This window comes from Stigmatopora argus, chromosome 14 (genome assembly GCF_051989625.1).
Source record: "Stigmatopora argus isolate UIUO_Sarg chromosome 14, RoL_Sarg_1.0, whole genome shotgun sequence".
Classification (NCBI taxonomy): Eukaryota; Metazoa; Chordata; class Actinopteri; order Syngnathiformes; family Syngnathidae; genus Stigmatopora; species Stigmatopora argus.
The window spans coordinates 6,004,526-6,245,892 of record NC_135400.1 but is presented as its reverse complement, the minus strand read 5'-3'; the positions used below and the strand labels follow the sequence as shown (position 1 = coordinate 6,245,892).

The 241,367-nt window shown below is 39.7% G+C and overlaps 10 protein-coding genes and 2 long non-coding RNA genes across 22 annotated transcripts in view; 4 read left to right on the top strand and 8 right to left on the bottom strand.

Annotated features, from left to right (window-relative positions):
- Positions 1–45,890, bottom strand: part of tnrc18 (trinucleotide repeat containing 18) — a 52,725-nt gene extending 6,835 nt beyond the window's left edge. For 2 of the 4 annotated variants that reach the window (XM_077618468.1, XM_077618470.1), the window contains exons 1-24: positions 45,745–45,890; positions 44,030–44,372; positions 29,267–29,407; positions 26,600–26,701; positions 24,746–26,464; positions 20,689–20,773; positions 20,323–20,537; positions 18,072–18,218; positions 17,407–17,591; positions 15,913–16,318; positions 13,911–14,831; positions 12,942–13,087; positions 12,725–12,858; positions 11,654–11,764; positions 11,363–11,546; positions 10,818–11,124; positions 9,860–10,090; positions 5,615–5,794; positions 4,084–4,520; positions 3,633–3,770; positions 2,471–2,612; positions 2,274–2,391; positions 424–499; positions 1–101 (exon numbers count right to left, since the gene is read on the bottom strand). The exon at positions 1–101 is cut by the window's left edge and continues 8 nt beyond it. In XM_077618468.1, the coding sequence (XP_077474594.1) occupies positions 1–101; positions 424–499; positions 2,274–2,391; positions 2,471–2,612; positions 3,633–3,770; positions 4,084–4,520; positions 5,615–5,794; positions 9,860–10,090; positions 10,818–11,124; positions 11,363–11,546; positions 11,654–11,764; positions 12,725–12,858; positions 12,942–13,087; positions 13,911–14,831; positions 15,913–16,318; positions 17,407–17,591; positions 18,072–18,218; positions 20,323–20,537; positions 20,689–20,773; positions 24,746–26,464; positions 26,600–26,701; positions 29,267–29,407; positions 44,030–44,228 (6,425 nt within the window). In that variant the 5' untranslated portion in view covers positions 44,229–44,372; positions 45,745–45,890. Of the gene's footprint in view, positions 102–423; positions 500–2,273; positions 2,392–2,470; positions 2,613–3,632; positions 3,771–4,083; positions 4,521–5,614; positions 5,795–9,859; positions 10,091–10,817; positions 11,125–11,362; positions 11,547–11,653; positions 11,765–12,724; positions 12,859–12,941; positions 13,088–13,910; positions 14,832–15,912; positions 16,319–17,406; positions 17,592–18,071; positions 18,219–20,322; positions 20,538–20,688; positions 20,774–24,745; positions 26,465–26,599; positions 26,702–29,266; positions 29,408–44,029; positions 44,373–45,332; positions 45,633–45,744 lie in introns of those variants that run through there. The other 2 variants (XM_077618471.1, XM_077618469.1) reach the window with 2 other exon arrangements.
- A 6,588-nt stretch (positions 45,891–52,478) lies between these two features.
- actb2 (actin, beta 2) lies at positions 52,479–56,056 on the bottom strand. Its single transcript, XM_077618016.1, has 6 exons — positions 55,892–56,056; positions 54,658–54,790; positions 54,332–54,571; positions 53,577–54,015; positions 53,317–53,498; positions 52,479–53,235 (listed from the first exon to the last, which is right to left on the bottom strand). Exons 2-6 carry the CDS (start codon positions 54,781–54,783, stop codon positions 53,092–53,094), a joined length of 1,131 nt encoding a protein of 376 aa, XP_077474142.1. The 5' UTR covers positions 54,784–54,790; positions 55,892–56,056; the 3' UTR covers positions 52,479–53,091.
- Positions 56,057–77,720: 21,664 nt separating this feature from the next.
- On the top strand, positions 77,721–97,292 carry fscn1a (fascin actin-bundling protein 1a). Its single transcript, XM_077618708.1, has 5 exons — positions 77,721–78,755; positions 90,114–90,270; positions 92,386–92,507; positions 93,659–93,826; positions 95,561–97,292. The coding sequence occupies exons 1-5, from the start codon at positions 77,915–77,917 to the stop codon at positions 95,767–95,769; spliced, it is 1,497 nt and encodes a 498-aa protein (XP_077474834.1). The 5' UTR covers positions 77,721–77,914; the 3' UTR covers positions 95,770–97,292.
- Positions 97,293–108,308: 11,016 nt separating this feature from the next.
- rnf216 (ring finger protein 216) lies at positions 108,309–128,795 on the bottom strand. Its single transcript, XM_077619416.1, has 17 exons — positions 128,669–128,795; positions 126,460–126,588; positions 126,237–126,391; positions 124,058–125,059; positions 123,904–123,980; positions 123,482–123,590; positions 121,730–121,891; positions 121,547–121,658; positions 121,302–121,435; positions 121,176–121,226; positions 119,305–119,442; positions 118,692–118,840; positions 117,391–117,469; positions 111,352–111,449; positions 109,897–110,119; positions 108,984–109,053; positions 108,309–108,897 (listed from the first exon to the last, which is right to left on the bottom strand). Exons 2-17 carry the CDS (start codon positions 126,524–126,526, stop codon positions 108,566–108,568), a joined length of 2,958 nt encoding a protein of 985 aa, XP_077475542.1. The 5' UTR covers positions 126,527–126,588; positions 128,669–128,795; the 3' UTR covers positions 108,309–108,565.
- A 276-nt stretch (positions 128,796–129,071) lies between these two features.
- On the bottom strand, positions 129,072–152,113 carry smurf1 (SMAD specific E3 ubiquitin protein ligase 1). Of its 2 annotated transcripts, none has more exons than XM_077619103.1 (18): positions 151,810–152,113; positions 142,860–142,898; positions 141,463–141,571; positions 140,490–140,623; positions 140,334–140,399; positions 140,148–140,223; positions 138,643–138,854; positions 138,484–138,568; positions 137,540–137,686; positions 136,994–137,222; positions 135,945–136,048; positions 134,829–134,943; positions 134,579–134,757; positions 133,377–133,514; positions 132,819–132,939; positions 132,213–132,414; positions 130,600–130,684; positions 129,072–130,521 (listed from the first exon to the last, which is right to left on the bottom strand). In XM_077619103.1, the coding sequence occupies exons 1-18, from the start codon at positions 151,862–151,864 to the stop codon at positions 130,422–130,424; spliced, it is 2,196 nt and encodes a 731-aa protein (XP_077475229.1). In that variant the 5' UTR covers positions 151,865–152,113; the 3' UTR covers positions 129,072–130,421. The 2 variants fall into 2 exon arrangements, with proteins under 2 accessions (XP_077475229.1, XP_077475230.1); XM_077619104.1 differs by having other exon boundaries at positions 130,600–130,675.
- A 646-nt stretch (positions 152,114–152,759) lies between these two features.
- Positions 152,760–163,838, bottom strand: wipi2 (WD repeat domain, phosphoinositide interacting 2). Of its 2 annotated transcripts, none has more exons than XM_077619296.1 (12): positions 163,581–163,838; positions 160,926–161,008; positions 160,494–160,663; positions 160,308–160,404; positions 159,325–159,422; positions 158,968–159,060; positions 158,765–158,835; positions 158,589–158,702; positions 157,348–157,512; positions 156,910–157,017; positions 156,319–156,407; positions 152,760–154,930 (listed from the first exon to the last, which is right to left on the bottom strand). In XM_077619296.1, the coding sequence occupies exons 1-12, from the start codon at positions 163,652–163,654 to the stop codon at positions 154,818–154,820; spliced, it is 1,275 nt and encodes a 424-aa protein (XP_077475422.1). In that variant the 5' UTR covers positions 163,655–163,838; the 3' UTR covers positions 152,760–154,817. The 2 variants fall into 2 exon arrangements, with proteins under 2 accessions (XP_077475422.1, XP_077475423.1); XM_077619297.1 differs by having other exon boundaries at positions 158,595–158,702.
- A 3,962-nt stretch (positions 163,839–167,800) lies between these two features.
- Positions 167,801–182,572, top strand: mmd2a (monocyte to macrophage differentiation-associated 2a). Its single transcript, XM_077618597.1, has 7 exons — positions 167,801–168,119; positions 174,961–175,042; positions 177,130–177,290; positions 179,372–179,446; positions 179,547–179,648; positions 179,775–179,844; positions 180,996–182,572. The coding sequence occupies exons 1-7, from the start codon at positions 168,007–168,009 to the stop codon at positions 181,194–181,196; spliced, it is 804 nt and encodes a 267-aa protein (XP_077474723.1). The 5' UTR covers positions 167,801–168,006; the 3' UTR covers positions 181,197–182,572.
- Positions 181,954–198,911, bottom strand: ap5z1 (adaptor related protein complex 5 subunit zeta 1). Of its 4 annotated transcripts, none has more exons than XM_077618593.1 (18): positions 198,787–198,911; positions 198,447–198,584; positions 197,225–197,405; positions 196,504–196,654; positions 196,265–196,377; positions 193,438–193,609; positions 191,400–191,447; positions 189,945–190,085; positions 188,667–188,704; positions 188,345–188,507; positions 186,770–186,948; positions 186,548–186,690; positions 186,334–186,464; positions 185,359–185,486; positions 185,150–185,247; positions 184,931–185,063; positions 184,594–184,808; positions 181,954–183,611 (listed from the first exon to the last, which is right to left on the bottom strand). In XM_077618593.1, exons 1-18 carry the CDS (start codon positions 198,825–198,827, stop codon positions 183,308–183,310), a joined length of 2,517 nt encoding a protein of 838 aa, XP_077474719.1. In that variant the 5' UTR covers positions 198,828–198,911; the 3' UTR covers positions 181,954–183,307. The 4 variants fall into 4 exon arrangements, with proteins under 4 accessions (XP_077474719.1, XP_077474720.1, XP_077474721.1 ...); XM_077618594.1 differs by having other exon boundaries at positions 186,334–186,452; XM_077618595.1 differs by lacking the exon at positions 191,400–191,447.
- A 435-nt stretch (positions 198,912–199,346) lies between these two features.
- On the top strand, positions 199,347–231,072 carry card11 (caspase recruitment domain family, member 11). Of its 2 annotated transcripts, none has more exons than XM_077618452.1 (25): positions 199,347–199,525; positions 205,418–205,626; positions 205,701–205,838; positions 205,977–206,153; positions 207,064–207,212; positions 209,361–209,540; positions 209,798–209,944; positions 211,576–211,701; positions 211,784–211,978; positions 212,066–212,218; positions 214,322–214,403; positions 214,476–214,789; positions 214,891–214,997; positions 216,248–216,288; positions 216,359–216,485; positions 216,561–216,762; positions 220,495–220,621; positions 220,691–220,934; positions 222,372–222,456; positions 222,587–222,682; positions 223,095–223,212; positions 225,109–225,291; positions 228,305–228,426; positions 228,532–228,647; positions 229,417–231,072. In XM_077618452.1, the coding sequence occupies exons 2-25, from the start codon at positions 205,428–205,430 to the stop codon at positions 229,619–229,621; spliced, it is 3,633 nt and encodes a 1,210-aa protein (XP_077474578.1). In that variant the 5' UTR covers positions 199,347–199,525; positions 205,418–205,427; the 3' UTR covers positions 229,622–231,072. The 2 variants fall into 2 exon arrangements, with proteins under 2 accessions (XP_077474578.1, XP_077474577.1); XM_077618451.1 differs by having other exon boundaries at positions 199,348–199,525; positions 225,106–225,291.
- On the bottom strand, positions 202,443–214,111 carry LOC144088178 (uncharacterized). 2 transcript variants are annotated; one of them, XR_013304824.1, is made up of 4 exons: positions 213,997–214,111; positions 211,763–211,828; positions 205,966–206,092; positions 202,443–202,775 (listed from the first exon to the last, which is right to left on the bottom strand). It is a non-coding gene; the product is annotated as an uncharacterized LOC144088178 (long non-coding RNA). The 2 variants fall into 2 exon arrangements; XR_013304825.1 differs by lacking the exons at positions 202,443–202,775; positions 205,966–206,092 and adding an exon at positions 209,804–209,932.
- LOC144088177 (uncharacterized) lies at positions 216,557–232,741 on the bottom strand. Its single transcript, XR_013304823.1, has 3 exons — positions 232,372–232,741; positions 229,377–229,647; positions 216,557–216,769 (listed from the first exon to the last, which is right to left on the bottom strand). It is a non-coding gene; the product is annotated as an uncharacterized LOC144088177 (long non-coding RNA).
- A 2,436-nt stretch (positions 232,742–235,177) lies between these two features.
- LOC144088176 (carbohydrate sulfotransferase 12-like) lies at positions 235,178–240,667 on the top strand. The gene is made up of 4 exons (XM_077618461.1): positions 235,178–236,765; positions 237,614–237,766; positions 238,401–238,580; positions 239,739–240,667. The coding sequence occupies exons 1-4, from the start codon at positions 236,388–236,390 to the stop codon at positions 240,285–240,287; spliced, it is 1,260 nt and encodes a 419-aa protein (XP_077474587.1). The 5' UTR covers positions 235,178–236,387; the 3' UTR covers positions 240,288–240,667.
- Positions 240,668–241,367: the final 700 nt, after the last annotated feature.

Genomic DNA, 241,367 nt, shown 5'->3' with positions numbered 1-241,367 from the left:
ACCGTGCCAGGATAAAGGCAGCGGTACTGCTGACTCCAGTAGGCAGCGATGCGGGTGCCCTCGGGGAGATAGCGCACCGACGGAGGCTTCACATCAATGATCTAAACAGCAAAAAGAATAAAAGACTTGAAATGTCAGCACCACACGGGTGTTTCTTACCAACATTGGCTAGGCTACGTTGATATTTTTTTTCCATCAAGACTACTGAGACAAACTTGAATAATCAATGCGGGGAGAGAAAGAACACTCTGGGAGATTTAGTGCATGTGGCCGTCACAGGACGTATGACCTACTTTGTTTCATGCATGTTTCATGTTTCACTTTCAGTTCCGAGCGACGCACTTCTCGTGTGTCACGAGGAATATGAGCAATGTCTACATTTAACCGTGGCATTCTCATGCCAGCGACATCCAGTTTACTCACAGCCTCCTGCAGCAGTTGCTCCAAGCAGTAAATGTGTGGCCGGTTTCCTCTCTCGCCTTCTACAACCACACTGTATCTGCAGAGAAGAATGACATGTGGGTCAATGGGCAGCAGATGGGAGAGACGTATTTCCTTTCCTTTTGGGACAATGCATCGTTTCTGACTGATTTTCTTGCTTTCTCTGCTATTGACGATGATAGACATTCAATCATGAGTTCATTACTCGTACACATTTGAACTAAGAGGTTGGTATGTCAATCTTTTGGTTGCTCCAATATGTATGCCAATAATTTGTGTCAGAAATTTTTTTACAAAAAGCATATCAACCCAGCAAAGAAAGTCCATCTATTTTAAATCCTTGAGGTTTTGGGAACATTCTCAGCTGCACACAACTTTATATGATGAAAAAGCATTTTAAGTTAAGAAAAGTATCATATGTGGGCTTTAAATATACGGCACATGTGTCAAAGTGGCGGCCCGGGGGCCAAATCTGGCCCGCCGCATCATTTTGTGTGGCCCGGGAAAGTAAATCATGAGTGCCGACTTTCTGTTTTAGGATCAAATTAAAATGAAGAGTATAGATGTATATTAAATTTCCTGATTTCTCCCTTTTAAATCAATAATTGTAATTTTTAATCATTTTTTTCTGTGTTTTAATTCAAAAATCATTTTGTAAAATCTAAAAATATAGAAAAAAAAGCTCAAATAAACATTGTTTTAGATCTATAAAAAAACTGAATATTCAGGGCTTTTAATCCAGTTATTTTAATCCATTTCTATTAAAAAAATCTAAATATTATATCTAAAATGGTCCGGCCCACGTGAAATCAAGTTGACGTTAAAGCGGCCCGCAAACCAACCCGAGTTTGACACCCTTTCTATACAGGGAGAGTACTTATCCCTCTGTTGTAAACAGCTCATTTTTACATAAATATCCCTAGAATATTAATCCTGCCTTAAAGGGTATTAATCCTTCTTTTAATTCAACCACAGTGCATTTAAGCAGACATAAGTTTCCCCCTTTTAGAGTTTGTCAAATGCTCTTATTGATTCGCTTCCAGTGATTAAAACATTAAATATGCGATCCTAAAGCACTTTGGCATGTCCAGCTCAAAAAGGAAACAGCAAGGCATTCTATTATAGTTTGACGTCCAATCTCTAACAGTTGTGCTGTATAACTGTAACCATAACTGATAAGCCAAAGAGGAAACCGCATCAAGTCATATCATTGAAAACAGGCCAACTTCCGAATTGACTCAACTGACGTGTCCACACGTAACATTCTGCTAAGATCAATCGATTATTTGGTATAAACAGGTATAAAAATTATAACAGCATTTCCTCACTCTATTTTTTTAATTGATTAAACGGATCTGCCATAAATGTTAACTGCATCAAGTAGTGCTGCAACCTAAAAATAAACAGTATGTTTACTTTCCCTCAAATTTAAAGACATCGAATTATCTAGTAATACTTGCGAGTGGTTTTTAATTTAATACTACTGCATTTGATTTTAAAATAATATCTTTAATAATAAATGTATTTTGATTTTGGAAGGATTTGCATGGTGAATTATATGCCTTGCAATTTTCTATTGTCTTTCATGCATTACTCTCATAGGTTTGACGGGTTACCTTAACTATTTATGAGCGATAACGACATTTTCAGGCTGATTATTGGTACCATTAGGAGGCAAATTGGTTGCCATATGCTGGCAAAAATGCGCATTGTAGGAACAGGCTATTTATGGCAATAACAATGATGGACAGCTTAAATGTCGATAGACATTATGTCGTCATTTCATCCAGCACTATCTGAGCCGAATATGGATAAGTTGGGTATATACTCACATATCGGGTGAGTGCACGGTGTTGACGTGCCCTGCATAGAGAAGTTGATCATCCATCGGGATCAAAACACGAAGTCCATCCGCCAAAGAGTCTTTGTCCAACACACACTGCACAGGAGCTGGATGCATACAATATACAACACATGGAGTCATTTTGTTGTTTGTGAATCGTGACAGTCTCAATGTGTAAATGCTCACCTGGTGTGGAGGACCTCTCAGGTACGCTGTTGCCCCGCGGTAGGAGGAGCTCGTCTTCGCTGAAGCTGCTGTCCTGATTGGGCTCAAAGTCTTCGTCAGCCGCCATGCTCTCCATCAGCCTGCTCACTGCTCCCCTGGACTGCTGCAAATGACACGCAATCCTTATTGCTCGACTAACACCTTCTCTTTCCTGATTCAGCTTCAAAATAATCCACTTTTTTGTTGAAATGCTAGTTATTTACACCATCTGGCTACATTAGCACTTGTGCAGTATATTGGAGATCGGAGCGGCGGGGCATTTTGATTGGCACTCTTTATTTATTTCACCTTAGGTGTAGTTTGCTGTGATTCAGAACTACACTGCATCTTACTGAGAGATGGTTATCCAATTATGATTATCAACTTACATTTGTTGGTTGAAATAACGCTTTTGATATTTGTGATGAATACCACACAACTGCAAAAACGAACCTGATATTCTATTTTCACCTTCATAGAGGTGAATTCTAGATTTCATTTAATTGTGCTCATAATTGTGTCAAGTCCATGTACTATAAAATTCTTTTTTCTATTATTTTGTCCCGTAGCTCAAGTGATTTATGAAATCAATGCTTATATAACCGTTGCATCAATACCAATACAAGTATCGGTAGCAATGCGGCACTAAAAATAGGTCATCTCCATTTGGGGGAACTATGAAATACCATAATTTCACGACTATAAGGCGCACCGCATTATAAGGCGCACCCTCAATGAATGACACATTTTAATTTTTTTTCATATATACAGCACACTGGATTATAAGGCGCCCTGTCTATTTTGGGGGAAATTTAAGATTTTTAAATGTGCCTTATAGTCGTGAAAATACGATAATATGCCGTTTAGCGGTAAATTAAGGGAAATTCCCCTTCAAACTACTAACAGTCTTACTCAAAGATTCTAACATACAGATGAATGGCACGAACAACATTATACATGTGGTTCATTTAAAATAAATAAATAAAAACCAAGCAAGATGGGATTTCATGACTCAGACTTTGAGAAACTATTATGTTCGCACACATTTGTGTCAAAATAGGACACTAGTTTAGTCCTTGCTGGGCTAATAAGCAATTAGTTTATACTCCTAATGACTTCGCAGCTCATCAGTCATCCCACTGACCTCCCGGGCCTTGGTCTTGGCTTTTGATTGGCTCTTCCGCGTTGGGCTCAGGCTTCGAGTCATGGAGCCGTCCCTAATTGGGCTAGCCAGGGAGGATGGGCTGACGGGCAGAGAAGAGGACTCCTTCGTCTTCTTTTTCTGTTTAACACATGTCAGAACACACATTGTTAGGATGACGACAATACCTACTGAGCTGTTGAACTCTCACACACGGTCATAAACACACAAATGCACGTGTGCAGAGGGAGGAGAAGCCTGCAGTTGTCCTTTCTTGTCAGCAACATTTATTACAGCAATTGAGTGCTGCATTGACTTAGTGCTGGGAAAACCTGCTGGAACTGTCACACTTAGACTAGACAAAAAAGTGCCAGGAAGCAGATTTTGAAGGGGTAATGGAAAAGAAAGAGTTTCTCTAGTTGCTGAATAACCAGTAGATGAATAATTGACATACTTTCACTGCATCTTTGCCCTCTCGGTTGGGAGGAGACTGTTTGGGTCTGGAGACGGGCTTCGTGGTCGAGCTAAAGGAGGAGCTCTGGCTGTTGGTGGACAAGGATGAGTGATTGACTGGCTGGTTGGCGTCGTGGAGGAAGATCCTCTCGCTGCGTCGACGGGTCCAGGCTTCGTCCTCACTGAAGCCACCCAAGCCGGAAGCGGTCGCCAGATCGAAGCTGAAGCGTCGTTGCGGGGCCCGCTGTTTAATAGGTAGAGGCTTGCGTTTGACAGGCTGCATTTCGTCACGCTTGCTCGGACTGCCCTGCTCGATACGGCGGCTCGCCGGAGGCAGCAGGGGGAGTTCCGGAGCGGAGCGTTTGCCATGGAGCAAAGAGGGGAACTTCCTCAAACGCAAGTCGGAACCTGAGTCCGACCACTCGCACTCTGATGAACCTGATGATGGGAAAAAAGAGAGTCTCATTATCTTGAAGATTCAAATAAGGCCAATATGCACACACACACGCTTTACTGCGAGTTACGTTTAGTTTTCTTTTCTACGCTATATAGGCAAGTTGGAATTCTGTGGAGGACTAATATGTGCCACAATGTGGTGATCTAAAAATGCTTATCTGACAAATTCACGTCTGTACTCTTTTAAGAGAATGAGGCAATAAAGGTAGATACCATAACTAAAGGGTGGACTTTTTAATAAAGCACATAGCTTAAAATCATGGAAAATGTGGATAAAATATAGTGTAATAAAGACATTTCTTTCGATTTGGGATTTAGATATTTTATCATTTAAATGGGATTTTTTTTATCATTTAAATGGGAATTTTTTTATCATTTAAATGGGATTTTTTTATCATTTAAATGGCAAAATTTTAATCTCATGAACGTAAACAAAATTTGTGAACTGAGTTTTAACTAATTGACATTCTATTATTATTGTGCAGTGGTGCATATACTATTGGTACTACAGTAATAAGAATCTTAACTAAAAGTTGTTAAATTTGATCAATTTACCAAAGACGACTAACTTGTTTTGAGCCAGAAATACATAAATAAATATGTCAAATTTGGCTTTTAAGTTTATTTTAATACAACAAATTTTTCAAGATTTTTTTTAGTAGTACTATATAACTTTCCCACAAAACAGGGGCAGCTGTTAAAGACAGGGTGCAACAATTATCTTTGAATTTATAAGGTAGTCAGATGTGGAAAAGCCACACATCTGTGTTGGATTGTCTGCAATCAATAATTATACAAGTAGCTCTGTTGAACATTTCAACAAATGCATTATTAAATATTGAAACATTGCATTCACCACAATGTGACAATTACAAAAGGATGTAGTATATTTAACAATACTGCCAAACCACAGTGCTGGAAAAAAAAAGGGCAGGCAAACCTGCTCAACCACAAAAAAGCCGAATAAAAACTAAGCATCACATCTGTTGGCCTCATGTTGACACAGTTAATAACTGGACTTTTTTTACCAGTTTTTGGAGAAGGTAAAGTCAGGAAAAAACAGGTTGTGTTTTTACCTAAAGTGCTTGGCCGGCTGTGATGTTTCCCATCCGGAAGAAGGCTCAAAGGGACGGAGCTGACGGGGAGAGCGCTCGCTGCAAACCTGGCCAACAGACCCAAGCCGCTCTCCTCGCAGCAGCCGTCTTCCGAATCGGAATCTTCGTTGTAGTCGTCTTCGCGGACATCTTCCGAAGATTCTGTTCCAGAAAAAGATATTTGGGCTCAGAGGTGGTGCAATTGTTGTTTTTCTATCAGTGCTCACAAAACGAAAACATTAGATCTTTCACTGCCATTGACAACCATAGTACATTATGTGGGTCTCTTGTTCTTTTGCTGTGGATTGAAATAGGTTTAACACTAATAAATGTCCATTACATTTGAAGTGGCACCCTTCCCACTTCAAATTGTCTTCAATGGCACTAATTGTGCTGTTTGATATGACAAAAATCACCTATCATGACATGGAGCAGGAGATTGTGCCTCAACCTAAAACCCTGAACTGGTGGCCAGCCAATAACATTAATATCAATTAATATAAATACCAAGTAATTCAGTCATTCATTTTCTTAACATCTTATCCTCACAAGGGGCACTGGGGTTGCTGGAGCCTATCACAGCTAACTACGGGAACCAGGCAGTGGACACCCTGAATTGTTGGCCAGCCAATCGCAGGGCACAAGGAGACAGACAACCATTCACGCTCAGACTCATACCTCGGGGAAATTTAGAGTCTTCAACCAGCCTACTCTGCATGGTTTCTGGATGTGGGAGGAAACAGAGGTACCCAGAGAAAAGCCATGCAAGCTTGGGGAGAACATGCAAACGGCACACAGTGCGGTCCAACCTGGGATCGAACCAATGACCCCAAACTGTGAGGAAATTGTAATGAATTGTGTTGTCTGTGTCAATTATGTGTTATTTCCTATTGTATTGCATGCATTACTCTCATATGGTTGTCAGGATGATCCAATTGGCTAGACTAGTCTTGACTAGAGATAGGGACATTTTGAGGCTGATCCCTGTAAGGTAACATGTCAGTAAAAATTGGGCTGGAAATTCATTGTGACAACAGGTGATGACAATAGACATGTAAAATGTCGTTAAGTTTTAAATCTACTAAAAAGCTCTCTTGAAAAGCTGATTTTTGTGCTCTGCTTGGAAACAGCAAAGCAACCCAGACAGAATTAACACAAACCCATTCACTCAATGTCGACGGATGAAAACCATACCGAAAGAGAGCAACACAATCCACAAGCCTGTATGCTGTATTATCAAAATTCTGCAGCGAAACCTCTACCTAACAGCATGCATGCACATTTTGAGGCATACGATTACTATACATCCACACCCTCAAAGCCCATGTGATCTCTGACTTATCCATTATGATCTCTGACTTATCCATTATTAAGGGGGAGGGGCTTAAGGGAATATAAAAAAACAGCAGAAATCCACTTTCTCCTCCAACAGTGGCTGACAAGACTTTGCAGCAAACAGACAATACCCATGCAAGTACATCCCCACACATTCACTGAGGCACTGCTGGTTAGCGGCATGTGGCTGGTAGTAAGCAGTTAGGTTTAACAAGATGAGCAGGATGATCGTCTCCTTGCGGGGTTAGAGTGTTAACACTGAGGTGGATGCAGAGTACAGTACTAGTGCCATCATATATTAACAATTAAATCAAAACTAGTACAAGAACCGCATCAAATTGGTTGCCTTTACAAAGATGATTGTGCTCAGTTGTATATTGTATTGCTGTATAATACTGTTGTCACGATACTGAAACTTTTAACTCTCTACCAGTGTACCGATATACATTAATTAATATAAAATGAAAAATATATTATATAATAATAATATAGATAACAAAAAATACTTAAGGTCATTTCTAGTACTATATAGATTTTTATTATAAAAAAAGTTAAAGCATTCTATTTTTATTAACTCCTTGCCATTGTCGATGATAGATGTCCAATACGGTGGGTCTTAAAAATCAAATTTAAAATTATTTAAATGAGTTTGTCACAAGTAGACGTCTAATCCATTTTAACTGGCAGCAACTGAACAGTCGTTCATTCATTGCTACCTTCCACTTCGAATGGATCGGCTCTCCAGCGTTGTCATTGGTCAAATCAAATTCACCCAATGACAACAAATTTCTGGTGAGCAGTGGTAATACAAAAACAAATAAATAATTTCAAAATCAAATATTGTATTCTAATAAAACATTTCAGTGTCAATACTTTTCATAACCCTACTGCATATAACTGCACAATACGAGCTACTTAAGATTTTTTAACTAATTTTTAATATTCCTCTGTTACAGCGCAATGCTACACTGCTGCAAATACAAAATCTTAATCAATAGCACAAAAGGAAAGTGAAATTATCATGCTTGCAAAGGCATTACAGTTTGAAACGGTCCTTGCGAAAGATACCATTATATTTTGCAAGAGGTCATCATTTCATGGCTGGTTGTAAATTTACATTGTATTTGTCATTTCAAATGGCCAGTTTCAAAAAGTGCATGTATGACCACTTGAGGTCAACAAAATTGGCCGTGTAATGCTGTGAAACCATGAACGCCAATTTTCAAATGAATTTTCCAGCTTCAGTAAATCTGGAAAGCAGATGTGGAGCATTAGTGGTACTGTGAATTCACTGTGTGTTAACAACCGCAGGCAGACAACAGAGAGGACAAGGCAGGCACTGAGAGGACAGCCCTGTGAGGCCCCTTACGTTCCGTTTCGTACGAAGTTTGAGTAGCCACGGTAACAACCTTCGTCATGCCAGCCAGAGACAAAAACAGGTAAAAAAGTTGTAACAATGGCTCTCAAAAACAGTTGAATTTGTCAGTGAAACGATTAAAAACCAAGTGAAAGTTGATATTCTGTGAATTGATTTGAATTTTAGCTTTATGGTAAGCCGCTTGAGATTTCATTCAATACGCTGGATGTGCAGTTTAATGTCCATGTACCAGCTATTTGCCCTCACTAATAAGACTTTTCAGTACACTACCAGAATGAGTCTTACTAGTACGTCTATGACTATGTCTCACTTGTAGGCACATGTAGATTTGCTCCTATCGTAATACCTAGTGAGGACAGAGCCCACTAGTACAGACCTTAAACTGCGTGTTAGCGATACGGAATAAAGGCTCAAGCGGCTTTCCAGACAGAATTGTCCTTGTTAGCGGTGGAGAAAATAGAGGGGCACATCCTACTTACAGAGCAGGTGACAGGGGTGTGGCCTCAGGCAGGGCGGGGCGGGGCGGGGCAGCACGCTGGCGAGAGTGCAGCCAAGCCTTAAGCGCAGCCACACCTTAGCAGAGTCTAGTCTACGCTTTAGTTAGAGCGTAGACTAGCCGCGGCGAGGAAGCGTTCAGGCTTAAGGCTGAGCAAGTCCTTGCCAAACTTCTGTAATGTCGTGGTAGCGGAGGCGGCAGCAGCAGCAGCACAAGCATGTCGAACAGGCAGAGAGACACTCAAAGCATAACGGAAAAGACAATTTGAGGAGGGGGAGGGGCAGGTGGCTGACAGAGCAAAGACGTTGACAGCAAAAAGTAAATGCGGAAAAGTGTTATTGGAAGTTTTAGTAGACAGACGAGGAGCTCTTTTGTCCAAATATCCCAAAAGTCTATTTGTTGGCAACATCTGGATCAACATAATTCATTCAAAAAGGCCTTCAAGCTCCCACAATGGACTAAGCTAAAGAATGAACATCTCTTTGCAACATTGAACGTAGTAGTCGTTCCAACCTGGGCCAAGCTGCGGGATATTGGACAAACAAAAGGCTCTTGGGAGGACATGTGGAGGTGCAGTTGGACAGAATGACTAAAGACAGACAAGACAGATGAAGCCGACACAAGGACCACAGCGTTTGGCTTTCCATACTAATCAGGTCCAAACCTTTAATAAAGCTTTCATAGGTACCAAACTGCGATACAACTTTATGAAAACAAATCTCACAAATTCAAACAATTTTTCAATTCAATGTACAAACTCTACAAAAATGCTTTGCAATCCAGGCAATAAAAACACCATCGAAATATGTAAACTTTTTTTGTAGTTGTTAAAAAAAAAGGCAACTTTGCAGAGAAACCAGCAGCGAGAGCGAGGTAGCGATGGTTAAGCTAAAGCACAATCTGTGTGGGTGGGGGGAAGCTGCCTTCACACAGGGCAAACAGACAAGCTGTGACAAGACTCAAAAGACAAGGTATTGTCTGACTTAACAGTGCGGATTTCTAAGACGGGGTCAGTAACCTTGATCGAAGGAGTCGTCAGAGGAGCTCAGGCCTGCTTCCTCCAACAGCAGGGATAAGTGCTTGTGTTTCTTATGTTTTTTCTTCTTCTTCTTCTGGGACTTAGAACTGGACAGCACGCCGGGCGGCGACAAGGCAGCGTGTCTCTTGCGAGTCAGGTTGCCAAGGGGCCGGGTCCCTGTGAGAGAGGGCCAGCCCCCTCTTGCAGAATTGTGACCCTCGGAATCAGAGTCTGTTATAAGGACAAAGTGGTTAATAGTGTGGAAACCCAACACTTTCCCCAAAAATGTCCTGCTATACATAAGAAAAAAATGAACTGGCTCCCCTTGTCGGCCATTCAAATGTGAGATTTTAATAAAACTAACACTTTTTTTTAAACTGCCACATTACATATGCCTGGGATGGCAGTCAACATTTATTGTTTTGGCGCCATTGGCAGTTTTAGACATTCAATCCGTTGAACTGGGAGGGTTGTCAGTGACTTAACTAATTGGCAAGGGTGACTCATGGAGTCAAATAATAAAGAGAAAAATATTTATAATTATTATTAAAAATATTAAAAACTAACAATTACAGCAATCGTGTTTATTTATTACTCTAACATTCATGCTTTTACTAATATTTAATTTTTTGGGCAATTTTTTATACTCAAATATTTCTAAACCTAATATGTAGCTCTTATAGGTAAAAAAAAGTTTGCCCATATTCTGCATTCTTTCTGTTTTTGCATAAATCAGATTTTAGTAATGCTACCGTCAATGGATTTCTTAGAAAACACATGTTTTTGCTAAGATTGTTGCATTTTTCCTATGTTTTTTGTGCTTTGTGCCTATCACGGTCATTGTCAGTGCATGAATTAAGTCTATTACAAACCAAGGCTACACTTTACATATCTATTTTTTTAAATGATAATGAAGTGCTGCATTCAGGTTAAGATAGTTTCCCAAGTTGGTACTCACTGTTAGAGCAGCTGCTGAGCTCTGACCTCATTGGGGAGCAAAAAGCACTCTTCTTCTGACCTTTCACCTTCCGCATGGCCTCTGAAGCCTTCGCAGAGACCTTGTATTTGCCCTTCGACGACAAGTGGAGAGTTCGCTCTTTCGTTTGGCCGTCCGTGGACTTGCCCCTCGGTCGCTCTCCTTTCGATCCGGAAGCAAGTTTACGAGACGCACCCATGGAGTCGAGCCGCGAGAGCGAAAGCGCTCTATCAAGGTCAGAGGCGAGCTGCTCCTGCTCACACACGTGGCCACGTTTCAACTTCAGCCCCTGAGAACAGCAAAGGAACATCATTAATTTGAGCGGAACACGCACAGAAAAGTTGGAAATATTGAGAAAGAAAGAAATAAATGTGTGTGTGTATATATATTTGTACATATATACACACATACACGCACAAACACACATACACACACACACGCACACACACACACACGCACACACACACATGCACACACACATGCACACACACACACACACACACACACATATATATCATGTATTTTACCTCTGGAACATGACTGCTAGATGAGTCCTGGTCTTTCCAGCCTTTGTATAGATTCTTTTTTTTAATTATCTTCATGCCGTAACTTCCGAACTCTGTCTCCTCGCCTTCTCTGGACAGCCAAAACTTTTTTCTGTGTCCTTCGCCTGTTTCAGAGTCCCCAGAGTATTGCATTGTCCTTCCCACCCTGAGACAAGGGAATATTTGTACATTGAGACACAGTTAAAACTGCGAAATGGGTCAAATCTGTCAGTTTGTGATTTATAGATTTAAAAGAAAGTGGGACACACTCACTTTGCAGGCCTGCCATCCACTTTGGGAGGTGTTGCCAAGTGTTTTCTCTTCCTGGGTCGACCTCGGCCCCGCCTACTCAGACTCCGCCTGTCGTCCTCCTGAAGCCGCTCACTGACATAATAATAAAGAGTTAAAAGATTGTGTATTGGGGCGGCCTGGCGGCTGAGTGGTTAGCGCAGTGGGGGACGTGGGTTTAAATCCAGGTCAGTCCACCATGCGTGGGTTTTCTCCGGGTACTCCGGTTTCTTCCCACATCCCAAAGACATGCATGGCAGGCTGATTGGACACTAAATTGCCCCTAGGTATGAGTGTGAGCATGGATGTTTTTTGTCTCCTTGTGTCCTGCAATTGGCTGGCCACAAATTCAGGATGTCCCCCGCATCTGGTCCGAAGTCAGCTGGGATAGGGTCCAGCACCCCCCACAACCATAGTGAGGATAAAGCGGTTCAGAAAATGAGATGAGATGAGTTTGAGTTTGTGTTTGAAACTGCGTACGTCAGTGCATGTCCTTTAGTGTTATCAAAAGTATTTAAGTATCACCAATGAAATCCAGATAAAATACTCGATTGCAAAAGTACTGATACTGACTAATTTGTTTTTGCATGACCACAGGTCACGAAAAAAATATTGTCATGGGGTAAATTGGATTTTGCAGTATTATTGAACCCAATGGAGGATATTTTTGCATTAAGATTGGTTACTCATTGGCTGTCATTGACGGAGCTAGACTTCAATAGTGACTAATTCAATTTAAGAGTTTTAAATTTTTTGTTGGTAATAGCACCAAAAGAGTTCATTTTTTAAAAAAATCCTATTTTGTATCGAGTATCTTTCCTTAGTATTGGTAGTTTTTCTTCTTTTTTTCTAGGGATGTCTCCAATTTAATCATTCATTTTCAGAGAATCGGAAAAGGGTATAAAAAAAAAGAGGTTTGAATATATACAATACATTTTCTTGGAATCGGATTGGACTCAGTATCAGCAGATTCTCAGGTGACTCTGACTCATATTTAAAAATATGTGATCGTGACATCCCAAGAGACAACAGTAGTGTAGTGTAGTGTACACTCACTGCTTGTCTCTGCGTCTCTGCAGCTTGCTCATCTCTCGCTGCTTTTCCTTGTATGTTTTCTGTAGCTCAGCCAAGCGGATGCGGTATTCCACCTCCACCGCATCCAACATCTCCATGGATATTTTGCTAAAGAGCTGTAAGGGAAGAGGCAAAAGGAAAGTTGAGGTCTTTTTTGCCACCTTTTTCCTTGTGGACAGCCATATTTATATTTTCATACCGGCTCCTCTTTCCTCTGTCTCCAGCTGTATTTCCTGTTGGGATCGAGAGTTCGGGGAAGATCAATGTGGGACTGGTCCTCTATGGCCTCCAGAAGAATCTGTCTGCTTGCTTCAAGGAGATAGTCCAAACCTTCTTTTGCCAAATCTAAATGGGATGAAGACAAAAATAAAACAGGGTAATTGTAGATGAACTCATTGGACGTTGTTGACAGCGATATACATACAATCTATTTAATAGAAATATTAATAAACTTTTTCTAGACTGGTCGCCAGTCAGCTGTAGGGCACACAGAGAGACAGACAACCATTCGCATTCACAATCATACCGCAAGCGGCGAGAATCGAGCCGCCGCCTGTCCGCAACGAAGTCAGTCTAGTGAACCCCTACACCACATGTGTCAAAGTGGCAGCCCCGGGGGCAAAATCTGGCCCGACGCATCATTTTGTGTGGCCCGGGAAAGTAAATCATGAGTGCCAACTTTCTGTTTTAGGATCAAATTAAAATGAAGAGTTTAGATGTATATTAAATTTCCCGATTTCCCCCCTTTAAATCAATAATTGTAATTTTTTAATCATTTTTTTCTGTGTTTTTAGTTCAAAAATCATTTTGTAAAATCTAAAAATATATTAAAAAAGGCTAAAATAAACATTATTTTAGATCTATAAAAAACTGAATATTCAGGGCTTTTAATCCAGTTCTTTTAATCCATTTATAAAAAGTCTATCTAAGTTTATATAAAATGGTCCACGTGAAATCAAGGTGACGTTAAAGCGGCCCGCGAACCAACCCGAGTCTGACACCCCTGCCCTACACGATCAGGCGGCATTATTAATAACAAGATATTAAAAAATACAACAAAAATTGAAAAATTCAAAACTAAAAAATATCAAACCCCATAAAAGATTATAAAGCATTAAAGATTAATTTGGAAATTTCAGAAACCAAATATTAATTTTGCTCCCCTTACCTTGCTCTGTGCTGATGTTCTCCATCTCCTGCTTGACCATTTGGCTAAGCAAGGCCATGCCCTCCAGTGCCACAATCTCCAGCGGACAAGCATTACTGCAGTCTGCAGCAATTTCAGTCGGGTGGATGAGCATTGATGTGGTCTGACTGAGAGGATACGGCTGAGACATTTCGCTGGCTTTGAGCAGAGCAAGCATGCCCGACATGGGGTCTTCGGGACCAACAATCAGAGGGAGCGGCGACTCGGGCGTGTGGGCGATATTGGACATGTCTTCCATCTGACTTGGAGTGTGGTGCTTTGATGTACCTGGTTGTTGGGATTCAATTTCAGCGCTGGCGCTTTGCTTAGTGAATTCCGGACTCTCCAGATCTTCTGTGTGGTTCGATGGGTATCGCATTCGCTCAAATTCCTTGTAAACAACTGTTGCAGGCTCAGCTCCATTGTGCGGAGAAGAATAAGCTTCTTGACACTGATATGATTGCAACTCTGTTTTGATTTGTCCATCCTTGTCTTCGAGCCTGACATCCTCAACACTCAAATTCTGCTGTGGTGAAGGAATAGCAACCTGCGGAGCAATCGACTCACGATTCAACGACACCCCTTCATCTTGTCTATTCTGCCTAGCCCCGACGGGACTGCAGCTACGCACTAGAGGAATAAGTGGTTCTGGCATCAAATCCGATTGATGTTTTTCAACGACAGGTTCCTGTATCGGGAAGGACTTATTCTCTGTTGTCAGTTTTTGTGGTTTGATGTCAGCATCCAGCAGCCTTGAATGGAGATGGGCTGAGGGCAAGGACTTTGGACTCAAGTCCAAAGTGTGGGAGTGCCGTCGTGGAAGCGCTTCTGTGTTGTGATAAGATGGAACGGTCTGACCAAAAGGAGTAGTAATCGACTGGTAAGGGTAACTGGGTGACAGCTCTGTGATCACAAAGAAAAAATACATACATGTTTTTATTTAAGTTAAAAGGCGCACATACTTGACTTTCTTTACTCATTCACTGCCAACCCAGGTACATACGTAATAATGCTGGTCACAATATCGATATGCCACAGTTATAATACAATACAACCGACTTTTCGATGTCATTTAAAAAAAAGGACCTGCAACAAATGTTTGAAGCAGTACAGACAGCAGTGCATGTATATTTTTGCTCAAATCTAAAGATATTTAATTATCCACCAATAGCAGTGACTATTAGGTTTGAGTTTTAAGTTTGCTGTATGTTAAGTCAGGATATCATTAATAATGAATTAAATAATAAAGTTGTTGGAACGGTTTGCTCTGTGTGTGTTATATAGGTTGGTATTTTCAATTCTTTTGCATGCATTATTCACGTATGGTTGGCAACAAGCACCAATTAGGTAACTTTATGGACATCTTGAGGCCAATTAGTGGTACAAGTTTGGTATATGTAATCAATGAGGTAAGTCAGAGCTTCTATATTTGGATGTGCTTTAGTTTCCCTCCTTCATACATTGCCTAGTATTCGATATTGGCAGTCTCAAAATTAGTTGACCCGGAGTCCAACTCGTGTGAAAGAATATCTAATTGAGACAACCATCATAAATAAATTTGGTTTCAGAGTTTGGCGGGTTGTTATTGGTTGCATTTCTTAAACACATCTTTTTAACTTAATGGCTGCTGCCCCAGATTGCGCACCGGATACAAAAATATTTGGCAACCCTAGTTAATAGTGACAAGCCTTGCAGTTCATACGATTGACATCTATAGCCGCCAAAGGCACCAAAAAGGTGAATGTTTACAGCAAGCCCAAAAATATATCTAGTGTTAGACAGTGTGTTATATAGTTAAAAAAAGAAGAAAATGTGTTAGTTTTATTAAAATCGGCACTGTCTGCGATTAAAATCTCATCGATTTTGACTGGGAGGGACGAATGGAAATTCTGCCCCTTGAAGTCAAATGGATTGGACGTCTATCGCCGTTAATGGCCAATGAGATATAGACAAGGCATAACCGAACTGCGATTGAATGACTCACCGGTGTAGATGGCTTGGAAATCAGCTTTTCGTCCATCTCTCCGACCTCTCCTATCTGGCTGTGCATCGTCGCCAGACTCATGTTTCGGCAGCCGTGGTGAGGATGGAGGTGGCGAGGCTGAACATGGGGAGGGAGTGCGTGGCAAGGGAGTGGGAGGGTGAGACAACACTCTCTGCTTCCTTTCCTCTGACTTCAGGTGTATAACCGGTGAGGATAGCAATGGTAGCGGCGTAAGCGAAGACGTTGAGGGTGTCGGTGAGCGAGACATTAGGGGAGGCTTGCGGGATTGGAGGATGTGTGAGGGAGATTGGGAAGATGCTGAAGATTGTCGCGCTTTGGGTTCAGCATTGGACTTTTCTGTTTTGTCATCATGGTTTGGCTGATGCTCACTGGCCTTTAAATGCTCCTGAAAAAAAACATGAAACATTCAGTTTCAAAATATTAAATTGTTTTTTTGTTTATTTTTACTAAAACTACTTTGTTTAACCCTGAGATAGATTTACTAAGACTTTTAAACCAACTGCCACATGGTAAATGTTCAATCAAAGTGACAAACTGAAGTGGAAAATTGTGTAAAAATGTTCATATTATTTTCATTAAAATGTTTGAGACTTTGAAGTGTGTTGTTTTCAGCGCACACATTTTGCAAAATGACATTATTAGTGAAATAATTTGAAGTGTGAGGAGACAAAACTACTATTGCAGTGATGCCATTTTTATCTACCAAAACCACATTTCCGTTAAAAAAAATCTACAAATGTACATGTATGTTTTTTCTTATTAATACTGATGTATTGCATAATCTAATGTAAATTAATATCTTTAAAGGCCTAACTGTGACGGCAGAAGACATCCAATTCATTTCAAGTTGGAGGGTTGGCAGCGAATGAACAAACGTTTTCTGCATGCCCTCTCACTTTAAATGGATTGGACATCTACAAGTGAAACTCATTTTAAAGGTGTTGTAAAGTCGTTTTGATGTTTTTCATTGAATTTAATGAAATCTGTTTGAAAATACGTTCTGAAAAGATGGGAACAAGCTGTGAACAAGCAAGTCCTGGATCTCTGAGTTTTAGACAGAAACTCTTTGGGTCTGATTTTGGCCAGAATTTGTTTTAAGTGTTTAAAACATACATTGTTGTTGTCACGAGCCCAAACCCAGTGTGCTTGCTGCTTTCTGGTTCACCCCTACTAAGATATGTCAGTCGGTTTCCATTTTAGCAGGGACCAAAACCACAATGCTTTAAATATGTGCATTTCCTGGATCCCACAATGCACTAAACAACATGGTGACATTAGTTAAACTATCAAAAAATGGGATTAAAAAAAGACTTCATTAAGAGCATACAATTGACAGACCCCCATATTAGCTATTGCAATTGACTTTTGGTATAATAAAACACATTGCAAATACTGAATACATCTATTTGCATATACATGGTAACCTTCAATCAATCGGGCCCTCTGTGTTTTAGAAGAACAAGTAGCACTTACAACTAACTGTGCATTTCTCTGCAGCTCCAAAACCTGGGCCGTGTGCTGCTGGATCATGAGCAGCTCCTGTTGTCGGAGCATCTGCTGCTGGGAGAGGAGTTGGAGCTGAGCTGCATGCTGAAGGGAAGTGCCTGCACCGTATACCCCGGGCCACACAGGGGTCCCACGCTCCAATACATCTCCACCTGGACACAATGAAAGGGAAATAAGAGGAACATTTGAGCGTAGGTTTAACAAAACAGTTGTTTTAGTTGGAATGAAATGTAAAATCTCAGTGTTTTGTATGATGTAACGGAACCAGTCCGCTAAGTGTTCAGAAAAACAAGATCAAGCCGGGTATGGGAGCATCCAGTTGTGATTAAACCATTAGATCTTTTAAAATAAAAAATAAAAACGGAGCGTATTTGTATTTGCCTGTGTAGTTCAACTTTCAAGTTATGTAACTTGTGCTTCCTATTGATTGTTTTTCGTTTGGTGTTTCAATTGTTTTCTACTAGCTTGATGATTTAATGTGACTTTTATTGTTTTTGGATTTTCATGTTTATGTAAAGCTCTTTGAATTACATTGTGTTGAATTGTGATACACATAAAATTGTCTTGTCTAATAACGAGATCTAGCAACGATGCTTCCGTTGAATTGAGGGAACGGAAGAAGATTATTATACCATAGTGTGACAGGTGTTCTGTCGGGATCACAATAAGTTTTCCAGTCTGTGAGTCTCTGACAAACTGGTAGGGGGGTGGTATGGAGCCTGGTAGTGATGGTGGATAGCCTGGGGGAAGCGTCTGGTGAAGCGAGGAAGAGCTCAAACCTGTGAGAAAGAAGAGGTTATGAGAGGGAATTTTGATAACTAATTTGAAAACTAACATTTGTACAACTATTTTTTTTCCATTTTGCTTTAAGACTCAGTTTGAGGACATAAAGAGTTACAGTGGTACCTCGTTCCTGACCACAATCTGTTCTGAATGGATTTTTTCCCCATTACAATGAATGGAAAAAGAAATAAGGTGCTCAAAGCCTAAAAAATAGGCTTTTTAAACACTTTTAAAGGTTTTTCCCGATAATAAATAGTAGAAATACATGTATAGTCTCTCTCATCTCATTTTCTGAACCGCTTCATCCTCATTAGGGTCGCGGGGGTGCTGGGGCCTATCCCAGCTAACTCTAGGCCAGAGGCGGAGGACACCCTGAATCAGTGGCCAGCCAGCCGATCACGGGACACAAGGAGACAGACAACCATGCACACTCACACCATTACCTAGGGGGAATTTAGAGTGTCCAATCAGCCTGCCATGCATGTTTTTGGATGTGGGAGGAAACCAGAGTACCCGGAGGAAACCCACGCAGGCTCGGGGAGAACATGCAAATTCCACACAGGTGGACGTGACCAGGACCTCAGAGCTGTGAGGCCAACCCGCTAACCACTCGCTCCACCAGGCTGCCCAACATGTATAGTTCAAATACGGTATCTGTAGCGATGCGGCCTCCAGCCTTGTATAAAAAAAAAAGAAATAAATAAAATGGACAATAGTGCAGAATAACTTTAAATAAGCAGTAATGAGGGGAAAATATTTCCACTTGTGTTTTTTGGAGCCATTATTTGGGGTTAATAGAGTGCTCTATATGAAGACAAAACAGTCAGTAAATGTAGCTGACTGTTATGAGTCTTGGGGTGAGTGAAGCGGAGTTGGACCCGAACGCAGGTAATCAGGCGCACACGGGCGAGTGTGGGTGCACTAACGTAAAAGTTAATAACAAAGCCTTAAATACAAAAAAAATGGAAAAAGTAACAACACAACGAAGCTAATTTACTGGGGTGAAACACAAAGAGAGGAAACACACCAACATAACACACGCCAAACGCAAACAATACTCCGAGCCGGGTTGATGGAGACACGGGGTTTAAATACACCGACAGGGGTTGACAAGACAATTTGAATCAGCTGGGTCACACGAGGGAAGGCAATCAGGAAAGACACAGCAGGTGAAACTAACTGGTAATCACATGGACAGGACATACAAGGGAAAACGCCCAAACCACATAACATGACACTAACAGGAGACATCTGCGGACCGAGGCTACGTTATGCACAACAAAAAAAGGGAGTCGTACGTCAGCTGGTCGGCCCGCTGGTGTGTTTTCCGGCTTTTGTTGTGGATGCTAGAGTTCTGAATTTTCATTCGAAATCAGAAGCAAAAATCTCAAAATTGTGTTCCAACTCTGGTTTGTTCGAAGTTTGGGATGTTCGAAAACAAGGATAACACTGTAAATCAGGGGCTTGCACCAAAATTAGCTCCTTTTATCAAGATTTTGTTTTTCTTCCTCAAGTGTCTAGACTGGAATGGCCCTTGGAGAGCTCTGTATGCCTGCATGTCTTTGTGTTTACAGTCAAAATGTAAGCCTGAAGCACTGTGTGAGTGTTGGAATGGTTATTTTTGGACTGGGAATGAGACATAGATCTGGAACGTCCTGCAAAGTTCAGGAATGTCTGCGCCACTTGACCCTGGGAGGCTGCTGCTGCCATTTGACAGAATGCCAACACTTCCCTCTGTTACTACACCAATCAAAGACCACTACGCAGCCACGTGTAACATTTCGCAAGCACGCCGTATGCTCGTGTTAAACGGAATCAAACTGTCTTTAGCACTAGGTTGAATAACTCAAATGTCAAAGAGGGTGACAGCTGAAAAGGAAAATGGTGGCCTATACAACACACAAACTATTTTTGAAAGGTTCACTGTTGCAGTGGGACTTAATGTACACACAAAATATGTGATAAATTAAAATAAACTTTACAATTCAACGGTGAATTAACCATTTTATAAAAGCTGGCTTATGTCTGGCTTAATGGGGAAATCATGGTGTGTAAGAACTTAGACACATTAAGATGCTAGAAGAAGTGCTGTTCACATACTATATGGTGAACTGGAGAGCCAGACTGGGGGGGCTCCAGGACGAGGCAGCCAGGGGTTAGAGGTCAGTGTTGAAGGGTCAGGATGCCAACGCCCTGCCCCTCCCGTCACCATAAGGTTGGGGGTCATGAGACTGGTTGTCATCAAATTGGGTGTCAAACTGCTGGAGAGCAGCGGCGGGTGCAACTGGGTGAAATCGGGTAATTCTTTGTGGTCTCTGTGAGGAATCAAAAGGCAAAGTACATAAAAAACGAATCAGGATTTTACTGTAACACAGACAATCTAGGTTAACTAATGTTTAGACATCTCTTGAATAATTCTTAGAACAGGCTAGACGAGATGTAAAACAGGTTAGATGTCCTCCTCACCTGAGCATTTTGTCATTACGTTCCAAGCGGCCTGCGAGGAGTCGATCTTCATGATGACGTGCACGCTCTTCACCTCGTTCTTCATCTATGTTGACAACAGAGAAATCAAGTGCTACAGACCACTGAATACCAAGCTTCATTACAGAACACGACAACAAGGCAGTGGGGGCGAGAGGTTAATTCACTGCAGGTCAGTTGGCTGACCTCACTCTGGCCAACCATCAAACAGAATCGTCGCAATGTTGACCTGACAGGATGCAGTGTTTGATGTCTTGCAGCTTCCTGCTGCTCTGCTCAAATGAACCATTTGTCATAGATTCTGCAGAGCAGTCGGGGCTCCATTCAAATTGAATGCCGTTAGAAGTCTTACTATGGAATTTACAAAATATACTTTACAAGGTACTCATCATGGTGTTTGGGACACCCAATTAATCCTTTAATGAATCAATCCCCGGTCAATTTAAAACATTTTTTCTGTCCATTAAACACTTTTGGGATGAACCAGGACATTTAATGCAAGCCAAGGCCTCTTGACATTTCCCAAATGTTCTTTAGGATGGATGGACAATAATTGCAAGAGCAAAATCGTTTGCGAGAGTCTTGCCAGAAAAGTTATCTGGGTAATTTTTTTTCTCTATTTAATCTATTTTTTATGTTGATTAGAGGTTATCAAAAGGTATTAGGTATCCGGGGTGAATAGTTTAATCTAATCTAATCTATACTGAAATGCTGCATCCAGAAAATAGATCTGATTGCAAAAGTGTCGGTATTACTTTCTGTTTTCACTATCTCAGGTCACCAGGAATTCGTTTTGGTTCAGGTTTGTTATATTTTGCATTGCTCTCGATAGAAATGGAAGGTGTTTTTCCATTTTCCTGGCAAATTCCTTGGCTGCCATTGACAACGCTAGACGAGTTAACATTTTTTTAGTCAAAACGAATTTGTAGTCAATAGCTCTAATAAATGCATTCACAGCTAGTCCTCCCAGTTGAAATGAATTGGATTGGACTATCATTCCCATTGGCTAGCATCCAATTGATTATGTGTCACTTCCGCTATATTTTGCGGCATTTTGGGATCACCCCCTGTACATTATGGATTGTGTCGTGGATAACTCTCTGCGCATTTGGGGTCATTTCTGGTACATTTTGGGTCATTTAATATTTGAGGCAATTGGAGGAAGGTTTTTTTTTCCTATCAGATATAATGACCGCAAATTGGGAAATACTAAAAGTTAACATTTAGTTTGCATTACTTATTAATGTAGTAAGAAAAAATGTATTAAGCATTTTATTGTTTGAGTATCGATAAAATTGAAAATGTTAGAATCGTGACAGGAGTATTTCAGATCTGCAATTATTTTTAATGTATACAGCAATCCAAATAAATCCCTTCTGCTTTGGTGTCTTTAGGTGGTCAAACAAAGACTGAAACATCCAACGATATAATCTAGTTCAAATATTTAGCAGCAACTTTAGTAAACACCTCAAAATATGTCTTCCATAAAGCAACAACATAGGCATCTAATATGAGGACGACTTCAGTTTCTTTCTGGTATATTAACCTTCATGGCTAATTACCCAAACGTCACAGTACATTAGTGGCTGTCTGTATGCACAGTGAACTTTAAACCTATGTTGCTAAAAATACAATAATTCAGTGAGCTTTGCTCTCACTCTATCAAGGAAAGAATAAACATGAAGATCCTTTTGCACTCTAGCTCTCCACCCAACTAAGATGACTCAAAGTCCCCATGGTACAAAATGGAGAAAAAGGTTTTATACAACTGTGTTGAACCATTCAGAGAGTGTGTGAGTGTGTGAGTGCGTGTGTGTACGTGTGGATGTGTGTAGGGACAAGAGACTTTAACCAACCCTGACATTCTCCGCAGGAAAGATTTCAAGACTGTTACCAAGGTTACAGGGAGACTGCCCCACATGCTATCCTCCTCTGTGCATCACAAAGCCAGTGATTAGCCACCACCTTTTCTCCCTTGCTCACCTCCCTAATACTCAATTCTTTTCACCCCTGAGAATTCTCTCATCTCATCCATCAGCCGGTATCATCTCAACAGTGCTGCCTATCTCCATCTGTTTGTATTTTTCCACAGCAAATCCTCAGCTGTTTGTACAGAGTTTCTTTTAAAAGGAGGGACTATTTGAAAAATCTGTGTAACCTAAAAAGTCATAGACTAAAGCCTCTGCCGGGGATGGACGTGCATGCACAAGCACATGCTAATAAACACTCCATGAGTCATCTATTGTACCTTACAAAAACTCACAATAGTCTTTCACACATTAACATAGTCCATCACTCTTGAGAAGCATCATTGCTTAGCAACAACCCAATAGTCGTCTTGTCATTCAAGGCTTGTTTGTAGCTTTTAGCTGCACTCTGAAATACTATGTTAAATGCAGAGTGGGTGGAGGCGAGGCTGGGAACTGTAAGCAGCCCACAACCTGCAGAAAAGAGTGGGGAGAGAGAGAGAAAAGGCCCTGAGGTGGGACAAGGAGGGAGTTCTCTGCCAAATAACTCAGAAGTGGAGACATTGAAGGAAATGAAAAGAGAGTAGAGGATGAAAAAGCACTTGGAGCAGTGACAGACTGAAAAGAGACATTTAGATAGAGACAAAAAGAAGACTATAGACAGAAGGAGAGGGCCAACTGACTCGTTAAAAAGAGGCTCAGAAAAAAAATGCATCACATGACGCAATTAGTCATTTGGGGAAAAAAATTCCAATCATATCATGGCCACAAATGCCTTCAAGTCAAACAGAGCTGAGAAAATATGACTTTCAGCCAAAGAAAAATGAATCATTATTAATTCATAGTAAGTAAAATGAGGGATTATTTGCTCTTGGTTCATTTAACGAAGCAGATCTAAGTTCCATGCAGTATCACTGGGGCTGGTGTAGAGAAGCATGTGATTTGAAATGAGGAGAAAATAAGTTTATTATGGAATATCACAATCTACCCGCTTGCACCTGACCAGAAAGTGTAAAATACACATAGGGTGTGATTTAAAGTGGCTAATTTCCAAAATACACGTGTGAAAAACAAATGTACTGCAAAATACTTTGTCATAGTAATGTGGGCGAGCAGGCGAGAAACAACGCGTGGACCCAAACAGGGAGAAGCAGGAAGGATGTCAGTAACTCAAGATATTTTACTATTGAAAACATCCCTAACAACTCGGGAGTCGAGAAAAAAAAGACACTATCAAAAGGCAACTTACTAGAGATGGTTAGTACTATGCCGATCCATGCACCGAGTTAACTGGACAAAGTCCAGTGCGGGACATCGCAAAACAGGTAGAATATTTTCAGGTATATGTACATAGTATTAGAGGGCATGGAATTAGCCTGTCAGTTAACAATGTTGCACTGGTTCAAAGCTTATTGTGATCCCATCTAGCACTAATACCTTGGTGATTGACTGGTAAATCGTGATTGATGAATTGGGTAGCCCAGCCCTATTGATACCTGATGGCCATCTGCATGTGTTGGTTTCCTTAGCTATTCTATTATGTATGCATGTACATTATGTGCATTATGTATGTGTCTGTTAGCACCCGGAGGCAACATTGTCAGAAATTGATTAGATACAAATAACGTTCATTGTATTGACTAAAATATAGCCATCTGCCTATCATTCGTCCTGTCACTTGATTGATACACAGGGCAGTCAGTCAAATGACATGTGATTTTTTTTTTATACTTATACTTAGGTCATAGTCATCCTCAAACAACAGCTCTGCAAAGCTGCCAGCAAAGTGAACAAGCTATCAGTTAGTTACCACCAATTTTTCACTTGTTTATTAAAGTTACATTAAGTGTATGAACATAAATAGGGGAGTTTTACCAAGTAACCAGAAAAAAACATCACCTTTACATGATTTGGAAAGAGGGTTAGTTTTTCACAATGGCATTTTCAAACTACGTTTAGGTATGCATACTTTCCTGGCCATGAATACGCCCTAAGGCAAAAACATGAACTGAACCAAAACTCAAACCCCAACAGATTTCAAACCCATTGCATGGAAAAAAAGCAATCATTACCTTTAATAGTTGTTGTCAGAAGAGATCTCTGGGGTTCTGAAGATCCAGGAGCTTGTTTATTGCTTGTGCTTTCTCTTTGTCGGGCCACGGCCACAGCAATGCCGACTGGCGGGTGACGCACTTCCCCCTCAATCTCTCGACCAAAGGAGCGGGCGCTGTCGGGCCGATCCTGCTCTCTTTTCAACTGCGGCGGCACCCGTAACGACCCAGAAGCACTTGAGCCAATAACTGACCTCTCCCTATCTCTTTCCCGCTCTCGGTCTCGATCGGCTACCATCCCAATACTAGCCAAACCCCCAAAGGGACCTCGACTCTCTGCTGCGAGCCCGGAGGAGGACGGTCCCTCAGAAGCAAAATTTCCACTGTATTTAATGAGACTCTGCATGGCTGAGACCTCCGGGGGGCCGGCACCTCGCTCCCCCCCAACGGACACTCCTGGTCGGTAGAGGGCTGAAGGGTCCAAGTATATTCTCTGACTCCCTTCCTCGCCCGTACGGCTCTGTCCACGTTCCGTTTGTGGGGAATGTCTGTGTGAGTTTGAGTTAGTGGTTGGCCGGTTGGTTGTGTGAGGGGAATGTGACATTTGTGTGTGTGATTGCTGACTGTGTGGAGAAGAGAGGGCTCGTCCATGTTGGGCAGCAAGGGCTGCCATGTGATTGGTAGCATAGTTTGTCAAAGGACTGATGGAATTCCAATTTTTGTCCGTGCCAGTCCGCTCTAAGCCAAGGCGACTTGAGTATTTGGACATGTCCCGAGCCTCTGGGCTAAACCTTGATTGACTAAAAGAGTGAGAAGAGTCCTGGCCTCGTTTTCCATTGGAACAAATTACGGAACCTTCCTCTCGATGATTGCCCAAGTCAGCAGGGTGGGAAAGTTGAGGATGCTCTATCAAATTCCTGTCTGGAAACCTGTAACTTTCCCGTTCCAGCTCTTTTTCATGATCGCGTTCCTTGTCTCGGTCTCTGTATTTGTCACCGTGCTTGTCTCTTGCCTGCGACGCAATCTGGATGGGACCGATCCGCTCGTCATAAACCTCCACAGAAGGTACATATGTTGGCGCGGTAACTCTTTGCTCCCTTGAAGACTCTCTAGGTATATGAGGGAGGGACACTGCAGCGATGGAAGATTGCAGGAAAGGTGGAAGGGCGTAGGAGAACTGGAGCGTCGAGTCATTCCTCCTTTGCCGTTCTGAGGGAGAGGCTGTCAACGAGTTCGAGTTATTCGAGTGACGGTTAGAGTGATTATGGGCTCTTGAGCCGCCCTCCCCCTCACGGCTTCCCCGGTCCATTTCGTGTCCATGAAGCCGGGGGATTCCTCCACCGCCGCTCGGGGACATTGAGGGGAGCGCAGGTGATGGCTTTGACCTGGACTCTGCGTTGGAGGGTTGAGAGTTTGATTTCTGTTGATGGTGGTGATGATGTAAAGACCAACCATCTCTCTCTGTGTCCCTTTCCCTCTCTTTGTCTCGCTCCTTATCCCCAAGGCGCCCCCGGCGGTCTTCCTCGCTCCTTCCATCCAGCGTGAGGTCCACCACATTGTGTGTTCGCAGCTCCTCTCGTGAACGCTCTCGGTCTCTTTCACGTTCACCCCGACAGGACCGTTCTCTGCTTCCGTCTCGTGGTGCCTTTTGGGGCGGTGTCAAGCTAGGCAGTGTGCTTTGAGAAGCAGATGGGGGGTGGAGGGATGACTGGCTGATAGGTGCTGGCAGGAAAAAGCTCTCTATGAAAAAAAGACAGACGCTTCAATTCCAAATCAAGACATTTGGATGTTAGGGCAAATTTGATGCTAAAATGAATAAGTCCAAGGCACTAAAAATGAGTCGGGGTGAAAAGGAAATAACTATGAGTGACTGACCTTTATGTGATTCATATAGATGATTGTGGGAAATTGATGGTGGGTCCAAGTGCCCCAAAGACAGGTAGGGGCTTGAGTATAGGCTGCCGGGAAGATGGTAGCCTACAGACAAACAGAACACAATTTGATTAGTATGTTTAAATGTATTGCAACTGAACTAAACCAGTTAATTCACTCACTCAATATATACATTGATCTACGTAAATAGCTTCACCTCAACACATTGACATTCAACTCTGTGACAACCATTGGTGGCGCTAGACGTTGACTCAATTTTGACTAGCAAGCATGAATGAACGAATATTGAAGTTCTGGTAGTCCAATGTCATCCAAATTAAAGGATTATGAAACTTTGGATTCTTGCGTAAGTGATTAGACTTGTACACTTCATATTTTACCAACTGTGCAGTTAATATTTCAGTGCCTGAAGGACAAAATACTGATTAAAAGAAATACTTGTGGCTTGGATCCGTTTTCAAAAATGCTCCTGTGCTTCAAACCACTCAAGAAACCTGGACTGATTACTGAGCATTGTATCTGGGCAAAGCAACAAATTTCAAAGTTATATCGCCGCTTTCATAAATATGCCCTACAGAAATTACAGCATAAAACTTAATGATTGCGTTCTCCCCATGCAGCTCCTTAATTCTGATATCATCTCAGTGTGTTTATTACTATAAATATATTAATATTCAATGTTTTTATGCTCAACTGAAATTTAAGCCTAGAAAAACACTCCAGGCATCTACTGAAGCGGTGCACAAAAAACATTAAATGAATTTGGTTGTAGTCTGACAACCACCTGTTTGAGCATAACAAGAAATGGCAAAATGAATGTCAAACTTTAGTCATTTCTATTTTTTTGTCCCTTGTTTTCTTCACCTGGGAACTCAGTTGTTCCATATATGAGCTCAGCAATGGGATCAAGTTAGCCTCAAAGCCAGCTGTTGTTCTCAGAGACTTGCTCTTAATATAGAAAAAAGCCTCTGCCGTTTATTTCCATGCTAGTGATGTGCTTGTTTGTAACTCTTAGTTTGACTGCTGTTGCCACACATTCGCACATGCTCGGTCAGAGTCGCCTTGCCTGGTCTTGCCAAGGCATTTCCAAAGATGCCGCAGCCATTCCAGCATGATAGACTGAAGCAGAACCAGCATGTAAATCTTTTTACATTGTGAGGGGCAGAAACTGAGAAACAAGCAGTGCTGGTGCATAGATAAGTGGAAATACAAAATACATTATTGTTGAATGGACATTAAAATATTCGAATCTTTAGTGCAGTGACTGGTATAGGTACCCTAAAATTAACATGGAAGTGACCCAAAATTAGGCTTGTATTTAATTTAAACAGGTAAGACTTTACACAGAGAGGGAAAATGAATGCAGGGTAGCTTCATCACTAAGCTTCATTTAAACACGCTAAACTGTAAGCAATGAGGTCTCTTGTCTCTCTCAGCTTTTATTTCTGTGAGGCGTGGGTGAGTCCCAACCACATTCAAACTTTGACTCTAAGCTGCTGGGCTGAAATGCTTTTAGTTTTACCTCCAGTTGCTACTACAGCTAGGGACTAGGTTTTAAGAACCTATAAGCCCTGAAGGATTGTATTTATATCCATGTCTGTGAACTCTTGAGTCAGCGCGGGGGTTTAGCAAGATAATTCAGGCTGGGTTTTTAAGTCAAATTTCCATCCATTCCATCATCTCCTGAATATAGGTCAGATAGGATTTCTCGCTATTTCTGGGACGAACAAATGCTTATTGTACGCAAGTCCTGATCTGTCTTAGAGGGACTCACATGATTGTGATGACCTGCCTTAACTGAAAAAAGGACGATGAAGTGGGTAAAAACACATTACTTATCACAATAAAGTAGTGCTGTGCGAAATGGAGAAAAATCTATCCCGATATTGATATGCCACAATAGACCTTTAGGAATGCTGAATGTAAAAGTTGGTAACATTGAAAATAAATTCTGCGTGGATTATATTGTTGCTATTTTTAATTGTCTTGCATGCATTAGTCACTTATGGCCGTCATAGCCAACAGCACTACGTGAGGCAGATCGCACTCAGGTAAACTGCCTAATCACTCAGATTTCAAAGCCAAATTGTGATCTATTTGTCCTTCTGTAGGTTTTACCTTGTGCATTACAAGATTTTCCTCATTCAATAAATTCACTCACGCCAGCAGGAAAACAGCAGACACGTAAAGAGGGCACACATTCAATCACTTAGTTGAAAAAAATAGAGGACAGAGGACAAAGACATGCATGGGTGTGTTGAAAAGCTGGGTCAGTGAAAGAGAGAGAAAAGGAAAGAGTTCTAAAGTGGGACAGAAAGATAGAATTAGAGAGCATGTTGGGCACGTGGATTTAAAAGAAAAAGAACAAAAAAAGATAACACATTACAAAAAGATGTGGCAGGTGAAAGTGAGTGTTGCTGACTGGAGGAAAGAAGTGAGACACATTTAGGACAAGGCCAGGAGCAGCACTACAAGCGGACAAAGACCAATAAAAAAGGAATCCCACTGGTGGAAATGATGAGACAGGGGAAAGAAGAAAAGACCTTAGGGGTCAAATTGCAGGTGCCAACTAACAGCAGCTTCTCGACAACGCGCTGCCATTTGTGTCTTTTATTGAGGCAATTGATGGACTCGATGGCATGCATTTACCTTCGTGAGCGTGTGATGCCCAAAGCTGAGCCATCGGCAAACCACTGGGATTGGCTGATCTGTATGCAGGGTCAGAGGTCAAGGGGGAGGGGCATGGATAACCAGCAAGGAAGGGATTGGTTCCTGTTGGAAAGGCATCACCTGGGAATAAGAATGATGAGTGTCAGTTTCTATAGTATCCATGACTACAAAAGCAATTCAATGTACAGTACAGTACTCCATCTGAATAATTCTTATTGAGAAGGTAGCTATAGCTTATGTATATCATTAACTAATTGACACCATTGACAGCAATAGACGTCCAATACATTAAAGTGGGAGGGACTGGCAGCGAAAAAAACGATCGTTATTTAGTTGCCACCCTCTCACTTCAAATGGATCGGACATTGCTTTGTACTTTGTGCTTTTGCTTTGTTGTTCTATCTAATCACCCTCTTGCTACTGCCACAATGAAATTTCCCGAATACGGGATGAATAAAGTTATCCAATCCAATCCAATCTACGAGACATGAACTCATTTCAATTCAGCACAAAAGGCTGATTGGATGCCATACAATTGGATGTCCTTAGCAGCCAAGGAGTGAATAACACAAGTTAAGAATGAAAGCTTTAAGAGGAGAAAATATGGGAGAATCTGGCATGACTCAACCTGACAAAGTTTCTTTATTTTTCTTTTTAACAGAAGGGCACCTTGTGTTGAGCTGAGCCGAGCCAAACTATGCCGCATGGATTTGCATTTCAACGACAAGTTTTTATGCTTCACAGACATTTTTAGGTGTAACAATCATTTTAGCTTATCCCCCCTCTACTGATGTTGCCAAAGTCATGCCATTCAAAAGAGTAGTATTAGGAAGTGCTGTACACTATAACAATATATACCAACACAATATATAAAAATGTATTTACAGTTTACACACTATCATCACAAAAAGCCCTGTTCGTGCAACTAACTTGCGCTGACCTGCTAGAATTATAAGATTCCATACATGATGCTATCAATTGGCCTCAAGAGCTCTCTACTTAGCAAATGGGGTCCTTATCCCAGCTGTACTTGAGTCATGCATGCAAAAAAAACTGAAAATAGCAACACAATCCGCACAGAAGACGGAGCGCACAATTTCTTCCAATATCATTATTGATTCTGTCATTATTAATGATATTATACTAATTCAATATAAAGCAGTCTTAAAACTTAAAACTAGTCCTGTTTATTAATAAAAAATTAGATAACATTACAATTGAGCAAAAATATGTATACTACTGTGTTGCTTCTTGTTATATGCGAGTTTTAGGTTGTAGCATTACTTAATAACTTTAACTGCTGTGGCTGCTCAGTTTAATGTCAATTCAAAATTCAAGTGAGTGGGGGAAGTCATAATTGTATAATTTTTCAGAAAATAATTAAAATGTATTATAGCATGACATATTGACATGTAAAATTGCCTGTCATGATAGAATTTTTTTTACACCATGTTTAAAGGGAAAAAATAAGAGCAAAACAAAGCCCAAAGATCCACCAGCTGTAATTATCAACATATCTGTAAAATTAGAATGGACAATATTATTATATTCATTCATTCAGTCATTTTCTGAACCGCTTATCCTCACAAGGGTCACGGGGGATGTTGGAGCCTAACCCAGCCAACTATGGGCACTAGGCGGGGACATCCTGAATTTATGGACAGTCAATCGCAGGGCACAAGGAGACGGACAATGAATCACGCTCACACACACCTAAGGGCAGTTTTGAGTGTTCAACCAGGTGGAGGAAAAACCCACCAAGCCAGAGCAGAATATGCAAACTTCACAGTGGGTTTGAACCCTTGACCACAGAACTGTGAGCCCAACATGCTAACCACTCTCTCAACAGGCCGCCTCAATATTATTACTATTATTATATTAAACTGGATTTAAAATGGATAGCAGATTGGCAGCTGTGACAGCACATTTTTAATGTACTGGATATGTGACAAAAAATGTAAACAAAGTTCTATGATGGAAGCATTTTGGCTTGGAATAGTTAGTTGGTGATTCATTTCTAATTACAGACAAATTGATGGTCAACATGTATACAATAACAGAGAGGGTTTAAAAGGGGTGTTTCATTGCATCTATCTAATGCATACTATTCCCTTTAGAGCTCAACATAATTGGGTTTTATTAGGTTTATTTCAGTTTCAGCAGACATCATTCCTAACTCGATTATAACAACAAACAGACATCAGTCGGATCATGATGTTGTACACTGCGTCTTTTTAACTCACACTAACCTTATTATAGACACTTGCAGCATGCTCTGTACAATTTGTTTAAAAATTAAACCACCTTTAAATCATAATCCTCGTAATAAAAACTAGCCTGAAAAAGGTGTGTGCTCAGTGAAGATTTTGTCGATGACAGAGGTCCAATCATGTGGCTCTTTTTATTCTTATGCTGTGAAATTAAATGAGTTTATCACTAGTAGACGCCCAACCCACTTGCTGTGGGTGGGTAGCAGCGGAGGAATGTTCGTTCATTTGCTGCCAACCTCCCAATTCAAATTGATAGGACGTCCACTGTTAACAATGGTAGCCAAGGAGTTAAGTACATTCCACAAACCACCATCAGACCATTAGCAACTTTGAACCTTTGAACTATGCTTCCCTCAGTCACAAATCTCAAGAGCTGAAAAAGGTTTTCGTGTTCAACTGAGGTGCCCCACCGCCATCCCACCCTACCCCCGCCCAGACCATTAACCAAACGCAGCACACAGCCATTACACTGATAAAACTATCCATGTGTGTAGGGGAAAGGGTGCTTTCTACATGGAGGCGGGAGGGAGAATTGTGCGCACGCGCGTTTATATCAGTCCTATGGAATTCTGCATCTAAACATTATAAAAAAATTCATTTCCAAATTTGTTGATTCGCCCCTACTAGTGAAAATGGATTGGGCGTCAGTTGCCGTCGGTTGTAGCCAATGAGTTAACAAAGAAAATGCAAAAATATCCTGCATTATCAATTCTATCAAGAGTAGCAGCGCAAAATCAAATTTAACTCATGGCAACAAAACCTCTTGTGGCTGTAGTAGTGTACACAAAAGATAAATAGCAGAGTATCGATATTTGCGTAATCAAATATTGTCACCGGACTCAACAATTCACTATAAATATTTTTGAGAACCCTTAATGCAAGTATGCCAAGACATATTTCAATAACAATTTCAACAGTGGCATTACTCTTACACATGCACATTACAGTTTTATAGTCAAGCCTCTTCATCTTTGCACGTGTGTCTGTTAAAATATACATGCAGAGTGCAAGTGTGAGAAGTTAAGAAGGAAACTGTATGATCATCAACATGTGCAAACCGTTCTGTGTGGTTTTTGCAGTGAATGCTCTTCAAGAGAGAAGTGTGATTAACCTTCAGTTTGTCTCAGTCGGTTAACTTTACTGGAAACCAACCCCACTATACCACCGACTGCCCCGACCTCAGCGGGGGATGGCATCAAAAGCAAGAGAAATTTAGACAACAGCAGAAGCTTCAAAGTTGAACACCATTAATAGATTGATTCATAGTTGATTTCCAATTTTACCAATTTCACAATCATTCTCCGGTAGAAAATCATGAAAGGCCAGTAAATGTGTGCCAAAGTCAAACAACCATTGCCAACATAAAATATTTCTTTCAAAGTACAGGGCGGAGAGTGGTGTAATAAACTTTCGCACATCTCTCATTGTGCCCTCCAATTGGCTGGAAACACAATTTAGGGTGTCCCCCGCCTATTGCCCAATCCCAGTTAGCTGGGATAGGCTCCGGCACCCCCTGACCTTTGAGAGCATAAGTGGAATGGAAAATGAATAAAGAATAGTCATGAGTATAATTTAATCAGCAGTTATTATTATTACTACTACTATTACTACTACTATTACTATTACTACTACTATTACAATTACTACTACTATTACTACTACTATTACTACTATTACTATTACTAATATTACTATTATGATTATTATTATATTGCCATTATGTTGTAGCACTTATTATTATTATTACTATTACTACTACTACTACTATTACTACTACCATTACTACTACTATTACTTCTACTATTACTATTATTACTATTACTACTATTACTACTATTATTACTATTACTACTATTACTACTACTATTATGATTATGATTATTATGATTATTATTATGATTATTATTATATTGCCATTATGTTGTAGCACTTTTGAGATTTATTTGCCATATGAAATACTTTACAAATAAAAAAAATTATATTATTTTTTAATCATGTCCACAGCTACTTTCACCATGACCATCTTAATGTCATTTACGTCTTAAAAACCAGGCTCCTTCATAAACCTATTGTTCATGGGAAATATGGGTGTTGATGTCACACCAAGGCAAGTTGGGTTTTTCCAACATGATGATGTATGTGTTTCAGGAACTTGTTTTTGGTCAAGACAAAGTGAGCTGGCACGTTCATGATGATGTGGACATAATTTGTCCTGGCACGACACACCTCCTCTGATCGAGCGATAAATAAAGCAGGATCTTTTGGTTAATGTGCTGCTAGATATTTTTGCTCACACTGAAACGTGAAAAATACCATCTCATACTGCATTTCTTCCTGCACAGTTTTGGGTGGGTAGAGAAGGGGGTATTAGTTCTCCTCGTTCCAGAAACAACATCTAAAGTAGCTTGAGGGGAAATTTGTCTCTAAATGTTTGGCAATTTATAAGCCTCATTACATCCCTTAGTTTCTCACAAGCAACTTTCCTTCGTCTTTACGTTCATTAATGACCCCTCCCCACCAAAAAAAAATGCAAAACACTCTTCACGCGTTGGTTACTCTGCCCTAATGGAATGAGGGATCTAGCAGGAAAAATGCCTTGACTCCCAGCATCGTCTGAGACTATACATTCAGATCTTAAATAAAAGGGACTGTAAGGTTTACTAGAAATAAATTCACGGGGGGAAATATTGCCATGGCCAAGTGCACAATCAGCTAATTAGACTTGAGCTTGAGAAAATTATGAGCACAAATAAAGGAAAGCTTTAAAACAAACACTAATCAATTTTTTTTTTATTTTTTTTAACAGGGGTGGGGAAACGTCGACCTCTCTATACAGACACGCTAAAGTCATACACACATTCTGCTGTTATTCATTAGTAGTCGAAGGCATGGGGTGGCATCGTTGATTTCTGTTTGTTATTTAAAAATATACAATCTATAAAATTCTGCTCTGCTTTCAGTGTTTGCCAAAGTGGTGCACCAGATTGCCACTGTTAACTGCCACAAGAAACGTTTCTTTCCATTGAACAAGAGAAGGCGGACGTAGATTTACGACACAGAAAGTAAGCATCGAGCAGCATTACTGAAAATATCACGCAGCTATTGTGTTTTGATTTATGAAAGGCTGCCATTTTCTGCTCTTTGATACAAAGATTTAAAACCACACCACAGACAATTGTCCAATTTATTGTTTGAAAATTTTGAAAAGTTGGCATGTCAGCGACAAGACAGTCTTGGTATCTCAAATATCTACACCACATTCTTTGCAAACAAAGCTAGTTAGTAGTGTGCAAGTCTGTGCCACGGCCAATCAATCATCTCAGTCTCATGCCTGTCTGAACACTTGCTGTGAAAAACCACCAGATGAGAGGCGATAATAGTCTTACACTCCCATCCTGCAGGTGGTGGTAATACAGATCGCTGTGGTCACAAGACTAACATTTTTAACCTCATACCGATGCTCAAAAAAATGTGGAAAAAAAATTACACTAAATGAATAAATAGTTTATCTCATTTTTGGGTGTTTCCCACATCTTTCATACAAAATTGGAACATTCTTAAAGTTTGGTTGGTAATTTTTTTGAAGACCGTGGAACGAAATACAGAATTTATATATAAAGTACTGCTTTAACTTACGAAAGTTACGAAACTAGTTCTGGAACCAATTATTTTTTAAGTAGAGGTACCACTGTAATATAAATAAGACATCTTGGCATATTTATATGTATTAATCACCCCGTATATTTCATTATTCTTAATTGCCAGGCAAAATCTAGTTAATTACTGATCATAAAGTGAGCTATTTACTTTTTTCATTTTGTTCGTCTATCCATACCAGCAATCTATATTGGCATGCATTGCATTGAAATGTTTTTCATTCAAGAGCAGAACATGAAAAAAATAGTATACATTTCAGTACGTTTTGTGATTTTATTTTTTAATTTAGTCATGTCGTCAGATCTACCCTCCAAAGATGAACTTTAATCTGACCATTTAGCATTGAAACCAGTGTAATCTACCAAAATGATCGTTATCATCATCATCATCATCATCATCACCTAAACCACGTGTCAAAGTGGCGGCCTGCGGGCCATATCTGGCCCACCACATCATTTTGTGTGGCCCGGGAAAGTAAATCATGAGTGCCGACTTTCTGTTTTAGGATCAAATTTAAATGAAGAGTATAGATGTATATTAAATTTCCTGATTTTCCCCCTTTTAAATCAATAATTGTATTTTTTAAATCAATTTTTCTGTGTTTTTAGTTCAAAAATCATTTTGTAAAATCTAAAAATATATAAAAAAAAAAAAGCTAAAATAAACATTGTTTTAGATCTATTAAAAACTGAATATTCAGGGATTTTAATCCATTTATTAAAAAAATTCTAAATATTATATCTAAAATGGTCCGGCCCACATGAGATCTGGTCACCATGAATGTCGCCCGCCAACCAAACTGGGTTTGACACCCCTGACCATAACTTATCTGGGTTACCCTTAGAGGAGGAGATACTGAATTTTCCAGTTCTGTACTGTTGACATATAATTAACTCTAACATCTCAGAACATGAGGATGACAGTCAATTGTTGATTAAACAAAGGAGGCATCAGCGTGCCAGATAAAAAAAAATCCTTTTCTGATGCATTCACAACACCAGATCACTCTAATTCTAGAGTCTTACTACAAATATGTAAGCTTTTGTAAGAAGACCTTCAAAGCCCCAGCAAGAAAGCAAAAAGACAAGACATTCCGCTTCATGTGACCTTTGTTTGTCTGAATTCAAGGCAAGGTTCTGGGGGCAACTTAGCTAATACACTGAGTATTACAACATGCTACAGCATGTTCACTTGTGTATGGAGCAAGCGTTGCGTGCATGCTCACACACGCGCACATTTGTGCAAACATGGGTTCATCACTCTCATGTTTGACAGCTGTGTGTGCTAGGTATGCTTGTGTGCCGTTTGTCTACCTCTGACAGGTTTATTGTAGCAAGCCAGCGGTGGGTGCCTTGCGCTTTCTCTTAAAGAGCCTGTTTTCTTTCCTGAAAGATTCAATTTATCTGAGAGGGGACGTGTCCTCCTTCATCTTGCATGCGCACACACACACACAAGCACAGGCAAACACATGCAGGACTGTGCCTTGCTCACATAAAAACACACTCACTAGTCACTACATTAATATTAACGTGAACAGACGCTATCCAAGCACCGTGGAAGACAAATTGGTATTGGCTGAAACAACACGGACCTGCCCTACGAGCCGCATAAATTATACTTGCACTTGGGTAGCTCGGTGTGCATGTGTAAGTGCGTGTGACTCACAAAGAGCATTTGAAGGGCTACTATATTCATCTGACTGTATACGACTATCTTGAGGTCAGAATAAATCTCTGTGCATCTTGTCCCAGGGGAAACCCCTGGCCCAAGCAGCAATAAGCACAATCACATGCTCCTATTCCCATACAAACAAATCCTTAAGTGTAATCCAGTGGGGGAAAGAAACGGTGCTTCACACTTTGGGAATGTACTGCCAATTGAGTCTTCTTATTTACTTTGTTCAAAAGCTCTCGTTTGTGCCTCTTTCTCACCAGTCTCATTTGGTCACTGTGGAAAGCTGCAGAACAGCCTCATAGTGGTCAAAGTATAGAAGTATCAAGATTGAAATGGTGTATCCAGATATGATAATGTATCAAAACTCAGTTGTTCTTGATAGTAATGGAGGATTTTTAGCATTTTTCTTGTTAACTCATTGGCTCTCAATAATGGCGGAATTTGTCTAATTCATTTTGAGTCCAAAAGACGTTTTCAAAATTTTTGGCAGTCAAAATAAACAACTAGCGGGCATCAAAGGTACTGGAAAATAAGAAATCGCTGTCAGTCCTGCCATTTTAAATGTATAATCTGTGAATTTTGGATTACATGCTGCTGATTTTTAATCACTTCTGGTACATTGTGGGGCATTCAAGGGTCACGTCCTATCCATTTTGGATCGTTTTTCTATTGTTTATGGGTATTTCCCAGTCAATTCATTTTGGAGCATTCGAGGGACATTTTCTATTGATTTGAGGTCACGTCTTGCACAAATTAGGGATTTTCAGGTTTACTTCCAGTACATTTTGTATCATTTCCCGTTAACATGAGGGCACTTTTGGGCCACTTCCTGTTGATTTGGGGTCACATTTGTTTGGTTTTGTGACACTTACATGTCACCTTATTGATTTTGAATCACTTTCCGATTATTTTGAAGCATTTCCAGGAGTTTAGAAATTCTGTAGTTTCGAAAATGGTGTCAATTATTTTTGAGTATTGATCTCGATTGAAATTTTTAATAGCATGACACTCATTCCTGTTAAGTATGTGTTTGTTCTAAAAGCTACTCCTAAAAATTGTGTGTAGCTATAGTTAAAATTAATCGTCAGCCATAACTAACTATTGGTTTAACACAACAAAGAGTTAGCGGACATAATCATCCGTCATAATAGACAATGTTTTAACACCACAGAAAGTTAACTGACACCCAGTTAGTGTCTCCATCTGGAATTTATACCGACAACAGTTATTTCTCACTAGCGATGTTGTGCACCGTCTCTACAGCAGCTGTTTAGAGGGAAAAGCACGTCACTTTCTGGGAAATGCAGCGCGAGTGAGCATCAAGTCTTTCGCCGGTGATTGACATATAATCACGTGGCTCTATAAAATACATTAAAAATGACTTAAATAGGTTTAGCACTAGATGCCTAAACCATTTGAAGGAGGAGGGTGGCAGCAAATGACCAGCCCACCCACTGCAAATGGATGAGAAAGGGGCATTTTTAGTGACTTGGTAATTGTTAGCACACCAGTAGCCTTCAGATTTCTCCAGCTTTAATTGTAAGGTTGAAAAGAGATATTTCTAGCCTTGTCTCAATCATCAGTGTAGTTACATTTGTGTAGGTCCTACATCTGCTGCTCTCCATGCACAGGGGAGGTAGCAGGCCAGATGGCTTCAATCTGGTGACGAGAGGCTTCATCAGACCTCTAGTAGAAAAAATGTGTAGCCACAAAATACGACTCCGACTCAAAAAGGGTAGATGTAAAGTTGCTTATTGTTACAAAGCAATTCAAATGGAAAACTAAAAATTATAAATGTGCAAAGGAAACCTAATCGTGTCAGGTAGAAATTGAAAGCAAAAAAATAATACATTTTTAAAAAGTACCCCCATTACATGAAGCTATTAAACTACCAGTGTGAGCTAGATCAGTGATTGGTTCAGTGTATATTCACTGGTATCCTTGTAAATACACCTGGACATGGTCCACACGATGCATCATTTTCAAAACAAAAGAAGTAAAACTGAAAAAATAGTAATGTCACAACTCCTAGTACATCATACTGGGGATGTGCTCCTATCATATGATCAGAAATCAGACTGATCGCATATGTTTCAGCGGAATCTGGTAAAGACCATAATTTATCTTGTCTATGTGTTCTAAAGATAACTCAGTAAAGCGAGATCTTACCACAACTGGACGTGCTTTTATGCAGCCACAGATCAACTAGCAAAACAGATAATTAAACGCGGGTGACATCAACACCAGAATCTGGTGTGTATAAATACTTGTGGTACAGTAACAATTACTTTCAAGGGGAAGGGAGAAATGAGTGTCAGGCGTTAAACATTACATATCGCTCTTGGCACTGCACAGGGGTAGCGGCCCAGCTCCGTTATGACTCTGATAGTAACTACGAACAACTTGGTTTCCCTTTCCGAATAGCGGCATGGACAAAAGATGGATGCTTGCCAATTTTTCCAGGTAGTGTGATACTAAAAACTCTTCAACTCTATATCAATACTCAAAATAATACTCTTTACTATTTCCACTACAACATGAATGCAAAGCCCAAAGATAGCTATCCAATCCATTTCAGATGGAAGAGTTGACAGAAAATGTACATTTGTTTGATCTCCCATTTCATTAGACATGGATTGGACTTCTAGCACCAATGGCAATCAATGTATTAACGCTAACAAACCTAGCACTGTATCTTGAGGCATAGCTAGTTCTACACGAAATAACTCACTTACCCCTGGCTATACTGGAAAAAAAATACTCTATAGCATTTTTGATGAGACATACACACAAAAAAAAAACTTAAACATTAACTTTTTCAGGGTTTTCTCACCGATGTCCGTTATTTTTTTGACCAAATAAACAGTCTCTCTTTTTGCCTCAAAATTATTAAGAATTGGCAATAAAAATGCCCTCAAATCCACAGGAAATTATCTAAAATATACACGTAATGACCAGAGGAGAAATTAAAAAGGAAGGTACCCAAAATGTACTCATTGCCTACCCATCCAATTCATTTAAAGTGGGAGGACTGGTACAGTTACTATCAAAGTAGTACAAAATAAAATTTACCCCTTGACAACAAATTTCTGGTGGTGGGAAGAAAAAGAAATAGAAAACGAGTATCGAGACTTTAGTAATTAAACACACTATGCAGATACAACATTTCAGTGTCAATACTTGGACACGTCTTGGTACTTTTGACAGCCCTCGTTAAGGCAGACAATTATGTGAGATATGGGTGTGCCAATCCAATTTGATATTTCATGGGAGCCCAAAAAACATTTAATTTCATAAAATCAAAGCACTATCTAGGATTGTTTAATTGCTCAATATGTCTGAGTTCTGGATTTAAACAGTCGGGTTTAATTAAAAGTGTAACAGTGCAATCATTTGCAAATACCAAATAACTGTCATGTCACAGAGCCAGGGTTTTTGTTCTTGCAAGCAAAATTGGTATCTCAATCCTGTTTAGTTGATGTAATCTGTGGGGATTATATATTGAAGAGAAGCCGTAAAGCCAAACGACCTGTTTCATACGGTGGTATGTAGGCAGGCGGTTGTGCAGAGGGGAAGAGTCAGCATGTGAGTAGGTCCGTGTGTGAGCAGGGATTAAAAAAAAGGAAGAAGTATCCCTGTTACTGCCAGCCTGAGCTAGGTAAGGGATTGTTCAGTGTCAATTTAAAACCATCCATGTGAATACACCTGGACATGGACCACACGATGCAAGACGACGTATGGCAAGTAAAATGGAAAAAATTGTTATGCAACAACTCACAATACCTCAATACGTTCCAGAGAAATGAGGTGAAAAAGATTGACTTTTTGAAGATTTTTTTTAAGAACTGCAAAGCCACAGACTAATCGATTTGTACCCAAACATTGGCAAAATTAACACAACAAATCTTTCGTAATACACGACATAAACTGAAACAGCAGAAGGAGAAATAAATGTCTGCAGTAGACAAAAAAAGAATATCACTTTCCCCCCATTTGCATGTTCTCCTCAAATTCAAACAACGAAGAAATCAACTAATTTAAAAAATATATATTATTCACCTCCTAGGTTTCGTCATACACTCCATGTGACACAAACTACACACAAACCACATTTGACAATAAGATCGAAGAATGGTGCTCATCTGAAACATTAGTAGCTCTTGGGGTTTACCCTTGAACAGAAACCAGAGAAACTGTAATCGTATATCTGTCTGCAGCTACATGACTTCAGGGTGGCTGCAACACAATGACAGTATTTGTCAGACTATCCATTTTCAAAAAAAATAAATAAATAAATAACCGCAGCTGTAACCTTTACTCCATACAAGGTATGTTTAGAACCTAGAGGCTTCTGACGTTCCCTTGGTTGACCACAAGACTATGCACACACATAAAAAAAAAACTTCCATTACTAATAGCATGAACAGACATGACAGAGCTGTGGAACTAGAAGGTAAATCACTAGCTCAGGGGGAATAACAAACACTCCATTTGATCTACTGACTGGTGAAATAATGCAAAAACACTCACTAATCCGTTAGAACAACGCATGCAGGTTGCTTAAACGGGTTACAGCAAAGTCCCTTTATGCAACATAGGTGCTAAAACATTTAGTTGGACTTCTCAATACAGTCATACCTCTACTTACGAATGCCTTTGGGTACAATTTTTCAGGTTACGATTTTTTTTATATGCAAATGAGTGACTCGAGATACGAAAAAGATCCAAGTTACGAAATCCGCCCAAAAGTAAATGCATTTCTGTACCCGTTATTTTATTTTTAAAATATTGTTGCGGATGCATTGGTTCTCACTATAGAACATCGCTACCCTCTACTGGGCTCTCATTTCATCGCTCTCATTCTATCTCATATAATGACAATAAAAGCATTCAATTCAATTGGCTGTCTCACAACAACCACTATCCATGTTTCAAGATTCTCTTACATATCTGTCCACCTCAGCTAGATGCTCCCAATATTAATGATTGCAATTACCCTTATTAAGTGATTAAAAACCGTACAAATGCAACGCAGCACATATTTTCACACACGCACATAGGGCACACGTAAAAGTCTAAAATGTACTACCAAGTGGACGGCTTTCGGCCCTGGTAGAACAGGCTCTTGCCGCCATCTGGCGGACAAACATGGACATTACGTCTCCCAGTATAACGGCTGCGGAGGGTACTATTTCAGTGGCGCAGGGCACATTTTCATATGCTTTATTTATTTTAAGACATGAATAAATCATTTCCTTATAATTTTCTGTCATTTTTGTGTGTTTCATCACAGCTTTTATACAAAATTGGGACACTATGACCAGTTTTAAAGGGTTTAGTTGGTAGTTGTGTGAGGACAGTGGAACAAATTCGAGAATTTACATATAAAGTACACTTCTACTTACGAAATTTTCAAGTTACGAAAAAAGTTCTGGAACCAATTAATTTTGTAAGTAGAAGTATGACTGTATAGGATTCTCAGCACAAAGAACAAGATAAATTGGGATATATCAAGAAGGCGAGTCCCACCGATCTGTAAGGATGCATTGCCACTATACTAAATATTGCAATCTTGTCCAGTTGGCAGTCTAAGTATCACACTGCTGCAACATCACACGTCGAGCAGTCAAGTTCTGACAAAGACACTCTAGCGAGATTTGGATCATGAACGGCGGTTTAATGGTTCACATGCAATCCAACAGCACTGCGCTCTGACCTGCCTACTGGTGCGCTTCTGTTTGGGCCAAGTACTTGTACTTTTCCACTCATGTGTTGCCCACCGAAACCGTGGGAATACTCCACCATAAGCCTTACATTCATATCTCAAACTTGTCCCAGCTTCTTTTATTATTGTTATCACTTTTATAGTCACTGCTGTTCATAAAACAAGTGGACATCTGGTCCCATTTCCCACATTATACAATAATCTTTTAGGGTTGTCAAAAGTAACAAAAAGTACTGAGCCTGAAATGCTATATACAGATAAGAATTTTTGATTTCAAAGATACTTTTTTATGTTTATTTGTTTTTGCACTATCACAGGACACCAGAAATGTGTTTTCCTGGGGTAAATTAGATTTGATTTTCCAAGTATACAGCAAACCTGACTACAAGCCGCAACCACCATGTTTTTACAAGACAACTACTTGGTCATGTATTAACTGTTCTGGATAATAAAGTACATATATTGCATGATGGCAAATTTGCAACAAAACTGCTGAATTGCCTATAAAACTCCACAAATACATACACCGCAGAGATAGCAGTAGTGGGAACACCTGGGTACCTCCTGAATTAATTTGCACTACAAGTCACAAAAACAATTTTTCTACAGTATGGTGATACAACAATTATCAATCTAGAATATTTCAGTGCAACATTTCTGGGACTAAATAACATGATATCACTGCAACATTCTTGGAAACAAATCTGTCTAAACTCATTCATCCCCTACCATTGATAATGAACTGGACGTGCAGTGGCAGCAAATGAGTTAACAGACACGACTCTAGTAGAAAATGTTGACCTAGTGGAAATGTTTGGTAGCAACCTGTTAGTTCCTTAGTTAAACAGTGACATATTTTGAGGGGAAAAAATGACCGATTGACTTTTAGGAGGATTCTACAGAAAGCCTATTGGGAATATTATAGTAAATCATAATATCGAACAATATATTGTGACATCTCTTAGTTTAAAATGGGGCAGTTTCTAGTCTAAAAATTACAGTACTCTTGATATAAAGGGAAGATATTTTTGCTTTTTCCTTTCATTATTAGCTGCATTTGGCTGCGATAGACGTCTAATCCATTTGAAGTAGGAGTGATCGTTCTTCACTGCCACCCACCCAGTTCAAACAGATTTAAGAGTGTTAATTTTGTCTCTAAAACACACACAATTGTGCATCTATCAACGTCAAAGGCAATGAAAGTGTTCATTTAGAGTTGTTGTTTTATGTAATATCAAAAATAGTATATGTAGAGTATTTTTCTTATCCATAACGAGTGGAAAATATTTGTTTAATCGATTAATGAACAAGCATGCCAAGTGACACACACACAAAGTTAATAGTTAATTCTTTGAGGTATATTTAACGGCAGTAGTGATTGCATAAAAACAGTGAATCATTGTATATGTTACTCACTGTGCAGGTTAATGGCCGATGGTAAAAATTTTCCGGAGTGGAGGGGTGGCGGGTGACTCGCTGCCAAGTGGCCGGGGGAAGGAGCGATCCTCCCGGCGGCTCCTCCAGCCCCGAGTCGGTGAGGCTCCACGACAAGCCCCGACAACAACGGAGGAGGAACGTGGACGGATCGGGGAGCTCCAAAATCTCTGCCATCCATTATCCACAACTCCGAAAGTTAGGATAAGAAATTGTCCTTTCGGAAAAGCGAATTATTCCCCGAAAGCCAGTTTTTGGCTATAACAATAATAATATCTTTAGTTGTCCGGAAGATTCGTGCTCATTTTCAGCCATTTCTGCTGACCTAAGAAACAAAGCAAAAATAATTATTTCATATACAGTAACGCAAAATTTCATTTTTTTTTTAAAGAGAACGAGTCGTACATGTATTTTTTAATATTATTTTAGCGATCGAGCGGCGCATACGTGCCATGACGCAGTTCGGAAAAACACATTTAAAACGAATTGCTGTTTCGCGATCATACGATCGGAGCCCGAAGTTGATCATTTAATTACTTTTACAGTTCCAACAACAACGTTGTGGTTCAATTTTTAATCATAAAAGAGGTGTTCCAACCCCCCGATGCGCAGCCAGCAGTCAGCCGATACCGGGCTTCTTTTCCCGGGAAACACGATCACCACGTACCGGTCACTTGCTCCGCACCACCATGAACATAAATAAACGCCGATCATTATACGGCAATTCATATTCTAATGCATTTTCACATAAATCGGCTTCACTATTTAAACCAAAAGTAACACTTTAACTCAGTCTGATACTGTATAACGCAAATGCGCATTCCAAGCGTGTTAAAAAATAAAAGTTGTTAACAGGCTACCATCGTTAATAAGAACCGATGTAGCGTTTGATTCCCCACAATTTTAGGAGCAATCGTGTATGTGCTACTTTACAGTCAATAAAATGTCATTTAACATCAAAAGACGTCTTTTGGTGTATATTATTGGAGTCGATATCTTCATAGGAGTTTGACCTACATTGTAAATCAGCTTTCTGTGTGCGAGCACGGCGTTTTTAAATCAATTTCCCATCAATTATCGGAGGAAAAAGTGAAAGGCTTCTATCTCTAATATATAGTACTATTTAAAAAAATAGACACGGTGGGTAATCGGTACTTTATGAGCTATTTAAAATGGTGTAGAATGGATCCAAACAAACCCCAATAAGGAAAAGTCACCTCTAAACATAATATGACTGAATACGGCGTGTTTACAAGGGAAAAACTGGGCGAAAGTGGACTTAAACCTTCGAATGTTGCAAGCAAACATTGCAGCAATGACTCGTGATATCCAGGAGGGCAGAACCGCTTCCACGCAGCTTCTCAAAAATGCAGACTTGGGTTCTGCTTTCTTCAACGCATTTCCTACCGTTGATGAACCCCATTTCCAAGGCTGTTTTTGGGGGGGCTGTGATCCGCGTGCTCGGGGGTAAAGAACCACGACATAAGAGCCACGTTTCAAAGTTTGCAATCATTCACGGTTAAACTTGCTCGTAAACTGGCTGTTTTAAAAAAAAGTCATGTTTTAACCCCTCGGAGAAGCAGCAACAACCTCCGCGCCCGAATAAAAGGCAAACTAGCGCGTGAAATAAGCGAAGAACGGCAAGAGTTGTTGTAGGCGAGAGAATCGAAGTAGAAAAACAAAGTCAAAGCGCTTACTTGGAAAGGGAAGGGTGCTATCAGGGAGGCGAGGACGCGGTTTAAAAATGCCAACTAGGCTCGCAAAGTGAGTCCAAGTTGCTCGGAAAACTGCTGTAGTCCATTGCTGTCTCGCTTGAAGGTGATCTGGGGGGGCTAAATGTGGGGGGGAGGAAAAAGAGAGAGAGAGAGCACTCGTCTCGTCCGTTTACTCTTCGGCAATGAAACATAGCATTGTTTACAAGCCCCGCCCTCTCGCTAATCCCCGCCCCCCTAGGTGATTGGCTAAGACGTACGCCGATCAAATTCCAAATGCTGGCATATTACCAGCACTATAAAAGCTATTATGGAACGAGAAAGGCAGGGCCGTTTCAAGGTCTCTTTTCTCTCTCTCTGTCCGCTGATCTGACTGCTTAAAATTGCGGGGGTGCTGGAGCCCGGGCTTGTTGTTGGTATAATGGGAAGGTCGCAAAAAGACCCCCGCACTCGCCATTAGAATGGAAGAGAGAGCAAAATTTTTCATTGCTTTTAATATGATTTACTTGTAAGTGGTGTACGTCACATACTGTGACGTCATTAATCAATGTTGAAGTGATTTTATTCCATGTATGAATTAAATAGTATGTGAGTGGGTTTATAAATAGTAATGGTGGAAAATAGACCATAATTTTTTTCCTTTCATTTCTTGTCAGTTTTAATGTGTGATAACTAAAGGTTAATCAAATATTGCATTGTTTTGGGGAGTTTTGCAGGACTAATGTAGGACGTAAATGATTTCTCAAATGTTTTTGTCAGAGAATCATGAAAAATATCTGGTGAGTTTGCACTGTAAAATTGGTCGTATTCTGCATTGAAAATAAACAAGAAACAGGGGATGGTTTAACATTTTCTTCCATGGCTATAAATATACATAATAATATTATGTAAATACATTATGATAATACACTGCGCACAGTCCGTCTGCACATTTGTCGAGTCATCTAAATTCAACTTAAGCCATGCAAGGGTCTTTATCATAGTAAAGAGGAATATGCTAAACCTCATTGACTGCTTTTCAGGTTTTATCCAACGATGCCTTCGTGATGCAAATGTCCCATATCGGGCCGAAAGAAGGTGGTGCGACGCTGTATTGCCTCCTTTGCGCATTCAAATTTGCATCTGAAGAGAAGGAAACTGTCCTTATTGCCTTATTTTCCTTATGTAAGAATCTAAGCTGCGAGGGGACCCCAAAACTTCACCCCCCATCCTTTCCTCCTTCTCACAGCCTCCGAAGCTGCGCGAGTGCGCTTTACGCAGTTCCAACAAATGTTGATTAAAAAATCCGACACGGTTTCAAGCTGCCCATATAACTCCCCTACGGATGACTCCTCCAGCCCCTCCTCTCTTGGTAGTGTCGGTTTCAAGGCGATCCTCCGGTAGAGTAAACCAGGAGGTTGCTTCTCCACGAAAGGAGAACCGCATCCTGGTTCGTCCATAAACGGATGGATAGACAAGCCCAAACACATAAACGCGCTTCTATAAGATCACCACTAGTCAGGAAAAGGGACATTATATCACGGATGCGGTAGAAGTAGAGGCTGATCATCTGGAGCCCCGACGGCGACGCTCACCCTCGACGGGAACCGGGGAGGGAGTGCCCAGACTGGAATCAGATGTGCGCGATGTCCCGCGCTGAGCCCTCCGAGGGGACCGAGCTGTCCTTTGTTCTGCTCCCTCCAACCGAGAATCCAGACAATGGGTGCAGATTAGGGTCCCATTGTTGCTCTCTTCACCCCACAAGCATGTGGCAGGTTTCATCTTCTCCTTGTTTTTCTTGTCAAATATTGCGGCAGTGGTGGGGGTCTATCTCCACTTTGGAGATGGCTGGTTTGCAGATCTGATTTCACCGAGAACAATCAAGAATATAGGACGTTTTCTCACATGATGCATATCATTTGCTGTTAAGTGTTATTTGTGACTAAAAAGACCCTTTTAAAACCCAATGATCTCATTGTGAATTCCGCAGTGAAGGATGGCAATCATGTAACCTTCTCAGCACACGATGCATTCATGCAATGTGATCCAAAACATTACTTATTACATGATGTAATGTCAAAAACATCTCAATGATTACACCCAATGTGGATACGGCGGAACATGGCATATCTTCTATTCTTTATTTGACAAACTTGTTTCTCTACCCTACAGAATAAAATCCCATATTAATCACGATAGCCACAAATGCTGCAGAACCAGAATCCCCCACCTGTATTTTTAATCCCAGGAACTAAAAACCACAACATAAGCAACACGGAATCCACGTTCATTACCAATTCCACCTTAATCGAATCACATCTCGAAATAATATTGTGGAGGCTTTTGGTCAATACATTGTGAATGATTAGAGTGAGTGACAAGAATATCTGATTGGGCATGTGGCTGCATAAACCCACAGGGGACAGAGCACAGAGACAGCATTGATTAATTCAGTTGGGGGTTCACTGCTCTCTGGAAAGAAGGTATAAATAAATAAATACATGAAGATGTGTCCCCTGCATAAGCTCCCATCCCTCAGTTCATAATAAAGCCAAAAGAGACACATTCACACTTATTTTCCTCAACCACTGGAGAGGCAATAAATAGCATATCTTTGAGGTGACCCCACCCATTCCGCTCCCTTATAGACTTACAGAAAAAGTGCTTGCATGCCCATGGGGCTAAATCCTTCACCATCACATGCTCCAGTCCATACTGTTATGTTAGAGGCAAGTACCACTGCATTGCAGCACGACTAATCTGAAGAAGGCTTAATTGTAGGTTTCCGATGGGCTGAGAGATACACAAAGAATAAACAATCATACGAGAACGATAAAAGCGACCCTCGGTCATGAGTGACACCAACCCCCTCATATGAAGCAATTCAACAAACAGAACTGGTCTCATGGGAGACCTGTCAATCACAGGATGGTGCCTTGCAGGGTTTTACTGGAAGTGGGTGTGGTGGTGCTAATGTGTGTGTGTGTGTGTATTTGGGGCACTGAGATCTCACATATACACACCGACTCAGTCATGTTAGAAAACTATATAGAGATATTCAATTGGCTTTATAATTTTTACAGTTGGATGCGAGGGGTATTAGTCAGGTTGCAGTGAATAGTTATTATTTTGAGTCGTGTGTTCCTGTTCAGGATGTGTGCGGTCATAACTCTGAAAAAAGGGTACTCGGCCGTTTGGTAGCCGGACGTTTGGTCGCCCGGAAGGTTATTGATAATTACCATTTAAAATTGTTGCTGAAATTCCCTAAATACAAACTGTGAATTATTATTTAGTCATACTTAATGCCCTATTAATTATTAGGCTAAAGAAAAGCTCCAAATTTCCCGTACTTTTATTGTGTTTTGTTGGAGAACTTGTTAAGATGCTGACTGACGTCCCTTCCTAAGGGGACAACTCATGTACGTACAAACTCTTATACACTCACACGTCCGCTCAGTGAAACTGCTGAGGGCCATTGTTGGCTTTTATTGATGCATAGACCGTGTTGTTTTACCTTGTTTTGTCGCCGGACTTTTGGTCACCCGTTGTTTGGGTCCGGGCGACCAAACGTCCGCGACCAAACGTCCGGCAACCAAAAGTTTGGCGACCAAACGTCCGGTCACGGAAAAAAGATGGGTTTCCTCAACAACAGAAAATTGTCAAAGCACAATGACACACAAAAGCAATAATATGATAGGATTTGCAATACAAGGCTGACCATAACAACTATGTGACAATATGGCGATACAACAATAATCGAGACACAGGTCAAGAAATCAAGTGACCATATTCTACCATACAACTACTACTTGAAGAGAAAAAAATAATTTCTACATGGAAAAACAAGTCAATAATTATTTTTTGAATTTTCATGGGAGATCTGTCAAAAACGTTTATCTTTCTGACACATGATGAGAAAATTTCAGTAAAACATTTCTAGAAATCAATAAATAAACAATATATTTTTGGAGCATTGTTGTAAACAAAACAGTGTCTTTATTACCATAAAAAACTTTTCAAGGGGTAAGTTTTGGATCTAGTGGAAAATGTTGGTAGTAACCTGCTGGTCCTTGAACTAAACAGTGACATTTAGTATTTAAAATTACATATTGATTGTTGATGATAACATTTTGGGACACTGAGTATTGCCATACCATATCAATATATTGTTACATCTCCACACTGTTGTACATTTATGTATTAAAAAGTATCTGCAAGGTTTCCAACATGGTACTATTTTCATATTAGTTTTCTTTCAGTGTTTTGGAGTTTCCCATTAGGTTCGCTGTTATATTTGTGCTTCCTCTATTTGCACAATCCTTTTTCTTTCTCTAATTATGTTCAACATGCTGACTCGATTACTGTCTTATTGTTGTTGCTAGGCAACAGATAGATATTACAGTTTCCAGCTCACTGCTCTTAGCCATGAAAAGCCGCAATAATCAAGACACTCAACTGCGAATGATCAGGACTAAATAACTAAGAGCCATAAGCAATCTATTAAATTGAACCAAACATTCTCTAGTGTTGTTGACATCCATTCAGTAGTGAGGTTGCTGCAGTAAAGAATTGTTTTTATTTTTTGTCACTCCATCAGCAAAACAATGACTACTCTAATTCCAATCTGCATTAAAGACATTTTTTCCCAGTTGAGCGACATTAGTGCTTGAACATAACCCCAACTAACTTTTGGGGGAGCGCTAAGGTAAGCACAATGGACTGTGCGCCAACCTAACCTGAAGATTTTTAGAATGTAGCTGAATTATCTCAAGAAAACTCATTCAAGCACATGGAGTACTGCCAAATAGCTTATCAGATTCAAACCCTGAACCTCAGGATTGTGAGACATAACTGCATCACATTTTTACCCTAATTCCAACCAATTTTTAATGATTATAAGGAATGAAATATCTGAACATTATCCCAAACGGTCTAAAAGATTGTGATGGATAATGTCAGACGTGTAGCACATACCACAAAACATCATCATATAATGTTTACCTTGAAACCTTAAGACTAAAAAAACATTGCATTTTGAATACTACTGGGTGTACTTTTTTTTAACTCATTGGTTGCCAGTTATGGGACTAGACATCCAGTCTATTTAGACACCCATTCAAAAGGGATTGGACGTCTATGGCACTGAAACGTGAGCATAAACAGCGATTCCTCCCAGTGAGTAAAAAACGCTGATCGTGGAGATATTTTACATCTTTATTCTATTGACCTCTGCGTGGAAAAGATGTGACAATATTTGGTCAAACACTTTTTACCCCTGCTGGCCCAGTGGAATTCTGAAGTTGTAGTAACTCTTTTGATGCAATATCTGTCCCCATTTTGACGATATAAATAAAAGGGTATATGGAAAGAGGGAGAGAAAGTACACAGGTTTGGTCTGTTATTCAAAATTCAGACGGTTTTCCTCAGTTTAACCTTTGCGAGGGGAAAACTCACATCTGCTGCTGTCAATCAGTTGATTTTTTTTCAAGGGGGAGTATGTTCACATTCAGTGTGCTTCTGAACACTATTGAAGATAGAGGAAGAGGAACAGCAGTAGAATGATGTATTATTTTCAGAAGGGCCTCTGTCAGCTATTTGCTTGCTCCTAGTTTACATTTCAAACACGTTTGTGCGGAGTATTGGCTACATCTGCTGGGTAAAACGAGTACTGCAACCGTCGCGGGTCAACGGCCGAGTTTGCCTGGCAAGCTGATAAACACCCCCAAAAATCTTTGAAATATGTATAAGTATGTATTATCACGTAAAAAAAGACACTACAGTTGATTAAACACCCAGCAAGCAAATTGCACTGCTCGTGTTTTTGCTGGCAAGGCAGTAAAAGGATATCAGAGGGAAGCAATCTCAGCAGAAATACAAGGCGGTGGGGGCTGCAGTGGAATAAAATACATTTCCAATGCTGAAGTCACTTCACAGAGCATGTAAGTAAAGGTAGCTCGATGCTTGCATGCATCTTACCATAAATAGATGCACGGAAGTCATAAAAGCACTACTACATACAAACCTTTTAAGTATGAACGCTCACATTCAATTGCTTCTGGAAACAGCAAACCGGGTTGGTCATTCATCATCAGGTTCCACTTTGCAGGAGTTGGACCATATTTTATAAAAGCTGCACGGAGGACAATTTGATTAATGATCTCAGTGTAGCTGAAGCGACTGCTCGAATTCCTTGTTGCTTGTTATACATAGACAATGATATGCGGGAAGTAGACTACATTTCGTCTCCTTCTCGAAGTTTTTTTTAATTTCTAGCATATACTGCAAGGCTTCAATGACCCTAAATCTACTACTTTAATTTTATTAAAGCATAAAGAAATTCAAGACGTCGGTGGACAATTTTGTACTATATATATAAATTGAGTGGATTGAAGGCACGCTTTAGCACCGCTTGGTGGGTAAATTATGCAACTGCATGATTCGAATTTGTTTAGTTCCCAAGTTCAGTTGGGATAAATTTTTAACCAAAATATTGATGTACTTAAATTTTGATTTCGAAACAACCTAGCAGGGCATACTTTGCAAAGTACTCATACGAGTTGGTTGTTGGAGAGAGAAAAAAAAAAATCAGGTTAAAATATTAGTAAATGATAGTTAAGGTTAAAAACTCAGGTTGAAGCACATGAATCAGTGCATTACAATAACACTGAGTATATAACAGAATCAAAAAGTTTTGCCATGTCAAGTCACATTTAATTAAAAAAAAAAGTAGCAAAACACACTTTCTGGTCTGAACACATGTGCACTTTATTGGGATAGTCAGTGTACTTGTCTGGCACCCCACCACCTCTGGACCCCTTGCCCCACCACCCCAGGATGTAATTGCCAACAGGGGGGGAAGAACAGGTCACAACTGGGTTTTGCATAAAACAAAAAAAAATAAAAAGGACCAAGATATTTTTAAGGCTGAAAGTACAAAAAACCCAGACATAATTTACATACAAGCGATACTACCACCATGTTAAGTATGCACCAACCACTGGGCAGCCTTCACAGAGGCAAATACGTGTCTGAACAATGCAGTTACCGTTTGGAATTGTGTGTAATATGCAGTTAGACATTTGGAATGACTCAAAGGAAAAAAGCATGTACATTTAAGTCCCCAGATGTAACTGCAGAAACCCGGGGGGTGCTTTATTAAACCTTGCCAAACATTACTGTCACAATCGTTCCAGTTTTTTTTAATCCTGAGTCAAGCACCAAAAACTAACAAGCCATGCCAATTAATTGGTCAACAGGCTCTGCGCTTGAATATGTATGAGAATGTTGTGGTAGTTTTGCACAGAGCTGAAAATGTTGGGCATTTGTCTGGGACGGGGAGGAGGAACAGTCTGTTTAGAAGCATTTGCGGTGGACGATGGAGGGGCCAGACTCATCGTACTCTTGCTTGCTGATCCACATCTGCTGGAAGGTGGACAGAGAGGCCAGGATGGAGCCTCCGATCCAGACAGAGTATTTACGCTCAGGTGGGGCAATGATCTGCAGAGAGGTGAGAAAATGGCCATTAGTACATGTGCCTTCATTACCATTTGCTTTGACCTTAGGGGGTCATTTTCTCACCTTGATCTTCATGGTGGATGGGGCCAGGGATGTGATCTCCTTCTGCATCCTGTCAGCAATGCCAGGGTACATGGTGGTACCACCAGACAACACAGTGTTGGCATACAGGTCTTTACGGATGTCAACGTCGCACTTCATGATGCTGTTGTAGGTGGTCTCGTGAATGCCACAGGACTCCATACCTAAGAGCACAAGCATTTGTTAAAAAGGTGCACAAGGCAACACCATTTTGGAAGGATTTTTAGAGACTTTGATCATACCAAGGAAGGAAGGCTGGAAGAGAGCCTCGGGGCAACGGAACCTCTCATTGCCAATGGTGATGACCTGCCCGTCGGGCAACTCGTAGCTCTTCTCCAGAGAAGAGGAAGAGGCGGCGGTGCTCATCTCCTGCTCGAAGTCCAGGGCGACATAGCACAGCTTCTCCTTGATGTCACGCACGATTTCCCTCTCGGCTGTGGTGGTGAATGAGTAGCCACGCTCCGTCAGGATCTTCATGAGGTAGTCTGTGAGGTCACGGCCAGCCAAGTCCAGACGCAGGATGGCATGGGGCAGGGCGTAACCCTCATAGATGGGCACTGTGTGGGTCACACCATCACCGGAGTCCATGACGATACCGGTGGTACGACCAGAGGCGTACAGGGACAGCACAGCCTGGATGGCAACGTACATGGCGGGTGTGTTGAAGGTCTCAAACATGATCTGTGGGGCAGAAGACAACACTTTAACAACTCTGCACAAGATCTTTTCATAACCTTCAGTGACCACTGCATTTTGACATGCATTGATGGTAAGAATCAGCTTGAAGTTAGTAGAAAAAAGGTGCAGAAAGTCAACATTCCTTCACACTGGTGCATGTCAATCTATTTTAAAGCAAAGGGAAGAAAAGACAGTCAAGAGACCTGTTGATGACAGATCATCTCATTGAGAGATCCTGGAGAGAGGGAGGAAGGCAAATGAGACCAAAATAGAGAGAGAAGAAATGAAGACTATGCCTACATTACTCCAGTGTACATACCTGGGTCATCTTCTCCCTGTTGGCTTTGGGGTTCAGGGGGGCCTCTGTGAGCAGGACAGGGTGCTCCTCAGGTGCAACTCTCAGCTCGTTGTAGAAGGTGTGATGCCAGATCTTCTCCATGTCATCCCAGTTGGTCACAATACCGTGCTCAATGGGGTACTTCAGGGTCAGAATACCCCTCTTGCTCTGGGCTTCATCCCCAACGTAGCTGTCCTTCTGTCCCATGCCGACCATCACGCCCTGCAAGAACCCAAAATAATTACTACCAATGTAAAATAAAAAGTATTTTAAAACAAATATATATTAGGTAAAAAGCCATTTCTCACCTGATGTCTGGGGCGACCCACGATGGAGGGGAAGACGGCACGGGGAGCATCATCTCCGGCGAATCCGGCTTTGCACATTCCGGATCCGTTGTCAACAACAAGTGCGGCAATTTCATCTTCAGCCATGGCTAAACTAAAAAGAAAAGGAACAAGATCAACTTAAAGGGCTTCCTGAATTGTCACAACTGACTTCCTGGTTGCGTAAAACAAATGACGCGAGGCGCCACTAGGGGGAGTGCGCGAGTCACATTCCTTATGGCCAGACAAAAGGAAGTGGCGCTGTGTGCTCTTGTTACCATATAAGGGCATAGTTCGGGTTTTGAGCAGCTTTACCGCTACCGGCGCCATGGCGCATAGCCAGGGCGGTAGAATACTGAGAGCAGTCAACTCGTACTGCGGCGACCACTCCCTCTCGTCCATTGTTCCGACCTCACGCTCTTTGCCTTATCTTTTTGGGAGGGAGGGAGTCACTTGCAAGCAATCTTTACTTATTGGCATTCGGAAGTACATATTTTAACCGCTGACGCCATCTTAGGTAGCCTACGGCACCGGCTGCCCTGAGTCATGCTCATTATGTGATTAGTCAAGTCTTACTGTAGCTTCTAAAAGCTTTTATTATTATTTTTAATTAATTTCATGTCGCCTTTTATTGTAGAAAATGCTTATTTTATTATTGGTTAAGACAGAGGAACCAGGAAGCGGAACTGGAAGAATCGAAGCAAGTTGAATGAAGGGCGGTGGCAGACAGCACGATGGCGGCGCTAAGCTAACATGCTAAAGTAGGTCACACCCCACTGCAGCGCGCACAAAGGGATCCAGACATTCAAGCTCAATTAACAAGCACCTTGCTCGACAAGAATCATTAAGCCGTAGTTACCCCAGACTGGTTGCCTGCAAGTGTACGACGGTAAATACACACTAAGCCACAGTTAAGCGCAACTCACAAGGTTGCACTCAGCATAAGCCGGTTACATGGCTGATTGAGAAGAGCGACGCCAAGGCCTGCTAAAGCAGGCCGATAAGCTCACAGTAGACAAAATATTAAATCGCAAGGAAAAATACAACTATTTTTCAAAGGTTCATATCAAGGAAGTTGACATCTTACTCAGACAATAGATCCTCGTGGTAGCATTTAGTTGTCAAACTTACTACATGTCATCAGTTTAAAATATTTAGCACAAAGGCAAAAAGGCTGTATAAATATTTAAAATGAACACTAGTTGACTTTGCTTACCTTTGGGTGTTTTTTTTGTTTTTTCTTTCAGGGAAGTGGTTTCAGGCAAATGATATCCCGCACGAGCTGCGCGTGATGATGCTCAAAGTGAATCAGTAAGAGGAGGGCGCGGGCTTTTATACCGCCTTCGTGCCCCGGCTCATGCCATATAAGGTAAACTTTGGGAATCGCGCTTTCTGATTGGTCCAGCGTCATGGACTGGGCACGTCGCGTGCACGCCGCGCTGCACTGAACGCTCGCGATTTGAGGGCGAGAACAGGGAGGCCATCATCGTTCAAGGATTGAAGAAAATAAAGTGGGAAATGGATTGATTCGAGAACATAGCAAACGTAATCCCTCGATTAAGAGGAGTTTACACTTTAAAGCAAGTCACGCATAACGTGTCACAAGAATGAAAAAAGGTCTTTCATATTTAGATGGAAAAGACTGAACATAGTGATCAATTACATAAATGCTGTCTGAATCACCAGATTTACATGACGTGATGCTGATGTTACTTGTGCACTTTTGCAAAGCTGCTGTGAGACCAGTCTGAGGCACAGCAACACTAATTTACTAGCATGATACACATATACTAAATTTTTCCAACTCAAGATTGATACTCCCAAAAAAAGAGTTGTTCCATTGCAAATGGATTGGACGTCTAGCAGCCAATGAATTAATTATTTTTCAGTACCATAGACTGCACTAGAAGTCGTATTCATTTTTACTGTAAGGAGCAAATGAACAAATAAGGAAATTGCAAAATCATCCTCCCAAAACAACTAAGAATAGAGCAAAATCAAATTTACCCCATAACAACACATTTTTGGTGACCTGTGCAAAAACAAACAGTTCCCTTTTGCAATCCAATATCTTCTACATTTCAGCATCAATACTTTTTGACAACCCAACTATGTACATATATAGGCCACTCCTTGCTTGCTTACTTGGGTATGTATATTCACATTAAAGACAAATATTATATTCATCCAACCAATTTTAAGTCTGAGACCCTCCTGCTCTATCTGGTATGTCAGCTTCACCCCTCCACTTATGACACACCAACCAATACATTTAAAGAATGCAACCCTTTAAAGTTGAGGCGAGAAGCATCTCCACCTCTTCCTCCTCTTAACACTTCCACTTCCTCTTACTAAATTGCAACAACTCCCACATTTACCAATACTAGTAAAGAAATTAAGCCATTCAGTCAAAATGAACTGGACATCTGGCGCTGTCAATGGCAGGCAATGAGTTAACAAGGAAAATGCTAAAATAGCCTCCATTACTATCAAATTTACCCCTTGCCAACAAATATCTGGCGACCTGTGTTAGTACAAAAATAAAGAACTGAATACTGATACTTTTGCAATCAAACATTGTATCTGGATACAAAATTTCACTAAAGAAATGTCGATACTTTTTGGTACTTTTGAAAACCCTGCTAGAAAAGTGAAAGTTTACGGATATCCAAAGGTCTATCAGGACGACTTATTGATTTAGAGGCCATAAAAGCAAGAGTTCACCCACTACTCTAATACTCCTACCTCACATTTTACTAGGATTCTATTAAATTAACTTGTGATAAATCTCAATGACACTCAGAAAATAATTTCTCCTCCATGTTGCTGCTGTAAAAGAATAAAGAGGATTGGCTGGGAAATGTTTAACTAGTCAAGAGGGAGTGCCCCGAGGTTTTCCTTGGAAATGAGTGGTGACTGACTCATGCATGGTCCCTGTGACAGAATTTAATAATGTTACTTAATCAACGTGTTAAATGACCTGTAGGTGAGTGTAAGGGAGAAGGACTTTTGATATGCATGCTATTTGTATGTGGCTAGCTCCTCAGCCCAAGTGGTGTGCTGTCAACACCTCTTAAAGGTAATTTTATCCAACCAAGTGTTGGGCACAGTGTCCTGAGCGGATGCATCTCACATGTCATAATAATGTGTGTATTTACAACCTGACTGCCAACATAACTTGGGACACACTCTAAAACAACAAGGGGTAGATACGCTATATCAGAATATCACATTTACACAATAATTTCGACTACTGTTGTTGGATACTAAAAATTTCAACTCGATATCTATACTTGAAAAAAACATGGAATACTCAACAATATTTTTGATGAGAAAAAAACACTTGACTTAACTACATTTTAACTACTATTTAGTGCATCTCCATGGTGATCATTAGTTTTGCCAAAAAAGAAAAAAATCATTAAAGAGTGACCCGAAATGAACAAAGAGTGACCTGTTAAGGCCCAAAATCAATAGAAAATGACCTACAATAAAAAGAAAGTGACTCTGAAAATGCCTCCAAATTAAAGAAGTGAGCAGAGAATGCCCTTAAATGATAAAAGGAACAGAAAGTGACTGATACCTAGGTTAAAATTAACAACGGAGTGCCCTAACATGAATATTTCAGTCCCAGCTATTGACAACAAAAGACATTGAAATCATTTTAAATGGGAGGACTGGGTGCGAATGATCATCCTGATAGCAGTAGATACCCAAATCTTTTTGACAGTAGGCCCCACCCTGGCAAAGTGAAATGATCATTTTGCCCAATCACTGTCAACCAATAACTTAAACAGGGAAAATGCAAAAATATCATCAATGACTGTTACTAGTGCAAAATCAAATTTATCCCATAACAACAAAATTTCAAGGCAACCTTTAGGAGTGCAAAAAAACAATTGAGTTTCTTAACTTTTGCAATCAAAAATCATATCTAAAACAACATTTAAGTATCAATACTTTGATACTTTTGACAACTCTACTTTACACACGTCCTTGAAATGTGATCAATGACCAATGCGACGATGACCATTCAATTTTCAACTCCGAAACCAATGAAAAACCATTTACAAACCAATACACCTGATCAACTACAACCTAAAAGAAAACTCAATATATTAGTATATGCAAACTAATGGTACGTAAATTTTATAACTTGATAATTCTATTCAATTGGCAGGTGATCGCTCAGCTGTTGTGTAAATAACAAGTCAATGAGTAACTATGCACCGAACCACGTGTGTTTATATGAGTGTGCAACTCAAAGGGCAGCAGCCAATAATAAGCACAAGCCTGTTCTGATGACAGTGCATGTGCTTGCATTCTGACAGCAAAATAAGCCTGGGTTTGTGCTGACCCACGTCAGCCAAACAATATATATATATAATAATATATCTATAATGACAACACCCACATGAAGGCAGACAGACACAAAGAAATGTATCAAGCTAAATACAATGCAGTTCCCACAAAAAAATGGTTTGCTAGTGAGTTGAAAAAATGTGTTGCAACACCTTTGTATGACATCATCAGTGTAAGTCCAATGAGCAAAACCGACCATCTTGTCAGCCAAGTTGGTCCACACAATCATTGCCACTCCCTGCTATAGGTTTCTGTCTTAAGAAACTAAAGCGCCTAAAGGCACACTGATCAATTCTTACAACTTATGTATTAAGTGGAGTTTTCTGCTATGTAGAAGATCACTCCATAATACACTTTATATTTTATGACTCCATTCACTCCATGGCGACAGACAAACCAGACGTGCTATAACGCAAAGCTGTTTTACATTGACCACACAATAACTTTGTACAATGAACACTTACAACCCTGAATCCTTAGAAAACACATTAACAAGCTTTCTATGCCAAAACATCTTTAATTTTGTTTCATAAATTAACATTGGTTTACAATGATAGATGAACATACATCTCTTAAAAACTACATTAAACCTATTTAAACAACTATCACTTGTAGACATTGAATGCATTTGAAGTGGGAGGGTGGCAGTGAATGATCAAACACTGGCCCATTAGCAATACTTTTTCATATTTTTGAGAACCCTACCCTATGTAGGCCATACTTGACAATACAAATGACTAGGGGGTCTTGCACCGATAATTGTAGCCAAAATGCACGATCAAGAATAGGATAAAAGACATGACATTGGTGACCCATGCTTTATACAACAACAAAATTGAGTATCCATACTTTAGCAAACCAAATATGGTGTCCGGATACAAAGATTCATCAAAGACTGTTACTTAAAAATCTCACAAGGCAACAAATATCTGGTGACTTGTGCTTTATATAACAAATAATTGAATACATCCATACTTTAGCAAACCAAATATGGTGTCCGGATACAACGATGCCTCAAAGACTGTTACTCAAAAATGTCACAAGGTACAATGCAAATTGCCACCCTATATTTGTAATAACGACAAAAAAAGCACAACACTAATCAGATTTAAGGCTAGTGATTCATCAAAACACTGACTCGCAGGTTTTATATCAGAATTTTTTTCTTCAATCTTGCAAAATAAGCAGACTCAAAGCCAGATGCAAAGCAACCGAGTCACCTATTGTTTGCCATCTGTGCCTAGTAGTTGCAGGGAAACGTCATTCACTATGCAGCATCTGCAGACCCCTTCCTGTCACCTCCCCCTTCATTTCTGCCCAGCCTTTCATGAAACAGCCAATAGCTTGGTTATCTGCAGCGTCATTGATCCGTGGGTCACCACGGCGATAGTCTTACTCCAAGGCACAGGGCAGTTACCAGCTGTGTGTGTGTGTGTGTGTGTGTGTGTGTGTGTGCGTCTGCCAGCTGGCTTGTAGTTCCCTTCCTACTATTGGATTATCTTCCCATTTACAGCCCAATTTGATCTACAACCCCAAACTATACCCCCACTGCAACACCAATAGCTCAGATCAAGGATTCCAACAAATCTCTTATGTCGTACATCAAAGAAACCACTTAAGTCTGAATACTCAAGATTAAAACTGGACAAGAGCATCTTAACAGATAATTATACCAAAGCTACTCAGCCCTTTTTGAAATTTTACAATTATACAATATGACTATTATGACCTAATGATCACATGCTTTAGGAACCGGACCTACATTTTTGTAGCAAGCAAACATAATAAGCACACGCAGAGTTTTAAAAGCCTTGGTTCCGAAAACAATTGCAAGCAATCAAAATACAGGATCGTATTGCCAACTTCAAGTGTCTAACAACTTTGTGGTCATCTGCGGACCAACGGCAAAAAGAAATGGGAGTACCAGACATGACCCGTAATCAACTATCATCTTAAAAACTCAAATTATGGCAGCCAATGAGTTTACCTCCACAATTATCAAACTCCATCATACTCCATAGCATACAATATTTCAAAAATACATTTCACATGCTAGTATTTTCATTACATACTTGCATATGAGATCAGCAAAAATGTATTGTAACTTTCTGATCTTTCACATCAGCAACACAAACCAACACATGACACAATCCACCAATCAAAACAGGCCCAAGAGCAGATGCTTTCATTTACATCACATTACATTATACTTGTATAATAACCAAAAAAAGCTTTCAATTCAATTCAAAACATTACATTACAGGACTTCTCTTTCATTAGTGTAACTTTTATTTAATTCTAAAATTGTGTAAAAACACGTATAGATACTATATTACATAATTTCAGAATACTAAAAAGGAGTCCAGTTTTACACACACAAAAAAACCAGCAACAGCATTAAAAAATTCCAGCCATCTTACCTCAATTGAGGGCTTGAAGGGATGATAGCAGGAAAAAGTTGACGACCTGAGTGTCACTGGAATTGAGAATGAGAACGAACGCACGAGAAGTGAATAGCTTAAATAATATTTGGTGTACAAAGAAACCTGTTTCATTCTTTCATGTCTGTGTGACGCATCACTCTGATGTTTTTGATCAAACTCTTTGGTGTTTGATGTTCTTGATGAATTCATGTATGACACTTTCAACTTTTTTATACTGTAAAGTCCCCCACAAACCATCTTTAGGGTTTGAGTTTTGTTTCAGTAAGTAATAATAAATAAGTAAATATTCACATAATAATAAATAAGTAAATATTCACAGAATATATGTTTTTATTACACAGAATGGGCAATGTGAAGAAAAAAATATACTATAGCTGCAACTATGGGCAAGAAAGAAATTTCCTGGAATCCCAAGGACTGTGAACGTATCAGTAAAAGCAACGCCAGTTTTTTTCGTTTGCGGTTCTGTGCAGTTTGAATGAACAGAATGTTCCGCTCTGATTGGTTGTCGTTGGCCCAGGCTGCTTTTCTTTCATTGGCTGTCGTTGCTTGCCATATAAGGAAATGACAGCGGTGGCAGAAGAGGCAGGAAGTTGACTAAGGGGAAGTTGAGAACCCGCGCCCTGACACACAGCGTGTCATTCCAACATTTTCTTTTCTTTTTCAACTCATGTTGCACTCTTTTCATGACTTATCATCCTTCACATGATCCAAAGTCTCTTTCTCACTCATTAACCTATTGGCTACCACTGATGGTGATCAATGAACCCTACTTGCAGTTTTTACTTTGTAACTTTGTCCAATTACAATTTACAACACACAAACTAAATGAACACACCAACATCCTTAACACCTTTTATTTGGCTTTAATGTTTTATATGAATCAACTGTCATTTACAATGATAGACGTCCAATCCATTTGGACTGGGAGGGGTGGAAGCATTTACAGCCCTCCCAGTCCAAAAGTATTGGACGCCCATTGGTATCAATGTCACAACAACATGAACTTTCAAGGACAGAAAACCCAGTTTAAATATTGCTATTTATGACAGTGTTTTTACAACAATACTTTTTCCCCAAAAAATCTTTTACAGTTAAGCCGTGTTTGAAGTCAATGTTGCAATATTTCAGTAGAACATTGTGTTGTTGTGGTTTGGAATGTGCTGTGTTATCTATTGAAAATAAGGCTTTGATGACATTTTTAAGTGGTTCAAGTTAAAGCTAATACTATTAGATTCTGTTAGCTTGTTCAAAGGGTGAAAGAAGTTGCTTTTTAGCTTTTAACTAGACGTCCAATCCATTTGAAGTGGAAAATGTTCAATTGGATTAGTACAACTAGTGATAAACTTGTTGAAATTTTCTGCAAAAAGTCAGAAATTAACTACATGATTGAAGGGCTGTTATTGTGAATGGTGCTGAAAGGGTTAACGTCATCCTCCCAATGAAATGTAACAGGTCAAAATTCACACTGGTCTCTGACTAGCCTGCACAATGTGATGATGTCATTGCTCCCTTTGCTTTGTCTTTCTTTACTTGTGTTGGAATTAGTAAAGATGTGCAAAACCTCTGCGCATACTTGTCTACATGTATTTGTTGACTTGGATGCGTTTGAGTGAAGGCAACACCCTTTTGTTAAATCTGACGTCCATAAAAGGAGATCTTTAAGTTTGTCACATGAGAGTAATTTGAGGAATGCAAGGCCGGTCACATGGGATGCAATCTCAAATCCCCTCAGGACTATGAAACGATGTGCACGTCATTGCGTTGGGCGCCGTGACTGTGCTTGTACTGAGTTTGTGGTCATGCTGTATGTGCAATTGAGTTGTTCCAGAAGAAGAAGGTTCTTACTTTAAAAATGGATGTAAATGCACCAATTGCTGCACATTGCTTGAAAAGTTAGACGATATCGCTTGGTATTTTGAGTGAGCTACTGTAACTTTCTTAATCTTTACTTGATTAAAAAAATGCCATTATTGTAAAGATTTTCAAAATATGTAATTAAATTTAGCACACACACTTGAAAAGAAAAAAAAGTTGAGATCTTTGTGTATAAAATAGACACGATGCAACAAATAAACTATAATTACCGTATTTTCACAACTATAAGGCGCACCGCATTATAAGGCGCACCCTAATTGAATGACAAATGTTATTTTTTTCCCATATATAACGCACACTGGATTATAAGTCGCCCTGTCTATTTTGGAGAAAATATAAGACTTTTGAGTGTGCCCTATAGTCGTGAAAATACGGTATCAGGAATTTTCACTTCAAGAAAATGAGAGAAAAAAACACCCGGTGGCGAAATGGTACTTCCGCTTGAGTTCAATGTGGGCAGTCTTGGTTTGATTCTCACTCGGTGGCAGTGTGATTGTGAGCGCGAGTTGCTGTCTTTGTCTGTGTGCCCTACGGCTGACGGGTGTAGTTTGCCTTCTGAAGGTGAATAAAAAAAATTAACTTGTGAAAGTGCCAAAAAATATTGGCCTTTATGATGGTTTAAATCAAAAGATTTGCCAAGGTGGGTGTGCGGGTGCATATTGGTGCTATAAGATATAATACGCAATATGTAGTATATTGTAAAGTTAGACACTCAAAGAGTAGAGGGCAAGGGTCCATTTAAAAAAAATAAAAATAAAATAACAATCATAGTAAAATATTGTGCCTCTGAACTCTCCTTTATGAGTAATCATGACACTTCGACATACATTCAGGTGAAGTGGCCACACCTTCCCTTTGCTATGGGGTGCTTCTACTTCTTTCACGATAAGGCACCATATAAGGTGAAAAGTCTGCAGGTATATACTTTATGGTATTGAAATAGGTGTATCTTGGCGGACTCAGTTTTTGTATTCACTTTCATCTACTGCTGTATCAGCATACATTCTATTCAAGAGGAAGGAAGTTTTAGGCAACTTTTTGGCAAGAACTCTGACTCAGATACTGCACCTATCAGATTGAGCCTTTTTAATTTTTTTTATTTCATTTGTTCTTGGACAATTTTGTCTCTGGGAACCTTTAGGTTTCTCCCGATATAAAATGATTTGCAACACAAAGATCACAATTACAAATATCACACAATTATTACACGGGTCAGAAAATTAATCTATGATATTATACAATACAATTAAAGAGAAAAGACAAGTTACTTCTAAACGGAAAGGCAACGTTTATTTTTTGCATTGCTGCGGAAAATCTGTCAAAAAAACTATGTCTTCCTCATAGACCAGGGGTCGGGAACCTTTTTGACAGAAAGAGCCATAAACAATTCATATTTTCAGTTGTTATTCAGTGAGAGCCATTCTCAGAATTTACTAAAAGTAAAAATACATGAAAACGCGTGCATTTTTAGTCATTTCATCGCTTTCAAAGTAGAAAAAGTCTCGGAATTCTTTTGAAAAAATTGTTACCCTGTTGCTAATCAATGGGATGCATGCATGCAGAAAGGTTTGATTAAAAAATTGAAGATTAAAGCGACTCTAGACGTAGTGTCCAGATTTTAGCCATATGCACCCATCAAAAGAGCATCATGTGGCTCTCGAGCCATAGGTTCCCTACCCCTGTCATAGACTATCAGTGCGACATTTCTGTAAATAAATTCAGTGACACTATGTTATTACAACATTCTTGAAAATAAATGGGTGTCTAGACATCTAATTTATTTTGAGCAAATTCAACTGAATGTTACCCAAAATGTACAGGAAGTGACCTGAGTATGCCCCAAAACCAGCAAAAGTGAACCAAAATCTACAGTAAGGGACGTGGGTATGCCCCAAAACCAGCAACAAGTGATCTAAAATCAACCTGGAAATGTCCTAAAAACAACAGGAGATGACTCAAAATTAACTCATAGTCTTTCATTCCAAGTTATTTAAAGTGGTAGGACTGGGCTTGAATTCAAAATTAATTGAACATCTATCATTTTCTTGGCAGGGACAATTTATTAACCTATTTCCATACAAAGTATGGTGATATATAATATATACTGAGACACCTCTAGTTGTGACATGGTTGAATTTGTGTCAATACTGGCTCACAAAGCGTGTTAAGTTAAACAAAGCACCACTCCCTCCTTCCCTCTTTCGATCTCAAGGCAATTGCTTCTCTCTAGTTCCCGAGAAGGTGCTTTGCACAAGCTGTGGTATTCACTTCCTCTTGCAGGGGAGCAGGGGGGGTTAAAGTGGATTCTCTTGTTTTGCAAAAGAGGCACAACTTGTTCTTTATTTTCATATATGGTAAGCGAGCGCATACTTGGCAGTGACTTAGCATAATGAAGCTAATTTTGTGGGATTCCCCCAGTTTTGTGCCTGAGCAGACATAGTTTGAGGCACACTCCTTCCCCTGGTCATGCTGTTACATAATCACACATGACCACGTATGCAGTGGAACATCATTATGTCTAAAAGTGCAAGGCACAGGCAGAAGGAAAGAGGCAATTTAACATTTCTGGTATGCTCAGTATGTCTTTTGAACGTGTCTTATCAGGAGTGGTAAACGCAGATTGTGGTGTTAGCAACCCTTTGCAGTGATTGGTTGTAAACTGCAGGTAATAATTACCTGAAGTGGATTACCTTTTAAGGAAAGGTTGAGATGTCAAATCCCTCCTTCTACAAAGCACCTCCTCGTACCTACCCACTTTGCATTACTATATATATCTTTCTCTTTCTAAACCAATCCCTTCCTGAGTTTACTTAGCACTGTTGTCTTTTTTTTACACAACTTCCCTGCTGCTCTACACACTCTCCTCTCATAAAAAATACCGTAAAAAAGGTGAGCCTTCATTGTCAGAATGCTTTGAAAAGCTCTGACCGATTCTCACCAGTTAAACCAGGGGTTTCAGACTCGAGTTGGTTCACGGGACGCGTTAACTTCAACTCGATTTCATGTGGGCCGGACCATTTTAGATAAACTTACATAGACTTTTTTTAATAAATGGATTAAAAGAACTGGATTAAAATCCCTGAATATTCAGTTTTTATAGATCTAAAGCAATGTTTATTTTAGCTTTTTTTAAATATATTTTTAGACTTTACAAAATGATTTTTGAACTAAAAACACAGAAAAAATGGATTAAAAAATTACAATTATATATTAAAAAGGGGGAAAATCTGGAAATTTAATATACATCTATACTCTTTATTTTAATGTGATCCTAAAACTGAAAGTCGGCACTCATGATTTACTTTCCCGGGCCGCACAAAATGATGCGGCGGGCCATATTTGGCCCCCAGGCCGCCACTTTGACACATGTGAGTTAAACCTTGAAAAGTTCCAAAATTTAACATGAGAGAGGTTTTATTTCGATTTTCCCCCCATGACATTTGGGGTTTTCCATAAAAAGGGCCATAAATTTCCAATGGGAAAAAACTTACATTTCCAATAGTAAAGGAAATACCCGCTATTAACAGGGGGTGACCTGTAGAAACCTTGAAATCGATCATTCATTCATTTTCTAAACCACTTATCTTTTCAAGGGTCGTTGTACTTCAGGTGGGAGACACCTTGAATCGGTGCCCAGCAATTGGCTGGGCACCAGGACACGGACAACCATTCATGGTTACACTCATACCTAGGGGCCATGTGCGGTCGTTTGGTCGCCGGTCTTTTGGTCGCCGGTCTTTTGGTGGCCGTCTTTTGGTCGCTGGTCTTTTGATCGCAGTCTTTTGGGCGCCCGGACCCAAACAACGGGCGACCAAAAGACCGGCGACCAAAACAAGCTAAAACAACACGGTCTATGCATCAATAAAAGCCAACAATGGCCCTGAGCAGTTTCACTGAGCGGACGTGTGAGTGTATAAGAGTTTGTATGTACATGAGTTGTCCCCTTAGGAAGGAACGTCATTCAGGGTCTTAACAAGTTCTCCAACAAAACACAATAAAAGTACGGGAAATTTGGAGCTTTTCTTCAGCCTAATAATTAATAGGGAATTAAGTATGACTAAATAATAATTCGCAGTTTGTATTTAGGGAATTTGAGCAACAATTTTAATGGTAATTATCAATAACCTTCCGGGCGACCAAAAGACCGGCTACCAAATGACCGAGTACCCCTAGGGGCAATTTAGAGTGTTCAACCAGCCTACCCTGCATGTTTTTGGAATGTGGGAGGAAACTGGAGTACCCAGAGAAAACCCACGCAATCCCATGGAGAACATGCAAACTCTACACAGTGAGCACCAAGCTGGGATCGAACCCTCGACCCCAGAGCTATGAAGCCAACTCGCTAACCACTCTGCCTCCGGTCTCCCGCCTTTAAATCCACAATACATTTGACAATGGCTGACATCCAATTCATTAAAACTAGCAAGACTGGATGTGAATGCTCATCTTCGGTGCCATTAATAATTCCGCATGTCCAAATTGTTTTCTAGTTCTATCCATAAAAACTAACGAGTTAACCCAAAAGTGACCTGAAAAATCTCCGCAAATTATTTGGGAGTGACCCATGGCATAGCAATTTTTCTCCAGAAAATGCATTTTCTAGTTAAATAAGACTTTGGAGACCCACTAAGAAACTAAATGTTTCCGTGTGTGCGAGAAGCAAAAAAGCATGTGTCGCCTTACAATACATCTCACTTTTGTTTTGTTTTTCCTCTCGTTTCTCTGGTTACAAAAGTAAAACTAGGTCACTGGATGTTTTTATGTCAAAGTTTAGCAGGATTTTCAATCGTGTATGGTTTAATAATATCATATGGCTTCCACCTTTATAATCTGGTTGACATGTTTACATTTGAGTCCAAATAAAACATAAACCTGGATCGTGTACTTAATGGTTCTTGCACGTCTGCAAGGTCCTTATGAATTATTCGGTCACATTTCATCCCGCTGTAACAAAAGCCCATACAACCAATTAAGAGAAAGATTATATAATTGATAGGAGGGTGGGTTACTAGGGAAGAAACAGAGAGAGAGAATGGTTGGATGAGTGTGTGAGTTATACCAAAGTGTGTGTGTGTGTGTGTGGGGGGGGGGGGGGGCATTGTGGGGGTAATGGCAAACAACACCTGCTTGTATTTGTCTATTCACAGATGTGGTGTGAAATCTAATTCTATACAGAAGCTGTGTTAAGCAGTGCATGGTTGTGGCCAGTGGGTGGCACACGGGAGCGCCATTAAACTCAATGTTAGAGACTGGTATATACTATATTCATTGTAAAATGAGAATAAGGTGAAGACTGAAATGATTGAATCCCGATATTTGAGCCAGTGGGGATTTATACAATTTATTACACCTCTCCAAATCATGATGATGTTCCAAAATGTATACACAACATCTATTCCCGTCTCAAATGGAGGCTAATACATGGTGATAAGGAATATAAAATACATAATTTGGAGCAGGTCTGAGTTAATATTTATCCAATAGAATAATGGAAATTAGAAAAACAAAGAATATGAAAAAAAATCACCAGCAATGTTGAGTCGACGTCCAATCATGCAGCTCTCTTCATCTTTCTTTTGTGATTTTAAATTGTTTTTTTTACTGATAGACATCCAATCCGATATATAATACTATATTTGAGTGCAACAGTATTCATACTCAGTTATTTATATGTTTTTACACAACCACAGGTCACTAAAAATGTGTGGTCAATGTAGTTTTGCACTACTCTTCATAGTTATTGTAATAAAGGATATTTGATGGTTGCCATGGACGGCGGGGCAAATGAACGAATGCAGTATCCGACACTAAAATGACGTATGAGTTAAGCAATGTCTGGCCAACCCATGAAAGGATTATACTTTACATTCAGGTGAGTATGCAGAACTTTTGTATTATAAAAAAAGCATTTTAAAATATATTGTTTTATTTTAAAAAGCAGTAAAGCCCATATCATGCACTTGGATATTGAAATTGGTATCGGGAGCCAAAATAATTGTATCAGAGCAACGCTACACGGACGGATGTGAAAATATTTGCGTCAAAGACGACACTGCATTCATGTGGACAGGATGTGTCAAGAGAAGGAAAAAGATATTTTTAGTGGCATCCTGATTAAGTTTCCCCTGTAGTCATAAGTATCCTTTTGTTTGTTGTTGTACCCTAGGGCAAGGGTGTCAGACTGGGGTTGGTTCGCGGGCTGCTTTAACATCAACTTGATTTCAGGTGGGCCGGACCATTTTAGATATAATATTTAGATTTTTTTTGTTATAAATGGATAAAAAGAACTGAATTAAAAGCGCTGAATATTCAGTTTTAATAGATCTAAAACAATGTTTATTTTAGGTTTTTTTAATATATTTTTAGATTTTACAAAATAATTTTTGAACTAAAAACAGAAAAAAAGTATTAAAAAATTATAATTATTGATTTAAAAGGGGGAAAATCAGAAAATGTAATATATATCTATACTCTTCATTTTAATTTGATCCTAAAACAGAAAGTCGGCACTCATGATTTACTTTCCCGGGCTACACAAAATGATGCGGCGGGCCAGATTTGGCCCCCGGGCCGCCACTTTGACACATGTGCACTAGGGTAAAAGCCATCTCTCATCTCACTTATATCATGCTCAGTTATTCACACATAATTTGTCTACATAAAAACGTTTATGTCCACGTGTTCAACGTATGATCCACGAGAACACATACACATACACATTGATGATCGCAGCTCACATCCCCGTTGACTGACCTACATATTGCCGACGGCTGCAGGCCAGACACACGCACACTTCCTAGTGTGTTAAACAGGGGGGAATGCTCTGTCGTTGCCGCCTTACTGTTGTCATGACAACAAGCCAAGCTGGGGGTGGAGCGGCCAGGCTGAAGCACACACACTGCTCCATTATGACCTTTGACCTGAGGGCTCCTGGGGAGAATGGCAAATGTGAGGAGTAACCCAGTTGCTCTGGCTTCCAGCTCTTTGTTGGCGGAGAGAAGGCACTTGGTTGGGCTGCAGCTGTGTGTCCAAATACTCCTAAGTTAAACGCACATTCCTTTGTGATTGCGCTATGACAGACACACACAGGCATATGGCCACCTCAACTTTAAAAAGTCCTCTAACATCTTTGTACAAAGAAGTTTTCACATCTTAATTCCATAAATACGTGGATCAGTGCCCAATATAATCATCAAAGCAACCATTTGCGATACTTTTAAAAAAAAAGTATTATCTTCAGTTGACCAAAATAGAGAAAAATGCATCTAGTAATGTTCTGAATAATAATCAAACACATTCCATTTGTACTTGTAAAACTAATGAATCACATGAAAACCGGGAGGAGAAATGACTTTTATCACCACCATTTATACCAACTTTGCTGCCAGATGTTTAGATATGAATAAGTGTGTATACATTTACACACGTATACAAGCTGTACACTGACTACTACTACATACAACAAAATGTCATGTAATCAGTGTTATACACTGAAAAAATATGACCAAATATTTTTTAAAATGTGAAGGATATACTTCTTCTGTAAGAGACTATAGATGGATTATTTTTTAATTAAGTTTTAGACAGTAGGCAAGTAAATATGTGTTATAGGAGTTTGAATTTAAATGTCTAAGGCTTTTTGGGGGGCATTGAAATTCTAACATTGCATTGTATTCTATGTCAAAATTTACCCGTTAAAATTTATTTTACGAAACTAGAGCTAGAAAAAAAAAATTGGCAAAAAGATTCAGTTATAAAATCTCTGCTGCAAATATTCAGTCGCCAAAAAATCAGTAGCAAAAATTGTGTTGCACAAATGTTCTGTGGCAAAAATTCATTAACAAAATATTCAATTGCAAAAAAAAAGTCAAATCCAGGCAATTAAGTTACGTTAAACTTGATCCACTGGTCATGTGACAAACACAAGGTTATTGGAGTCATCCCACGGAGAAGCACAAAAAAACAATTGCTACAAAGGTCATTTGCTAAACTAATTCTACCGTGGGTATGCTAACTAAAAGTACATTAAAAGTTAGACAAGTTGAAAAATTAAAAGGTCACAGTGTGTTGTAATAAAATGGGTATCGATTGGTTCTCTCCGGTTACACGTACAGCTGATGGACCTTTGGCTTATCCCATCAAGGGTTGCCAGGGCAAAACCGTAGAACCATCTGTTGTATTTGACACCCAGGTTTTACGCCCTTTCTGACAAAATCCCATGCAGGAATCAAACCCAAGGCACCACAATGAGGGCAGGCCATACAGACCACTGCACTATTGGAGTCCTCTCTGGTGACCAGGATGTTGCAATGGAATTCTTTACAAATGATTTCATTTTGGAAATGATTTTCTTCGCAACTGACTTTTTTGTCACATATTTTTCCCCGTTTTTTTTACACAAGATTGCTTGGCAACTGACTTTCAAGCAACTAAATGTTCACAACTGATTTTTTTGCCTCTGAATATTATTAATTCAATCATCTTCCGTACCACTTATCCACACAAGGGTTTGTGGGGGGTGCTGGAGCCAGGGGACACCCCAAATTGGTTGCACGTCAATCGCATGGCACAATGAAACGGACAACCATTCATGCTCACAAGCATCTGAATGTTTGTGACTGAAGTTTTGGAGACAAAAAAATTCCGTGACCGGACGTTTCGTCGAAAGACGTTTGGTCCCCGGACGATTGGTCCCCGGACGTTTGGTCGACCGGACATTTGGTCGACCGGACGTTTGGTCGACCGGATTTTTGGTAGAACAGACGTTTAACGGACGTTTGGTCGCCGGGTTCGCTTGCTGTCAAATTATGACAGAGTTTACTGTTGATATTTTGATATTAGATATTTAGATATTAAACTCACTCTCTCTCATGATTATAATTTTGAGAGCTGGTTTCAACAGTAACAACCCGGCGACCAAACGTCCGTTCTACCAAACGTCCGTTCTACCAAACGTCCGTTCTACCAAACGTCCGTTCTCCCAAACGTCCGTTCTACCAAACGTCCGTTCTACCAAACGTCCGTTCTACCAAACGTCCGTTCTACCAAACGTCCGTTCTACCAAACGTCCGTTCTACCAAACGTCCGTTCTACCAAACGTCCGTTCTACCAAACGTCCGTTCTACCAAACGTCCGTTCTACCAAACGTCCGTTCTACCAAACGTCCGTTCTACCAAACGTCCGTTCTACCAAACGTCCGTTCTACCAAACGTCCGTTCTACCAAACGTCCGGGGACCAAACGTCTTTCGACGAAACGTTCGAGTACCAAAAATTCAGTTCTAATTTTAAATGCTGAAAAAACTTCACCAAATTCAAACTCTGGTGGCAAAGATGTACTGCACTTTCCAAAAGTCTGCATTGATTTTTATCTTTAAGAATGCATTGCTTTCGCTATGAGATGGTCTGTTTTCTCCCTTGTGTGGAAACATGACCCAAGTCCATATGACGCAAAGAAGAGAAGTGTGGAGACGGCCAAGTGCCGCTATGAAAAGAGTCAATGCAATCAATAGAAACACCAGCTGTGATAATGGCATTTCTTTGGGGAAATGGCTCACTTCAACAGCTCTCCATCTTAATCCGCATTCCTTCCTCTGTCCTTTATCAGCAGCATATTCAGTATGCACCTCATGATTTTCATCTCATTATTCTATACTCCCAAAATGCGGCATGATTATTAGGAATATGTGAGACTAAAACAACCAATCACTTTACAACACAGACAAGAACAGTGAAGAAAACCTGCTTTGGGTTGGGTCTTTTAGATTTGTCCCCTGATTGGCACACATGCTTAAAAAACCTAGATGTGATAGGGTCACACTCAGACATGTCTGAGGAAAAAGGTTGCAAATTGGTCAGCTTTGTCTTTTACTGCAGCAGTGCAGCGCTGCGCCGTCTGCGGGTATAGCAAGCGCAGCAAGTGTGTCAGTGTGTCAAAAGTGTGTGTGCTTGTGTGCCTTTAACACTACATCGGGCAGCTAGCCCAGTTTGTGAGTCTGCATCTTGCAAAGTAGACATCACCCACTTCTTCTTCCTCTGTCATTTGTGGGCTGTAGCATCTCCTAATGCATTTACAATAATTAGTTACTAACGTTTTAATTTTGGGCAGCAGCACTGCTTGAGTTTGATTTATTTAATAAAGGGACAGCACATATTAATGAACTTATTCATTTTAAAGAACATATATATGTAAATGCCGTATTTTCACGACTATAAGGCGCAAATAAAAGTCTTAAATTTTCTCCAAAATAGACAGGGCGCCTTATAATCCAGTGCGCTTTATATATGGACCAATACTAAAATTGTTATCACGATAAAATAAAATAAATCAGTCGATAGGGTACACCATCTTCTACAACTCTCACAATTACGACAAGCAGCCCCCGACTCTACTATTTTCCCGTGGAAAAAGTACTGCACAGTGACTGCTGGGATATATAGTTCTTTTGTCAATACACCCAATGGATTGTGGCCTGGCGATCAACGTCAACACAGCTTTATGAAGCATGGAAGACAGCGTTGGAATAGTTACGCTAGCTACTAGCTAGCTACTATTTGCGAATGGATTGTGGCCGCCTGGACGAACGTATAAAACTCAGCGTTTTCGATGACTCATTTGGACAATTGTTCAATTCGGACACAGAAAATTAGGACTTTGATGGATTTGTGGGTGATGATGACGAGAGTACATTGTAAAATGGCTAAATAAAATACAACCGAACTCAGTTTTGCTTCCGTTGCCTTTTTTTAGCGTGTGGGTGTAGCGTGTATGTTTAAGCTGGTGTATGTTTTGCCATGCCTGGCTGCGTCTATAAAAACGGTGCGTCCTTTGTGTGTGTAAAATACAGAAATAGCACTCCTTACTGACACTGCGGCTAAAAATATGATGCGCCGTATAGTCGTGAAAATACGGTATGTAAGATTGTAGCTGAAGGATAATTTTCATCTTTAGTCCCTTGTGCAGGTTGACGGTAAACGATGACACATACACACACTCACGCACAAGTAGCACAGTTTTAGACAGCGTTGTGATCGCAATTTTGTTCGTCTAACAGCCAGGCTTTAAGATGATTGATGAAGAGGTTTAGTGACGGGAGTTCACGTATGGTAATTGGTATTGAGTTCCAGGTATGTGAGGCACGGACAAATAAGGTGCTTTTGCTGAATGCACTCTTTCCAAAGGGAACTACACCGCCACCTCTAGAGTCAGCCCTTGTTGATTTATTTTGATTTTTTTTTACAAAATCTTTCAATGGAAGAGGAGCTTTCTGATGGAAGATTTTCCAGTACGTGCGGGTCTATGTTAGATCTATTTCCTCCAATCTTACGTGCGGGTCTATGTTAGATCTATTTCCTCCAATCTTACGTGCGGCCATTTCAGTCCTTCAAAATTTGCAGTGCTCGCCAATGTGACATAGGCTTCATTAGCTACGGGACTGTTTCTTTTGCCAATCAGGTTTCAAAGTTGTTTTCACAAGGAGATGTTAGCATAATTCCTCTTCTGATTGATTGTTCAGAATAAAATTGCTAACATTTGCTACCAAAACGCAACTGAAGTGTACACATAAATACATTTAGTTTCTCTTATGTATAAAGGCAGGCGGCCCGGTGGAACGAGTGGTTAGCGCGTCGGCCTCACAGCTCTGGGGTCCTGGGTTCAAATCCAGGTCATGTCCATCTGTGTGGAGTTTGCATGTTAGGTTAGAACTTTATTTAATCCCATATTCGGAAAAAAAATACAAAAAAACTTCTCCCCGGGCCTGCGTGGGTTTCCTTCCACATTCCAAAAACATGCATAGTAGGCTGATTGTACACTCTAATTTGTCCTTAGGTATGGGTGTGAGTGTGCATGGTTGTCTGTCTCCTTGTGCCCGGCGATCGGCTGGCCACCGATTCAGGGTACAGCTGGGATTGGCTCCAGCACCCCCCGCGACCCTAATGAAGATCAAGCGGTTCAGAAAATGAGATGAGATGAGGGATGATGTATGAAGTATTTGTGATAAAATCATGTTTTATTCATTTACATGTTTGTAGATGAAAATTAATTCAGAATGGCACTTGATAACAGTTGCGTTTTGAAAAATATTGTGGTTTGTGTACTTTTTGTAGTTGAAGTGATAGTGGTGGTATTCAGATGTCGAGCTAATCCCCAATAAAGGTCTACGTACCAAATACACGGCCTGACACTGATTGACCCTAATATCTTCCTCCTGAATCAATTTGGCCCTTTTCGTTTCGGCAAGAGTCAGAAGTCAGCTGCAGAACAGTCTGTGACCTCTGACCCAACGTTCTGGTGAATCACTAAAAACTTGCACACTCAAATTCCAAAATACATAATAATGTAATTTATCTCTTCCCTGAGTGGAAACAGTTGTTTCTGCAAAGTAGATGCCGACACCGTATTTTCTATCAATATAAGTTTCTTTTGTAAACAAAAACATCTCTACCAATACTTTTGTCCATATAATGCATGATTTATAAGGGCCACTTGGGAACGAGACAGAAGTCATCATTGGAATTTCCTCTTGGTTTGTGTCTAATCCTCCAGATAGATAGGAAGAATTTTTTCGTGCTTTTTTTCTAAGCCCAAACTTCACTCCACAACCGACTTTGCAGTCAAATTCCAGATTGTGTAAATGGCAATTTTGACACCATTACACCCCGTTCAAAAAGAAAGGCATAATTTTAGTAAAGAATTCATTTTAATGTGTTTACAGTGATTTATTTAAAGAAACTCTGATTGTTGATTCCCACAACTTAGAGACTTCTTCTGCATAGCAATAATGAGATCAAATGAAGTAAAGACTGCCAATAAGGACCGAATCTGTATTTTCACTTGAAGTGACATATTGCTTTGAAAGACTCCTTGCATGTGTGTTTGATTGAACTCTCATTTCAAATGCATCAGGAAGATGCACGCTTGGATCTGTTTGGCCCCTTTGTTTACAGAGCCAGATCCCTGCTTCCCTCTGATCTGCGTGCCGAAGTCATGAATGGAGCTTTGTGCGAGGAAACATGCCCTCATGACCAGGAGGCAAAGGTGGTGTGATATGACACATTATAAAAAAAAACTTAAAAAACTTGGCCTAGGTTTAAATGCCCTTCTCCCTGGAATTTGCATGTGGCCTCCATGCTTGTTTGAGTTTCCACACTGAAAACATACATTTTGGCCTCATTAAGTTTGCCTTGTTGCTGAGGGTTTCACTTGACTTTGGTGCAGGCAGCGGGGGATCAATTTTGACTCAGTGGAGACTGCCTTTCCCCTGAAGTCAGTTAGGATAGCTCACGGGAAGAACATGAAGTGTTGAAAATGGATGGATGACGTTTTCCTATGTTAACATAGATGGACTATGCCTTATACAAGCTGTGATACTTATGAAGACTAGCCTGACACAAAAATAGGTTGATAAAATCAGCCTAATGTGATATTTTCAAGTACATTTAGGGATGTACATTATATATTTACTATTTCTGTTTTACAGAGAGATACGTTTTTTCATTGATAATACTTAGGGTCAACGCAGGCTAACTTGAATTGTTATTGTAGCGTTATTTAACATCTTAGCTCATTTTTTAAATTTTAAAGACACGACACATGACAAAATGAAAATGCTGGGACAGTTGTGCTTATGGGTTTTAAGATGACTTTGCAAACAACGCATACAATCAGAGGCGGAGCTTAAGGGGTGCTGCCACACCTGGGAGTGAAGGGGGTTGAGGTGGCAAGGGAAGAATCTAGAACAAACTTATGATAATGCGGAGAGCTACAGCATATTGTTTAAGTGTTAAAATATGTCTTCCAGCACTGCATGGTTGTCCGGCGTCACTTGCGAGTGCTAATTAATTCGAATCACACTCAAACTTATACTTAGGGGCAATTTAGAGTTATACTCGCCTACCATTCATGTTTATGGAACGTGGGAGGAAATCAGAGTACCTGGAGAAAACCCACGCAGGCCCAGAGAGAACATGAAAACTCCACACAGGAGGATTCGAACCCAGGACCCCGGAACTGTGGAGCCGAAGCGCCAATCACTCCCTCTCCGGGCCCTTCATTTCATATTTCCACTTTGTAATTTATCAGTGCTGCATACCTAAAGAAAGAAACGCAGTCAGTAGTATTAAGGTTGGCTAAGCAATGCACCATATCTATGGGTTGTCCAAAGTAAAAAGACATTATGAAACCAGCATTGTTTCACTTCTAGGAGCTTTATTAAATATCACATCAGATGGGGGCAAAATGAGCTACTTCTAAAAATGCAGTATGAATGCAAACTGCAAATTTCTGGCAAGTTGCGGTTATCCAAGTACCACAGGGGGCGTGGTCTTGTGGTGACGTCAGTGATGCTTATATAGACTGCAGCTGTGGCGGCGTGCTTGCGCTGATGAGGCAGGCAGAGGACCGGGTACGCGCGTTCACGGACACACTCCTCAAACAAAGAGAAGCACGCGAGGCACACTAGCAGAGCAAGTAGAGCATCCCACCCTTTAGTAGAAAGGCAGACAGGAACCCCCCATCAAATTCCCTCTGAGTCAGAAGCGGTCTGAAGCCACCACCATGACAACTAACGGCGCTACCAATGGAAGCAGCGACATGCTGCAGATCCAATTCGGTCTCATCAACTGCGGCAACAAATATCTCACCGCCGAGACTTTCGGCTTCAAAATCAACGCCTCGGCCTCGAGCATGAAGAAGAAGCAGATTTGGACCCTGGAGCAGAGCGGCGACGACTCCAGCGGTAACGTGTTCCTCCTCAAATCACATCTGGGCCGATACATTGGCACCGACAAGGACGGCAACGTGACCGGAGACAGCGAGACTCCAGGCCCCGAGTGCCGCTTCGTCATCACGGCGCACGACGACGGCCGCTGGTCGCTGCAGTCCGAACCTTTCGGCCGCTACCTGGGCGGAACCGAGGACCGGATCATTTGCTTCGCCCAGACCGCCTCCGTGGCGGAAAAATGGAGCGTGCACATCGCTATGCACCCGCAGGTGAACATCTTCAGCCTGACGCGTAAACGCTATGCGCACCTGAGCTCCAAGGTGGACGAGATCGCCATCGACAGGGACATCCCGTGGGGTGTGGACTCCACCATCACGCTGGTGTTCCGAGACCAGCGCTACCACCTGCAGACCTCCGACAACCGCTTCCTGGGGAACGACGGCTCGCTGGTGGCCACCACGGACAAGACCACCGGCTACACGCTGGAGTTTCGCTCCGGCAAGGTGGCCTTCAGGGACTGCGGAGGCAAGTACCTGGCGCCATCCGGGCCCTCCGGCACCATGAAGTCCGGCAAGAGTGCCCGTGTGGGCAAGGACGAGCTCTTCCAGCTGGAGCAGAGCCATCCGCAGGTGGTCCTCACCGCAGCCAACGAGAGGAACGTCTCCACCCGCCAAGGTGTGTTCTGCTTCTGTTTGCGCTTCTGTCGGAGATGCGTACTGCGATGGCATGTTTGACTTTCCCATCCCCCAATATACACTCTCACACAATGGTTTGACCATCTTTGCCATTCGCATGCCATCACACGAGTGCACATATTTGGCACACACTTCCCAATACACTTGGGTGGAAAAAGCCATTAATTCAACCACTGAGCTAAATTAAATTGTCATGTGCTCATACATAGTGAAACAATCAATGGCAACAAAGAGCAGGAAGCCAAAGAAAACTCGGGTCAGATTTTCAATTTGAAAGTTTTATCATCCCTCACCTCATCTCATTTTCTGAACCGCTCCATCCTCGGGGGGTGCTGGAGCCAATCCCAGCTGTCTCCGGGCCAGAGTCGGTGGCCAGCCGATCGCAGGGCACCATGCACACTCACATCCATACCTAGGGGCAATTTAGAGTGTCCAGTCAGCCTACCATGCATGTTTTTTGGAATGTGGGAGGAAACCGGAGTACCCGCAGGAAACCCACGCAGGTGGACATGCAAACTCCACACAGGTGGATGTGACCTGGATTTGAACCAGGACCCTAAAAATAAAAATATATATAATTAACACTGTCTGCCATTGGCATGGTTAGATGTCCCTGGAAGGACTGCCTGAATGTTCATATTTCAGTGCCTTTGACGACATCAGACGTCCAATCCACTTTGACTGGGAATAAACATTCATTCATTTGGCCTTCCCAGTCCAAATGAAGTGGGTGTCTGCCGCCGTCAATGGCAGCCAATCTGTTAAACACTGAAATATTAGTGGCGCAGTATATAATCATATTTTATCACACTTCAAATGGATATGTATAATTGAGGATACGCAGCAGTATCAAACAATCTTGCTTGTCAAAAATGGAAAAGAAATCTTGAGACTGCAAAACTGATGGCAAGGGTCCATTTCTGGAGGCGGGGGTTGATTAAGCATGTGGTTATCCAATTCTTAGGGACCATTACAGTGGAAAGACCCCAACAAAGGCAACCTCTAAGCTTGCTTGTCTACGTTCAGATGTGCCACCATTCACATGTAAACAAGGTCCCAGTGGCAATACCTGTGTTTGATTTGAACATTAAAGGCCCAGTAACTAATCCTTGACAATTTTAACAGACTTTGGACGATGTTACATGTTAAACTCAGCTCAGTTTTTGTTTCTGTGCTTACCTTTAGATCAAGCAACCTTTTTATATTAACATTGTGTAAATTGTTGCATTGAACAAATATTTCAACCATATGGCCTTTGGTGAATGAAACTCACCAGTATAATCCTCTTTTAAAACCTGTTATTGATCCTTCAGGCGCCAAACTGACACAATATTAGCCACCTCAGGGTAGATTAGCGTGTAATGTTTGTGCTTTCCCAATACACTAGCCGGAAGACAAAAGCTTACCTCCTCCTTTCTTTTCTTCTCCATTAAATCGCTTGCATAATTTTGTTTGGTATTCACCTCCCCCACCCTCTTCAAGCCATTATCCCTCTCTGCTGTGCATCAAAGGGCAATATCAGTAACAAGTACTGTTGTCATGATATCAAAATTTTCAATTATTGGTGTTATTGATGATTTTTTTTAAATGTTAACACTTTTCTCCATTTGTAGTCATTATTTTTTATCTCCCTAAAAAAGTAAATTTAACAGGTAGTGTCCCAAAATGAACTGGAAGTAACTGGGAATCCTGCAAATTGTTACAAGGCGAATTTAAAAACCAACAAACTGTCCCTGAATTAACTGCAAGTGACCTGGAAATGGTCCAAAATCACCTGGAAATAATCAATGAACAGAAATGGCCCAGAAATGCCCTAAACGCAATAGGAAATAATCCAAGATGTACAGAAAGTAACCCGGAATCTCCCAAAATGTACCAGAAGTGCATCGCATGTACACTAAAATGCATTGCCAGCCATTGACAACAATAGAAATTGAAATCATTTAAACTGGGATAACATGGAGGGGCGAATTCATTCATTCGAAATTCAAAGCAATTCAAAATGAATTGACGTGTAGCGCCATCCAAGGCAGCCACAATGAGTTAACAAAGAAAATACAAAATACCCTTATCAAGATCGATGCAAAATCGAATGGACCCAATGGCAACCAATTTCTAGTGACCTGTCGTGGTGAGAAAACGAATAACTGTGCATCAGTACTATTGTAATGAAATACATTTTATCAATACTTTTCACAACTCTAGTACCAAGACCTGCTCTAATGAACACACCAATCGCAGTGTTTACAATATGGAGAAAACTTTAAACTCTGTGGACAAGGGGTTAGCACCCCCACCTTGCAGTTCTAAGGAGAGTTCAATCCCCAATGGTAGTTGACCTTGTGTATTGTGCATTTTTCTACCTGCGCCTGTGTGGGTTTTCCCTGGCTTCTCTCACATCCCCCAAAAATGCATGCTAATCTGGTTGAATCGAATTAGCCATTAGGTGTGTGAGAAATTATTTCTCTCATTGTTCCCTACAATTAGCAATTCAGGGTGTTCAGCCAGTTCAGGTTTCCCCCATTGCCCATAATTGGCAGAACCAAGCATTTGGCCATTAAATCAACTAGAAAATAATTAGCGCTGACTTAATAGCTCTGTAAAATGTCTTAAATCTATTTTGAGTGCGTGGTCAGATGAATGCACTGCTGAGGATTCGGTGCTCCCTTGTGGTTTGTCTTCCTCTTTTCCGAAGAGATCCTTTTCTTTTTGGCCCCTATCTCTCCGTGACAGTCTGAGCCCATGTGTTCCATCTCGCTGCTGTGTTTACTTATCAATGGATCATTTATCCCCTTTTCTCTCCGTCACCACTTTGTCTGAATTACACAAAATGGAGGCCGAAAACTGCTTTGTGCGCAAAGTAAATGGCGGCGGTCTTTGTCACTCGAGTGCTGATGGTAGAAACCTGAAAATTCCTTCTAATGTTCCACTTTGGTACGTCTTAGGATCTTGTCTTTTAATGATGATACCAAAAGGAAGACAGTGTTCACAACGCCACTTGGAGAGATCATTTTGAAGCATATTTTAACTGCAGAAATAAATGGGTTCCAGATGTTTCTGGACTTACAGCTGCTCCTGCAATTCTCTGTAGCGGACCCGAGCCAACATGGCGGTTCAAGAGGCCTGTCTAGCATTAAGCGGAAGCTAGCGGTATGATGTCAGTCCTAAATGCTGCTTACCGTTATCTACTATTGTCACAACACTAAAATTTTCAACTTACGATACTTAAAAAAATAAAATAAAATTTCTTTAATGAACTCTTAATCATAGTCCTCTAGTCATGTGGTTGTTAAACTATATTGAAACTATTTAAATTATCCCTGGTAGACGTCCAATGACTGGCATTTAAACTCTCTCTTTAATTGGATGGGATTGTGAATGCCATCAATTGGAGCCGAGTTAAGTAGGACAATCCAAAATATCCTCCCAAGCGTCCTGCAAAATCAAATGTACCTGATGACAGCAAATTTCTTGTGAGTTTTGCTACTTTTGCACTCAAATATAGGATATAACATTTCAATATCAATACATTTGACAAGCTTACTGGTATCAAGATGGATCTTTTATTTGAATGCTTTATTTGGTATATATATCCCAGGAAAAAAAAAATCTGTACAAATAAACAAAATGGCAATGTAAAAATCTGACAAAACTTAAAATAACAATAGTCAAGACAATAATAATTACATATTTCACTCTGTAGGCCCAAAAATGAGTTGGAAAAAGCAGAAGCATAATTGAAAAGGTTTTTTTTGACCACCTTAATAAACTTGAGAGCAAAAATACATTTGAACCAGGATTTTTTTGGATAGTTATTTGTCGGAGGTGCCAAAGTCCAATTGGTATCTTGATGCCAGTTTCCATTAGGAATGAGTTTTTTTGAAAGTTTCTTTTAGTTTGATAACATGATGTATGACAGATGATATATTGCCGAAAACATTGCAATACAGTATTCAAACACTGAAATGTTCAACCAACCAACCCACCCGTACAAGGTTTTTCCAAAACAGTGAACCGATTTCATGACTCGTTGCTTCAATTCTTTAGCTTAGTGTTGGAACGAGACAGTGGCCATTTGAAAGGACTTTTCTTGGACTCGTGACACTGTTTGGGTGTGCTTTTCCAGGACAACTGCATATGAATGAGAAGCACCATTCTATCAGAACAAACGCTAACTTAGTTTGGGAAGCACTGCTTTAGAATAATCTCCTAACCGAGCAAACCGCGCAACATATTACTTTACATAATCCAATGCTATGATGAAATTTACCAAGCTTTTGTGGGAATAAGTCAACCCAACTCTCTACTGGTTCAAGCTTGTTCTGAGTGTATGAATGTATAACAGCAGCCCATTGGTTTCCCCTAATTAGTGCATGTAGCGTTCCTAATTGCTATGAAACTACCTTCTAGTTATTTAGTTCACTCAGTGTCTTTCATTCTTGCTGAAGCGATGGTCCCTAATTCCCAAAGACAATTTACCGACTAGAACACTACATTGTGACTATGCTAGCTTTCAACTCAATGGCCTATTTAAGTGGTATGACTGAAGGCATAGGGCAATTAAGACCATTTCCTGTCTGATGCCATGTCTTTTATCTGCTTTTACATTGACGTTTTTACCTTTTATATGAGGGATGTCATGCATTTTATTGTGCTCCGCTTTTCTCCCTATACTTAGTATATTTTCAACTCGAGTGCGATATTCCGTGCCATTTTTGAGAACATTAAATATGAGCTCCTCAGGGTTTCTCTATTGGTGGTTGGGAATTTATGATGGGAGGGGGGGTGCCGTAAAATCAACCGTAAATGATCCAAAATGAGCAGAAAGTGATACTATAATGCCAGAAAATGCTAGTGCAAAAGCAAATAACTGTGTATCCAGAAAATAATCAAGTCTTACATCTGGACACATTTCAGTATTTATACATTGGTACTCTTGAGAATCCCTATTGTGACAGAAGTGACTTGAGTCACTTGAGTTTCTAAGAAAACTGTCTGGACAATACATTAATATTTGTTTGGTGGTATATCCTTATTACTATTTGGGTTTAAAGAGGGGTCAAAAGTGGCCTGTTACTTTGTGAGTAACACTTGATGTCCTCAATTGATGTTGTCCAGAAGGACAGTCCTTCCGGTTTTGCATGCAACAAGATCCTAACACTGCCATAATTCATCATTTAACATGGTTTTATTGCAGCAGCCAGCTCGCATTGTGCTTCATTTTTTTCTTCATCTCGTGACATGTCTACTTTTGTTGCTCACAAATCCAAGTCTCGGATCACATCAGGTTGTCTTTACTGTCAATCTTTCTGTTTTTGCCAAATGTGTCTGACACCAGTTCTGTGTCCTTCACCTCCCCCGGCTGGCAGGAAATGAAACATGACACACATGATGTCCTGCGCACACACCAAGAGGAAAAAAGGGCATGTGATTGCTGTTATCATTTGGTTGTGTTCACTCGCTGCTGCAGAACTTGTAAACTGATATATTTAACTTTCACTGAAATTGACCTCAGACTAATTATTTGGTTCTTTTAATCGTTCTGCTGTGAAGTTAGGCCTAGCATGAACATTAGTTCATTCGGTGTAAGACCTCGCACTTCAGATGGATTGGACATGTATCGCTCCCAATGGCAGCCAATAAGAAAAAGACAATTTATGACAATTAATGGGGCTAGTGGTGCACGATATGAATATAAATCACCAAAACAAAACTATCAACATTTTTACATGGCCATTGTCAATATCGCTATAAACAGACCTGTCCTTGCAATGAAAATTTAGGCCAGCAGCTGAATTGGAATTTTTTTATTAACATTTAAAATTTTGAAATAGATCTGTTCCAGAATTTGTCCTGTCTTGCTACATTTTGGGATTCTGTATCCCATAGTAGGGCCTTAATTGGGTCACACCGTGTTCCTATCTCTTAGCTGTACAATATGACTATATATTTCCAAAAATGATATGAAATGTTCTCAACATTTTAACCCCATCAACAAACTGGTTTCTCCAATGCATATTTTGGGCATGGATGACACCCAGTTTGCTACATCTTTGCTACAGTTTCACTACATTTTTGTACCCCATTGTTGTATTGCCAATCAACCTATGTGTCCCTATATCCACTCGCTAATTAATTAATTGTCTCCCCACGCCAACTGTAGGTTCGTATTAAATTCAAAATAATTGAAATTAGCAACACATAACCGATGGAGACAACACAATTTGTGCCAATATATTATGTTTAAATAGTCAAAACCATTGGTACAAATATGAAGTAATTATATTTTTGAGCTAAAATATTTAAGCTACTATACTGTTCATGATAGTTTTGGGTTCCAGCACTACTACTACCAATACATTTGTTTGTGGCAGGTCATTTTAGTGTCAATCCCAAAATAGTGAAATGAAGCCGTAATAATTGTTTTTTTTTAGCAAATAATTGCACATGTAAAGCTTTGGCATATGGTATGAAATGGTCCATATTGTGATAGATTTGAGAGAATCCGCATTATTGAGGCTATCGGCGTGTGTAGGCAGAAAGAGAGAACCTCCGTGAAATGTATTTCATTATAGGTTTGCCTTCCTGTGTGCATCTGCCCTTCACACTCAGCATGAGTGAAAAATCAATTTCATTGTGACCTTACCATTTAATACAGGAAAGGTGTGAGTATCTATGTAGTGCGGGTGTGTTTCCCGCAGCTAAGGCAGGGCTGGTTGGATTGACCGTCCATCTGAATCTGAACAAAGGCTGACAATCTGGTGTTTCCCCGTTTGTGCCCCAGCTGCCCGCCTCTTCAGTCGGTTCTGCTGAACAATAGCAGACACACACGCCTACATACGCACACACACCAGCAATTGAACTGGGTACAACTGCATCACAAGAGACTGCTGGTGCTGGCCCACTTTAATTCGTTCAATGCCATTGACTGTGATAGACATCAAGATCATGATCGCTGCCAGGCCTTCCGGTAAAAATAGATTTGATGTCAACAATGAGTTGTGGTTGGGTGGAATTTTGTATGTGTGCTTACCTTTTAGTGGTGTGCAAATCTGCTCCAGTTTCCCTGCGAAAATGCATTAAAAAATTGCATCCACTTATCTGGATTACACACACACGCACACTTTAATGGTATTTCTAGTTCATGGCTTTGTTGCTATCGACGTCATAATGTTTTGTCTATTTCATGTGTTGTGTATTTGTCTTGTGATGTAAGCACTTTTCAAGGCTTTTAGAAATGTGTGTTTGAAGAGACAATGTCCTCTGATCCAAACAGGGTCTCACTTCAGTGTAGGGTCACAATAGTAAAAATTTTGTTGTAGAAAAATTGTGTTGTTTTGGTTAACTTTATTTGATGGACAATTGAGATATAGTTGAATGCATCTGTAAGAGTTTAGTTTCAAGTCAAATATTTTTGCTTGCAACAAACTTGCAGGTCTGTTAAGTGGAAAATGTTCCAATCTGTTTCTTTGAGTGGACTTCGAATGAGCTCAGTCTTCAATGTGACTCTTGCATCGACTATAGGTAGCTGCAAAGTAGTGCTGTACGATATGACATCTTAACATTATAATTAGACCTCCTCCGGCAAGTCACTTTTTGGCCAGCACATGGCACCTAGTCTGCTATGACTTTGCTATAGTGATAATATTCCATGTAACATACTTGTACTGCCAATTGACCTCAATATATCTCCACTCAAATACTTAGCCAGTTGCCCCTTCTCTTCCCAACGACCATATGTGAGTAATCCATGGATAACATTCATTCATTCATTTTCTGAACTGCTTATCCTCACAAGGGTCGTGGGGGGTGCTGGAGCCTATCCCAGGAGAGGCGGGGGACACCCTGAATCGGTGACCAGCTGATTGCAGGGCACAGGAGACGGACAACCATGCACACTCACACCCATACCTAGGGGCAATTTAGAGTGTCCACTCAGCCTACCATTTATGTTTTTGGAATGTGGGAGGAAACTGGACTACCTGGAGAAAACCCACACAGGCACAGAGAGAACATGCGAACTCCACTTAAGTAGACCCACCTGGTTTTGAACCCAGGACCCCAGGGCTGTTAGGCCGACTGACACTTTTGTGTTCACACAAGTCTTAACATCATTAAAAGTTGAAGCTCGCGAAATCAAACAACTTCTGGTTCATGTAATGTAAAAAAATAAGGAACAAAATGACAAATTTCATATTACAAATTTTCTCTTGTAAATTAGAATTTTAATCTTGTTAAATTAGAATGCAAGACTTAATTCACATAATATAATGACTTTTCTCTCAGAATATTACAGTGTATGACTTCTTGGCAGATCATTTCCTGCAGCACACTAGTTGGGAAACACGAAAATAAACTATCTAAAAAAGAATCGTGATAGTGTGATTTTATCTTGGAAAAATAAAAAAATAATTGTGATATGATCTTTTTGTCATATCGCCCACCCTACTTCCTTGTTACATCTGGGTACTTGCAGGTCACCTACTGTTGAATTGGGGTCACTTCTAGTACAATTGGAGTAATTCCAGGGTCATTTCTTGTACAATTTGGATAATTTCCTGTTGATTTTAGGGTATTTATGGGTGACCTCCTGTACTTTTTTTTTGCTCCCTGTTAATTTTGGGGCAATTCAATGATTTTTTTATTTATTGACAAAAATAATGAACACAAATGGGCAACCTTATCGAGTATGGATAGAGTTAAAACTTTTAATAATATGAAAATACTAAAGGCCAGTACAGTAAAAGATACAATGTATAATTTGAAGCATATCTCTTTTGGACTTGAAGCTTCAAATCCTTCATCATTGTACCAAACACAACTTGCATATCAAATTCCAGAAGAGCTAAGTTTATGTTATCAAACATTCACATGGCGCCGGGTTGCCCTACAAATTTATGGCATACAATCACTTGTTTCCCACCTTTGTTCCTAAAGGCAGCAAAAATTGCCAAAAATGTCAGAAAAACCTTTACACAAAAGAACGTGATTATCTGTTGATTCTGGTGAATAAAACTTCAAATCTAACTACAATAACCCAAATGCTAGATTTGCCTCTGCCTCCTAAAATATGGAACCCATTTTAAAAGTAAACAATCACTGCTTGAATTTTGTTTTGTAGAAGGCGAGGAATAAAAGAGTGCATGTCAATCAAATTTCTTGTTCGTTGCACCCTCCAAAAAGTAAATAAAATTCCAAAACTCGAGCCCTCTGCAGGCATATTAAGTTTCCGTAGAAATACAGGCGTACATACTACATGCACACAAGCGCGTGCACACACAGGCAATTGAGAGGAAAAACACAAGACCTTAATAGAAACCACATGCTCGGAATACTGCAACTAGCATGGCTTGAAAGAAGAAAAGAGGGATAAGGAATTGGAGTCGAATTCCACGTTTTAGTCAAGACATCTTATCCTTGCAGTTTTTGTTCAGCCCATCACTTTATTAGCACAGTAGCAAAAGACAATTCTTTATAGGAACAGGTCAGGAGAGTGTGTTTAAACCATCTTTTGACACTACAAAGCACAAGGTTTGTGATTTGTTGAGTACAAATTGCGACGCTTTGATTAAAAAGCTACGCTACTGCACACTTTCTACTTTGATGGAGATTAGTTTGAAGAGTAGGGGAGGCAAGGCGAGAAGATAAAGGCAAATCTTTGACCGTGATTTAAAGCAACCGCATTGCAGCGGCTTCATCACAAGATAAAAACAAAAAGGCAACAAACAATAAAAAATAAAGAGCAGCCAAGGCTTTTCTAGCTTGATATAATTGGTATTGATAGATATACTATTTATATAATATATATATTTACATTTTTATTCATACTATTTATATTATATCTACTATATCAACTATATACTGTGCAACATTTTAGAATTTACCTTGCCAGGACGTGACTTTTTGTATTTTTATATTACTTGTTTTTTTACTGTAATGTACTTTGTGGAGTAGCACCACCAATTTCATTATACACAGCTGTGTATGATGACAATAAAGGCTTTTGATTTTGATTGATTTGATACTACTTTCAGCAAAATTGCCATTTAATTTTAAGCTCATCTGACTGCCAGTTGGTAATGTGACTGAATTCCCAATAATTGTTTAAAGCTATTTACCACCTATATCCTCCCCAAACTGCATCAATGATTCCTAGTTAAATGTTCTTTATCTACTATAAACTAAGCCGTAGAGCGAATTGCATATGCCAAAAGTGAATGAAACATGAATTTGGGTTGCAGCTATTATACTACTTTGCAATAGTGGTCTTGCGATAAGGAAGGGGGGTTGGGGTCTATCACAATATGGACCATTTTTACATTAATAACTACAGGCCGAGTGGTTAGCGTGTCATCTTCACAGGTAGGTCCTCACTGGGTGGAGTTTGCATGACCTCCACAGGCTTGCGTGGGTTTTCTCTGGGTAGGCTGGTTTCCTCCCACATCCCAAAAGCATGCAGGGCAGGCTGGTTGAACACTCTAAATTGCCCCTAGGTTTAGGTGTGAGCACGATTGAACCCAATCGTAGGGCTTTTATTTTAATTATTGTCAAACTTAATGCCTTAAGCTTTTCTCTTTTTAAGGAGACACCTCAATATGACAAATAAGTCACTGACTTTCAGCCTGTATAATCGTATCCAAATACAACATTTCAGTGTCCATACTTTTAACATTCTGAGTGTCATAAAAGGGCAAAAAAAATCCCAAGTACTATGTTTGGTTTTCAAGGAAAAACGGAGTAGGAGGTTTCTGGTCATAAACAGTGAAAGGTCACCTGTACAATGCAGTCATTGTTTTTCAGCTATATTTTGCACTAGCTAGTGGAATGTTCCGTTTCAATGTAGCAAATGGCGGGTTTCTAAAAACACAAGAAACATGAAAAAATGAGCCCAAAGCATCTAAGAGTGTGAAAAAGATCACATGATTACATTTACTTACTTAAATACCCATGTTTCTCTGTATACATTTCCACAACAGGCCAATACATTCTATGTTTCCATTTCAATCCGGACCCCTGGCTAATGCTCAACTATGACCTCATAATACACAATAGCATGTATTGTGCTCTATGAACTGCGTGTCTATGTATGTGTGTACAGTTGTGTATAGTATCTGCTAGACTGACATTGTTTACTTCTCTGTAGCTCATTGTGAGACTGATGTGATGTTAATGAGGTCAGAAACTGTGTGTGTGTGTGCGAGCGCTTTCTTCTATCCTTTGCTAATCCAAATGGTCTGTTGCTCATTTAGGATGTCTGATCTACTTGACAGACTAGATGATTTGCATTTATGCATCTGGATTCTCTCCCCTTAACCGTATATACCATATTCGTCCCCAGGTATGGACCTGTCAGCCAATCAGGATGAGGAAGGCGACCAAGAGGTCTTCCAAGTGGAGATCTGCCGCGAGAACAGGAAGTGTGCATTCCGCACCGCCGCTGGGAAATACTGGACGCTCACTGCCAACGGAGGCCTGCAGTGCACCGCCTCCACAAAGTAAGTGTCCCGCCTTAGTTAAGTTGCCATCACACCTATCAGTATAAATTCATTATTTGTTTTTTGCATGATCATAAGTCACCAGAAATTTAGTTGACATGAGAATTTCATGACAATGTACTACTCTTGAGTGTAATGGAGGATATTTTGGAATTTCGCTTGTTAACTATTGGCTGCCATTGATGGTGCCAGACATCCAATCCTTTTGAAGTGGGAGGGTCAAATGGACGAATGTTCCAGTAAACATTTTAGGTCTTGTCCTTGTTCATTTTGGGTAATTGAAGCCCTGGAATAATGATTTCAATTGTTACTTCGCCCCTCAGTCAAAATGAATTGGACTTTTAGCACCCAAAATGAGCATTCACAGCCAGTCAATCTGGTTTAAAAGAATTATAAGTCTATTGTCGTCAATGGCAGGCGATGTGTTAATTCTGGGTCATTTCCTTGTTAATTTTAAGGATTGTGGGCCATTTCCAGTACATTTTGTATAATTTCCTGTTTCTCTTGAGTTTTAAGTCACTTCCTCATGGTTTTAGGTTTGGAGCATTCCTGGCTAATTTCCCGCACATTTTGGGTTAAAAGGGTTAGTTTATGTATTTAAAAAAAAAAGAAATAATGATGGTATCCAAAAATTCAATATCGTATCGCGTTGAATGGTTTTGAATCCTGGCGAGTGTATTTTGTAGTTTTAAGTTTTCCTGGTTGTATGAAATACTTGGGATGTGGGTGCAGGGCTCAACCCATTGGCATGGTGACCGGAACTTACTGAATGCATTAATGTGCAGCCTCAATTTCTGCAAAGTGATTTTCTCTCATGCTTAGTCAAGTGTTTGCTCTCAGCCTGTGACCCTAATCCCCTGTGTCTTTTGGGGTTCTAGATTGTCACCATTGATTGGATTGCATTAAAAACAATCCGTGAATCAAAATCACCCTGAATCAGGGGGCATAGTGCTAAGACTGCTGTCAAATATAAAGAACTGTAGTCTAAGTAGTACACTAAAATGCCTGTATGTGATAACCGGATCTTTCAAAAGTTGCCACTGTGCCTTATACTTATAATACCATGTGCCTTTATGTATGGATCAATATTGGTTAATCAATATATGAAATTCCCTTTAGCACAGCTGCATCAAGTTGATGTATAACAGAACTCCTCCTACTACTACTACCATTGCATCTTATAATCCGGTTTGTTTATATATGGAACACATTTTAAGAGTCAATTTATTGAAGGTGCACACTTGTGCGGAAAATACTTTTATAATATTTTGTGAGATCAGGTTATCGTGAGCCTTTCATCGCAAATCGTATCAGGCGTTCTCACCCTAAGTTCTCTTTATGTGTATGGTTGTCAACTCGGCTTACGTTCTGTGTAGATTGTGAAAGGGGGGAATAAAATCAATAGTAGGGCACAAAAGGATAATTTTCTTTCAAATTATGTTTGAGAAATATGGATATTTGTGTTTTCTGCCAGTGTTTTCATTCAAATTTCAGCATATTTGTTCATATGTACGTACTTGGAATGCCTCGATAATTATTGATGGACAAGAAAAGTCAGATTGTTTCAGTAAAGAGTAGTAGCATTTTTCTAAAACACTGCCTGTACTGTTAGTTAAAGTTTTATGATGGCAATTAAATGTTCCAGTTTGACTGAAAGGAGTCCTTCTACAAATTATTTCTTAGGTTTGCAGTTACAAAAATAAAGCCTTCCAGAACAGTTTGACTCCAGAGGTCAACTGACCTTAATCACTTATCTCAAATGCGTCAGCTCGTGATAAGAACCTCATTTTCCCGCATTCCATCACTGCTCACTGGGTGTTCGGTTCTTTCAACACCTTAAAATCACATTTAATTTCCTTACTTGCTTTGAAAGTTCAGAAGCAAACGCAACTCGAGATTGCAATAAAGTACAGGTATGCTATGTATATGTGAAATCTACACCAAAATGGATGATGTTGGGTTAAGATTTGTAAAAAATGGTTAAGACTTTTAAATCCAGCAGTTTCTCATTTCAAGCAGTTCTGTAACAGCTGAGTTTATTTACACTTGCCACTTCAATGTGTGCGCATCCTACCTTCCTCATTTCACCCGGCTTTTGAATTTGTCTGTCTGCAGGTCAGCTAATTGCTACTTTGACATCGAGTGGCGTGGGAAGAGGCTGACTCTGCGCGCCGCCAACGGAAAATATGTCGCCGCCAAGAAAAACGGCCAGCTAGCAGCCACCATCGAATCTGCTGGTAAATACTGTTGTAAAAAGTATTGATACTAAAATATTGTGTCCGGATATGATATTACATTGCAAAAGTATATTCTGTTGTTTATTTTTTGGCACAGGTCACCAAAAAATTGTTGCCATGGGGTAAATTTGATTTAGCGCACCTTTTGACGGCAATGAAGGGTATTTATACATTTTCGGTGTTAACTCATTGGCTGCCATTGAGGGTGCTAGACGTCCAATTCTTTTTGACTGCCAGTGGCCATGATTCATTAATTTGAACTCGAGAAGAAAATAGTTGTCAGATAAATAAAGCGTTTCAACATGCACATGTTGTCGCAGTCCCGAAATAAACGCTGCCTGGAATATTGAATGCCAGATGTGTCAAAGTGTTTGATATTGCAGCAACGTTGGCTATTATTAGAAGCGGTTTCTTCACATTGGAGATTTTATGCTTGAATGGCTAAGATCAGAACTGTGCCATAAATATATTCCTGGGACGTAATTTAGGGTTGTCAAAAGTATTGATACAGGGGGGAGAAAAAATATATACATATAGATATCATCTCTCTATGTATATTTATATATAGATGTAGATATATCTATATATAATATTTATTAAAAGGTATTGATGGATTTATTTGGATGTTTCTAATTAACTCTGGGTGCCATTGACAACGTCATTCATTTTGACTGGGAGAGTTAGTCCCTCCCTCCCAGTCAATGAATTGGACGTCTAGCACCGTCAATGGCACTGATAGCTGAGCATTTCCAGTTAATCCTCCCGCCTTAAATCAGTTAAATGTCTTTTGTGTTAAAAGTCTGGCAATAATTTTAATTGTTACTGTTGGTTTTAAGATGCATATTAGTCACTTCCGGTAAGTTTTTTTCCCCCATGTATTTTCTGTTCATTTTAATCAGTTTTTGGGTCATTTCTTGCTAATTTGATGGAATTGTTATTAATTTTTAATTTGGGGTGGGGGGGTGGATAGGGGGCCAACAATGGAAAAAGACAAGAGTACATGAAAATAAGGCATATTTATTTTTAAAAATGGTTTTGATTTTAAAGTTTTTTTTTTCTTTGTGCTATAGTAGAATATTTTAATATTGTGAAAACGGTACCAACTTGTTCTCCTGCATAAAAAAAAGATAAACAAGCATTTAACCTTTTAGGAGAGTCCGAGGAGTTCCTCATGAAGCTGATCAACCGCCCCATCATTGTGCTGCGTGGCGAGCACGGCTTCATCGGCTGCAGGAAGGTGACCGGAACCCTGGACTCCAATCGTTCCTCCTACGATTACTTCACCCTGGAATTCAGAGATGGTGCCTACAGCCTCCAAGGTCAGTGAGGGTTACGTTGACACCCATACATGCATACTGAACAAAACTGTAACATACCCATGCTGGCAGAGACGCATTGTCGTCAGACCACTTGCAGGCATGAGACGGATTAAGTCTTTTGTTCCTCAAGCTTGTTGTGGATTGACAAGACAGAGGGATTTGATTTGCTAAATTATCTCCACCAGAGGTGGAGGATTTTTGCTTTGTTGGTAGGATTATGCAAAAATGCTGTCATTTATTGGGGGAGAGAGGCTGAGAATATAGAATAATTTAATCTACTTTATGGTGTGTTCAGACCGGCTGCGTTTCCCTACAAAGTCAATGAAATCATGCTTGGAAGTGAGAAAGGCATCGGGCGTAATGCAACATCGCTGATTTTAAGCAAATTTTCGCACCATTTCACGTCACACGTTTCAGTGATGTTGAGGAAGCAGCCAATCAAATATTTTTTCCTTTTCTCTTTTTTTCTCGCCTTCCTTAACATCCAATCAAGTCTAAACAAGGAGACAGGAAAAAAATGAGAGAATAGTCAAATATTAAAGGATTCAAGGCGCAATCTTCTTAGAATGAAGTCTTTTTGTAATATTATGAGAGAAGAGTAATGAAATTAATATATCAGGATGAAAATTGAAATATGATTAGTCATTTTGTTGCTTATTTTTACTCTTTAACAGAGTCACGAGAGTGGGCAAACATTCAAAATCAATCAATCAAAAGCCTTTATTGTCATCATACACAGCTGCATATAACGAAATGTGGTGCTACTCCACAGTGCGTTTTTCCCAGTAAAAACAAGAGTAATATAAAAAGTCAAGTCCAGGCAAGGTAAATTCTAAAATATTGCACAATCTAAGATGTTAGACCTTAAATCCTTTCAACAACAAAAAAATTAAAGCAAGTAACTAGTTTTGGTAATTGGAGTTATCCCATATTTATCATGTACAGTAATCCCTCGAATACCGCGGTTAATATAGACCAGACATGACCGCGATAATCTAAAAATCGCAAAGTAGGGTCACCCCTATTGTAGCTTTTTTTTTTCCAGTCCTGAGTCCTAGTAGCAAGAGTGGCTTCCGCTTACGAGTTTCAGCATGGATGTTCACATTTTTATGAACTTAAAATAAATAAATTTAAATGATCGCGGAAAAAAATCGCGACGTAATGAAGACGTGATAATCGAGGGATTACAATACTACCACCTTTTAAATCGGACTGTTTAAGCTACTATCACTTTTTTTGTTTTAGTTGAGTGGAAGCTGCCATTTTGATTCATCTTCTCGTTATGAATTAGGACAAGGGTGTCAGACTCTGGTTGGTTCACGGGCCGCTTTAACGTCAACTGGATTTTTAGATGTAATATTTAGTTTTTTTAAATAAATGGATTAAAGCCCTGAATATTCAGTTTTTTATAGATCTTAAACAATGGTTATTTGAGCTTTTTTATATATATATATTTTTTTAGATTTTACAAATTGATTAAAAACACAGAAAAAAAGATTAAAAAATTACAATTATTGATTTAAAAGGGGGAAAATCAGGAAATGTAATATACATCTATACTCTTCATTTTAATTTGATCCTAAAACAGAAAGTCGGCACTCATAATTTACTTTCCCGGGCCACACAAAATAATGCGGAGGGCCAGATTTGGCCCCCGGGCCGCCACTTTGACACGTGTGAATTAGAAGCTTGTGTGCATATTTTGATGATCTTGCCCGATCCTCATTGTTGCAGACTCCACCGGCAAGTATTGGATGATCGGGAACGAGCAGGCGGTGATTAGCAGCAGCGACGCGCCCGTCGACTTCCTCTTCGAGTTTTGCGACTACAACAAGCTTGCGATCCGCCACGCCGGCGACGGCAAATATCTCCGCGGCGACCACGCTGGCGTGCTGAAGGCCAACGCGGATGACCTGGAGACCGCCACGCAGTGGGAGTATTAAGGGGGTGGGGCAGTCAGTCGCCGCGAAACGGCACCCACCCGGCCAAATGTCTACTCATCCCCCCACCCGTCCGTCCTCATATACGACGTCTTGTATGACTTTATATCGTGAACTGCACAGAAAAAAAGAGGAAGAATGAAATTGGAAAAGGAAGGTAATTCCGCCTCCATGTCCTTCCTTTCTTATCCCTTCCTTTCCTAGCTGCCCACCTCTGTTGCCATAGTTACCACGGGGCTGTGCACACTTTCTCTTGCTCCTACTCTGGTTTGCTGCTCCCCAATCATTGCTCATTCCTTCCTTGCCTTGGAACCGACCGATCTTTCTACTTGTCTGTTGTATATTGATGTTCTTCTACCCAACCCCCTCTGGAAAATAGATCTGCGTTCAAAAACCAAAGGTCTGCTATACAGTCTCAAGTAGAAACAGATTTGTTAGTCTGGAAACTTCCATCAAAGCCAGACCGGATATATTACGTGTTTTTCCGGGCCTGTCGATTGATGTACGGCCTACACCTTAATATGAAATGTTCCCTTGTGAACTATCATCCTGTGTTGTCCTCAAGCTGTGTTCCCATTGGCCAGTGGGGAGTCTGATTGTTCGGGTCCAAACAGGATGTAGGAAATAAATGTCCCTCTTTATTGTCCCCCGGATCAGTTGAAAAAGAATAGCAAAACACTGAATGCATCTCACCGATAATAACGCAACTGGAACGCAACATTTTGGGCTTGGAGGGATGTATATGTTAAAGTCAAAGGCACAGACATTATCATGGCTATAGAAGGGAAGCCCCGAAATGAATGTGAAAGCTGCTTTATAGATCAGATGAGCACAACACGAGTGTAAACATATTAACTGGATTCAACCATTGCGTTGTCTCGCACAAAAAACGATAGAACTGGACGGTGGTGCTACTAATGTGTGTGCTGATATTATAGATTTAGATCTTTTTCCCCTTCTAGCCAAACCCAGTGAAGCATCTCATCCTTCACAAAGCACTCGAGAGTCTCGTCATCAACCAGATCTGCTGCTCGCGTTCTTTTTTTGATTCAACTTTGACCCGTGTCACACCTGCCTTTTTTAATAACTCACTAGGTGCCGCTGAGTGACAAACGTCCAATCCAATTTGAAGTGGAAGGGTGGCAGCGAAAGTACGTTTGTTCATTCCTTCCGAATTTAAATGGATTGGATGTCTACTAGTGAATAACTAACTTTCCCCCCCTACTTTCTTTTAAGTAAAGATTTACACAAAACAAATGGTGCACTTATCTTCAAAGATGTCTCCATGGTAACCAAGGCTAAGACAAACGGATGTGAAATGGCAAATATGTGGTAATGACTGTGCCTTACGCTTATGTTTTGGGCAGTAGGAAATTAGATGGGTTAAAAAAAAGTCCACATTTTTGCTTTGTATAACTGGAACTTCCTTTTGTATAATTTTTTGTATAATTTGTTTGATATTGTGGATTCATCTCGTGCCATTGGTTCACCTGAAATACAACAGCCAATAAAACTGGGATTTGGAACTGTGTTTGTGCTTTGTTAATATCAGAGTAAAACAGTATACATGCACGCACACATTTTAAAATGAAGTTTAATCCCAAACAGTCCCAAAATCTATTTTGGATTGATGGAAGAATGAAACCTATGCATGTTTTTTTTTACTTTGCTAGACGTCCAATTCACTTGTAAGGGCGGATGAATATAGCCTTTCCAAGTCAAAATGAATTGGATGTCTAGCACAGTCAATGGCACTGAAAATGACCATTGTTGTGACACCATTAAAAATTAATTTAAAAAAAATACATATTGATCAGTGGTGGACCGTCAGGATCTGAAAGGCCTTCTCTGCTGGCGTAAAAATATATCGGAATCACAGGCTGATGTAAATTAAATTTTGTCCATGACTACATATCATTTTTAAGCATTTAATCAATAACATTTCAGCCATTAGTTTTGCAAAGGTCAGAAATCACATCAATAAAACTGTTGCTTTAACCAATCAGATTTCGAATTGGCGACATCAACACCCTCTTGCAGGCGTAGGGATACGTAATCGCTTTCCCAAACTACAATTGGCTAGTGATAGAGTGGACTAGTCAGTGCTACCAAACTATCTGTAGCGAGCTGCACAAGTAAATACAGACGCTCCCCTACTTACGAACGCAATTGGTTCCGAGCGATTGTTCATAAGTTGAATTTGTTTGTAAGTTGATTCAGTGCTATATTTTGTATTATAATTTATGTTTAAGGCCGATATAAGTATATTGAAGGTTTATATAAGTGCATTTGTATGTTTAAGGCTTGTATAAGTAACACGCATTGGTTTGTACTGAAAAAAAAAACATTTAATAAAATGGAGAGAATATGTACAGTACTGTAGAGAGAGAGAGAGATTTATGTATTAGAAACTGGCCAAAAGAAGCGACCTAATGACGATTGCACAGTTTTCTTCTTTTTTTCATCATAAATGATGCGGTAGCACTGTATGGCATCATTCAATTGATTTGCAAACTTTGTGCAACGTTCAATATTTGGGTCCTGCTGCTCGATCTTTCTGTTTATAAATGGTACTGACGGTCGAACGATTCAATGCCCGTGAAACGCTCACCACTCTCACGCGCATCAAGCTTCGTTATTATTGCCACTCGTTTCAAATGAAATGGCTTGCCTCTTCCTTGCAACTCCCTCAATAGAAGCCTTTAGCTTTTTACCAAACATATTCAATATTGGATCCATGAGATATTTAATGATACAAATGAAAAAGGTTCTTTGCACACTGGAGATACATTCACGCACTTCCACATTGCAACGAAGAAGAAGAAGGTAGATGCTGGGTGAGCTGAGCTCTCACAGCGCCAGGCGTCGGTATTAGCGGCGGAAAGAAGTACTACTCCGAAAAAGGCGCGAAATACAAAATTGGACTTGCGAACATTTTTGGACTTAAATGCAATTTGCAGACATGTTCGTATGTACCGTTGTTCGTAAGTTGAATGTTCGTAAGTAGGGGAGCATCTGTATATAGTAAGGCTTTTTTCTTTAAAAAATCGACATAGTATAGTAAGGCTAAGAAAGTCGGAGAATAAATCTGACTTCTGATTCTTCTCCTAGTTATTGCTGTGGTCCATTGGCAAAAATAATGGTTCAGAACTTGAGGTGGGAATCAGGAGTGAGTTCAATTCCACTCTTTGCAATTCACAAATTGTTTATTGAGGTAATGAAAAGGATAAATATAACTTCCAATCACTTCATTTCAGAAGTCACTGTGGTCCAGTTGCAAAGACAAACGGTCAGAACTTCTGGTGGACTCAAGTTCAAATCAGGAGTGAGTTCAATTCCACTCTTTGCAATTCTCAAATTGTTTATTGAGGTAATGAAAAGGATAGATATAACTTCCAATCACATCATTTCAGAAGTCACTGTGGTCCAGTGGCAAAGACAATGGGTCAGAACTTCTGGTGGACACAAGTTCAAATCAGGAGTGAGTTCAATTCCACTCTTTGCAATTCTCAAATTGTTTATTGAGGTAATGAAAAGGATAGATATAACTTCCAATCACATCATTTCAGAAGTCACTGTGGTCCAGTGGCAAAGACAATGGGTCAGAACTTCTGGTGGACACAAGTTCAAATCAGGAGTGAGTTCAATTCCACTCTTTGCAATTCTCAAATTGTTTATTGAGGTAATGAAAAGGATAAATATAACTTCCAATCACTTCATTTCAGAAGTCACTGTGGTCCAGTTGCAAAGACAAACGGTCAGAACTTCTGGTGGACTCAAGTTCAAATCAGGAGTGAGTTCAATTCCACTCTTTGCAATTCTCAAATTGTTTATTGAGGTAATGAAAAGGATAGATATAACTTCCAATCACATCATTTCAGAAGTCACTGTGGTCCAGTGGCAAAGACAATGGGTCAGAACTTCTGGTGGACACAAGTTCAAATCAGGAGTGAGTTCAATTCCACTCTTTGCAATTCTCAAATTGTTTATTGAGGTAATGAAAAGGATAGATATAACTTCCAATCACATCATTTCAGAAGTCACTGTGGTCCAGTGGCAAAGACAATGGGTCAGAACTTCTGATGGACTCAAGTTCAAATCAGGAGTGAGTTCAATTCCACTCTTTGCAATTCTCAAATTGTTTATTTAGGTAATGAAAAGGATAAATATAACTTCCAATCATGTATAGGCGGGCCGCCTCGTGGTGTAGTGGGTAAGTCACCTGCCTGCGACGTGGGTGTCGAGGGTTCACGTCCCGGTGTCGCCAGTCAACGACTGTATGGTGTCGGCAGTCGGCCGTAGGCCGACTGTCGAACACCACCAGGAACCCCCCCCTCCCAACTGTCTTCCGGTCAGCCAAAGGCTGACCGGAAATATTGTTTTGCTGAAAAAAATGACTAAGTCTTTATTTGAATGAAAAAAGAATTACCCATTTACTGAACTACTAGTGTAGTGATTAGTCAAACGAGAGCGGGATTCGAACCCCAATTCCCACATGGCAGTCAAATCCACTAACTTGAGGTCGGTCTGACCCATTGTCTTTGCCACTGGACCACAGTGACTTCTGAAAGGAGGTGATTGGAAGTTATATTTATCATTTTCATCACCTCAATAAACAATTTGAGAATTGCAAAGAGTGGAATCAAACTCACTTCTGATTTGAACTTGAGTCCACCTGAAGTTCTGACCCATTGTCTTTGCCACTGCACCACTGTAAAGTTGGAAGTTGTATTTATCCTTTTCATTACCTCAATAAACAATTTGAGAATTGCAACGAGTGGAATTGAACTCACTCCTGATTCCCGCCTCATGTTCTGACCCAATGATTTTGCCAGTGGACCACAGCAACAACTAGAAGGTGAAGAATCAGAAGTCAGATTTATTCTCCGACTCTCTTAGCCTTACTTGCTATGTCATTTTTTAAAGAAAAAAAAGCCTTACTATACTATGTCGTTTTTAAGAAAAGAAGCCTTACTATACAATATCGTTTTTTAAGAAAAAAAAGGCTTCCTCTACTATGTCGTTTTCAAGAAAAAAAGCCATGCTATACTATGTCGTTTTTTAGGAAAAAAAAGCCTTACTATACTATGTCGTTTTTTAAAGGAAAAAAGCCATACTATACTATGTCGTTTTTTAGGGGGGAAAGCCATACTATACTATGTCGTTTTTTAGGGAAAAAGCCTTCCTCTACTATGTCGTTTTTCAAGAAAAAAAGCCATGCTATACTATGTCGTTTTTAGGGGGGGAAAGCCATACTATACTATGTCGTTTTTTAAGAAAAAAAGCCTTACTATACTATGTCGTTTTTTAAGAAAAAAAGCCATACTATACTATGTCGTTATTTAAAGGAAAAAAGCCATACTATACTATGTCGTTTTTTAGGGGGAAAAGCCATACTATACTATGTCGTTTTTTAGGGAAAAAGCCTTCCTCTACTATGTCGTTTTTCAAGAAAAAAAGCCATGCTATACTATGTCGTTTTTAGGGGGGGAAAGCCATACTATACTATGTCGTTTTTTAAGAAAAAAAGCCTTACTATACTATGTCGTTTTTTAAGAAAAAAAGCCATACTATACTATGTCGTTATTTAAAGGAAAAAAGCCATACTATACTATGTCGTTTTTTAGGGGGAAAAGTCATACTATACTATGTCGTTTTTTAGGGAAAAAGCCTTCCTCTACTATGTCGTTTTTCAAGAAAAAAAGCCACGCTATACTATGTCGTTTTTTTAAGAAAAAAAGCCTTACTATACATGGTCTTTTTTAAACAAAAAAGCCTTACTATACATGGTCATTTTTTAAGAAAAAAGCCTTACTATACATGGTCTTTTTTGTAAATAAAAAGCCTTACTATACTATGTCGTTTTTAAAGAAAAAAAAGCCTTACTATACTGTGTCGTTTTTAAAGAAAATAAGCCTTACTATACTATGTCGTCTTTAAAGAAAAAAGCCTATACTATGTTGTTTTTTAAGAAAAAAGCCTATACTATGTTGTTTTTTAAGAAAAAAGCCTTACTATACTATGTCGTCTTTTAAGAAAAACGCTTTACTGTACATGGTCGTTTTTTTTAAATAAAAAAGCCTTACTATACATGGTCATTTTTTAATAAAAACCCTTAACATACATGGTCATTTTTAAAGAAAAAAGCCTGACTATATATACATAGTATTTATTTTTTAAACAAATAAAAGCTTTACTTTACATAGACCACTTTTTTTTAAAGAAAAAGCCTTACGATGTCCAGCCATTCAAGTCATTTTGCATGCCAGCTTTACGTTTGTACCAAATCTCGGGGTATTCTTTGCTCAGTTATGAAGCACGTCTAATAAGATGAATAAATATTTGACATTATCGTCGACAAGGAAAAAGAGTGTCGCCAAACTTTCGTCAAAACATATACAGACGCTCCCCTACTTACGAACGCAATTGTTTCCGAGCGATTGTTCATAAGTTGAATTTGTTTGTAAGTTGATTCAGTGCTATATTTTGTATTATAATTTATGTTTAAGGCCGATATAAGTATATTGAAGGTTTATATAAGTGCATTTGTATGTTTAAGGCTTGTATAAGTAACACGCATCGGTTTGTACTGAAAAAAAAACATTTAATAAAATGGAGAGAATATGTACAGTACTGTAGAGAGAGAGAGATTTATGTATTAGAAACTGGCCAAAAGAAGCGACCTAATGACGATTGCACAGTTTTCTTCTTTTTTTCATCATAAATGATGCGGTAGCACTGTATGGCATCATTCAATTGATTTGCAAACTTTGTGCAACGTTCAATATTTGGGTCCTGCTGCTCGATCTTTCTGTTTATAAATGGTACTGACGGTCGAACGATTCAATGCCCGTGAAACGCTCACCACTCTCACGCGCATCAAGCTTCGTTATTATTGCCACTCGTTTCAAATGAAATGGCTTGCCTCTTCCTTGCAACTTCCTCAATAGAAGCCTTTAGCTTTTTACCAACCATATTCAATATTGGATGCATGAGATATTTAATGATACAAATGAAAAAGGTTCTTTGCACACTGGAGATACATTCACGCACTTCCGCATTGCAACGAAGAAGAAGGTAGATGCTGGGTGAGCTGAGCTCTCCGCCAGGCGTCGGTATTAGCGGCGGAAAGAAGTACTACTCCGAAAAAGGCGCGAAATACAAAATTGGACTTGCGAACATTTTTGGACTTAAACGCAATTTGCAGACATGTTCGTATGTACCGTTGTTCGTAAGTAGGGGAGCGTCTGTATACGTATCCTAAATAATATTTCAATTGTATGAGGTTATTATTGATGCTTTTTAAGTGTCGCAGCTGTAGCTGCAGTAAAGGTTTTATAGTCATAAAATAATTTTTGAGGGTTGGATTGATTCAGACGTAGTACTACTGAGGACCTAGGTGTGCAATGCATGGCCCGCCACTGATATTGATAATTGATCATTCAGTTTGAATCTGACATTTCTGAAACAAAGCAATCTGAACACACGGAACAGTAGCATGTTTCCTGCTCCTAACATGCACATGTGGGAATGTGCTCCATTGCTACTTAATTAAAGGCTGAAAGTGTAAAGTCACAAGTCAGATTGTTGTTGTTCTTCTTCTTATAGACACTTACTTTAAAGTCCTACTCTTCTGTCATTCACATACAGATTTTTTAATTCTTTGTATCGTGGTTGATAAATTAATCGTGGAGTTATTGTGCTTGGTTCCAAGTTAACCAGTCAAGGAAATGTGCACGTAGCCTTCAGCCTGTTAGTGTGCTTGGGCAAACTCCCGCTTATTCTGAATAGAAGCCTTGTGATGAAACATGAATCCAGCGCTCAAAAGTCATGATGATAATGTAATGTTGGAGCCTCCAGAGCCAGAACTCAAACCCATTACTCTCACTTCAGCTTGTGAGACCCCTAAGGGACACCTCAACAAGGCAAAACAAACATACACCCTCCCCTGCCCCTTGCTTCCTGCTTTTTCAACCACCCTTGACCAACAATCCCCTCTATCAGTCGACACTAGCCCCACCATGCCACACTCTATGCCCGTGCCCCTCCCTCTTTGGTGCAACTCTGCCTGAAAAGATGAGTCACTCAAAATATGACCCAGATCCCAGAAATTGGAGCAGTGGTTTGCGGGCAAAGCGTCACAAGTGAAGCATGGTCGGCTCTCCGCATTTCATTATTTTTCTTCCCTTCAGCAAAAGCTGGGGGGAGGGGACGGCAGGGTGGCTGTGTGTGCGAAATGGCTGCCGTCTCTAACCCCCCTTTGGCAAAACTCATCTCCTGTCACTATGGCAACCTCTGCGTGCACGAAGCGACGGTTTGAAGTGAAAACCGAGCAAGCTGGGTGTCCGAATAGTCATCAACCACAATACAGATGGACACAGGATTAGATGACTGTGTGTGTGTGTTTAGTCTTTAGATGTTTGTATAGCTCAACCCCCTACCATCTTAGCTGTGTGGACAATTTTGGATAGGGGGAGCTCAGCCCTTCACCCCATTACACAGTATTTTTTGTGCTTACACTACAATAGGCTTGGCAAAATTATTCATTTTTGAATTGCTGTATGGGCGGCCCGGTGGATGAGCGGTTACCACGTCGGCCTCACAGTGGGGGAAATGGGTTCAATTCCAGGTTGGTCCACCTGTGTGGAGTTTGCATGTTAATTTGTCACCCACGGTACTCGGACGTTTCATCGAAAGACGTTTGGTCGAACGGACGTTTGGTCGCCGGGTTGTTACTGTTGAAACCAGCTCTCAAAATTATAATCATGAGAGAGAGAGGGAGAGTTTAATATCTAAATATCTAATATCAAAATATCAACAGTAAACTCTCGAACCTGGCAACCAAACGCCCGGTCGACCAAACGCCCGGTCGACCAAACGCCCGGTCGACCAAACGCCCGGTCGACCAAACGCCCGGTCGACCAAACGCCCGGTCGACCAAACGCCCGGTCGACCAAACGCCCGGTCGACCAAACGCCCGGTCGACCAAACGCCCGGTCGACCAAACGTCCGGTCGACCAAACGTCCGGTCGACCAAACGTCCGGTCGACCAAACGTCTTTCGACGAAACGTCTGGTCACGGTCACCCACAATACAAAGAATTTAAAAAATCCTTACGTGAATGACAGAAGAGTAGGACTCTAAAGTTAGTGTCCATAAGAAGAACAACAACAATCTAAGTTGTGACTTTACACTTTCAGCCTTTAATTAAGTAGCAATGGAGCACATTCCCACATGTGCATGCTAGCAGCAGAAAACATGCTACTGTTTTATGTGTTCAAATTTCTTAATTACAGAAATTTCAGATTCAAACTGAATGATCAATTATCAATATCAGTGGCGGGCCGTGCATTTCACACCTAGGTCCTCAGTAGTGCTACGTCTGAATCAATCCAACCCTCAATAACTATTTTATGGCTATTAAACCTTCACTGCAGCTACAGCTGCGATACATTTAAAAAAGCATCAATAATAACCTGGGCGGCCGGGGCCTGCGTGGTTAGCGCGCCGGCCTCACAGTGGGAGACCTGGGTTCAAATCCAGCTCGGTCCAAATGTGTGGCATGTTCTCCCGAGGCCTGCGTGGGTTTTCTCCGGGTGCTCCGGTTTCCTCCCACATTCCAAAAAACATCCATGGTAGGCTGATTGGACACTCTGAATTGCCCCTAGGCATGAGTGTGAATGGTTGTTTGTCTCCTTGTGCCCTGCGATTGGCTGGCCACCAATTCAGGGTGTCCCCCGCCTCTGGCCCGAAGTCAGCTGGGATAGGCTCCAGCACCCCCCACGATCCTAGTGAGGATAAAGCGGTTCAGAAAATGAGATGAGAATTTTCCCAGTGAAAATTTAAGGCTACTCCCTTGTTAATTGTGGATACTTACAGGTCACCAGAGTGCTTCCCCCACATTTGGAGTAATTCCATGGTCACTTCCTCTATAATTTGGATCCTTTCCTTTACAGTTGATTTTAGGGCATTTATGGGTCACTTCCTGTCCATTGGTCACTTTGTGTTGGTTTTGGATTGGTCTTGTTAATTGTGGGTTCTGACAGGTCACTTCTGTACATTTGTGGCATTCTGGGGTCACTTATAGTACATTTTGTATTTTATATCCCTGTTGATTTGAGGCATTTCTGGGTCACATACAGTGTATTGGTCACTTCCATTTCCTTTCAGTTCACTTTCTATTGATTTGGGGTCTCTTTCTGATGATTTTGGGACATTTGGGGGTCCTGTTGTTGTGAGTCTACTTGTCATTGATCACTTTCTGTTGATTTGGGGAATTTCCGGGTTATTTCCTGAAAATTTCAGCTCACTTCCAGTTCAATTTGGGCAAATCGAGGACATAATTTTGATAACAACATCATAATGACTGCTAATGGAAAAAAAGTTAATGATAAAAACATTTAATTCGTTTTTTTCTCAATACAGTATCAAAAGTATTTTCACTGTATTGACATTGAGGTGAAAACTTAAGTACTGAGCCACATTAATTCCTGAAGTATGAATTCAAAAGGTTGTTCCAAACTAGGCTTTAGTGCTTCTCTTTCCAAAATTTAGTTAAAAATGGGCTCAAGCTCATGAAAATATGCCTGAACGAAAATTGATAAATGGCATTGATATAGTTTTAGACAAGTACGGGACATACTGTATCAGGACAGGGAGCAATTAAAGGACAACTTGGCAAATCAGTAGAAGAAAATATCCTCGGCACTGGCTTTCTGCAGTCATAAACGAAACCCAGCCAGAGCACCAATAACAAGAGAATTGCTTTCACCCAAAAGTGGTGACAAGAGCAACAGCCCAGGCATGGATGTCTCTGTTGGGCCAAGTGTGCTACGAGGGTGACGAATGGCTTCGGCGTGGTGTGTTTGCATGTGGACAATAAAAGCAGCATGCTAATGTTTCGTGATGGATTTCGTCATGGCTGCGAAACCTTTGAAATTTCTAGTTCTTCATTCAGCTTGGTCACCCAAGTACAGTAATCCCTCGAATATCGCGGTTAATGTCGACCAGACATGGCCGCGATAATCGAAAAAAGTAGGACCACCCCTATTATAATTACTATAACTATAACATTTTTTCCCTTCAGTGCAGAGTCCTAGTAGAAACTCACAAGCGAAAGCCACTCCACTGTCTTCCGCTTTCAAGTTTCAGCGTGGATTTTCACATTTTTATCAACTTAAATTTATTTTTTAACAGCAGTAAAAATCACAAAGAAGTGAATTCGCGATAATCGAGGGAGGGAGCAGAGTACACCGGACAATTTCAAAATAAACGGATACAGGAAATGTATTAACGTTTTGGGGGGTTTCGTAACATGCGTCTTATGTTGGGACACTCATTTGCATATCAATGGGGTTCGTAAATAAAAAAAAAAATTTCCAATCCAATATCCTGTTTTTGGTGTTTTTTCAGAGGGTTGGAACAAATTAATTTGTTTTTAGTTCATTTCAATGGGAAACGTCCGCTCGAGTTACCAAAAGCTCGACATACGATCTCAGTCCCGGAACGGATTAAGATCGTATGTCGAGGTACCACTGTAGTTAGCAATGTCAGCGATTGAATCAAATCTTAATTTAAGTTAGTTTAGAAGCGTGAAATGTAACCTTCGGGGAATCTGAAGGTCAAGAGTGGCGCCGGAGTTGGAAATTCAAAACTAAACACACAAACACACGAAACACTAAACACAAAATGGATCATTCCCTGTTAGGACGTGATGACAGAGATTTGACCCATTTACAAAAACACATTCTATGAACCAGACATGCCACATACAACAAAGTTACACTTCCTGTCGCATTGGTTCAACTTCCTCTGACTTTTAACAGTATAATGTCGCATTTGAGATGACCTTCTCACCATTTGTGTGTCTACACCACCACAGGGACGTCTGGTGTCTGGTAGCATGTGTTCCCAGACAATTGCTGTGGATGATATTGTGCGTGTTTAAGTGTGGGGTGTGTGTTATTGTTTCTATCACCTTGTAAAACCAGCTGTTTTTAACAAGTGCTTGTTGTTGCAGCTATACAGTATTCACTACAAAATCAGGGTCTACTCTGCCCACTGCCCGTTGTCAGCTGGGATAGGATTCAGGACCCCCCTTGTGAGGATACGTGGCTCATATAATGAATGAATACAAGTGTGGCCTACAGAACCCCCAATAACACTCTTAAATTCATAAATAACAAAATAAGTATTAACTTTTGAAAATTCCTATTTTTGGTTGTTATTTATTTTAAATAAACCTTATATAATAAAATAATGCTTGCATATTCCACATGGACCTGACTTGTTTGTGTCCCATTAAAAGGGAATTTAATTTGCGTTTTGGAATTCTGGGATTGATTTTTCCCCCTAAAGAGATTATCCACTGACCCACTAACCCACTTTCTCGCCATTTGAGAGGGGGAACCAAGTTCAGAGTATTCATTTAGATAAAATGTTAAAAGAATCGCAAAGGCACACGATACTCAAGTTTTCAACTAGACACTCAAAAATATACTCGATACTATTGTCAATATTAAACGTTACCAATTGTTCCAGTGTTTGAAAGTCAAGCTTCTTTATTAGAAAACGGTGTGGCTTTGAAAACAATTAGCCGAACGTACAGACGGGAGTTCTGAATTTAGTTTGGTCAGAAAATAACAAGTATACATTGGAAATTTAACGAACAAAACTTTCAACGTCAGCCTGCGTAAACTGAAAGACGTTTTATCGCCAGTCCTACCAGTTTAAATGAGTTGGATGTTTTATCATTGTCAATGGCAGGTACAGAGTAATTTTGGCCCACTTCCTATCGATTTCAGGGAATATTGAATTTTATCTCGAAGTTTAAAGGGTTGCCATGGCGATTGTTGTTGTGGTGGTGGTGGTGGTTGTTGTTGAAAGGGATCAGGTTTGGCAGGGGGGGAACGTAGGGCGCCGGGGGCAAAGGGGGCATCATGAACATGCGGCCACGGAGCACAGGGATTAATGGAGCAGGTACTACCCGGGGGCGAGGGGGAACCGGGGGAGGGGGGTTCCGGGGGTGAGGGGGAACCGGGGGAGGGAAGTTTTCAGGGGGCGGTCCCACGCGGCGACACTTGGGTTCTTGGACCGCCTCTGGGGGTGGGCCGACTCGCTTTCCCAAATGATCTGCGTAAGGGGGAATTGGGATGCGGGAGTGGTGAAGGCTCTTGGCCAGCGCAAGGAAATAAAAGTCTTAAAAGTGTCAAACTCACCTACAAACTTTTTATTCAGCTGCACTTCTCCCTCCTTTTGGATTTCCTGAATGTTTCGCTCGTCATCTTGCTGGAGGAACACAGCCACACATGCAACGTGAGCCAAAATGAGTTTCCGTGAAATGGTGGGCGTGTGAAAACATGAAAATACCTGCACTAATGTAATTTTACATGCAGAAAATGAATTTGGCACTCAAATCATAGGCCATCTTGTAGTTTTGCTATCAAAAGCAATGCATCAAGGAAGGCCCACTTTTTTCAGCAATTCTGGTTGTGATGTCACAACCAGAATTCTGGTTGTGACATCGCAACCAGAATTGATGCTCATATCTAACTTTTTAGACTTGCGCTGACAGAATGCCAGAATGCTCAAACAGAAACAAGAGAATAGCACGTCTATGGATACCATGCCAGCAGACTGCAAAAAATATGATTAAATATTTTTGTGGTTGAGACAAAGGCAGCTGACAACGGAAGACTAATTAGTACATAATTAAATTATTTAAAAAAAATCTGTTGCTATTTAATGATGGATTTGTATAAAACCTAAAGTCACTTTTTGTAGCATTTCATAGTATGCTTTTAATGCCAATTAGTTTGCAAAGCATGAAAAAGCGAAGTAATTGGCTGCAATTGACAGTGCTAGACCTGAATTCATTGCAAGTGGGAATGCCAATTGACATCCAGCGCCATCAATGGCAGCGAACGTATCATTACAAGCTGGAACTGGATGTACACTAACAGGAAGCGAACTGTCATTGAAACAAATTTTGATTAAAAAAAAAACTAATCTGGACTGATGGAAGTGATGCAACCAATTTCAAAATAGAACTTCCTCACACGGACAATCAATAAAGTGTTTTGTCCAATTTGCGGCGACCGCAATGAATAAAGCTGTGTGTGTGTGTTGTACCGTGGGATCGGTCCAGAGGGAACACTTGTGGCAATGTCGGCAGGGAGCACCCGGCGAGCGAGGGTGCTGGCAGAAGTGGTCGTACCCGGTGATGGCATCTCGGCAGAGGTAACACATGAAGGTGCCGCATCGACACGACATGCGGTTGCAGCCCTCGGACTTGACCAGGCCCGTATTGCACTTGACGCATTTTCTCACTCGGGCCGCCGTCATGCGCTCCTCACTGGAGGGACGCAAAGAAACATCAGAATGCCAAGCGTGAAAAACAAGCTACCGTATTTTCACGACTATAAGGCGCACATAAGTCTTAAATTTTCTCCAAAATAGACAGGGCGCCTTATAATCCAGCGCGTTTTATATATGGACCAATACTAAAATTGTTATCACGATAAAATAAATTAATCAGTCGATAGGGTACACCAACTTCCCTAAAGTCCGGAAATTCCAAAAAATTGTCACTCTAATTTTTTGGGATTTCCGGACTTTAGGGAAGTTGCCCGGAGTCCCGGAATTTGCGTTGCATTTCCGGGTAAACTCTGGAAATTCCGGAGTAGTTGGCAGCGTTGCATGCAGTAGACCACATGCGTCAAAGTGGCGGCCTGAGGGCCAAATCTGGCCCGCCGCATCATTTTGTGCGGGCCGAGAAAGTAAATTGTGAGCGCCGACTTTCTGTTTTAGGATCAAATTAAAATGAAGAGTATAGATGTATTTTACATTTCCTTATTTTCCCTCTTTTAAATCAATAATTGTAATTTTTTAATCAATTCTTTTCTTTGTTTTTAGTTCAAAAATAATTTTGCAAAATCTAAAAATATATTTAAAAAAGCTCAAATAAACATTGTTTTAGATCTATAAAAAACAGAATATTCAGGGCTTTTAATCCGGTTCTTTTAATCCTTTTATAAAAAAAAAAATCTAAATATTATATTTAAAATGGTCCGGCCCACATGAAATCGAGTTGACGTTAACGCGGCCCGCGAACCAACCCGAGTCTGACACCCCTGAAGACGGATGCCATTGCTTGATGTGTTTAGAAGATTGTCTTTTGCCATTAGCCTCAACGTAGCAATGCGAACAGTCGGGTCGCAGCCGGGACAATTACCAACCTCCTTTTCATTTGGTGTTCATTGATTTATCACTTATTTAAGCAAATACCAGTGATAGACCATTCATTTCTGACTGGGACTAATCGTCCACTGCTAGCCCCACGAGTTAAAGTGTGTCTGACTTCTACACATCGTCAACGTTGATCTTTCCACCAGGCCGCTTCCTGTCTATGTTGCCACCAGGAAGTGGGAAGATCTTTTCAATAGCTCAAAACAAAATAATATTTCCCCGCCGGCCCACAGGAAGCAGCCGGCCTCTTAACTTCCTGTCGGGTTGTCCGGAAAACGCAGCGGTTTCCTGCATTTGGTAGGTAAAGGATACCACCGTTGTGTGTGGATTTCCACTTACATGAGCACCCTCATGCGGATCTCATCTTTCTCCAGGATTTGCTCACACGTCTTCCCCACATGCTGATTCCATTGCACGTGGCATTTCCGACAGCTTTCCTGCACATCGAACAAAAACAATTGTTCATTTTCATTTTGTACTATCTTGCATCAAACCAAAGAGAACCATCAGCCTGCACTGCAGACAGAGCAAGGTGTGGCCCTGCTCTGTGATTTGCCTTTTTTTACCAACTGCCTGGTTGCCTAGAAACTGCAAATTCATCCTCTGAACTTCAGATACAACACGTACAGCTTTGTTCCACGCGCATAGTGAAGATACAGCAAAACCATGGCTAAATGAAGTAACTTGTCATCAATAGTTGAGTAGTCACTCATCAAACATTGAAGATTAGATGCGATGAGGGAATAGTGTGAATATGTTCTCTCTACCGAGGTCGGATGAAGGACAAAAACGAAGGCTGGGGAATTAATAGTATGCGACTATGCAGGGATGAGTTGCACTAGAATGAATCGACTTGCCCTTTAGGAGACCGTTTGTGGTAGCTGCTTAACCCTTTATAAGGCGTAGTGAGGCAGGTGATTAGTAATTTTCATGAGAAAAGAAATATATAAAGAACCTCAAAAAGATCTGATGTCCACATTTTGAGTCATGTATGTCACATGTGCACTATACCAATGACCAAGGTCGGCGATGGTCGTGTTAATTTTATGTTTAATTTGATAGATAAAGACATAAATAAAATCAAATAAAATAAACTCTGGTTGCGGCAGCCAATATGGAATTAAAACTATAGCTATATATATATATATATATATATATATATATATATATATATATATATATATATATATATATATATGAATTCTTTACTTGTTTAATGAATTGACAGTCCATTTTTTCCTTTTTTTAAAAATAAAAAACTACATTGAAAGTATAAAAATTAACAAATGAAAATATAAGAAAATATTTACAATTAACTCAGTGCATGCCATTGATAGCGGTAGATGTCCAATTCATTTGAACTGGGATGACAGGCTACGAATTCTCATGTTTCAGGGTCGCTGCCAACCTCTCCCAGTTTGAAGCGGATTGGACGTCTAGTACCGTAAATAAAGTGCCCTACAAAGGGTTAGTGGCTGTGTTCTTATTTTCTATTGTAATAAAAGGTCGCATTGAGAATTCAAAGTGTTTCCACATTAGCATAAAAAAGTGCCTGGTTGCTGCAGAAATGTGCTTGGACAAAAAGGGTGGTTACCAAAAGGGGGACAAGAGTGCAGTGAACCATCGCCCCCTACTGCTCATCAATGTTTTCGATCAGGCCACGCTTGTCCTTTGCAATGCGGCCCACGTCCGCTCTTTCAAGTCTCGGCTTGTGCCCCTCCCGAATATCCGCCTCTCCTGCACTAACTTGTCATTACACGCCATCCCCCAGGGTTCTTCCATCACCACTCCTTCATTCATAGCATGCCTTTCCTCTCTTTCTCCATTTTTAAACTGTCTTTGTCTGCACATTACCTTATAAGGTGGTGCCAGCACAACAGTAGAGGTTCTAATAGGGGTGGGGTCTGCATTGCGCTACATGGAGGGTGACAGATGACGTGACACAATGAGGAACAAAAGACATATTGCTACTTATGAACACTACAGTGGAACTCCACTTTTACACCACCTTATTTTGATGTCTAAAACACTCCCTCTCCAACCTAGGTTATTATGAACGTTGATACTTTAGATCAGGGGTGGCCAAGTCCGGTCCTCGAGAGCCCCTATCCAGTCTGTTTTCCATGTCTCCCTCCACCAACACACATGAATCAAATCATCGGGATTTGATCTGATTCAGGCGTGCTAGAGGAGGGAGATATGGAAAACAGACTGGATAGGGGCTCTCGAGGACCTGACTTGGACAACCCTGCTTTAGATACACATCCGACACATTTGTAGGTAGTTCTCAAAAATATTGTCATGCTGTTGCCTTCTGACGTGACACAGGTAAACAGATTGGTACGACAAAAGGATTCTCATCTCATTTTCTGAACCTGCTTTATCCTCACTAGGATCGCAGGGGGTGCTGGAGCCTATCCCAGCGGTACACGGTCGATTGGTCGCTGTACTTTTGGTCGCCGATCTTTTGGTCGCCCGGAGGGGAAGGTAAGTGATAATTACCATTTAAATCGTTGCTCAAATTCCCTAAATACAAACTGCGAATTACTATTTAGTCATACTTAATGCCCTAGTAATTATTAGGCTAAAGAAAAGCTCCAAATTTCCCGGACTTTTGTTTTTTGTTGGAGAACTTGTTAAGACCCTGACTGACGTAGCTTCTTAAAAGGGACAACACATGGACATAGAAACTCTTATACACTTACACGTCGGCTCAGTGAAACTGCTCTTGGCCATTGTTGGCTTTTATTGATGCGTAGACCGTGTTGTTTTACCTTGTTTTGTCGCCGGTCTTTTGGTCGCCCATTGTCGCGGTCAGGGCGACCAAAAGACCGGCGACCAATCGACCGCACACGATCCCAGCTGACTTCGAGGCAGAAGTGGGTGACACCCTGAATTGGTGGCCAGCCAATCTCAGGGCACAAGGAGACAAACAACCATTAACGCTTACACTCACACCTAGGGGCAATTTAGAATGTCCAATCAGCCTACCATGCAAACCACACAGGTGGAGCGACCTGGATTTGAACCCAGGTCCCCCACTGTGAGGCCGACGCGCTAACCACTCAGCTGACGGGCCATGTCTGCTTTACATTAACCGCGATAATCGAGGGATTACTGTATGCGCAGATTCAGTGATCCTCGTTGACAACAGTATTTTATTTTGCAAGGACACCAAAAGTTTTGTATAGTATCGGTGCTAAATTTACTTTCCAGCACGGGGAATAGTGTCAAGTCTGGAAAAATTTGACTAGTGCGTCATGACTACGATTAGGGCCGTCACGTCGTAGTGGTGAAATTTGTCAGATTGATTGTATGCTTGAGAATACCTACAACATCGTGAATGCAAACCAGCTGCAATCATCATAAATGAGCCTTAATCATAGTTCAGATATATGCGAGAGCATTTGGCTCAGACGAATGTATGTTATGCGAGCTATCCTCCGTATAAAAATCCCCAAATGAGTGAAGTTGCAAATTCTGAATTGTGAATAGGCGAGGTCCACTATTCACTATAACAGTCTTCCCTCGATTATTGCAACTTTACTTATTGCAAATTCACTTCACGATTTTTTCTGCTTTTTATTCCTTTTTTTTAAGTTAATAAAAATGTGAAAATCCACGCTGAAACGCTTAAGCAGAAGCCACTCTTGCTACTAGGACTCAGCACTACAAAAAAATAAAAAGGTAGTTTTAATAGGGGTGACCCTACGTCGCAATTTTTGATTATCGCGGCCATGTCTGGTCGACATTAACTGCGATATTCGAGGGATTACTGTACTAATTTACTACTAGAGTTCGCCAACAATCACCTGCAATTCCCTAATTTCAAATAAATTTGCCAAAATTGCCATCAATGAAGACAGAGTTGAAAAAACCCTGATGCATAACAGTTGTCAGACAAAGGTAATTTTCCACTGGTCAGCATTTGGAATGTAGAAATCCTATGGGTTTATGAACAAGCTTGTTCAGATGTGCTCATAAGCACATGTGGAATACATTTTGGTAGGGCGGGTGAAGGCGGGATGGTGGGGCGGAATGTGGGTCAAACTTGATGCGGACCATATTTGAAACAGAAGTAAATGCTGCCAGCCAATAGGAAAGCGGTGTAAGGGGTGTGGAGAGAGGAGTCCACCAATGAAAAGGAATTGAGGAGGGCAAGGCTTGTGGAACTGTGTCAATTACATAATAAGGCCCCGCCCCTGGTCACAATGGGGCCGCTTTGCAATGACCGTCTGTAAAATAAAGCACCCTTCCTACTTGAAATCAATATTATAAATTAATAAATACTCAAACCTAAGACATCAATTTGGTAAACAACAGCTGGCTTAATTCACATAAGTAATTTCAGCAATGAGTACAGGGACAAATTCCATTGTTTTTTCAAGCCTAAATGGATGTATGATATCTGGCTAACATTAACAGCTGTTGCATGTTGTGATATAACACCACGAAAAATGATCTGGGGTGTGTTGCCTAAGCTTAGATAAGATGCAGCTGTGCAGTGAGCACATTTTCTATCTTTCTCTTGAACGGTCAAGTGTTCCACCTATGGGCTCAAAGGTAGAAATGCACAAAAATGAATGATATCTTAAGTACCATTATACATATGGTTGGCCAGATACAATATTCAGTATCAGCTCCCAAAACAGCAATTTTTGGAGTATAGGACTGAATCATATATAGATAGCATTGAAATTTTTGGACTAATTTGTTTATATATAAGCCACACTGGACTATAAACATGCAGCTCCTGTCCATATTGTATAATGGCATACTTACAGCAAAAGACATTTAGATTACTGTTTTGCAGCACCATAAAAATGTTCTGGTTAATGTGACATTCTCAGATTAACGTCAAGTCAATTCCTTTTTTAAAATATATACGCTGTAAATCATTAAGTCATTCTGTGAATCAACACTGGCCAGATTTGATTGTGCTAGTGTAGAATCTTCTAGAAACTTCCAAAAACTCTAAATCAAATTCTTGATTTGGAGAGAATTTTCCACTTTTAAATATTCAAGATCTGAAATAGTGATTTTACAGTTCACCTATGTTTCAGTCCAAGTAGACATGGATTTTCTATATGCTTGCATTAAAAACTTGGAAAAACGAGGCTTTCAAGCATCAAAATCTGAGTTCACCAACAAACTTGCTAAACTGAAGCTTCACATCATAATTTTGTGAGGTTTGATCCTCAAATATCTGAAAAAAAAGACTGTAGGCTGAGTACATAGGAATGTAGAAGTCGTCTAAACCCAGTTGCGAAAGCTAAGGCTTAATAGAAAGCCTAAAAATACAGCTCAACACAAGACTCCAGAAAAAGGGAACTAACAACAATTTTATCTGCAGTCACACAACCTCTTAGGGAACGGTTGAAAAACAAAAAAACAAAAAAGGTCACGAGGAATGGAGTGCTATGTGTTGAGCAAAAGATTGCAATTCACACATGAAGGCTTTGTTTGTTGGCCCGTATTTAATCCTGATAAAGGTGATTAACAGGTTGCATTGCAATGCACCGCCACCCTACCCCAGCATTCCTGTGGTTATACAGTGGGAGGAGGCAGTGATAAGAGCCGCCATTCTCTCCAGATGGAACCATTTGGTCCCATCAATCCTTGCTCTCACACATTGCATGACCTCTGCACTATCATGAGTGTTGTTGGATCACTCATGGTCACTACCATATTTGGTCATAATGGATCAGAAAATGTATGATTTGAGACCGTATTAAAAGGCGGTACCAAAAAAAGATATGTATTTGAAATGGAATGGGAGGCACCTTTCTCATGTGATAGCTTGGGTTTTCTCCGGGTATCATATTTTTCGGACTATAAGTCGCAACAGCCAATGAATAGGAGCGTGAGAGAGCGAATAAATAAATAAATAAATAAATAAATAAATAAATATATATATATATATAAATATATATATATATATATATATATATATATATATATATATATATATATATATATATATATAAATAAGTGTAACATTGTAAGACTGTTGGAGGTAAGAGAGAAAAAAATTCATAAGTCAAAAAAATCATAAGTCGCAAGGCCAGCTAAATGGTAAAAAAAGGTGTGACTTATTAGTCTGGAAAATACGGTACACTGGTTTCCTTCCATCTCCCAAAAACATGCATGGTAGGCTGCTTAGACACTAAATTGTGCATATGTGTGCAAGAATGAATGTTTATCTTGTGCCCTGCACAACTGACTGGCAACTAATTCAGAGTGTGCTCCGCCTACTACTCATAGTTAGCTGGGTTAGGCGCAACCCTCATGAAGATAAGCCGCATGGAAAATGGATAAACAGTTTTAAAGTCATTTGAATTCAGCATGATGTGTATGGTAAGCAAATACAAGACTAACCTTGCGGCAGCGAGGGTTGGGGCAGCTAAAAAGCGACATCTCTTTGTCTAGTAAGGCGGGGAAATTACAAAAGGGACACCTAGGCAAGGGAAGAAAGTGAGAAGGCATTAATGTTACTATACATAACACATTCAAATGAGACTTAACCCTTTCATGCAGCAACTTCCGACTCGAAAGCCGCGGGGAATACATTAAAATCTTTGCCTTGGTTATCGCCCAAGAAGGTTTATATTTAGTGTAACGTAAGTTTAAAATGTATTTTTAAGTGTGTGTGTGTGTGTATAGTAAATCATTGAAGTTAATTTAAGTTAAATTTAAAGTTTGTTATGTTACGAGCACGTTGCCGTCCGTCAAGTCTCTCTTCTCCCCTTTCTCCCCCGTCTCTCTTGTAATAATGTCACCTTTTAGTATTGAAGATCATAACCACTAGATAGGTATTTGCTACTTTGTGAGTAGGTGGTGAATTAGAACAAATAGAAGATGTTTCCATTGTAATATCCTATTTTTTTGTGTTTTTTTTCCAGAGGGTGGGAACGGATTAATTTGTATTTAGCTATTTTCCATGGGAAAAATTGATACGCAAAAATTGAAAAATGATCAGCTCGGTCCAGGAACGCATTAAGATCCGAAGGTATTACTGTACTACGAATTTTCTGTAGGTTACCAGCCAAGTCTTTAACAAACTACCAAATAAGCACTTTGCATCAAAACTACATTTTTTTTAACTTTCCCCCCAACAATTTACATGGAAAAAAATTACTATGTTGAAAGTTTTCGTTTTTTGGCTCGTCATTTAAAATTACCATGATGATTAATTTCAAAGCGCAGCATGTTGTTCTAAATAAATTTAGCATTTTACATGTTGTCAAAACGTTAAATTATTTCAACGACACGTGTGCCTTGTTATCAATTGTTTCAGAGTAGACGTGTTAGCTATGCCCACAAAACAAACCGTGAGTAAGTTTTTTATTTCTTTGCAAGAATGAACTATTGAAAAAAAAAAGAGTTAAAAAGCATTAGAAAATGAGATGATATTGAGATTTATTTTTATCCGCGTCACTGGTAAATGCCGAGGTGACAAAATCTACCAAATTCGCTTTACCCAGTACGAAATATAATTTTCGTTGGCAGCTCTGCAAGAGTGACCACAGTGAGGTACTTTGCAAAACATTAAAAAGTTTAAACTCTCATGAAGTGTACATTAATGCCTACTGGTGCATGAACATGTTCAAGAATGGGAAAATGCAACCCTGTAAAGTGCTTTGGGCAATCTAATGGTGTATTATTTATTTCACTCTTACCTCACTAGTTCGTCCGCACAGGTAGCAGCGATAGCCTCCTCTGCCTGCCTTTCATAATATTTGCAAAGGATGTTTTCTGGTAGGACCTTTTCTAGTTCACAGACTGGGTAAGAGCAAAGGCAGCCTGACTCCATGCAACTCAGCTCTGACTGCAAAAGGAATACAGAAAACAAAAAAAAAATCTCATGTTTCCTCAACAAACACACTACAAAAATAAGTACATCTAACAACAAAGGTTGAGGCACCCCCCGCTCCCTAACCTTGGTGAGGATAAGCGGTCCAGAAAAGAAATGAATGAAATTGCAACAGTATTTATTCATTCATTCATTTTCCAAACCACTTATTGTCATGGGTGGGGTGCTGAAGCCTATCCCAGCTAACTATAGGCACGAGGCGGGGGACACCATCAATCGGTGGCCAGCCAACAGTATTCAATAAACTGGAAATAAATCCAGCATAGAATTGTACTTAAAAAAATACGTAGAAATGAAAAATAAATGTAATGGACTCTCATTAAGTTCCGTTAAGTATTGCATTCCACCATGTCTTTTCATAGTACATATTTTTGGGCACTGTGCACCCAGTCCAACTATTGTTTGCATTGAAAACGTACCTTCCCGGATCCAAACACTGCCTCTTGAGCATATTTGACGAGGCACTCTTTACAGAACAGGTGCCCGTCTGAACACTGTGTCATTTTCTCAAAGGCAACTTCTCCATAGCAACAGCCACACTCAATTAACTGGCCATCCTGTAAAAAACAAAGCTTCAGTCACTGATGTAACATGAATATACACATTCTGAAGTCAAACACGTTTTTCCTCAGCTTTGAACAATGTGGTTTATATGTGGGGTTTACAGGCCAATCAGCTGTCTTATTAAAATGCATCAAAGCATCAATACTAAAATATATCCTGATATAATTTTGAATGGCCAAATTATGGATATGCAGTTATTTGTTTTTCCACGACCACACATCACTAGAAATCTGTTGTCAAGGAAAATATTTCAATTTGCACTACATTTGATAGTAATGGAAGATATTTTTAAATTTTCCTTCTTAAGACGTCCAATCCATTTGAGCTGGGAGGATGGCAGCGAATGACTGAATGTTCATCCACTCTCATCCTTCTAGTGGAGTGAACGCCTACTTTTGAAAAACTCTTTCAAAGAGGTATTTAGTTTTTAAAAGCCACCTGATTGGACATCTATCATTGTTATTTACCTGAAAGTGAACCCCCACCAAAATGCCTCTTTAGGATTATTTTGTTATTTTTAAAGAAATAGTATAGAGTATTCAGATCTCTGTGCCTTATAGTGCATCTAAAAATAAAATGAATAAATACGGTTCTCTGGTAAAATTACAGTAATTATGCTAGTACAGTGGTACCTCGTGAATCAAGCATAATTCGTTCCGGGACTGAGCTCGTATGTCAAACGAACATTTCCCATTGAAATGAACTAAAAACAAATTAATTCGTTCCAACCCTCTGAAAAAACACCAAAAACAGGATATTGGATTGTAAAAAATGTTTTATTCCATCTAATTCGCCATCTATTAACAAAGTAACACATAACTAATGGTTTAATATTACTAAAATGTGTTTAATAGTACTAAAATTATACAGATTTCGCGGAGGGGAGAGAGAGACGGACAGAGAGAGGGGGGCGGAGGGGTGGGGCGCTTTTTCCACGGCAACACGCTCGTTTAATAACATAAACAAATTTAAATGAACTTGGATTACGATGCAGACACTCAAAAATAAATTTAATCTAACCTTACACTAAACTTAATTCTAATTTTGTTATACATTTTTATACCTTTATTCTCCGGCCGGGTTGGCTGCTTGCCCCGCCTCCACCCTCACTTTCACTATCGATGGGCTGTTTTCTTTTGTATTCCCTTCAAAATATTCCGAAAATGATGCACACAAATGTCCTCACAATAGGATACCGCATGACCACTTGCCAACAAGGAGTAGTCTTGTTAGCAATCGCTCTGCCAACGGGAGCTAACAGGCTAAGGGGGGGAAAAAAACACTGAAAAAATGCAACGCTCCGCCCAGTGCTCGCAGAGACATTACAAAGAGGGAGTTGCGACCAGAGACATTACACGAGGGAGTTGTGGGGAGAGAGCCAGTGCCCCTGATGTTCTTATGAGCAGCCAACGAGAAGTAATATATACTACTCGTATTAGCGATCGCTCCGCCATTCACGCTGCGTGACGGAAAAAAACACTGAAAAAAATGCAACGCTCGATGCTAGGAGAAACTCGTCTGAATAAATCGTTCAGTGCCCGTAGATATCGGCAAAAAAGACAGTGCGCTAAAATCATAAACAGCCTCTCATGTCTTGGCCACCTGGCTTTCTCGTATCTCGAAATTTGTCTCGTATCTAGAGATAATTATTTGCTCGAAATTTTACTCGTATCTCGAAATGCTAGTATGTCGAGGTACCACTGTAAATGAGTATAAATACACCTACTTTTTTATATTCATCTTCATTGACTTGCAGTGCCAGAAGAAAGTCTTCATGCTAGAAAAACGGAAAATAACAACATTGTCACTGAATTTCAGATGAGATGTAACAAAAGGAAACAATTAAGAATACCTCTGCCCATTCTTTGGCTTTCTTTTGGAAGAAACTAAGCTCCTTTTGTATAGGAGCTTTCAAATTTTTGTGCGTCTTGCAGTAGCGCCTGCGTTTTTCCAAAAAGTACATCTTCCTGTCAAATTTAACTTGACCTGCAGCACAAACGGAGGCAGCAAGTTGACATGTCAGACACATCACACCACACCACGGTTTGGAATCAATTCTCACGGGGATGCCAGCACAGACAAAACTTTTTTCCTCACCATGCTCAAAATGGAAATCGATGTAGGGGCGATCAGTAGACATTCTGCTTCCTTGTCTGGTTCTTGAGGGGCTGTGTGATTCTTTAGACTGCTTCAGAGCGTCAAAAAAGGCCTAAGAGGAAAACATTTGAATAGTGTGAATACTTTTTCAACGCATTGTTAACTTTTTTTTTTTTTTTTTACTTTGCGTGTGATTGCATAGTGTCCTTTAAGGGCATGGAGAGCCCATTTGATGTCCTGACAGCTGATCATGCGAAAGTCCGCCATGAGCAACTCCGCAGCCTGCATCGATATATCGGCTTCGACTAGGCCCAGTTTTTCGTAGTCAAACAGATCTTCAGTTTCCTGAAATGATACATGAATTATTTCAGTGGCATTGCCAATAATAAAATAATTATCATATCTGATCATGTGGCTCTTAACAACTAAATGAAAACTCTTTAATTCACTGTATCACACAAGTCAAATGCATTTGAACTGCGAGGGTGGCAACAAATTCATGTACGTTCAATGGACGTCTATTGCCGTCAATGGTAGCTAATTTTACAAATTAAAAAATAGACCATAGTATTTCACATTATTGGGTGTAGTTGTACTGTTACGGTGTGATTTGTAGAGCATTTGAAACCATTTCCAGTTGTTTCAATAGCAAACTTTCTCAAAATGTCTCACGTTTTTAAGAATCCCTTTTTGGACACATGCCAGAAGAATGAAAATAAGAAAAATAAAAACACAAATAAATCAGACAATGAGACACTTATAATAATAACAAAGTCTAGAGTAATAACAACAGAATTTACTCAATAATGTGAAAAAGAAGTAGGATGAAACAAAGCTTATTAAAAGCTAGCTCACTTCATTTCCCAATTATTTATCAGTCTGTCCTATTACTAGTCCCATATTTACAAAAGAAACTAAGTAAATAACCATAAGATAACAAATAAACACTAAATGTGAAGGATCTAGCTATTACAAAGGTAATTGGGAAACACACGATAATTAAATCCTTAACTCTTCTTTATACCTTCTGAAAATTGTGTTTATAATGCCTCTTAAACTGAATTATGCTTGGATATTTAGACAGAAATGGCCTGAAGAAAAAACATGGTTCCTGTGTGTAACCCAGTCCTTTTCCTGAGTATGGGCAATAGGCAGAGTAGCCAGATTTTCAAAGACGGAAAAGAAATGCATATTACGAGTTGTTTAAATTTGGGATATTTTGGACAAAATGAAAGCCAGTTGTTTCCACAGTGTAGCGGTTATCACGTTTGCCTTACATGCAAAATGTCCCCAGTTCGAAAACTGGGTGGAAACAAATCACAAGTTGTGTCTAAGCGGCCTGGCGGCTTGAGTGGTTAGCACGTCGGCCTCACAGCTAGGGGGTCCTGGGTTTGAATCGAGGTTGGTCCACCTGTGTGGAGTTTGCATGTTCTCCCCGGGCCTGCGTGGGTTTTCTCCGGGTACTCCAGTTTCCTCCCACATTCCAAAGACATGAATGGTAGGCTGATTGGACACTTTAAATTGCCCCTAGGTAAGGGTGTGAGTGCGAATGGCTGTCCATCTGCTTGTGCAATGTGATCGACTGGCCATCGATAGAGGGTCTCCCCCACCTCTGGCCTGAAGTCAGCTGGTATAGGCTCCAGCACCCCCCGCGACACTAGTGAGGATAAAGTGGTTTCGAAAATGAATGAAGGGACAAAATGAGATCTTGGAGGTTGTAATTTTTGGTGTTTTTTTTAACTGAGCTGATGTCATAGGTCTAGAGATTGTTTTTCTGATTTGGAGAGCATGGACACAGGTCCCACCCAAACTTAGTTTTGCGTTTTGAAGCATTTAGACCACACTGCATCAGACAAGATTTCCGCTCTGGAAGGACTTTTCAAATTTCAGACCCCTTTAAACAGTCTCTCTCAATAAACTCTCAGCTTCATGTACCTCTGTGTTGCCATCTCCAGACTCCAGTAAAATGCTGGTGGGTGCTACTGTGGCTGCAGCTTCCTCAGACTTTGGATATTCTGGGTTCTCCAACAACAGGTTACAGATACTTGAAAACAGTAGAGGAAAAAGTGAAACCATGGACACAGGTCAAGAACAGATAAATTGTCTCTTGACTTTATGGACAATTTCCATCAATCATGTCAACTTTTTGGCTATTGCAATGTAGTATAGTAATATTGTTTCCATATATGGGTTTTTGGCAGCAACATTTGTTCATTCACCCCCTTCAAGTCAATATGCATTGGCTGACTTGCACTGTCAATGCAAGCCAATGAGTTCCCTTTAGAGGGTTAACCTGTGTTTTCACGATTACTATAGTAACAATTGTCTTCGCCCATAAAAAACAAATACAATCTTACGCATTCAAGTCTTTCACATTATTTGTTTGGATCAGTTCTGCTACATAGGCTTCCTGGATATTTGGAAAGAGATGCACCTTGAAAGACAACAACATACAGGTTTAGGACAGCTAGCAGAGAGACAAAATATAAAGAGGTAGATATTATTACTTACAACACCAGCGATAAGCGTTTTGACATCGTGCTTTATCTCCGACCTTTCTGTTGCTTCAGAGTGACCAGGCCTCGCGTCCTCAATTCTCGGAATGCCGTCAGGAACAGGGGGGTTCATCACGAAATGAAGGAATGGATTGACCAGTGCGTTTTTACGGGTTTGAGAAGACAAAGTTGAGGGGCCAACCTGTGGCTGGGGATTAGCACCAATCTTGGTACGTGCTTGGCTCCCCAACATGATTTGGTGACCCACCACAGGTGCCACCCCACTGGACTGGGATGTTTGTGCCAAAGACTGGGATGGGGCCTGAGCGAGGGGTTGAGGTTCGATCTGAAAAATATTGCCATGCAAGGGAACTAAGATAGCCTGACCCGTGGTCTGGGGCCTGCTGTCCTCTTGCTGAGGATCTGTGACCAAAGCACAGGCTTGTATTGGTTGTGGTGGAAAGATGACTGTCTTTTTCCATTCATGCTGAGGTACTAATCCCATCGAACTGAACTCCGAAAATCTCACTGGTTTAGGAGGCAGCTCTGCAGAGGAAGTGCTTGCTTGAGGGTAGTAATCTTCTATGCTTGTCCTTTTATGTGCCTTATTTACAGTATTTGTAGAGAGAGGAAGATTCTTTTTAACATCATCGTGAGATGTTTTTGGCAGTGGCAAGGCCGTTAAACATCCTGTGGTCAAAGGCAGTTCAGATGGTTTAGGCAAAGGGTCCCCTGCACCTTGCGGCACTCCCAATGTGACAACTTCGGGGTGTAAGAAGGTAGACTGGAATGACACTTTTATCTTTTGTGGCATACTCGCATTTTGCTGATGGGGGTTACTCGTATGGTTTAGCTGTGCATACGTTGACGTCGAGTCTGGAGACGAGCGGGCTATGGCATCTCTGGAGGTAGAGGGGGCAAATGGATCCCACGGAGGAATATTTCCGCTGAGCATTTGAGAGGGCCCGCTCCATTTTGCAGCTGGGCGTATTATACGTTTACGTGCAGGAACTGTTGGCTGTAGAAACGAAGGTTGCAAAAGTTAAGACTTCAAAAATACTTTTAAAAATTTAAGAACTCACAGGTTTTTCTTTCTCTAGTTTGACTTCCCAGATGGCAGCCCACCGCCTGGGTGGTTTAAATTAGCAACTCAATGGCCCAAAACTGGACTTTGTTTTGTCAATCACGTTGCTTTTCTACTTACCATATTTTCTCGCATATAAGCCGTATTTGCAACTCAAAAATGACTGAATCAAGGGTACGGCTTATATGCGCACAAGACTTACAGCATTGCTATACTTTTTCCACCAGGAGGCAAATTAACATTTACTATTTGTTGGTTATTTTCAGTTTTGCAGTAAAAAAACAACAACCATTATACTGGATGAATTACTAACCTCCTTATACTATTGACCCTACTAATGTAAAAATAACAGTGTGTCATATTTCGGAGTCATTACTGCTGCTTGTAAAGGGTTAACTATGGAGTTTACGTTGTTCAACATAACTGGTATTTCTAATTTGTTAAACATATTTAATTACATAAAAGCCAAACAATGTTTACAAGAAAATGCAACATACAAATTGAAAGAATCCAAGAGTGGAATAAATCTGCTTTTGCGCGTATGTTTTAGTTATTTTGTCACAGACCTACATTTTAATGATCTATTTTCTATAATATAAAATTGACTTTTCCCAAAAGTAAAAGTATTACCTTTCGCCATTATCACAACACTTATTTCTGTGGTTACTGTAAACATTGCGTGACTGCAAATTAACATAAAACTTTAGGGAAGCCCCGGAAAGGATCAACAATCTACGAACCTCCAAAAATGGTTAAGAGGTCAGCCTATGACATATTTAAATCGAACAGAAGGTACCACAAGAGGGTAACTGGGGAAGTCTGGTTATTTCTCTTCTCAAACCCAAAAAACAACTGGACCATGAATGGATTAAACAAGCAAAAATGCAATCCCCCCCAAAAAAACATTCACGTTACAAAACTACTTCTGCAACTATTTCATTTTGTAAGTAGTACTGTATGCTGGAAATTTCATATGTGGCTAAAAGGTTAAGGCAATATTCCCTCGTTCCTTTTTATTGGCTGTGTGTGGGGCTGAATAGCTAAAAAACAACAACTTTTAGAGAATAGTGTATGGGTATACTTCCTAAGGATGCAGTTGTTCATCACTCACCTCTAGGATCGTGATATCATCATCTTCCGTAACATCATCATCTTCCGTAACATCATCATCTGGAACTAAAACAGGACTGTTGGATACTAACCCCACAGTCTCCTCATCCGAATCATCAGAAACAGTGATAAGCTCCCGCTGCCGCCCTCTGGGGCCTGAAAAGAGTCAATTGGGTGATAATTTAGAACCAGCACGCAACTTGCTTATTTTTGTTTGAATTCACCTTGTCTTCGATGAACGTTAAAACTCGCCAGATGAATGACTTCGTCATCACTGCACCTGTCGGCCATGATGATACACCTCACCAGCTCCGTTAACTGAATTTAAACATTCAGTTCTTTTTTCACACAATCTGGGACACACAAAAAGTTAAGTTTAATTGATTTGCCACCACTGTTGCCTCTAGGTTGGGAACCTTTTTGATGGAAAGAGCCATAAACAATTCACAGTTTTTAAATGTTAACCCTTGAGAGCCATGCTCTGAATTTAAAAGTCAACATACATGAAAATGTGTGGCTTTTTTTAGTCACTTCACCACTTTTAAAGTATGAAGGAAAGAAAATTTAACATGTACAAGTAATAGGCAAATAGAAATAAACATTAAAGTTGTTAACTTTCAGCCATGTCTGGTTTCCCAAGCAGGGAATCGGCAGAAAGATGCCATAAAAATGCGGCGATAACACAAACACAGGATGAACTTGCTAGCGAAATGACTACAACCAGGAGGCAGGACACTCCCTTATCTTCTCGCAGGAAGGCACGGCTGAGACCCCGAGTTGCCCATGCCCTGGGACGATGGACATGAGATGATGGACGGCTGACAGGACCGGGGAGGATGAGCCTTTCCTTTGTTTTGTGACTTTTGTCTTAGACAATAAATTGTTTAGATTAGAACGCTTTGCGTCTGGAGTCCTTTTTGGAAACGAATATGCATGGAACTTTAAGAATTGCAGGGTCAATAGTTGATTTAAAAGACATACCGTATTTTCACGACTATAAGGCGCACATAAGTCTTAAATTTTCTCTAAAATAGACAGGGTGCCTTATAATCCAGTGCGCTTAATATATGGACACATGAGAATATCCATGTAGAAGAAAGCGCCAGATGTGGCTCCCAAGCCATAGGTTCCCTACCCCTGCTCTAGACGTGCACTCCAACTCGCCTGGAATAAGTTGGTAGCAAATTCATTCATTCATTCATTCATTTTTTTAACCGCTTTATTCTCATTATTCCCTGAATCGGTGGCCAGTCGATCGCAGGGCACGAGGAGACGGACAACCTTACACACACACACACTCTTACCTACGGGCAATTTAGTGTCCAATCAGCCTAGCATGCATGTTTTTGAAATGTAAGGGGAAACTGGAGTACCGGGAGGAAACCCACGCAGGCCCGGGGAGAACATACAAACTCCACACAGGTGGACGTGACCTGGATTTGAACCCAGGACCCCAGAGCTGTGAGGCCGACGTGCTAACCACTCGTTCCACCGGGCTGCCTCTGCAGAAAGAGATAAATTATAATATTTCATATTCAACTGAGAATATTCCAATTTCATAAGAGAATTTAAAAAAATTAAACTGCTTTGAGACTACTTCAGATACTCATTGAGAAAGACCTAAAGTAGCATCACTACCATTGGTTGCAAATGTTCTGTTATTGTCTCCATTTACTGGGGAAATTATATGGTAATAAAAACCACAAAAAGTTTCATAAAATTTATCGTGGCAGTTATCTTGTATGGATTGTTATTCAATGTGAGATGCTAAACTTTAAACTGTGGATTCACAAATGGCTCCCTCCAATGATGAAAATTAACTCACGTTTGTAACCTACCGTATTAAACAACAATGTCCATCAGACGGTTGAATAGTGTAAGATTCAAATATTAACGAGGAAAAGATTAGAAAACGTTTGAGAAAGATCGACTTCTCTAAATGAAGTCAATAACTTAAACTTAAGTCTTCAAAAGTAGAGTAACTTCCAGAAGTCAGCCATAAACCACGTTGGATTGTGACTATGATAAAAGGACAAAGGCACACTTTTTAAAATCTATGTGTTGTGTGATCAAAGAAATGCAGGCCACCAAAAACGTCACGCTTACAATATTGGAATAATAACACACCCTGTTTTCTTATCATCACGTTGACATTAGAGCTAATTTGATCATTTTCGTGCATTTCGGAACACAAAGTAAAATACATATATGAAGAAAAAAGCAATCGGTTATTTTCACAGAAAAATAAAGAGGAAACGAAAAGCAACGAAAGCTGCTAAGATAATGTAATTTAGCTCGGCTAGCTAGCCCGCTAGCCACCACGTTATTTGTTTAAGGACTTCTAAATTAAGTGTCCACAACAGTGGCCTAAACAATGCTGAGTCAATATAGGATTGTAGTGTCAGAGAGAAAGAAAACAAAACTTGACAGTACCTCGCTGCTTTTCCCCCAAAACACTCTTCTATATGCAGCGTTCATCCGCGAAGCAAAACAAGCAGTTCAAACAGGAGTATTGGGATAGATCGTGACGTCAAATACTGGTTACAGCCATGGCACTCTGGGAAATGTAGTTTTCAAATGTGCTGCGGCCCTCATCGTAAATTCATTAATTGTTTTTTTTCCGTTCGGGGTTATGTCATCATCACAAATAAATTGTTTGAAAAAAATATGATTGATTTCACTCCTTGCTAGAAATAACATACTTGACTAGTGTGTTTTATTTACCAGTTTGAGTGTTTAACTCAAATTCAGAACTGATTTGTACACATCCATTCATTATATGACAAATTAATCAACCTTTGACAGAAGACAAAGTACAAACCGATCACACAATAGATCTTATTATTTTGAATTTAATTTCTTCTCATATAATCTTATTTACACTGTATTTCTCCATAGATGTTTTAGTACATAGTAAGTTCCAATGCTCTTGCATCATTACACAGTGAACTCAGAACCTAAAAAAATGCAGATTGAAACTATTCTGCTTAACAGTCATCAATCTACAGTAAAGCCCAATATTTTCCACTCAAGAGTTAAGATTTTTCAATTCATTCACATCTGTGGAGGACTAATAATGGTAAAGAGCGCTTGTTCATTCATGGCTGCCTTGAGGTTGACGACTAGTCGACAAGGGAGGGGAAAAAAAGCTGGACAGATAAACAAACATCAGGGCTGCTAATTGGGACTATTCTTTAAATTGTCATTAAAACAAATGAAATGCTTGAGCTTTTATTAAACCGGTCACATATAACTTTCCTGAAGCTGACTCTTAACATTGTCACAGCCCATTTAGATTATCTATCAATGACCCCCTTTTCAAATGAGGGCTTCCTTCGATGGTCGATCCCTTTCACCTCAATGCACATACCATTGCATTTATAGTTTACATACACTCACAGAAATAATTGCATCATAATGCATGTTAAAAAGGTAAAGAATTTAATCAAAACCCACTTTGTGGATTACTTGAATTGGAAGTGAATTGACCCATCAAATCTGCGCGAGGGGATGAACAGATTAGTGAGAGCTCTTTGCGGAGCGTTTAGCAGCTTGGTCAGTAATCACTTAGTAATAAATAATAAAAGATCACTTGATCAGAGTGGTCGCGGGTACGGACAAACAGAACAGGCAAAGTAAATCAGACAGAGGAGCAGGCTCATTTTGATCGTGTCAAAGCGTAACGGGTCCACCTCGCCACGCTGCTTCACATGCACAACACACGTTCGTAGACACATTCGAATACGCAACAGTGGTCAAACGTGAACGGCTGAGTACGAGTCAGTCAATCGGGACGTCACACACAGAAAGTCAGCCTCGGCTTTGCGCTTGATCCAGACATCATTGCACCGTGTCTGCTTGCAGGCTCGTGATGATGTGGCTGTTGACATTCCAAGGTATTGACATCATAGCTTGTTAAACCCAAAAGGTAAAAATGCTTCTTCAAAACATTTGAAAAATTGTTAAAATACTTTTCCTTTCATTTGACTTCTTCGCTGTGCTTCCTCCACAACTGCCGACACATTGTGCGACGACGGCCATCTGTGTTCTTGTCGTGCGTGCCCCCCTGACCCGCCCCCCCCAGCGTGAACGTTCTGTGCATGTTGTGTACGTTTAAAAAAAAGTCAAAGAGTCAAATGCGAGTGCAAGAACAACTGGGACTACGTTGGTTTGGTCAGAAGGGCTTTCACTCGACAGCGAAGCCACATGTCTCCTCCACGGCAGTCAGCAGTTTCTCATAAAGTTTCTCATAAGACTCGTAGGGTGGGATGTCTATCCTGTTAAAACTAGACACGGGGAAAGCGTGATTAGAGAAAGCAACCTGGACTTGTCTGTGAATAAAAAGGCATTTGTTGTGTCTTTACCATGTGTGCGCCTTGGGCAGGTTGTCAGTGTTGGCGTCTATCAAATGGATAGTAAAGAGTCTTGGTCCTGCAGAACCTGTAGAACCTTACACACATACATTCTAGTTATCACTGCTCTATTCTGATACACAGAACAACATTAAAGATTGCCTTATTATGTTAGTTAACCATTTTATAGTTTCACATTAGCGACAGGTCTGTGTGAAAGTGTCCCGAACGTGCATCTAGATATCATTTAGCTTAGCAAGGGGAGGTTTGAGAGCCAGTTGCAAGATGCGGGCGCATCTGGAAATAAGGATGTCACTGGCATGTGGTCTATAGCTAAGGCTATTCATAACCTTAACCTTGACCCCGCCCTGTCAACAAGGTGTCTAGCAGAAGTTAGCAGGATTTTGCAAGTTGGCCAATGATTTTTAAAGGTTATGAAATGGTTGGATAGCATGTTCCCAGACTGCAAAACCACACACTTGTAGTATTTTAGAGCACCTTTAAGCGGTACTCGGACGTTTCGTCGAAAGACATTTGGTCCCCGGACGTTTGGTCGACCGGACGTTTGGTCGAACGGACGTTTGGTCGACCGGACGTTTGGTCGCCGGGTTGTTACTGTTGAAACCAGCTCTCAAAATTATAATCATGAGAGAGAGAGAGTTTAATATCTAAATATCTAATAACAAAATATCAACAGTAAACTGTCATAATTTGACAGCGAGCGAACCTGACGACCAAACGTCCGGTCGACCAAACGTCTTTCGACGAAACGTCCGATCACGCCTTTAAGCACAAGAACTAAGCAGAAATTGTGAAAGTGAAAATCTGGAATGACATTTAAAAAAACATTTACTATGTAGCAACCTATGTGCGTCATGACTATCGCTTTGTTAAGATTGGCAGACGCACCATGTCTGGTGAGCCACCGACAGATAGTACTATTGTCAAGAGTTTGCCTCTTTAATCGAAAACAAGTTCCTATTTTGGGACCCACCACTCCTTGGCAAACTCACTCACGCTTTTTCACGCAACTCAAAATGGTCCCGAATGCTCACTGGCGGCAGGAACGGCCCTTCCCACAAACACAATGAAATGGTTTCTGCGCGTGGATGCGATTGCTATGAAAAGGCCTTAAGAGTTTATCAGGAATGTTAGTTATTTACGACAAATAACGATCTATTTCTGACCCCCCCCCCCCTTTAGGAGTTGTCTGACGCCATAAAATGTGTATTACTGGTAAGCCATAAGCCATTGTTACATTCATGCAATACATTTATGTACAGTAACCCCTCGATTATTGCGGTTAATGTAGACCAGACATGGCCGCGTTAAACGTAAAACTGCGAAGTAGGGTCACCCCTATTCAAAAAAATAAATAAAAAATAAAAAGTTTATTTATTCTTTTACTTCAGTGCCGAGTTTCAGCGTAGATTTTCACATTTTTATGAACTCCCCCCCAAAAAAGTAATAATAAAAAAATTCCCCCAGAAAAAAATCTGCGATGTAGTGAAGCCGCGATATTTGGGGGATTACTGTACACTAAAATATGACAGTGAAATAAGAAAACGATGTGTGTGTGTGTGCGTGTGTGTGTGTGTGCACTGCTGAATCAGTGCATGACCCACCCTGCAGTGCTTTGAAGCCCTGTAACGGGACGCGGGTGGAGCCTGTGACAAACTGCAACAGGCGTCCTCTCCTCTCCTCACTGAAAGCCTCCACCGCCTGCCAGAACCACCGCACCACATTGCTCTCGCTTGTACAGTGCTTCAGCCGCGTGTTGGTCTTCCAGTCAGCCAGGTCGATTTTCCCCAATCCGCCGATAATCAGCTAATCAAGGGCGTCCGAGGAAGAAATGAATGATAAATTAACCCATTCACTGCTCTTAACAGCAAGAGACATCAACTTCACTTTAATTGGGATGCTTGGCATTAAATGATCATATTTCAGCGTCATTGACGACAAAGGACAGCCAATCCAGTTGGCCTGTGAGAGCTAAAAGCAATCATGCGATCGCTACCAGAACCTCACAGTCCAAATGGCAGACAATACATATGTTATTTTATGAAAATATTAAAGCTGCTCAGTGGGTAGGACGGTTTGAGTGTTGTAAATGGTAAATTGCCAAACTTGTGTGGTCAAATTAAAAACAACACTGGTTGAACATCCAGCAGCCAAAGTGTTAACCGTGGTATACAGATCCTTACAAGTACCGTTTGGAAAAAAAAGTGTACCTCAAGTTCCTTATGGTCGAAAGGTTTTAGGAGATGTTGGGGGATAAGCTCACTAAATCCTTTCTGGAGAGCCAAAAACTGTGCTTCGATTCCTCGCATAAACCTCCAGTTCACATAAAGCCTAAAGAGAATAGTCAACATGTTTAATACACATTTCTGAATAATGTTATCAATTTTCATAGACTATGGCAAGGAGGAATTTGATTTAATGGCTGTTTATTGTTTGTGGTTGAGTTTAAATTAATCAAACAATTACATCACAGTTACATTTTCAGCAGAATACTGCAGTCCTTAACCTTTTTCTTTTATGCCATGCAAAAAAAAAAGGGATTTTATTTTGTGCGCTCCATATGATTTGCTGTGCGCAGAGAAGACGGGAGCAGTGCGCAATTGCGCACGCGCGCAGCTTAGAGGAACATTGATGCCATGGTCAATTTTTTTATGGACATCGTCAATGTAAAAGTGAAGTATTAAAATCAACATTTTGGTTGACGTCTGAGCAGAAAGTAGACATCATCATGAGATATCTTCACACTATTATTATTAATGATTCATTACCTCACATACTCCTTCTTGTTCTCCTCAGTGACCGGGATGTTACGGCCATTAGGCTTGAGTTCATGTTGTAAGAACTTTCCAAAGGCATTATGCTCCACGCAGAATGTGTGATCGAGGACAGAAGTGATGTCGTTTTCTCTGCAGACACAACATAATGTTGGTATAATCAGCGTAATAACGAATTAGCATGTGGGTTGAGCCATGTTAATTCAGCCAGTGAATTTAACCTAACAGTCCCTGATTTTTATGAAATTTGGCATGGTTCAATGATTATTGAAATTTGGGGGGGGTTTGTCATACATTTTTTTATTTTTTAAATTCATTTCTCGACAATAAGCGAACCAAATTAGATAACCTTTGTGTTGCGTTCAAAAAATGCCCATAATTCATACAGTCCTCAGACTGGGACATTTTGGTAAATTTTAATCCCTTAGAACACGTGTCAAAGTGGCGGCCCGGGGGCCAAATCTGGCCCACCGCATCATTTTGTGTGGCCCGCAAAGTAAATCGCGAGTGCCGACTTTCTGTTTCAGGATCAAATTAAAATGAAGAGTATAGATGTATATTAAATTTCCTGATTTTCCCCCTTTTAAATCAATAATTGTAATTTATTAATCCTTTTTTCTGTGTTTTTAGTTCAAAAATCATTTTGTAAAATCTAAAAATATATTTTAAAAAAAGCTAAAATAAACATTGTTTTAGATCTATAAAAACTGAATACTCAGGGCTTTTAATCCATTTATTAAAAAAATCTAAATATTATATCTAAAATGGTCCGGCCCGCATGAAATCAAGTTGACGTTAATGTGGCCCGCGAACCAACCCGAGTCTGACACCCTTGCCTTAGAAGAAAAAAATTAGAACTCAAATTTATTAGAAGAAGTACCAACATTTTAGGGGAATTGGCATAGACTCTACATCTACTTTTCTTTTCCTGTTACTTCATCCATACTGATAATGTTATGCATATGTAATGTCACTGATAACTGTTGATACAGGCAACTTTAATTATGAATTGACAGCTAGGCTTTGTTGATGTACTGTATTATACTGCAAGATCCGACTCCACTGAGCCCTTTTACAGATTTGGATTATGATTTTATCCTGCAGATAATGTCAAGTGTGTGACAAATGTACCAACATTTAAAGTTTATAATAAGAAGTTTTCTCAAGGTGACTTGTGTGCAGGTGCTCTAACTTACAAAATCCAAACAAGACTCTTATGCAACTCTGGATCGGTGGTCTCCAGGTCATTGAGCTGAATGGGCTTTCCTAGCAGCTGTTTGTAGAAGGGCAGTGTGAAGCTCCCATTGATGTAGTGACCATGAAAAACTGCCAGCCCCATTACACGGCCCACAAAGTGGAAATATGATAGGTGGTCCTGATATATGCGCAAAAGCATAAAAATAAATTAATTGTAGATTCCTGCATGTGTTATTATTGAGTACCTACAGGGTTAATGGAGGAGTCTGGGTTGATCTGTAACGTGTAAATATTGTCTGTGGAGTACTGGAACAGGCCGTAATAAGGGTTCAACATTTCATGACACAGTAGGTACAGCCATTCTCTACAAAAAGCAGACAAACAACATTATTGAGGTCAGTTTCACACAAAGAAAAGAAAATGAAAAAAAATCACTATTCAATGTGAGTTTGATCATCCAAGTGGTTATAGGTACCGTAATTACTCGAATATAACGCGCACTCGAAAATAACACGCAGGTATAACTTTGGGCCAAAAAAATCTGGAAAAACGCAGTACTCGAATATAGTGCGCACCTAAAATTTCCCGCTGACGAAAATAAGAAATCTTACCTTTTTTTCTTCGTTTCACGATTGTTTTGTTCAAACAAATTTATTCATTAGAATCCTTCAAATGAAAAGTTCCTCTCTCTCTGTCTGTCCTCTCATACATCTCTTCGTTGAGAATCCTATCAACGTCCACGCTTCCTTCATCCACTTCCTCTTCCTCCCACAACACATAATCCGATTGGCTTTACGAGATGACGTAAAATCCGTGCGTCAAAGTGAGTTTGACAATGCTTTTTTCGATCGAAAATTTGTAATTTATTTTAGTTATTGATTATAACACTGAACTGAGAGAGGGTGAACTGAGACGGGTACGAGGTTAGAGGGGGGCAGTGGTGGTCTCGGCTTTACGAGATGACGTAAAATCCGTGCGTCGGCTTCACGAGATGACGTAAAATCCGTGCGTCGGCTCTACGAGATGACGTAAAATCCGTGCGTCAAAGTGAGTTTGACAATGCTTTTTTCGATCGAAAATTTGTAATTTATTTTATTCAATTCAATTTCAATTCAATTTATTTGGCAAGAAAAAGCACCAGGCTAAGGGCCATGTAACAAGACACAAAAAAAAAAAAAAAAAAAAAAAAAATTAGTTTTTGATTATAACACGCACCCCCAACTATTGGAATTAATTATTTTGCAAAAACCTGCGTGTTATATTCGAGTAATTACGGTACTCACTTCTTTAATTTACTGCGTATTACTTGCAATATCAATAACCCCGAGTACCTTTCTTTGAAATTTGTGATGAATAAAGAATCACCTTGCTACGCCACCATAATCCAGGCCCTCCTCTCCTCTGAATTTAACCATGAGACGCTTCTTCAAATCCTTGGGCCTCATCTTCATAATCTGCCGATATGACTCCTAAAACATCAGACATGCTCAATTGTTATCACCAACTTTATAGTCTCCAACACAAAAATGTTTCACTGCTTCACACATTTCACAATATCACTTTAACCTTTCATAACAGTTTCCTCCTCTTTAGATGAATTGATATAAGGGCTAACTTGAAATCCCTCATCTTGTATTTATTAAACACGGCACCATTTTATATATAGCATGAATATTTATCTATGTATAATGTATATATAGCTGGCCAAAATCTTTTGACGTTGCTGAACCAGCATAATAGCCTGTATTTTTTGTTGTTGCCATCAGCAAGACTAATTTCTTTAGTTCCTCTTTTCTTCCATTTAAAAATGCTTCTTAAATATACTTTGAACTTGTTCCTTTCTGTATTTTTTTAACTTTACTGTTTCTTTTTTGCATATCGGCGTGTCAAATTTTATCATACATTCTGTAAATATTTAAAATCATGGGAGTGTTTTGAAAATAGAGTTAAGATTGGGAAAGTTAGGATAGCTCGCCTAAAATACGAGGCCATATTGTCTTTGTATTAAAATGGTGGGTAGAAATGGGTGCGCATTCATGATTTTTAAGATCTTATTTACCTTCTTTATATATGTAATATCCCATAAAGATAATGCTTGAGTACTACTCTGGTATTACTGATCAACAGAAATTCTACATTTCCCTGCCTTCTTTCCATCATGTAAAGTTTTGACCCCTGAGTAAATGGAGAACACGGTTTAAGCATCTAGCTCCATCTACTGTTGAATATGAGGAGTGCAACATAGGTAGGCTGTATTCAGCAGTATTTTAATAATTTCCTGAAGGCCACAGTTTAGACACCCCTGATTTATAGGAGATTCATTTCACTCATTGGTTTCCACTGACGGCATTGGATGTCCAATCCATTTTGACCGGGACTAAACAATCTTTGAAATAAAGTGCAATGGTGCCCACCTCAAAAATCTCCTCCCGGGACACCTCGATACGACAGTGACCAGCTTGTGGCTGCTGCAAGGAGAGCTCGTGGCGCAGAAGCTTCAACTTGTGAACCAAATCTCTCTCATAGCGTGCTGCCACGTCACCATCTCCTCCGACACCACCACCTGTTCCTCCAAATCCACCTTCTTCAACTCCTACTTCCATTTGGGGGACTTGTGATGACTCCTTTACTTGAGATTGCTGGCTGAAGGTGGGGATGCACAAAAGGGAGGTAAAAACTCTGATAAATGTAACAAAACACCAATCATTTTAAAAATAGCATAGGGTGTATATACTGGATTAAACGTCCATACACGCACACCATCTGAATCTACTATAAACCCACACGTCCATAAAATCACAGATTCAGTAGATCCATTGACAGTTCAGCATTGCAGCACAGAGATTAACAACAGATTAGTGTTGAAACTATTCCTATTTTCCCATGTATTAGGGGTATCTAATAAAAAATGGGGATATTAATTGGCCTGGGTTTGGAGAGTATTTTGAATACACTGGTACCTGATGATGGTATGTAAACGAGGGTCTGTGAACTGTGTGGTTCTGTTGTTGTGGTCCACGAAGTAAATGCGTCCCGACACTGTGCTTCGGACCTCCCAGCCCACTGGCAATGGACCAAGCTCCTCACAGCTTACACTGGCCAGGTCCCTTCACCAGTAACATGCAATCAGATGAATTTCATGATAGTAGAAACCGAACTCCAACAAAATGTTTTCCACCTTCAAGGAGATCTAGGACTATGAAGGATTTGCAAAGTATTAGAACGGGACTATTTGATTCACGATTGCTCCTTTTTCCAATTACTAGTACTGCCCCAATGTCGATATACGGCACTACAATGACATATCAGGTTGTGTTGTTGTACTACGAAATAACGTGCCGATGCTGCTTACTTTTTGAGATACAGTTTCAAACTGCCGGTCAGTCTACTCAATATGGGCTCCATTTACTACAGCTGCCATGAAAAAAGCAGCACTTGCCCTTTTCAAGAGGATGATAGAGGTCCAATAATTTATTTGAACGTTCATTCGCTGCCAGGCCTGCCATTTCAAATAGATTTAATGTCTACCGCCTATCATGGTGGCCATTCAGTAAATAGCAGATGCTAAAATATTATTTTAAAAATTAGTGGAGAGAAAATATAGTTAAGGCCTTATTTTAAAATCCACGCATTAACTTTGTTGGGAACGTCGCCCCGACCAATATGGCTGTACTGAGGCCATTTTGGCAGGGTCAATGTCTTTTTCCTCTTTTGCTGTGAATGGAAATCAACTTAATCATTATTAGATGTCCAATCCATTTAAAAAAGAGCCACCGTTACCCTAATTTGTATATAAATGATCTCCAATTTATGTGAAAAGTCCGAAGGTAAAGTACCACAACTACAGCGATCACCCCGTCAAAAAAATGTTTGGAACATGAATATTTCTTTGTGGGAATCTTACCTTGGTATCCGAGGGTCATGCCAGGTGCTAACGCCAGTCTGTGTGTGAAGGAAGTACACCTGACCCTGCACTGTTGTTCTTTGCTCTGTAAAAACAAAAGAACATTAATGGTCAGATCATTTGACTGTTGATGTAGAGACCCAGCAAGTAGTGTCTGACCATATCCTTCGGGTAGGTCAGGCGGTTGGTTCCCATGGGGTCTGTTTTGAGGGGTGTGGCCATGGCCTCGGGAATCCTGTGTTCGGATGCGCTGGGATTGAAGACGATTTTCTTGACTAGGTGAGTCGAGACGGCAATTCCCACCACCCGCGGCACCAGTGGGATCAGAATAAGGCAGTGGCTCTTCACTGAAACATCCCTCTAACATGGGCCTATATAAAGAATGGCACAAAAAACACACAAATATTCATAAAATATCACAACCTAAAAATACCCAAAATAGTAACATGTCTACAAAAGCAGTCACATTTGACAAATAAATGCCATATTTTTCGGACTATCAGTCACAGTGAAGTATAAATTGCATTTTGGGGGGAATTTTATTTGATAAATTCCAAAACAGAGAACAGCCATGTTATCTTGAAAGGCCTTAAAAAGAAACATAATAATAGAAGCAACAACAGGTTGAATGTAACGTTTTACAAAAAAAAGTTTTAAAAAAAAGTCATTACATTTTTTTTTATTCCCACTCATCGCCAATGTTGAAATGTTCAACACGGGCCTAGAGCAACCCATTGCGCAAAAATAACATGTGAAATAATATAATAATGTGTGACTAACTTCACACGAATCACACCCACATCCAAAGTATTTTAAAAAAAATATTGCGAATTATAGTCCATAAAATAAGGTAAATATGTAATTTCAGGAGAAATTGCATGGGGGTGCTTTGCTCTTCCATGGGTCACCACATCCTGTCGATTCTCATTCACTTCCTATTTATTTTAGGTTATTTACAGGTCAATCGTTGCCTGCCAATAAGTGAGGAAGTAGGGAACGAATGTTTGTTCATTTAAATCTATAGGAAGTGCACTGCTAGAGAAAGGACAAAGCATCCTATTGCATTTCTTCAGAAAACCTGTCTGGTACAATAGTAAGTATTTGACATAAGACATAAGACATTGCCAGCCCTCGTTACCTCAGCAGAGCCAGGAACATTGTGGGGGACCCATACCACCCTGGTCACAACCTGTTCCAGCTGCTGCCCTCTGGCAGACGCTACAGGTCTCACAAAGTACGGACAAATAGGCTTAAGGACAGTTTTTTTCCCACCTCCATCAGGACTCTAAACTTGCGGTAGCACGACACACAATCCCTTCTGTGTAATAACTTCGGGGTGAGGTAACATGAAAAGACGTTGGGCGGTGATCTGCCTCCCACTGGCTGACTGAAGGTAAGTCAAGGAGACAGTGAGAGGTAAGTGATGCGCTCGGGGGATGATGTGATGTATCCATCACGGCAGAATGCCAAAGAGTCTGAAATTATCACTTATTTGGGCCTTTTGCCGGGAAAGCGCACCTTATGGAGAAGCACTACCAATTTCGTCATACGCAGAGATGGGTATGATGACAGTTAGGCTTTTGTCGAGTCAATGATGATGACAAAGCCTATGTCCGATTATTATAAGTAAAAGTAATACTGAGAGCATTTGGAGGTACACTCACCCATCATTTTCCAATAGACCTCGACAGTCCACCACAGGTCCTCCACTACCTATGCGGTCTCGTGTCTGTAAGCTCACTTGAGAAAAGAAAGGAAAATGTATTTTAAATGTCAGACCATGAATATTTTGGGATGGCTGCACATAAGGACGGACACCTAGGTGGAAACCGCTTTGTGTGTAGCCTCACCTACAATTTGCCCCCGCACTGCATCACTGTCTGAGGGGTTCAGTTTACAAAGGTCTAGCCGCTGGTCTAAAGAGAGACAAAGTAGACAAATTGCATATTTTTCTTGCGTGGATAGATTAACTACAAACAGCATCGTGAAGAGACCAAACATCTTACAGCCTGTGTCTTTTAGTCTGCTGATAGCATTTGAAAGAAGTCTAATGCAGCCCAAGAAGCCTGCTCCCTGCCGTTTATGGATTTTCTTGTGGTTCCATATGCTGATGGTGATTGAGTCGGCCTTTCCAATGTAGCTGAAAGAAAAATGTTTGAAAAAAATATTAAAAGGTGTGACAATATATCTATCGGTATGGTGAGATATCACGTTACTTTGTAGCCCAGTAGGTTATGGATATACCCCTGCAAAAATCCTTTTATAAAGATGTTACTGTTTAATAAAGGAACCAACAGGTATCTACCAAAATCATCCACTGGAATAGTGTCTGTTAACCGACTGACTGCCACAGACTGAAATGGACATCTATCGCTGTCAATGGCACTCAAATATGAGCATTATAGCCAGTCCTCACAGTTTAAATGAATTGGACATTGTTGTCAATGGTACTCAATAGGTTAAGAAAGATAACCATTTATTTACAAGAATGAGGAAATAATATAGAATTGTTGTATTCATTTGCAGAAATGCTGCACTGAAATATTCTCATACTGGTGTAAGGAAGGCTAAATTTTTGGGCCCAAATTTTACCCTACAACGTAAAAAAAATATATTTTTTCATTGGGAAGTAGCAGCTTGTTTTTCTCTCAAATTCATTTCCTGACCCATTGCTAATTTTGAGATCATTGTCATCATGGGCTTTGGATTATATTGGGATGTGTCAACAGGTTATGAACTAACAATTATCATGCTATTTTTTGAGTCATATCCTGAAGAAAGAAATCCAACACAATATGCGCTGACATTACCAACTTAACATCAGTGAAAAATCTATTGAAACAAATTTATATACCACACCCATGTGTGACAAATGAAAGAGAATCAGGTCATTTCCGAAGCAGAACTAGCAGACAGCGAGCGCAGGTAGCTGAGCCACAAACTATGAGAGTTCTTATGAATAGGCAGAATGACACTTACAGGTCGTAGTGCTGATTCCATTTGGGGTCCAGTGTGCTCTTGACTGTGTCTGTCGAGTGGCATTGACCTGATCCGTCTACCACAACCTTGGCAAAAGGATCTGGTAGACCTTGGTGCACAACATCCACAAATGTGAGCATTCAACCTAGTATTTCTCAAATGTTTTGTCTAATACAACAATTAGCTGTCAAAACACTACCACTGTGACCAAAATTAAACAGTGTTCGTTCAAAAACAAAGCAGAAGTTAAATTCCTAAAAGTAGATTTGAGCCAATTTATTGCTTAAATACAGAAAAGACACTGCTTAATTGTATTATTTATTTTTATTTATATAACTAATTATATTTTTTTCAAGGATTTTTTTCTGAACTTCCTCATTTGTAGCTATATTTTAAATTAAATTTCTAACATTTGCTATTTTTGATTCACATTAATTATTTTTATGTACTCTTCCAATGCTTTATCTATATCTGTTAAATGCAAATTCAGGCATCATTGGGTAAATGTATTAGATTTAAATTAGTAAAATTTTCTGTATATAAAGATTAGCATCCACATTTTTATAAATCCAGTTTACAGGATTGAAAAAAAAGTTAAGCAACAATATAATTAGGCTTAATTTGTCATTTTAAACATTCAATGATTATTCATGTTACTTTATCACGCTTAAATCCTTTAACAGGCAAGCGACCTTTTTGTGTGATTAAAAATAATAATAATAATAATAAAGAACTGACGTCCACATAAGTAACCATATTTTGGTTCATGTCGCCCACAATATTAACATTTGTGATACGACAAGTATGGGAGACATGACCCAAAATGTGATGTCCACACTTGTGGAGGCTAGTTCTAAATGATGACTATATAATTTTATCATTCATAATCATCATTTATATATATTTTACGACAAAAAAGCACAAACTAATAAACAACAACAATTAAACGGACAAGTATGACCCAAAATGTGATGTCCACATTTGTGGAGGCTAGTTCTAAAATATGACTATATAATTTTATCATTCATAATCATCATTTATATATATTTTACGACAAAAAACATAAACTAATAAACAACAACAATTAGAAATGAAAATGATAAAACCAGAAATACACTGGTTTTGGGCCCCAATATCTTCTAAAATTTGTTTTTTCCCCCCTCCATTAAAACTGAAAGAAAGGCTATGAGTGGTCATCCAATCATTTCCCCCCTCCCAGCCACTAAGGGAAAATAGGTGCCGATTAAAAGGTTAAGAATATCTGATCTAACTTACTAGCTGCCAAATGAAAGCATAATACTCATACTGGACAAAGAGTCCCATTGAATCGCCTTATGCTCTACAGACGTCATCATGAAATACACTCAATGTATATGCAAAACAAAAGAACAACTTACGAAAGAAGTCTTTCTTTGCGAGGTTCTTGGCACATAATACTGCAAGAAGAGACAGAAGATCATAAATACAGAGCACGCACACCAAGAGATAATTTCAAATTGTGTAGGATGCCACAATACCAAACATTTATAAATAATGCAGAAGCAAAGGCGTGTTTCGGGATGACAGTAGATACACACACATTCAGGCACCCACAATAAGAGTGGGATAATACTTTAATTTCTTCAAAATGTAATACAACGCATAATGTTGCCTAATAAAGTAGATACTACATGTGAAAAATGGCTACATTGTGGCAGAGCAATCTCATCATTTATTGACTGACCAATTGATTTGTTACACCACCTGCAATGTTTTATTGTCCCAGGGTTCCAATTAAAAATGTGGAATGCTTTAGTTTGGCCCAGACATCCGTTAAGGAATTCAGTCGACTGCAGGTTTAGGATGTGGTGACTGTGGTGGCTGAAATATGTCTGCTGTGTCCTCATCTACTTCCTGTGAATAACCCACGGAGAATGCCTGCAAGATATCTTTCCCCTTTCCCTTGACTCACACATTCCACAGTAAAACATCACTGCCACTACGAAACAAACAGAATCACATTTCATTTATCTACCCTCAAACGTCTGCCATTCTTTCTCCCTCCCCTTTCACTCCATCTCTCTTTTCAAACTTTTAGTCTTTGTGGCAGTTAAATGTGTGACAGCCAAGGCCCTTCCAGGAAATTCCGCTTTCTGCCAAGGTCATGCTTAGTAAAGACAGACATGCACATACAAAACAGTCGCTCCATTGGTTCTCCACTTCCCCACTGCTATTTTTCCCCTTTGGCATTCAAACTCGTTCTTTTCTAGAGAACCTGAGAACTGGCGGGAAGCAGCAGCAGGGCAAGAATCCTTTTCATCCGCTCTTCGGGGAAACATCAGAAGAGTGAGACTGACAAAAGTGAGTTCTGCTGTCTCCATGTGCCACTGCGGTCTCAATATCCTTTTTTGGTACTCAAATTACATGCTCCACTTCTATTCTTATCTTATTTATTGTTTTGTAAAAGTTTAAATGATATACAGTAATCCTCCAATATCGCGGGTAATGTAGAACAAACATGGCCGCGATAATTGAAAAATCGCGAAGTAGGCTCACCCCTATTATAATTACCTTTTTTTTCTCTTCAGAGTGGCTTTCGCTTACAAGTTTCAGCGTGGATTTTCACATTTTTATGAACTTAAATTATTATTTTTTCTTCAGTGCTGAGTCGTAGTATAGCAAGAGTAGCTTCCGCTTTCAGCGTGGGTTTTCACATTTTTATGAACTTAATTTTTTTTTCTAAATAATTAACAGCAGAAAAAAATCACAAAGACGTGAATTTGCGATAATCGAGGGAAGACTGTAGGTACTTTTTAGGACACACTGCCACTTGCAATTTCCTGATAAATACCCACGTTTAGCCATTAATGATAAAAAATATCAAAACTTTAAGAATGTTACGGCGATACTAAAATGATTAAAATGATATAAATACAAAAAAAGCACTAGACACTCAATACTACATAATTTTTTTTAAAATTTTAACTCTTTCTCCATTGGTGGTACTTTATTTTGCTACATTAAAAAATCATTGACTTGCGCCATATTTAACCAGGACGTGACCTGTTAATATCCTAAAATCAACAGGAAGTGACCAATAAACAGATACAAGGTGACTCATAAGTACCCTAAAGCAGGTGTCCCCAACCACCAGTACCGGTCCACGAGACACCTGGTACCGGTCTGTCAGAGAAATAAATATTAACATTTTCAATCTCGCCCTCCTACTTGAAATGTGAAAAGTTGTTATGATAAGAATAAAAAATAATTGCTCTTGTGCTTGGGACTTATTTTTTTTCGGCGTGGACGTCGTCCGTGGAACATACAGCCCCCTCCACCTCCACACTTCTGTTTTAAGTTGAAAATAGAAGGAACTTTACCGGTCTACGGTGAGAAAAAGTTTGGGGACCGCTGCCCTAAAGTGACTCAAAATTAACTAATTCCCTGCCACTGGAACTTATTTAAACTGGGAGAACTAACTGTGGACCCTCATCTTTCCGTGCCATTGGCATCTCATGTCCAATTCATTTTGACTTTCAGTCATTGGCGCTTCCCAGTAAAAGGAATTGGACACCGTGCGCCATCAACGGCTAACAGTCAACAAGGAAAATGCAGAAATATCCCCCATTACTAACAGGAGTAGTGCAAAATCATATTTATCCCTTGACAACCAATTTCTGGCGATGCGGTAGTGCAAAAGCAAACAACTGTGTATTGATACTTTTTCAATCAAATATCATCTTTGTATATGGATAAACACATTTCTGTATTGATACTTTTGACCTCCCTACTGTGTTTTAGAATGGCTTTTATGAGGAACTGTCATTACTTACTGTAAAATTAGTAGGGGGAAAAACAATAACTACGTGATCAAAATTCTTTGCATCTAAACCAAGGGTGTCAGACTCGGGTTGGTTCGCGGGACCATTTTAGATATAATATTTAGATTTTTTAAAATAAATGGATTAAAAGAACTGGATTAGAAGCCCGGAATATTCACTTTTTTATAGATCTAAAACAATGTTTATTTTAGCTTTTTTTAAATATATTTTTAGATTTTACAAAATGATTTTTGGACTAAAAACACAGAAAAAATGGATTAAAAAATTACAATTATTGATTTAAAAGGGGGAAAAAAATCTGGAAATTTAATATACATCTATACTCTTCATTGTAATTTGATCCTAAAACAGAAAGTCGGCACTCATGATTTACTTTCTTGGGCCGCACAAAATGATGCGACGGGCCAGATTTGGCGCCCGGGCCGCCACTTTGACACCTGTGATCTAAACAATGAGATTGGATTCAAATAAACACAGACAAAAATACACATTTTACTCAAATTTATGTGCTTGTCCTCTTTTAAACAACAAATCCTGTGTACCTGTACATTTGTGCACATGTTGCAGGCTGGGGAAGGGCCGTGAGAGGAGGATTTAGGAGTATTAGCAGTACTTAGGTTACCTACTAAACATTGTCTTCTCTTTCCTCATCCATAAGGTACTTGATGTGTTTTCTATTTCTTCACTCCTAAACTCTCCCACTTGTATTCATTTATCTTTTTCCCTCATCACTTACTTTCCCGCAATATCTTGTGACTGTCCCATGTTGAATGAGCCAAAAAGTGGACAACGCAAATACTTTTCATCAAAATCCAAGCAGCACGTGTCGCCTGAGCAAGCAACCTCTCAGCCAACAATGTTTTGCGTCGTAAGCCTACAAACTTCCTCCTTTATTAGACAAAACAATCCATTGTGCTACCTTTGATCTAATGACCCTCTGCGTGGTTTTGACCTAAATATTCACCAGTTTCACATTACAATGCCAATGTCATATGTATTTTAATATGGATTCTGTGGAACTTGAGTATGGCAACCCCATGTATTGATACTGAAATGCTGTATCCGAATACAGTGGTACCTCGACATACGATCTTAATCCGTTCCAGGACTGAGCTCGTAAGTCGAGCTTTTTGTAACTCGAGCGAACGTTTCCCATTGAAATGAACTAAAAACAAATTAATTCATTCCAACCCTCTGAAAAAACACCAAAAACAGGATATTGGATTGGAAAAAATGTTTTATTTCTTCTAATTCACCATCTATTAACAAAGTAACACAACTAGTGGTTTAATAATAATAAAATGTGTTTAATAGAACTAAAATTAGACGGATTTCGCCGACGGGAGAGACGCACAGAGGGGGCGGTGTTTCGGGGGGACTTTCCACGACAACGCACTCATAACGGAACAAAGAAATTTAAATTACCTTGGATTAATATATACAGACACACTCAAACATAGGTTTAATGTAACTTTACACAAAACTGAATTCTATTTTTTTTTTTTTTTTTTACCTTTGTTCTGGGCGGGTTAGCGGTTTGCCACGCCTCCACCCTCACGTTCGCTATCGATGCTGTTGTATTCCATTCAAAATATTCCGAAAATGATGCACACAAATGTCCTCAATAGGATAACGCACGACCACTTGCCAACAAGAAGTATTCTTGAATGAGCGATCGCGGGAGCTAACAGGCTAAGGAAGGAATAACAGCCTACCCATGTATTGATTGTGGGTAATGAAGTTTTATTCTGAGAAAGGGTGCCATTGCCTATTGCTGTTGTGTGGACGAGTATACTTCATTACCCAGAAAGCCCTCTTTTTGCCCGTGCATGCACGTTGTGCGTTTCCTGGTTGATGGGTAGGAGAAACTCGTCTGAATAAATCGTTCAGTGCTCGTAGATATCTGTTATACACGAAAGAGATGTGGCAAAAAAGACAATGATAAACAGCCTCTCATGTTATGGCCACCTGGCTTTCTCGCATCTCGAAATTTTTCTCGCATCTAAGGCGAATTATTTGATCGAAATTTTCATCGTATCTCGAGCATCTCGTAGGTAGAGCTGCTCGTAGGTCGAGGTACCACTGTACAATAGCCAATTGCCAAAGTATTGATACTCAGTTATTAGTATTTGTCCTATCACGGTTGACCAGATATTTGCTGTCAGGGGGTAACTTTGATTTTGCAATCTCTTGATAGTAGGGGAGGATATTTTTGCATTGGCAGGCATTGTCGGCGGAATACGTCCAATCATTTGACTCTTTTGCCCAGTCAAAAATTAAATGTCCATCTAGCGCCATCACTGGCACTGAAAAACGAGCTACTACAGCCAGCCCTCTCAGTTTAAATGAATTGGATTGGAATCAATGACTTAATTTGGGGTCATTACTTATTTATTGTTCTTGTTTTTTGTTCCTGTTAATTTTTAGGCCATTTGTTGGTCACTTCCGTCGACCCCATTTCAGGAGTACCCTTGTCCCATTTCAGGAATTTTATGTTTTCATCAGGAGTGAATGTGGTTCGCGCAAAATCAATATAAAATGTAACAAAAATAAATAAATAACGTAGGAGAATTTAAATCAAACTGTTATTGTCATGCTCGTATGACTCACAATTCACTCGTGATTTGCATTTTTTTGAAAGGGTTGCTTCAAAAAAAATGTAGTGGACAATTTTTGGATTTACAGAGTATAGGGAAGTTTTCAGGAGTCCCGGAGTTAGCGTTGCTTGTCCGCAGTACACCCCTGAAATTCCGGGGGAGCAGGCACCTCTGGTTTCGGGGGAACTTTTTTTCCTGGGGTCCAAAAATAATGACCACCATTGGAGAAACACTGAAAGTGTTAATAAAAACATTTAATTTGGGTTTTTTATTTATGTAATATAAAAATGGTATTGAGTTTCTTTCTGAGAATTGTTGTTGAACATTTTAGTATTGCGACAACAGTAAACGGTGGGTCAAATACAGTATGTAACAAAGTCAGAATCTCCCAGTTCTTTGTGTGCTTCTCACTGCCACAGGCCCACAAGCCTTGTGCTAATGCAGGCCAAACATCCCCTCTGCCTGACAGACTCAACAAAAACACATCCAAAGCCATTAAAAAAATGTATTATATACTACTTCCATTGGTTCAACACATTCCTCCGCCAATTAGAATTCCCCTCATACCTGGAAGGGTGGGATCGAGTCAGGGGTTATAACCTTTGTTTGCATTCAAGCAGAACTTATGAGTGTCTGTCTCTAACACACACACACGCACACACACTCACACACCAAACACTTTTTTCAGGCACTTTCTTTCTATCATTCGGGCGTATCTGGATGACAATGCAACTACAACATATAATGTCAGTTCATTCAACTAAATATTACATATATTGAGTAGACCATGTGATTTCCATACTTTCATTCATTATACTGCCTTAAAAATGTTCATTTTTTTAAAATGCTGCGTGCCCATTAATGATGTATAGTTTGTTTGTTTAGATTACTGATGTAGAACATTTTAAACTCGATATTTAGTAGCAAAAATAATTGAATTGGATAAGCTTATTTCACCACCATGGGGCAATAATAGCAAAACTTCAGAAATATTATTGGGTGCACCTCTCTGTGCTTTCGCTATGTGTTTTTTGTGTTAGATTCAGTGGTCGAAAAATGGGAGCCAGAAAGAACTTCTCTGCAGGCCTGAACACAATCAAAAGCAATATCCTACGTTTAAAACAAGAATTCACAAAAAGTTGAAATGTACTTTTTCTTCCCCCAAACAGTCACATGTACAGTATTTGGACATTTATTTATTTTTGTCCAGTAATGCATTAGCCTATGCGATTCTATTTCAATCAAATATGTCCACTACCTTTATAAATAGAAATGCTGGCTGAAGTACTTTATTGTATGCTTTTTGTGTTAGTTTTTCTTTTTTAAATATGCCTTCATAGGACTAAAACCTGGCCTCTCATTGAAGTATACGGGACAGTGGTGTGGTATTTAAAGTTGGATTTCATCTACTGAAGGCCCTTTATCAAATACACAGAACACTACAACTCGATTACTATGCAACGGTTCAGCGTTACTAACAAAGCGCCTAATACATATGAACAATTGCATCCCAACCAGTGACCAAAGAAAAATGTATGCATAACATTAACAACAAGTAATGCATTTTTGTTCAACAATCCATACCAATGAAGCAATAACCAGAGCAATTAACCCTTTGGTTGTCATTTTTGACAGCGATACATGGACAATCCAAACGAAATAGGACATTGGCAGCAAAATGACAACAGCCATTGCAGACATTGAGTTAATGATTGGCAAAAGTCCATAGTTACCTTATACATTTCAGTGACATCTTTGGCTAGGGGTGTGCACAAGGTTTATTTGTCATTAGGGGTGTAATAATATATCGATGTATTGTTGCACTTAGAAAGATATCTCTAAGTCAGCAATATGTTCCTATCAAGAATTGAGACGACACTGTTTAATAATAGAACCAATAGGTTGCTAGCAATATTTTTCACTAGACCAAAATTTGTCATTAGAACATTGTGTTTCATATGTCCTCTTGACGGGAAAGGATTCAAACATGTACATTCTCAGCCAGTGCACCCAATTTAACCCAACCTGTCAATGGCAGCTAACAAGTAAAAAACACCACTCACATAAAAAACATGCAGTTATGTAGCGTAGCTGGATTTAATCACAAAAAAGGTTAATTGTAATATTCTCAGTCTGCGAGGACAACCCATTTCTTATGTCTCCAATGATGCAAAATAAAATATAAAGATGGTTCATTATTCCATTTGGATATAGCTTCTCTTAAACAGGTGTATCGTAGAATATCATAGGTGGATTTCCAGACCAGTGTATTGATAGATGTATTAATATATAATATGTAGTGTCAAGGCGGCCCAGTGGGTGAGTGGTTAGCGCATCAGCCTAACAGTGGGGTTCCAGGGTTCAAATCCAGGTCGGTCCACCTGTGTGGAGTTTGCATGTTTTCCCTGGGCCTGCATGGGTTTTTTCCAGGTACTCTGGTTTCCTCCCACATTCCAAAATCATGCATGTTAGACTCTAAATTGCCCCTATGTATGGGTGTGAGTGTGCATGGTTGTTCGTCTCCTTGTGCCCTGCGATCGGCTGGCCACCGGTTTAGGGTGTCCCCCGCCTCTGGTTCGGAGTCAGCTGGGATAGACTCCAGCACCCCCTCCAACCCAATGAGGATAAAGCGGTTCAGAAAATGAATGAATGGACAAATCATAGTGCCTGATCGCAAATCGTATAATATCTGGAAGTAGCTGCAGATTTTGACCGCTATTTGCAATGCAATATCTCTGATCTCATTTTCTGAACTGCTTTATCCTCAGAGTCGCGGGGGGTGCTGGAGTCTATCCCAGCTGACTCCGGGCCAGAGGCGGGGGGACCCTTAATCGGTGGTCAGCCGATCGGAGGCACAAGGAGACGGACAACCATTCACACTCACATCAATACCTAGGGGGATTTTTTTAGTGTCCAATCAGCCTACCATGCATGTTTTTGGATTGTGGGAGGAAACCAGAGTACCCAGAGGAAACCCACGCAGGCCCGGTGAGAACATGCAAACTCCACACAGATGGACATGACCTGGATTTGAACCCAGGACCCCAGAGCTGTGAGACCGACGCACTAACCACTTGCCCCACAGGGCCACGCAATGCAAAATCGTTTCATTAAATGTGCAATCATCCAATTCTTTGGTGTTGATCGCTCAGTTTGGCATCAGGTGACCGAGAAGTCTGTCCCGAGGCACAGAGAGACATTTCCATTTGAATAGCGGCCCCAGGGAGCCCAGTGGGGTCACACCGGCTACAGTGAGAAGCCATTGTTCCAGCTGTGTCCCTGTATCAGAGGGACTCCTTTATGTGCTATGTAGGAGAGCTTCAGCCTCCAAAACAATCATAAATGGTCGAATCAAGTAGCCAAAAGACAAATAAAAAAAGGACAAGGCGGTGAAGGATAACTTTGCGACTGCAGCCTTAGCATTACCAGTTCAATCAGGTATCGTGATTAAAAGAACAGTCCGCTGTCAAAATCAGCTCATAACGATAAGTTTGTACTGTCTACGATGAAAATGTGGTTAACTCTAAACCTTGTGTTAGGGTGTTGGTTGGTTAGCCCTCCTCTGATGGGCGTAGCTAGCAAGCATTAGCGGTCAACGTTAACTACAATGTTAGCTAGTGTTAATAATTCATCGCGTATTAATGCTTCTGAAGCGGTTATGTTTCCAATGACCCCAGCGGCCAAGAATAGTCTTTTGACTCGGCCGCAAGTTCCACGGAACAGTGAATTATTTCTTTGGTTAGCATTGTGGCTAACAGACTAGACTACAGCACTAAAACCGGACGTTTAAGGCAAACTGCACACCTACAAAGCTAGTACTTAGTGTTGTCATCTTACGCTTATTCACCACAACCCACAGACCGCAGTGCGCCTAGGTACCACGTTTAAAAAAGCAGTGGCATGTCTTTCTGTCTCAGTTTTTTGTCTACCTGTCAATCGGATTTTGATGCTGGATCCGTTCCTCCGAGTCCCAGGATTCGACATCACTCCGTGAAAAGCGATCCGACAAACTTCCCCTTCGGGTCTCCTTAACGAGACCGTTTCACGACTCGTTCGGATGGTGAATGTCTTCAGAATACAAACGCGCCGTTGCTTTTTCGGTTCTTCATGGATGCGAATATATTTTTTCCTCGCCAAGTCCTGAGCTTCTTCGAGATCCAACAACACCGGAGAACATTTTCGGGCAGGCTCAAGCACGCCGTGACGTCACAATCTTAACTGTACAGCCGTACGTGCTCGCGTCCGCGGTGCGCGTGCTCGTGGCAGTCCCTACTCAATATGTATATATTTTTTGATGGGGCTATTTTTTTATTGACAGTATATATAGCATATTATTTTTTTCCACGATAAATTATGACATTAAACATCATAATTTAACATTTAGCAAGACGTTTAATTAGATTTCGTTCCTGTTAATATATAATATATGTATATTTTTTTCATTTCATTTTCTGAACCACTTTATCCTAACTAGGGTCGCTGGGGGTGCTGGAGCCTAACCTAGCTGACTTCAGTCCATGAATTGGTGGCCAGCCAATCGCAGGGCACAAGGAGACAAACAACCATTCACGCTCACACTCATACCTAGGGGCAATTTAGAGTGTCCAATCAGCCTACGATGCACGTCTTTGGAATGTGTGAGAAAACCGTAGTACCCAGAGAAAACCCACACAGGCCCGTGGAGAACATGCAAACCCCACACAGGTGGACCGACTTGGATTTGAACCCAGGTTTCACACCGTGAGGCCGACGCGCAAACCACTTGTTACACCGGGCCGACCTACTGATGTCATGATATGACAATCTTCAAGTTGATATCACTGAACTCATTTTACGTGGTCTTTAAAATAGTTGTTTGGTCGGTAGTAAGACATCCCAGTACATCACACAACAACATTATCTTTATTGTGGTTCCAAATGAATGTTTCACATTTTGTACAAAATCAATAGAAAAAGCCTGACACTCCCAATCTCCTGGCTAACCTTTGCTGAGTCACTTAACTCACCAAAATGGCATTGGAAAGAACTAGTGTTGCACCGATACTAGTATTGGATTCGGTTCCGAAAAGACCCTAAAATTACATTGTTACATCCACTTTTGGCCCTCCCACATCAAATGGATTGGAGGCCTGACGCTACCAATGGCAGCCAATGAGTTAGGCAGTGTCTGACCAAGCCATGATCGCAATGATTTTACATTCAAGTGAGAATGTAGTATTTTGGTATTAAGAGAAAAATAAATCAGTATATATGTATATATATATTTTAAAAAGATAGTATCCTTACAGTCTTGGCATCAACCAATACCATGCAAGCTGAGTGTCGGAATCGGTATCGGGCGGCAAAAAATGGTATCGGTGCAACAGTAGAAATAACATCCCTGACCTGCGAACCAATCAAGTAAAGACACTTTCTAGAGTCTATGGTCTGAAGCAGAGCAATTTACAGTTTCTAACCTGTCATGATGAGAAATGTACAGATTGTTGTTTCTCAGCTCTGCATATAAAATGGTCAGCATCCATAAAATGTCTTCAATATGTGGACACAGTACCACAGCAACATCATGCAGGCTAAGATAGCTTTTTGTAGAAATGTAGCATTTTAAAAACAGCCATATTACCAGAGTAAGAATTTGACGAAGGTCCAACGAACTTGGATTGAGACTAACTAAGATATTTACGCCACAAACACAGATCTGTGCCAGCGAAAAAGCCCCAACTGTCACATGCGAGTTGCCGACACACGTGCACTCCTTGCCCAACGATGTGCGTGCACGCATGAGGTTATTTGAGAGCGAGCGAAGGAATAGAGATAAGAGAGTACAGTACACACCCTCGGTTAAGATCCGAAAAATGAAAATAGATTTTATTAAGCCAATGCAAAGATCTTAAACAGGAGAAAACATGATAGGAGGGCAAAGAGGCACTTACACAATCTTTTTTATTTGTTCTGTTTTGCTTTGTGTTGCACAGATACCATTTTTTGGTCCCGATACTGACCCTGTGTGGTATCGGCGTATGCCGAGACTCTACTGATACATTTCTCTTGAAAAAATATGTTTTTTTTCTCTCCTAATATACTACACACTGACTTGAAAGTGAGTGCTATCATGGCTTGATCAGACCGTGCTTTTCTAATTGGCCGTCATTCACATTGCTAAACATCCAATCCATTTGTGGCAGGAGGGATGGCAGCTGTTAATTTCTTGACAAGCTTCCACTTCAAATGGATTGGACGCCTACTACTGTTAAACTAATTGGTGGGAGGGTGCACCTTTTCCAGAGGAAGAAAAGTTTTAATTTTTAACCCCTTTAGCCACGTTTGGCAGGACTAGGTGTCCAATCCATTAGAAGGATTTCACAGCAGAGGATGATTTTACTCCATCATCTTTGGACAGTGTATATATAGGTGGCAGCCATCTTGGGTAGGTCGACCATAGGTTGGAAACAAAATCTTGAAGAGTAAATATTGCACAGCAGCTGGGTGTTTCTTAGTACTCCCTGATACCGAAGACATCATTTTAGTGCTGTATCGGTATTGATAGTAATATCGGTGCAACACTAGTTCTAACACAACGCTAGCATCTGCGTGTCTTACGTAGCACAGCTACATTTCTATTTTAATCAAAAGTCCAACACGCACGCTCACACATTGGGTTTTCGTTCGAGTGGTTGGCACATGTACATGCAAAGCAGTCAGTTTGACCAAACTGGGGGAAAATAAGGACAAGAAGGAGGGAGGAAGGTAAAATACGGCGGTACAGATGAAAGGACAAACGACAACGGATAACAAGAGGCTCTGAAGCACTCGTGTATTTTTCTTTTTTCTTTTTTAAAAGACACCTTCCTTCTCAGATTCTGTTCCCAGTCCTTCGTGTCATTTGTCAATAGCAGCGGCAGAGGAGCCCTCTGATTGGTGCGAGTGGCCGTACATTTGGTCAGTCAGTTTCCAGGATGAGCGGTGGTTGTTCGTTCTCGTCCTCCAAACGCAAGCTGTTGAGATCATCCTCGAGGGTAGCCCCTCCCACCGCGCCCTGCTCTTCACAGTAACCTAAAATGTTGAAAGAGAGGGTTCAAAGATGAGCCTAGCCTAGCTGACTTCGGGCCAGAGGCGGGGGACACCGTGAATTGGTGGCCAACCGATCGCAGGGCACAAGGAAACAAAGGACAACCATTCACTCACACTCATACCTAGGGGTAATTTAGAGTGTCCAACCAGCCTACCCTGCATATTTTTTGAAATGTGGGAGGAAACCAGAGTACCCAAAGAAAACCCACGCATGGAACATGCAAACTCCCATGTGGGCAGACCTGGATTCGAACCCAAGCACGACTCCAGAGCTGTAAGGCCGACGTGCTAACCACCCAGTCGCCGGGCCGCCCCCTCTCTTACATTAAATTCACATAATTTACGCATGAAAAAAATAAAATAAGGAAATCAAGGCGCATAGATTTTGAAAATAGTTTTTGCTAAAAACTTCTGTTTTCACTCAAATTTGACAAGTTAATATCCTCATTTATATCCAATGGACTTGTTCATTTTCAATGTCAAAAAATTACCCGTTATCAACAGAAACTCTCTAAAAAAGCACCCAAACCAACAGGATGTGACCCAAAAATACCCAGGAATGTGCAAGAAATTACAAAAAAAAATGAACAAAAAGTGACCTCTATGTACTGTAAAAATGTACCCAAAACTAAATAATTGGGATATTGAGAAATGTTCATTTGCTAGTTGAAATGGATTGGACGTCTAGCGCCGTCAATGGCAACCAATGATTTAATTAGGAGGTGGCCTGACAACAACCCAAATGAAAGAGAAAAAAAATCAAAAATCAACAACTATATGCAGTTTCTCCAGAAATGACTTTCTTGTTTTGGTATTCGTCGCCATCACAGACTTTCTAGTTCAACCAAACACAACAACACACTGTCAATAATATTTCAATAGCATTTGAGAATTAAGCTTACTTTAATCGCAGGTACAGCCTAAATGCTAAAAGTCAACACAGCACCTTTCAAAAGCAACGTTCCAAATATAGATCGACTGATTATTGGCACTGATATTTGACAATTTGACAGATATCGGTATTTTTATCTTGAAAATATCAAGAGACTTGCCGTGACTATGCTTCAATTTGCCGGCCATTGTTGGTAATGAGATGCCCCTCAGCTGCCCTCCCCCCGAACTCCGACCCCTTTTCTTTAGTATATTTTTGTGTTATCTATAAAGGTTCCATGAAGTTTAATGCTTGCAGTATTCAATTTTTTACACCAATTTTTGCACTTTTACTGCTTATAAATATCGGCTCCATATATCAGTTATTGGCCCCCTCTAACTATTAATAATTGGAGTTGGGCCTGAAGAACCCATATCGGTCGATCTCTAGTCCCAAATGTGCATACCTTGCTTTTAAGCGTGAGTATACTGTGGCATACCTTTAGTGACAGAAGCACTGTAGGTCTGTGCCACTAGTGGACGATCATGTTCCAGGATCTCATTAGGTGGCTCTGCACTGCCATCTAACCTGAGGTCAGAGCAGAAATTCTAATTAAAAACGACTGAATTTACACTGCAGTTGTGAGTAACCAATTTCTATTTAAAGCCTATAACTACATTTTAAAATTTGATTTCCATGTTTACTTCAATTGACACACATCACTGTTATTACATTAACAATACAGATTAAATATTCATTCACAATTGCACATAAATAACTTTGGCCAAAAAAATGTAATGCTAGCGATGTGGAAAAAAATCTATGACAATAACGCTATGTGTGTGTGTGTGTGTGTGTGTGTGTGTGTGTGTGTGTGTGTGTGTGTGTGTGTGAGTATATATATGTATGGTCACAATGTAAAGCAGTAAATGAATGATATAATTATAACTTTTGACAATGTTTTGCTTAATAATGCAATAAATTGAATAATTTTAATGGAACTCATGTAAACATCAGAATCCCAATATAGTTTTACTTTGTAAAAGTAGGGTTATTGCTGCCAAGTGCCCTCTCACTACATCTGTATTACCTGTGTTGCTTCATGAGAGTACATTCCCCTCCTTCTTGAGGATCCAGGTTGTAGAGATACAAATAGCCATCAGATGCTGCAACCAACAACCTGGGAATTTTTTGAATCCTACAAGAAAACAAAACAAAATAAGATGTTGGATTCAGTAAATCATGCACTTAATTTTACTATCTGCCTTACATAAAATGTAATATGTACTGAAAGTACAAGTTATTTTCTGATATTCTCACAAATGTACATTTGTGACCCTGGAACCTCAATCTGAGATTGCAATTATGTTAAAAATTAAAAAAACTTTAATAAGGTTAAATGCGTTACAAACAAAGAGTATAGCCAAGTAAAGGATAAGGTTAATGGCGTGGATTTCATAAATTGTCCTTCTTTTTTTAGACTCATGCCAGAATGAGGACAAAAAAACAAGTAGAGAGAGAAACTTACATTGCTAAAGCACAGATGTTTTTATGGCCACAGAAGGGCAGGCGCACAGTGGCGAAGGCTCGTCCCTGTGTGAACATTTCAGTGACCTGGGAGGGCAGATAGGTGGTTGACGCCATCAGAACCTTGCCCAAATATCCTCCCCATGTGGTGGGTTCTTCTGCTGGTCTACATATCATGAGAAACATTTTGAAATTCAGCATAAATCCATCTATCCATTTGTATATACAATAATCTCAAGCATGTTTACAGTTCTTGATTAACTCATTGGCTGTACAGTGGTACCTCGACCTACGATCAGCTCGTGGTACGACATACTCGTGGTACGACATACTCGTCGTACGACGAAAATTTCGATCGAATAATTCGCCCGCGATTCGATCAAAATTTCGAGATGCGACCAAGCCAGGTGGCCATGACATGAGAGGCTGTTTATCATTGTATCGCAGTCTTTTTTGGCCGCATCGCTTTCGTGTATTACAGATATCTACGGGCACTGAACGATTTATTCAGACGAGTTTCGACCAGGAAACGCACAACGCGCATGCGCGGGCAAAAAGAGGGCTTTCTGGGTAATGAAGTATACTCGTGCACACAACACCCATAGGCAATGGCACCCTTTCTCAGAATAAAACTTCAATACGTAGGTAGGAGGTTGCATTTCCCGTCCTCCCCCCTTAGCATGTTAGCTCTCGTTGGCGAAGCGATCGCTAATTCAAGACTACTTCTCGTTGGCAAGTTGTGTTATCCTATTGTGAGGACATCTGTGTGCATCATTTGGAGGCGTGGCAAACAGCTAACCCGCCCAGAACGAAGGTAAAAAAATATATATATATATTACAATTCAGTTTTGTGTAAAGTTACATTAAACGTATGTTTGAGTGTGTCTGTATATATTAATCCAAGTTAATTTAAATTTGTTTGTTCGGTTAAGAGTATGTTGTCGTGGAAAATCCCCCGGAAGCCCCCGAGGATGTCGGCAGACAGCCTGAAGCGCTCTTCAAAACAGCAAGGTATGTCTTACGAAAAATGACCTCTGATAATAATAAAAGAATCATCCCGCATTGTGAGTATTGCGCATGCGCAAATTGAGATGTCCCGGTTTCAAAGAACCCATCGTTCAAGCCTATTTCACTCGCATTCAAACAGTCACAAATTGTGATCTCTCGTCCTGTAATTAAACTATGGCATCAGGGACTTTAAATACAAAAGCAAAGCACATATATTTTTTTAAAAATACGTACACATACTTCTCCTTTTGTGTTTCTAGCTTGAAGATGTGAACCGTTTCTGTGTTGCTGGAGGCCGATAGGTATAAGCCTTCCATGCTGAAGGCCAACGAGCAGATGCTCACGCACCTATGACAAGAAACGCACTCTCATAAGTAAGCAACACTTTTGTCCCGTGTGAAATCAATCACCTCTTGACTCCTCGTCGAAACTCAAAGAGTTTTTGTCCTTCTGGGATGGAGAAGACACGGATGACTGTTCCCTAGGAGATAAAAACACAAGACATGTGGTATAATAAGATAATAGTGGCAGGGGACCAGAGGAGACTATTTACTCAATCCTGCAATAAGAGAGAAGGAAAAAAAAAAAGGAAAGAGCGTTGTGACAATCCTACCTTCTCTGAAGCTGTGGCTACTTTGGTTCCACTGGCATCAAATGCAAGAGCTGCTAATGGGCTGTCATGGGCTGGAATCATGTTTGCGGCTCGCTGAACAAAACGTGTAGTAAAGGGTGCGTTACATCAGGATAAAAAGAGTTTGTTCTACTGAAACTAATAGTGTCACTGTCCAATGCCATTTTTCTCTTGGTTCTTTGGTGTTAACTGTTTAGTAACAACCAATGGAAAAAATGTTGGATATCAGCATGTTTATGATGTACAATTCCATTTACGGCTAAAACTTTCATTGAAAAGTGAGGTCCCTAAAGAGACAGTGTAAGAGACAGAAGCGACATAGTCCTTGTGTTCACATACCAGGTTTACTGTGTCAAAAACTTGAACTTCTCCTATCATGGAACTGCCAGGATATGCCAGATAACAGTTGTCATTACTAATGGACAAGGCACACAACCCTAGAGAAAGCAAAAATACATCAAATTCAACCATCATGTCTTTCAGAAGTTAAATGAAATAACCAAGGTTGTTGATTTAATTATAAAAACTATGACTGTAAAATGAATACAAAGAGTGACTGTCATTCAGAGGTTAAATGAAACAACAAAAGTTGTTGATTTAGCTGTAAAAAACTATGACTGTAAAATCAATATAATAAATTAATAAAAAGAATGATTGCTATATCGCAAAAACACACAAAAAATGGTTATAATATTGTGTTTGGAGACCTTCAGTAACAAAAACCAGTGGACTAAAACCATGAATAAACACAATTAAACTTGTTTCAAGACATACAATTTCACAGGCGGTCCAATTTTGAAACACTTGAACCAGATGTGTTTTTTACTTACTTCTATTGTCAACATAATGGTGGGTTGCATACTTACCCATGTAGTTTTTTAATAAGAACAAAAAGTCCCTTCCCAAACACTACATTGTATTTTGTGAAAAATGGGAATGCATTTTATTGTGTTCTCACCATTATCTTAACATAACATAACATAACATAACATAACATAACATAACATAACATAACATAACATAACATAACATAACATAAAAGCACCATTAGATATTAATTTCCGCCTCAAGTGCCTGACATCTATCCTAAGAATATTTTTTTGCATTTTCCGTGTTATCTTATTGTCCACCATTGACGGGGCTTACAACTCCATTCCATTTGAAGTGGGAGGGTGGAGAATGAATAATAATTCATGCGGTGCAACCCTCAAATGGATTGGAGGTGTTTCAGTGGGAATTTTTAAGAGCCACATAAATAGATGTCTATCATGGCTAATGATACAGAAAGACTTCATAAAGAGAAAAAAAAGCTTCAGACAAACCTGAAGGGTTGGGTGGAGTTTCTCTGATTGTATGCAGCACTTTCATGTCTCGAATATTGTGAATGTAAAGCGACTCCTCCAGACACACAATCAGCCTCTGTATGGGAAACAACACCAAAAAAGAGACGATATGAGCAGATCCTTTGCTGATTTTGTTCGAAATACAATTTTTCAAACTTTTTTTACCTGTCTGTTAAGCTTAACAGCCAGTATCGTGTTGGAGTACGAGTAGTTGCAGATTTCAGTTCCCTTCTTGAAGTGACAGACTTTGAGCTTCCTGGGGGCCTTCAGGCTGACGATGGCCACCAAGCTGCTGGAGAACAACCGCTCCACAATACACACATCTTCCGTGTCCGCTGCACAATCACACACACGCACCAACAGGTTTCATGAGACACTTGGTTCAGAGTTCCATGTTATTTCGTTACAAGACTTGGGGTATGTGTGATGACGTGGAAGCCAAACAAGAAAGGAAGTGACACTTAAAATAAAACTCATGGTATAAACGGAGAACAAGCAGCTATGGACATAGACACACATAATGTATATTTATACAAATTATGTCTGAATGGTGTTGCATGTCCACAAACTATAAATAGATAATTATACAATACTCACTACATTCATACAACTGCTCCAATTTTTCCACAGTGGACAAAGAGAAAAACTTGTATCCTGATTTGGTGCCAACAGCCAAAGACCTTTTAAATAACACAAATACAAACATGACTTATCACAACATCAAAAATATCAACAGTGGTGTTAGTTATTTTAAAAAAAAATGTCTGGTCAAATCATTAGCTTGAGCATTCCAGGTATATAAACGCTTGATTGTTGCCGACTAGTAGTGTTAATATCGATTCAGAGGAATGTATTGGAGAATCGATTAAAAAAAACCATCTTTATTATATATACATGCATATATTTAAATGTAATATTGGTACAGTATAAGCACCACCAGATACCATGCAGGAATGTCAGAAACTGAATTTAAAATAGGATCAGTCCAACATTGCTTTTAGATAAACATGACACTAAACGAAACTGATAACACAATCATGGATACCAAACAGGGTTGCATTTCAAAAGTAGTATAGTAGTTTTTACCATTGTCTCAGTTAAGTTTTTTTTTTAAATGTGTATTTGGTACTACAGTGGTACCTCGTCATACGACCGTTCGTCATACGGAATGCTCGTCTTACGGGGGAAATTTCGATCGAATAATTCGCCCGTGATGCGGTCAAAGTTTCGTCATGCGACCAAGCCAGGTTGCCATGGCATTTTTTTTGGCATATCTTTCGTGTATAACAATATTTACGAGCACCGGATGAGCTATTCAGACCAGGAAACGCAAAACGCGCATGCGCGGTGAAAAGAGGGCTTTCTGGGTAATGAAGTATACTCGTGCTCGCAAAAGTATCCCCGGCAGCAACTCTATCATAGGCGCCGTTCGATGGGACGCGAACACAGATGCTACAAGCTAAAAGGAGCCGCTAGCCAGCGCCCCTGTAGCTCCCATGAGAAATCCGACTCGGATCGCTGCCGCCTGTGCGACGAGGAAACAGAGTCGTCTGAACACTTATGGCTCCGCTGTCCGGCCTTAATGACCGAACGCTACCATCGCGGCTTGGGCAACTCCCTGGATGAACTTATCCGTGTTCCAGTGGCAGCCCTAGCGCTGCTGAGGGTAATCCTCAGGCGCCTGAGGTGAAAAAGAAGAAGAAGAAGAAGAAGAAGAAGATGAGCAGCGGGGCGATCGCTGATAAGACTGCTTGCTGCTCGTTGGCAAGTGGTCGTGCGTTCTCCGATTGTGAGGACATTTGTGTGCATCATTTTCGGAATATTTTGAAGGGAATAGTACGACAGCAAACAGCCCATCGATAGCGAACGTGAGGGTGGAGTGTTTGTTCTGTTTACGAGTGCGTTGTGTGGAGGGAAAAAAAAAACGAAGCCCCTCTCCCCTCGGCGAAATCCGGCCAATTTTAGTTAGATTAAACACTTTATTTCTATTAAACCACTCGTTATTTATTACTTTGTCAATATATGGCGAATTATAAGAAATAAAACATTTTTTTTCAATCCAATATCCTGTTTCTGGTGTTTTTTTCAGAGAGTTGGAACGAATTAAATTGTTTCCCATTCATTTCAATGGGAAACTTTACCTCGAGTTACGAGTAACTTGTCATACGAGCTCAGTCCCGGAACGGATTAAGCTCGTATCTCGAGGTACCACTGTACATGGAGAGTGTATACCACATTGCAGATGTGTTCATTTTTATAGTAGAAAACTGGCGGCCCAGCAGCCAAGTAGATAGCGCGTCAGCCTCACAGTTCTGGGGTTGAGGGTTCTATCCCAGGCTGGTTCTCCCCGAGATTGCATGGGTTTTCTCCGGGTACTCTGGGTTCCTCCCACATCCCCAAAACAAGCATGGTAGGGTTTTTGAAAACACTAGATTGCCCCTAGGTATGAGTATGAGCTAGAATGGTCGTCCGTCTCCTTGTGTCACCGATTCAGAATATCCCCCGCCTGGTGCCATAGTTAGCTGGGATAGACTCCAGCACCCCTCGCGATCTTTGTGAGGATATACGGTTCAGTTCCAAAACGCAACAAATCCATCAGATCCCTGTAGAATTTGCTGCCTATTTTGTGTACCGGTTTTAATGGTGCAGAAACTAGCATATGCTGTATTTCTAGCAGTGTTTTGTTGAAAAAGGGTCTGCTTTTATTTGATCACGTTTGGCTGTTGTTGGCAGCCACGTCGACATTGTAAATGAGAATCTGTTCTTAATAGCCTAATCTGATACAAACAGGGTCAAGTAAATAAAACAATTACTACATGTCAACCCACTAAACTTTGTCGAACTCAACATATACAAAGTAATCGAATGTGTAAAACCACAAAGTGAAAAAGCTGGCACCAGAACCATTAATTAAATACACGTGGAACACTGAACATTTTGATGTGTGGCATATGTTGCTAAAGGTAGCACAACTTCACGTTATCCTAGCATAAGGACCAATATAAGGCGAGGTTCGCCTTTAGAATCAGATAACGAGAAAAAATCGTGTATTTGCTTTAACATTCATAGAAAAGACAGCCAAACGCGGCTTCGTCGAGCATTGTCATGCCGCCAAACGAGCCTAAAAGCTGCCCAAAAGCAAGATGACGCTAGCTAACTCGAAAGCACGGCCCACCGGAGCACCGGACATTGCCCGGAGCCTGCCTATGTTCTTCCCCGCCCGGCCCCGCATTTGGCACGGCCCTGGCTTACGTGTTGTCCTGGTTAAAGTTGGCGAAGAGGAGCTGGCTTCCGCCCGCGTCCCCGCTTAGGCTGGCCAAGTTCATGAGCCCGGCACCATCGACGTAGAAATTACTGGGGGGAATTGAAGCAGCTGGCCTGGTTATGATAGTGTTTGAGGATGACTTGTGATTGCGATTTAAGGCACCATTGCCTGGTCAGACTAGCACTAGCAATGCTAAAAGGATTGTTGTTGTTTTTCATTGAGGAATTGCTGCTTAACCTAACTGCGCATGCGCGTAGCCAAAACCATGGAGCTGTCTTAAAGGAACCGAAACACCTTTATTTGTTATTATCGCTCGTAAAGATAAAAAGAAAACCCCTTTCGAACTGTGGTGGGTAAAGTACCCGTTTAAACGTATTCAAAATGTATTATCTTAGAGAATATCTGCTCTAATGAATAAATATATACATACAAAGTTCAAACACAGACCACCGAACTCCTTTCTACAGCGCTATCTGCCGTCGACACATGGTATTACAGAAAACTAAAACTTTACTGTATGATAAGTTTAAGATTGGGGTAGGGAAATACTCACATCATGCCATTTAATATTTAATTCAATCACAAAAATAAACACTATTTTTAAGCTTTCAGTCACATACTTTGTACAATATTTGCTTTGATAATTTGCATCCCTGTCAACTTCGGCCAATTGCTCCCCTTATTAATGATTGCAATTCCCCTTATTAAGGGTATAGTCAACAGACTACAGAAATAGTAGTAAAAGAAAAGGAAGAGATTCAAACTTAAGAGTAGACAACTATCATGATTTTTGTTTTATTTTTCTAAGTGTATTGACTATTGAATTGTGTAGGCTGTGACAGTTGTGTCCTTTTGTACATTTTAATTTTAGGGTTCTTCTAGAGCAGGCATGAGGAACCTATGGCTCAGGAACCACATGTGGCTCTTTTGACGGGTGCTTGGGGTTCTCCGCTAACCTGTGAACTAAAATATGGTGAGAAAGCCGAGTCCGAATGGACCAATAGGAGCGTCCCGTCAACACTGTGGCGTTGACATTACCTCTAGCAACGTTTTAATTATATATATTTTTAATTAGACCTTTTTGCATGCATAATCTAATTGACCCTCATTGATTAGCAACAGCGTAACTATGTTGTCCAAAGAATTCAGAGACTTTTTCGACTTTAAAAGTGGTGAAATGACCAAAAAAAAGGCAAACATTTTCATGTATTTGGACTTTTAAATTCTGACTATGGTTCTCAAGGAATAACATTTGAAAATAGGAATTGTTTATGGCTCTCTCTGTCCAAACAGTTCCCGACCCCTGCTCTAGAGGTTTGTAGGCACTGGCAAACTTCCAACATGATGGTTTACATTCTCTTCCAGGTAAATACGTCTTCTGAAATAGAAAGCAAAGCTGTCCAAGCCATAACTGCATCTGCATGAATAAATAAACTGTGTTGATAGAACACTATAACTCGGTCACCATCTATAACATTTACAATACTTTATATGTACTTGTTTGCCCATTGTTTGACATAGTCTGTTTTATCAGTAAATACAGTCCGAGTTAAATGTATAAACCTATTTGTTTGAAGCATAAAGCCTTTGCATAATGTGTCTGTTAAGCCTCACACACAAACCTCACACAAGGGATTCGGTTAGTTGTTGGATAATATTTAATTTTCCATTGCAGTCTGCCTATTTCCTGAGTTCACATTACTGAGGGCATGTACACAAATGCAGGACATTTTGGCTGAACGCCTACATTGAATTTGCAAAATCATTAAAGTGCTAGAAGCTAAAAAAAAAGGGAATAAGAAAAATGTAATGATAAAAACAAGCAGAAAATGATCTTTGTTCAACATGAGTATAAAGCTTTCCTTAATAAATAATACATTAAACATTAATTACAATTTAAGCTCAGTTCAAATTAAATGGCTTGACATTGACCTACTTTAAATTTGAGCTTGTTGGAGTTTGTCAATATGAACATTCATAGACTTCAAATTTATTCAAACTAGGCTGTATTATGGAAGGATCATGTTTCTGCATCATTGATGGTAAAAAGTGATAGTGATCATTTGATCGATTCCAGCCCTCCCAGAAAAAAATGGATTTCATGTCTATCAATGGCAGCCATTGAATAATTTTACAAAAATATTAAAACTCACTTGTGGGTATGAAAGTTGTTGACATGTTTCTTCATTTGAGGATTTTAAGGAATAATATTCTAATGTTATGTGTGGTCAAAGTAAAAACAGCTTATTTTAAAAGTAACTCTGGTTCATCTAGCACTGTCAATGGTAGCAAATCTGTTAACAGGGCATCCAGTTCCTCAAAAGTACTATTAAATAAATAAATAAATATATAAACAACAACCTGGACTTGAACCCAGGACCTCAGAGCTGTGAGGTACACGGTCGATTGGTCGCCGGTCTTTTGGTCGCCGATCTTTTGGTCGCCAGTCTTTTGGTCGCCGGTCTTTTGGTCGCCCGGAAGGTAAGTGATAATTGCTATTTAAATCGTTGCTCAAATTCCCTAAATACAAACTACAAATTACTATTTTGTCATACTTAATGCCTTAGTAATTATTAGGCTAAAGAAAAGCTCCAAATTGTATTGTTTTTTGTTGGAGAACTTGACCCTGGACCCTGACTGACGTAGCTTCTTAAAGGGACAACGCATGTACTACATACAAACTCTTATACACTCACATGTCGGCTCAGTGAAACTGCTCATGGCCATTGTTGGCTTTTATTGATGCGTAGACCGTGTTGTTTTACCTTGTTTTGTCGCCGGTCTTTTGGTCGCCCGTTGTCGCGGTCGTGGTGACCAAAAGACCGGCGACCAAAAGACGGCGACCAAAAGACCGGCGACCAAAAGACCGGCGACCAATCGACCGCACACGGAGCTGTGAGGCCAATACATTACCCACTCGCGCTACCAGGCCGCCACACTTTCAATTCAATTCACGTCTAGGTCAATTTTTGCTCATTTTTATTGTCACTCGCTGCAAATTTGGGGAGATTCTGGAGCAATTTATTGTACATTTTGGATAAGGTCTTGGCTGTAAGAGGGATGAGGGAGTAGTTCCCAGGCCAGTTGATGGTCTGAATTGTTTGGCCTACTGTGTGAGGCCTTGCGTTGTCATGTTGCAAGATGACTCGTTCTGACTGATGACCCCTGCGTTTGTTCTTCATGTCTTTCTTGACCTGCTTTAGCAGTTCACAGTAGTTGGGACAAATTTTGAAAGTGACGATCAAGTCAAAAGTTTTGTTAGCGACTGACTGAGACGTCGTTCAGAGATTTTTACAACGAAGGGAATACGGAAGCTCGTGCACACAAAAAACCCTGTATCATAAAATTATAAAGATACTATCTGTATTAAAAGTATTTATACTGAAAAATTCACCTTTTTTATTGAATGACCGTCGTAATATTTCAGGTTGGTTCGCGGGCCGCTTTAACGTCAACTCGATTTCACGTTGGCCGGACCATTTTAGATATATTTCGATTTTTGTAATAAATGGATTAAAAGAACTGGATTAAAAGCCCTGAATATTCAGTTTTTTATAGATCTAAAACAATGTTTATTTTAACTTTTTAAAATATATTTTTAGATTTTACCAAATGATTTTTGAACTAAAAACACAGAAAAAAATGATTAAAAAATACAATTATTGATTTAAAAGGGGCAAAATCAGGAAATGTAATATACATCTATACTCTTCATTTTAATTTGATCCTAAACAGAAAGTCAGCACTCATGATTTACTTTCCCGGGCCACACAAAATGATGTGGCGGGCCAGATTTGGCCCCCGGGCCGCCACTTTGACACGTGATTTAGAGTGTCCAGCCAGCCTAGTTTTTGGAATGTGGGAGGAAACCGGAGTACCCAGAGAAAACCCACACAGGCCCAGGGAGAACATGCAAACTCCACACAGGTGGACCGACCTGGACCTGAACCCAGGACCCCTCATCTGGTGACCATTTAAACATAATAGAATTATGAAACTTCCACTTGTAATGCTTATGAGGGTAACAGTTTGAGTTTGGTTGCAAGTCCTCTGTTCCACTTTAAGGGGGTCCTTATTGTCTATTGCCCTGTGTTTCGTCTGCAAATATTTACAGCTAAAATACAGTTCAGAATTGAGGGAGGAGATAAATTGAATGGGGAGGAGTGGTGGTTGGCTGCTTGCGTTATCATCAGCCAGGAGAGGGGAGGAGGGATTACATCCTGCAAGCACATCTGAGACTGCACAGAACTCTGCGCGCACCCACAAGTCCACCACACAAGCTTGCTGAAAGGAATGCAGCACGTGTACGTTCTCACGCTGGCGAAAAAGTTGCGTTCAAGTGTTGTAGTGGCATAGCAGACACTTTGATTTGCCGGATCGAACCTACAGGTTGTTGTTAGCTCGACTGGATTTATGTGTTTATGTTTGAGTGCACGGCGGTGGGACATCCGGAATGGGGAACCCGTAGAAGGAGACTCGCACGCGCGCGCGCACAAAATGGACTTGAAGGGGACCACTTTTGGAAGGTAACGACGGAGAAAAATGCTCTTTTTTTCCCAAGGATTGGTGTACATTAGTTAGGTATGTGTGGTAATTCGCGATTGTGCATTGGAATTGCACTTTTTTTTCTTGAAGTGTATAAAATTCCGCCTACCCTAGTGTGTTGTGTTTTTGCGTTATTGCCACACAAACAATTCATGTAAAAAGTACACACACCGTTAATTTAAGTCTTTCAAGAACAGAGGACACTATAGTGGACAGCCATTTAAAAGTTGACAGCTTGTTAAAGCTACATAGAGTCAGGATTTTCGTTATTAAATCGACTATTGTTGGTCATTTTAAAAAAACAGCATTCAAAAAGAATGATGTTATTATTGGATTTTCTTTTTTAATCCGTTAAAAATATATCCATGCATTAATACAATCGTAATAAAACCTAAATTAATATATTAAAATGAATCAAAACAGAACTACACCCTAATTACAGCCCCTTGTCACTCACTCTCTAAAGTTGATTTTTATAATGCCTTATAGTGCAAGACTATTTTTAGTCATTATAAAAAAACTTGTAAATATCATCGTATTTTTTGTACATTAGGATTTATCATTATTGTATGTTTTTAAATACAATTATGAATGTATGTATAAATGAATACAATAGCAAGAATAAACACATTAATACAATTATTATTCATTATAATAAAACAGGGGCGGCCTCACAGTGGGGAACCTGGGTTCAAATCCAGATCGGTCTACCTTTGTGGCATTTGCCCTGTGTGGGTTTTCTCCGGGTACTCCGATTTCCTCCCACATTCCAAAGACATGCATGGTAGGCTGATTGGACACTCTAAATTGCCCCTAGGTAATGTGAGCGTGAATGGTTGTTTGTCTCCTTGTGCCCTGCGATTGGCTGGCCACCAATTCAGGGTGTCCCCCGCCTCTGCCCCGAAGTCAGCTGGGCTGGGCTCCAGCACCCCCCGTGATGCTAGTGAGGATAAAGCGGTTCAGAAAATGAGATGAGATGGGTATACATGAATACAACAGCAAGAAATCAAATTAATAAAATTATTATTATTAATTATAATAAACCAGAAAGCCACACTGATTATAGCACATACTAACACTCTAAAGTTGATTTTAAAAAAGAAATTTGTCTGCTAGTGCTAAACACATTGGTGGGAGGGTGCATTTTGGCCAGAGGACGAACACTCGTTCATTTTTAACACCTCTTATACTTATCAGGATCGCGGGGTGCTGGAGCCTATCCCCGCTGACTCCTGCCGTAAGGGGGACCACACCCTAGACTTGTCGCCCGTCAGTTATAGGGCATACTTTCACACTCACAATCACACACACATCATGTAGTAACATGTAGTTACTGGTTCCTGTTCACTGTTTGTTCAAGTATTTTCCTTAACAGCAAATTAATTACTTTATGCATCTCATTTGACATTTTGGTTACATTGTGTCATCATTTGCTAACATTCATTCATTCGTCTTCCATGTCGCTTATTCACACAAGTATCGCGGGGGGTGCTGGAGCTTATCCCAGCCAAACATGGGTAGGAAGCGGGGGACAACCCAAATTGGTTGCCAGCCAATCACAAGGCGCAATGAATCGGACAAACACTCACAATCCCACCAGGACTGAGTGGGAATTGAACCCAGAGTGCCCAATGGCACTCAACCATGAATTTAAACTAATTGCTTAATTCAAACGTTAATTCCATGATTAAAACAATAATTGCTTTGCCCCCCCACACGATGATTTTGCCTTACAATCCCAACTCTGGAACAGATTAATGTCCTAACTTGGGGGTCCACAGTTATATGTATTGCTGTTTTCACACACAGAAATGAAATATTCTCAAAGTTAGGGAGAAGACTATATTTTTTGACTGCATACCTGTCAACCTCGGTCAATTGCTCCCCTTATTAACGATTGCAATTTCCCTTATTGAGCGATAAAAAAACATACAAATGCAACGCAGCACATATTTACTCAAATAGGGCGCTCTGAAAAGTCTTAAATTTTCTCCAAAGTGGACGGGGTGCCCAATCAGTATGCACTAAATTCAATATTCTGCATATATCGCAGTATGACACTGACAGTTTGACTGTCTGGGTCTTTTGCTTGCTGACACACTATATTTATATAGTGAAAATGGGAATGTGCATGCACATATCATACTTAAAACATGACAATATTAGCAGTCAACAATGACGTTTTCTTCTGCTACCATTGACCGAGACGATCCGGATTTGAGCCGTAATGGGAAAAACAAGATTGGTTTTACAAATAACATACTTAAAAAATCCCGGTCAAAAGATGTTATACAAAGTACACAATTTGAAATGATCAAAAAACGTATAAAATACAGGAAAAACACAATTTGACTGGTTGTCTGTGACATTGCCAAAAATAAAACATTGCAGTTTTCCAATAAGAAACAGCTTGTTTTCTCTTTAATGTTTTGTTGTTGTTTGTTTTCTCTTTAATATCGTAGAATATCGTAAATTGTCATCGTCATAATGTGAGATAATCGTGAGCCATGTGTAACCAATTGTATTTTTAGGTACCAGAAATACGCACCCTTAGTACACAGTCTGACAACAATAACATTACATGCATTGGATGTAAAACATATACACATGCCTCTTGAAATTTTATAATAATTTTATGAATTTTAAGTTATGACGTAGACCAGAGGTGTCAGACTCAGGTTGGTTCGTGGGCCGCGTTAACGTCAACTCGATTTCATGTGGGCCGGACCATTTTAGATATTATATTTCGATTTTTTTAAATAAATGGATTAAAAGAACTGGATTAAAATCCCTGAATATTCATTTTTTTACAGATCTAAAACAATGTTTATTTTAGCTTTTTAAATATATTTTTAGATTTTACAAAATTATTTTTGAACTGAAAACATAGAAAAAAATGATTAAAAAAATACAATTATTGATTTAAAAGGGGGAAAATCAGGAAATTTAATATACATCTATACTCTTCATTTTAATTTGATCCTAAAACAGAAAGTCGGCACTCATGATTTAATTTCCTGGGGCCACACAAAACGATGCGGCGGGCCAGATTTGGCCCACGGGCCGTCACTTTGACACGTGTGACGTAGACAATTAAAAGCCAAAAATCACACCTATATGGACCAGGAACGCAGTCCTAAAACCTCTAACAAATCTAAAGCTACATTATTTAAAAAAAAACTAAAAGCAAAAAAGGCTGGAATTTACTGTAAAATAATATATAACTCAATTTAAACACATATTAATTAAAAGAAAAATAGATTTCTGGCAACCATAGCTGCCGGTATTTTAAAAAAATTTCTAATTTTGAATTTTGCTTGTTTGTTTTTACAATGGAGAAAATGGGACAAGAAAAAAAATGACAAGAGCTTCTCATCTCATCTCATCTAATTTTCTGAACCGCTTTATCCGCATTAGGATTGCAGGGGGTGCTGGAGCCTATCCCAGCTGACTCCGGGCTAGAGGCGGGGGACACCCTGAATCAGGGCATGAGGAGCCGGACAACCATTCACTCTCACAGTCATACCTAGGGGCAATTTAGAGTGTTCAATCAGCCTACTATGCATGTCTTTGGAATGTGAGAGGAAACCCACGCAGGACCGGCGAGAACATGCAAGCTCCACACAGGTGGACGTGACCTGTATTTGAACCCAGGACCCCAGAGCTGCGAGGCCGACGCGCTAAACACTCGCCCCACTGGGCCGCCCCTGACAAGAGCATAATATTACATAAATGTAAGCGAACCTCATGCACTTAAAGTTGTGGGCACAAGAGAGTTAGCGATAAAATGATTGTGAGAATCAGAGTTTGAGTCCCAGAGGAGATGAACTTGAGCAATAATGGAAAAAAGTACTCACCCAGGACCCAAATAACCCCCTCCTCCCACACACACACACACAAGTACACACAGTTTAAATGTAATCGATCCTATTCTAACTTATAACTATGCCTTTTCTTGCTACTGTCACAATGAAATTTCCCGAATACGGGATGAATAAAGTTATCCAATCCAATAAATGGAATGTGCTGAAATGCGTTATTAGAGCCAAACACTATATTATGCGAGAAATACACACATATACTCACTCACACGCACCTTTCGGCATTTGCAGTGTGTGCAGTACAAAAGAAGGGACAGTGTGTACCCAAACCAAAGAAGAGAATGGTCTCGCTGATGATGACAACAATGTCTCCTCTGATCAGTCTTTGCCTCCCTTCAGTCCGACTACACAAACACACTCACACGCACAATTCCGTCACAAGCAATTAGAGGACATCACAGTGCAACACTCAGGTCCATTGATAGCCCCATAAAAGCTCCCAGAAAAAAAAACAGGGCAGTATGGGAAAACAAAAGCCCATACTTGATTTTATTATTTTTTTAAACCAAGCAGTTCTGATTGCACAGTTTAATATTTCCCTTCAATAACTTATTGACCCCCAGCATAGTATTCACAACACCCATTGAGCGGCCCAGTGACCAAGCGGTTAGCACATTGGCCTCACAGTCCTGGGTGTGAGGGTTTGATCCCAGGTCTGGGCCTTCCTTTGTGGAGTTTGCATGTTCTCCCTGAGCTCATGTTGGTTTTCTCTGCGTCCTCCCGTTTTCTTCCACATCCCAAAAACAAGCATGGAAGGCTGGTTGAATACCCTAAATTACCCCAGCTTTGAATATGAGCATAAATGGTTGTCTGTCTGCTTGAAACCCACACAGGCTCGGGCACATGTAAACTCCACACAGGTGGACCGCGTGACCGGACGTTTGCTCGACCGGACGTTTGGTCGAACGGACGTTTGGTCGAACGGACGTTTGGTCGAACGGACGTTTGGTCGAACGGACGTTTGGTAGAACGGACGTTTGGTAGAACGGACGTTTGGTAGAACGGACGTTTGGTAGAACGGACGTTTGCTAGAACGGACGTTTGGTCGCCGGGTTCGCTCGCTGTCAAATTATGACACAGAGTTTACTGTTGATATTTTGATGTTAGATATTTAGATATTAAACTCACTCTCTCTCTCTCATGATTATACTTTTGAGAGCTGGTTTCAACAGTAACAACCTGGCGACCAAATGTCCGTTCTACCAAACGTCCGGTCGACCAAACGTCCGGTCGACCAAACGTCCGGTCGACCAAACGTCTGGGGACCAAACGTCTTTCGACGAAACGTCCGAGTACCGTGGACCGACCTGGGTTTGAACCCAGAACTGTAAGCCCAACGCGCTAACCACTTAGGCGCTGGGCCGCCTTAGGTTAATCGCTCGTTCATTTTTTTTAAATTTGGGGGAAAATATGTATTCTACTGCGTTGCTTCTGTTTACCCTGTACAGTTTTAGTTTGCAGCACTACTTGATGCATAAAACATTTGTGGTAGGTCAGTTTAATGTAAATCCAGATATCCAGTGAATGGGAGAGAAACTGTCTTATTTTTTTGTATAAATTCTCACCTAATAATTAAAAATGCTTTATAACATGGCATATCAATATTGTGATTTAAAACATCTACATTGTAACATCCTCTTTCATGCATAAAGGCTTTCCACTCAGTACATAATACAGAGGTGTTCCAGAAGAGGGTTTTTGTGTTTCATACAAAAATTTAGGGGTCATTGAATGTAGTAGAAACAATGGTTACAATAAACAGAAATACTGTAGGTGTGCTCGGGGCAAGAAGGTTGCTTGCCAGCATGCTTGTGAACGTTGCAATGCTCACTGTGTGTAATTAAATAACACAGCTGACCCACACAGACGCACCTGTGGCCCTGGGTAAAGCTTGCGCTGTGGATGTGTTCATCTTGCTGCATTAAATGTGGTTTTTTTTTAACATCCCCAGATGTGTTTCTTTTCCCTGTGATTTATCTAGACAAAAATCCCATTCACATTCAAGACTAGACTGATACAGTTTATTGTAATACATTTTTGATTATGAAAATATTGATGAGAATATGTGTAGATGATATTTATGATATATTGATTATCGGGAAATTGATTTTGATGTAAGACGTTGGTTTTGAATTGTTGTTAGTTAGGAGTTTGACAGACCTTTTAAATAATTTACTAACATAATGTAATTTTTAGAGTTTAAACCGAACCTAACTATCAAGTCTGGCAAGATTTTATTTGCACTATAAACCAAAAGAAAAAAAATGAAGACATGCAGCTCTTTAGCCTGTAAAAAGGGGGGGGGGGGGAAGTTGTAGAGAAAAGTCTGGAAAATTACGGTATTTAGGAATTAATTTTCCATGAAGTAATTTTCCTCACCCAGATCACGGTTCAGTGGGAAGAATCCCATCTGATTTTAGGCTATAATAATTTGGTTGTCAATTAATTGTAGTGGTAGGAGAATGATAAATATTGGAATAAAGATGCTGTAATTATATTTTACTAAATTGACATATCATTTCATTCTAGAACGGAGGACAGAAAAGTAACTCCCAATTTCAAAATACTGTTCATTTTTTATGTTGTAATATTTTCCTCTTTATTTGGTGTGTATGTTAGTATGCTGATGTATGGGAATTACATTCTAAGTAACATATTAGGAGTCAAAGGGTGCACAGATTTAAATGACAAAAATAATAAACATACCGTTAAGCACATTATGTCATAAATTGATTTTGACATCAGCAGTCACCAAGGCAAAACACTTTGCAACGTAACGATGAGGCATGGTAAAATTCCAACAACGTGATGTGGATTAGCAGCATTTAAATCCTTCATGAATGAGCTCAACAATCACATCCTCTCACGCATGTGATAACATAACCAAGTAATAAACAAAATTCACTACTAAAACGCAAACATATTTTCTTTCCTCTGTCAGGTTTATGAATTGTAGGGTTCCATCCAATAAGAGGTACCAACCGACTGAATATGAACATGCTGCCAACTGTGCTACACACGCGGTAAGTCATACAAAAACAATCATCACACAAGTAAAAACCTGGAATTCCATACTAGTTGCAACTCATTGATATTTATTTCATCTATTTCCATGACTCCTAAGTCTGTTTTTGCTGAGTGATATCAGTAAAGTGCAATCCTTGAAAAAGATGCAAAGGATTGAGGCAAAAGGGTAAGGATTTGGGGCTCTCTGCTTGGGACAGTGGGCCATAATCCGCGATTCAGCCTGTGGCGTTCCCTAATCTGCTGTAATCCTTGCACGCTTTTGGCCTTGTGGGCAGAATGAGTGAATGAAAGATGGAAGTGAGCAGGGAGAAAGCGATCGTGCTGACAGTTAAACCTCACGCAACAAGTGAAAGGCGAGCCAGGTATCACAAGCGGCAACATACATGTTCGCCTTGCGTAAAGTATGAGATCATTCGCCATAAAATGCAGTTGTGCAGGGATAGGGACAGGAATTTTAACCATGCCAGAAAAGCATTTAAGGCCTTACATGAATTATAATGTGTAAAATGCTCCAATTTTGGAGTTTGTCTTTGCTGTTGTTTTGGATTTTTTTTTAATTTTACCCAAAATGTACCCAGGAATAATCCAAATTTAATCGGGTGTGACAGGGAAATGCCTCAATATCATCAGGAAGTAACCAATGAACAGGAAGTGATATGGAAAAGCCCTAAAGTCAACAGGAAAAGATACATAATGGACCGGATGTGATCTTCACTGTGCTAAAATGTACAGGAAGTGACACAAAACCAACAAAAAGTACCCTAAAAGTAACAAGGAAGCGACCAAAAATGAACTCACTAGCTACCATTTCCAATGACACAACATTCAATTTTTTTCAACTGGGTTTGACGTCCATTTCCTTTTAAATGGGAGGGGCAAATGAATGACAGTTAACAAGGAATGTGGAAAATCACTTTTTAGGGTAGTGTAAAATCCAATTTACCCCGGGACAACTCATTTCTGGTGATACCTGATGCTACAAAAATAAATATCTCTGTATTTGTATTGATACTGCAATACTTTCGATAATTTTGACAAACCAGCACACTTCGTCTTTAATAGTAGGACAACTAATCGTGGATTGTTTTAAGAGTGAACACAAAGTACTAATGTAAGACACATATGGTCATTAAAATGTACTGAATAAAGACTATGGAAAAATGCATAGACAGCTTTACTTCATACTTGTCAACCTCGGCCAATTGCCCCCCTTAATTATGATTGTAATTCCCTTTAATAAGCAATAAAAAAAAACAAGGTACAAATCCAACACGGCACATATTTACTCACATTGGGCGCACGTAAAAGTCTAAAATTTTCTCCAAAGTGGATGGCTTTCTGACGGGATATATTTATTTAGTGAAAAAGCGGACAGGTGAAAGGGGAATGCACGTGCGGATATCATGCTTAAAGCATGACAATACTATTAGCAGTCGGCTACCAGTGAATGAGACGATGTGGATTAGAGCCGAAATGGGTAAAACGAGATCGGTTTTACAAAAAACGTACGGCACCTGTGTCAAAGTGGCGGCCCAGGGGCCAAATCTGGCCCGCCGCATCATTTTGTGTGGCCCGGGAAAGAAAATCATGAGTGCCGACTTTCTGTTTTAGGATCAAATTAAAATGAAGAGTATAGATGTATATTAAATTTCCTGATGTTCCCCCTTTTAAATCAATAATTGTAATTTTTTCTGTGTTTTTAGTTCAAAAATCATTTTGTAAAATCTAAAAATATATTAAAAAAAGCTAAAATAAACATTGTTTTAGATCTATAAAAAACGGAATATTCAGGGCTTTTAATCCAGTTCCTTTAATCCATTTATAAAAAAAATATCTAAATATTATATCTAAAATGGTCCGGCCCACGTGAAATCAAGTTAACGTTAAAGCAGCCCGCGAACCAACCCGAGTCTGACACCCCTGACGTACGGCATACACAATTTGAAACGATCAAAAAACGTATAAAATACGTGAAAAACATATGAGTTGACAGGTATGTTACTTAGATGACTCTTCATTCATTTTGTGAACCGCTTATCCTCACAAGGGTCAATAAAAATATATACTATGGATCTCTTGACAGTTATGGATTCTACCAAGCCTGGTGGGTGGTTCTGTGCTGTACTTCCTGTCAGGGGACCTATGGCATCGCATTGCTGCCTGGCTTTATGGCAGCGGACTCACAGGCCTCTTTGTCACCTCAACACTCTTCCATGCTACTGCCTGGAAAATCAGCCACCTCAGGTGTGTGCGTGTCTTTGTGTGGTACATGTGTGTCATGATTTGCCAGATGCGAATGTTTGTGCTCCCAAATGCACACACAGTTTGCTCATTATACTGTTAATTATGACATAGCCAAAGGTGTCGAGGTAAACAACAGATGTGACCTGGTTGCAATGATTCTGCAACATTCACAAAAGACATCAAAGACATCCAATTATGTGTCTCTTTTCACCCTTCTGCTGTGAATTCAAAAGGGGGTTTACTAGTAGCTGTCCAATCCATTAGAAGTGGGAGGGTGGCAGCGAATCAACCCTTGTTCATTTGCTGCGAGCCCTCCCACCAACTAAATTCCGGGTGTACCCTGCCTACTGCCTATTGTTAGCTGGGATGGGCTCCAGCACCCCCCACAACTGTCGTGCGGATAAGCAAAAGTGAAAATGACTAAAATAATAAAAAGGAATATGAATAATAAGTGAATTAAAAATGGAACATATTGTGTTGTCCATGTTCTGTGTGGTTTATGTGTTGCTAATTCCAATTGTCTTGCAAGCATTACTCTTGTATGGTTGGCAGAGGGATCCATTAGGGAGGTATGGACATCTTGAACCAAAAAGTGCATTGAACCAAAAAGTGCATTGAAGGAACAGGTCTATTCATAGCGAATATAAGGATAGAGATGTAAAATCTCAATAGAAAAATTTACATTGTTATATATATCTCTTACAGGACTATTATGAATACATTTCTTTGTACCGTATTTTCACGACTATACGGCACATCGTATTTTTTGCCGCAGTGTCAATAACGAGTGCTATTTCTGTATTTTACACACACAAAGGACGCACCGTTTTTATAGACGCAGCCAGGCATGGCAAAACATACACCAGCTTAAACATACACGCTACACCCACATGCTAAAAACACGTTTTTAAAAAGGCAACGGAAGCAAAACTGAGTTCGGTTGTACTTTATTTAGCCATTTTACAATGTACTCACATCATCATCACCCACAAATCCATCAAAGTTCTCATTTTCTGTGTCCGAATTGAACAGTTGTCCAAATGAGTCATCGAAAACGCTGAGTTTTATACGTTCGTCCAGGTGGCCACAATCCATTCGCAAATAGTAGCTAGCAGCTAGCGTAACTTTTCCAACGCTGCTTTCCATGCTTCGTAAAGCTGTGTTGATGTCGATGTATACAGGCCACAATCCATTAGGTGTATTGACAAAAGAACTACATATCCCAGCAGTCACTGCGCAGTACTTTTTCTACAGGGAAAATAGAGTCGGGGGCTGCTTGTCGTAGTTGTGAGAGCTGTAGAGGATGGTGTACCCTATCGACTGATTTATTTTATTTTATCGTGATAACAATTTTAGGTCCATATGTAAAGCGCACTGGATTATAAGGCGCCCTGTCTATTTTGGAGAAAATGTAAGACTTTTACGTGCGCCTTATAGTTGTGAAAATACGGTAGTTAAAAATGCCTTGGAAGCAGAACATAATTCCTTTCCATTTTCCAGTGTTTCTGAAAAGTAATTAAATTACTCAATAGGGTACATCTGACTGTGCAAATAGCCTAGTAGTTGACAGGATTTTTTTTTAAGTCGATGGTGTTTTTCTTTCAGCGATTATGAAGGTTTGAGTGGATTATCAACGTGAATCATTCCAGTGCCTTTGTGTATTTACAGTTCTGTTCTTATTCCGCTTGCTTTAACATTACATAACAGTATCACTGCGTCTCAAGAGATTTAAACTCAAGGAACAAAATGTGCTGCTCATTCTTGATGTGTTTTCCTCATCTTCCTAATAATTAGTAAATGCTGTGTGTAAGATGTGCATACCTGTCAACCTCTGCCGATAACTGCCCTTATAAATGATTATGATTCCCCTTACAAACCCCCCAAAAACCTTACAAACACCGTACGAGTCGTACGGTGTTTGTAAGGTTTTTTGGGGGTTTGTAAGGCGAATCATAATCATTTATAAGGGCAGTTATCGGCAGAGGTTGACAGGTATGGATGTGTCACTGTTATATTTACTGTAGTATGCATCACACTTGGAATATCTTTTTTTTTCCAACTTTTTTTTACCTCGTTTGCAGAATGGTAGAGCAGATTTTCCACATGTGTGACCGGATGGCCATCTACTTCTTCATAGCGGCCTCCTACTCTCCCTGGTAGGTCTGTTAATAAGACAAATAAGATGATGAAGTGGTGTGACGGGTGAACCAGGTCACGGCCGAGTTGTTGTGACGTTTGCCTGACGTGTGCGGACAGGTTGATGCTGAGGGAACTGGGCCTGTGGGCTTGCCACATGCGCTGGCTGATTTGGGTCATGGCTTTTTTCGGGTCCATCTATGTCTTCTTCTTCCATGAGAGGTAACATTAAAAAAAATTCTCTAGGATGGTTACAGTAATAAATATTCTGTCACAGTTTAGGCAGAACCAAATGACTGAGAAAGCTAAACGACTGAGACATTGTCCTTCTGTTGTTTCCTTGGGTAGGTACAAGCTGGTAGAGTTGCTGGGGTATGTGGCCATGGGAGCTGTTCCTGCTCTGGTCATCCTGTCTATGGTAAGTAGCTTGGAGCATATTGTATTTTTCTTTCAAAAATGAAAAAAAAAACTCCTGTAACCATGGCAGCATGCTTCCTGCCATTGTGCCATGCCCTGAGCTGCTTTCAGAGACAAAAAAAACTTGCAGATGGCAACTTTGGAATGCTCATTGGCGAGTCGTATGTAAGGGAGTGAGTGATATGCTCATTAAACTCAAAAACTGATGCTGAAAAGTTCTGCTTCATGTCCGTCCCTATGTGAAAAACCTTGTAAAAAGGATTTAGGGAAGAGGAAAACGTATTCTTTACAACAAAACCTGACTAACCGTCCAACCACAACACAGTCCCGTCAATCTCGGCCCAATATTCCCTTTACAAATCATCACTAATAACCATATTACATGATCAAAATCCTTCATCTACAATTGAACTGTGTGTAATACACATTAATATTTGTACGTTCATAATTTTGAAAATTTAATTTAAACACGATATTAAATGTGGCAGCTCGGTAGTGCATCAGCCTCACAATTCTAGGGTTCGAACCCAGGTCGGTCCTCACTGTGTGATTGATTGATTGATTCGATAAGGGACAGCACATAATAACGAATAGATGTATATTCATGTTAATGAACATATATATGTAAATATGGAAGATTGTAGCCGTGGGGTAATTTCCATCTTTAGTCCCTTGTGTAGGTAAAAGATAAACGATGACACACACTAGACACATACACACACACACACACACACACGTAGCACAATTTAGACAGCGTCATGATCGCAATTTTGTTCATCTAACAGCCAGGCTTTAAGATGATTGGCGAAGAGGTTCTGAGATGGGAATTTACGTATATTAATTGGTATTGAGTTCCAGGTATGTGCGGTGCGGACAGGGAAGGTGCTTTGGCTGAAAGGGAACTACACAGTCACATCTAGAGCCAGCCCTTGTTGATATGTTGGAATTTTTTTTGTACAAAATCTTGCAGTGGAGGGGGGCTTTGTGTTGGAAGATTTTGTAGACTAAGATGGCATCTGCATATTTAACAGTATTGTTCAAGTTCAGGCGTTTATGTTGTTTTTAATATCTGACAGTGCTGGTTTGTTTTCTTTAAAAAATTGACCTGTTTTGAATGTATATATCCCCCATTTAAACACTACTATATTGCAGAGGGACCATGAAGGTGTGTGTGAACTCGCCGTGGGAGGGGTCTTCTATGTGGCGGGTGTGGTGTTCTTCAAGAGCGACGGCTGTGTCCCATTTGCGCATGCTATTTGGCATCTTTTCGTGGTAGCCGGAGCAGGGATTCACTACTACGCCATCTTGAGCCATCTTTACTTGCCTCAGCCTCCCAGGGAGATCTCCAGGTGATGGCGATCCAGTCACACACTTAGAGAATTGCCAAGTTGCTTCCTGGGAAAATACATGCTCTAGGTAAAAAAAAAAGTGGTTTTAATAAATAGCTGCCATGAATGGTATTATACAAACTATAGAAAATTACATCCAAAAACATTGCAGCTAAAAAGAGAATCCTAAACTAGAAAAAAACTGAAAAAGTTTGAGAAAATATTTTAATTTGAGCTTTCAAAATAAATAGATGAATTTATGAATAAATTTGAAAAATTCATAGCTAGACAAGGCCGGAGAAAATTATGTAATCATGATGTACAGTGTATCGCCCCAATGCTTTGTGATGTACTGGATACTGTATGTTAAATGTAAATTCAGGCATTAAGGTGTTTATATGAATCACTAAATCTGCTTTTATAATCATTTTGGGAGAAACAATCATATTAGAAGTCTTTGTTTTATTACCTTATAGGTACAATATTGATTTGCGACTATGTTCAGATGACCAATATTTGGTTAAATGAGAACTTTGAGATGAATATCAACAACAAAAGCATTTATTGAACTCTCCTGAGTTTTAGCTTTCATTATTTGCACCAAGTTCTAGTGTGTGGAATACCCATGAGGATGCTATTCTGATTCCATCCAAGCAATTTTAAGGCAGAGTATAAATCTTAACTATAAATTTGATATCTATTTCAGCACTATTTCACTTTCAATGTTATCAATAACTAAAATACCAAAGTACGGTAGTGCTGTGCAATATGGAAAATATTGATATCAAGATATAGGCCATTTTATTTCATGATATCAATATACCACAATAGAATACATTCTGTATTATTTGGTGGAAAACAATACAACAATTATGACAGCTTTTACACCACTCAATTGATTTTTGAAATGACATTAAACTGACCAGCCACAAAAGATAAATGTATCAAGTAGTGCTGCAGCCTAAAATTATCCGGTATAAACAATAGCATCACAGTAGCATCCATAATTATGCTTAAATGTAAAGACATCTGATTATTTACTAATACTCATGATTGGTTTTTAATTTTAAGACTGCTGTGTATTAAGTTAGCAAACTGTCATCATTAATGAATTACTATTGATTTTGGAACAAATTGCAATGTCTGTGTTCTGTGTGGATTATGTGTTTCTATTTTCAATTGTATTCAATGCATTACTCACGTGCAGTTGGCAAGGAGCGCTAATTTGGTAACTATTGAGAGTCCTTAAAGACATTGTGAGGCCGGTGGTGGTACAAGTTGTACCGTAGTGCAGTTTCTGGAACACCACCTATGCAGCAAGTCATCACAAATCTGCTGGACAAAATGTATACTGGAGGAACAGGTCTACTTATGGCAATTAAAATAGTTATGCAAAACATCCATCGAATGTTCTAAATCATTTTGGCGATATATATTGTCATATTATGCAGCACTATTTAACAGAAGTAGTTATTCTGTTCAGTTCAAATTTGTCTGACAAATATTCAATTACTCTTATTAGTAGTGGTAATTTTTAACAATAAAAAAAAAGAACGAGTCTGCAAAAACTAGTGATGACATTGATTTGATGGAGATGGATTCCTTTACAAATGGAGGAAAGTGCTGCTTGCAACTGTTATTTTGTATGTTTTGCCAGATTTCTATCAATAATATATGCACTTTCTACTAGTCAATGTCTGTATTTGGTTCTTTTTATATAGATCAGGTGATTTATTTTGTAAATTGAAATTGAAGTTTACATTTACTCTTTAGTGCCTCTGACAATGCTAGATGTCCAATCATACTTCTGCGTTGTATACAAATTAGTTTAACACTAGTAGTCCAATCTATTTATAGAGGGAGGGTGGCAGCAAATCAAAATCTGTTCTTTCACAGATCAAATGGCTTGGACATCTATCACTGTCAATGGCAGCCAATGAGTTAAGTAAATAAAGACATAATCCTGTACACTAATAAGTGTTCATCTTTGATCTAATTAGGCAAGTATTTGCAAAAAGTGCTACAGGAGAAAAGTGGACAATTTTGTTCCTCTAACTGTCAAAGCATCCTGACTTCAAAACGCTGGCAGGTACTTTCAGGCAGGAATAAAAAAAATGCCTGAACAATGATAGTGGTTTACATGCTTGTATGGGGTGACGGAGACGTAGGCGTTTTTTGAGAACGTGACGTGTGCCCCTGCATGAGTGTGGTGAGCGCTCGCAGTTGGAGCGGCATAGCCACGTTGGTGTCTTGGTGCCACTGTGGTGAAGTGACGTGAGGTGGTGGGTTCAGGACACTCTGAGCTACACCGGGGGTCTTCAAAAGGGCACACAACTCCTCCCCGAGAGTTACTATGGAAGCAAGGTCCTCTTCGTCATCGCACCAAGAAACGGACCCCCCACTAGATACTTTCTTCAGCTTAGAAAGAAACAGGGACACCCTATGGAAAGAAAAAAACATTATGGATGGTACTGTTGTCACGATACAAACATTTTCAACTTGATATCAATACTCAAATAATTTTGATGCTACATAAGGAAGAAAAAAAATGTGCTTCTCAATTGGTGGTCATTGTTTTTGCTCCTCCAAAAAATAGAATCCTCCAATTGCTCCAAAATTTGACATGCAGTGAGTGACCCAGAATGTAGAACAGACCCAGGAATGCCCCCATGTACGCAGAAAGTGACCATTATGTGTTCCAAAACCAACACACACAAAAAAATCAATAGAAAGTGACCTGGAATGCCCCAATGAAAGTAAGAAACGTAAAAATAATTAACTCATTGCCTTCCATTGACATATCTAATTCCTTTCAATTGGTAAAACTAGCCATAAATGTTCATCTTTTCCAATTCAATTGGACGGGAAGGAGAGAAGAATATTAGTTCATTTGCTCCTGCCAGTGGAAGCCAATGAATTAACATGAGAAATGCCAAAATATTCTCGATTATTATCAAGAGTACAGTAATCCCTCGAATATCGCGGTTAATGTAGACCAGACATGGCCACGATAATTGAAAAATCGCGAAGTAGGGTCGCCCATATTATAACTTTTTTCCTAGTAGCAAGAGTGGCTTCCACTTACGAGTTTCAGCATGGATTTTAACATTTTTATGAACTTTAAACAAAAATAATATATATATATTTAAATAATAGCGGAAAAATAATCGCAAACAGTGAATTCGCGAAATGTGAAGACGCGATAATCGAGGGATTACTGCAGTTCAGAATGAAATTTACCCCCATGACAACAAATTTCTGCTGACCTGTGATAGTGCAAACACAAATAATTGAGTATCGATAGTCTTGCAATCAAATTGCAAAGAACAATTCAGTATCGATACTTCAATACTTGAGACAACCCTAATAGATTGACATGCCATTAGAACTAGTTCATACTATACAATATTCCCTGAGCCGACCTGGGTATTAGGTCATGTGATCGTGATGCCAGCTTGGCGAGGGCGCTTATCAGAGTGGTGATGACGCGAGGGGCGGGGCAACTGGCTCCAGGTGGTGGGGCAGATGATGTGATCTCAAACAACACTGCCTCCAAAGTCTCAAAACAGGAAGTGATGAGCTTCACGGAACAGCGAGCGTCATATGACACGGACAGGTACTCGCCAAGCACCAAAACCTGAAAACAAACGTATTTAGAATACATTTATTTGAAAAGCATCTAAAAACTTGAATCTATGCAGTCAACTAGCAATTACAGTATCAGTCATAAATTGTGATCGATTTAATAATTTTTTTTACCACGTGTGTGTACATTTCTTGCTTGCTGTAAACGTTGGACGTAGCTCCAGCAAACTCTAGCAGTTCATTGGATTGGTCCATCACCAGAGAGGGGTGGAGCTTGCACAAGCTCGTAAGCTGTAGGCTGAACACCCTGCAGAGACAACGCATTCGTGTCAAAACAAGCAAACTTCAATGACCACAGGGATATTAACACATTGTTCTTGTAGTAGTGGCTACCTGTGTATCTCTGTGATGTACTTAGGAATGTTAAGGAGGAGGCTACTTCTCTCCAAGAGTACCAGAATCACTTGGCCCAAAAGCTTCTTGTCAGCCACCTATGACATAGACATATTTGTAAGCATACACTTTCCACCAAGTAGTCAAGTAACCTAACTGGCTCACTAAAAAGTTGGGCAAGCAACCATAAAAAAATAGTTTTCCCTTACTGTGACGACTGTGTTGAAGAAAATGTGGAGCAAAATGGGGACGGTCTGGGCGCACTGAATGACTCTCGACCAATCGGCAGCCTCGGATAACAGCTCAAGGAGTGTACTCAGCCGGTCAATCGTGTCACCTGTGCAAAAAGAGCACCAAGACAGTTGTTAGTGACCTTTCCGTAGAATTAACAGTTGGCTATAAGTCTTGTGTAGTCAACAATCAACCCATTTCCTACTACGGTTATCTAAAGTATTGAAGTATCGATATCAAAAGATTGTATGATACAATGTTAGGTGGAGTATTTATGGTATTGAGTTATTTTTGTTTTTGCACTATCACTGTACATGCCACCAAAAACATCATGAGTTCACTTAGTACTTAGTACTCTTGGTACCAATGAAAGATATTTTTGCATGTTCTTTGTTAACTAATTGGCTCCTATTGACAGCAATAGACGTCCAATTCACATTGACTGGAAGGGGTGAATGAACAAATAGAGGAGTATTAACAGCCAGTCTTCCCAGTTGAAGTGAATTGGATTGGGAGACAATGGGTTAATTGTTAAAGGTGCTGTAAGCTACAAGTAAAAATGAGTATATTATTGGATTTGCTGAAAATAAAGACTCTTCTTAATCTTGACACATTTTGAATGAATAAAAAATGAGAACATGTAGTAACAGCTTGCCCTAATCAAACTGTCATTATAGCTGATGATTTTTTTTTAGGGGCATTCCTATGTCTTTTCCTTGTAATTTAGGGGCAAGTAAAATGTTTTTTGTTGGAATAATTAAGGACCACCAACGAAAAAACACTGAGTTAATTTAAAAAAATATTTTTTTTAACTTATATACGTGTATATATACTAGATTGTTTTAAAAAAATAATCAGCATTTTTTTCGTATTGAGTTAAAGTTTTTTATCATCCTACAACAGTAGTTCCCACCCACAATATTTTGAATGAAAACACAACATTGTTTGATTACCTGACCCTGCTTCATTTCGGAGTAGGAAAAGAAACAAGCCTCGATAAGCTGGATTTCGGAATGCATCCATTAATGCCAAGCTACGCCCTCCGGAATCAGAAATAGGAAGGAATGTTGACCTGGAACACATGCTGGATCAAAAAACATGCACAAACTAGCCCTGAAACAAACCCGTATACATTTTCGGGAAGATGTTCATCAATCAAATGTGCACCTGAGTTGCAAGAGCAGAGTAGCAGAGAGACAGGGGAGGTCTAACAAACTGTGCAGAAGCTCCAACGCAGTAGCCGGTGTCACAAAAGAGGGCAAAAGATCAACAAAATCATCCACCACCGCAGGGCTGTCCCACGCTAAGAACTGAAAGACACATGGCAAATGCTGTCGAGCCAGTATGCTTTTACAATTATGTACTGCAACCTTTTGCCCTGTTTTTTACCTTCAGAAAATTTGGGAAGTTGCGTATATACTGGGGAACTCGGAGTTGCACATCCTCGAGGTTTAGTCGCAAAAAGCGCAGTAGCTCATGTGCTAAAAAAGGGTCGTTATAGAGCTCGGCAGGGAACCGACCAAGCACCAGATTCCATACGCAGTCACAGTCCACTGCGGCCATTTCACCTATACAAAACAAAAAAAATGAATTTGAGCTTTTAAGTATTTAGGTACACATGCACCAACCACCAAATTTAAGGAACAGATTCTCCATGAGCTAATCAACACACCGCAGGCACAATCATAGACCGAGGGAGAAATCTGCTTCTCTTAGTTACGTTGGCGGTACTCTTCACTTAAATAATGATAATCTAAAAACTAGTGTTGCACCAATACGATACACTGAGATGTCATCGGTACAGGGAAGGACTAAGAAAAAAAAAAGTGCCGACATACGTTTCCAGATCTAGTCCAATCACATCCTTCTGCTGTGAATTTGCATGGACTTCCTGTGTGTGGCACCAGTTTTTTTTTACCTAGGTCTACAATGTCTTGTGTGTCTTGTGTCTCTCTTGCTACTGCAACCAAGAAATTTCCCGAATACGGGATGAAATGAAGTTCTAACCCAGGGGTGTCAGACTCGGGTTGGTTCGTGGGCCGCTTTAACGTCAACTTGATTTCACATGGGCCGGACCATTTTAGATATAATATTTAGATTTTTTTAAAAAATAAATGGATTAAAAGAACTGGATTAAAAGCCCTGAATATTCAGTTTTTTTTATAGATCTAAAATAATGTTTATTTTAGCTTTTTTTAAATATATTTTTAGATTTTACAAAATGATTTTTGAACTAAAAACACAGAAAAAAATAGATTAAATTACAATTATTGATTTGAAAGGGGGGAAATCAGGAAATTTAATATACATCTATACTCTTCATTTTAATTTGATCCTAAAACAGAAAGTCGGCACTCATGATTTTCTTTACCGGGCCACACAAAATGATGCGGCGGGCCAGATTTGGACCCCGTGCCACCACTTTGACACATGTGTTCTAACCTAACCTAAATGTGTTCATCAATAGTAGAAGTCTAATCCATTTGAAGTGGGAGGAATGGCAGTCATCAGTGGGAGGCAATGAGAGGAAAAAACTAAATAAGACCCCACTTTGGCCAAGATGGACACTTCCACCAATTACTTTATCACTAGTAGTCATCTAATAAATGTGAAATGGATGGAGTGTCTAGCACCATCAATGCTAGCTAATGAGTTAAGCAGTATCTGAACAAGCCATGAAATAATTACTATACAGTTGTGCATATGCAGAAATGTAGTATTAAAAGATAAAGCATCGGCTGATCCGAATCGTTATTGGGAGCTAAAAAATGGTATCAGTGTAACACTACTAAAAACCTTTAAAGAATTGCAAATTTGTTAAACTGGTCAAGCATATAAGGTAAACAATCCGTTAATGATACAGAAAGAAGAAACTGGGTGGCTTAATAATTATTAATTGCAAGCGCTAGGGCAACTGGATGTACAAATGTCCCCATAAGATGATAATGTTGCATAATTACGTGCCATGATTGAGATAGAACTGCGCCACAGGTAGCAGGACTCTGGCGAATGATAAGTCAGAGTTGAGACGGCCAAACAGTGCCTTTATACACGGGAACACCCGGTATACAAAGGGCGCATCCTCTACGCACACAAAGTCCAGGATACACACTGCTTCCACAAGACACTGAGGGAGGAAACAAATGCAATACAATCATTAGAACTAGCTTTTCAAACATAGTGAGAAAAATACCAGTCGCACAATCATCTGTAACAGTGTAATTCTATATGAATATCTCCTATGCGACTTTGTAGTGTAAGTGAGGAAGAAAAAAGTTAAGCTCACAGCTTTCTGTAGATCTGAATCTGTTCTCCTCTGGGCCTCTAAGACAAAGATTGAAAATTAAACAGTATAGCAGTACCAACACTCAATATAGGATACATTGCATGTCTTCATCTAATAGCTAAATAGGTACCTACAATATTAAGAAATCATATAATTGGATCACCCAGATTTTCAACACATTTTGGCAAATGGGAATGATTAATTATGATTCATTGATTAAACAAATTTAATGAGTTAAAAAAAAAGAAATCACACATTTCAATCACAGGCTACATTCCAAACACCTTTGTCAGTGCACAATTTTCCAGTACAGACTAAATTGACCCACAAATTATCTCAGCTCATGGCTACCCTAATCGAGAAAGCCAATTAAATAAAATAAATAAATTAATTAATGTGAAAATACAAATTTAAAATACTAAATATATATAATATGCTAGTTTTTATACTATTCCACACATATTTTGTAGCTGAAGTTATTATTAGTTTTAGACCACTAATATAACTTATTTTTTCTCCCTACTTGTGACCATATAAATGTTTGGACTGTCCTAGGGCGGAAATGTCCTAAAGTGTCCCGTAAACCTTCTATAATAATAAAATGGTCGCAGGGGGTGCTCCAGCCTACCCCAACTAATAAATAAATTAATGAAGCGGCAAAAGAATGTCAAAAGATAAAGAACAAGTCACAAATGCAGTATATTGATGTGTTAATGGGCCTTATGAGGTGATTTGCAAATTAATTTGAACATCTTATAACAAAGATGTACAGTATTGTGAAATTATCAAAAAGGGATAAAAAAAACAACTAAGACAGCTGGGATAAACGCAACAAATAAATAGACAATGGGTACAAAAAAAATCACTAATATAAAGCGTGGCTGTGGCTAATTCCATTCAAGTTTTAATCCTTTTATGGACAGTGGTCACTACAGTGAACAAAAGTTGACACCCTTAACCTTTAAAAGCAAGTGACTGAAAAAAGAAATAAAAAAAATTAAAAAACAGGCCTAAATAAAAACATATTATTACGTTGTTTGATAGATTATTCATGTAGTATTTGAAATATTTTTTCAATAATAAAAAAAATAATCCAATGTAGTCAAAATGTATTGGCTGTTTAGCACCTTTAATGGCAGCCAATGGTGAGTTGCATGAGTGCTCTGTAAAGGGTGAAGAAACTATGAATTTTCAGTAGAGGTAAAAAGAACCAAAAAAAAACATAATTCATGCATGAAAGGGTTACATTCACATGCACTGACAGTGGTGCCTACATACTGCGATCACTCTGCTCAATGAGGCGCTGACAGTACTGGAAGGCCTTTTCTCTTAGGCGCTCCTTTGGAGACAGCAGGCGGCTGGAGGAGGATGTGGCGGACACCATGGAAACCACAGACCCGTCGATTTCTGACCTATCATCTGTAACACAGCGTGGCACAAATCTGAACTTGAGATGATTATCGATATCTGCACAAAATTGTGTTTTTGCCAGGTATAGAAGTTTACTGGTATTAAAAATTGCAATCAAGTGAAGAGTTTGATGTGGTAAGAATCAGAATGATCGAATTTGACTGCCTAGTCTGAGTTTACATGAATTCAAATTTTCAATATTGTTTAGTGTTACACCGTTACAAATCTGGTATTGATACATATATGATACTAAGATGACATTACCGGTATCGGGGAGTACTGAAAAATAAAGTGCCAATATGCTTTTCTCTCTCTCTAGCTGCCCTTCCTAAGTAGATTCAATGGTGTGACGTCCAATCATCCTCCTGCTTTCGATGACTTTATCATTGGCAGACATCCAATTCATTTGAAGTGGGAGGACTAGCATTCACTGCCACCCTCCCACTTCAAATGGATTGGACGTCTAGCGTCATTACTGACAATGAATTAAATAAAAGCCATAGGAGCAATTACTTGACAGTCAGTAAGTATGCATTGATTTAGTATTAAAAGAATATATGGTAGTGTAGTCGAGTATAATATAATATTATTGTTAAAAAACATTTTTAACATGGTATCAGCATAGTTTCTCCATTGGCCAATACCACACAGCCTAGTGACAAAATTGAGTATCTATGCAACACTATTATCTTGGAAATCCCTGCTATTTGTGCGTTCTGAATTTCACATAACTACTGTAAATTCACTACACAAAGTGGGAAAAAACATTTTGTTTTTAAATTTAGACATTATTGGCTCATGAAATTAAACAGCGAATGAAACAAAATGATTGTAATCTAGATATAACGAAGGAAATAAACTTCAGAAAGTATTTTTCTTAGCCTTAAATGTGACGACTGCCATTGACAGCGATTGACGTTCAATCCATTAGAAGCAGAAGGGTTGGCAAAGAAACAAAAGGGTTCATTTGCTGCCACCACCCCACTGCAAACGGATTGACCATAAAATAGGGAAGCCACAGAAGAATGATGGAAAAAGACAGAAGAAATATTCTTTGTGTGTTTTTAAGGATCTCCAAGGGGTTAAAATGAGTGGATGAAAAGATTAGATTGATTAGTTAAAAACTTTTCATTATGCAGTCATTATAAACCTGAGGCAGTGAGAATCACAGGTTATGCGGGTGTTTATGGTTGGCTCGTGCAATAAATTGAAGTTATCAATGATCCGACAAAGGGTTTTAAGCTGAATGCAAGCTGTGAGAACATTTAGCGGATTGATATTCTTAGATTCACATGCACTGCGCCGCTCAAATTCACTTCTTACCATTTGAAAATGAATGAGAGAGGGAAAGACTTAGCTGAAACTTGCTTGCTGGAGATGATAAAAACACAAAAACTTACTTTCCACAAAATATTTAAACTTCATTAAAGGAGACATTCAGGGGGGAAAATTGACTTAAAATGCTCTCTGGTTAATTAAAGGCTGAATTCATGCTGTAGGATATGATGATATACGTATTTAACCAAAACAGTTTAAAACTTTATACGCACTGTACCCACATTTTCCTGTCTATCGTCATTATTGCCATATACTCCTCTGCATAAAATGCATATTCTGGACAGTGGATGACACCCAATTTGAACTGACTTGCCACTTTGATGGAATTTCCTATACAACTGGAGTATATGAGGTAAGTTTGTTTTTTCAAGGTAGTTTGCTAACTGCATCCTCCTGACAACCATACGTGAGTAATGCATGCAATACAAGTGAAAATATGAAAATCTAACACAGACACAAGCAACACAATCCCTTGCCGTATTGAGATTCAATAAATTGTATTATGTTAACTTAACTGATGACAACATAAAAAATATAAGAATTAAGCTTCTTTTACATCTGTTTTTGTTTTGAAGTAGATGTAAACTAAAGTTGAGAAAGTTGCAAAATAATAAGTAAGAATGTCATGCTAAGATTTAACAAAAACAATATTTTGCATGATGCAAATTAGAGTCTACAGACATTAATGGTCATGACATTATGGGGCATAAAAAACGATGATGGTGCGTTGACATGGAATGGACTAATTCTAATATACAATGATACATTTAAAATTTGTGTCAAGTCTGTTTAATGTAAATTTAAAAATAAGTGAATGGTGGAAAAGCTTTCATAATTGTTTCATAATTTTTCAATAAACAAATAAAAATATGGCCACCCGAAGGTGCTGTGGTTCTTCCGCTTGACTTTGATGCGGGCAGTCTGGGTTCAATTCTCACGCGGTGGCAGGGTGATTGTGAGCATGAGTGGCTTTTTCATTATGCCCTGAGGTTGCCTGGCAACCAATTCAGGTTGCCCGCTGCTTGTGGTTGGCTGGGATAGGCTCCAGGTGTGTGGAAGATGAATAAATGAATTAAAAATGTATTATATCGTGGCATATAAATTGTTTCCATAACGAACAGCACTAGGCTAAATGCTAGATATAATTGTTTTTTGTTTGTTTTTATGAACCAGAGATTTCTAACTTCTAACTAATCTTTGTTGGTGTATCCTACTACAGCAGTTCCACCTACAAATGTAAAAAAAAAGTTGCAGTGGAACTCATTTCCTTTTAAAGAATAAAAACCAGATAAATCTGTTCCAAGGTCACCATGACATGAAACAGAACGCAGAGGAAACAATTGCAATCTGAAGTGCATGGAGTGCCTGACCAAGACTACACAAACGTTTGTTGCTGTTCCTGAGAACGGCAGTATCAGATTACACAAAATTGTTCATGTTGCAGTGTGTCTTGGAATAAATTAGTTTTTACACTACTAGACCGAGCCTGCCTGATCGTCATGTATTGACGCAAATAGCACGGCCCGACAGCTACTGTCATAGGGAGGCTGGACCAGTACCCATCTATCAGTAATGGCGATGGAGTCACTCCGTATTAAAATATTGGTCCCTCTGCTCTGCTTGGATGAAAACATTTGCTATAAACAAGACTGATTGTGTGAGATTGGATATCAAAAGGCACAAAAGGCGGTAGCTCCGTCCACTCTTGCTCGTTTTGTGTTTTTGCTGCTTTTCTGTCTTAATGATTTCATTTAGTGATTCTCAATGATCCCATTTACTTTGATTTGCTTTGTACTTTGTGCTTTTGCTTTGTTGTTCTGTCTAATCACCCTCTTGCTACTGCCACAATGAAATTTCCCGAATACGGGATGAATAAAGTTATCCAATCCAATCCGAACAATTAAAACTAATTTCTCTTCTCCTGCCTTGTCAACCAGTGTACGGAAATTAAATTAAATATTACAATGCAGTAGTTTGGACATCTCTGACATGATGTGTGCTGCTTTGAATATTGAGTTCATACCAGTGTCTGTTATGATGCCGCCAGAAACAGAGTGAAAGGTGAGGAGCCAATGTCGTAGCATGGAAAAGGAGTAAACATTCATCCACTGGTCTTCAGTGAAAACTTGACCGACACACAGTACTGTGAAGAAATCTCCTGACACTGTCCCATCCAGCTCTGCTATCGGCAGCGGCTATCGGAACATAAAAAGGGTAGGTAAATAAGGACAATGGCAGGTTAAAAGAAAAACAATATTGATATCAGTAAGATACTAGAGATGGACCGATAATATTCTTTTGGCTCCCAATACCGATTTTCATCACACATCCTTATAAAAAAATATTTTAAAAAAATACATTAATTCTCTGACACCCTCCGATCTCAAAAGGGTTTGGCCGTCTACTCATTACAATTCATGGCAGAAGGATGAAAACACCTTTCATCATCCTAACCAGAATTGATAGGGGCGATATTGTGATACTGTCTAACTCAGGGGTCACCAAACTACGGCCCGCGGGCCGGATACGGCCCGTCAGCACATTTGGCCCGGCCCTCTGAAAAATACCAGAGACGCTATTGGATTTTTTTCCTATTTGGCCTTGAAGACTGGGACGTTTTAATCTTGTGTTTGGTTCATAATAATAATAATAATAATAATAATAATAATCGGACATAGGCCATGTCGTCATTACCACAACACAAAAAAGCCTACTTGTCATCACACGCAGAAACTGCGTGTGACGAAATTGATGGTGCTTCTCCATAAGCTACGTTTAATCGGCAAAAGACCTAAATAAGTGTAAGTTACGGACTTGTAATTTGTCATTCCGCTGTTGTGGATACAGGTCGCTTACCTCTCGATTACATACAGGTCGCTTACCTCTCGATTACCGCACACTGTCTGCCACTTACCTTCCTTCAAGTCAGCTAGGAGGCGGCAGATCACCAACCAAACATCTATTCATATGCCGCAGAAGGGAATGTGTGCATGTTAGCGCGAGTTTAGATGTCTGATGGATGTGGGGAAAAAACTGTCCTTAAGCCTATTTGTCCGAGCTTTGTGGGACCTATAGCGTCTGCCAGAGGGCAGCAGCTGGAACAGATTGTGACCAGGGTGGTAAGGGTCCCCTATGATGTGCTTGGCTCTGCTGAGGTAACGCGGGCTGGCAATGTCTTCAAGTGAGGGCAGAGAGCAGCCGACAATCCTCTGGGCAGTGTTAATCACTTTCTGCATGGCCTTTTTGTCTGCCGCCGTGCTTCCAACGTACCACACTGTGATGCCGTACGCCAGGATGCTCTCTACAGTGGTTCTATAGAAGGTTCTCAGAAGATTGGAGCCCAAGTTGTTCTTCCTGAGCACCCTGAGGAAATGGAGTCGTGTCTGAGCCTTCTTCACCACTGCCGTGGTGTTTGTAGACCATGAGAGCTTGTCCGTGACGTGGACCCCCAGGAATTTAAAGGACTGGACCCTGTCTACACATACTCCATTTATGAGGAGTGGGGCCAGATCTGTGCCGTGTTTGCGAAAGTCCAAGATTATTTCTTTAGTTTTCGTGGTGTTCAGTGTGAGATTGTTCACCGAGCACCACGAAGACAAATTGTTGACCTCATCTCTGTAAGCCGACTCATCCCCTCCTGAGATGAGTCCGACCACAGTGGTGTCGTCAGCGAATTTGATGATGGCGTTAGACTGGTGGGTGGGTGCACAGTCGTAGGTGTACAGGGAGTACAGAAGAGGACTCAGTACACAGCCTTGAGGGGAGCCAGTGCTTAGTGTAATGGAGGAAGAGAGGTGGGGACCAAGTCTAACAGTCTGTGGGCGGTTGGTCAAGAAGTCCTTTATCCAGCAGCAGATTGAAGAGGATAGTCCAAGGTGGGAGAGTTTGTCAGTCAGAATGTCCGGTTTTATGGTATTGAAGGCTGAGCTGTAGTCAATGAAGAGCATCCTCACATAGTTCCCAGGGTGTTCCAGATGGCTCAGTGCTGTATGAAGAGCAATGGCAATAGCATCATCAGTGGACCTGTTTGCCCTGTAAGCAAACTGGTGAGGGTCAATTGAGGGAGAGATTGTATTCCTGATATGGCGGGCTACCAACTTTTCAAAGCACTTCATGATCACAGGCGTGAGGGCAACAGGCCTATAATCATTCATGCTGCCATTGCTTCTATGAAGAACCCAGAGAGAGTTATTTAGTTATTATTTTTTTCATAAATAGTTCTATTTATTTCCTGTTTTTTTCCCGTGAAGAACTCAGAGAGGGTTATTTAGTTATTATTTATTTCATTAATAGTGTTATTATTTGTTTCCTGACTTTTTTTCTGTAAAGAACCTGGAAAGGGTTATTTGGTTGTGTGGCTTTCTGGAAAACAATAATTTTTTAAAGCTCCCCTACGATCGTCACACTTTTTCTGTTACAAACTGACACCGGCCCCCCATCAGAGAAGGAAAAAGTTATGTGGCCCTCACAGGAAAAAGTTTGGGGACCTCTGGTCTAACTCAATGCATTGACATTAAAATGAGGTCACAACTCTTATTTCTAAAGATCATTTTAACAATGTCAAAGCATCTGCGATTTACTCAGTGGCTGACATTAATAGCAATAGATGTCTAAGTCATTTGAAGTGGGACGGTTGGCAATGAATGAATGTTCTTTCGCTACCATTTTCCCACTTCCAATGCATTGCATGTTCACTGGTGATGAACACATTTAAATTCGCAGCTGACAAATGATAAGTTGCCACACAGCAACAGCATGTTATTTCTTAGTCCTCCCCGATGACATCATTTGAGTGCTATATCGGTGCCAATACTGATACTAGTATCGATGCAACACCATCATATACGTACTTGACGTGACCTGGATCCTGTGAAAAATCCTCCTGAAGGAGCCCCGCCTCCTTGCGTAGTGCTTGCATAGCGCAGCCAATCAACAAGCCTTTTACTTAGGAGAGTTATGTTATCTGTAGTGATTCAAATGCAGAAAAGTCAAGGCTTGGGGAGAAAAATTACATATGTGAGCCAACACTACTATACTAACTGCATGTTTGAAAGAGTCATTTTTTCACATTAACAAGCTATACTGTTACCTTCTGTAAGACTCTGAGGGCTGTGTGTGAGGATGGTGTTGACGATTGGTAGGGTATGTGCAAATGAGTAAGTCGGCCCTTCTGAGGATCGGTTTTCCAGACTGCGGAGGAGCTGACCGCAAAAAGCTGACAAATCATCTCGGGATTCAGCCTGTTTAAAGCAAAATGTGGACAAAGCAACCAAGAAAAAGAACCACCCATTAACAATACAAAAGGAACACATTTGGAAAAAAAGATGAACGTCTTGGAAAAATGCAAAGAAAAGCATGTTTTCATATTTCAATCCGGTCAACCCCTTCCGAACTAGATTTTATTCTGAATGAGAGATGTGGTTTATGTTATGTTTTTTTTTCCAATTAGAAACTGGAGTTAATCAGGTTAGCCAACTACAGTATTCTTTCGGACAACAAGAAGTTATTCAATTGGACATCAGCATACCTGGTCCACATGTGTGGAATTTGCATGTGCCTTCGTGGGTTTTTTTCCGGGTACTCCGGTTTCCTCCCACATTCCAAAGACATGCATGGTAGGCTGATTGAACACTCTAAATAGCCCCAATGTATGAATGTGAGTGAGTTGGGTTGTTTGTCTCATTGTGCCCTGTGATTGGCTGGCCACCAAGTCTACCCCGCCTCTGGCCCGAAGTCACCTGGGATGGGCTCCAGCACCCCCCGCGACCCTAGTGAGGATAAAGCAGTTCAGAAAATGAAAAAAAGCATACCTGAGAGAGAAGCAGAGCAGCTGCATGACTATTTATCTGACCAATACTGTCCTGCTTGTATATTTCTGCCTGACCTGGGGAGGGCAGTGTCTCTCTGAGCACAGCTGAGCTCAGCACCTGAAGCTGCTCCACGGGTGAAAAGAGAAGCGTTACAAGCTTCTTCTGAAGCTCGGGTGGCAACCTTTGGTTAAAAAAAAAACAAAGCAAAAAAAGTGATTTATCAGACCCATGCATAATGACTACCGTATTTTCTCGCATACAAGCCGCACCCTTAAAATAGTTGAATTCACAATCTGTCGCGTATAAGGCGCCCTGATTCACAATTTTCACATCCACATCATGGTTTTAATAGGGAGTACAAATGTGTTACTTTGAAGGGAAAAAATTTAAGAAAAATCATCGCATGTGGTATTTCTAAGATACTGTATGAACCCAAAGGATGGTCTGTTGGATTGCACATTATTTGGGTCAATATCAGCTGGCGGCTGAGTGGTTAGCGCGTCGGCCTCACAGTGGTTCAAATTCAGGTCGGTCCACCTGTGTGGAGTTTGCATGTTCTTCCTGGGCTTGTGTGGCTTTTCTCCGGGTACTCCGGTTTCTTCCCACATTCCAAAGACATGCATGGCAGGCTGATTGGACACTCTAAATTGCACCCAGGTATAAGTGTGAGGGTGAATAGTTATTTGTCTCCTTGTGCCATGAAATTGGCTGGCCATCAATTCAGGGTGTCCCCCGCCTCTGGCAGTCAGCTGGGATAGGCTCCAGCACCCCCACGACCCTAGTGAGGATAAAGTGGTTCAGAAAATTAGATGAGATCATGAGGAAATTAATATGCATGTCTTTCTAAATGCAAAATATCAAATTATTCAATTTTAGATTAGATAACTTTATTCATCCCGTACTCGGGAAATTCACTGTCGCAGTTGAAAGAGGGTGAGAACACTGACACAGGAAAATAAATTTTAGACATAAATAAATAGGTAATAAATAAATAAATTAAATAAAAAATATATACACGCGCACGCGCGCACGCACGCGCGCGCGCACACACACACACACACACACACACACACACACACACACACACAGTGAACATTGCAGTGCATCTTCTTTACATTGCAGTGAAAAAATAGTAATTTTGTGAACCAAGAGGAAGCCGTTTTTCCATACACTTTGTAAAAATGCAGATTCTGAAATTGGAATAAATACTAGTAGCACTTACGTCCTCGTATATTTAGTGGCAGAGAGAATGAGGTGCAGCCTTTGCAAGGAATCCACAGTCTCGTGACCATGTTCTTTCCCCTCTAGAAGCTTGACTAATCTGTTGTAAAACTTCTGCAACTCAGACTCCTGAATCTCTCTGGAACAGTGAACTACTCATTAATCATCCCGCAAGTGACATTCTATGCATTCTGTCATGATGTAAAATGAAGAAGACGAAGGGTATTTTACCATGGCATAATCAATCAATAACAGTGGGAAAATGAACAAGAAAGGAAAACATATATATGATAAAATATAATATATAAAATTAGTGCGGAATAGCTGTTTCACAGACTCACCTTGCTTGTTTAATTAAACTTTCAGAACCGTGAGAATACATGTTACTTTTTATCCGGGTTGGTATCTTGATAACACTTCCCCATATACCGGAACATAAACAGTTCACCCCTGAAAAAGTCCCGACCTGAAACATGGTTCTGCAATTTACTTTCCGTTTTCACGTCAAAGAAATAGTTGACAAACAAACAAACAAATAAATAGATCTGCATTTAACCCATTATAGAGCAAGTAACTAGTTATTTGTAAAACTTACAAAAAGAAAACATATTTACCTGGTGTCCATTTTATATACATTTATTCATTCATTTTCTGTACCGCTGATCCTCATAAGGGTCGCGGAGGGTGCTGGAGAAAACCCACGTAAGTCCGGGGAGAACATGCAAACCCCACAAAGGAAGGTTTTACAATGAGCATTCGATAAATTAATTTATTCGTTATATTATGTGATTCAACATCTTATTTAAGGTAAAAATGACTACTATATAAAAAGAATAAGCACTACAAACACGTGCATAGAGTACAACGCCCCGCCCCCTACCCCCCTCTCTCTCGCTCTCTCACTCTCTCTTCATGACAGTTTTGGACAAATTTAGGTAGACAAAAGTTGACCTTCTTGTTTTCTGGTGGCGAAAGCATAAGAGCAGTTAAAAGAGGCACAGCGGCACGCCTCGTCGGACTTTGATTTTTATCCGATTTTGCTGCCTGATCATTGTTCACGGCTTATCGTTCACCTCTCAGGTAAGCGCAGTGTAACTCTTGTCCGTTGTACAGTGTACGTATTATGTGGTGTGAGTCTGTTTTGCTCTGTGAAAATAATGTTATTTTTTTTGTCGCGAACATATAATATGTTTACGACTTGTTTTAACTCTCTTACATACATAATACAGTAGAATGCAAAGGAATATTAATATATATATATTATATATATACACATACATATATATATGTGCATATGTGTACATATATATGTGTATATATATATATATATGTATATATGTATATATATACATATATATATATATATATATATATATATATATATATATATATATATATATATATATATATATATATATATATATATATATATATATATGCATCCTTGTAAGAGTTGTGGGGGCTGCTTGAGTATATTCCAGTTCACTTTGGCGAAAGCACACACCTGGTGTCCCCTGCAGTTGGGAAAATGAATGAATGCTCTATTGATACAGCTCAGAGAAAATCTACATGTTTTTTCATGCAGGTAAAGGCTGTCTTGCCTTTTAAAACAATGCAGACATTACAATTAGCCCTTCACTACTCTCTTGCTTCAGTACAGCACACAGGTATCATATTTCTTAAGGCTTGCACAATGAAGTCTTTATTGTAGCTTGCACACACCTGACTCTTTTACATCTACATCAGACAAATTCCAGAGCAACTTTTACTGATGCATGATCTTGTTTTAATTGGAATGTTTTGATGAAATTGGGTAAGGTTATTCTATTAGAAATTAAGAAAATGAATGAATGGAGGTAGTAATTTCCTACAATTTAACTCAGAGGTCCATAACTTTTATGAAAAGTTCATGTTTAAAGATAACATTATGTTGATGGTTAGTATTTTTTTAGCAAATTTAAATGCAATTATTGCACATCCATCTGCATGTATTTTCGGAAATAATGTCAAATATGTATTTTCAGGTAAAAAGGTAATTTTATTATTTTTATTTTATTATTTTTATTATTGTATTATTATTATTTTATTATTATTCTTATTCTTATTGTATTATTATTATTATTATTATTTTATTTTTTGCAATTTTCCTTTTTGCACATATACACTAAAAGATCTGTTTAATTTGTGTCCTTGCTCAATTGTTTAAGGCCCATTTGAATGTTTTTGCATCGTAACTGTTTATTATTTCTCCCTTCCTCTTTCTATTTGTCCCCCCAAAAAACAACCAAAAACAAACTCATAACACAGAGAAAAAGAACGACACATTACATCAAACAAATGATCAGATATTAAGCTGTCTATAATAATTGTTGTTATGATTAGAAAAAGTAATAAATCTGGTTCCCACTATGTGAGGGCATGTTCATACAACATCAATTCCACTTACAAACGTATTCGGTTTACTGGTGAGCAAAAAAATATATAACAGAGAAAAAAATGTAATTCACACTGAGACACAAAGCTGTGATTACATTAATTAAATCATTTACTGTACTGCTTATCCTCGTAAGACTCGCAGATGGTGCTGAAACCAATCCCAGCTGACGGTAAATTAGACTCTTCAACTAGCCTACCCTGCATGTTTTTGGTATATGGAAGGAAACTGAAGTACCTAGAAAAAACCCACATTTACCCTAGGGCACATGTGTCAAAGTGGTGGCCCGGGGGCCAAATCTGGCCCGCCGCATCAATTTGTGTGGCCCGGGAAAGTAAATCATCAGTGCCGACTTTCTGTTTTAGGATCAAATTAAAATGAAGAGTATAGATGTATATTAAATTTCCTGATTTTCCCCCTTTTAAATCAATAATTGTATTTTTTTAAACAATTTTTTTCTGTGTTTTTAGTTCAAAAATCATTTTGTAAAATCTAAAAGTATATATAAAAAAGCTAAAATAAACATTGTTTTAGATCTATAAAAAAACTGAATATTCAGGGCTTTTAATCCAGTTCTTTTAATCCATTTATTAAAAAAATCTAAATATTATATCTAAAATGGTCCGGCCCACATGAAATCGAGTTGACGTTAACGCGACCTGCGAACCAACCCGAGTCTGACACCCATGCCCTAGGGAGATCATGCTAACTCCACACAATGAGGACCCACCTGGGATCGAACCCAGGATTGTGAGGCTGATGTGCTAACCTTTCGACCAATAGGCCACTGGGCCATGATTAAAAAGAAAACAAAACTAAATTAAAATTTGAAATCTTTATGGAATATAAAAAAAACAAAAAATATATATCATATTTTCATTGCAGTACTGATTAAAAGCTAGAAATCAATGCAGCTGTAATTTTATGGTGCATTTCAAACATTCTGCAACTCAAGGGGCTGTACTTGATTCACATTACATTTCAAACCAGAAAATCCCATTTGTGGAGAAATTGCATGTTTCACTTCCTATTAAACTTAGGGCATTTTGGGTCACTTCCTTGTTTAGTCATGCATGTGCCTAGTGCTGTCAATCGCTTTGAAAGATGATAATTTATCATAATTCTTCCCAGTATAAATCAATTGGATATCAATCATTGTCAATGGAAGTCAATCAGTTAACATAGGAGCACCATCCATCCATCCTCTCCTGCTTATCTGAGGTCAGGTAATTTTCTTTAAAATGAATGGCAACATTTGAAAAAAAATGGGGATGTTTTTGTCAAATTTTAGTAGATTTTGGAAGTAAACATTTTAGAAATAAAAGATTAAAAAGTAATTTGAAAAAGTGCTTCAAAGAGACCTTAAACTTATTTTTTTTCTAACCCGTACTTTAAAACTGTCATTGTTATAGGATACTTAAATTCTGTTGCCAGTTTGTCCTCAGGGAAGCCTTAAGGAAAACCTATAATAACACCTTTTGACATGAATCAAATACCAGAGCAGTTTTTTCTTGTTCCAGAAAGCCTTTCCAAACTATTGCTCAGAAGGTTATTACACAATCATTCTTACTTTAGATGACTTTATTGCACATATTTACAAACTATTAAATTTTAGAACATTTGAAAAAAACAAAACAAATTACATTTGGTTATTAATCTAAAGTAAAATACATTCAGTGGGGTTGGACTGGACCACATACTACATATTTTTTTATTACCAGATCCAAAGTCTGAAAAGTCGACGTAAAGGCTGGAGGGCACAATGCCAGAGTTTTCAAAGATATTATCAAAGTGAATGATGGCCTTGTGTAAATTCCTCTCACTCTGAAAGAAGGCTGCTACTCACATCTGGTACGGCAAGGAGGAAACAGACATGAACATTCTCACCAACAAATTCTAAAATAAGAGAAAAGAGAAGAGGAAGCATCGTATCTGTGGTTTCTGTAAAGGTGTGTGCAGGAGTGTCTGCCGAATTGCGTGAATGTACGTGTGTTTTGGTCTGTTCTTTTGAGGTTTCCAGATATGTATTGAAAACTAGCATGCAGAAAATACTCAGACTGTTTTAGGTTATTTCAGGTTTCAGTTGTGATAATTAAAACACATCAGGAAGCCTAGCATACTTGTGTCGCAGATATGTAACCATTATCCAATGACAGCATGCTTTGTCTCACATAAGTTTTATTTAATACCATTTGTGTAATGTTTTAATTGTTAACTTTCCCACTGAGGTTACGTTGATGTTTATTATTAGGCTTGTTGACGGTGCTATATTGTCAGTCACCCCACCTTCTTTTCTCTCCATACAAAGACACTGTGACGCTGCATTTGCTATTGACATACTAAGAAAAAAAATAAGTCCCAAGGTAGAAAAGTGCACAATACACTGTAGACCAGGGGTGGTAACCTATTTATGATGGGTGCATAAACTGTGAGTTAAAATATGGAAACCGCTGGTGAGAGAGCTCAGTCCGGAATGCACTAAGAGGAGCATCATATTGGAACTGTGGCAGTGACACTACCTCTTTAATCATCTTTTTTATCATTTGACTCTTCTGCATGCATATTCTCATTGATACTCATTGATTAGTATTTTTATTTTAAAAATCTGAGACTTTTTCTACTTTCAAAGTGATGAAATGACTTTAAAAAGCATGTTTTGATGAAATTGGGTAAGGTTATTCTATTAGAAATGAAGAAAATGAATGAATTGAGGTAGTAATTTCCTACAATTTAACTCGGAGGTCCATAACTTTTATGAAAAGTTCATGTTTAAAGATAACATTATGTTGATGGTTAGTATTTTTTAGCAAATTTAAATGCAATTATTGCACATCCATTTGCATATGGAAACCGCTGGTGAGAGACCTCAGTCCGGAATGCACTAAGAGGAGCATCATATCGGAATTGTGGCATTGAAACTACCTCTTTAATCATCTTTTTTATCATTACACTCTTCTGCATGTATACTCTCATTGATACTCATTGATTAGCAATTTAGTAAAAAAAAATCAGAGACTTTTTCTACTTTAAAAATGGTCAAATGACCAAAAAGGCACATATTTTCATGTGTTTGGGTTTTTAAATTCTAACTATGGCTCTCAAGGAATAACATTTCAAAATATGAATGGTTTATCGCTCTGTCAAAAATGTTCTCGACCGCTGCTGTAGACGGAAATGATTAGTTAGATTACAGTAGTTGCGCAATGTTGTGATTTTGGACAAAAGAAAAAGACTTATGTTGCCTGTGAGTCGTAGAGCACACACAGAGACAGACAACCATTGCCATGGCTTGATTTAATTTCTTTTACATTTTCAGATTGTAACAGTAGTTGCACAAATGATTTGAAACATAAGAATAATTAACCCTTTCAGAGACTCATTATTTCAAACATCAACTATATTCAAAGGTTGACACTACGACCTTTAACTCTATATAGAGTGGTTGACATATTTTGTAACGAGAAAAAATCTTTAACACTTTGTATGGCAAGTGACTATTATAATAACTAAAAATAAATTAAATATTAGCAATCATTCATATTTTTATTATTCACCATAATGGCATTTTTTATATTGTATTACACTTTTTAAATTGATATGCAAATTATTACAATATTATTAATATTGTTCATATTAATTTAAAAATAATAATTTATATTAATATTAATAACTGTGCAATAACTTCGGGGTGTGCAATAACAATGTGCAATATTTTAGATTGTGGAATATTTTAGAATTATTATTATATTTTTTTCCCTATTACCTTGCCCGGACGTGACTTTTTAAATTACTTATTTATGTCTTTATTGGGAAACACGCATTTTGTGGAGTAGCACCACTAACTTTAATATACGCAACTGTTGCATAATGACAATAAATGCTTTTGACTTTGACTAATATAATTAAAAGAAATAGAAATACTTTATAAAGTATAAAAATTGAAAGTGGATTCCTCTGCTCATACTATTTAAGTCACTGGATGCATGTGAATATATAGAATAGACTGCAAGGGTGTCAGACTCGGGTTGGTTTGCGGGCCGCTTTAACGTCAACTTGATTTCACGTGGGCCGCACCATTTTAGATATAATATTTGGATTTTTTAAAATATAAATGGATTAAATGAACTGGATTAAAAGCCCTGAATATTCAGTTTTTTTATAGATCTAAAACAATGTTTATTTTAGCTTTTTTTATATACATATATTTTTAGATTTTACAAAATGATTTTTGAACTAAAAACACAGAAAAAAATGATTAAAAAATTACAATTATTTATTTAAAAGGGAGAAAATCATGAAATTTAATATACATCTTTACTCTTCATTTTAATTTGATACTAAAACAGAAAGTCAGCACTGATGGCTTACTTTCCCGGGCCACACAAAATGATGCGGCGGGCCAGATTTGGCCCCCGGGCCGCCACTTTGACACATGTGGAATGTTGATATTAGTCACAGGATACTATCCAATCTACATTAATTTGCATTAAAAATATTATTTTAACTGACTTAGTAAATTGTGTGTATTGTCTTGTCAGACCGCATGAAATGGAAAACGGCACACTGGGGCTACTTGATGATGTTGAGAACCGGTGGGAGAACGTGGAATGCAAACGCTATGAAATTTGCCGCATTATCTCTCCGGCCAAGCTCACCCCATACCTTCGACAGTGCAAAGTGTTGGATGAGCAAGATGAAGATGAGATTCTCAACTCTTTGCTGTTGGTTTCCAAAGCAAACCGCACAAGTATGTTTTCAATTATATATATATTTTTTTCAAAAACCTAAACCTAAAACATTCTAACAACCATATCTCCCCAGGTCGCCTTCTTGACATCCTCCACTCTAAAGGAGAACGAGGATATGTGGTCTTTTTGGAGAGCTTGGAATTTTATTATCCTGAACTCTACAAACAGGTTACAGGAAAAAACCCCACTCGTCGCTTTTCCACCATCGTAGGTGAGACAGACATCTTAAATTTGGTTACAAAGTACACTCTAAAAAATAAAACTTCAACTTCAATAACAGTGTATACTGCAAAGCACATTATCTGTTGCTTGCAGCTCATGAACATGTTTTTCTTTACCTCTCTTGCAGTTGAGGAGGGTCATGAAGGTCTGACCCAGTTTTTGATGGATGAGGTGCTGAAGTTGCAGCAGCAGTTTAACGTAAAGACCTTGCAGAACGTTGAGCTCAGCAGGAAGAATAGCACCCTGGAGGATGAGCAAAAGAAACTGAAACTTGTAAACCAGGAACTTCAGGCCACACAACAGAGTAAAAAAAAATCTTATTCAAGCATATTGTACTACACTTGCTTTCCCATGAGTTACTCGCTGTAGATTTCTGGTCAACATCTATTAATTTTGGTGCATGTTTGGGTCACTTCTTTTTTTTTAACTCATTGGCTTCCGATGACAGCATTATGGGTGAAAGAGGGAAATGAACACATGCTCATTCGCCCTTCCCAGTCAAAATGTAGGACATTTAAACAAAATGAAGAACAAAATGAAAAAAAAAAACATTTTTGACTCAACTATAAACATTAGGAGAGAACTCAAAACCTGTTTGATTGGAATTTTTCGAGTGTTTTAAAGTTGGAAGAGTGAGAATCGTTGAAACCACTTGGATTATGTGCTATATGAAAAAAATAACAGTATTATGTGTGGGGAGCTTTCCATCATCCTTTGCAACATCCCTATGGTTACATAAGACCTTATGTCAAGTGATCCAAGAGTCACTTTTATTCACCGTTTTAAAAAAACATTGTGATGGTAACTTTTATATATAATAATTAGAGCTGTTTTCTTGGTTTGAAAAGCTTCCCCCGAAATGATAAGGTCTAATAATTTTTGTCAAGCATGGTTTTCATTCAGAAAATAACGTGTCTTGGGATAGGAGGATTGAAAAATATGTAATTCTAAAAAACACAAAACAATTAAATGACTTCTATGTATCATTCCTCATTCACAACAGTTCCTTTGCCCTTATGTAATAAAATGACCTTCTATGTATCATTCAAAAAAATAAGTGTGAGCAAAGATTCTTAATATTTTTAATTTATAGTTGAAAACATTCACCCACTGCTAAGGATTTCTTTTTCCAAGTACTTGTAATGCATGAGAAAATGATCTAATACCATAAGTGGTAATTTGTCTGTTTTAATGTCCACAATCTGTGTATGCAGGGTACAACAAAATGAAAGAAGAAAGAAACACGTACAATGATGAGCTGCTTAGAATCAAGGATGAAAACTACAAACTGGCCATGAGATATGCTGCTCTGAGTGAGGAGAAGAATTTAGCAGTTATGAGGAGCAGAGACCTGCAGCTGGAGGTGATGAAAAGCTCTGCTTATCAAATTAACGACACCCATTAGTTTACCTAGAAATCATATGTACTAGAAAAAGGAATTTCTGGAAAATTGCAAATTTGCTCTTATAGTTCACTTGTAGATTTTCTGGTCACTTTCTTTTAAAAGTACAGCATTTTCAGGTCAGATTACACTTATTAACTCATTGGCTACCATTGACAGTGCCCGACGTCCAATTCATTTGGACTAGGAGCGGTGAATGTGTTACGTCCACGGGAGACGTCGAGGCGAGGGAGGAGGGATTAGGACCCAATTGCGGGGAAGCAGGTGAGGACGAGGCAAATTGTGCTCAAAACCAAAACTTTAATAACTTAGGAGGGACCTTACAAGATAACAAAGACTTATGAAATGAAACATGAAACCAAACTGGATTAGGGAAAACATGTGAAATCGAGGAGCAAGGTAGCGTGGCTGCATGGTAAGGGAATTTACGCAGACGATCCGACAATGACATTAAACTCAGTGGGGTTTAAATACACAAATCAGGGACTAATTTGAATCACGCGCAGCTGCGCGAACACAATGGCAAGGCAGGAGGGACAAACGAGAGTCGGGAAAAACAATAGGAGGCTGCTCCTAACAGAATGAATGAATGAATGTATACGTCTGAAGTATGAACGATTGCTCATTCCGCCTTCCCAGTCAAAATGGATTGGATGTCAAGCACTGTCAACGGATCTTTTGCCGAGTAAACGCAGCTTATGGAGAAGCACCACCAATTTCGTCACACGCAGTTTCTGGGTGTGATGACAAGTAGGCTTTTTGGTTGTTGATAATGACGACAGGGCCTATGTCCGATTATTATTATTATTATAACTGAAAGATGAGCATTCCCAGTTTAAATAAATTGAATGTTGTTGAACTATTGTCAATGGCGCCCACGATTGACTTAATTTTGTATCACGTTGATAATTTAAGGTCACTTCCTGCACATTTTGGAGCATTCCAAGCTCATTTTTTAAAAATTATTTCCTGTTGATTTTATAATATCTACTTCATGTTCAATAGTTACTTACTGTAGATTTTGGGGTTTCTGATAGATCTGTAAAACAACTTCAGGAGCAGGTTAAGAAAGAGGGAGACCAATTTCAAGGAGATACGTTTATTACCAGACTACAGGATGGGGAGAGCTCGAACGGCTGCGAACGCACAGCCTATTCGCCGCGACTCTCTCTGAACGAACAGTTTGCGCATCTATTTATACGTGAAAACAAGATGCTGCACAGAGAAGATAACAAAACGGGGTGTGGGCTGATACGCCCAAACAACTGTAGAGCTGATGTCTTAATATGACTCATTTTTCATTACTCACACCAAATCGATGCAACACTAACAAGCAATTGCAAATAGTGAGTCAGCATATCTTAGAGCTTCATCGAGCCAATCCCTGTTAACATTGAGTAATTATTTTCCCATTGGAAATGAATGGGTCCTTGGAAAGAAATAGGGATGTTTATGTCACATTTTAATGGAACAATATGTTTTGGGCAAATATATTTGTACGCCTTGATTTCCTTATTTTTTTTAAATGTTAATTATATGTGTGGGATAAAAATAATGTAAGAAACATTTTGAAATTTTACATAAGGTTTTGGTGGAATTGTACATTTTTGACAAAAAACTGTATGCAATGTTTGTGGAATTTGACTTCCTTATTTCTTTTATATGCAAATCATGTGAATTGGATAAGAAAAATGTAGTTCAAGGTACATTTTAAAGTTTGGAACTTGGAATTTTCTTGTCTTTTGAAATAAATGGGGATATTTTTGTTGAAAACCCCTCGTTTTTGACGTAATCGTAAACATTTGTAATCGAACGTTGTATGTGGGCAGGATATTGCATCATCCTTTGCAGCGTCACCACAATTATGATTATTATACAATTACATTATAATTATCATTCACCTTTTTTTACTCACAATAGTATTAATTTGTTTTATATCATAATTAGAGCTCCCCGCAACCCTTGTGAGCGGTTAGGAAAAGAATGAATGAATAATTAGAGCTGTTTTTCTTTCTCACGTTGCTCACCAGATTGTTACATGTTAATGAACTGTGCTGTTGTACCTACATTTCGCCAACAATTCTCTGCTTTCTGTTTTGGTTACAAAAGATTGACCAATTTAAGCACAAGCTAAACAAGATGGAGGAAGAGTGTACGATGGAGAGGAAACAAAGTCTCAAGCTGCAAAATGACATTGAAAATCGGCCCAAAAGGGAGCAGATCTTAGAGCTCGAGAGGGAGAATGAGACTCTCAAGATCAAACTGCAGGAACTGCAGTCCATCATCCAGGTATGCACAAGCTTGTGTTTAAGTAATCTATAACTAACCTCCAGAAAACATTCAACAAATCAAAGACTCTGGTATCCGTGTGTTCACAAAATGGAACATCGAAACTTGGCTTACTCTCAATTAACTCAGCAGTTTGTACTCCACAAATTTCCAGACAATATGCAACAAAGATTTCCTGAAGGCTTCTTAAAAGCCAAAAGTCCCAAGTTATGTTTTATAACAGTTGACAAGTTTGCTTTTGTTTTTAAATTGGCCAGCCTGGTCCCCTTTCTACATCGGACAAAGACATCCTTGACATCTTGGAACATGACAGACAGGAGGCAATTGAAGATAGACAAGATTTGGTCAATCGCCTCTACAATCTCCACGAGGAAGTCAGACAGGCAGAAGAACTACGAGACAAGGTAACTAACAGATACAGTCAAGGTTTAGCAATCATTCATATTTTTATTATTCACCCTAATGGCATTTTTTATATTGTATTAATCTTTTTAAATTGATATACAAATTATTAAAATATTATTAATATTGTTTATATTAATTTAAACACATAATTTATATTTACATTAATATTAATAACTGTGCTATAACTTTGGGGTGTGCAATAACAATGTGCAATATTTTATTGTGCAATATTTTAGAATTATTTTTATTATTTTTCCCCCCTATTACCTTGCCCGGACGTGACTTTTTAAATGACTTATTTATGTTTTTATTGGGAAACACGCACTTTTTGGAGTAGCACCACTAACTTTGTTATACGCAGCTGTTGTATAATGACAATAAAGGCTTTTGACTTTGACTAATATAATTTAAAAAAATAAAAATTTAAATACTTTAAAAAGTATAAAAATAAAAAGTGGATCCCTCTGCTCATACAATTTAAGTCACTGGATGCATGTGAATATATAGAATAGAGAATGTTGATATTAGTAACAGGATACTGAAAATCGGCCCAAAAAGGAGCAGATCTTAGAGCTCGAGAGGGAGAATGAGACTCTCAAGATCAAACTGCTGGAACATTCTTGTGTATGTGTCACACTATGCAGCCCGTGCACTTAAACCGATTGTCACCTTTCCCTTTTTAAAACAACAAAAACACTGTTGGTTCCCATGGTTACCACAGCATGATATTCTCTAACAAATTCTCTCAAGTAAAATCCAAAGTTTGATCCATAAGTTGTTATTTTAAACAATGATGTCTCCTATAACAACTGATATAGTGCATTGTCAAGGTAAATTAAACTAATTTGGATAATCTTAGAAGGAAGTGGTTCCTGATCTTAGAGTTTCATAGATTGTCAACTGTGGTACAGAAACAAAGACACTGGAAGTGTCACATAAAGACATAGAAGTGGACATCTTTGGAAAGGTATTGGTTTAAACAACTGTTGTGATTTTGCTATTCAGCTCCCTGTTTGGGAAGTTATGAAATAGTGATGAAACATCAAAATTTAAACCTGTTAAGGTTTGGTTGGGTTTTGTTATTCCCTTTTTCCCTGTGCGTGTTTGCTTTTCGCCTCTTGTGTCCCTCCTGGCTTCCCTTTTCCTCTCGTTGACCAGCTGCCTGTGATTGACAATCAGTTCCCCGTTCGGTCTATTTAAACCCCACGTGATTGTTTTGTCATTGTCGTATCGGCTGCTTTACACTGCTTTGCTATGCTCCATGTTCCACGTTCCAAGTTCCTCATTGCCCCCATGCCGTTCCACGTCAGGTTTGATTTTGTCATTTGAGGTGTTCCTGGTGCCCATAATTGGCTGGGATAGGCTCCAGCAGCCCCCGCGACCCTTATAAGGATACGCGATACGGAAAATGAATGAATGAGTGAGTATTAGTCGCAGGCCTAGCCAAACTGTGAAAAAAATGCAACTTATAGTCTGGAAAATACATTACTCCCTGATAATGTTGTTTAAGTCCTGATACTCATACTAGTTATGATATCGATGCAATACTATTTTGAAAAACCTCTGCTCCCTTTTTATTAATTTTCAAATAGTTGTTCATCACCATATTTGTGTGCTTTGGGATCTGTAGTACTTGGAAGAGAAGGAGGACCTGGAGCTTAAGTGCTCCACGTTGCAGAAAGACTGTCAAATGTATCGGAACCGAATGGACACCATCACCATGCAGCTCAAGGAAGTGGAAAAGGAGAGGGATCAGGTAACCTCATACACTAACATGCACACACAAACACACACACGCATCTTTCTTTATAACCTACCATGTATAACTTGTGACAAAGTCCTTTCGGGCCAGAGACGATGCCCAGCACCAATCCTCCCAGAGTCTGATTGACAAAGACAAATATCGCAAGCAAATTAGAGAGTTGGAGGAGAAAAGCGATGAGCTCCAGATTGAGATGGTGAGGAAAGAAGCTCGGCTAGTCACACTGGAGTCTCGCCTGCGTAGAATCAACAAGGATATTGCCCTGGATCAGGTAGGAAGACGTTTACAATTGGAAGTAAAGAAACACGTTTTCCCACAATGTAAGAAATGTTGAGAAAATTGAACTTTGTTTCTGCAGAGTTTACCAAGGGATTTAGCCCCCACCTTACTCTTCCAGCGAGAAAATAAACCTGCCCAGGGTCTATCAGAATGGTCAAGTGACGAGTCGCCAGAGGAGAAGCTTTTCCCTGAAGAGTCCCGCCTAAAACGCAGACCTAACCTGAAAGTAGTGGTCAGTCTATATACACTCTCTTGTTAGATTATTTGCTTTTATCTCATTTTGAACAAGAGTGGTATGTTCTCATTAACATACTAAAATGGCTGAAATTGACAGCTATACCCTGCTCGCACAAACCAAAAATGTGAATGAAAATTCACCATGGAGACCATCTACACCACGTGTCAAAATGGCGGCCCAGTGGCCAAATCTGGCCCGCCGCATCATTTTGTGTGGCCGGGAAAGGAAATCATGAGTGCCGACTTTCTGTTTTGGGATCAAATTAAAATGAAGAGTATAGATGTATATTTAATTTCTCGATTTTCACCCTTTTAAATCAATAATTGTAATTTTTTAATATTTTTTTTCTGTGTTTTTAGTTCAAAAATCATTTTGTAAAATCTAAAAAAATATATATAAAAAGCTAAAATAAACATTGTTTTAGATCTATAAAAAACTGAATATTCAGGGATTTTAATCAATTTATTAAAAAAAATCTAAATATTATATCTAAAATGGTCCGGCCCACATGAAATCGAGTTGACGTTAACGCGGCCCGCAAACCAACTCGAGTCTGACACCCTTGCCCTACGGCACATGTGTCAAAGTGGTGGCCCGGGGGCCAAGTCTGGCCCGCCGCATCATTTTGTGTGGCCCTGGAAAGTAAATCATGAGTGCCAACTTTCTGTTTTAGGATCAAATTAAAATGAAGAGTATAGATGTATATTACATTTCCTGATTTTCCCCCTTTTAAATCAATAATTGTAATTTTTTAAACTTTTTCTGTTTTTAGTTCAAAAATCATTTTGTAAAATCTAAAAATATATATAAAAAGCTAAAATAAACATTGTTTTAGATCTATAAAAAACTGAAGATTCAGGGATTTTAATCCTTTTAATCAATTTATTAAAAAAAATCTAAATATTATATCTTAAATGGTCCGGCCCACGTGAAATCAAGTTGACGTTAAAGCGGCCCGCGAACCAACCCGAGTCTGACACCCTTGATCTACACCTAGGTGCTTATTACGTCGATCACGATTGACCAGGTCACTATTTGTAGACCCTCTGTGAGTAAGATTTGATTCAATTTGTTAGTTTCCTTTGGGCTCCAACAATATCTCGTTTGGACCGCGACATCGCAATGTGCCCATTGCAACACTCACACTTTTTTTTAACATGCATATCTGACTCATTTAACAATCATTAATCGTAAAACACAATACTGGAGAAAGCCCGCGCAGGCACGGCGTAAACATGCAAACTCCACTCAGGAAGGTTGGAACTCACCCCCCGGATTAAACCCTCGAGCTCAGAACTGTGAGGCAGATATGTTAACCACTCCTTATCGTGCTGCCTAAAACTATAGTTATTTCATTTTGTATCTGATTTTTTTTCCATATGCACTCACAGTAATTCTACAATTGGAGGTTGAATTAGGCAGCCAAATATTGTTCCGTTGGCCACAACTGGCCCCTTGACTGCAAATTGGAGACCCTGGCCTATGTGAATGTCAAAAAATCATAATCAATGCATGAATGGGTTAAATCCATTTCAACTGAGATGGTTGTCATAGAGTGACCATAATTCACTGCCATTAACAACAACAGTGTTACGATCGCGCCGAGACATCGTGGCGCGATCGTTGGGATTTGGACCCAGTAGCGGGGAAGCAGGAGGGAACGAGACAAACTGTGCTCATGATAGTAACTTTAATGACTCAAAACGCATTACAAAGTAACAAGGACTTGTACATCCCAAAACGAAACAATACCGGAGCATGGAGAACAGTACCTTTGCAGCGATGTATTCTGTATCACGCAGGACGATCCAACCATGACTACCACTTCAGTGGTGCTTAAATACACACATCAGGAAGTAATCATGAATCACTCGCAGCTGCTCAAACCCAACGGCAAGTCAGGAGGGACAAACAAGCTGCTCCTGACAAAGAGACTCCATTAAAATTTGATTGGGGCATGGCAGCAATCGTTTGATTGCCAGACCTCCCAATCAAAATGGATTGGATGTCTATTGTCATCAATAGCAACACATGAGTTTTTTCATATTAGACATATACATTTATTCATCACTTTGAGGCATTTATTTGCTGTTTTAGAACAGAGCCAAGTCTCCCAGCTGTGTACCCAGAGACCTTCCAATTAGTAACATTGATGCCGCTCATCCTGCTGTTAACACAGGTACATCGCCATTCATAAAGTAGTATTTTGTAGGCTGATATTGTATAAACTTGTCAAAATGTTTTCCTTTAGCGTCAAACAGTGGAGATAGCCTTGACATTCAGATGACAAACATGGCAGCCAACAACAACTCTCTCCCTCCTTTACCCAGTTCCGCCACCATATCGCCTCCGTATCCCAACAACTCGACCCCCGCCATATCGCCTACGTATCCCAACAACTTGACCCCCGCCATATCGCCTACAAATCCCAACAACTCGACCCCCGCCATATCGCCTACGTATCCCAACAACTCGAACCCCACCCTGACCCCGACCCCCACCCTGACCCCGACCCCCTCTTCTCTCCATTACCCTGCGACTGAACAGCCGAATCGACTGAATATGGTGAGGATTTCTCCAAGAGCGATTTTATGCGGTAATAGTGATCACATCAATTGTTTAACCAGTTCTTTAGATATACATATATATTTAAATATAAATTTCAGCTCCGTAACCGCAATGTCAGCATTGAATCCATGCACCCTGAGCCTCCTGAGAAAGCATCACTGTACCGCAGAACAAAGGAGAGTGAAAAGGATTTCCTTCCCCGCAGGTAGACAAGGCGACACCATGTCACATGTGTACACTAAATGTAATCAGGAAACCTGCAAAAAACTGATTATAAAAATGTGATCTGATGTTTACCCCATTGATGACTGAATTCACATGTAACCCATTGGCTACCATAGACTTACGGTAAACCTTAAATCCATTTTCTGTGACCTGGGAATGCTAAAAAATCATTAGAAAGTGACCTGAAATCAACAGAATGTGACCAATGAACAGGAAGTGACCCAGAAATACCTTGAACTCAATGAAAAATGATCCAAAATGTCTCAGGAGGTGACCCTACAATGGCCCAAAATATACTGAAAATGACTCTAAATCAACATGAGGTGACTTGTCCGTAGGTACACAATGTTAAAATAATCAGAAAGTAACACAAAAATCAATAGAAAGTGACTCTTAAATAGCACAAAATCAATAGAAAGAGAACAATGAACAAGAAATGAACTGGAAAACCCTAAAATCAATAGAAAATGGCTAAAAAATTATTGCAAATGAACAAGGAGTTCCCCAAAATGTTTTTAGGATTTTTTTGTATCTTAGTGATTTTTCGCATTTTTACTGTATTTTCCAATGTACGTATTATTCTATATTGATGTTATTAATATATTGCTTTAATGCTCTATTCATATTTGTTAACTTTAAATTTTGGCATTAAGGGTTAATATTATAACTTCCACTATACATTTTTTTCCAACACCATACTTTCATTTAGACAGCTTTAAGCAGAATTGTAATTAATTACCCAAATCCCTCAATCAATCAATCCATTTCTGCAACGAATGTTTGCTGCTGTTTATCAATTGGACCGCACTAGACATCCATTGTATAGATAATACAGTCTGTGCTCATGGGCCCACTTTAGATTCTATATTTGCAACGGAAATTTCCTTTACATTCCCAGCCAAGCAATATTTTAAGAATTTAGAGGAACGAACATTAGATTTTTAAAAATGCTTTGAAAAGTTGCCACATTGAACAAAACCTTTTGCAACAGCCCACCAATACATTGTGTTTAATTCTGTGATATATGGATATAGCAATATATATATATATATATGTATATATATTTATATTTTTATATGTTTATATATATATTTATATGTTTATATATATATATATTTATATTTTTATATATTTATATTTATATATATATATATATTTATGTATTTATATTTATATTTATATATATATATATTTTTTTTTTACATTTATATATATTCCCCTTTTTTTCAGCCTCTCGGACTTTGACAGCGACCATATGGAACTGGAATTTGGTAATAAAAATTAAGAAAACCTCCAGATTTCAGATCCTCAACGCTTTTTGACCTAAATATTTTCCAAAAGAAGAAGAAGACGTGAAGCATGGACCTTCCTCTGTCCACTCGTCTTCCTCATCCCATCAATCTGAATGCCTGGACACTTATGACATTGACCAAGTCAACAATATCTTCAGAAAACTTTCTTTAGAACGGTACATGATACACATAAGCACTTACTCACCAGTCTACAGAATTCCTCTATTATTCATGCTCTTATGTGTGTGCAGGCCATTTCGTCCGTCTCTGTCTTCCTACTCCAGAATTAGCTTGACAATGAAACCTGCGCAGGAGTTAACATTATTAAGTGAAAACCTATTGAAAGACACCACGCTTGTTGGCGGAAATGACAGTGGGATTTTCATCTCATCTGTTCAGCCGGGATCCGTCGCTGAGAAGATTGGGCTGCGAGAAGGACAACACCTCTTGTTGGTGAGTTCTAATAATAAAAAATCTGCACTAAGTTGGTTTTCCCTACTTGTACATTCAGTGAAAATGTTTATAAATAGGGATATCTCATTGCCAGTACAGTGGTACCTCGACATACGATCATGATCCGTTCCGAGACTGAGATCGTACGACAAGTTTCTCGTAACTCGAGCGGACGTTTCCCATTGAAATGAATGGAAAACAAATTACTTCGTTCCAACCCTCTGAAAAAAACACCCAAAACAGGATATTGGATTGGAAAAAAATGTTTTATGTCTTCTAATTCCCCATCTATTAACAGAGTAACACATAACTAGTTGTTTAATAGTAATAAAATGTGTTTAATATAACTAAAATTGGGCGGATTTCGCCGAGGGGAGAGAGAGACGCACAGAAGGGGCGGGGGGGGCTTCGTTTTTTTTTTTCCACGACAACGCACTCGTAAACGGAACAAACAAATTTAAATTAACTTGGATTAATATATACAGACACACTTAAACATACGTTTAATGTAACTTTACACAAAACTGAATTCTAATTTTGCTTTAACCTTTTTTTTTTACCTGCGTTCTGGCCAGGTTAGTTGTTTGCCACGCCTCCACCCTCGCGTTCGCTATCGATGGGCTGTTTGCTGTTGTACTATTCCCTTCAAAATAATCTGAAAATGATGCACACAAATGTCCTCACAATCGGATAACCCACGACCACTTGCCAACGAGAAGCAGTCTTTTATCAGCGATCGCTCTGCTGCTCATGGAAGCATCGGGGGCGCTGGGTCGCGCCTCCCTTTTTGTAGCATCTGTGGTCTCAACCGCTTTGAACGGTGCCTATGAGTTGCTACCGGGGATGCTATTGCGGGGAGTTGCGAGCCAGTGCCCCTGATGTTCTTATGAGCAGCGAACGAGAAGTAATATAATACTCCTCGTATTAGATAATAATAACAGTAAATGCAACAGCTGAGCTTACCCACGTATTAATTGTGGGTAATGAAGTTTTATTCTGAGAAAGAGTGCCATTGCCTATCGGCGTTGTGTGCACGAGTATATTTCATTACCCAGAAAGCCCTCTTTTTTCCCGCGCATGCGCGTTGTGCGTTTCCTGGTCTGAACTTGTCTGAAGAAATCATTCGGTGCTCGTAGATATTGTTATACACGAAAGAGATGCAAAAAAGACAGTGCCATGGCCACCTGGCTTGGTCGCATCACGAAATTTTGATCGTATCTCGGGCGAATTATTTGATCGAAATTTCCGTCGTAAGACGAGAATATTGTATGACGAGCGATCGTATGACGAGGTATGACTATTTGTATTCTGTACCTTGGACTTAAAGACCACATTCATTCATTTTTCATTCCGCTTATCCTCTCAAGGGTCACAGAGGGTGCTGGAACTTATCCCAGCTAAGTACGGGCACCAGGCGAGGGACACCCTGAATTGGTGGTCATCCAATTGCAGGGCACAAGGAGACGGACAACCATTCATGCTCACACTCATAGCTAGGGACAATTTTAGAGTGTACAACCAGCCTACTCTGCATGTTTTCGGGATGTGGGAGGAAACTGGAGTACCCAGAGAAAGCCCACGCAAGCCTGGGAGAACATGCAAATTCCCCACAGGAAAGCTCAAACTCAAACGCAAACTTACAGGTCCCGCCTTCAAGTGTAGTAATTTCAAGTTGAATTAAAACATTTTTATATTTTAAACATTTACAGGTCTTTTCAACCTCACAGAGAGTGTAATATGGATCAGCTGCACTTCTTATATACTATGTAATATTATATATGATTACATTACAAAGTTACATAGCAAACTGTCATCCCAGTACATGCATTTATCTAGTTATGAGCTGATCTGAATAGTCTTTTATGACGCTTTGCACTTTGCTGCACTTCCTCTGACGACTGCTGCATTTATTTATTTATTTTTAATCTCATTTATCGTGTACACATGATTAAATGATTAAATTGCTCTTTGGAAATCTTGTTCAATGACCCGCTGAATTACCAAGAATTGCACAACTGTAGGTGTGAAGTTACTTTGATCTGCAGTTGATAACAATTTCCCGAACCTGGCACGCCCATTTATAGATTGGTTACTGTATTTAATTTTTATTCTCCAACCTTAATATAATCATTTTGCTGGGGGTCTACTTATCATTATTATCATTATTTTTGAACGGCATTGATACATGAAGCAACCACCTAATACACCAAATCGAAACAGAATAAATTTGCTTCTATTTGGGTACTTTAGGTGAAGTGTAAGTTGTGTTATATGCTTACATAATATTATACTAAGTGGGCTGTTTAATAGAATTGAAATATGACAAATATCATATTGGTGCCCAAAGCATTCATTGATTGTGAAATTGGTGAAAGTTACACCAATAGTACTAGCATATATACAATGTATTTTCACGTACATTTTTGGGCTTCTGTTTACCATTCACTCATTGGCTGCCAGTAACGCTATACGTCCAATCACATCGTTCGGTCGCTGCGATCCCCCCGAGAAACATTTGCATTGCATTGTTGTCAAGATACTAAAATATTAAACTTACAATTAAAAAAACAAACCCCCCAAAAAACTCAAAACCATTTTGATGCTACATTAAAAAAACTCTTTCAGGGTTTCTTGATTGGTCATTATTTAAAAAGAAAAACAGTAAATGACCCAGGAATGCCCCAAAAACAACAGAAAGTAACCCCAAATAAGATAAAAGTTTCGGAAATGCACACAATATCAACAGGAAGTGACAAATGAACAGGAAATAGTAATCCCGGAATGCCAAAATGTGCACGAAGTGACCCAAAATTAACTCATATCCTCTCATTGACAATGTTTTAAACTAGGAATCCCATGTGAATTTTCTTTTTTCAGTTCATTGAGTGCACTAGATGTCCAATCTCTTTTTACTGCCAAGGGCAAATGAATAAACATGAAGCGACAGCATTAGCAGTCAGTAATTTAGCAAAGTGACCCAGAAACACCATAAAATTAACAGGAAGCATGTTTTTCAGTGTGTTACTACCGATGTCATCAAAAAGTTGAATTTGGAATCGGATTGAGATTAAGAAATAGTTCCATTACTAATATAGTAAGTGACATTTGCAACACTAATATTTTTTTAAATCTGAGGACACACCCACACACACAATCCAATCACATAAGCCAGGAGTGTCAAACTCATTTTTTGTTACGGGCCACGTTGTACTTTCGATTTCATCCGGAGAGCCAGTATGTCTTCCAACTAGGCTGCCAAAATTAATTGATTAATAAATTCAATCGTGCTGATCGATAGATCATTTTTGGACATTCAAATTTGTACAAATCGTCTGCAATTATTGATTTAAAATGAGCAAACACAGGAAATATTCCCTATACATCTATAATCTTCATTTGAATTTGATCATAAAACAGAAAGTTGATGATTTTTGAACTAAAAACAGAAAAAGTTTAAAAAATTACAATTATTGATTTAAAAGGGGGAAAATCAGGAAATGTAATATACATCTATACTCTTCATTTTAATTTGATCCTAAAACAGAAAGTTGGCACTCATGATTTACTTTCTCGGGCCGCACAAAATGATGCGGCGGGCCAGATTTGGCCCCCGGGCCGCCACTTTGACACCTGTGACATAAGCAGTAAATAATGCAGCATACCTGCACCATATCATGTCTTACTCATCATGGTGTTTTGTGTGTGTGTGTTTTCCGAAATGATGGCTATCAGCTTGAAGGCCAGATATGTGGGGAGAACCAGAGAATTTCCTTGGAAACCAGCACCCAGGAAGAAGCTTACTGGGTGCTGCATCATTGCTCTGGACCAATCAGGATGCACTATCGGCTCAACGTTGACGGTAAGCACGGGCCCTTATAGGATTGAACTGTTTTCATGTTTGAATTAAATTACTCTATGTGTATGCCAGTATACCGCCGTCTTCAGTGGGAGCTCGCGGAAGGCACGCGGGTTTCTGGAGACTCCTTCTACATTCGGGTGAACCTCAACATCTCTAGCCATTTGGACAATTGCTCGCTAAGTGTGCAATGTGATGAGGTGGTCCACGTTCTGGACACCAAGAACCAAAGGTTATCTGAATGGCTGTGTGCTCGCGTCGACCCCTACAGCGGCTGCGACCTGCAAGACCGTGGAACTCTTCCTTGCAATTCACGGTAAAATTTATGAAAGACACAAAGTTTTTTCCGAGCTTGGCCCACGGTTACAGCAGATTATTTAAAAATGATTTGATGTAAATGTGCTTTACACTGATTATAAAGCAAATCCAATATAAAATAGACAGTGGTGATGGGAGTCGAAAACTATGATGGAATTTTTATACAAGTTTATGATTATTCCACAATATGGCAAACCAATATTATATGTGGGGACTTCTACTTTTAACAGTGATTTATTTTCTTTAGTACATTATACAGTGGTACCTCTACATACGATCTTAATTCGTTCCGGGACTGAGCTCGTATGTCGATCTTCTCGTAACTCAAGCGAACGTTTCCCATTGAAATGAACTAAAAACCAATTAATTTGTTCCAACCCTCTGAAAAAACACCAAAAACAGGATATTGGATTGGAAAAAATGTTTTATTTCTTCTAATTCGCCATCTATTAACAAGGTAACACATAACTAGTGGTTTAATATTCCTAAAATGTGTTTAATATAACTAGAATTAGACGCATTTCGCGGAGGATACACAGACGGACGGATATAGAGGCAGTCGGGGGGGGGGGGGGGGGGGGGGCGACTTTATCCACGGCAACACACTCGTAACCGAACAAACAAACTTAAATTAACTTGGATTAATATATACAGACACACTCAAACATACGTTTAATGTAACTTTACACAAAACTGAATTATATTTTTCTAATTTTATTTTTACCTTCGCTCTGCGGGTTAGCTGTTTGCCACGCCTCCACCCTCACGTTCGCTATCGATGGGCTGTTTGCTGTTGTATTCCCTTCAAAATATTCCGAAAATGATGCACACAAATGTCCTCACAATAGGATAACGCACGACCACTTGCCAACGAGAAGTAGTCTTGAATGAGCGATCGCAGGGAGCTAACAGGCTAAAGAAGCAAAAGCAGGAAATGCAACAGCTCAGCCTACCCACGTATTGATTGTGGGTAATGAAGTTTTATTCTGAGAAAGGGTGCCATTGGCTATCGGTGTTGTGTGCACGAGTATACTTCATTACCCAGAAAGCCCTCTTTTTGCCCGCGCATGCGCGTTGTGCGTTTTCTGGTCCATGTGTAGGAGAAATTCGTTTGAAGAAACCGTTCAGTGCTCGTAGGTATCTGTTATACACGAAAGAGATGTGGCAAAAAAGACCATGCGCTACAATGATAAACAGCCTCTCATGTCATGGCCACCTGGCTTTCTCGCATCTCGAAATTTTTCTCGTATCTAGAGCATCTCGTAGGTAGAGCTGCTCATATGTAGAGGTACCACTGTATGTAAGTGCTGTATTTGTAATTAGTATGCACATATTTGACTTTGGCATGCATACATATTTTCACTTTTCAGTTAGACATTTTGTTGAAAGCATCTTATTGATCATATTTTGGGTGTGTTTCTGTGAATTTAAACAGGGCTCAGCAGCTCCTTCTAATGAAAATACAGAAGTTAATGTGTCGAGGTGGAAAAGAAGAAAATGAAATTCAGCGTAATGCAAGGGTAAATATAGTTTCAGAAGTGTGAATTCTAATAAAGCTTTTTTTAAGAACATAGATTCAAAGTGCAAAGTTGCAACTGAATTTGTCAATAAGTTGGATATGTCATATGTACATGGTGTGCAACACTCTAGAACAATTTGCAACCAGAAGAACCCAGCCCATGTCCTGACTCCAAAGGCAGCCCACGTATGTCGAGAGCAAGCATCTTTCTCAGTCAAATCCTGCAGGTAACCAATAATGCACATCTTGCATGCTCCAGATCTACATCAAGCAACTGTCGTATCGTTTGTTCCACTTCAAATGGATTAGCCAGTGGAACACGCCATGGTTGCAATTACTAAAGTAACCCAAGTATTGAATGTAAAACATTGGACAAAGCATAAATTTAGCATTAAAAGAAAAATATATGTTTCTTTCATTAAAGTGTGGTATTGATAAAGATCCATATTGGCTGATATAACACAGTTGGGTGTCGGAGTCGGTATCAGGAGCCAAAAAAATATTATTGGTACAATAAAAATTGCATTCACACTTGTTTTAAAAATATATCCTTGGTCATCTAAATCACTTCTACTGTGTTATGTCACAGACATACTTAATTCTTCAAGATTAAATTATGGTTGCTATGTTTTTTTTTAGCTTGTCAGCAGAGCAGATGCCAAATACAAGCGACTGAACAGCAATGAGCGTGTGAGGATAATAACCTCCAATTTGTCTACCCTTCCCAGACAAGGGTTAGAAACACTTAGAGCAGAAGGTCAGTACAAAGTTAGGTCCTATGTTCCACCAATATCGATAATAGTATTGCTATCGGTACTGAAATGACGTCATCATTATTAGTGAGTACGAAGAAATAACTTGCCCATGCTGCACAATATATGGCCCGGCGGCTGATTGGTTAGCGTGTCGGCCTCAAACGTCTGGGGTCCTGGGTTCAAATCCAGGTTGGTTCTCCTATGTGGAGTTTGCATGTTTTCCCCAGGCTGCCGTGGGTTTTCTTCCACATTCCGAAGACGTGCAGGGTAGGCTGATTGGACACTGAATTGCCACTAGGGATGAGTGTGAGCGTGAATGGTTGTTTCTCTCCTTGTGCCCTGCGATTGGCTGGCCACCAATTCAGGGTATCCCCCACTTCATCCCCGAAGGTGGCTGGGATAGGCTCCAGCACCCCTGCCTATTGTCTAGAGTTGGCTGGGATATGCTACAGCACCCCCACCACCCAGTAGGGGAAAAAAAAAAAAAACAAAAAAAAAAATATATATATATATATATATATATATATATATATATATATATATATATATATATATATATATATATATATACATATACATATATATATATATACACACACATATATGTATATATTCATTCATCTTTCACACTGCGCATCCTCGAAAGGGTTGCAGGTGTTGCTGAGGCCGAACCTTGCTGTCGTTGGGCAAAAGGCAGACTACACCCTAGACTGGTCGCCAGTCAGTCGTAGGGCACACAGAGAGACAAACGACCATCCACACTCCCAATCATACCGCCACCAGCGGGAATCGAATCCGTGCCTGCAAGTACCGAAGTCAGGCGATTGAACCTCTACACCACGAGTATGTGGTATATGTATTTTTTCCCTACTGGGTGGTGGGGGTGCTGTATCATATCCCAGCCAACTCTAAACAGTAGGCAGGGGACACACTGGATTGGTGGCCAGCCAATCGCAGGGCACAAGGAAACAAACAACCATTTACGCTCACACTCATACATAGGCGCAATTTAGTGTTCAATCAGCCTACCCTGCATCTTTTTGGAATGTGGGAGGAAACCGGAGTACCTGGAGAAAACCCACACAAGCCCGGGTAGAACATGCGAACGCCACACAGTGAGTGAACGTAGGATTGAACCCTTGATCCCAGAACTGCAAGACTGCTCACTGGGCTGCCCAATCGTAGGGCGACACAGCTAAGTATCAAGGAGCCTAAAATTGTACTAGTGCAACATGGTACTCGGATGTTTTGTTTTGACGCTTGGTCCCCGGACGCTTGGTCCCCGGACGTTTGGTCCCCGGACGTTTGGTCCCCGGACATTTAGTCCCCGGACGTTTGGTCCCCGGACGTTTAGTCCCTGGACGTTTGGTCCCTGGACGTTTGGTCCCCGGACGTTTGGTCCCCGGACGTTTGGTCCCCGGACGTTTGGTCCCCGGACGTTTGGTCCCCGGACGTTTGGTCGACCGGACGTTTGGTAGAACGGACGTTTGGTCGGCGGGTTGTTACTGTTGAAACCAGCTCTCAAAATTATAATCATGAGAGAGAGAGATAGAGTTTAGTATCTAAATATCTAATATCAAAATATCAACAGTAAACTCTCTGTCATAATTTGACAGCTAGCGAACCCGGCGACCAAACGTCCGTTCTACCAAACGTCCGGTCGACCAAACGTCCGGTCGACCAAACGTCCGGTCGACCAAACGTCCGGTCGACCAAACGTCCGGGGACCAAACGTCTTTCGACGAAACGTCCGGTCACGGTGCAAGATACGTACCTGCACATATTTTTTAATTATCTCAGTAGAACTTGCCATTGTTAAAGAAGTCACTCAAATGAATTTGTGAATATTTGTATCAACAACTTGCCTTTTTTGCATGTGCTGTCTTTTTATGTAGCAGACAGCACAGATCCTGAAAGAGAGATGAGCAGAAGTTTGAACCTGATCCCCTACAGTCATGTCACCCCACGAGTGACTGAGAGGAGGAGACCAGTACTATTTACACCCACAGCTTTAGCCCAAACACTTTCACAGAAATTAGTCAACATGGGGGGCGCCCTGGACTTCAGCGTTTGCAAACCGGGTCAGTCTTTGTTGTCTACCTCTGATCGTGCCACAAGCTTAACAAAGTTGACACATTTACTTTAGTTCAGGGGTCTCGAACTCAATTTACCTGGGGGCCGCTAGAGGCCGAGTCTGGGTGAGACTGGGCCGCATCAGGATTTCCACAAGAAAAGCACTGATAAAACATTCCAACGTTATCAAATATCTTTATTTTTTAACAAAAAATAATGAATTAAATAAATTAACTTAAAGATGAATAAAAAATAAATCAATCAGTAATACAAAACCAAATAATACTAATGAGCATACAGTAGATATACACTGGCTGGCTAAGTAGAGAAAATGAATTATTTTTATTCCGTTTCAAATGTCTGTATTAACAGCTCTTTAACCTTTAACTTTCTGAACTTGAATGGAACATTGAACATGAAATATTCTGAACACGGCTTCTCTTGCCTACTCCTTGCTGCTAGAGACCTGGCAGCGCTTCTTCTCACATAGTCACATTTGGCTTGAGGGAGGAAGCAGTGGAGACCCTCAGTAGAGCTTGAAGATGCTCATCAGTAAGTCTGGACCTGTACTTGGACTTATTGAAGTTCAAGGTGGAGAAGAGCTTCTCACACAAGTATGTGCTCCCAAAAAGGCACATGGTCCGCTTGAACCTTCGGGAAAGTTCAGGGAAGCTGGGGGTCAACTCTCTCAAAAATTGCCCAAGCTTGTCTGCTTCTCCACTCACCTCCCTGAACTTGGCTTTGAGTGCAGAGTTGGACTGCAGGTCAATGAGCTCCATTTGAAGCTCAGGAGGGGCATCTTGCACATCAAAGGAGAAGGGGTCCGCAAAAATTTGAAATGTGGCTTTGTGTGTCTTGAAGTCTGCAAATCTGTGATCAAATTCCTCCTGTAGCTTCGAAATGGCCTCAACATACTTCTCACCACTGAATGGTGTGCCTGCATCCACGAGAGCCTTGCATGCTGGGAAATGGCAAAGGTTTGTCTGAGAGAGCTGGGCTTTCCATAACACAAGTTTAGTGCAGAATGCTCTCACGTTGTCATAGGCAGCACTGACAAGTTGCCCCTGGCCTTGTAGCTTCTTGTTCAGTACATTAAGCTCATGTGTGATATCAACAAGAAAAGCCAAGTCCATGAGCCATTTGGGATCACTTAGCACAGGATCAATCAACTCACAAACGGCGTAGCTAGCTTTGACTGCTGCATTACTGTCTTTGGTAGCCTTCTTGAAGAAATCCTGTTGCCTCAGAAGACGTGTTTTAAGACTGGCAACCTGGTTGGCTCTCTGATCTCCCTGGTATTTTTCGTACTCCTCAGCATGTCTCGTAGTACAATTACGTTTCAAATTGTATTCCTTGTGCACCGCAACTTTTTCAGTGTAATTGAGACACGCCGGGGTGCCCCTGTGTTCAACAAAGAAATATTGCACTCCCCACTTTTCTTGAAACTGTCTGTGCTCATCACCGACCTTTCTCTTCACGGCAGGCTTTGAAAGAGACATCTCTGGGGCTCTGTAATATGTTTTTCCACTTGGAATGAGTCTCGGGTTGATCTTTCACATTCAGTCGCGCGGGTTTGTGGCGCATGTGCACTTTCGCTCTCCGTTTCAATCGCGGAGATGGCTACAGACACTGACACAGGCTGGATCACGGATCATAGCGCCTCATTCAGTTCTATGCTGAGAGCAGCGGAGGAGTGTGCGCGCCGAGCGGAGTGATCGGCCTCACGGCTTCTCCTCCGCCCAGCTGATTGGAGGAATGAATGAGTGAGTGAGCGAGGCACTGGACAGCCCGGCCGATGTCCCGCCCTCCAGAGCCGTATACCTCACCGTGATTGGTTCATTCAGCTCCGAACCAAAGTTCCCTCTAATTTTTTGTTGGTCTGAGCAGAAAGACAACCTCCCTGAGCGCACTGAGTACCAGTGTGAGCGACATCATCGGTACTCGGATGATTCGCCTAAAGACGTTTCGCCGACGGACGTTTGACAGACGGGCAGGTCGCCGAATGGACGTTCCACCGAACGTTCATTCGGCCGAACGGAGGTTTCGCCGAAACGGGATTCGAACGCTCGCCCCGCCGGATCGTGTGTGTACAAGTTTTTCAACCTCGGCCCGCGGGCCATATACGGCCCGTTAGGATTTTTAATCCGACCCGCCGCCGGTGTTGTCCAAATTATAGTAAAAATCAATGTTCGTCTACCATCAATGGCAGTCCGGGAATAAGCACTCTTGGGCAGGCAGATGTAGCAGAACCGAGCCGTAAAATGACAGCAATCGGGTCAAATCCATCCTAAAACAGCATTTAATGATTAAATACAAATACTGGATGATATCGCGATGGAGGCAAAAAAAGTCTATAGACGTCCATTCGCCAAACGGCTCAAAATGCTCTCAAATTCGGTCAAATCCAGCTGAAAACAGCATTTAATGATTAAATACAAATACTAGTATTTGTATTTAATCATTAAACTAACAAATACTAGTACGACCTGTCCGTCTGTCAAACGTCCGTCGGCGAAACGTCTTTAGGCGAATCATCCGGTCACGACATCATCATTGCTCGCTATCGGCACACCAGTATCACACCTGCCACAAGCAGGTGCATGTCAATGTTCCCTCTAATTTTTCATGTAAAACATGCTGTAAAACAAGAAAAACATGAGTGGACAGAGCTACTGCCACTGGCTGCCACTTAAACGGCGCCATCATGGGGAAAGGGGTAAAAATAAAAAAAATAAAAAAAAATAAAATAAAAAAAAAATAAAAAAAAAAAAAAAAAATCGATCTTTCATATTAAGACGGGGGCCGCAAATTATCGTCCCGAGGGCCGCATTTGGCCCGCGGGTCGCAAGTTTGAGACCCCTGCTTTAGTTGGTGTTCGTATTGAAAGGGCAATCGCAGTTGGGCACCGACGTCTCAACATAGAAATGTCGCAAATTTCTGTTCTGTCTGCTTGTGTGAAATATCTTCATGATGTACAGATTGCTCGATCGTTCTTAGATATTTTCTTTTTTTTTTTTATAGACATTTTACCCAAAGAGGAATTTAACCAGAAACTGGGTGCAGATTCTTATGTTTACTGCAAAGAAAAACGCGGCTCTTTCGAATTCATCACCAGAGAGTGTATCGAGGCCATCGCTTCAAAGGTTGCTTGCAAAGACAATTATGTCCAGATTTCCTCATCTTGGACCTTGTGTAATTTGATAGCTAGTTCTTCTTGAAGCATTATTTTCTTTCTCGCCATCCCTTAGGGCAAACACTGCCTACTGGATGCAGAACTCAGCTGCGTCAAAAACCTTCTGAGGATGGAAATGTACCCAATCATCATTTTCGTCAAGATCTGTGAAAAAAATGTCAAGAAGCTGCGGTAGGCAAAGATTCCAAGATTTTTAATGGTTTATTGAGAACCTCAATTATGTACATTAAAAAACCTACAGATTTTAATGTGCTACTATATACCCATTTGTTAGTGTTGTATCGAGAATTTTTTGTTCTAAAAATCGATTCCGACAATCGGCTGTATTGGCGGATGCAAAAAAAATTAAATTATTATTTAAATTTAATCTTAAATTACTGCATACTTTGTTTACTGTAAAATAATTCTTATCATGGCTTGGTCTGACACTGCTTATGTCATGGGCTGCCATTGACAGCGCTAGTTGTCCAATTCATTTGAAGTGGGAATGCGAAAGAACTAAAGTTTATTCAACAAATTGATTGGAACTAGTAATGAGTTCCTTTCATTTCACATGAGATGGATCATTGGATGCCACACAATTGGAAGTCTATCATTGTCTTGGGAAGTGCATTTGTTTACGGCAGTGTGTGTAGTTGGCAGCCATGTTGGGTAGCGTAACCTGCAGTTGGAACCCAGATCTCACAAAGTACATATTTCACAACATTGGCACATTATTTCTTAGTACTCTCTGTTGACGTGATTTGAGTGTCATATCGGTACTGATACCAATACTAGTTTCGGAATTAGTGCATCACTACTTTTTGTGCAGTATTAATGTTTTCTATAAAGGTGCAGGATACTCACCTTTATCACAGGTTCTCATCAATTTCAGTAGGTGTATGACTCTAAGACACTCACCGCAATAGAACCATTTCCTTCCGGTTTCCTGTCCACACAGGAAGTTGCCACTGCGCCTGGAGTCGGAGGAGGAGTTTCTGAAGACATGCAGGCTGAAAAAAAAGGAGCTGGAGGGTATTCCCTGTCTCTACGCCAGCCTGGAGCAAGACGCCTGGCCAGGGACCGATGACCTCGTCAAGGTAATCAAAGAGCGGATATTTGAAGAGCAGAAGAAGACTGTGTGGGTGGAGCAAGATCTTTTGTAGGCGCTAATGACATTTCCTATGATTGCCTGTACAAGAAAAAAGACATATGGTTGAACCACATAAAAATAACATTAATATTATCCCTTTTTTATGCCTTGTATATAATGCTCAGGTAAACCTTTTATACACTAATTATTCATTTTCCATACCATGCGATTGACTGGCCACCAATTCAGGGTGTCCCCCGCCTGGGATAGACTCCAGCACCCCCGCAACCCTTCTTAAAATAAGCCACAGATGTCAAAGTGGTGGCCCGGGGGCCAAATCTGGCCCGCCACATGATTTTGTGCGGCCCAAGAGGTAGATCATGAGTGCCGACTTTCTGTTTTATGACCAAATTCTAATTAAGATTATAGCTGTATTGGGAATATTTCCTCTTTTTCCCCTTAGTAAATCAATAATTGCATTATTTAAAAAATATATCTAAAATGTTTTCTTTCCGTTATGTTTTACTGAAAATAAACAGATTTTTAAAAACGCAATATTTACTATTTTTCCTTTTTAAATGAAAAACAAAAGGTTAAAACAATATAGATTTAATATTTGCCCTCTTTTCTGAGTAAAACAATTGTAAATACATTTAAAAAGAAACACTACAAGAGAATATTTGCTATTAAGAAGCTCAAAGAGAAGATTTATAGTAATTTCAATGTCCAAAAATGATCTATCAATCAGCACGATCGGAAAAGCTGTCAATTTATTAATCGATTAATTTTGGCACCCTCGTTGGAAGTAATAACGGCCTTACGGATAAAATCGAAACTATGACGTGGCCCACAACAAAAAATGAGCTTGACATTCTTGGGATAAGCGGTTCTGAAAATTAATGAACAAATTTTCCATACCACTTATCCTCAAGAGGGTCAAAGGAGTGCTGGGGTCAATCCCCTGAATTGGTTGCCAGCCAATTATAGGCCACGCTGAGATGAACAAATGTTCATGCTCACACATACGTAGGGACAAATTAGAAAGTTCAACCAGCCTACCATGCATGTTTTTGGGATGTTGGAAGAAACCAAAGTACCTGGAGAAAACTCACTGCGCGGGCAGAACATGCAAACTCTACACAGGAAGAACGGAACCCACTAGGGCATGAGTGTCCAAACTGGTCCTCAAGGGCCGCAGTGGGTGCAGGTTTTCATTCCAACCGATGAAGAGGATACATTTTCACTAATCTAGTCTCCCTAACTATCCCTTGTAGTGACCACAGCCCTGCAAAGTTAATAAATGCATTGTATTTTACAAAGCTGTGTTTTGCATTGTAGACATGGTACATTACAGTACACAGGAATGGCTATACTGCAGTCTTGTGGCAAATATCACATGGTAATACAAAATGTGACTACTACAGGTAATTTGCAAATACTGGTCATGTTGTTCTGGCTGATAGAAAAGTACAAGTTTGTAATTTTTTATGCCTTAGTAAATAAAATCATCATTCAGAAACTGCATTTTCTATTTCTTTGGGTTGTCTCTGTGTCATATTAATAAATTGGTTTGATGATCTGAAACCTTAGTGTGTGATAAATATGCAAACACAGAAATCAGGAAGGGGCCAAATACTTTTTTGTACATTCGCTGCCAATACTCCCGCATCAAATGAATTAAAGAGCCATCACACCCCACATCGTAGCATCAAAACTGAAGAAAAAAACAACAAAAAGAAACTGTGCTTTGTACATCATCAGGATTAGTTCTGACTCAATAATTATTTTTTTTATTTTTTAATATATTGAACACAACAACAAAAAAACAGTAAGTAAATTTTAATCCCTTATCTATTTAAATACATTAGTATATTATATTATAAATCACACAGTTAGAAGAGATGTCTATGAAAATACATAATAAAAGAAAACAGGTATTGGGTTGACAAAAAAAAACATTGATGCTGTACTCCAGACTATATGAAAAAAGATTAATATAAGGTATATATATAAAGAGATATGAATATATGTATATATATGTGTGTGTGTATATATATATAGATAGCAGTTCTTCAAAAAAAATTAAAAATTCATTCATTGACTTAATAAAATGAATTTATCTTTTAAAATATATTTTTGGATAAATGAAATTGAAAACAAAAACAAAATTTTCCATTTTATAGTTTCATTTTTTATTTTAAGAAGGACAAAACAATATTTTAATCATGTATTTTTTATTTTAAAAAAGAAATGGAGTAAATGCATTTTAATCCATAAATTATCTATATATTATTTAAATTCATTTCCAATCAATCGCTATAAAAAGAAAAAAACGCACGTAAAATCTGGAAAAAAATGACGTATGTAATTATTATTATTAGAATCTCCTGGCATTTATGTTTAGTTTGTTGTATGTGCATATTGCATTTCTTATTACTTGTATAATTGTTTTGTATACATACCGTGTTATTGTGTATAACACAATGTTTGTGTCACGTTGTCTTTTGGAAAAAAACACGCTAAATGTGGAGTCAAACTATCGCGATACAAAGGAATATCTCGCTTGATCTCGGGAGGGGAGAAACAGGATCGAAGACTGCTGGCATCACTGGTTGGCTCAGCTGACGCGAGGCAAGCAGCGTCACCCAAAAAAAGGTAAAAAGCTTGAATTTCTCCCAGTTTACATTCTTTTATATTAACTCTCCCAATCGTGGTATGAACGCGAGTAAATCCCATTTAATGAATGCCACAGATACCTGCTTTAAGGGTATCGAGACAGGCTATTCGCGTGATAAAAACACTGGTTTCATCGCTTGCAAGTACCTTGAATGATCACCTCCAGTATTTGTTCTTTGGGCGAGTAGCTTTTTCACGAGACGACCCTCATGTGCGAGGTTTTCGCCCTCGGTCAAAGGCGACATTGTGCCTTTTTTTGCTGACAGGACGGCGGCGGTGGACGAGCGTCGAAGACTTGGAGGAGGGAGCCGATCCGTGCGCTCTGCCGCTTTTCTAGCTTGATGTGCGGCTTGCTCGCTTGCCTGCTCGCCGCTCGGTTAAAGCGCTGCTAAATCAACACCTTCAATCATTTCAACTGTCTACATCTCGATTTTAAGTCACATTTTAGAAGCGAGTAAATTAGGCAGAAGTGAGGATTCCATCAAAGCGAAAATAAAAATAAAATTGGAGGAATGAATGCAACAAATGTTATATACATGTATGAATTACATTACATAAATGTACTTGTGTGCAGCAGAATCTTGCTGGATTGGTTTGTTTTGGTACTGGTCTTAATGCTACTGAAACTGGAACATGCTGGATTTCTTGACAGGTTTCATGGGCAAATGAATCAAAAACATCTGTCATTATTTAATTTTAGTGATTTATAATGAACTCTTTCATTGCCACGGAATAGCCTGGCAAAGCAGCCTGACTTTGGCATGTGTGCAAGTTACACATGACAAGTTAGTCTGGTTTTCTGTGGCTTGGGCTGGATTTCAAAATAAAATGCGAGAGGTGGGTGGGGCTACTGGACACAGACTGAATCTGAAAGAACCAATCACACAAGCATGGATGTGACGTGGATGTGACTCGCGTTGTAGTTCACAAACAATCATTGTGATACGATGCGATAACCGGTGATGTATCAATTGATATGGCTAATTATGGAGTGTAAGACGGCTTGAGTGGTTAGCGCGTTGGCCTCACAGCTCTGGGTTCCTGGGTTCAAAACCAGGTCGGTCCACCTGTGTGGAGTTTGCATGTTCTCCCTGGGCCTGTGTGGGTTTTCTCCGGGTACTCCAGTTTCCTCCCACATTCCAAAAACATGCATGGTAGGCTGATTGGAGACTCTAAATTGCCCCTAGGTATGAGTATGAGCGTGAATGGTCGTTTGTCTCCTTGTGCCCTGCGATTGGCTGGCCACCAATTCGGAGTGTCCCCCGCCTCTGTGACCCTAGTGAGGACAAAGCCGTTCAGAAAATGAATAAACTTCAGCTGGAAGTAACTTGTCAGGTGACTAAAACCTAAAAATAAAAAAACACCATTGTCTGTTATAAACGAACCGGTCAAAACATGGATAACAAAAAGACAAAATGAACTTAGTACAATTTACTTAGTGTCATTTACTCGTTACATTGTTTTTCCCCCCATTATTTTTACTGACTTAAAAAAAACATGCTGAAATATGACGTTGGGTCGTGATAAAAAAAAAAAATGCATATGGATATCCCTAACAATATCTGCCATTTTTCTGTGAAAAATGTATAGTATTGTTTATTGTTGTAAGCAGTATACTTATTTTTGAGAAGAGAATAAATGCTACAAGTCAGTTCAAGGAAAATGGTCAGTAATATGAATTAGTCTTAAAAAACAATCTAAAAGAATAATAATGATAAAATTGGGATCGTGATTTTATTTTTATTTTTTAATTGATGTCGGATTTTTGCCATATTACCCACCCGTAATTTAGAGTAATGATGATAACTCCAGTTGATGATGCACAACGAGAAGCATTCATTTTTTGCATTGTCCCCATATGTGAGATGTACTGTCGCGTAGTGCCGCTTAAGGTGAGAAGCAATGGTGTGATGAATTTCCAGATCAAAGCAGCCTTCTTGGCTTCTAGGTACAGAAAATATGTGACGACTATTGCACGATAACTCCAGATTTAGAAGGATGTCTAAATGCCAACCTGTTGCTATGTGAATTTCACACTGCACATGAAGAGGAGGAAGGAAGGTCTGGACATAAAATCCACTCTTGCAAACCCTCATGTAGTTCCGTAAATGCTTTTTCCTGCTCACCCTGGCTAACAATTATTGCTGCAGGGAACTCGTAAGAGCCTGGAATGTGTATGGTATTCAGCACTTCCTTTCACTAGTATGTGTGATTTATTTTTTATTTTTTTGCCTGGCTGTGGTAGGTAGGTCAGATTTTAGTGAATGCCGTTGCAAAACTGGAAAAAGAATGTACAAATTGCACAAGGAGGCTTTCCTCTCTCATCATTCACCCATTGTAAATTATTTGTCATTTTCTAATAATTTTGGAGCATTTTCGGGTCACGTCCTTTGTTAAATGTTCATTTGCCACCCCACTCCCAGTCAAAAAAAATCATCTAGCTCCATTAAGGGCACTGAAAGATGAGCATTCACAGCCAGTCCTCCCACTTTTAATGAATTAAATATCGTTATTAATGGCGGGTAATTAGTTAACTTGACAGTTGTTGATTTTGATTTGAATTGAATGCTTTTATTGTCATTGTATAATCGGATTTAAAGCTTTCACCACATAGTGCTCAAATAACAACAGACAGACAAATAAATAATCAATAAATAAGTAGTCCATGTGAGGTCAGCAGAGTGAAGCGGGCTTGTTCCATCTCAAGTCCAGGATGAGTTCCATGGTTTTTGGAGATGTTCGGGGCCAAGTTGCACCACTCGCTGAGTTTATGGACGCAACAACAAACAAGCAAACACATAGAAAATCAATATATAGTAATGATAAATAAATAATCGCTAAATAGTAATGATAAATAATCACAAAATAGTAATAGATTGATCTATCATAGATAAATAAGTGGTCAACATAATAAATAAGTAGTGTAAGTAGTAGTAATAAATCTTGATTTGGTGACAGGTCTTGAGAAGAAACTGTCCTTGAATCTGTTTGTCTTGGCAGTTATAGCTCTGTAGCGCCTTCCAAAGGGCACTGGACAGGGTGGGTAGGGGGCAGTTGATGATCTTTTGGGCTGTGTTGATCACCCCCTTTTGATCCTGTACAAGTTTTTTTTCCTTCTTGATTTTTGTTATACTTCCTGTAGCTATAGGGGCTTTTTGCAGTCACTTCTGGGTAATATCTGGCCATTCATTTTCCATTTGAAATGAATACTAATTTGGTCAAACTTTGGTGGTGCTGTGTGTTTTTGGCAGAAACTGTTTTTCACTTTCATATTCCTTGATTTCCTGAACTTAGTTGATTATGTGAAAGACAATGTATATTTTAAAATTTGAAATGTTTTTTCCATTGGAAATTGATGTGGATTCTTTTATTATATTTTATTTGTTTATGTATTGTATTTAATTCTGTTTGTGGCAAAAACTATAACTTTCGTTGGCCTTGATCTCCCGAACTTTGTAATGTGTATTGTGGGAATCTGATTTTTAAAAAAATTAAACAGAGGTAGGACGACATACTTTTTGAATTTAGAAATATTTTTGGGGGTTCTTGAAAACCAACGGTGAGAATTGGTCAAAAAATTGTGAGCTGAATTGGACGGCTATCTCCATCAATGGAAAAAAAAAAAGATGAGCATTCACAGCCAGTCCTCTAGGCTTAAATGAATTGTATGTTTATATTTGTCTATTGTGTCAAAAAGTGGACGGGAAAAAAACTGAATAATATATGTGGGAAGCCAAATGATCAATTTAATGATCTCTCTTTGAAAATGAGTACCTATCTGATAGCATTTTGATATCAAATCTAAGTGTCATTTATATGTATTGGATTTAAACTATGTCCCATCTTCATTGCTGTGTTTTGTTTTCTCGCAGGTGGAAAGGTGAGAAATGTCTTGCACAGCCGTATGATAAACGGTGGCTCCATTATGGCGGCTGCCAATCTATCTCCATGGTGAGAGAAGACCTTGATTTTGTTACCATGGTGACCCTTGTAGTGAGAGCTCTGTAACTAAGATCTGTTGCCTTGGTGACCCCATAAAAATAGCCAGGTGACCTATTTCAGTCTGTTGCCATGGTGACGCTGCAAACTGGCCCAGCAAAGTAAAATAAGGTCACTATGATGATAATGTAGCAGCGGAAGTACATCTGGCACATAACTTTGTCATGATGGGAACATCTCAGATGTTTCACGTTTTTGTGGTCCTGGGCTCCGCTTTCATGATTCTTCTCATCATTATCTACTGGGAGGAAGTCGGAGCATCCCATCAGTATTTGCACACCCCGTTCTCACCGAGGCCCAAAATCACAAATCCTGTTCAACAACAGCAGCAGCAGCAGCCTCAAACCCCCCAAATGCCGGCCTTCCTTTCCGACATCGATGCCTTTGTCAACCAGTTTTTAGAGCCTGGAACTGGCGAACCCACAGACCAAGTGCCAGCTGAACCGAGTAACCAATCAGAAAAAGCAGAAGAGCGATATGTACCGAGGCAGGAGTGGAAGATTCACTTGACTCCGGTGGCAGAGGAGCTCCGTCAGAGACAGGTGAATATTAGTGATTGACTGATATGGGTTTTTCAGGACTGATACTGATTATTAGTAGTTAGAGGAGGTCACTCCCTGTACATTTCGGGCCTTTCCAGGTCACTTCCAGTACATTTGGGGCATTTCCAGGTCACTTCCAGTACATTTGGGGCATTTCCAGGTCACTTCCAGTACATTTTGGGCATTTCCAGGTCACTTCCAGTACATTTTGGGCATTTCCAGGTCACTTCCAGTACATTTTGGGCATTTCCAGGTCACTTCCAGTACATTTTGGGCATTTCCAGGTCACTTCCAGCACATTTTGGGCATTTCCAGGTCACCTCCAGTACATTTTGGGCATTTCCAGGTCACTTCCAGTACATTTTGGGCCTTTCCAGGTCACTTCCAGTACATTTTGGGCATTTCCAGGTCACCTCCAGCACATTTTGGGCATTTCCAGGTCACCTCCAGCACATTTTGGGCATTTCCAGGTCACTTCCATTACATTTTGGGCCTTTCCAGGACACCTCAGTACATTTTAGGCCTTTTCAGGGCACCTCCAATACATTTTGGGGATTTCCAGGTCACTCCTGTTTATTGGTCACGTTGGTTTTGGGGTATTTATGGGACTTTTTCTCTTTCTCTTCAATTTTGGTCACTTTGTGATAATTGGGGGGGATTCACTGGACACTTACCTGTTAGGTTTGGAGCAATTTGAGGTTTTTATAGGAAGTTTTTTTGTTAGAACTAATGACCACCAAAAGAGGGTTTTCGCAGATCTGAGTTAAAAATCAATAATAATGTTTTTCTTGGTCTACTTCAAAGTTTTGTCATGAAAAAGACTCTTTTCTTCCAAATATTATCAACAGGACAACAGGCAGCGAATACTTAAGGATCTTTGTGCCAATGACAGTTTTGCGTTTCCTGGCAAAAAACGTTCATTTGACGACATTCCCATCCAGGAGCTGGATCATCTGATAGTTGATGACAGGCATGGTATTATCTACTGCTATGTTCCAAAGGTATGTTATCTGATTATTTTGACTTTTCCATAGGTAGGTGCTTTTTGCAAAGCATTGAACTATGTAGTTTGCCCGAGACATCCCGGACACTGTACCCTATCTCTATCGCCAATCAATAATTAGTCGATTAGCTCCTCCTTCCCACCAAACTACCTATGCAGTTAGCCTGACACTTCTTGGACTCTGTACCTTCTCCTTATCGCCACTCAATAACTCAATTAATGCATGCAAGACAATTAAAAATAGCAACACATAAAACCCCAAGAGAACACAGACAACACAATTTGTTCCAAAATTGATATTAATTCATTATTAACAATATTATGCTAATTTAGTAGAGAGCAATCAGTATTAGTAGGTAATTAGATATCATTACATTTGAGCAAAAATATGTAACCTAATGTGATGTTGCGGTCTATACTGGATAGTTTTCGATTGCAGCACTACTTGATGCATTTAACGTTTGTGCCATGTCAGTTTAGGATAAAATTAAAAAAGGGGATGGAAACTGCTGTTGTTAAATAATAAAACCAAATAATAAACCATATATTATATCATGCCATGTCACAATGGATTTTTTTTTCAGTACAGTATTAGTAGTATAATAAGTGACCCAACCCCCTGATCCCATCAGGTGGCATGCACTAACTGGAAGCGGATCATGATGGTTCTAAGTGAGAGCCTGCTCATCGATGGCATTCCCCAAAGAGACCCACTTGCCATCCACAGGGATCTGGCTCACAACAGCAGCATGCACTTTACCTTTAACAAGTTCTGGAAGCGTTACGGCAAGTTTGCAAGGCACCTCATGAAGGTCTGTTCGAATTCATTCATTTTCTTTTATGTGGGGTTTCTTTGCTATTGGTTTGGCTTTTCATTTACTTTGTAAAGCCTCTTTTCTTGTTTCATTTTCTTTGTTCGAAAAGCTGAATTAATTGTATTGGATATTGAAAGGTTTATTAATAGATACACTTTAATAAAAGGAGAGACATCGTTGACATAATCCAGTGATAACTTGCAAGTGAGAGTCAGTCCTGGCTCGCCCTCGCCACCGTGACATTCTGAAGAAAGGCATCCTCCTCTGTCCATTTAGTCGCACATAATCAAAACACTTAAGGTTATCTGGATCCGGATCGGAAACCAAAACATCTGTGTAAGAATTTGCACAAGTAAGCATAATAATTTCCATAAAAGGTGAACCGAGCGACAGTATTTTGAAACAATATGCGAGTATTTTCGGAAGTTAATTCGATTATCGCCATCTGCTGGAATCCAAGTCAAAGCAATTTAAGAGTCCTTCACAGATCTTCATTGCGAACTCAGATCAACTGTCCTCGGCCCGGAACTTGGTGATCTGTCAGGTCAATAGTCCTAAAAACAATTAAATGTCCTCGGAGCCAGCTGCAGGGGGGGAAGTGTCCTTGTTATACTGAGCTTTCGTCTGCTTATAATTATTAATGTATCCCATATACATATAATGATTAATATTCCACACAAACATATAATGAATAATACACACATATAATAATATCCCAGAATAACCCCAACAGATATTACTTTTAATACACTCTTCTCCGGGGCGGCCCGGCGGATGACTGGTTAGCGCGTCAGCCTAACAGCTCTGGGGTCCTAGGTTCGAATCCAGGTTGGTCCACCTGTGCTGAGTTTGCATGTTCTCCCCGGGCCTGCGTGTGTTCAAAAACATGCATGGTAGGCTGATTGGACACTTTAAATTGCCCCTAGGTTTGAGTCTGAGTGTGAATGCGTGTCCTCGTGCTTTGCGATTGGTTGGCCACCGATTCAGGGCGTCCCCCACTTCTAGCCTGAAGTCAGCTGGGATAGGCTTCAGCACCCCCGCGACCCTAGTGAGGATAAAGCGCTTCAGAAAATGAATGAATGCTCCTCTCCATTTCTGCTATTTATCCCTGGTGCTATGTCAAATGTACAAATGTGATGTGTTTTTGTTTTAAAGGTCAAACTGAAGAAATACACAAAGTTTCTTTTCGTACGAGACCCTTTTGTACGACTCATATCCGCCTTTAGGGATAAATTTGAAGGCCACAATGAGGAATTCTATCGCCGCTTTGCCAAGGTCATGCTGAGGCGCTACGGCAACCTGCCAACGCCCCCGGATTCTGTGGATAAGGCGTTTGCTATGGGGGTCCATCCTTCCTTCTCTCACTTCATCCAGTATCTCCTGGACCCTCAGACGGAGAAGGAGAGTCCCTTTAATGAGCACTGGCAGCAGGTGTACCGCCTTTGCCATCCATGCCAGATCCAGTATGACTTTGTGGGCCACTTGGAGACAGCCGAGGAAGATGCTGAGCATTTGCTACGCTTGCTGCGTGTGGACAATGTTGTAGACTTTCCCGCCTCAAACCGGAACTTGACGGCTAGCGACTTGGAATCAGACTGGTTCAATTTTGTGCCCCTCGAGGTGCGAAAGGAGCTTTACAAGTTGTATGAACCCGACTTCAGGCTTTTTGGTTACAATAGACCTGACACAGTTCTTTATGAGTGACTCTAATTTAGTTCCTGTCAAGTGAAAATTAATAACTTGGCAAGCCAGCTTGCCTTAGGCAATGTTCAAGATGCAAGTCAGTCAGGTCTCCTGTGAATTTGGATGGATTTTAAAATTGATGAGGTAGAGCTCAAACCAAGGACACAATCGGTAAGAACCGATCACAGAACCACGGATGTGACTCGCGTTGTCGGTTGTAGTCTGTTTGTAATTCACAAACAATCATGGCGATACCATACGATGGTACACGGTCGATTGGTCGCAGGTCTTTTGGTCGCCGGTCTTTTGGTCGCCGGTCTTTTGGTCGCCGGTCTTTTGGTCGCCGGTCTTTTGGTCGCCCGGAAGGTAAGTGATAATTACCATTTAAATCGTTGCTCAAATTTCCTAAATACAAACTGCGAATTACTATTTAGTCATACTTAATGCCCTAGTAACTATAAGGCTAAAGAAAAGCTCAACATTTCCCGTACTTTTATTGTTTTGTTGGAGAACTTGTTAAGACCCTGACTGACGTAGCTTCTTAAAGGGACAACGCATGTACATACAAACTCTTATACACTCACACGTCGGCTCAGTGAAACTGCTCATGGCCATTGTTGGCTTTTATTGATGCGTAGACCGTGTTGTTTTACCTTGTTTTGTCGTCGGTCTTTTGGTCGTCGGTCTTTTGGTCGCCGGTCTTTTGGTCGCCCATTGTCGCGGTCGGGGCAACCAAAAGACCGCGACCAAAAGACCGGCGACCAATGGCGACCAAAAGACGGTGACCAAAAGACCGGCGACCAATCGACCGCACACGCCATACGATAACTGTTTTTGAATGAAAGATCTAATAAGGGTACATGGTGTATTGTCGTGTACAGTAACTTTGAAAAGAGAGCAAACACTAAATGCTGTGGTTGATCGCTCCAGATCGGACCGGAGTGGAAATATACCTAAAACCACAAAAGATCAGACTGACTTCCCATGTATCTTTTACATGATGAAAATTTGGCTGGCTTGCCAGGTTAGTGGTTTTGTGCTGTTACTCTAAAATTCAGTACTACATTTTTGTCTGTCTATATTTAGAAGCTAATTTCTGAA

Bases quoted from the DNA above. Each gene is read 5' to 3' on its own strand.
- card11 (XM_077618451.1), top strand. From the start codon at position 205,428: ATGGAAAACGGCACACTGGGGCTACTTGATGATGTTGAGAACCGGTGG. The intron at 205,839-205,976 runs GTGAGACAGACA...CCTCTCTTGCAG, and splicing joins TCGCTTTTCCACCATCGTAG to TTGAGGAGGGTCATGAAGGT. The intron at 216,289-216,358 runs GTAATAAAAATT...ATTTTCCAAAAG, and splicing joins CCATATGGAACTGGAATTTG to AAGAAGAAGACGTGAAGCAT.
- rnf216 (XM_077619416.1), bottom strand. From the start codon at position 126,526: ATGGCCGACAGGTGCAGTGATGACGAAGTCATTCATCTGGCGAGTTTT. The intron at 126,392-126,459 runs GTGAATTCAAAC...GACTCTTTTCAG, and splicing joins TAACGTTCATCGAAGACAAG to GCCCCAGAGGGCGGCAGCGG. The intron at 117,470-118,691 runs GTAAGAGTGAAA...TCCCTTGCCTAG, and splicing joins TGTGCGGACGAACTAGTGAG to GTGTCCCTTTTGTAATTTCC.
- wipi2 (XM_077619296.1), bottom strand. From the start codon at position 163,654: ATGAACTTGGCCAGCCTAAGCGGGGACGCGGGCGGAAGCCAGCTCCTC. The intron at 161,009-163,580 runs GTAAGCCAGGGC...GTTATTTAAAAG, and splicing joins AACTTTAACCAGGACAACAC to GTCTTTGGCTGTTGGCACCA. The intron at 154,931-156,318 runs GTATGCCACAGT...TCAACATTTTAG, and splicing joins CAGTGCTTCTGTCACTAAAG to GTTACTGTGAAGAGCAGGGC.
- ap5z1 (XM_077618593.1), bottom strand. From the start codon at position 198,827: ATGTATTCTCACGGTTCTGAAAGTTTAATTAAACAAGCAAG. The intron at 196,655-197,224 runs GTATGCTTTTTT...TGCTTTAAACAG, and splicing joins CTGCTCTGCTTCTCTCTCAG to GCTGAATCCCGAGATGATTT. The intron at 185,064-185,149 runs GTAGCCACTACT...TTGTCTCTGCAG, and splicing joins TACATCACAGAGATACACAG to GGTGTTCAGCCTACAGCTTA.
- smurf1 (XM_077619103.1), bottom strand. From the start codon at position 151,864: ATGTCGAATCCTGGGACTCGGAGGAACGGATCCAGCATCAAAATCCGA. The intron at 137,223-137,539 runs GTACCAGTGTAT...CCCCACCTTCAG, and splicing joins CGTTTACATACCATCATCAG to CCAGCAATCTCAAGTAAAGG. The intron at 132,415-132,818 runs GTACACTTTTTT...GCCCTTGATTAG, and splicing joins TCGACCATAAGGAACTTGAG to CTGATTATCGGCGGATTGGG.
- LOC144088176 (XM_077618461.1), top strand. From the start codon at position 236,388: ATGATGGGAACATCTCAGATGTTTCACGTTTTTGTGGTCCTGGGCTCC. The intron at 237,767-238,400 runs GTATGTTATCTG...TGATCCCATCAG, and splicing joins TCTACTGCTATGTTCCAAAG to GTGGCATGCACTAACTGGAA. The intron at 238,581-239,738 runs GTCTGTTCGAAT...TTTGTTTTAAAG, and splicing joins TTGCAAGGCACCTCATGAAG to GTCAAACTGAAGAAATACAC.
- actb2 (XM_077618016.1), bottom strand. From the start codon at position 54,783: ATGGCTGAAGATGAAATTGCCGCACTTGTTGTTGACAACGGATCCGGA. The intron at 54,572-54,657 runs GTGAGAAATGGC...GGGTTCTTGCAG, and splicing joins TGGGTCGCCCCAGACATCAG to GGCGTGATGGTCGGCATGGG. The intron at 53,236-53,316 runs GTGAGAAAATGA...ACCTCTCTGCAG, and splicing joins CATCCACCATGAAGATCAAG to ATCATTGCCCCACCTGAGCG.
- fscn1a (XM_077618708.1), top strand. From the start codon at position 77,915: ATGACAACTAACGGCGCTACCAATGGAAGCAGCGACATGCTGCAGATC. The intron at 78,756-90,113 runs GTGTGTTCTGCT...ATTCGTCCCCAG, and splicing joins GAACGTCTCCACCCGCCAAG to GTATGGACCTGTCAGCCAAT. The intron at 93,827-95,560 runs GTCAGTGAGGGT...TCATTGTTGCAG, and splicing joins TGGTGCCTACAGCCTCCAAG to ACTCCACCGGCAAGTATTGG.
- mmd2a (XM_077618597.1), top strand. From the start codon at position 168,007: ATGTGTTTATGTTTGAGTGCACGGCGGTGGGACATCCGGAATGGGGAA. The intron at 168,120-174,960 runs GTAACGACGGAG...TTCCTCTGTCAG, and splicing joins AAGGGGACCACTTTTGGAAG to GTTTATGAATTGTAGGGTTC. The intron at 175,043-177,129 runs GTAAGTCATACA...ATCTCTTGACAG, and splicing joins CCAACTGTGCTACACACGCG to TTATGGATTCTACCAAGCCT.